The sequence below is a fragment of the Tiliqua scincoides genome, chromosome 2 (genome assembly GCF_035046505.1).
Source record: "Tiliqua scincoides isolate rTilSci1 chromosome 2, rTilSci1.hap2, whole genome shotgun sequence".
Classification (NCBI taxonomy): Eukaryota; Metazoa; Chordata; class Lepidosauria; order Squamata; family Scincidae; genus Tiliqua; species Tiliqua scincoides.
The window spans coordinates 14485733-14774090 of NC_089822.1; the positions used below are offsets into that span (position 1 = coordinate 14485733).

Here is a 288358-nt window from a genome sequence, read left to right on the forward strand (position 1 = left end):
GGCACTCAGGGAGGCCTCCTCAAAGTAAGGGAATGTTTGTTCCCTTACCTCAGAGCTGCATTGCCCTTATGTCAGTGCTGACATAAGGGGTTAGGATTGCGCTCTATGAGGCACTTTTTCAAGTGGGTGCTCCACTTTTGTTTAGCAGGAGGAGAATAACTGGCCCGCCTCACCCCAGCAGTGTCTTTTCTAGTGGCTGCCTGCTGGTGTTCTTTTGCATCTTTTTAGATTGTGAGCCCTATTGGGACAGGGAGTCATCAGTTATATGATTTTTCTCTGAAACTGCTTTGTGAACTTTTTGTGGAAAAGCGGTATATAAATATTGTTAATATATGCATCAGTTTATTTATACCAATGTTTCTCAACGTTTGTCCTCCATCATACCGCTTCACATGGTCCACCTATTGGAAGTATCATCGGAAGTAATTGGTGATGACATCATCACCAGTTACTTCTTGGTTGGGAGGCAAGATGTGACAAGACAAGCACCAGTAAGAGGTTCAAGGTGGATGGGAGGGCTTTTTAGAGGATGAAAAACATGCTTTGGAGCTCTGCCCACCAAGCTCCCACCACTGTTTCTGGTGTCACATTCCTGGTCTCTCTGCTAGGTGGCAGGGGTCCCACAAGTACCACCAGATACTACCTCACATACCACTGGTGGTACCCATACCACTGGTTGAGAAACACTGGTATATACAGTAGATGATTTAATAAGGAAGAGCACGGGTAAAGACGTTTGATGTGAACAAACAAACAATGTGATAACTGCTGCCTCACAACCAACCCATGGTGAGAAGGTGGGAAGTGCAGGGGAGCAGCTCCTGCCATAGCACTTTTCACACCACTGTGTTTGCCCACAGCAATGAGCCCATATAGGCTATTATGCTAAAGGGACATGGGTGGGGAGACAAGTGAGGCAGAGCCTCCCCACCGGAGTCCTTCAAAAAGTGCCACCCCATGTGAGACGTGCAACCACTCAACCCATGTGCAGAACAGGGACCGCAGAAGAGCAGTCAGGGGCAGAGCATGTGGGTTGTGGGTGCTTGGGTGCCTCACATGGCGGTGGCGCTCTTTTCGAAGGACACTGCATGTCCATATTGTGCTCCCCAGGTGACAGGCTTGTCCTTAGTGAAAAGAATGTGTGTTGTTTCCCACACACACACAGGCATCAGGTGGTGTGTGTGTGTGTGTGTGTGTGTGTGTGTGTGAGAGAGAGAGAGAGAGAGAGAGAGAGAGAGAGAGAGTGTGCGCGTATTGGATAGTGTGTATGCAGGGGTGTGTGAATGTGTGTGTGTGTGTTGGATGGTGTGTGGGGGGGAGTGTGTGTGAGTGTTGGATGGTTTGTGGGGGGAGTGTGAGTGTGTTGCATAGTGGGTGGGTGGGTGGGGGATAGAGTCATTCAAGAACCCCTCCTGGTGGTCCCTGCCACCCAGCCCCGTGGGCTGAGAGCTTTCAGGGCAGAGGAAATGCCTGTTTGAAGCGGAGGTTGCCAACTGACCAGGAAAAAAGTTCTCCTGCCCTGGTCTTCCACCTTGAAGCCCGGCGTGAGGGGCAACAGGCCCTGGCTGAAGCGCTCCAGGGCACGAGGGGAGCAACGGCCACTCGCTACCTGCTGCTGGCAAGGGCAGAGGAGCACTGGCCGGTGGCAGCGTTGGCAACCCTACTACGTCCGGGGTAGAGAGGCGGGAGGCGGGGCGAAGGAGCGGCCTCAGTGGCCCCGCCCGGTGACGTCACAGCCCCGGGGAAGCTCCTTCCCCAGACCACGTGTCCGCCCCTTGCATCAGCCGCGGTCCCCGGAAGAGAAGAGGAAGCAGCAGTAGCAGCAGCGCCCGGTCTGCTCGGGAGGGAAAGGCATGGCGGCGCAGCAGCAGCAGGTGAGGCCCTCGGGCCGGCGGCTCCCTCGTGTTCCTGGCTGGGCTGGCGGGAGGGGGCCTCGCCTGGCCCCGGGAGGCCCTCACACGCCCCTGTCAGGAGTGCTGGAGCCTGGCAGTGCCTCCCTCTGGGGCATGCGGGGCTCCAGTGGCTCCCCCGCCCCCCCGCTGGAGGTGAGGCTGTCATCCTGGGAGTCAGCCCTATTGAGCCAGTGGGGCTTACTTCTGAGCAGACCCACTTAGGATTGGGCTGTGGGTTGCCTCAGGAACCAGTTTGCTCTCCCCTTCCCTCCTGCCCCCTTCTCATGGAGGCATCATGGGGGTGCCCTGCCAAGCAGGGGCATGTGGTGGGTGGGGAGGCAGGTGAGGCAGGGCCTCCAGTGCGTGGGTTGAGAGTGCTTGGGTGTCTCACATGAGGGCGGCACTGCTTTTCAAAGGACTATGGTAGGGTGGCCCTGCCTCCCCACCCACCTCACGTCCCTGCTGCCAGGGATGCCCAACAGCTGGCGGTGCTTCCCATCTATCCCCTTCAGATGTGTCAGTGGTATCTGTGGAACCCCCTTGCTGGCCAGGCAAGCCTTTCTCTGGGCTCTAGGCCAGTGTTTCTCAACCAGCGGTATAGGCACTCCCAGTGGTACTTGAGGCGGTGGCTACTGGCACTCGCAGGACCCCAGGACTCTGGCCACCTAGCAGCAAGACCAGGAACATGACAGAACAAACAGTGGTAGGAGGCTGTAAAGCAGGCTTTTCTGTTCTCAAAAGAGTCCTTCATCCACCCTGAGCCTCTTGCTGGTGCTTGTTGTGTCATATCTGGCCTTGCAACAAACAGCGGTAGGGGGCTTGGCTATGTGAGCAGATTGAAAAAGGCCTCCCGTCTACCCTGAGATTCTTACTGGTGTTTGTCGCATTGCATCTGGCCTCCCAATCCAGAAGTAACTGGCAACAATGTCATTGCCAGTCACTTCCAGTGGTACTTCAGATAGGTGGACCCTGTGAAGTGGTACAACAAAGAACAAACTTTGAGAAACATGGAGGTAAAGTGCTGTTTCTCAATGAATCATACGGGTACCACCAGTGGTGCTTGAGGTGGTGACTAGTGGTACTCGTGGGACCTTTGGACACTTGCCTGCCAGCAGCGAAATCGGGAACGCAACGCAACAACAATGGTAGGATGCTCCAAAGCATGCTTTTCCACTCTCAAAAAAGCCCTTCATCTACCCTAAGCCTCTTACTGGTGTTTGTCGCGTCCCAACCCAGAAGTTACTGTGATGTTGTCATCACCAGCAACTCCTGGTGGTACTTTGAATAGGTGGACCGTGTGAAGTGGTACAGTGGGGGACAGATGTTGAGAAACACTGCTCTGGGTGGCAAATTGGAGCCTTTTGTTATTCCAGAGAGGTTTTAATCCAGTTGGGTTTTAAGGTGGGAAATTGTGTGTGCCTCTGAAATCCCTGCCACTGTTACTTACTGTTGTGTTAGATCAGGGGTGCTCACACTTTTTTGGCTCGAGAGCTACTTTGAAACCCAGCAAGGCCCGGAGATCTACCAGAGTTTTTTTTACAATGTTCGCGCAATCATAACATATAACATTTATGTGTACAATGTATGTTGGTGTACCTTGAGCCCCACTGAGTATAACAGGACTTACTCCTGAGTAGACATGCCTAGGATTAGGCTGTGAGGCTGCAATCCTAGCCACACTTACCTGGGAGTAAGCCCCATTGAGTACAATGGGCCTTATACCTGGCGTTTCCTCCCAGAGGCACCTAAAGGGGGGGGTCGGCACTCCGCGATCTACTCATTTTGCCTCGCGATCTACCGGTAGATCGCGATCCACCTATTGAGCACCCCTGTGTTAGATGTTTAATTTGTCTTATGATTAGTATTGGAAAGTACTTTTGACAGTTCTGATGCAAAGTAGTCTACAACAGTGTTTCTTAACCAGTGGTACAGGTACCTCCAGCAGTATTTGAAGTGGTGTCTGATGGTATTTCTGAGACAAGGAACATGATGCAACATACAGCAATAGAAGGCACAGCTCGGCAGGCAGAGCTCCACAGCATGCTTTTCTGTGCATGCTTTTCACAGCATGCTTCAAAAATCCCTCCTGTCTGCCCTAAGCCTCTCAACTGGTGTTTGTCATGTTGCATCTATCCTCCTAATGCAGAAATAACTGGTGGTGATGTCATCACCAGTTGCTTCCAGGTGGACCATATTGAGGTGATACAGTGGAGGACAAACATTGGTCTAGAAAAAGAATGTTTGTAAAATAAGCCATGACACGCGCTTTGCTGTATCCTCTTGTTGAAAAGCAACCAATCTTCCCAATCACCAGCTGCTAAGGTCACGGGGTGGGTGTCACCCTTCCTAGGGTCAGACTGTAAATCTGACCAGCAAGGGATATCTTCTTTTATCCCCAGAACACTTCTGTGATTTTTAGATTAGACTGGGAGTTGATGACTTGCCCAAAATTGCCCATTGACCAATATGATATGTTAAAAATTTGTATTTGGGTATCTGCTGATTGCATTTTCCAGCACTCTGTTTTGTGCTTTTGGTTTCACTTGCAACTCTCTGAGGTTCTCTTAAAATCATGGTTATTCCAGACCGTAATTTAACTCTTCACCCCAGCGTAATTTCACTGAAGTCTAGGATGATAAAATAGAAGTTGGTGACACTTTTACATCCCCTATGATAGAGACAACTGAGATGAGGGGAGGGGAATATGGAGCTAGCAGGTGGTAAGTATTCCAGGTTAACTAATTCAGAGTACAAGATTTGATGGGTACCCCCATTGCAATACTGTGTGCATATAAAAGGTTGATTAAGATGGATTGAATAGCAACTAATCTGTTTTGCCATTTCTGAGTATAAGGCTTGGAGAATGGCTATCTACTTTATTGGGTGACAAAAGAGAGATCACAATCCATGTTTAAACCAGCAAGCAACTTCAATACCTTATAGACCTTGTTTGTGATCTCTCCTTTACTACACAGATTTGAATTGGTGGCAGTACCCCCTAGTGGCAGTGTGAAATACAGCAGAGGAGGAGCTGCTGTATTTCAAAAGGAGCCTTGCAGACGGGCAACCCAATCCTGAGCTGCCCGGGGCGCCCAGGCTCGGTAGCACAGAGGAGGGCTACCGCTGAATCCAGCGCCTCCCGCGTTACTGCGGGAGGCGCCTCGGGAGAAGGGGACATTTGTCCCCTTCCCCCGAGTAAAGTAAGCAGCTCTGCAATTGGGCTATTCACTTTACCGCCTGCCAAAAGGTTGGTGGTAAGGAAAATGTGCTTGTGTAGGGCTTGCAGCCCTGCACGAGTGCCCTGGATCCTGCGGAGTGGAGCTCTGCAGATCCGCCTCCCATCCCTCCCCCAGGCACACCTCCTGCCCGCCCCCTTCTTGCGTCACACTTCCCCGTCACAACTCCTCCCTGCCCTTCTCCACCCCCACTGGCCTCCCCCCTCCCTGGATCGCCTCCTCCCTGCCCCTTTCTCCGCCTACTGTTCCTCACCTCAGCGGTTTGGGAGACTGCTGAGCTGCGGAAGCTGTGTGACCGCCCGGCGCTAGCCCAGCACTAGCTTATGCTGGGCTAGCAGGAGCCCGGTGGTGAGCCCCGCGAACGTGCCTTATGGCACATTTGTGACTGTGGTTGGTGGCACGAAGCCGTGCCACCAACCACAGGATTGGGCTCTAAGAGTCCAATCCAATTTTCCGGTGCCGGTGCTGCTATGCCTATGGGGTATGCACTGCCTCCTGTGTTGGGGTAGCAGTCACAGAGACCTCCTCAAGGTAAGAGCATGTTTGTTACCTTATCTTCGGGCTGTATTGCAGCTGCACTGGTGCTGGAAAGTTGGATAGGATTGGACCCTAAGATGGCTATACAACTGCCAAAGGGGGGTCCCAAAAGAAGCCAGTATTTGACAGCTACTTGGCTAGTCATTTGACAGTTATTCATAGTACCTTGGTTCTTGAAAATGGAGTGTGTGTGTAAGTAAATTGGTCTTATTTTTTTTGTTTAAATGGTTCTTCCTAGATAACAAAAACAGATTAGGAACTGTGATGTAGATCAATGTTTCTCAAGGTCTTTCCTCCACCGTACCACTTCACATGGTCCATCTACTAAAAGAACCACCAGAAGTAATTGGTGATGACATCATTGCCAGTTACTTCTGAGTTGGGAGGCCAAATGTGATGCCGTAAACATCAGTAAGAGGCTCAGAGTGGATGGGAGGGCTTTTTCAAGTGCCGAAAAGCAAACTTTGGAGCCTCCTACTGCTTTTTGTTGTGTTGTGTTCCTGGTCTCACTGAAGGGCAGCAGGTGTCCCAAAGTTCCACGAGTTCCACCAGATGCCACCTCAAATACCACTGATGGCATGGGTACCACTGGTTGAGAAATACTGATGTAGATAATGTTTAAATACTCAGAAGTGTATTTAGACTAAAGTTACAGTTTTTTAGCAAGTGACAGTCCTGTTTTTAAGAATATTGATTTACCTATTGATATGATTGAATCGGGTAGGTTATTGACAATCTCTTATTCTTTTAGATTGTTGCTGGGGAAGAGAAAAAAGAAGCAGGAAAGAAGAAAATCAAAGAAGGAACTGGTGATGGTGGTCGCACTGAGGTAAATTTCTATCAGAATAACACAAATAGTACATATTGGACTTGATTTACACCCTTGATTTACACTGCTTTGGTCAGGTTTGGAGGGCTTGGGGCCCCCAAAATTCATGGATTTCGGTCTCTGCAGGGGTTCTGTTCCCAAAACCCCCATGGATAATGAGGACTACCCTATATTTAGTGTACTGCCCCAGAAAGTGCCTGTAATGAAGTGGTTCAACTTCTGTAAACCTGTCTACATACTTATCCAATTATGCATCTAAATGTCTGATTGTGAAATGGAAACATTGTAGAGCCTAGCTGAGATGTTCCTGGGATTGCAGAGAAGCATACAGGAATGTCTTCTCTGTTTTTTAGGACAGTGGAAGTGCAGCTGTAGCCTGTGGAACCCTTCTTTGTGACTATTGTTGAGTCAGCTGCTAAAACAAATTGAAAGGTTCACTTAGTCGAGAACTGTTTCCAGATGCCTCTGGAAAGCATATAACCAGGGCATGAAGGCACAAGTTTCTGTTGTTGCTTCTTCTTTATGGCTGGTGTTTAATGGTATATTACCCAAAACTTAGAAATTATATCCGTTCTACCAATGGTGGGTAAATAGGAAATTAATTAATGGTAGGGCTACTGGAGAGAACAGTGGATGACCTGAAGTGACAGTAACCCTCTCACACAACTGCTCTGGGGGACTTTGTGGATTCACAGTACAAGTAGGCTAACAAGCATTCATGCCCACACTCTGGCCTTTGTTTATGGCATGATTCATTTTGAACCTTTGAAGCAACACTGTATGAAGCATCTTTGGTGTAATATTGTGATCATGTTTAACATAACTCTGTAGTTATGGTTTTTATAAAACATCTTTTTCCGATATTATCCCTGTGTTCATACAGCTGAGTCCGTGGCCTGAATACATTAATCAGCGGCTAGAAATGTACCATAAACTCAAAGCCGAACATGATGCGCTTCTTGCCGAACGAAGTGCTAAAGAAAGCCAGTCTATTAAAGTTACCCTACCTGATGGCAAGGAAGTTGCTGCTGAGTCCTGGAAGACCACACCATACCAGATTGCGTGTGGAATAAGGTAGGCTTACCTGTGTCCTGCAAATCACAAGTGTGCACATAACTGATACAAAGTGGGGGTGAGTGGGGATTGTTAACACACAGCTAAGGATTACTGCATGAATCATTCCTGCCCATTCTGGTCCTTTATTGCTCTGAAATTAATCAGTAGGCAGTTCTGGTATGTTATTGAAAGCTAACTTGCTGTAACAGTGGTTCTCAAACTTTGAGGGAGATGACTTTCTGTCGCATCCAGGAAGTCTTCTGCGGCTCTTCAGCTGTAAGCTCAACATCTGCGAATGCCGAGCCTGTGGATAAGGAGGACCGATCGTATTCCTGTATCTACCTTTAAAAAAAATAATTTTAATACAGATTTTATCTAGGTAACAATGGTTGGGGAAGAATTTTGAAATCAGGTAATATAAAATTCCGTACCATACATAGGTGCTTTTCAAAAACCGAGAGCTTGATCCGCAAACCACTTGACTTCATGGTTGCTGATAGTGATATGTGGTCCAAGTTAATAAACCCTGGCTTGTGGGATGCAGATAGCATCTCTGCAGGGAACAGACCATAGTAATGGCTAACTTTTTAACTGAAAGTAACCTGTGTCATGAAATCAAAGAGATAATGTTACCAAATACTGTTGCGTGGTAGGTCATGGTTGAGTGGCAGCATTACATCTTTAGGCTTTACAGCTGTTGCTGTAAAAATTTATTGCCATTCTTATAGCCCCGTCTTTTTCTTGACCGTTATATAGTTAGAGCTCCTGTTCTAATTATGCTTTAGGAAATGCTGTGATTTAAGGACGCTTCAGTTCAGCTTCAGTTTAAGAGGTTTATTTTAACCAAAGTAAATTGTAACATGCGAAATATCCATGTTTTATGTTGGGGGTTTATGAAAGTCTCACAATCTTGCTCTCCTATAGATTAGGACATTGTTCGTGCTCTTAACCCCTCCCATTCTGTTATGATGTTCTCCACAGCAGTACTGGGTGATTTTTCACAGCCTCCTTCCAGTCATCTTCCATCCTCAGTTATTTTGGTTCAGGCAGCTTCAGTTAATTTTAAAGAATATGCAAGTGGGCCCTCTCTAACTGCAGGTTTGGAACCTGCTGAATTGATTTAGCTTGGGTTCTGAACCCACACTGTAGGGCCTCACTTGACCTCCCAGACACAGCCAGAAGTGGCTTCCAGTCACATCCAGGAGGCTTTCTGTGGCCTGGGAAGGCCTCACATTGCCTCCCTGGTCCTCAGAAGGCCTTCCAGATGCCTTAGAAAGGCTCTTCCAGTTGTCACTAAACCAGAAGTGCCCTCGGAAGACTCCAGCAGGCCTTCTGAGTCACAGGGAAGTTGCGTGCAACCTTCGCGCAATTCAGACCTGCCCTCTGACAGCCTTCTGACAGGCACTTCTGGTTTTTGCTAAACCAGAAGAGCCTGTCAGAAGGTCCAACCGTGTATTTCAGTATCTGTGGCCGTTCTGAGAACGGAACCCCTGTAGATACAGAGAATAAAACTGCTGTGGACCTACTGTAGTAATGGTTCAGCACGAACAAAAAAGAGGAGTTTATCACAAGAACTATTTTGATTGCAAATAAGATGTGAAAAATTATCTGTTTTGTAGAAAGCAACTATGTGATCCTCGCTTCAGCTTCCTAACATCCAGGTGTTGAATCTCAAAAATAAATCAAGGGATTGATACATATATCAATCACTTTCATAGGATTGGAAAGTTGGTTTATTGCTTCAAGTGCATTAGGGCAAATACCCAGTAGCTATTAATATATGGCATACAAAGTACATTCATTGCTTCTCATTGTGTACCTACAGCTTATGTGCCTATTTATGTTCCATTTAGTCAAGGTTTGGCTGATAACACCATTATTTCTCGAGTGAACAAAGTAGTTTGGGATCTAGATCGTCCTTTGGAGGAGGATTGTACCTTGGAGCTACTGAAATTTGATGATGAAGATGCACAAGCGGTAATTATTATTAGAATTGTATTTAAAACAAAGTGGTTTAGATAGAAGCAAAGTATTTTAAAATTGCTTACGTTGAACCTACCTTCTAATTAGGGACATCTCTTGAAATTGGAAATGCATAGCGCTGTGTGTACATAGTGCCACAGAATGTACTTAGCCCTGTGTCTGTGTTGCAGTATGTCTGTAGCAAGTATTGACAACTATTTGAATGGGTGAGACAATCCAGTTTTTGGTTGTATTTAGCTAAGTTTATGGAAACGGTTGAGATGATCATTAATCCTTGTAGTACATATTGATTGCAGGAATGATTTCTTCATTTTGATCAGTTAAACACCTTTTCTGTGTTGTGTGGGCAGAAAGAGATTTACATTGCTATCCTCAAAGTGCTCTTGTGTGATCGGTCCCACTGCAGTTGTGGCTGATGTGAAACTGGTGTAGCATTGTGGTTAAGAGACAGAGCTGTGAATCAGGACTTGCCAGTTCAGCTCTAGCCTCTGCCATGAATTTGGGGGCTTGAACAAGAAGCTCTTTCTGAGTCTCAACTTCCCAGCTGCAATATAGGGATAGTACTTGCTCATTGTACATAATGTTGGCAACCTTCAGTCTCAAAAGACTATGGTATCGCGCTCTGAAAGGTGGTTCTAGAACAGCGATTAGTGTGGCTGAAAAGGCCAATTCAGGAGTGACAATCCCTTCCACACTGGGAGCAAGTGCAGTCTGTCCCTGGTCTGTCCCCCTGGCTATGGGCCTTCCTTCTTTGTCTCTTTGCCTCAGACTGTTGGCCAAGTGTCTCTTCAAAGTGGGAAAGGCCATGCTGCACAGCCTGCCTCCAAGCGGGCCGCTCAGAAGCCAGGGTTTCCCACTTGTTGAGGTCCACTCCTAAGGCCTTCAGATCCCTCTTGCAGATGTCCTTGTATCGCAGCTGTGGTCTACCTGTTGGCAGGCCTTGCTAAAACGATCCATGAGCTGCTGGAGATCTTTGGCAGAGTTATTGTAAGGCCACCATTGAGATAATACATATGAATACTCCTAAAGTGTTATATATATATATATATATATATATATATATATATATATATATATATATATATATAAAACCATTGTTAAAAATTCTACATTGAGATAATTATGCAATTATGAAATTGGTGTGTTCTGTTAGCAAGAAAAATACTTGTACAAGGTTATATTTAGACAAGTTTTTTTAATTCTTATTTTTTCTATGCTATCCAACATCAACCAAAGCTAGGTTTAAGAGTTTTGGAATAGTTGGTAGGGGATTACAAATGAGGTATCAATTTAATCTCTTTTTCTTATTGTCAGGTGTACTGGCACTCAAGTGCTCACATAATGGGTGAAGCCATGGAGAGAGTGTATGGAGGCTGTCTATGTTATGGCCCACCAATAGAGAATGGATTTTATTATGATATGTTCCTTGAAGATGGGTATGTTCTTTTCCTTCTCCTCCTTTACTTTAAGATAGATTGAAAATGGCAAGCCAAATATTCTAAAGAGAATTCCTTTGGAACTTGGCATGGCTGAGACTATGATTTTGAACTGAACTGAATGACATCTGTAACTTTGGTGCAGATTTTCAAAGGCTCTCAAGCTGGTAACCAGTGTCTGTTTTCTGATTGTAACCCTTTTGCTAGAGCAGGTCACTCTTTTGCAAGTAACATACGGGAATGAAAAGAGCAAACGCCTACAAAGCCTTTGTCAGTAATTTCCTTTTGTCTGTTCTAGGGGTGTCTCTAGCAATGACTTCCCAGCTTTGGAAACATTATGCAAGAAAATCATGAAGGAGAAACAACTCTTTGAGCGCCTGGAAGTTAAGAAGGACACTTTACTTGAAATGTTTAAGGTAGACTCTAAAAGATTTGGTTTTCATGTCAACTGTAGTTACTGTAGTAGCACTGTCTGCAGGTAGTTCTTGCAGTACATTCTGCTGATTATGAGAATCCTGATAATTGCTCTGTCAAGTCTGGTTTTGTCAGCCTTGTTATTAGTGTCGGTTCAGTCCTCTGAGAGCTCTTTGTTTGTCCTGCCACTTCACAGCCCTTAATTAGAGAGTGTTACAGATTGAATGTGGCATCTCAGGTGCCTGGGGACCCAGTGGAAAGAGATGCATCTCCTTGACCTGGGGATGGAGTGGAGCACAAGTGCAATAGAGTGCGCATGCACTATGCAGCAAAATAACATGTTGATTTGGATGCACTTGGGGGGTGGGCTGGGCCTGTATAATTCATATGTTATCTGAACTTGGCAGCTATGACATACAGACTAGCATATGAAATTGAGATAGCTCTTGGTTTCTCAACCACAGCTCCTGGGTGATTTAGCAAAGCGGGATGCCTTTGTACATGAGGTGGGGAGGAAAAGGGATGGGGAGCATGCAGACTTAATGCTCCTTCCTGGTGCATTCACAGTTCAGTAAGCCATAGTTTGTGTGAACTGTGCTGGTTTGTGAGATTGCTATGGGCAACATGCAAGCACACCTTCCACTTTTCGTAAGGTGAAAATTTAAGGTGGAATATTTCAACTAGGGTTGAACATCTAACTATTTCAACTAGGGTTGAACATCTAACTATTACCAGCCTCTCTCCTCCACTGACTTAAGGTGGCTTGCCTTTGTGGAATAGTATTTTTCCTAGATGGAGATGGAATAACATCAATGCTGTAGGCTCTTATGTGCCACGATAACAGATTATAGGCATGGGAGAAAATACATAGAATTGACTCTGGTTTTTTTAAATCTTTCCCAAAGTATAATAAATTCAAGTGTCGGATCTTGAATGAAAAAGTCAACACTCCAACCACAACTGTGTACAGGTAAAAAAAAAAAAAGCCAAACTTAAATCTTGTATAACCTCATGACATGGAGTGTTTGATGAATCTGAGTACCATCTTTGTGTTTTAGGTGTGGCCCTTTGATTGATCTTTGCAGAGGACCGCATGTTAGACATACTGGTAAAATAAAAGCATTAAAAATACATAAGGTAAGAAGTGAAACACTATCTTGCAGTTATAGCAAAATTGTCAGGCCGGATTCTGTGTGGTGCCGTCTTTGAGTTGGACTATATGTGATCATAAGCCCATTTCATTCAGTGAGAGTGATTCTGCTGTAGCTTTGAGCTGATATAGGGACTCTTGTTCGTGTCTCTCCTGTTATATAATTCACTACAACCTGGAGGATAAGAAAAAATATATTCTTGTCCACTTGGAAATGGTTGCAGTTCAGATATGCTAGAGAGAGCATTCACGCCAAAGTAAAACATATGGATTGGGGAAAAAATTGAACTCATCTTTTCAGATATATTGGCTAATCTATATGTATTGCTTTTGTGAAAATACTGTTTGTTCTTGTGTTCTTAAATTGGCTCTTTAATAGGTGTTGCATTTAACTGCAAAATAGAGAAGTGTGCTTAAGACCCATTAATTTCAGTTGGGACAAGAACACCTCCATTTGCATTTGTGCCCATTGCCTAGTGTAATGTATACTCCAATCATAATGAAAGCAGGAGCTGCTTTTCTATATATGTGTGTATTGCCCATTGTAGCAGTTGGAACAATGGTTCTCAAACTCCCTGGGAGTTAGAGAAGTGGGGTAAGTCTCTGCAGGGGTTGGGTGGAAAGCAGCAGAGTGATCCCCAGAATTGAGCTGCTGCAGGCAAAGGGAGGCTGCCTTTTACATTACTAACCACAGATACTTGCCGATAAGTCCAGGGCAGGTTTTGAGCCAACAATCATGGAATTTTCTTTGACCCTCAGGTAAGTCGGGGGTTAAACTTAGGGGGGTGTCTGACTATAGTTTTGTCTGTTTTTACCCAAGGCCAGATCCTGAAAAATAACCTACCACTAATTGTTACCTAAGAACTGTAGTCTCTAATTTATTAAAACATAGTAAAAGATCATAAGGTACATTTTTATTCTCTTTAAAATTCTGGTCTTCACCACCTTTTTGTAAACACTATCAGAGTAAGTGCACTGTAAACAACATACCAGTAAAATAGTGGTTCCCAACCTGGTATTCATGTACTCCCAGGGACACTCAACAGGACCTTTAGGGGTACTTGAAAAAGAATGGAATAATGGCAGAAAAAGGCAGGCCGTACTCCAGAATGCCTTGCAAGGCAGGAAGGGAGGTAGCTAGTTGGCTGTGAAAGCCCCACCAGTAGCTAGTTTTTGGTCATCAATTCATGTATGAACCAGTGATTGAAAACCAGCACAGTAAAAAAGCTGAAACATAATATGGAAAGTGATCAATCACCCAGAATTTCTCAGCACACTTCTTGCGCAAAACAGTACAAAGGCAGAGTCTTCTGTTCCTCAAACAGATAAAAAAGAGAAAACACTGTGATGAATACATGAAGTCTGGGTTTTCATAGAGAGGAGATGAGGGCTTGTATTATTACAAACATTTTGCTAATATGAAGGGTACAATTTATGGAAATGGGCTGCCAAGGGATATGCAAGTGAAAAAGGTTGGAACCACTGCAGGAGATCCATGAATCAAATCCACCTTTAAGGTGGACATGAGGAGAACCATGAATCAAAGACACCTTTAAGGTGTCTGGTGTGTTAAACCAGAAGCCCTACATACAACGTACAACTTATAACACATAACTGAGAGTGGGCAATTCAGTTCACAGCAGAGAGATGAGATATTTGCAACTCTTTTGACTCAGAAGTAGACCCACTGTTTTCTATGGGTGTTATTCTTAAGTAATGGTGCACTGAATTGTAGCCTGGGAAGGAGGGTCCTATCCTGGTGTTTCAAAAAACAGACCTGTTTTGCAAGCATTTGCAAAGCAGAACCAGGCTGGAGCAGAAGGAAGGAGAATAAAAAGGTTAACTTTGGCTGGAATGTCCCAGGAAAGTAACTATAGCAACTAATGAGGTGCCTGCCTCTGCTGAGCTACATTTCAGCTGAGAAATGAAACCTTTCAGAGTTGAAAGGCTCTGTCCTCTGATTGTCCCAGAGATAAGGCGAAGTGATAATTGGCGCTTGATTACTTGGCAAAAATTTCAGTACTATAAGAGTATCTAAGGTAGTTGCTGCCAGGTTTTGGGAGATGTGGGGAACTCCACAGAGTGTGCTGCAGGGCTCCTCATGGATTATAGAATGTAAAAAAAAAAATCACAACTTGCTTCTGGTTTAGCTATCAGGAATGGGAAGTGGGGTGTCATAGTTTTTTGTTTAACACTCTACAAGCTGCAGGGAGCCCCGCAGAGGGCTCCATGGGGCTCCCTGGCAGTAAGTAAATAACTTAAAAAACAGCCCTCCCCCCCTGCAGCTATGCGATCCTGGGGATTGCATTGCTATTTTCCCCTTGCTCCTACCCCTTTAAAGGGAAAAGGGCAGGGGTTCTTAGGCTGGTGGACAGTGTTCCATCAGTTTGAGAACCACTGGTCTGGTTCATGTCACTTTATGGCGCAAAAGAGAGCAACTAAGATGATTACTGGGCTGGGGCACCTTCTTTATGAGGAAAGGCTATGGTGTTTGGGCCTCTTCAGTCTAGAAAGGAGATGCCTGAGGTGGGACATGATTGAGACATACAAAATTGTGCATGGGAAGGATAAAGTGGATAGAGAGATGCTCTTTACACTCTCACATAACACCAGAACCAGGGGACATCCACTAAAATTGAGTGTTGGGAGACAAAAGAAAATATTTCTTTACTCAGCATGTGGTCAGTCTGTGAAACTCCTTGCCGCAGTATGTGGTGACGGCATCTGGCCTGGATGCCTTTAAAAGGGGATTGAACGAGTTTCTGGAGGAAAAATACATTACTGGTTACAAGCCATGATGTGTATGCGCAACCTCCTGACTTTAGAAATGGGCTATGTCAGAATGCCAGATGCAAGGGAGGGCACCAGGATGAGGTCTCTTGTTATCTGGTGTGCTCCCTGGGGCATTGGGTGGGCCGCTGTGAGATACAGGAAGCTGGACTAGATGGGCCTATGGTGTGATCCAGTGGGGCTGTTCTTATGTTCTCCATAATATCACTTGACAGTTGAGTTTTCTGTAGCATAAAACTTTGAATATTGTCTAAATGCTATTGGTTCTTCTAGCAACTGTGAATATTCTTGAATGTTTCTGTTACTCCAGAATTCCTCTACATATTGGGAAGGGAAGTCGGATATGGAGACCCTGCAAAGGATTTATGGAATTTCATTCCCAGATGCAAAAATGTTAAAAGAATGGGAAAAGTTCCAAGAAGAAGCAAAGAACAGAGATCACAGAAAGATTGGACGGGTGAGTCACTCTTTAGTAGTGTGAATTGAATTGAGTACGTGAGCTACTTCTGAGAATATTATTATTTGTAAAAGACAGTTCAGGCTTTATATTACGCGTATATTTTGTAAAAGCACCAAAACAGTTTGTGGTTAAATACAAAGTTTATTATATTAACCCTTAAATGTTATCTGTATTTTTACTCAAGCAAATACTATGCTTGATTGTAAACCAGTTTTTCTTTCTTTGCTATATTGAATTAGAGACATGAAGCAAAATGGGAAAAGCAATTTCACAGTTTTTTAAAGCATATTTTTCTAGTCAAACTAGAAATGTTGGAAAAACATTTTCCACAGCTTCAAAATTTCTGGAAATTTTACATCTTTGCATGGAGTAAGTGAATCACAAATATATGGACATGCACTTTTGTGAATGTACACTAATTTTAACCTTTTGTTACTGTGCTGCTGAGTTGTGCTCAGTGCTGACCTAGGTTCCTGTCCTATCCAATTCTCCAATGCTGGTGCTGCTGTGCCAACAGGGTATGCACTGCATACTGTGTTGGGGAGGGAGTCTCAGAGGTCTCCTCAAGGTATGGGAACATTTGTTCCCTTACCTCCAGGTTGCATTGCGGCTGCATTGGTGCTGGAAAGTTGGACAGGATTGGGCCCTTAGAGGCCTACTTAATTCATACATCTGATATAATCATGAGTGGGATGAAAACTGCTTTCCCAAAGGCAATTGTTACAAAACCTTTTACATGGTTATAAAGTATTGTGATTATTGCACAGAAAGAAATGCAAGTGAATGCATGCTTTTTTGTATGAGATGCACATCATTCATCCTTGACTGCTTTGAATTTTTCTTCTTGTCACATGGGCTAGAACTTTTTCTTATCTCTTTATTCTCTGCCACTTGCCCTGCTGCTCCTGGAGACCGTTTGTGCTTTCTTAGGGAAGCTGTATGAGTTTGAGGAGACTGCATTACAAGTTTTGCACTATGACCTGATAAAACCATTCTTATTCATTTTGTTTCCCAATAACTACATTTGAAGGTACTTACAAAGATAGTAAATAACTTGAAAGCAAATTATGATTCATAAAGATGAAGTTGTTGTTTTCTCTCTCCCCCCCCCCCCCCCAGGATCAAGAACTATTCTTCTTCCATGAACTCAGTCCTGGTAGCTGTTTTTTCTTGCCAAAGGGAGCTTACATCTATAATACACTGATAGAGTTTATCAGGGTAAGTCTAGGCACAGGATTGGTTCATACTTGCTGACATTTGGAGGTATGGACATACTGCTACAATAATGCATTGGCTCCATATTCAGTCGTTACGTGGATTCTGGTTCATGCAATCCGTTTCTTAATGTGAATGCTATTGGTTAGTGGGCATGCACTCACACACTTCTAGAAATAAGTCTTGATGAATTGGGATTGGACAAATTTCTGGAGGAAAAGTTCATTACGGGTTACAAGTCATAGTAGTAATGTGCAAGCTCTTGGTTTTAGAGGCAAGCTGCCTCTCATTGCCAGACATAGGGGAGGGCACCAGGACGCAGGTTGTGTCTGTTGTCTTGTGTGCTCCTGTGGCATTTGGTGGGCTACTGTGAGATACAGGAAGCTGGACTAAATGGACCTTTGGCCTGATCCAGTGGCGCTCTTTTTATGTTCTTATGCCTCCTTTTGCTGCCTTCCCAAGTTTTCAAAAGCTAGGTTTGTTTAGCCCAAGCTGGGCTGATGACTGACATTTGACCAGGTAGGCCAAATGTTGTGTTGATGTATTCTAAGATAAAGCGTAAGCATAAATGGATGGTGAGCAGCCAGCATATCCTCAGCATCCTCTACAGCTAATGGCACATGTGTAGGGTGACTAGATACAATGGAGGACAGAGTGCCTATACCTTTAACCATGGTATAGAACAGAGGTGCTCAAACCCCGGCCCAGGGGCCACTTGTGGCCCTTGGGGAGCCCCCAGACTCCAATGAGCCTCTGACCCTCCGGAGACTTGCTGGAGCCTGTGCTGGCCCGACACAACTGCTTTCAGCATGAGGATGACTGTTCAGCGTCTCACCTGAGCTGTGGGATGAGGGCTCTCTCCATTACTTGCTGTTTCACGTGGCAGCAAAGGAAAGGCTTGCCTTGCTTTGTGCAAGGCCTTTTATAGACCTTGAGCTACTACAAGACCTTCATTAATTCATATAAGTTCCATCTCTAACAAATTCATTTATGTAAATTTATTCAAATTTTAAATGTAAATTAATTTTTTTTTTTCCCCACCGGGCACAGTGTCAGAGAGATGATGTGGCCCTCCTGCCAAAATTTTTGGACGCCCCTGGTATAGAAGATGGAATTTTGGTGGGTGCAGCTCAGCATGGAAAGGGCTAAAAAGTGGCACCTGCCAAAATTCCCTCTTTGACCCAATGGTTAAAGGTATAGTCAATCTGTCTTCCATTTTATCTGGTCACCCTGTGCATGGGCATATGTTGGTATATGTATTGTGTTTGGACCTATTGATTGTGATGTTGAGCTAATGGCTTGCTAGCTCTCTTGCTGTGTCAGTAGAACACCACACTTTCTCTAGCTGCACACTCTTCTCTTACTATCTGTTGCAGCAGAGTCGGTTTACTGTTGAATTAACTTGTTAAATGTGAGGCAGTAGTTATGAGAAGAGTGTTTTGCTCATTCATTTTCTTTGCAGTGCAGGGTGGTTTGAGGCATGACTGAGATTTCCCGATCTCTTTGATATCTGAGATCTTCTTTTTCAGAGTGAATATCGAAAGCGAGGATTTCAGGAAGTTGTGTCTCCAAATATCTACAACAGCAAGCTCTGGATGACCTCTGGGCACTGGCAGCATTACAGTGACAACATGTTTTCCTTTGAGGTTGAGAAAGAGATCTTCGCTCTGAAGCCAATGAATTGTCCTGGACATTGGTGAGGATGTGGTGTTCAACTAGGATCCGCTTCTAGATTAGCTTGGTCTCCCACTCCCTGTTGAATTTTGTGATTGTTAGTGAGAGTTAAAATACTTATGCAGAACTTGTTTAAATGTACTCTATAAGGGAAGAACTGCGAAAGTGTAGTGAATATGAACTTTTTAAATCAACCATCTCAGCTTAACACTGCTGGGTGATCTGAGCTCCAGTATGGATAGGCTGCACTTTCAAAGCCGTCACCTGGCAGGGGACCCAGAAAAATCTGTTACTTTACCACTTCTACAGTTTCAGTTGCTAAAACTTATTTGGCCAGATGTTTGTCTAGGTTTGTTTTGAGTGTTTTTGCACACCCAACTTGTGCTTTTGCCCCATTCCTTAGACTCAGCTTCCTGCTTTCCCCCTTCTTGCCCAGTTACAGTATTTTGAATTTGTACCACCCAAGAGCCACGATAGGTCCATGAACTGCAGTTTGGTCAATCAACTCAGTTGTATGTTTCAGAACAATCAAAAGTGAATTGAATGTAATTGCCATAACACCTTGTAGTAACTGTTTTGTGTCCTAAAATCTGTTAGTGGCAGATTTCTCTTAACTACTCTGGGTTTGAGTAATATGATAAATGGACCTTAATTGACTTCCCCAGCTTGGGCAGGCTTGTACATGGGATAGGTCTCAATTTGCTACTCTGGGACGGCTCTCACAAATACGAAATGGCCAGTCACTCTGATTTGGCTTACTATGCCTTGCAAATTTGTTTATCTGGACAATTTATCATAAGTGCATGCAACTTTTCAAATTTAGAAGCTCTGTTTTGCCACAATCTTGGTGGGTTCCTGGCAGGAAAAAGCACATGATCATGTGTAGCGTATACATCATTCTGTGAAAATACTTTCTTATTGGGACTGATCAGGGATGACAAACAGATAAGGTATATATTTCAGAGTATTTGGGAAGCAACAGAGGATTATGAAAATAATTGCTGTTTCCCTGATACCTGCAGAAATGACCACCATCCTGCCTCTGTCTTAGTGCTAAAGCACAGTCCAGTTACCTGCCCTACCCATGGCATTTCCTTTCTTCTTCCATACTGTACTACATATCATTTATGCAAATTGGCACTGTGATGAATCTGGCAATGGTAAACTGTTCATGTTACAATAGTATAGGTCCATTACAATGTGTCAATATAATGTCAGAGGGGACATTCCAGTCAATAGGTTGAGACACTCCATTGTGAGATAGTTGTTGAGCATCATTTAGAATGGGGTTCAAATTAGTTGGTCCAGCTCTTCTTAAGGTCAAACTGAATGCCGGAATAGGAAATCAATTCTCTTGTTCAGGTATCTTAGAACAGTATAGTGGTTAGAGTATTTAGATGAGGTCCTGGCTTCAAATCCCCACTCGGCCATTAACCCACAGGCATCCAGTGAGCTTCAGGGCAAACTGAGTGGGGGAAACCATGTATGCTGCTCTGAGATCTTTGGTGAAATGACAGGTTATAAATGTTAAAAAATAATATTTTGGAATTCTTTCTATCTCGCATCTGTAGCTGCCGGAATGGTTAACTTCTGCTCAAGACAGTCGTAGCACCTTGAGCGAGATATTCTGTAAATGTAGTCTAGGGAGATCTTAATACATTTGCTTATTTTCTTCAGCCTTATGTTTGATCACCGGCCAAGATCCTGGCGGGAGCTACCGCTACGACTGGCTGACTTTGGAGTTCTCCATCGTAATGAGCTTTCAGGGGCACTGACAGGGCTCACCAGGGTGAGGCGGTTCCAGCAGGATGATGCTCACATATTCTGTACTATGGAGCAGGTACAAGACAATACGTAATTGCTGGGGGAGAGGAGAGAACAGACTCTTAAAAATGCATTTGTTGTGACTATATGTACTTTTATGTTTCATTTGAAGATTGAAGGGGAAATAAAGGGCTGTCTGGAATTCTTGCGTACTGTCTATGATGTGTTTGGCTTCTCCTTCAAACTTAATCTCTCCACTCGTCCTGAAAAGTATCTTGGTGATATTGAAGTGTGGAATCAAGCTGAAAAGGTAACTGGGAGTTTCACTGTCTAGAGCTGTTGTTAAAAAAAAAAAAGAAAGAAAGAAAAAGTAGTAGCATTTGGATTCTACATTAACATGAGCAATTCTATTAAGGGTTTTCTATTGGTTTTGTGGATGAATGCCCAGTGGAAACTATGTCACCATCCTGTTCTTTGTGTTCTGTAGGGGTTGTCTTCTTTGCATAGAGAAAATGAAGCAGCAGCATTTGGATTTTAAAGTTCTTTAAAGTTCATTAGCAATTCTATTAAAGTTTTCTATTGATTTTGTGAATGAGTGCCCAGTAAAAAGTACACCACCCTCCAATAACCACATCCTGTTCTTTGTGTTCCATGGAGATTGTCTTTACATAAAGAAACATGATTGCCCAGCAAAATTGGGACATTTCAACATTCGTGGGACTGTTCGTGAAAGTAGGAAAATGGACTAATTTCAGCTGGGTGTATTGATGACTGCAGGGCAATCTTGTGCACACTTACCTGGGAGTAAGGTCATTTGAACAAAGTTGGATGGACTGTAGTGTGCACAAGATTGGACTTGTTTCTGAGGAAACTTGCATTGGTCTTTACTTTAAGTGGCTTTAGGATGCGTACTTAAGGGCACATTTTCAAGATGTTACATTGATTTGTTGACCTTTGCTATACTTAACCTGATGAACTAAGATAGCATTTGTTTAAAGCAGTAAAAGCTACATTCTTACTTATTCAGTAAAACTTACAGATTGGGTGATGGTTCTTGTTCTCCTTAAGTAACTGCAAAGATAAGATATTCCTGAAAAATGTATTCGGGTAGTAAATGCAATGTCACTATAGCTATTTAATGTCTGGACAATGTTGCAGACAAAATAATAAAACTGATTTAATTTGCCAAGCAAAATGACTACTAACCTCTGTCTTTTTGCACTAGCAACTTGAAAATAGCCTGAATGAATTTGGTGAGAAATGGGAATTGAACCCTGGGGATGGTGCTTTCTACGGTCCAAAGGTTAGTTTGAAAAAGTTTTCTCTCTTCTTCCTAATCCCTGTCTCTGTATGGTAACTTATTATGGAGAAATTATTCATGGGAATCTATTCCTGAGACAGAGCACAGATATTTACTTACTGTTTGAGTGCTGGATCAGGGAGTCTTAGTTGTCTGTTCAAGGTAGTACAGCTGAAGGGTGTGCAGTGTTGTGGTATGTATCAATATAAACAATGTTATGGAGTGATTGTCGTAATGCAGCATAAGGCTTAGACCAGTGTTCCCAGCCTTGGGGTTGTGACCCCCCTTTTGGGCAGGTGTGCATGTTTGCTTTTGGGATGCTTAAGAAGAATCTACCCCCTTAAGAAGCATCCCTCTACAGGCACTGTTAGTACTGTAGGCACTGTTAGTACTGTACTTCCAGGTTTAACCGCCACCACTGAACACTGGTAAGTAAAAATGGGTCAGTGGTGGCAGCAGTGAAACCCAGAAGTGCAATACTAACAGCACCTGCAATACTAATGGCATCCTTAAGGGGGCAGCACCTGATCGAAGGTTGGAAACCACTGACTTAGAGTCTATTGATACCTTTCCTAAGCTGATGATCCACTTTTCATAGTGGGCAGAGGTGACAGGCATCTCTTCTATTCCACACAAATTAGAGTGCTGGTCCCGTAAGTGTATGAATTTAGATTCTTGAATAAGAGGAAAGAGAACCCCAGCTGGATAGCCAGTAAATGCTTTTTTACCTCCCCTTTTGGGAGAAGCCATCCAGCAAAAACTGGAAGTGCCTCTCCAGACAGTTCCAGGAGGCCTTCTGAAGCACAGAGAGGTTACACGCTGCCTCCACATGCCTTAGAAGACCTCCCAGACATGACTTCTCCAGTGCGGGCTTCCAATTCACATTGAATCAAATCCGTAGATCGCAAAACTGTAGAAAAGGTAGACCAACCTTTACCCACCCAGGACCCAGTCTTTCTTGGAGTGATCAGCTGGTAAAATTAGTAAAAATCGTCTTTGTTTTCTGACCCTAAAAAGTCCTTTAATGGTTCTGTTTAACATTTCTGTTTAATGGTTCTGTTTAACATATGGTAAATGTTTAACATTTACCATAGTCTTTCGAGACTGAAGGTTGCCAATATAATATATACTTAACATTTCTACCCCTCCTCTAATTTTTTGCCTACCTCCCTGCCCCTCTAGATTGACATTCAGATCAAAGACGCCATTGGCCGGTACCACCAGTGCGCTACTATTCAGTTAGATTTTCAGCTCCCAATAAGATTTAACCTGACATATGTGAGGTAAGGATGCTGTATGCCTTCTTGTTTTGGAGTGCCTCTTATTCCTTGCTTTGAGAATGTTTTTAAACAAAAAATGTTATCTTCTAGTCATGACGGCAATGACAAGAACAGACCAGTGATTGTACACCGTGCTATCTTGGGTTCTGTGGAGAGGATGATCGCTATCCTGACGGAAAACTATGCAGGCAAATGGTATTCCATAAGTTTTTTTGCCTAATTTTCCAGCAAGTCGTTATGGCTTTTGACTTCAGCAAGGAATAGCTAGAGATCCTACATGTTGCAGGTGCATTCTGTCTGCTTGTTGTGTGTTTAGGAAAAAAATGGCATTGAGTGGAGTATACACTCTGAAATCTTTGTCCTTAGCTATATGCTGCTGATTGTACGGTGACTCTACCTGTTGCTCACTTCTGGTCACATGATGAGCAGCCCCACCCAGCCCTCCAGTTACTGAGACAGTGAGAGTGACCTAGATAGAATCGGGAGGAGGGACACCTTGGGTGGGATAGCGTCTTGGGATGGGAACTTTTGTTTGAGAGGTGACTTTTCTGTATCTTAGTTTTGACTAAGTTGATGTGCATTGAATTATTTTATTCTTGTGTATTTGGCATATTTTTAGCATCTCCAGGGTGGTGTTGCTTATTGATTAGTACAGTCTGAACCCCAGTAGGTGAAAAGGAGATTGTGAAGGAGGTTTTTCTTAATTCGCTATAAACAATATCCTACATGGATTTGGATTCCAAACAGCACAATAATGGCTTCTGCTAATACTCCCATTTTTGTCTTTTCCTGCACAAGGCCTCTCTGGCTGTCTCCTCGACAGGTGATGGTGGTACCAGTTGGACCAACATGTGATGAATATGCACAAAAGGTAGAGCTTTTTTTTTGTTAGTCTCAAATATGCAGCCAAATTCTAAAAGCCAAAGCACTAGCGACTAACTGATGCATGGCATTGTTTGATATCGGTCATTCCCACACCCTTGGGCAAGAATGCAGTGATCCACATTGGGCACATGCCCCATAAGAGAGTTCCCCCCCCAACAGCCTGCACTTGCACATAGCATCTCACAGATTATTTTTGCAACTCCCTGTCATGGCATATTGTGAAAGACTGTTGTATCTCAAGGAGTTATTGGTGTCTACATGTTCTTTCCCAGTTTAACCAAGGTTAGTATGATTGTGTGTATATGTAAAACTGCTATGTTCATGCTTATTTAGCATATTGGCAGTAGTTAGCAGTGTCTGCTTATGATGGCTCGCTTGCTATTTATCATATCTTGGAATGCTTTGGGAACCAGTCCAAGGTGAGAACACCTGGGAGTAGAAGGCTGCAATCCTAACTACACTTCCCTGAGAGCGAGCCCCATTGAACAAAATAGGAGTAAACCTGGTTTGGATTGTGCTCGAAAGCACATGGTAGGCACATAGCCTTAATATATTTAAACCCTTCAAGACACTCATCACCTAGGTGCCCTATTAGCTGTGGGAGTGTGTTCATTCCTGGGAAAAAGGAAATCAAGGATAACAGAAGAGGCATAAGCATTCTCATTCTTCTTGCACTCTGTTGATAGTTTGCTTGGAAGCTGTTCTTGTCTTGCTTTAATAAATAGAAATTATTCTTCAATCATGGATGTGTTCACTGCTTTTGTATCCCAAAAGAACCACTGCCCCTTTGACAGACAATACACTCCGCTTTATTTTTAAAGTAGCTTTTCTTGTGACATGAATGTGCTGTTATACAAATAAAAGTACAAAGGTCCCTTCAATGTGTGAAACTATTTTATTACACAGGGGGCCCCTCGTATCTGCGGATCTAGTCCACGGGGCCTCCTGCGCTCACCCAGAGGGTCCTCTGAGCCCTAGAATGAAAAGTCACTTCCAGTTTTTTTTATAAAACCAGAAGTGACTTTTTTTCTCATTCTGGGACTCAGTCTGAGCCCAGCAGAGGCTGTAGACAGACGACCATGGCCTCTGCTGGACTCAGAGAACCCTCTGGAGGCAAGGGGAGTGGAGCTTTCCTCCGGAAGGTAGGGGAGGCATTCACTGTGGTTTCAGTCAACACCGGGGGGGGGGGGTGTCAGGGTTTTGGAATCCCCACACATGCTGGGGCATGCCTATAAAATTTGATCTTAGCCTTAATATTCGATAGGATTGCAACAGACACCTGGTCCCATGTGCCTTTGCTAAGGGCTGTTGTGGGGTATTGATTGTATGTATCATTGCAGCTTTGCACGAGTTTTGGTTAAGCCACTTAACATTTGGCTTGCTTAAACCTTGTTTTAAAGTACTTGCCGAAGGTATTTGGAATTATAAATAGGCTCACTTTTAACTGGCATATAGTTGTCCAACGAGTAGGTGTCTGCTGAAAAGTGTTGTAGAAGCATTGGATGTTGCTGTACTCGGCAGCTGTCAAGGATAAGGTTAACAAATTTAAGTGTAGGCTAAATTGTGACCCATAAGCTACCTGAGTCAGTTAATTTTAATTACTCTGGCTTCTGCTTACTTAATATTTTTTCCCTTCTGTGTGGCTGGCGAGGTTGCCACCTTTTACATCTTACATCTCGTTGGAAGCACTCTGCACTTGTGCCAGTACTTTTAAAAAACACTAACATTTTTAGCAGATTCCTGAAAATGCTTCTATAATCTATACCTTTATCCAACTATACTTTCAAGCCACTTTGAATGCTCATCGTGGAGATAAAGCAGGGTATAAGTAAATACCTGATCCACGAACATTTCTGATTCTGTTTGGATCTGTTTAGGATTTCCATAAAATATGTTACCTAAAATACCTCTCTTCATAGTGCCTAACTTGTGAATGTTGACTTGATTGCACAATATGTGGTTTCTTAAAATTGACCCTTGTAGAACAGTATTCCTCCTCTGGTTTCACTGCAGAATTTGAATATTTCTCGACAGATTTAGCCCAAGCATAGCCTGAATACTGTCACTTTCGATTGTTTCCCCCCCCCCCCAAGGTGAAACAGCAATTCCATGAAGCTGGCTTAATGACAGACGTTGATGTGGACCCTGGTTGCACACTGAACAAGAAAATAAGAAATGCTCAGCTCGCACAGTATAACTTCATTTTGGGTAAAAAAGAAATCATTTGCGGTTCCCTCTCTCCTTTTGGATAATGTACATTTTAAAGGACTTTTCCAAAGGGCCAAATCCAAGGTTTTGACAGCTTTTCGGTCTGCAGTAGCAGCCTACTAGCAGCCTGCATGGGCTGCCTCATTAGTCAATGCCAATGCTGTTGTTGCTCTGCTTTATGGCAGTGCCACCTCTGGAGAAAAATCTTTGGCCTGTTTCCCCATACTTGGTGAAAATTTGCAGTTCCCCTTCCCTTCAGTAAAGAGCCTTGAGCCAGCTCGTTGGGTTACCCTGCACATGCCCAATCTTGTCTGATCTTAGAAGCTAAGCAGGGTCAGGCCTGGTTAGTACTTGGATGGGAGACCGCCTGGGAATACTGGGTGCTGTAGGCTTATACCATAGTCTTTCGAGACTGAAGGTTGCCAACCATTTGGACCATAAAGCCCATTGGAGTCCCAACAGCAGGAAAGTCAAAGGGGCTCAGGTGATTTCCCCCCACTATCCAATCCCACAGGTAATACCAATCAAGATAATACCCAGAGGGTTATACAAAGCAAGAACCACCCCCACCCCCACACCCCTTGTGCATTTGTCCTGATCTCTTACCTGGCATATTGGATGAATCAGTGAGGTTTGCCCAACTCAATTTGGGTTTGCGCACCAGGATTCTAGACTAGAGTGAGTACCCAGCAAGTTGCTTTGGTGCTATGTTTCAACTTGCCTCTTTAACTTCTGTGTTGTCACATTCCACCCACAATTAAGTGACTATGTCAGGGTCTTTTCTACCTACACCTTATGTTTTATCCTTTTATTTCCCCCTCCATTGTTTGTATTCTGAACTCATTTTAATTCCTTTTGGTTTTTCTGTTCACTTGCCACTTTTTCCATCCAGTACTCTTCCCCAGCTGCCTCTTGTGTCTGTTGGGAAAGGAAGAATGAGAGAGATGTACACATGCCACTCCATATTTGACATGTTTGGCAGTATTTTGTGTTCCTCTATTAAAAGCAAATAGTGTGAGAAGAAACATTGAACGCTGAGTCCTAGCAGTGAGTCCCTCCACTAACAAAGCTGCTTTGCAGCCTGTGATTTGGGTATGTTTGTCCCATTGATTTCTTTTTTCCATTGTCACACATCTAGCTGTGTACTAGAATGCAGAGCAACAAGAGCACATAGCCAGTTGGAACACTGGTGACCTAATTCATTATCCTGCAGTATGGTCTATACCTGAAGCATAACCAAGTTGCACGCTTGTTCAGATATTCTTGCAGAAATTGCCCAAGAACTATGATTCCTTGAGCAACATATACAAATGCTGAACTGTTAGTTAATGGGAGTCAAAATAAATCTGTTCTCCTGAAGTCTTTCTGATGTGTATGTATTCTTAAAATTGCAAACAGCACATAGCCTTTGAGTTTTGTTTTTTCAGCATGTGTGTTCCTTCCTTGAATGAACTGCCCTGTTAGATTCTTCATCAACCATGTGCTTCCAAAACCATGTGGTTGTCCAAAACACTACAGAGTACTTTTGATGGTCCAAAGGCCTAACACTGAGTTAGGTATCTGAGTAGTACTGAGTAACACCTGTATCAAAAATTCAAGTACTGGTTTTGAGCAGTAAAGAGTATAACTGGTTGGGTGGTTAATCATTGTTGCAAATCCTGTGTATCTTATTTTCTCTTGCAGTTGTTGGTGAAAAAGAGAAGGCTAGTGGAACAGTGAATATCCGCACCAGAGACAACAAGGTTCATGGTGAATGCACAGTGGCTGAAACAGTGGAGAGGCTACTACAGCTGAAGTACTCACGCTGCAAAAATGCTGAAGAGGAGTTTTAACTAAGCTCTTGTTTCTTCATGTTTAGACTAGTATTAGAGCAGGATTTTTCTTTAGAAGAAGGCTAAGCAGTTTGCTCTGCTGGATGTGGTCCATGCACTATATTTAAAAAGGGATTTTTGTCAAATTGAACTCTGACCCAAACGGTTCTGTATGTTTGGAAATTAAGTTGTCTTGAAAGTTCAGTTTCCATAAGAGCGCAGTTGCCTTGGTTGATATCTCAAGGTCATCTTCGAAGGCTGCATGAATTGGGTTTGAAGAGACTAAATGGACAGTGGAATGATCAACTGTGGATTAAAATAATCACTGTAGCACTTCTACCAATAAATGGTTTCCCCATTTAAGAAAATAAATTTTTAAGGAAATGCCTTCTAATTTTTAACAAGATTATTTGATGGAGTGTTTTTTGAAGGGTTGAAGACCTGTTAAGTATTCTGTGACTACTCAAAAGGTATCCAAGTACCCAAATCTTGAGTCAATTTCAATCCAAGGATTAATTATAAATGCTGCTGTAATTTGAGATTCAGTCTATAGTTTTTTTTACAGTTGGGATACTACCATCTGAGAGCCTCTTTGGCTAGTATATAGTGCTGGTGTGAGATCCTACCGAAATGAAAAGACAGTCTCCAGATTTACAGTTGTGTAAAACACAAGTGGTGGTGAAAAGGAATGGAGAAGGAAAACGTGCTAAATGTCACTCGAGAAAAAAATGGAAGGATCATGAAGGAAGTGCAAAAAATGCCAAAAAGCTCACTGATGCTTAGCTGCTAAAGAAAAGAGAGTTTGGATGCTTTCCTAAAAACACTTTTTGGATCCTTTTGCTAATATAGCACTCCTCACTCCTTGAGTGGTGGTGCTCACTGCTATAAGAAATGCTAATGTCCAATAGTCTGGACAGCTTTGAAAGGAACTGTGTGTATTTATGTTAAAGCATTTCTACTAGAAGCTGCTGAAACACTAAGAGGCAGCGGCAAGATCTCCCTTCCGCCCCTTTCCTTGCGTCCCCCTTCCTTGAACTGCCCACTATTGCTTTGGTGGCAAGATCACTCCTGTGGCCCCTTCATGCTGCTGCCGCTGCTTCGTGTTTCAGCAGCTTGCCAATCTGGTGTGGGATTGTTAACCTCTAGGAGACGAAGTGGTGAGCAGTTTCATGGAAATTCTGGACCTCTTTTTTTCAGGCACTTGGAAAATAAATACCACTTTTAGAAGACCCACTCTGGACTCTTAGGGCCATTCTGCAATGCATGCAATCCTCTGCTTTAAAGGAACCTGGGGGTAAGTCAAGCTAATTTTTGTCTGAGAACTAACCCCAGTTCCCTTTAAAGCAGAAGATCATGATCTTTGTGGAGTAGGTTCTTAGACAAGCTAATGGGCTGGGAGGATGCAGATCTCCCTTACTCCCCCTTCCCCTTTAGCTTGCCTAAGAAAGGATCTTTCCCCGGCGAAAGGATCCATTTAAAGCAGAAGTTCCTCTCTATCTTCTGCATTTAAAAACTTTGTAGAACCTAATGGGCTTGTGGGGGGGGGGGTAGAGGACCCCCACATTCCCTCCCATGAGCCCTTTAGGTCCTCTAAGAACTTACCTCAGGGAAATACTTCTTTGAAGGAAAAGGCTACCTCCTGGCAGCCTAACCCTTTAAGGGAAAAAGCTAGCCAGAGGTTAAGATGGAGCAGTTAAGGTCCACTTCCTGTTAACCTCCGCCTATTTATTTATTTATTGAGAAAAGACCACAGTGCTGGGAGGCAGCCTGAGGGTTGCTGTGAGCTTGTGATGTAGTTTAAGCAAGGAGTTTGCCCCTTCCCCCAGTAAGTTTGAATTGTGTGGAGGGGAGATATGGGGGACAGGTGCCTGCTGTATCTGCGTTTTCAAGTATGGGGGGGTCCAGGTACTGGGGCACACCTGTACTATGTGCCATCTCCTCCCCTCTACCATTTCAGCAAAAACAAAGTGCAGTTGGACAAACTATGCCAACAATGTTCTGCTGGCCACACCTGGGGTTTGGTTGAAATGGAAAGAGGGCAAGTAGGAGGTGAAGTATAATAGGCTAAATAAAAGGGTAGGTATTAGGGAGGGGAGGCAAGAGATGCGGCTTTCAAACAGAGTACTGCAGAGTTCCTGGCCATTTTCAGAATTGCACTGTTATTCCACGATGTATCCAAGGTATCGACATCAGTGCAGGGTCATGTGGTGGTTGGGGAGGCAGGTGAGGCAGAGCCTCCTACTGAAGTCCTTTGAAAAGTGCTGCTTCCCTGTGACATGCCCAAGCACCCACATGCTCTGCATTCCCTCCCTCCTTGCTCTGCGTGTGGGTTGCTTGGGTGCCTCACACAGCAGTGGCTGCATCCATTTTAGCTGTTCTCATTGAATTGGCTGTAATATATGCGGAAAATTCTGCATTTACCTTACAAATGTTTGTGGCTATACTTCAAAATGGGCTCTTTTGTATCTTCAAGGAAGTCACGAAGAGTTGATGTACTTTTGAATACTACTGATAGGGGGCAGCTGGATAAATCAAACCCATGTGGCCTGAACCACATGTGACAATGCTGTGACTTCTGAATGAATCTGCAACTCATTCATTTGCAGATAAACATGCTCCAGCTGATAGGTGGGGAGCAGCAGTTTTTTCTGTTTTGCATTGTGTGCATTAGTTATTGGAACACATTTCATTAGACTGGAAAAAAACAAAACAGATGCATTCAGGGAAGGTTGGCCTTGGATCCCCAAGATAGGGTTTACCTCTCCTGAACAATAGATGGCAGCACAATTCCTGCAATAACACACAAGAGAACTGACTACAAAAACAGCAGGAGAGATGTTGAGTCCCCATGTTACTTGTGTAGTACGATCACTATACCCCATAGCTCCATCCCACACTGCTGCATTAAACAGATAAACCCTGAACTTGTACCAGGAGAGAGGAAACCTGTGGCAACTTATAAAGAGCTGCTTATTGTACCTCCTGCTCCATTGATCTATAAAGCAAAGGAGATGGTGTTGGATGTAAGTATACATGAGCTATTTTGAGTCTCTTCTGGGAGAAATAGCAGGATAGACATTTTTAAAAAGTAACAGTTTAAGAAGTGTAATGCAGGAAAAAAAAACTTCAGTGTTTCTCCTCTTGCAGTAAATATAACTTTACATTTTCCCCCTCTATATTCAGGTATATACACATGCCAACTGATGGTAGTAGTTGATGCGTCTGAAGTGGGCTGTTATCAGGGGGCACAAAGTTTCTTTTAGGCCCCTTCCCTTCACATGTGAATTTGGCTCTTGGGGGGCCCCCTTTTTGACCCTGGACCTGGGTATGATGTACCCCCTGACCCCCTTCTCAGATGGCCCTGGGCTGTAGTTTGTGCATAAAACGTTTTCTTACTGTACAGACTTTCTGTTGTCACAGGTTAGCAATCTAGAATGATTGCTGGCCAGCTCTTTTGCAGCTGCTGTATTAAGGTAAGAATTCAGATCAGTTGATGATTCTGAACTTTCCTTAATGGATGCCTGTCTGACTGTTCATTCAGGAAGCTTCTTGGAATGGGAGGCCTCCATAGGAAAGCTAGTAAAGTCAGGAAGGCATCTGGAAGCGATGCTTTCCCCTCTCCCTGCCCAGTGAAAGAACAAAGGTAGCATGTCTGGCTGTTTCTGGGGCAGTGGGAATTCTGAGTAAGAATGAAGCTCTAATGGAAGTTAAGAGAAGGAGCTGGCAGCCAGCAGGGCACAGCAGCTATAAAAGGTTCCTAGAACACATATAATCTCTTACTTACAGGAGTGCTCTGCTACCTATGTTGTTGGCATCCTTCAGTCTCGGAAGACTATGGTATTGCGCTCTGAATGGTGGAGTGTCCTTTCCAGTGCATAAAGCCTGGGTAAAGTAGGTATGGAGGATAGGCTGTTACCCATGCAGCAAATCCCCCCTCTCCACGTCGCTGAAATGGTCCAGTGGAAAGGCAGAAGCCAATACGGTTGGTTCCAGCGGCGTCGCAGGAGTTGCCAGAATGTGACTGTGTTCAGCCATGAACTTCCTCAGGGACTCCGGCTCCGGATTTTGCCTCAGGGTTGACTCCTGAAGCCTTTTCCATAACTGGATGTAGCCACAAGGCAGTGGAGGTTTGGGATCAGAGTTTTCCTTCTCTCGGATGAGCTGCCTTCCCAGGTTAACGAGTCCCATCTACCTATTTAGGCTGTTTAGTTGCCTCTTAGGACAAGTACAGCCAAAGTGAGGGCCTATTCTTATCTCCCAGCCCCAACACCATCCCAAATTAACTTGTATTTTTGTAAATAGAGCAAATATTTACAAAGACACCATAAGTCTCCTGAAGAGCCCTGTGATGCAGGTAAGTTCAGAGTTCTGGAATAACTTTCCCCTGGTTCAGAAGCAGCTCAAAGGAAAATGGGAGAAATAAGGCAGGTCCTAAGAGAGGAGCTTGAGGCTACAATCCTGTGCATGCTTACCTGTAAGGAAGGCACTGGGAATAAAGCAGAACTTGCTTCAGAGAAACTGCACATAGGCTTCAGCTGGAAGCAAAATTGCTAATAATGACAGAGGCAGAACACTTGCCCTCCCCATTCATCTGCTCTGGCATAGTGGGGAAAGCACTTCCTGGACCAGCTGAAACAATGGGAGTTAAGCACCCTGCCTCTGTTAGACCCCTGCCGCTGTAAGCAAAATTTCAGTTAGTAGAGTGAAGCCACCAAGCCAGCTTTTCTGTGTCCTTGCAAGACCATTACTTCCATGCCCTCTCTTACAGATGGGCTCTTCTCAATGTTAAGAGGCCCAGGAGGCTCTTGTGCTTTCTCTTTTGGGCTACGAATGGTATCATCTTCTCACCCTCTTCCTTACTGCATGGCTGGTGGGTTCTTCGAAGCGCATATCTTCTAAAAGGGACTTAATCCTTTAACAGGTGAGTTGCTATGTGAAGGGCCAGAAGGATATGAGAGTCCAGCTTTTTTCACATATTGAGCCCCTTTGATGAAGCAGCCAGGTAGGTTTGAAATTCATGGGTGTGTGTAGGGTTGTAGCTGGGATGGAGAAGAGCACCAAGTCATCACTTACAGCAAGACCAGTGATGTCATCAGCGGAGCACTCTTATAAAAGCGGAGCTGCTCTTTATCAGCGGAGCTGCTTATAAAAACCTTTTTTGAAGCATTTTAGTCAAGATAACACATCAGGTTCAGAGGAGGCAATGAAAAATTTGCCTAGGGGTCTATGTTCCTGTTTGGGCCATCATGCTTCCAAATGGAAAAACAGTAGCTATGTAATAGTAAGGCTATACTCCTATGCACATTTACCTGGAAGGAAAGCCTACCAACCACAGTGGGACTTATTTCTGACCAATTATCCACAGCCTAGCAATTTAAAATACTTCTTATATTTATTTGGTTTATCCTTATCAGTTTTTAATACATTTATTTTAAAGCAAATGTAACCTACTGTAAGAGTGAAGGATGGAATGAGCTAGATCAATGGTTCCCACACTGTGGGTTGGGACCTGATTTTTGGTGGGTCTCCAAAGGGCGATTGAAAGATCAGATACCTAATTGCCTTAAGCCTTGAGGCTGTTCAGAAATCAGATACTGTAGCTGCTAATTACCCTGCAAAGAGCTCAGCTCCTGCAGTTTGCAAGTATGTGTAAATATAGGGAGATAAATGTTTGAGGGTCTTTTTTTCTGGTTATTACATATAAATAAATAAAATATTTCTAGATCTCCTTTTTTTAAAAGTCTGGTAAACCTAGGTGGGTCCTAACAGAGCGTCATTTTAAAAAGTGGGTCCTAGTGCTAAAAAGTTTGGGAATCACAGAGCTAGATCTTTAAATGCAGTAATATACATTTTAAATAGAAATATGGTTGAATAATGAGGCAATTTTAATTTGTAACGAATGTCATTACTTCGTTACATTGTAATGTAATTAAGTAATTTAAAATTGATTTTTTTTTGTTTGTGGTTGTGATGGAGTGTGGCTAGGAGGGCATGGCTAGAGTGTGATATAAACTTCTGCATGTTAAAAATTACCACTGCTACTTGGTGTGTGGCTTGATTTTAGTGCACAGTAAAATAGCGGAAGCTCTGAATGCACTCCATGGTGACCTCATCCAGTACATCTAGCAACAGCATCTGTCAAGAAGATAGGCATCATTGGCTGTTTCTCTCACCCCAAACCATCACTCTCCAGGAAGGGCCTTCATGTTGTTCCATCTCAAACTAGCTATTCATCTTGACTGCAGTTCACAAGCCATCCATTCTGAAGCATCTAATCAAGTTAATTTGTATTCTTGTGGCAGAGCTTTATGGATTGCAAGCTCCCTTGAAATGGCTTAACTTTTTTTTCCTTCAAATTGAAAACACAGGGTGATGGCAGAGTCTAATCTAAACATGTTCAGTCATTAAGTTGTGTCTGACCCTTCCTGACCCCATGGACCACAGCACGGCAGGCCCCCCTGTCTGCCACTAACTTCCAGAGTTTGTCCAAATTCACGTTCAAATCTAAACATACCTTGTGTGAACAGTCAAGGTGTATTCAATTCCTGTTGCTTCAATCTGTTAGAGGTCGATGCTATGCAGTTATGGTTAGCAGCTTAAAAATTTTTTTTTTACTATTGTGCAAATAATATACAGAAATTAAACATGCTTATTCATAGTAAAGCTTCCACCAATCATTAATTGCAAATGAATGTTAATATACCATTTTTTTAAAAGTCTCCACCCTTTATACTCCACAAATGCACATACTCTGTGAGTTTTCCTATCATTAATAAAGTCCTATTCCATGCATTGGCTCGGTCATGTTGTGAGAATGGATGATGGCCGGATCCCAAAGGATCTCCTCTATGCAACTCATGCAAGGAAAGCGCCCTACAGGTAGACCACAGCTGCGATACAAGGACATCTGCAAGAGGGATCTGAAGGCCTTAGGAGTGAACCTCAACAGGTGGGAAACCCTGGCCTCTGAGCGGCCCGCTTGGAGGCAGGCTGTGCAGCATGGCCTTTCCCACTTTGAAGAGACACTTGGCCAACAGTCTGAGGCAAAGAGGCAAAGAAGGAAGGCCCATAGCCAGGGAGACAGACCAGGGACAGACTGCACTTGCTCCCGGTGTGGAAGGGATTGTCACTCCTGAATTGGCCTTTTCAGCCACACTAGACGCTGTTCCAGAACCACCATTCAGAGCACGATACCATAGTCTTTCGAGACTGAAGGTTGCCAACAGAAATGCCATGTTCTCACTGTGGTTATTTTTGAATTTTCCAGTACCTTCCTATTAAAATGTTAGCAGCAGTCAGTGCCATAACATTTCACAAGGCTTTGATAATACTGTCTCTTCCAAATATCCTACTATATCCTAATATATGCAGCAAATATCAAGGCAAATCATATTCCATCAGCTCTGAGGTTTTATGGATTTATATTGTAATTTTAACTGATCGTGCCTTTTATCCTGTTTTCTTTTCTGTGAACAGATGCCACGTCTATGCATCCAAGAGGGGAGCATTATATGCTAATTTCCCCTTAATCCATTTCTGCCCAGCCCACAGATGTACACATTTGATCCCTGTTGCGCGTATGTAATGTTAGTCAGAAATTGCTTAATTCTGTAGTCTCTGTGTCCAATGCAGTTGTTGTCTGGGAGGGGTGGACTCCCCAATCTGCCAGAACAGATTGTTTACAGCAGCGGTTTTCAAACTTTTTCATCTTATCAAACTGTGTCAAGGTACTGAAATTGTCAAAGCACACCATTAGTGTTTTGACCATCGACAAGGCATAGCGCACTGCTGGCCAGGGCCTCACATCCCCAATAGGCCTAATAATAAACAGCCTTTCCCCAATCTCCTGCAGCACACCTGTGGACCATTCACGGCACCCCAATGTACCATGGCACAGTGGTTGAAAATCATTGGCTTACAGGTACAGAGGGCTCCTTAGCTAAAAGGATAGTGGGGAGTTCCATCAGTGAGTTTCCTTCTGCCCTAAGGCTACAAGCATTTATTTACTAGGGTGCAGTGCAATCCTAACTTGCGCCGGAAACAGGCAGGCCAGAAAGCCTTCACTGTATCTAGCACAAGATTGGGGCCAGAAGCGACTCAGCCAGAGGCAAGGGGAAACTCTTCCCCTACACCTGGGTTAGCAACCACAGCCCCAATAGGTCTCCTCACACCTGTACCACCTCAGGAAGTGGCGCAAGTCTGAGGATAATGGAGCAGCTTGGAGCCACTCTGTGCTGCTCAGGGAGTAGGGTCCTGCCTACCCGCCCAGCCTCTCCCTACCCTGAAACACCTCCTCCCGGCCCTCCCCAGACCCCATGTGCCAGCCAAACTTGGCTGGCACAAACTCACCATCCCTGGGGCCCATGACTGTGTCCAGCATGGTGTGAAAGTGCTTTACGGCACTTTTGTGACACCCCTAGGCTGGCGCAAGGGACTCCTAGTTAGGATTGTGCCCTTAGTTGAGCACATTATAGAACTTTGTGGATAAGGAAAAAAAAAAAATCTGCATACATCAGACTTTAGAAATGTATATGTCAACAGTATCTAGCTGCTTTTTGAAGGAACTGGGTATTCCCTTGACAAAGATTAAAATTGAAATTCACTGGGAACACTCATCCCAGTTTTGAGTTACAGCCGCCCTTGATCATCATCTTCATTGGACAGACTGAACTGCAGGCAGCCAATCAGGAACTGAGCATGGGGCTTGTTTGTGCTCCATGAAGTAGAACTGCAAGAGACCGCCCTGTTGTTGCTTGTTCATGCAAACAAAAACTTTCATAGAGAAATCCAATTATGACTTTTCCCAACATAAAAGCAGTAGATATACTTTTTTATTCCCACAAGGAGTTATAAAACATTCCACATTGTACAAATTAAGGCCGTTTTGGAAAAGCACATCCCGTAACACTTGAGAAGCAATTCGTCGGGCATTGCACAGCAACACCCTGCTTAGGTATAGTTTCAGCATGGATGCAGACCTGAAATACACCGACACACTGTACAGTATGTTTACACACCATGCGACTTTCAGCACCGTGGTATAAGAGCACCATATTTTAAAAATAAAAACTGCTGCATTAACTTAGAGGTATGTGCATTGATTAATTTGCTCTACATGAGGCAAGATTTGCAACTCTCCACAGACAGAATTTCCAGTGGCCTCTGGCGGAGGTAGAAATCCTGGAGGCTTTATTTTTCAAATTCTGCTCTGAGGTTTATCAAGCCTTGTAGGAGCTCCAGGATTAACAGAAATAGAATTTGTAGGCCACAACCTGGATCAGAGATGTGCTGTGAACAAGCTTATTGTTTCAGGGCCAAACTAAGTAAGTTTATGGAGATTAAATCTCCATCTCTTTAAGAAGCAGCTGTGAGGGTGGGTGGGATTGTGTGTTTAAAATGGACATTGTGGTGCCTTGGAAGCAGGGGTGACCCAAGGATGCAATGGCTGTTGTAGTTGGCGTTGAGCAGCAAGACTCAGGGTGCTGCCCCTTCCCTGAAGCCTGCCATAGAAGGAGCTGCTCCAGTCCACTTCCTAGTCATTAAAAGTGTTTGTAGCATCTTCTGCACTACCTGTTTTGTTTAAAGCACCAGTTCCCAACCTGTGGACCACAGGTGGTTTGTGAGACTGTGAGAAGTGGTCTGCAAGGTCTCTGAAAAAAAAATAAATCACTTCCATCATCTCGCTGAGCGAGTGCTCCTTGATGGACTACCAGAGAGGGCAGAAAAGGACCACCTGCAGCCCCAAATGGCAACAAAAGCAGCAATCCACAAATCTTATCTATAAATAATAAATCTCTAATAATTCTTCTCTAATTATTACAAATTTAATTTTGTGTGTGCAGGGAGGTGGGGGGGCTGCATGTGGTCCACAATTATCCCCTCAGTGGTCCTTGGGCTTCTAAAGGTTGACAGCCACAGGTTTCAAGAGACACCTCAAACAAGGAGCAAGGCAAGACAGTAGGAAGCAGGCACATTGCCTTCCATGGAGTGGGGTGGGGTGCGTGGTGTTGGCAGCAGATCACCTTTGCTGCCCCTGCTTGGAACTTAACTGTTTCCAAATTGCAACCCTAATTTGAATGGGTGCCGAAAGGTGGTGAACTGGCTGCACAGCTTCACCAATCAGCTGTGTGAGGGAGTGATGGCCAGTGGCAGCACCTGGCTGAGAAGGGCTAGGGCTGGTTCCAGTCCTTTAAAAGCTCTCTGCGGTGGGAACTGAGGCAGAAGCATTGAAAGAGACAGAAAGAGGTGGAAAGCTTGAGAGGATCTGAAAGGAGGAAAGACAAGGAAAGAAAAAAGACAAAGAATCCTGAGCATGGAAGAAGAGCAGGGGAAGCTAAGTGGGGGTGAGGAGGACTTAACCCAGCAGGGAAGGGACTGAAAAGAAGCCTGGGAAGGGAAGCCTGCTGCAAGTTCCAGACAGGGAGCCAGAACTGCAGAGGAGGCAGCCAGCCCTGGCCCACATCTACTTGGGCATAGGGAGAGGCAGCACCCTTAGAGACCCAGAGTCCATCCCAGCCAGGGAGCTTGGGACCATGGTGGGCAAACAAGTGGAATGGAGCCTTGGGTATTGTGGAAGACCCTATCTGGATCTTCATTTCCAGCAGAGAGCTTCCACATAAACCTCTCTATAGGATGCCCCAGCAAAGAAGCAGGGAAGAAGGATGAAATTAACTTGGAGGGGCAACTGCTATTCTATTTCTTTTAGCCCCTGGTGGACCAATAAAAAGATGAAAAAAGCACTCAGGTGCCCAGAGTCCATGTCTTTCAAGAACCCCTTTGAGAGGAGGAGGTAGAGATGAAACCATCAAAAGATACACCCAACTAGTCCAGTAGAGCCTGGATGGGCACTAATGCATCTGTATCCATTGCGCAGATGGATGTGGCTCTCCTTTGCTGAATTAGAATAATGGGCTTCAACTGATGCTTTCTCTAGCGCAAGCTATACAATCACAACCTGCCACAAGGTGGGTCAGAAAAGTAGTATAAAACTAACTTTTGAAGAGAGAGAGGAGACAGAAGAAGGATGGACACATAGTGAGAAGACAGGTAGATGGATGTCATAAAGGTTAAAACATATTATGGAAGACACAACATTAGGAATGAGCCCCATGTTGCAAATTTGAAGGAAAGATGGGGGTGTCCTGGATTGGAAAGGCTGAAGCCCACAGCATTATAGTCCCATAAATTTTGGAAGAAAAAGTACTAGACTTCAATAGTAATCTTGAGTTGTGAGTTAGCAGTTCTAGTTCTCATTCACGTTATGGTTTCAGGCTTGAGTGATGCAGAAGTCCTTTGTTAAAACTCCGCTCGGGGTCCCTTGCATGTGAAGCAGCATTGATTCTTCACAGATGGCAGAGAACATTTGCCAACAGCCCTCACTTTCGCGCAAAAAACTGCTGACAGCCTGTCCTTGTTGCAAGGCAAACCTGTAATGAATAGATATGCATAAACATGATAAAAGATAGTCGCACTTGGTGTCTACAGTATATGATAGGAGATTGTCAGAGACTGAAGAAAAGTAATTAAGTAATCCATCGATCACCCGGCTTTAGGCATTGACCGGAGACAGGACTGGTTTTTACTCCATATCTTTATACATTTGAAGAAATAATATGATATTGGACATTAGGAGAAATGTGTCATATCTCTTTTTAAGGAATGAATAGATTTTTCTTATTCTATCCTTTGTTCTTTTCTCTGGTTCGCTCTCCTCTGTGTCCCATTCTTCCTGAATTATAGTTTAAAAAAATGTACATACATAGCCCAATAATGTATTTCATGTGACTAGTTGCACCAGAATGTGGATGGAAGGTGCACATTCATAGATGCATCCCACTGAAAGCAAAGTTGGTGAGATAAACATCTGCACACAGATGCTTATTCCAACATACATTTGTACATTGTACATTTGATTGTCTTTCCTAATGCAGAAGGACATACACGTCCAAGGGTAATGTTTGCTAGTCTAATCATGTTTCTGTGGTTCTAGACTCAGGCCCAATACTATCCAACTTTCCAGTGCTGTTCAAGCCACGTGCTGCATTCTGTGGTGGAAGGGCAGTCACAGAGGCCTCCTTCAAGGTAAGGGAACATTTGTTTCCTTATTTCGGGGCTGCATCATCACTGGAAAGTTGGATTGGATTGGGCCTCTTTTCACTAGATTCCATAGCTTCAGTGTATAGTGAATGTAATATTTTCTGTTTTTGCAATTGTCAATAAAAACACAACATTTCTAGAGCTAGTAACTATTCCTTGTGCTATAGACCTTAGGACTTGTGTCAGTGCCATTCTAGGTGTCTGGGAGCAACAATGCTGCCCCCGTCCTTGAGGCCACCAAGCTCTCTGGGAGAATCCACCACTGTACAGCCCCTGAACCCTGTGCAGGGACACCTAGACAACTGAGTAGCACACTGCTATCAATCAGGCACTAACCCCAAAGTGAACACTGCAGCCAGTAGGTGGGCCACAGGAGGGCCTGTGACTACCCAAGACAGGCTTTCTGGTTGCTGGGGTAACAGGGACGCTAGAGAGGTGGGTTCTGGGCTGGAAAGGCATAAGGCAGGCCTCAGTATAAGGGGTAAGAGCCGATGATGATGCAGTAACAGCAGGATGCAAGGCTGAAGGCTCTGTCTCCACAGCCATTGAAGTAGACAATAACCCGAGGAGGCTGGCCTGTGGAGAGGAGGAGGGAGTGGGTGCTGCATAAACCCCTTCCTTCTTGAAGCCAATCTGAGACATCAGGGGCAGGCTCTCCAGCCGGGCAGCAGGATCCTTCCTAGGTGGATGGGATGGTCCAGAGGTCCATCAACTGGGCATCACGAGTACAACAAGGGAGGATTCTCCCATTCAATCTGGGTGCTGAGGAGCCCCACACTAGAGTGATTTCAGGCATTTAAAGTTTGCATCCATTTCATGATGGAGACAAGAAGAGAAGGCTTCTGCCAGTGCAATCCTATGCATATTGACTCAGAAGCACAAGTTCTGCTTCGTTATCCACTAGGGGTTCTGTTCCAGTCTCAGTCTTTTCTGGAGGTCATAGGGGTTCAGCTGACTTAAAACCCACCTGTGTTTTCCAGGCACTCTTGCAGGTTGCATTTCTGAGAGTCTGGAGGCTTGGCTGGAAGCTCACACATGCTCTCGTTCTTGGTTGCATTGTTTTCCATGCTGATGCACCACACTGCTCTTTGCTGAATGCCTCCACCACACAAAACAGAGCACTGAAAAAGAGAAAATTCGCTGATCTAAAAACATTATGAATGACCAGTGCTATCTCTTCTTGGCATCCTTCACTCTCGGAAGGCTATGGTGTCACGCTCTGAATGGTGGTTCTGGAACAGAGTGTCCTCTCCAGTGCGCAAAGCCTGGGTAAAGTAGGTATGGAGGATAGGCTGTTACCCATGCAGCAAATCCCCCCTCTCCACGTCGCTGAAATGGTCCAATGGAAAGGCAGAGGCCAATACGGTTGGTTCCAGTGGTGTCGCAGGAGTTGCCAGAACGTGACTGTGTTCAGCCATGAACTACCTCAGGGACTCCGGCTCCAGATTTTGCCTCGAGGTTGACTCCTGAAGCCTTTTCCATAACTGGATGTAGCCACAAGGCAGTGGAGGTTTGGGATCAGAGTTTTCCTTCTCTCAGATGAGCTGCCTTCCCAGGCTGACAAGTCCCTTCTACCCGGTGGCTGTTTAGTCGCCTCTTATGACAAGTACAGCCAAACTGAGGGCCTATTCTTATCCCCAGCCCCCCATGACCAGTGCATGCAGAATTTAAAGAGGACATCACTGCCATGCATGGGCCATCTAGCCCAGCTTCATGGTCTAGCAGCAGCAACCAGACAGGTGACTCTGAGAGGCCTGCAAGCAGGACATAATTGTTATATTCCTGCAAATCCTCAGTTTCTTGTGCTGACCATCTCCTGCACTGCCTTACTCCTCTCTCCTGAGTATGGTTGGGGCTGAGCAGCACTTTTGTCTTCTGTACAACCTCCAACATGGCACAGAGGGAAAGGGCTGCTCTCTTCCTTGTTGGCCTAGTAATGTCTGCCCCTGACTCCTTCTGGCTGTTTTAACCTATGTGGTGTCTTGCCTGCAGGCTCTATCTACTACTGCTTATACTAGCGGCCAGACAGAGGGAGAAGAAATTGTTTCAATTCAGTTCAAACTCAAAGAGACACAATGCAGTTAATGATTGTATGTGCTGTGTTCAAAGTGCTTGACGTGCAGCAGCATGGACCGGGATGCTAGACCCATTTTTGCAGCTTAACTTGCCCCCCCTTTCTCTTCTCGGACTTATGCTGGCAAAATAGTGCTAGAATAAAATAGGTTTTAATTTGCTGCAGACATGAAAATGTTTATTTACAGTCAGCACTTTCCTTCAAATAGCAACAAGGATCCAGTAATGGGGGTGGTAGGGGACAGGCAGAGATACACCTCCCCTTCTGGCATAGCCTGCATTTATATGTCCGTCTTGCTCCTTGTGTTTAAGACCCAGGCTGTCCAAATGCACAGATCTGTGCAACCTTGAAAGAGAGAATTTAGGTGGTGCCACTCAATGGACAGAGCTGAAAAGCTGCACTTCCTACTTCTTATATCTTCACAGCTATTAGCAGTAAAAGAGCACTGTTCTCTCTCTGTTTTCTTCTCCTTTCTATCCTGGCTCTTTTTCTTACCAAGCTTTTTTAAAGAAATGGTAATAGTCCCACTAGTCTAATCCAATTTTGGGCAGGATTGATGATCAATTGATCAATTGATGGCCAATGGACTAGATTAGATAATTCAGTCTTGAGTGTGGAAGGACAGTGATTGACCATCAAAAGTACCCTGGTATCACAAAGAGAAAATGCAGAGCCCGAATCAGATCACATACACATAATTTTGTGGGTCATATCATAGTTGGGCCGGTAGTGGACAGTTAATTGCTCAGTCTCATAGCTTGCTTTAGAGATGATATACCTCATTCCAGGGTTCTGCACGCCACTCCAAGCAAGGTCTTGCATTACAGCTAACGTTCAGTTGTGGCTTGCGTCCCGTTAACTGGCAATGAAAAGGTCTCAGGAATCTCTTGTCACGAACATCTCTGCAATGCACGTCACGGATTTTGAAACCACCTCCGCAGTTGGAGGAACACTGTGAAGGAAAGGATGGCAAGACAATGGCCTCTGTAGCTTCACGGAGTTCTGGGAGGATTCTGTGGTCAATATCCAGAACCGAATATCCACAGTTATGGACCTCCATTCCAGGGATTTACAAACTATCCCTTCCCTTATAGCTTTTAGGCAAGCTTTATAACTTATAATTCCCTTATGACTTTAGGCAAGTTAAAGATACTTTTATTTTTCCAAGTGAACACCTGCGCTTGTAAGAACAGCGAGCAATCAAAATCAACAGCTGTTTGGGGGCTTTGACAGGGTTTGTTCTTTTGACAGGTTTTGACAGTGTTTGTAGAAAAACGCTGGCATTAAAATTATCTCCACAATTGCCTCTGTAATCCCCGATAACTTCCCCTTCCACTTCCTTACTTATATAAGCATCAGTCTTCTTGGTTCTGAAATGGTGACATTTGTTTGGAGATAAAGTAAATTAGGCTACAATTAGGGCTGAAAATTAGGGTTTTCAGTAAAGTACTCCTCAATGTAAAAAACTAAATAACCACTTTTAAGTGGTTTTTCGTCATATTTGTAAAAAAATGTTCACATGCAGCTTTCTGGATCAGGGTCAGCTGACTTGAAAGCCCCTTGACCCCAAAAGGCAGAGTAGAACTGTAATAAATAAAATACCAGGCATCAAAAAGAATATTGAGGGGGCACTACCTTGCTCCAGCCTCCGACTTTCCATTGGGCACATGGGCGGAAGTAGCACCTTCTTGCTGGATCAGGTTTTCTAATGTGATCACAGTCAGCGTCATTCTTAGTGCTGCATTCCACAGATCTCCAGAAAGCCCCCACACCACACGTGGTGGAACACTGCAAAACAGTGCAGAAAAGAGTCTAAAACTGCTTAATTGCATTGTGAGATTGCCTTTTGAGATGCAAATTTGGCATCTCATTTGCAGCTCATGACAGCAGAAAATAAACAGAATCTAAAGCTAATCTATTCTACTGATGGCCTGAAATTCATATTTCATTCAGGCAGAAATTAACAAAAATATGACAACAGATTTGCTCAGGCAGAGACTGAAATATCTGTAGCTCTGCAAACATACAGCCATCAGACTTTGTGAACGATTCAGGATCTCTGTGAAGGTCACTTTTTCTTAATTTTTTTTTTCAAAATTCTGCCAGCTCAGAAGGATGAGGTGAAACACACGTCCTAATCCGCAACCAGTACTGTTAAATTTGCTTTAAAATCTAGTTGGTGACATCTGTTATATACATTTCTAGTTCAGTTCCTATTTAGTCTTAGGATCTCTTGAAAGGTGGACAAACAGGCATGAAAATGAGATCTTCTTGATTACTGGGCTGGGGCACCTTCCTTTTGAGGAAAGGCTATAGTTTTTGGGCCTCTTCAGCCTAGAAAAGAGGTGCCTGAGGGGGGACATGATTGAGACATACAAAATTATGCTCAGGAAAGCTAGATAGAGAGATGCTCTTTTTCCTCTCACACAACACCAAAACCAGGGGACATCCACTAAAATTGAGTGTTAGGAGAGTTAGACAAAAGAAAATATTTCTTTACTCAGTGTGTAATTGGTCTGGGGAACTCTTTGCCACAGGGTGTGGTGATGGCATCAGGCCTAGATGCCTTTAAAAGGGGATTGGACAAATTTCTGGAGGAAAAATCCATCACGGGTTACAAGCCATGATGGGTATGTGCAACCTCCTGATTTCAGAAATGACCTATGTATCAGAATGCCAGATGCAAGGGAGGGCACCAGGATGCAGGTCTCTTGTAATCTGGTGTGCTCCCTGGGGCATTTGGTGGGCCGCTGTGAGATATATGAAGCTGGACTAGATGGACCTATGGCCTGATCCAGTGGGCCTGTTCTTATGTTCTTATGTTCTCTCTCATTATACTAGAATTCAGGGTTACTCAACTTAGGGCACAATTCTAACCAACTTTCCAGCACTGACCTAAGGGCAATGTAGGTCCGAGGTAAGGGAATACATATTCTCTTGCCTTGAGGAGGCATCTATGACTGCCTCCCAATCGCAGGATGCAGCACAAACTTCATTAGAAGAGCTATGTTAGAGCTAGAAAATTGGTTAGGATTTGAGACAAAATTGACTGGGAATAGTTTCTGGATAAATGAGTGTATCTGATCTGATAAAGAAATCCATTATGGGGTACAAGCCATGATGTGTACGTGCAACCTCCTGATTTTAGAAATGGGTTATGTCAGAATGCCAGATGCAAGGGAGGGCACTAGGATGCAGGTCTCTTGCTGTCTTGTGTGCTCCCTGGGGCATTTGGTGGGCCACTGTGAGATACAGGAAGCTGGACTAGATGGGCCTATGGCTGTCCTTATGTTCTTGCTAGAGGTGTTGCTGGGTTGCTTCAAATGGAAATAATCCCAGAACATGGATAACACCTATGTAGGAAGTTCCTATGTTGGAACTCTGAGCATCACAAGATGTGTACACGCAGTGAAATAAATATATAACAAGAAGCCTGCACAACCTTGTAGCTGACCAGCACACTGTCCCGGGGCATGCCAGTTGACCTGCCACCCCCTCCAACCCGGAAGTAATTGTGGTAATGTGATGATGTCATCGCAATCACTATTGGAGTTCTCTGAGCACAGCTAGCCAAAGAAAGGGCCAGTTTTGCTCCAACTGACTGTGCTGAGAATAACTGTGGGGGTGGGCCAGAGATCTTGCCCACCTTTGCAGCCTTTCTTAGCATGGTCGCATACCACTTGGAGCAAGGCCGACCATGGATTGCCGTGGCGGAGTGCCAACCAGGGACACAGCATCCCTGTGATCCACCCTCTTCAGCTATGGAACTGAGCCTGCAGCCAAAGAACTGGCTGGCTAGTTCAAATCAGTATGTGAAACTCAGTCCCCCGCATCAGATCTGTACATTCTGCTGCTGAAAACTTATTCCTAAGCACCTGAAATGTGAGTGGAATCACAACAACTCAGCCAATGTGTTGACTTCCAAACATACAGTACCATACAGCTATCTGTTAAGTGCGCAATATGTTTCGCATGGGTCCTCTCAGTAATCCTTACAACTGGCATTCAAAGAATGTCTATATTGTTAGCCTACAACTACCATGACTGGGAGAGAGAATGTGGTTTGGCTAAGGCCATTCAACAAGTTCATGGCTGAACCAAGGTTTCGGGACATCCTTAAACACTATACTACACTAAACACATGTTAATAACACATGTGATGATGGACATGCAGTTTGCCTACCATTCCCTAAGTGGAACTGCCATCTCTCTAAGAAATCCATCATCATTTCTGAATCATTATCATCAGGCCAACAGGAGGCTGGCTTGGAAAATGTTCATTACTATTTCAAAGAACGCAATCTAACTGGCAGGCATGTCACCAAAAGCACTCAAATAGGGGCGATTAGTACAAATGAAGATTAACAAGCTATTTCTTGAACTAATGGCAGATGCTTTATGTTATCCACTCTAGTCTGAAATGTTCATCTAGATTCATGCAAAATTAAAATGTTCGGGTCATGGTAAGGAGAGTGTGTCCCCACCCCCTGAAAAATGTCATCAGACCTATCATAACATATCTAAACTCCTGAGATGTTTTGCATGGTTAGGAACCCTGACTTTCATTTTAGCTAGTCCCACCAATAATAATAATAATAATAATAATAATAATAATAATAATAATAATAATAATAATAATAATAATAATAATAATAATAATTTTATATTTTATATAAATATAATTTTATAAAATTATAAAATAATTTTATATTTATTAATAACAATAACAATAACAACAGTATTTATATACCGCTTTTCAACGGAAAGTTCACAAAGCGGTTTACAAAGAAAATAAAACAAACAACTAATGACAAATATACGGATTGTCTGACCAGTTTGGCTCTACCATGCCCTATAGCACTGCATCAACAGGAAAAATCCCCAAACAACTGCTGGCAGTGCTATCATGGCCCTGAAGGAAAGAGAAAGCATTGCTCCTTACCTCTTCCTGCCCCCTCAGGTGTAGCCGATGGATAGAGAGTGGGAAGGAGGAGACAACGGCAGCACCCACCGCACTGTGGGTACGGCACCCTCCAACACTTTGGAGGGACGGCATGGCACCCTCCAGCACTGTGGAGGAAGAAGGGGGCTACCATTTTCCCCCAATTCTTTTCTTGCTCACTCTTAGCAGGCAGGAAGAGAATTGAAGCTCTGACCTGAGGGGCTCTGTCAGAAGTGGGTTTGAAGAAGGAGGCTCTCATCAGTTCACTCCCCTCCAAGACTCCACTCCACACAATACATTCAGGTCATGTAATCAGTGGGTCGGCCAAAGCTCACCGATGTAGCAACTGGTGATGTAGCCACAAGGCAGTGGAGGTTTGGGACCAGAGTTTTCCTTCTCTCAGATGAGCTGCCTTCCCAGGCTCCCATCTACCTGGTGGCTGTTTAGTCACCTCTTATGACAAGTACAGCCAAACTGAGGGCCTATTCATATCCCCAGCCCCCAGGGGATACACATTATGCTTTAATCACTCAAAGACAAGAAAAAAAGTAGCCTTTCTGTTTCTCCGTCAGGTAACGCTTTTCCACCTTGCTACTAATGCATAGCTCTCTCACGCGCTCTCTCTCTCTCTCTCTCATGATGCTGACCTGTCTTTTAAAGAATATCTGTCAGCTTCCAAAATGACATCAACCCGGATCATTTTCAATGTTCTAATTTCAGTTCCATTTATACGATTACAGCCCACATTTCTGCTTGTCAGGTATTCTTTATGCTCTGAGGTTTAATTGTGCGCAGAGAACTACGGGCCACTCATGCACTGGTGCCACTACTCCATTTTGAAAGGAGGATGAAATGGCTCTGGAGATGCCCAGAGGAGGTTATTAAGAATGATTAGCAATACAAAGAGGTTGGTGTATGGGCAGATCATACTTTTTATTAGGAATGTAGCTAAAGGTTCTTCATTTTCAGGGATGTGCAGTGGTTGGGGAGGCAGATGAAGCCTGATGAAGCAGATGAAGATGAAGCAGATGTGCCTCCCCACAGGAGTCCTTCGGAAAGCACCACCACGGTGGAAGGTGCTCAAGCGCTCACAACCCAAAAGTGCATGGCTTGTGAGTGCTTAAGTACCTCCCACTGCAGCAGCCCTTTTCCAAGGACTCCAGTGGGGAGGCACTGCCTCACCTGCCTCCCCGCCCACTGCACTTCCCTGTTCATTTTACAAAGGCAATCAATGACTTAGAGCCCATTCCTATGCCTGTGTACTCAGAAGTAAATCCCATGATAGTCAGTGGAGCTTGTGGAAAGTGTGGATAGGATTGCAACCAAAGTGAGTGGTAATATAAAAGGCATTTATTACTATAAAGAAAACAGCCCCCTCTACTTACCTTACTCCAATTCCCCAGCACCCAGTACACCTCAGAATGGGAACTCCCAAGCTCTTCTGAAGATTCCAGTTTGGAGGAATTGGCCAGAATTGTTTGGGATTCTTCTGGCATGTTGGTGTTCCACAAAAATGGATTTTCTGAGGGCTGAGTAGATGTTCTACTGATAGGGAAGTTCAGTTTTGTTCTATTTACAGACTGGTCTCTTGATATATCATCTAACAGTGGTGGTTGTGCAGTAACAGGATCTGCTAGTGCAGGTGTATTGATTTGTACACTATGGCCTTTGAGGCCTGCGGTTGTCAAAGAAACGGCTTGTCCTGCTACTGCACTAACAGAAACCTGGGTAAATGTGTCACGATGATGAATGGTTGGTGCGGTTTTTGAGGTCCTGTGGGTGACGGAAGGTCTTGTTAGCCATTCAGTTTTGGGTTTGTCTGTTGTTCCTCCACTAGTACTGGTAGACATGATAGCAGATACTTCAGTTGAATCAGAATACCTTGGGGTTACAGTCCCAGGAATAGAGTTAATGGTTAAGGATTCTCCACTTGTAAAGCCAGCTTTTGAAGAAATTGGATCTAGTTCTATGTTGGATACATTCCTCACATTTGTACAATTTGCAACATTTGAGCCATTTGTGATGGTTACAGAAGTGCTATTTTGCTGCAGACTGATGCCCTTGAATACACAGGAAACATTAGTGGGAATGCCTGGGCCACTGGAATTGTGCTGTAGTATATTTGCTTCCAAATCTTCTTGGGAAGAGTTCATAGAGCCAAAATATGTAAGTATCCTAGTAACATTTTTGGATTCAGGAATTTCTGTTGTTGTCTGGATTCCTTGGCTTGGTTTTGGGGTAGGCAATTTGCCTGCAGGGCCTCTTCTGGGATTTGTTCCCATCCTTCTGATTATCTTTCCATTAGGCAGACTGAAATGGGGTATTAGGAACCTTCTGGAAGACGGACACTGCTGGAGACCACACAGAGCTCTAGAATGAGGTCGCTTTGAAATATCACATGGTTCCCCACTGTTTTTGGTACAAGTGATGTTACGAGTCCGCACTCCTCCACCACAAGTAACTGTACACTGCAAAATAAATAATCTTCAGATATTTATTTATTTTTAGATTTATATCCCATCTTTCTTTCGCAAAGTGAATACACAAGGTGGCTATGAGGAAAAACAATCTAAAATACATCTAAAATCAAAATAATAAAACAATCAAAGCAATCATAGCAAAGAACATAGCAGTAACAATAGAAAATATTGCAATAAGAAATATTCATCCATTAAAACCAGCAGCATTAAGAGAGAACTCTTAAAAACAATACACAGTATAAACAGTAGAAATAAAAGCACACATTAAAACTGTGCAACAACTGAGGATAGGAACTATAAAAGCAGAAGCAAAACACACACCGTCACTAAACACAAAACATCAAACAAAACAAAAGCATTTTTAGTCCTGCACATCACATCATGATGTGATGCTCTCACATCAAGAGAGGGGGCAACTCTCAAATCTTCAAGGAGGGAGTTCCAAAGCTTTGGGACCACCAAGAGAATGCCTTTTTTTCTAGCCACTGCGCTCCCCCAAACCTCTGACAAAAAAGGGCTGTGCTGCCTGGGTCTGGATCAGTGGCATCACCAGGGGGGGGGCAGGCCACACTGGGTAACGTGCATGGTGTGTGTGTGTGTGACACCACTATTCTCCCAAATTTTTAAAATCTTGGTATTTTTTAATAATACCAGCATGTTATACATCAATCGATGCGTAATTACATGCAGAATGCAGTGAAACAAACCGCGTTGAAATATCTCTATTCTATCAAAAGTTATATTAAAAAAACTACATCCACTGTCTGGTGCATTGTCTTGTCCACTGCACGGAAGGAGGTCCTTCATAGGGGTGATGTGCTGGCCTCCCGCATTGGCTGATGCAAATTGTAGTGACGCCACTGGCCTGGATTACCTTGGATGAGAGAGAGCACTGGAGACTTCTGACTTTTTTTTTGTAATAAATGCTTTACAACCAGATCACTTCTACAAAGCAGAAAATCTGCTGTCCCACATCAGATCATTAGAGAGAGACCCTGCACTCCCAACACACTTCCAACTTCCAGCTAAGGTCAAGCTCTCTCACTCTGCCTCTGCCTCAGGAGAACATCCCCTAACAATTAGTCATCATGAAGAGTCATTAATCAATCATCTGGGCTATCAGCCTAACAAAAGAATAGACAAGATAAGTTGGAACAGTATCTTGCATAGGCTCAGAGAAGATCCTGAAGGTGCATGATACTGCTGTAGCTAACTAGCCTGTGTAAGCAGAGCTCTTTAGAAGAACTGGGCTAAGTGCAATGTACAAAATAGGTTGTGAGCCTACCTCAGTCCAGTTGCTGACTGTCCAGTCAGATGGACACAGGATATCTCTGTTGCATGAAAGGTGGGTTTTTGGTTTCAGCAGATGCTGGCATTTCTCAGAGGGCAAAGCCTGCTCATCAAACCCCACTGCCTGGATGCAAAGGACTGTTCGTTTCTTCTCCCCAGTTGGGCCACAGGTGGTGGAACACTTTTGCCATTCTCCTGCCCACCATCTGTACAGCAAGCCAAAGGACAAGCACATTAAATCACAGGGTGAACACTAGCAATATGCAAGGAAATTTCAGGAGGGGCCTGGAAAATACTGCTGAAATATCCCTGATACTTCCTTCATACTAAATACTGGTCTCAGCTTTTCTTGTTCCCATCAGACTGGACTGTGAGTAAAAGAATTAAGGTAAGCGCATGTAAGATCAGCAGGATATTTTCTTATTGCCTGACATTCATACAGACCATTTTTGTATGCAAAGTTCATCACATCCACTCTTGCAACAAACCATGGAGGTGAGTCATTATGAGACCTGTTTTACAAATGAAGAACTAATGATGAAAGCCAAATTCTAACTATTCCTGCCCCCACTGGTGCAGCTATACCAAAAAAGCATGCATGGGGGGGGGGGCAATCAGGAGGCTTCAGAAGAGAAAGAGGATTTAAATCTCCATAAGCCTCCTGCTCCACAGTGGGTTTCCTTGGACCTGTGTCTTTCACTGGTGCAAGTCCAAGGAGACAAAGGGGGCTGGGAAGGTGTGAAAAAGGAAGAGAGGATCTGGCACACACCATCACCACCCCCTCTTGCAGCCTCTTTACCCCCATTCCTGCCCCTCCCCCTCCCCAATCTGGCCTTCTCCACTGTCTTATGTGTTCCAGTGGGTAGCTGGCAATCCCTGAACATATGTCAGAAGGCTCTGGTCTTTCCGCCAGCACTCAGGCAGTGTGCTCTTTTGTGCACTGCCAGAAGAGCTTTTATGACAGCAGTAAAGCTGGTAGCTCTGGTGGAACGCTTGTTCTGCCAACACTACAAGTCCATAGGATTAGGTTGCTAGATTATCAATACTTCTCACCCAATAATTCCAATTTAGTTTGTATGAAAGAACAATAAAATGGAACAGCTATAAAATATGGAACAGCTGTCTTAAAATAAGTGGACTCTGTGACACAGTACCATATTCTCATGCACACATTCAACTCCAACCGAAAGTTGTCTGCTCTGAGGTGTTCTCCTACAATCGTTTTACTGAGAATCAACAATTGACCCTGGGACCTTCTTTCTCTAGTATGTGCTCTACTAAGAGTTCTAGCCACTTTCCAGAAAATGGGATTTGAACCTTCACCCTCGGTGGCCCTCTCTGGGCCAAAGCACCAGAACAAAGGGAGCTATGCTTTTCTGGTCAAAATATAGGTATAGCCATATGCCTCAAGAAACAGCCCCAACATAAAAGATTGGTCTACTTTGTGGCAGGCAGAGATGGCTCTTTGGTTCCAACAGCTTCCTTAATAGGCCACTTTCCTCCTCTCTGTTTTATTGTGATATTAAGGCACACAACTTCCTTACTTATTTGTTGTTTACATATTAAAGAAATAAATCCCCTAAGCCAAACAAACTGCAAATCAACCTTTAAAAACTTGTGTATTAAAGCTGGCCATCTCACTGGGGCAAAGGATTCATTCTGAATGACAGTTTGCAGTGCAAACTAAACGTGGTCCTTTAATTACTTGTTTAATTACTGTTGTCTACACCTTTGACATTTTCTGTGAAATCTGTATAATCCTACTCCATATGAACTGGTAAGCCCCTTAATCCACCACTGGTTGAAAGTCAGCCTTGCCAATTACCTTCCATGGGAATATTAGCTCCACTGCTGGATAACAAAGACCTCACATTTTAGCATTTTGTCCATTTGTCCAATAGTAAAAAGATCCAATCATGGGAAATGACATAACATATTGATCTCCACAGACCAAAGCAAACACTAAATACTGAAGCACAGCAATAGGGAAGAAGCTGTTTATTAATGATTGATTAACAAGGATGATGTCATCATGCATCATATTTTTCTCCAAGCAGATCTCTCACAGTTCAAATCTAACTCTTCTCCCAACTGGTGCAGCCATGCCAAAAATGGGGGTGCTACATCCAGAGGGGTGAGGGGGGAAATCAGGAGGCTTCAGTAGGGAAAGGAAATTTAAATCCCCTTACCCCCCTTAACCCTGTGTAAACCTCTTGCTCTGCAATGGGTCTCCTGTGTTAGCTAGTTCGCTTGCACAAGTCTGAGAAGAGAAAAGGGATGGGGAGGCTGCAGGAAAGGGGGAAAGGATCCAGCACATTAGATCCACCCCTCCCACAGCCTCTGTGCTCCCATTCTGCCCTTCCTGCCCAGTTGCACCCTCCCCCGGCCCCCTCCCTTCTTCCCTGCCCTCTTCCCTGCCTCAGCAGGCCTCTACAGGTCTGGTGATGCACACGCTGCCATAAGGGGCTTTATGGCTATTCTGCTTTACATGCATTCCACTAGCACACACAGCCTGGAGAATTGGGCTATCAGTTTTTTTGTTTTTTCTCATTGTTCTGTTGCACGTGCAGCCTAATTACGGGTTGATGTTTCCCAGCATACAGTGTCTTGCCCACACTGCATTTGAACCTCAAAACAATCTTACGAGGTTAAGGCTGCAATCCTAACCACACTTTCCTGAGAGTAAGCCCCATTAAACAAAATAGGAATTACTTCTGAGTAGACCTGGTTAGGATTGTGCCTGAAGTTGAGGCAGACTGACCAGCACATGGCCACTTCAGTGGGTTTGATAGCAGAGTTGGATTTGAGCCTGTATCTCCCAAGTTGTAGTCCAGCACTCTAACCCAGTGGAGTGACCTGCCTTCATCTCAGTGGGTTGCATTAATGAAATCAGGTATGTGAATTAGTCATGACCCCATGGCGGAATCTGGCAATCCAGCATGTGGATAACAGTCAACCAGATGACTTGTGGGCCACCCATAGAACCCTGATTCATCCCATGCTGCTTGTGGGCTGTAGACTGCTCATCAAAGCTTGTCGTTCTGTGCTGGTATGCAGATGAGCAAGTCCAGACCACATGGTCTGGACATGTGCAGAGCAAATATAAAGTTACAATATTTATTTATTTAAAGAATTTATACCCCACCTTTCCAGTTAAAAACTGAGTAATACAGATGTGGTGGATTTCAAATTCTGCAGCTGTGCCATTACATAATCCTTTACTAAACTCCTCTTCTGGTCTTAACTGCAGTTTTGGGAGTGTGACTTTTAATTAGGCTCACCATACCATATAGGGTTAAATATCCTTTTCAATGCCCTGTAGTTTCACTCCTGTTCTCCCAGTTATTTGGCTTTAGTTTGGCCCTAAGCCTCAAATCCTACCCATACTTATTTGGAAGCAAATCCACTGAATTTAGTGAGATTTACTTCTCAAGTATACATACAATTACACCTTTCCCTGGTGACTCCACAAATCAATTCTCACTTCTCTTAATTTAAACACAGAACATTTCTGAGCCTTTAGCTTAGTCTCAGATATTACAAATATTATCTATAAAATCAAATTATGCTGCCAGCCGCTTCCTGGTAAGTCAGTTATTTATTGAGGAAACTTCTATCCTGCTCTCCCACCTCCACAGGGACCACCAGGGCTGTTCACAACAACATATCACAATCCATCCCATGGGCTCGGTGCCGCTCACAGTATTTTCCTACATGTTAGAAAAATCTTTCCTTCCTTCCTTTCTTCATCCTCACGGCACAGTTTGTGGTTCTGTGGCTGCTGTGAGGGTGGAGAGCTCAGTCCAAACCTGTCCAATTAGCACTAAATAATGATCACAGGATGTTGCTCATGTACTTGAAGAGGTCGTTCACATGGGCTGTAGTGGCGTTTCAAAGATATCCCACCCACTGGGGTATTATTATACCGAGCTGTAAAAGCAGCCAAAAAAAGCAATAAAAGGGCAAATTCCTTTAGCAGATGTTCAGCATTCAGTCTGTAACAGCAGCAGGATCCATCATAACATCTATATTTTATGATGCTCACAAATGCCCCTGCTAATTCCTGCTAACTGGACAAAGAGGCTCCTCTAAAGTTGTGGTTTCTTATATTCAGCAGGGGGAAAAACACTGGTTCCAATTCCCAGTTCCAATGGTTTCATCCCAGTAGCTGTTTGCTGGCCTCTATTAAAAAATAAAATAAAATTGGAATCCCTTTGGGACAGGAAATCATCTTCCTACTGAGAGAACCATCTTCCTATTCCTCTTTACTTGCTGGATATATATTAAGGGCCTGTTTTTGGAAGAAAGGCATATAAACATTGTCACATAAACAAAGTAATTACTAGTGAGATCCAATTTTGATGTGCCTGTTTGAAATCTGCAGCATGGCTTGGTATGACAGTTAGACCTTGGAGTTTTTAAACATACAAAGAGGGACTAGGACAGGGGAGAGGATTGGTCTAACGCAGGGGTGTCCAGACATTTTGACAGGAGGGCCACATCATCTCTCTGACACTGTGCCAGGGGCCAGGGAAAAAAAAGAATTAATTTACATATAAAATTTGAATAAATTTAAATAAATGAATTTATTAGAGATTTAACTTATATGAATGAATGAAGGTCTTGCAGAAGCTCAAGGCCTATAAAAAGCCTTGCACAAAGCAAGTCCGACTTTTCCTTCACTGCTGCAGCTGCATCACAGATATGAAACAGCAAGCAGTGGAGGGAGCCGTCATCCCACTGCTCATGCAAGCGGTCGAACAGTTGACCTCACGCTGAGAGCAGCTGAGTCGGGCCAGCATGGGCTCCAGCAAGTCTCCGGAGGGCCAGAGACTCATTGGAAACTGGGAGCTCCCCACGGGCCGAACTGGGAGGCCCCGAAGGCCACAAGTGGCCCCAGGGCCAGGGTTTGGGCACCCCTGGTCTAGCGGATGATAATGTCACAACTGTCCTTTGCTATGCATAGAGAGAACCTTTTCCATTACTGCTGTTCCTAGGGAGAAAGGACTTAGACCCTAATCTTAACCAACTTTCCAGCACTGGCATAGCTGTGCCAATGGGATGTGTGTGGCATCCTGCAGTAGGATGGCACTTACGGAGGCCTCCTCAAAGTAAGGGAATGTTTGTTCCCTTACCTTGGAGCTGCATTGCCCTATGTCAGTGCTGGAAAGTGGGTTACAACTGCACCCTCAATGTTGCAGGTGCCTTGAACACTATCTACTGCCTTGCTCTGCTCCTTAGCCTTCTGACAATTCCATTCTTGCCTAGAGTATTGCTGAAGCTGTCTAGATTTGAGTTCAGAAACAAATATTTGGGGTGCAAAATCTCCCCCCCCCATGGGGGAATCAACTTCCAGAACACAGCTTCTGAGCCAGAGCTCAAAGAATCTTGGTTCCACATCACCAGTTCACCATGTCACCACTGGTCTTCCATCCTCTCAAACATATCCTTCACTTACCCCAGCAGCAGTTGGGGGAGGGACCACCCCCATTTGGATTGGATGAAAATGGCATGAATAAAGCACACAGCACATTATTTATTTTTTCCTCCTTTCCAAAGAGAAAGAAGAAATAGTGAAGGAACTGGTGGGAATTGTAGCATTTTCAAGGAATACTTCCATTGCAACTTAGTTGTAAGACTACAACTCCCATCAGTTCCATCGTCTTGTCATGGTGATAAATGGTTGGTGAGATTTTTGAGGTCCTGTGGGTGAGGGAAGGTCTTGTTGAGAGAGAAGAAAAAAAAAATCTCCACTCTTATTATGCCATGCAAAGTGCAGACCCCAATGGAGGAAGGAAGGATGTTGCTGGGGTATGTACATGGAAGGCTGGTGGGGAGGGTGCTTGATGAACAGGAATGCTGGCAAAAGCATCTACTGAGCTTCCAAGTGGCTTGATAAATAATATGGTGGGCAAGGGCAAGACTAGTCACTAGACCATTTTTGAATCATTCAGAGGTGAATCTGAAGCACTGAACCCATTTCTACTTCTGACTATGTTAGTGAAGCGGTTCAGATATATGTGGTCAGATGTTCATGACATCTAAGGCATTTTTGTAAAAGATTAACAATACAAGCATCTGTCCAGCACTTCTGCCGAGAGTTCAGAGGACTCCATGCACTAGCTCAGTACTTACACAATCCTTGGCCATAATGCAGATGTGGAAATGAGGTGGAGAGATGGTGGTTTTACTTACTGTGGTTTGCATTTCACTGTGAAATCTGAACAGGGTGTCAGATCCCGGCCTGCTAGCTGTGAGCACCCTAGCTGGCAGGGTATTCAAACACCTGTAGAGCTTGGTGGGTTCAGGGTGGGGTTGCCTTTGTGGTTCTCCTCCTGGGGCTGGTCCAGCGGAGTAGGGCCTCAGATTGCCACTGGGGGAGGGGGTTCACATCACCCTGTTCCTCCTCCTCAGTGTTGGAGTAGAGTTTCCAGCTCTCAGGCGGTGTCTCCCTTCTGCCAGCACACCTCTCCCCTTTGAGGAAGCCTGGTTGCCCCACCCTGCTCCATCCCTTCCTCCCTGGTAGGCTCAAGAGGGGACAGGGCCTTCAGCCCATCCTCCCTTTCTTTTGTAACTCTAGCAGCCCTGTGCCTGCAGCCAGTCTCTCCCTGGGGCCCCAGCCCTGTCTGGGAGCTTGCCAAGTCACCCCCTGGGTTAACCTGCTGTCCCCCCTCCCCCCTTGGGCCCATCTGGAGTGGCAAGTCGGGGGTTGGGGGCAGGTGGCTGGGCCCAACCCCAAGACAGGGATTCCAGGTTGACAGCTCATCCTGTGCTACTGTTATTTCCATATGATAATTGACCTCTTGTGTCATTTATCTGTTCTGTTCCAATTTGCATAGTTTAGTTTGTTTGCAATTTTTTATAGCTTGCGGCAAAATACATTTATTCTGACAGATTGATATTCCTTGCCGTGATTATGCAAGAGTATCTTCCCTTAAGATCTATATTTAATACCTTGGGAGACAGTCCTTTTCAATGCATTTCTTTTGCTTTCCATTTGGTTGTGTTTCTAGATCGCAAAAGAAGTTTTTCACCACACCTCTCCCCTTTTTCACACAGTGGGCAGTCTGTCTTTGGATACCTGCAAGAAAGGAACAATATGCTGCACTCAGACTGAGGCAATGCATGGCTTCACATTTTGTCCAGGTGAAAACTTGCATATGTAAAAGTGCGTGCAGTATAATAGCCGCAGGTCAAAGTTTGTCTTAGAGTTTCTGGGTTGGATCAAAGATGCCCAAGTGAGAGTCTGCTTGGGCAATGCAGATTTCCAGCCCCATCCCTACCTGCTTACTGCAACCCCTAATGGTCTCTATAAGGTGCTCCTGCTCCTAGGTGCAGGGCCTAGGAGAGGAGGGTAAAGGGGGTAATTTGTACCCAGGGCCCAGGGTCAGAAAAGGGGCCCAGGAGCCAAAGGAGGGGGTCCAGAAATTTCCTGGGATCTTCCATTTTCCAATCTCACCCAGACTCACTGTCCACATGGGATGGTGGAGGCATTACCATGGACACATGGTGGTGACTACTGCTACAAGGCAAACACACCAGGCCCAGAAATGCATACATTCCTTTATAGTGTCACATCTGGGAGGAAACTGACCTGCCAGTAGCTGACAGTAGCTCTTTGACTTGTGGATCTGCTTACCATGATGGAGTACAGAGGAGCTCAGGGACACAGCTGTGGGACTATAGCTGCTGCAGAAGTTCATTTTGGTGCACACAAGACACTTAGTGTGAACCGAAATACAATGATGCTAATTTTCTGCAATGGATTTTCTATATTTCAAAGATCTTAGAAAGACTTGGGAGTGTGCTTGGTTTTCCTTAATACTTTATTTAAATGCCAGTGCTACATGGTCAAGTAGACCCGGGCTCCACAAGAAGAAGCCTGGTACACCGGGACTCCAAAGATTATTCTGGCTGTCAGCACCCTCCCCCTGCCTTATTTTGGCCCCTGTTCTATCTGCCCCCATTGCTCCCCTCCCCCTTGAGGAAGGGGCCCAAAAGAAACTTTGTACCCCCTGATAAAATTCCTCTCAGAGCCTCTGGTTGGGGGACCCTCCAGACTATGGGGGACTGCAGTTGGGGGAGAAATTGAGAGCTCTGCTTTGCATGAGCAAGAGTTCTGTCTACTTACACACAAGTAGGTTTAGATCTAAGCCTCTTTGTATTTTGACCATTAGGAATAGTTCTCCAAAGATATTCAAGGAGAAAGGGATGAAGACTTTCGAAGGACAGAAGAGAAGAGCAAGGGCTACAGAAAAGATGAAACATTAGTAAAAATAATGTATCAGTTCCTGCCTGGAGTGGCAACTTTACCTGATCCTATTATCCCCTAACCAATCTGATTATCCTCATCAAAAAAAGTCATTTAGGAGTAAACACAACTCCTCCTATGCAACACCTTGACCTGTGGCATTCCATGAGCATAATAAACTGGGTGTTCTACACGAGTGCAATACTATTATGACAATCGCCACCTAACTACGCTAACTGGGCTGGGAGGGTATGTGAGTAAACATGCAAAAGACTGGAATGCACATAAAGTCTTAAAATCACAAATTCTGATACTACACATAGTCAGGACAGCTATGTGGAACCTCCACGTTCAGTGGCTTTATGCCAACGGATACCAGTTGGCAGGGAACAGCAGCAGCAGCTGTCTTCACGTCCTGTTTGTGCACTACCTGGAGACATCTGGTTGGGCAGTGTGGGAACAAAATGCTAGACTAAATGGACGTTTGATCTGATCTAGCAGGGGGGTCTTCTAATCTAATGGAACGAGTTTGGGGGCAGACCCCTCGGGGTCAGTGGTTATAGCTAAGAGCAAATTCAATTAACCAGAGGATAGAGTCCAGCAGCCTATATGCAAAGTATATGTTCAGGGGTACAGCATTAAAAGAAGCTGGGAAAGGGGGAAACATTGCTTCCTTGCTTCTCTGGCAACCACTCAGAACCATAAACCTGGCCAAGCTTGTTTTTTCTGGTCAGTTGGCAGCTGCATGACCATGAGGAAAACGGAGCAAGCCCTCAATTTTTCAGTACATTTATGAGTGAAGTAATGAGCCAATTGTTTATTCATTAATTTAACTGAGAGCAGAAAACCAGGATTCATATTAATCAGCTGTCCAACCTAACATGTCAACAAGCAATTTCCTTTAGGAAAATCAAATAATTATCCATATAAAATGACCAAGAAGCAGGACTGAAGCATGAAGCCACGATCAAAGCAAGATAGAACCGTGGCCACAGCCAGGGGAGTTTAATATTCTGCTTCAAGAAAGTTTTAGTTAGTGTTTCTCAACCTGTGGGTTGCTAAAAGTTTTAGCTTTACTCAAACTATGAGTTGTGACCCACATGTGGGTTGTGACCCTATTTCTGGTGGGTTGCAGAACACTGCTGGAACGACCAACACTTCTGGGTTGCCAAATTTTTACTTTTTTTTTAATGCAAAAAGCCCGACTCTAGAGTGTGTTTTTGCTGATGAGCATGTTTTTGTCAGTGAGAACACAATGCGATCTGGCCTGGAGTAAGTTGAGCAGAGCACTTGTTGGTGAAGACACATTCTAGAGGTGGGCTTTTCACATTAAAAAAAATGCAAAAGATCAGCAAAAGATCAGTATTGACAGTTCCAAAGAAGAAGGGTTATGGGGCAGGAAAGTTTGAGAAACACTGAATTAGGGAGACTAGAGAAACCTCAATGGAACAGAACTCTACATTTGCTGCAGCAGCTCATGCAAGATGACAGGTAGGAATACCATCTTTTGTTTTCACAGAGACCTGCTCCTTAAATTTTCCCTGGCCTTGCAATGACCACTGACAAGTTCTGTTCAATTAGGAAATAACCCTAACCTTATCCTAATTATCAGCTGAAAGTCTAGTTAGTCCAATCCTCAAAAAATGGGGGGGGGGGGGGCTTGGAATAAGATAGAAACACAACACAAGACCATAATAAGTCTGGAGAGGACAAAAAGACTTCACAGTTTAGTGTCTGAGAAAATGCCCTATAAATGACCTGGCCAGAGTCACAGTTTAGAATTCCAGCTCTGCATCTTCAGTTGGAATACCCTGTCATGCTACATTATAGCACCCCACACCCTCAGGCAAAAGTCAGCACTCCCAGTGAGCAAGAGCAGGAGTGTCCAGTGTTTTTGGCAGGAGGGCCACATCATCTCTCTGACACTGTGTTGGGGGCCGGGGGGGGGGAAAGAATTAATTTACATTTAAAATTTGAATAAATTTACATAAGTTTACGTAAATGAATATATTAAAGATGAACTTATAGGAATGAATGAAGGTCTTGCAATAGCTCAAGGCCTATAAAAGGCCTTGCACAAAGCAAGGCTGGCCTTTCCTTTGCTGCCGCTACTGCATCACAGACATGAAAGAGCAAGCAGTGGAGGGCTTGTCTCACAGCTCACGTGAGAGGTCAAACAGTCGCCCTCACGCTGAGAGCAGTTGCGTTGGGACAGTGCGGGCTCCAGTAAGTCTCCAGAGGGCCAGAGGCTCATTGGAGATAGGGGGCTCCCTGAGGGTCGCATTGGGAGTCCTCGAGGGCCGCAAGTGGCCCCAGGGCTGGGGTCTTCACTCTGCCCTGCCTCCTGATCTCTTCTCCCTTGTTGTTGTTGTTCTTGTTCTTGTTCTTGTTGTTGTTGTTCTTCTTCTTCTTGTTGTTCTTCTTCTTCTCCTCTCTCTCTCTCTCAAAGTGCTAAGCATAGGTGCCTGGTTATAGAACTACCTGCCACCCTCAGCCCTTTTCCTTGCCTCAAAGCACCAATTCTGGAACCACCTGCAACCCTTCTCCCCCATTCTGCTCTTCTTCCGCTGTAACCGGACTGATCTGCTCATGAAGCACCATGCTGTCCCTTTATCACAGTAACACTAACATGAAGTTGAGGTACAGTCAAGATCCCCATGAAGCTACTTTACCATCCACCATTGGCTTTATAGATCCTAACAGCCCAATCCCTAAACAGCCCCTACTGATGCAGCCGCACCATTGTAGAGTGCGCTGTATCCTGCATGGGGCAGTCCAGAGGCATCCTTGAGGTAAGAGAACTTTTGTTCCCATGCCCCGAAGTAAACTTCTGCTGCCTCAGTAGGTCTCCTTGAATTAGAAGCAGCTGTCCGTGGAAAATAAAGGAGAGGGAACAGGGTTAGGATCCAGTACATACCAGGGCTGCTGGGATTCACTCTCATTCTGCCTTCTGTTTGCTGCCTCCCTGCCCTGAAACTCCTCCATTCCTCTCCCTCCCATCCACCCCCTGCCCCTGCCGCCTGCTTTGTGATGGAGGTAACGAGCAGTGAGCCTCTGGCACCATCACCATTTGTAGCACTGCCCCCCAATTCGTTACTGGCAGTATGCACAGTATACCATCATGTGTGGCCATTTATGATAGCGGAACTGGGTTCTGCTGTCATAAAGGGAAGGGCAGCCCCAGTTAGTTAGGACTGGGCTGTAAAAGTGCTACATAAATGCTCAGTACTAACAGGCACGTTTTCCAAGAAGATTTGTTTTGCACACCAGCTGTTTGTCTTTTAAAAAGCGTGGGAAAATGTTGTTGATGATTGCAGCAAAACATGACTAAGTTCGCTTAATTAAATCAACAGGAGAAAAAAGCTCTCCACATTGTAGTCTGTAGGGGACAAAACCCAAGCTAAAAATGGTTTCACTTCAGGATCAACTAATGAATGATTAGCAGCCTCACAAGGCAGCTCTCAACAGGCTGGTGTTGTTGTTTTTAATATGGCTGATCCAAGAGCCTGTGGTTCCAGCTAGACAACTGCCATTGGCCCACTCCTGAGCAATCTATTTGTTCTCTAATTTTCATGCTGTTTGAATAATGAATGGCAAGACCAAATCTGCAGGAAGAGGGAGGGAGGGAGACAGCAGCACTTGTGTGTCTTACCCTTCCCACAAGTCACACTGCAACTTGTCCAGCTTCCATATTGCCAAACATACTCTGGCTCTTCTACTTCATTCTCAAAGCTCCAGTCTTTACGGACGGTATATTCATATTTTATTCCAGGGTTATTTTCCTGAAAAAGGAGCTGAAAAACAAGGAATAGGATTTGTATCATCAGTTTTTAAATACCAAACATGCATATAAACAATGTGGCTGGAACGATTATATATATAGTTGTAGCTTGGATCCTAAAAACCATAATCACTCTTTTGTTTATGAAATAGCACTTTCCCATCTCCAGCCAGCTGCTGCCCAAAAAGCCATTCCTTGACTTTGGAGGATTCTCCAGAACAGCCTGTGAGATGCAGGAAGATGGGTCTACAGCCTGATCCAGAGGGGTTCTTCTTATGTTCATGTGACATGACATGGAGGGCTGGGGTGGGGATGAGGAACTGGCAGAAATCTGAGAGATCGGGCTTTATTATTATTATTATTATTAACAGTATTTATATACTGCTTTTCAACTAAAAGTTCACAAGTGAAACTTGTCTTTGCCCAGTGAAAGTGACCTCAACTAAGTAAATGCTCCACTCAATTAAATAGTTTGTATGTTTAAGAGAATACTGGCAAAGCGCACTTCCTAGTGAGAAAACTAGCAATATATACCCAGTTCAGTAGGAATTCTCCTGACATTGACTATGATCCCTACACCTGATCTGTAGCCACCTGAATGGTGGACCTAATTCTTACTGAAGTGGTAAACTTGTGCCTGTTGTGAACTAGTTTAAGTAGGGAACTTGCATTACATGTCATGCTTCGTTATGCACTGATTTGGTATCCACTGATTTGACCACTAATGCTAAGACCCACATTTCAATGCCTTATAACAAGGGGAAAAAGCATCAAAATTCAATTTCCTATCTTCGTGCTGTTATAATTTCATTCTACTACATCCCTTTATTCACCCCATCTAGTGACTGAACGGTATAGTGTCTATACCAATGCATTCTGGGGCAACAATGGAGAAGCAAGAAACCTTTAAAGTGGGCCTTTAAAGCTATTTTTGAAGTGAAGGCCTTTAAAGCTATTTTTGAAGTGGGCCTTTAAAGCTATTTTTCCACTGATTTGGTATCCACTGATTGTTTTTTATCCACTGAGGGTTCCAGAACAAAACCCTAGTGGATAAGGAGGCACGATCTTTATTTTCAGAGAAAAATTCTGCCTTTTGGAAAAATCAGATTATCAGGAAGAGAAGTTCAAGTCTCATCTTCTCTTTGACAAGCTATTGATTTTTGTTTGTTTTTGTAGAAGCATTCAATCTCCTGAGCCTCTGCTTGGTGTCCAAAGTGCTGCAGCCCAGACACAGGCTCACCACCTCCATGAGAACTCAGTCTAGGTTCCCTGCAGTTGCACTTAATAGCTTTCACCAGCAAGAGTGACAGCTTCCACCTGCAAGGTCTTCTATAAGGTGACCTGATGCAGAAGAGGGAGGTTTGCCACAGCTTAAATATTTATATCAAAGAGAGAATTTTGGCAGGTGTAGAGGAATTTCCAGCTTCTAAACCAATCCTTGCAGCTGTGCGTTTCACATTCTGCTCAATATGCAGGTAATTAGCAAGTGAAGCTTCTCGAAAGCATGGATATTGGTGCTGCCAACCAAGCCATTGTAGTTAAAGCCATAACTACAGAAGCCAGTTCAAAGTTGACAACTGTATTTGTGAAATTGGTCATACAGGGGTGAGCAGTGGCGTAGCTGATGGGGGAGCGGAGCACTCAGCCTGGCAGGGAGGTGGGCGAGTGGCCCCTCCCTTCAGAGCTGTACAGCTCCTTTTTGCCCCCCTGCTGGGAATGGCTCTGAAGGGAGGGGCCACTTGCCCACCTCCCTGCCAGGCTGAGTGCTCTGCTCCCCTCTAGCTATGCCACCAGGGGTGAGAAAAGCTGTATCCCCTAAAATTCCCTCCTCCATGCCAAGAGTAAAACAGCAACATATCCCAAACTCCTTACCCAAATTTCTCATATGGGACTTTGTCTTACCTGCAGCCATAATGATTCATTTGTAGGTCCTGGAGCAGTGAGATTTTCCAGGTCTCCTTCCCTTTCATACTGAAATACTGTTCCTGCCACTTTATAATCTCCGTTCCACTGGATAATAAACCCTCCATTTAGGTAATACTTTGCTGGGTCCTTGCTCCTCAATGCAAGGAAATTTCCTGCTTCTGCCACCTCTACCACCTTGATGTTCCTTGCGCCTTTCGGAATCAGGCCAATATCGACATAGCCTATGGAGAAAGAAAGACAGGCATCAACTTTAACAGGAAAATGTTAATGTACTTTAGCTGATTCTAAAAGTTATAAATCTTAGCCCTGTTTTGAGAGCATATGCAGATAAGAATGTTTTAATAATAGGGCTGAGCCAAAATACTCCCCCAGCCCACAACTTCACCACCTTCTTTGCATGCTGTATAGATGTGGGGGGGGGGGCACCTGCAACTGCAGTCTTACCACCAGCGGCAGTAAAAGCTCTCAACAATTCCAGGAACCAATGGACCCTATTCTGTTACTGCTGATGATGTGTACGATTGACTGCAGTGGGACTCCAGAAGCTTACTGGGATTCAGATATCATTTGCCTTGCTTTGGTTCCTGCTGTGTTTTTAGTTAATTAGAATTGTATCCTGCGGTGTTATTTGTTTCCAAGTTGTTTGACTGTTTTTATTGCATAAGCCATCTTGATAATCCCTTTAAAATGGTGCAGAAAAGCAGCAATTATTTGAAATAAATACATAAATATAAAACAAACCCAGAATGCAAAACAGTGCTCAATGACTAGTCTTTGAATGCACATCAGTGAACAGCAACCAGCTTTTTTTAAAAAAAGGTTTTTAATCAGCATTTTAAAGGCAGCCAATCAGCACACAGCAAAGAGACAACAAAAAAAGAGTTCAGACATTAGCAGCAGCAGGTTAGAAATAATGGCTGAAAACAAGTATTGGGGGGGAAAAAAATTAGGAAACAGTAGAAGACAGACTTGTTCAAAATCTTCAGAAAGAAGTTTGTGCATTAAAAATTGACACCACAAAAAACTGGTACAATGTAAGTCAAAAACCAATGTAGATAAAGGGTCTTCCTGACTCTAGGATGTGCAGGGAGACTGGGGGTTTGGATCACCTCGTTTGGGGAAAAATAATCACCTCGTTTATATTTTCTCCAGATATTCAGTTCAGAACATGGATTCCTTTTTCGTAAGGGGGTTCTAATGACTTGCACCTTCAGGAATGTTGCTAGGAGTGCTGGCAAAATGAAACTAGGGATGTCATATTTTCAACTAGCTGTGCCATTAACAGCAGTTTCCAGACAGCAGTGATAAAAGTTCATCTCCGTGCTGTGAAAAGCTTCACCAGGCTTACTTCCACACAGCAAGCTTCTTCTAAAAGCGCAAAAATAGGCCTGGCTGGGTTCCTTTCTTGCCACGTTACTTGGCTTGTCAATCCTAACAACAACAGAAACCCTACCTTGGAAGAAGGCATCTGAATTCTTCATAACAAATCAATAACTTCATGTATGTACTTCGTGTAAAAAAAGTCTATACAGTATAAGATGGTACAAAATAAAATACATAAACTGTAATGCATCTGTAGAAAATGTGAACATAAAATACACAATCCTTTCATTCCATTTTAGGATTATTTCTACTGAGGATTGCCATTTTTTTTTTCTTATCCTGTTCCTGTGCATTTAACAGACACCTGACACAAGGAAAACGAACAGATTTGGCTTTCAACATCACTTATTTCCATGCCAGGAAGAGCTTCCACTGCTACATTTCTACCGAACAGGCTTCTGTTAAAAGCACAATACAGGATAAATTTAAAGAGACAGCAACTCTGCTTTAAAAAAAATATTTCCTTGCTTAACAAATATATTGGTAATCACAGAGTGCAGCCCTTGGACAATCATCATTTCTGTGTTAGGGTCAGCCAAACCACCAGATGACCTGATACAGTTTGCACCAGGGCGGGTGAAGGGAAGAATGGTGAATTTGGGGTGCCCTTCATCCTGAGTCAGCTGCCATCACCCTCCACCTTGCTGCAGACACCGAAAAGCAAGAAATACTCACTAAAAGCATTTCTGCTCACTAAAAGCAAGCAAGAAATGGATCATTGGCTTCGCTATCTCCCCCCCTCCCACCCTTATTCTTTCCTTGTATGGTTGGACTGCACAAGGAAGGAGCAAGGGGAGTGAGTCAGCCTACCACTGTCCATACCAAAAGGACTGTATGGGAAGCAAGAAGCTGCTTTGCTACCCCTCCCTTCCTTGCACAGTCCAGTGAAACATAAAAGAACCACGAAAGGAAGAAATGATGGGTTGTAGCTACTATTTTGGTTTTCCTTCCTTGGCATCCTTTTAAAACAGAAAGTGCAGTACATGCTGGGACTTCTCAGCATGACCTGCACTTCCTGTTTGTCTCGTCTCTAGAGCAGCTAGTTTCAACCACTGTGCCGCAGCACATTGGTAAGCTGTGAATGGTCTGCAGGTAAGCTGCATGGACTCAGGGGGGTGGGTCATTTATTAGTAGGACTGTTGAGGGATGTGAATTCCACACTAACAGTATGGTGTGCTTTGTCAATTGTCAAAAAACTGATGGTGTGCCTTCACAATTTTAGCACCTTGTCAGTGTGCTGTGAGATTAAAAAAAGGTTGAAAATTACTGCTCTAGAACAGTGTTTCTCAACGTTTGTACTCTGCTCTACCACTTTACATGGTCCACCTACTGGAAGTACCACTGGAAGTAATGAGCTATGGCATCTTTGCCAATTACCTCTGGGTTGGGAAGCCAGATGCAACATGACAACATCAGTAAGAGGCTCAGGGTGGACAGTAGGGCTTTTTCTAGTGTGGAAAGGCATGTTTTGGAGCCTCTTACTGCTGTTTGTTGTGTTGCGTTCCTGGTCTCACTGTCAGGTGGCAGGTGTTCATGGGTGTTCCACAAGTACCACCAGACACCACTTCAAGTACCACTGGTGGTACCCATTCCACTGGTTGAGAACCACTGCTCTAGAGGATCACCTAGGAAGGGGCTGAGGTGAGTAGCTGCTTTTTATCTTCCTTGGCCGGAGTGCGACATCAGACAGTGGCCTTGGTTTGACTCTGAATGTTCTCTGACAGATTGGTCATACCATAGCTGACAGAGGAAATATTGATTGAAGATACCAGACCCTCACACCAGAAAACACCGGACTGCATTTGGTTTTAACTTGGGTTTAACTTAATTAAACAGTAGTGACCAATTTTTAACTCATGAAACCTACTGAACACACCTTCCCTCCCTTGCCAGTCTGGGGTAGGCATAATAATAATAATAATAATAATAATAATAATAATAATAATAATAATAATAATAAAACCACCATCCAGGGTCAATTTGGATGACAGAAAAAAATTCCTATCCAGTCCTCGTGATGAGCGACCAGCTAGTCTCAGACTGTACATACCCATCATGGCTTATAACTGTGATGGAGTTTTCCTCTGGAAATCTGTCCAATCCCCTCTTAAAGGCATCTAGGCCAGAAGCCATCACCACACCCTGTGGCAAGGAGTTCCACAGACTAATTACATGCTTGATAAAGAAATATTTTCTTTTGTCTCCTCTGACTCTCCCAACACTCTGTGTTAGTGGATGTACCCTGGTTCTGGTTTTTTGTGAGAGGGGAAAAAAGCATCCCTCTATCCACTCCATCCATCCCCTGCATAATTTTGTATGTCTCAATCATGTCTCCCCCTCAGGAGCCTCTTTTCTAGACTGAAGAGCCTCAAATGCTGTAACCTTTCCTCGTAAGGGAGGTGCCAGTAATCATTTTGGTCACTCTTTTCTGCACCTCTCCTAGTTCCACTATGTTCTTTTTGACATATGCTGGCCAAAACTGAACTGAACTCCAGGTGTGGCTATACAATCAATTTGTACAATAGCATAATAATATTAGCTGTTTTATTCTCAATCTCCCTTTTAATGATCCCTAGCACAGAATTTGAGTTTTTCACTGCCACCACACATTGGGTCTACATTTTCATCGAGCTGTTCACCAGCACCCCAAGATCTCTCTCCTGAGTTGTCGAAGGAGAGACAGGAGAGATGTCCATCTCCTTTTGTTCCCTTTACTCCCCAAAGCATCTCTCCTCCTGTCTCACTTTCATTAGATTATGAGCCGAACATCAGTAGCAACCTAATAATTTTCTTTCTATAAAGAATCTGGTATATTTGAGATGCTCTTATAAAGAATAAACGATGATGACATTTGCATTTGAATAAACCATCCCACTGATTTGCATATGAATGGAAAGCCTGTTTGCATTATAGCAGTGCACTGCTCATAGGGTAGCACTTAGGTTATTGAGAATAGCTAAGTGAATGGAACAGCTCTTGGCAGCTCCCTGTTTTACAGCCCAATTCAAAATGCTGGTTTTAACCTTTAAAGCCCTAAATGGCTCAGGACCTGGATAAGGACCTGGGCAGGAGGTCTGGCTCAGTTGGTAGAGCTGCCGCCTTGTATGCCTGAAGATCTGAGGCTGCCAGTTCGAAACAACCGGAAGTACCGGAGAACTGACGACATGCTGATATACTGATGAGCTGACCCTTGGTGGCAGAGAGGAGTTGCCCTCAAGTGGAGCCTGGGAGACGAAGGGCCAGAGAGAGGCCAGACTGGGAAGGAATCCAGCTGGAACGAGGAGTTCTATGAAAGACTAGAACTATTCAATTGTAAAAATCCCTATGGGGGTTTAGAACAGCCTGCCTATGTAAACCGCCTTGGATTAAAGTCTGAGAAGGAATCTGACGACCAAAGAAAGGCGGTATATAAATACCTGTATAAATAAATAACCTAGGACTACAGTCTCCCACATAAGATTCTCTGTGTATTAAGATTATCCCTAGGGCTTTTATGGCCAGACGGTGCAGTGAGACAACCAGCTCAGGTGGTGACCTGCACCCACTTCTAGAGCATCCTCACCATTCCAGTGGCCACTAAGCCTCCCCTTATCTGGCAGCTCTCCCACTCCTCCTCCCTTTGCTTCTCTTACTCTGCTAGAATCTGGGAAAGAAGTTGGTGAATGGAGTAGTGATGGGCTACAGCAGACACACTGTAACCCATCGCCACTTGATTCCTCCAGATTTTTTTCTTCTTCATTCTGCTCTTTGAAAAGGCAAAAGTGAGGCACACAGAAAAAGTAGTGATGGTCGTGGTACCAACACTGGATTGGGGAGGGGGGGAGAGAAATGGGGACCACTGCAGAAAGCAGAGAAAACAAAGGGAGTATTTCATGGGAAGGGAAGAAAGAAGGTCACGGGAGGGGGAACAGAAAGAAGACATTCATAGGAAATGGGAGGAAAGGGAGATTGCAAAGAGACAGCAGGACAGTTTTAGGAGGGGGAAATTATCACATGGGGCACTGTGTGCTCTTGTGGGGAATTGGGCATAAGATCTGTGGGGGCAGGGGCAGTATCTTGCTTGGCTGGCTTCAGGGTCTAGGGCGATGTGGGCAAACCTGCCTTAGGACCCAAGCCTAACCAACTTTCCAGTGCCAGTGCAGTTGAAATGCAGACCTGAGGAAAGGGAACAAACATTCTTCTACCTGGAGGAGGCCTCTGTGGCTGTCCCCCTACCACAGCATGCAGAGCATGCACCTTGGCTGCACTGGCACTGGAAAGTTGGATAAGATTTGGCCCTTGGAGGCTTCTCTGTGGGTTCCCTGGTGACAGGAGTGAATGAATGGAAAATAGGCCATCTGTAGCTATTAGTCATGATGGTGACGTTGGAGCTTTCAGTTTGAGAGATTGGATGCTCCTCAGTATCAGTTGTGGAAGAAGGCTATTTCCTCTGGGTCTTTTGGAGGCATCTGGCTGGCTACTGTGGGAAGCAGGATACTGGGCTAGACAAGTTTTGGTCTCATCCAGCAGGACTCTGCATGTGTTCATCTTGATCAGGCTGCAGTTAAAAGCATAGTAGGACCAGAATAAAGCTGAAAACCCTGTATCCAAGTGCCTGTTCTCCTTTTGAGTGACTTAAACATAAGCAGGCTTTCAATGATTTTTCAAAATATTTTCATACAATCGCTCAGCTTTTCCTAACTTGGGCAGCATTATTCTAAGCTTGTTTGCATGGAAAACAAGTCCAATTGTGTTCAGCCTGGATTATTGGCAGGTAAATGTGAAAGGATTGCCGTTTGAGGGCCCAATCCTATCCTTTCTAGCTCTGGTGCAGCCGCAATCTCTGAGGTAAGGGAACAAATGTTCCGATACCTTGAGGAGGCATAAGTGACTGTCCCCCCACTGCAGGATGCCGCGCATACCCCAATGGTATTGCTGCACTGGCCCTGGAAAATTGGATAGGATTAGGCTCTAAGACTTTTTTTGTTATTCCATTTCTCATCGAAATAGTTCTAGTCCTAATATGATACCACAGTACTGATGAAAGCAAATAGGGAACTGCAAAATATTTTATAATTACAATACAACAGCAGACCATATGCATCCCATTAGAATGCAAAATGTATTTTATTCAACAGCAAAATATTTATTTCGGCATAAATCATTCATAGCCAAAAAACTTTTTTTTAAATGCACCTTGACAGCTTATAATTGGCTTTTTCTTTCTGCTCTTAAGAGACCCCATTCATCTTGGTCAGCTGAAAGAGATTTTAATTGAAGGAAGACATAGTACTGGTTTCCAAAAATGATGTGGCTTTTGAATTTTTTTTTTTTAAACTCCAAAGCTAATGTAGCTGTCTGGAGTTCACATCTTCGTTTTGTTTAAATACCTTCGGGTATTAAAGCGTCTAATGTGGCCCTCCAGATTATGCTGCAAATGTTGCATTCCAACAATTCATCTGTCACCTTAAAGCGTCAACATTGACAGACTTACAAACAGGTGTGAATGCAGAGGCCACGGAAGCAATTAACCTCTGTTTTCAATGTTTTCTCCCTAAAATTATCCAATGTCTTTAAGCAGTGACAAAAATCAACCCACACTTTGATCCTTCCTGTACTCTGAGTCCTTGATAAAATCCTTATGGAATATAGCCTCAATTTTTTTCCTCAAGTAGTATAACTCAACCAGGATAAAGCTGACAGTACATAATGAGAAGAGAACTGGGAACAAGGGCATCTACAGCCTCTGTCAAATAGGAAATCTCTGACAGTTTGCCCCAGTGATTGGGGCATTCAGCCTTAACTAAGTTCACAAAGCCTATGCACCTAACAGCGCAATCCTATCTTGCGCTGGAACAGGCAGGCCAGACCCACTGTATCCAGTGCAAGGTATGGGCCCAAAGTGGCTCAGCCGGAGGCAAGAGGAAACTCTTCCCCTTACCCCCAGGTAAGCCACCACAGCCCCAGTGGGTCTCCTCAGACTTGTGCCACCTTAGGAGGTGGCATAAGTCCAAGGAGAGCGAAGCGGCTTGCAGCCACTCTGTGCTGCTCAGGGAATGGGGTTGGGATCCAGCAAACAGCTGGGTCCCAGACCTGCCACCTGCCCGCCCCCAGCACCGCCCTCTGCCTGCCCTGCCCCCTACCCAGAACGTGGCCCAGCCCCCCAACCCACCCACCCCCAACCTCAGCCAACGCAACCCTTCCCATCAGAATCAGCGTGGAGGTTGGATTCAACCTCTGCAGGCCAGTGCGTGTCCCTGCACCAGCTCAGCTGACACTAGAGAAGGTGCAAATGTGCTTTACACACATTTGTGACCCTCCTGGGCCAGTGCAAAAGTCTTGCGCAGGCCCAAAGCACACTCTGAATTGCGCCCTAAGAGCAATTTTCCCCAGCTCTTGGGAAGGACTGAGGCATGATGGCAGAGCACAGACTTTGCATGTAGAAGGGCTCATTCTCCAGACAGGGCTGGGAAAGAGGAGAGCTACTACCAGACTATACAAGCAGTACTGATGAACCAATGATCTGACTCTGACCCTGACTAGGCACCTTCATATGCTCAAAACATTCTTCAAATTTGACGTGATTTCCCAGCATCTGTAGGAAGTAACTGTTCCTTTAAGGAAACAGGGACATCTTCAGGATTCAATAGGTGTGCATCTGCTTGGCAAATACAGGAAATCCTGCTTCTCCAACCACACTTTTTAAAATGAAAGAATTATCAGAGAGGACCAGATGAACTGAACTTTTGTAGGAAGCTTTAGATCTATGATTTATTTTCCCTGTTATCATACTCCATCAGAAACAGAGTCGCCTCTTCAGGCTGACATTTGCAACGGATCGCTGCATGCATGTGGGGCTGGATCAGGGTGTTTTGATAAGTAAGCTGAAGGCTTTTAAAGTCGACATACAGTCTCTGACTGTTATCACAAAGTGACTTTATACAGCCACATTTAATTCACTGAACTTAGGGTCAAGCAATACATGCATGTAGTGCTTTCTGAAGCATGTAATTACCCTAAGACACATGCTGCTTCAGTCAGATTTGCCACTACTGCTGTGTTTACTGCCGGATAGCCAAACACAGTTCTTGGGAGAATGACTGAATGTACTCAGATGACGTCTCAAACTTCTGTCAATGCTTTTTGTAAAACACCATAATTGTTTTGGACAACATCACTTGCCCCTCCTCTGATCTAATTTAAAATCCTTCAACTTGGGAAACCTGTGCCCACCAGTAATACTGTGACTTGCTTTTACTGTACATGGACCAGCCGTGGCCATGTCTCAAGTCGAAGATCTGCCAAATGGTCATCTGGCCAGTTGCACTCTATGGAGCTGAATGCTGGCCTGTGACAAGGGAAGTCGAACATCGCCTTGGTGTCATGGAGACAAAGATACTGCGTTGGATCAGTGGTATAACTCATTCTGACCACATCCACAATGACGACATACAGCAGCAGTATGGCAACGCTCCAATCACCGACAAGTTGAGAGAAATGCGGCTTCAATGGTACCGCCATGTTCTGCACGCCAACAGCGATACGCTGGAGCAGAAGGGCCCTCAGTAGCAGGTTAACGGCAAACTACTGAAGGGCCGGCCACACTGCATGGCGACATGAAAATCACCCGCCTACACCGAGACCAAGCCTGCAATCGAGAGAAATGGCGACTCCGATCCAAAATAGCGGACTCCGCCACCACACGGGAGAAATGCTAAAGAAGAAGAAGACAAAGACGAAGAGACCAGCCATGGCCATGCTTCATCTATTGCCTCCTGAACCAGCCGGAGGAGCAAAAAGCTCATCTTTACATTTTTAGATCCAGTTGTCTTACTGGTGGTGGTGGTTTTTTTTTTTTTTCAGCAGTTAGTGCCAGCTAGCAAACGCCACACTTTTTCTGGAATCTCCCTTCAGAAGGGAACTGTCTCTATGCAGCATCGTTCTATAGGGGCTTATGGGGAAAATATGGTAGTACTGAAACCTTCTTTTAAACCCCCCCCCCACTGAAATGATTAGTTTATGGCTTGAGGGGGGGAGGGGTTGGATTTGTCAAATCCAGATTTCTGTAATTTGTTAGGATAGAAACCTTTTTCCTTAGATGTAAATAGAAAAAAAAGAGAGGAGTTTGAATCAGGATGGTGGCAAGGAGTAAGGATTAAAAATACCCCTCGGCATCACAGTGGTCCTGATTTGTGAGTAAACTGATTCAGCTGCTGTTTAAGCTTTTTTAAAAAGTACGTAAATAAAGTACAGCACAGGTGGAATCTTGGTATCCACTGATTTGACTCACCACTGATACCAAAATCCACCTTGTAACAAGGAAAAAAGCATCAAAATTCAATTTCCCACCTTTGTGCTGTTAAATAATTACAATTTCATCCCACTAGAGCAGTGGTACTCAAACTTTTCTGGCCAGTGGCTCCCTTGACCCCCATGGCTGTTGGCCTTGACTCCCCATCATGTTCCTGACAGCTGGAAGTGACATCATTAAACAGGAAGTGGCCAGAAATATTAACTATATTAATATTAATTATATTAATCATATCATTAATTAAATGCAGATCTTAAAAATATATTATTAATACACAGCAATATACATGCTTTATAAATGATCAGCTACTGATGGAGTAAGTAGATTTTATCTGGTCCAGGAAGACTCATTTTTTTTAACTTTGTAAGCATACCAATAGAATTGTTTTATCAAATGAACTTTGTGAACAACCAGTCTGACCAACATTTTACACACACACACACACACACACACACACACACCCCTGTGGACCCCAATCCAACTAGTCATTTTTCCCATTCTCCTTGGATAGGATTGAACCCTTTATTAATTAAATTAAATTAAACTTTTCTAGCAGCTGGTAGGGAAAACAAAAATAGACCATGAAAATATATCAGAACTGATAAGGGTTTGGTTAGGAAGCTGATTTGTCTCCTATACTAGGAGATGTACAGCTCAAGCCTATGCATGTATACTCAGAAGTAAATCCCATTAGAGTCAATGGGGCTTACTCCCAGGAAAGTGTGGATAGGATTGGGCTGGCAATCACTTCATCAATGGCTGATAAGTATTCCCTTCAAATAGCAAGATTCATTACTTTAAAAATACAACCTCTCCTCTTCAGTCAAACAACAAGATTAATAAATCACTTTAAAAACAGTACCCTTTTTCTGCTTCTGGCCAAGTAAAGTGTGTGCTTGTCTCTCCCCTTCCCCCTTTGCCAACTGCATGGAAACAACTTTAAGACCCCTGGGAAGTATTTTATTTGGGGAGGGGGAGGAAAGCAGGAAGGTTTGGAGATTGAAAGGGGGAAGTGGAAGAGGGAGGGGGTTGAAAAGAGAGATTTCACTTTGATGAGAATCGATCCCAGGCTGGGAACTAGGAACCAACCAGACAAGGATCAAGGAGGGTTTCTTTCTGAAGGTCAGCAAGGACAAGGACTGCAAAATGAGCATGCTCAGTACTTTCCAGATGGGGGTTGGAGTCAAAGAGCTTTGGAAACAACATGCATGGAACACAGAAGGCAGCAGCCTCGAGAGGAGGGAGAAGAGGGCGGGGCGGCAGCAGCCACTCTCAGAGGGAGCAGCTGAGCAACTCCTGTTTCTTAAGAACATAAGAACAGCTCCACTGGATCAGGCCATAGGCCCATCTAGTCCGGTTTCTTGTGTCTCACAGCGGCCCACCAAATGTCCCAGGGAGCACACCAGATAGCAAGAGACCTGCATCCTGGTGCCCTCCCTTGCATCTGGCATTCTGACATAACCCATTTCTAAAATCAGGAGGTTGCGCATACACATCATGGCTTGCAACCCGTAATGGATTTTTCCTCCAGAAACTTGTCCAATCCCCTTTTAACGGTGTCCAGGCCAGACGCCATCACCACATCCTGTGGCAAGGAGTTCCACAGACCAACCACACGCTGAGTAAAGAAATATTTTCTCTTGTCTGTTCTAACTCTCCCAACACTCAATTTTAGTGGATGTCCCCTGGTTCTGGTGTTATGTGAGAGTGTAAAGAGCATTTCTCTATCCACTCTGTCCATCCCCTTCATAATTTTGTGTGTCTCAATCATGTGCCCCCTCAGGTGCCTCTTTTCTAGGCTAAAGAGGCCCAAACGCCATAGCCTTTCCTCATAAGGAAGGTGCCCCGGCCCAGTAATCATCTTAGTTGCTCTAAAGCACAGAAGACGGGCAGAAGACAACTCGTATTCTGCCCAGGGGTGAGACTGTATCGCTGCAAGAGGACGTCCCGCACCTCCCCTTTGAGTTCCTGGCGCCTCCCTAAAGAGCCATGCCTCACAGTTTGAATAACACTGCACTAGAGGCTATTATTCACCACATCTAGTGGCTGAATGTGGTACAGCATTGATTCCAATGCATTCTGAGGCAGCAATGGAGGCGCAAGAAACCTGGAAGTGGGTCTTTAAATTTATTTTTCCACTGATTTGGTATTCACAGATTTTTTTTTAATCCACTGGGGGTTCCAGAACGGAATCCCCGTGGATAACAAGGCATGACCTGTAATGTCTTTAACAGCCTTTATGGTGCTAATACGTATTTCCCCAGAAGCCCCCTTGGAACAATGTTCCATGATGACAGTGTCTCTCGGGGTGGGGGTGGGTATTCTGGGGAGAAAATGGTGATTGCCTTCTGATGTTGGCTGCTGGGAAGAACACTATCATCACCAAAAATTTAGCTTACTCTCTTTCCTCTGTCATTTTCTTCAAAGCACCAGTGCTTGAGATATAAGGAAAATTGCTAAAACAATTCCCTGCTTTAAAAAAAGCAATAAAATACAGCTTTTAAAAAGCAATTTTAAGAATTGTTTTAATCCACATTTTGAAGAAAGGTTTCTTTCGATTCCCTCTTCCCTTGCCCACTCACTCTACTTACAATTTTTAGTACATTTTGTTCTGCCTTGGATCAATTAGCTTATTGGGGAGTGGGGGTTCAGAGACAGGGGCGGGAAATCTTACACCATTGAAATGAAGCATTTAGGAGCCTCCTGCTTGAAGGAAACATGTGAATCGGAGTAACAGTGATGTTTTTAAAAAATAAGTTGCATTGAAAGTTAGTAAAAAAAAATTGGCTAAAAATTTTGGCAGTGAAGAGGAATGAGGCATTGCTCCTCTAGTGGCTGTTGGCAGATACTAATTTTTTTAACCCAGAAGTCCCCTCACTATGATCCTTTCAGATGATGTGAGAAGACTGATGGTTAAGAAATGGTAGCCATTTTTAAGAACATAAGAACAGCCCTGCTGGATCAGGCCATAGGCCCATCTAGTCCAGCTTCCTTCTCACAGCGGCCCCACCAGGTGCCTCAGGTAGCATACAAGACAACAAGGCACCTGCATCCTGGTGCCGTTCCTTGCATCTGGCATTCTGATATAGCCCATTTCTGAAATCAGGAGGTTGCACGTACACATCATGACTTGTAACCCGTGATAGATTTTTCCTCCAGAAATTTGTCCAATCCCCTTTTAAAGGCATCTAGGCCAGATGCCATCACCACATCCTGTAGCAAGGAGTGCCACAGATTAACTACATGCTGAGAGAAGAAATATTTTCTTTTGTCTGTCCTAACTCCCAGCACTATCTACCTGGAAATGCTGTTAGGAAAAATGCTGTTAGGAAAAATGGCAACAATGAAATAAAATGAGTCAGGAGCCTGTTTGTTTCCATGACACCAAGGTGATGTTCAACTTCCTTTGTCGCTGGCCAGTATTCAGCTCCATAGAATGCGACTCTCCCAGACCCTCCCCCCATCAAATCTGAGAAAAATGTTCAAACCATGGACAACTTTTGGGTTGATTCTTGAGGTCTGGAAAATCTTCCTTTTTTGACTTCTCATTCATATCCCTTTTCGTTAGGCAGGGGCAATTTCTTGGTTTACTAAAATGGCCTCAGCAAAGTGACGTGGAAGAAAGCATTTCTTACCTAATCCTTCACTTTGATTGAATGTTATCTTCACAGTCTGGCAAGAAGAACCGTCTCCCAGGCAAACTCCACACTGATCTTCAGTTGCATTGGAATTTATCTCATAATCACAGCCAACAGTCTGAAAAAAAGATTTTTTTTTTCCTTTTCAGAATAAATGCTGCAAATATAATATACTGGGATCAGAATGGACCAATTTTTCTCAACTACTTGCTATAATCAGCTATTTCAGAAGGGAGAAATGACAACAATGACAAAGATCATGCCTCGTTTCCACACAGAGGTATTTAAAATTGGGGACAGTTTCACATGAGATCTCTAAGCAGACTGTGTGTGTTTTATCAATTCTTAGCGACTTTATAAACAAGAGATCTCTAGCTCTAAGCAGACTAGAAAGAGACTATCAAAGGGCTGTTGCAGAGATGCTGTTGCAGAGACTCCATCAGTGGAAGCATTAATGTATAGCAGATTGGGCATTATAATGAACTACCTTAGATCTCTGCCACATCATTGGTCCATCTATCTATTAAATCGTCTGGGGCGAGGTACAGAGGCTAGGATCACAATGGCTCAACAATTGTGCAAGATCTGCAGTCACATTTGCATAATTTATTCTACTTTTCCTAGCACTGGGGAAGATCAATGAATGAAGTGCCAGAGCCTCAGTCACTGACTTCTGTATGTCTTGCTCAACAAATTTGCCCACTTCTTTCAGGCTTATCTTTGCAGCCACAAGGATGAGAAAATGTGTTGCAATTCCCCCCCCCCCCAAAAAAGCTGGGGTTTTTAGGTACTGTATGGAAGACAAATCAGGTCTACTGAGCAGTAGCTATTATTTAACAATAACCAGTTTTTGTCTGTTCTGATCTGAAATTGGATCAGCAAATCCTCTCCTGTACAAAGAAAGTTACAAACAAGACTTCCAAAATGTATTCCTCAATCCCTCCCTCAAGAGTGGGTGTGCTGGCTTGATTTTGGTGAATGAGAGTCAGAGCCCTGCCAGAGCCCCCTGGCTGGAGTCTGTTGGAGACTAGGGCTCGGTAGTGTATGTGCCTGAGAGAGAGAGATTGCAAAATGAGATGTGAAGGTCCAGTTATGCACAAGATAGTGACTGCATGTTTAGGAGACTTCATGCAGGTGTGCATGAACACGTGTGTTGTTGGGTGTTGCCCTCCATGCAGGGTTGGCCCAGGACCTGACAGCTGAGGCAGCATGCTAAATGCTGTCCCACCCCCTTCCCAGAGATGGGCCTATCTCTGTTCCTTCTACTGTTCCCTGGACTGGAAGCAGATAAGTGTGCCCATCCCCCTCCTCGCCTCTTCTCCTCTTCCCCTTCTAATACCACCCCTTTTCTTTTCCAATCTAAGAAGAGGAGAAGCAGTGGAGGCAAATTGGTGGATGGAAGTGGGCCACCTGCAAATTTGCTGGCCTCATAAATGCACTGTTCCTGTCACTGTGGCTGCTACTTGAAGTGGGTCACACCTAAAGAGCTTGTGCCTTTGAGGTTGGGGCTGGTCATGCACTTTTCTCTCTCTAACCCCCATGGTTAGAGGGTGGGCATCATTATAAATTCTTTTGTGACACTGATTACTGGATGAATTGTATTTGATAAATCTGTTGTATTGTTGCCAGTTACTGCTTAGGTATGATTGCACTGAATTATGGTTTATAGTGAGGTTGCCTGGTTAGTGATGGGGGGATCATTTTACTTGTGATCTGCTTAAACAGGTTTAATGTTTGTGGAAAGGTGGCACACAAACTAAGTGGTTCTGGCTATAATATTACAAAATGAGGCCAGAAAGTCCAGTCATTCATAGTACTGTAATTGCATGTCCACAGAACTCAAATCAGTAACAGGCTCAGAAACAGGCATATTTCAGCAAAAAATGTTTCCAAGGGAGATTGCAGTGTGACACTACTGAGTTGAAATTCACATGCAGATTTGACTATATGACTTGAGCTGAACAAAAAAAGATGACCAAATGACACATTGCATTAAATATTGGAAGTGGAAAAGGTTGTACCAACACTGCACAAAAATCCTACACTTAAAGGGGGCAATATAGCTAGTGAGCTGGCCAGATGGGATGTGACAATTCCCCCTCTTATTTTTCCAGTAAAACAGTTAGGAGGAACATTATGTGGGTTGTGCCACAGGGGAGATAGAGTGGGAGTGATTGAGTAGAATCTGTAGCACCTCCACATTTTGGAAGCACTATTCACCCCTAGGCATAACATCAAACATCTGGTTTAAAACTCAGTGCTCATTTAATTTTACTTCCCAATTCCTTCCTGCTCACTGGGGAAACAGTTGGTAGTTCTAGAAAGATGTTTCACAGTGAACCATCTTCTGTGTCAAGTCAAATCAATCTTTATGCTTTCCTCTCCTGCGCAGCTGATGATAATGTCTTTTCCGATGGCTGCATTCTGATCTGTGGTAAGGGACTCACCTATGAATGGAGGCTGCCTAGGTGTCCAGCCACTAATAAGCCTTCCACTCTAATTGAACTTGACTGGTAACAAGCAATGATATGCTCCCTATTTAACCACATTAAGCAAATAATGGCAGAAAAGCCCTGATGAATGTTTCATTTCATACCTGAAAAGAATGTAGTTCTTCATTTAAAACACAATGTGAAAGCTCTTCCATTTCTGGATGTTGCAATGTATTTAAATGAAATCTATCCAGATAGCTGAAAACATGGGCTATTCCGTTTCAGGAGAATTTCTGAGAGGTTTAAGTGCAGCCTAACAGAAAGCTACAGGCTGCAATCCTATGCACATTTTCCTGGGAATAAGACCTATTGATCATTGTGTCCCAATGATCAATAGGATGATGCCCACAGTTCCTTTTCCAGGTGCAAAACTAACAGCACAAACACACATGGATCTTGTTTGTTTGTTTTGCATTCCACATGGAATTTTAATAATCTATATAAAATTTCATATGAGTGCCTTTAACAAAAATGTAACCTGCAGAAATTTAGCATATTAAACTTTTACACAGTTGATGTGAATACCAACACATGCTATGCTATGCTTTTAGTCAAACAAAAGATGAGAAGCAATCAAAGGAGGTAAGGAAGACCAATTAATGTTCACAAGATACTCTAACAAAACTAAAAGTGTATTAGTACCTGAATTTGCAAATACTGTATGTGTCCAGAAAATCAAAGCTGAAAGGAGTGATGGGCAAGCTAACTCTGGCCCAAATCAGACTGCTTTCATTTAAACCAGTGTTTCTCAAGGTTTGCCCTCTGCCATATCACTTCACATGATTCACTTATTCAAAGTGGCTGGTTGGCAACCTTCAGTCTCGAAAGACTGTGGTATATAAGCCTATAGCACCCGGTACTCCCAAGCGGTCTCCCATCCGAGTACTAACCAGGCCTGATCCTGTTTAGCTTTCGAGATCAGGCATGTGCAGGGTAACAGTTGCTGCTGTACTACCAGAAGAAACCAGTGATGACATCATCATCAGTTACTTCTGGGTTGGGAGGCCAGATCTGATCTAACAAACACCAGTAAGAGGCTCAGGGTGGTTGGGAGGGCGTTTTCAAGAACAGAAAAGTATGCTTTGGAGCTTTGCCAACCAAGCTGAGCCTCCTACCACTGTCTGTTGTGCTGTGTTCCTGGTCTCACTGCTGGGTAGCAAGTGTCCAGGGGTCCTGCAAGTACCACAAGTACCTTAAGTACCACTGATGGTGCCCATAGCTCTGGTTGAGAAACACTGATTTAAATCAATATATCTCCCCCAAATAGCTTCAGAGCCAGTCTGAATCAATGTGTACCCAGTGAGCACCCCTGCCTCCCCACAGTGGATCTGGTCCTACCCCTGCTCCTAAACCCCTTTTCACCAACCTCCAAACCAGGAATAGGCTGGGAACAGTCATAGACTGCAAACATCTGCACACTTACATGAAAATAAACATCCCACCGAACAAAGTAGGTCCTCTTTCCAAGTAAACATGCATAGAATTGCAGCTGAAACTAGCGAGAAGCAGTCTGCATGAAGGAACAGCATGCAAACATGTAATGGTACAACCCTGCTGGCCTCCTTGAGGATCAAGCCCTGTAACTCAGTTGCCCCATGAAGTGTTCAGAGAAGGAAACATACCCAATACCTTACACATGCCATTAATACAGACGTCTCTGCTGTTGTTTCCTTCAAAGCAAGGTGTACCATCAATAACGGCATCTAACATTTTCTCGGAGAAGTGGTAGTTGGAAGGACGGCAATATAGTTCACAAGGATTCGCTGCAGGGAAACTCAAAAGTATGATCAATGAGGCCGTTTGTAAAATGTCCAGCTGGAAGGCTGAAAGTGTGGCACTTACAATATATGAGAGGTTTGCTTGTGGCAAATGAGCAGTGGGTGGGGAAAATTTACTGATGGAGAGCAAATGAGCATTAATTAATTCTTTCCCCTTCTTTGAAGATGCCATTACTTATGAAGAGAGGCTGTAAACTGGTTTTGCTTTGTGTCATTTGACAGGAGCATGGCTGGAAAGATTAAGGCAGTGGTTTCCAAACTTACTTGGGTCACAATGCCCACCTCAGCCTCTTCTTCCCGGCTCAAATGGGTGCTGCCATCTTGGATTTCACAAAATCTCATGAGATCCAAGATGGTTGCGCCTGTGGGAAAAGGTAGGAAGGGCCATTGGGGATATCCCGCAGTGCCTCTGTGAGTGTGCTGCAATGCCCTAAGGCAGGGGTGTCAAACATGGCCCAGGGGCCAGATGTGGCCCGTGGACGTTCTTTATTTGACCATGGGCTCTCTCAGCACCATCATCAGCTGCTCTCAGCTGCTGAGCTGAGCTCAGTTGCCGCTACTGACAGAGTGGCCTACATAATAATTGGGGTCTCCCATATCCTGAAAATATGGTCAAGATTTGCATATTTTCTCTTTTGTCATTTGCAGTTGATGAGTTCCTAAGTGAAAAAAAAAAGTTTATTTCTGGTCATGACTTGCTTAATGATGTCACTTCCTGCTTATGGACATCACTTCTGGCCTTCAACAGGTAACAAGAAAGCTATTTCAGCCCACTGTATGAAATGAGTTTGACACCCCTGCCCTAAGGTGTCATGTTGCACACTCTGGGAATCCCTGGATTAAGGGTTAAAGCCTCCCTATCCTTCTGCCATGGTCTTGGTCAGGATCAGTCCATCATTCCCATTTGCTATTTACAAGGAAAACAGCAAGTATACCTGGACTTACATGATTGAACTAGCATCTAGACTGGCCCATTGGTCAGATCTCCCAGACCTCATGATTGACTACTGTGAGCAGGAAACACGGCTTAGAATGAGTCAAGCATTCTTTAGATAGTTCACGCATTGCAGGAGAAGATGGAAAGCGGTGAGCAATCTATCTTTCAGGAATGTTTTTCTCTGCCATTATTCATCTCATTGACAACTTTCTGATAAGTTGGTATGTTGAAAACCACTGAATTGAATGTTTTGTTCCCATGGAGACCGCAGTGCGGTTAATGTGAAGGCAACTCATATGACAACTATACAATGGCTTTCTTTTTGTTAAGCAGTAATCTGAGTACCCTGATGCCAATGGTCAGTCTTCCTTAGCTGTGCAGATCAGAACCAATTAAAGAACAATACTGAAAGGGGCTTTCAATACTGAAAGGCTCACAGACATATACCTATCATACAGTTACATGCTATAGAAGAAACATATAAGATTATTATTATTGTTATTAACAGTATTTATATACTGCTTTTCAATGGAAAGTTCACAAAGCGGTTTCCAGAGAAAAACAAACAAACAACTAATTGTTCCCTGTCCCAAAAGGGCTCACAATCTAAAAGGATAAAACCACCACCAGTAGACAGCCACTAGAAAAGACAGTGCTGGGGTGAGGAGGGCCAGTTACTCCCCCCCCCCGCTAAATAAAAGAAGAGCACCCACTTAAAAGGTGCCTCCAGTTAGCAGGGGTTTTGCCCAGATAAACAAGAGAAACAGATAAGTGCAGTCAGCGTAAAGAACTCTCTTATTCTTCAAAGCAGCAGTTTGGAATTAACAACGCATGAATTATACTTTCTCTCACATACAGTATCTCACACATGTAAATCAACCACTCAAGTACTGGTTGAATTGGTGGCAGTATCTATCCAGCCAAAGAACTATTCCCCAATTCATATATGGAACTTTGCAAACTTTCTGAATGTTAAGGGCAAACATTTAAAAATCAGCATCTATATATCAAAATACCACCAGACTATATTTAATTTTATTTTCACTTCTAGTAACAGGTGAATTTTCCTACCTGTGTTATAAATTGGAATCCACTGGTAGAATTCATTTTTATAGGCAACTGTGTCAAACTCACTGCACTGCATCTGACGAAAGTTCGGCCTGACCCTCACGCACAGCTTAACATTACACATGCGATAACGTTTTCTCTCTCCTGTGCAATACTTTCCTCCAAACTGTGGCCTAAAAATGAAATAAGCATAAAATTAATAACATAAGCATATAACAACATAAGCCTTACAGAATCAGGCACAATCCACCTAGTTTCCAAAGGCAGCCAACTAGTTGTCTCTGCCTGTCTCTGGGCAGTCACAAGAGAGGCAAAAAGCTGATTGCCCTGTTGGTCTTCAGCATCTCGTATTAAGAGGGTCACCACCTTGGTATATGGATGTTCCATTTCGCCACTGGCAACAATTACAAAGAGCAACAATCATCAACAACATTAATGGCCATGCAGGGTTGACAAATTGCTGTTGACTCTGCTCTGGAGTCTTTAACTTATTTCTGCATGAGGAAAAACTTCAGCTACAGCACTCTTGCATATTGCTGTGAAAAGGGTAGGTGCAGGTGTAGGGCCAAAATAAAAAGCTGACAGTCTTACAGCCTTGTAGATTATTTTTAAAAACAGATAATAAATACATAAATAAAGTCAGTTAGAAGGAAGGCCTCTCAAGATAGGGGGCGTTCAAAAGGTTAACCAAACAGCAAGACACAAGACTTACTCTGGGTTACTGCATTGTCTTTCCGCAGTCTGAACGCCAGCCCCACATGTCCGTGTACAATGTGACCATGATGACCACGATCCCCATCCACCATTAACTGCTTCGGGGCTCTTGCCCACTGTTATGCATTCACCTGAGAAGCACCACTGGACAATAAAGCAGTAAAAGTAAGGGGTCAGGGGAGAAAAAAAAAAACACTACCCCAAGACTTTAGCAATCCCTCCATATTAGCTTTTGCAAATCAGACCACTCACCTTCCCTGTTTTACATGTCCCTGTTTGGATAGTATGAAAATTTTTGAGTTATACAGGTATAACTTAATTGTTCACAGATTTTTCACCTGTGGTTTTATCTCAACACGATGAGAAGGGCCCTTTAAAGTAAAGGAAAAATGTCTTTTTACTCAGCTTCGCTTACCATTGTAATGCAGGAGTGTGGCAGCAGACAGGCAATCAATCAAACTCTCTCCAGTGGCTTAGAGCAGCTTAGTTTCAGTTCACTCCTAGGCAAGGAACCCCTCCCTTCCTCCTGGAGCACATGAAAGAATGCAAAGAGGAAGTGATTATTCTGCTTTGCATTTTTTGCTGTGCTCTGGGGAAAGGGAGGAGTCGCTTGCCTTGGAGTAAATGGAAACAAAGGTGTTGATTGATTGATTGATTGATTGATTGATTGATTGATTGATTGATTGATTGCCTGCCTGCCTGCCTGCTGCAGCTCTCCCACATTACAATGGTAAGCAAGGGTATTTTTAAACCGCTGAGTAAAGGGAGGTTGTTTGTTTAAATTGATTTCGTTGAACATGATTTTTGGCATCTGCAGGGGTTCTGGGAACGGAACCCCCACGGATGCTGAGACAAAACCTGTATGTCTGAAAACCACGTTGCAAACCTTTTCTGCAGAAAAGTGGTACACAAATATTCTTTGTAATATTCTTAATAATAAAGACCATCAGGCAGAATAAAGCTAAGACATTTTACACAACCAGAAAGTTCACATAGTTGTAAGCTTCAGTTCAAGGTAGATACGGCACAAATACAGAATCTTCCCTAGTTTGCATGTAGGGAAATTCACATTTACATTCCCATTCAGAGAGAAACTGGATGTGGCACTGAAGATCTGCATGAATAGAAACTCTGGCATTTTTTAATATCAACTGCAGAGTATGGAAATGCCATTCAGATTGGAAACACTGCACTAGAATTGTCTTTTAACCCTCCTCAATGGCATTTTCCAGGTAACCCCTGGAAAACCCCACCTATTATTTATATCATGTGAGAAAAAAATCACAGGTATCATACAAGTATCCTATGGCCTGAAAAGCAAATAGCACCTACTGGAGTACGATTACAATTGAGAAGATGGCATGAAGCAATGAGTTAAACCTAGGGGTGAGCCAAAAGTTATCCAAAGAGAACTTATGGCTGAATTGGGACAAAGGATAGGGATGGGGATCAGCCAACCTTTTTCTCTTTGCCAACTCTTTGCCACTACCTGTCTTACTAAGGGCAGAGGGGGTACAATTGTTCCCTTAATGCTTTTTGGAACAATGCCGTGTGATAACAGTCAGTTCTTGTTATCTGCTAGGGATAGGTTCCTAGAAAATCTAATGGATGCCAAATTAGCGGATACCGAATCATTGAGCCTATGGAGAAAATCGGGTCAGGTTCCAGGTCACCATACACTCTATGAACCTGTATGGACCTGAACCTTACTATGAAGTCTGTGGGACTGGATGACAGTGAGGGCTCCTCTGATGTTTGTTGAAGGTTGCTGGCCCAACAACAAGGTCCTGGAGTTGAGCAGTGGAGAGGGGGTTGCTTCAGCCTTCCTCCTCCTCCACTGTCTCCTGGCTCCTTTCCTGGGCTTACCCCAGCCACAGAATTCACATATAATGAGAGGTAGGTGGCAATTCTGCCCCTTGCGGATAACGAAGTTGCGTATAAAGAAAACTGACTGTACATAGCAACATTTGGGAGGGGGGCATTTGGAGAAAAATATCATACCTACCAGCCCATAGCCTCACATCTTGCACTAAGTTAATTTCAAAAACCCTGAACGACCTGATCTGAGGAAGCCCTTTGCATTCAGCCGTCAGTGCCATGGAGAAACACTGAGATTGTATATCTGCTCTGTAGGAGCGAGGAGACATAAGATAACTGAATGAAAGAGAGTCAGATGTAATGATCCAGTGTTCAGATTAATTTCACAGTGAACATACTGTCAGAACTGCAACTGAATGTGAAGTTCAGCCACAGATGTCCCACAGGGCACTCCTCTGTTTTGATGTGAGCTCTCAGAGCACTGATAAAACAGGGCAGGTAGCAAGTCATCTTTTCCACATTTGACTTTTCCTGTGACAGAATAACGTAATCACCTTATTCTCACCGCATCTAGTTCCATCTGCCGCTGCATCCAGTTTTGAACGACAGGAGCCTTTCACAGAGCACCACAGTGTCTGACAAACATTCTGCAATAACAAAAGTCATATGCATTGTGAAGGAGAAACAATCAAGTTTTTTTTAGCAAATTGAGTTACTTTTTAGAGGGTGATATCTTGAGATGTCTTCAGGAAGCTCAGAATAATTTTGCGCTGAGATTTTTCTAACACACAAATTCATGAATTAAATACGCCAGAACACAACTAAATTATAGTTTCATTAGTACCGAAGCTCTCAGACCTTGTTGTCCAGCATGTTCATTCAAGCAGGAAAAACTCATTTAAGCTTCTAACAGCACTACCTCCAGTAGACAATATGCTACCACTTGTTCTAGTCACAGAGAACAGGAAATAGAGAAGCCTTTCTTCCTGTCCAGCTCCTCTGGGACACTGAGGAACAGAATACTTTCCAGGGCTGAACACTGACACCCAGGGGTTCCAATTTCAAATCAAAGCCAAAATAGCTCCCATGAGAAATCAGGTGACCCGTATAGTCATTTACATCCTTTTCACCGAGGAGAAGAAAATAAACACTTCTCACCCAATCAAGAGACACTCAAAATTGGAAAGGGTGAAGGTGAAGAGGAGCTCTGACATTAGAGTCTTGCCATAGGACTTGGAAGAAACAGAGAAAAAAAACAAATCTTAACTTTTCTTAAAAGTTTCCAAAGAATACAAACTTTTCGGTTCTTGTTATTTGCCTTGGTTTCAGAGCTGTGAGCTGAAACAGTTCCCAGTCCCGCGATGCATGATGAAAAGCGCTATCCAGAAGGCTTTTGTTTGTGAAGAATTAGATGCAATAGCAGAGAGATGCTCCCATGGCTACCTGGCTTCCATTCAGGTATTTTTCTCAAAGGTGTATTGTCAAGGGGTTAAATGGTCAACAGTTTTGTTTTTCACAGCGCATGCGATTCTTTTAAAAACATTGCTTATGGTGTGCACGTTCTTCTTCATTCCCTTCCAACCGATCCACTGCTTTTCAAGTAAATTGTAAGTAAAGCACTGCTGTAAGGCATTGATGTTCACATTTTCTGCCTTCATGGAATACTTTCCACAGCACAGTGACTCATCTGCTGAGGAACTCTAGCATCTGCCACAGTGCAGAGGATTCTGGGATTCTTGAGCTTTGTGAACAAATGCATTAAATATGACTGTGACTGGGTGTGTTAAATATATATGGTTCCCTAATCAGATTGCTTCCAGGAGTCCTCTGGAGCTCAGTTTGCTCCTGATGCATGTTGTCAGGGAAGATAGCCGAAGAAGACGGACTGACCAAGTGCAGCATTGCCTAGTGGCTAGTGGTTGCACACCACATCTTGCTTTCTGCTTTCCCTTTTTACTGGGTCCCATGTTCTATCCCATGTTCTGGGTCCCATGTCATCATCCCAAGCTAAAGAGCTTAGACAGTGGAGGGCTGTCTGGGAAAAACTACCCCTCCCAGGAGAGTACAGAACCTGGGGGTTCCTATTTCAAATTACTCCCAGGAAAGCTTACTCCCAGGAAAGGGTGTACAGGTGGGGCCTCATTATCTGAAGGGAATCCAGTCTTGGACCCCTTGTGGAAAACAGCAGATAATGAAATCCACAGTTATCACCTCTTTAAGCCCTCCAGAGGCGATCAGAGCTGTGCTCTGGTCCCCTCCAGAGGGCTTTCTGAAGCCCACAGATGCCAGGCATGTCTACCTGCGACCTCTGCAAGCTTCAGAATGGCCTTTTCAGCTGAAGAAATGCTACTTCTGGTTTCCCAAGGGAAACCATAAGTTATGTTTTTATGCCATAAAAGGCATTCTCTTGGAGGGCTTCCCCTGGAGGGTTTCCCTGAGTCTGCTCTGGAGGGCTCAGGTAGGGCCAAGTATGACTCAATGCAAGTTCAGGGGACCTGTGTTGAGCCATATCAGTGGATACACAATCTGCTTAACTAGGTCCCACCTGTACAGGATAGCAGTCTCACAGTACAATCCTAGGCATGTCTACTCAGATGTAAGATCCATGTAGTTTGATGGGTCTTACTCCCAGGTAAGTGTGGTATGATTGTAGCCTCTTTTATGCAAGGTACTGCCCTCCATACCAGCATAATCTTTCTTTTTTTGCCCCTGGTGAGCTAATTGTCCCCCAGTTGGAACTTAGTCAAGTTCTGTCAGTCCTGTCAAGCCCTGTTATGGCGCAGATGCTTAGTTTCACCATCAAGAAATAAATGATGGTCTAGGAAGAGACTTACATCAACTTGATCGCAGAAAGTTGCATTAGGCCCATATTGCAGCTGACACTGGTGGTGCACATCGTAAATCACTCCAGGTGCAATGAAAGGTGGTTTCAAATCTTTCTTCTTTGGAACATCATCCAGGCAAAAGCCCCATCCTCGGCTAAGAGTGATAAATGGGGTTAATTACTAACAGTTTGGACTTTGTTTAAAAAAAAAATTACCATAATTTGCTGATTCACAGAATAATCCAAACTTAAAAAATATATACAAATGTAAAGTATAAAAGCACTCTCAATTCACAAAGCATTTCTAAAACAATATAAACAGAAAAGCTTAAGAACATAAGAACATAAGAACAGCCCCACTGGATTAGGCCATAGGCCCATCTAGTCCAGCTTCCTGTATCTCACAGCGACCCACCAAATGCCCCAGGGAGCACACCTGATAACAAGAGACCTGCAAGGCTTCCTGGGAATTGTAGTTAAGAACATAAGAACAGCCCCACTGGATCAGGCCATAGGCCCATCTAGTCCAGCTTCCTGTATCTCACAGCGACCCACCAAATGCCCCAGGGAGCACACCTGATAACAAGAGACCTGCAAGGCTTCCTGGGAATTGTAGTTAAGAACATAAGAACAGCCCCACTGGATCAGGCCATAGGCCCATCTAGTCCAGCTTCCTGTATCTCACAGCGACCCACCAAATGCCCCAGGGAGCACACCTGATAACAAGAGACCTCATCCTGGTGCCCTCCCTTGCATCTGGCAACCCTTGGGTTGCTGTAGAATCAAGAGCCTCCAAGTCGGGCGGCAGACCTGACAGGGAGGCTCAGGATCCAGTGGAGTGGAGTTCCACTGGTCCTGCCTCCCTCCTGCCCCGCTGCCTCCCCAGGCACTCCCTGCCCTCTTCCCTCCCTCCCTCTGCCTCCCCCCATCCCAGAACACCTCCTTCCTGCTTCCCAACATGCCTCCACTGACCTCTCCACTGCCCGGCAGTCTGCACAACTGTTGAGCCACTAGTGCTGGTGATCCACCGGCACTAGCCTAGTGCTGGCCAGCACTGAGTTAGCTTCAGAGCTGAACTGGTGCTGAAGGCCGTGAAGTGCTTTATGGCACGTTTGCGACACTCACAGCTGGCAGAGCGCTGGCAGTGTGAACTCAGGACTGGGCTCTAACTTTGTTCAGTCAGAATAACGCATGCATTTGACTTCACTTGTGAACAGTCACTTATGGCATTTCTCACATTCCTGGGCCATTCGGTCCCTTTGAGGCTCTAACAGGTAACCATTCTTCCTGCATCCACGTTTTAATGAATTCAGCACAGTGAGGCATACTGCTCATCTACTCTACTGTTGCTATGAATTATCATTCCACTTTACATAATAATGGTCACTGATAGCATCACGGGGTAGGTCCCCAGAAGACTAAACATCAGGATTGTGGTACTCAGCTGGAACCATGGTGATCCATGGCCTGTCACATGAGGTCAAAGTGTCACATGGGGATGAAAAAGATGCTATCGCCCCACTCCACGCCTCTGCAGCAAGGCTGAGTTGCTGGTGGATAATCAGCAGTTTCAATTGGAGCTGGTATTAGTAGATAAAAGAGGAGGCGAGGCAAAGAGTCAGACAGGAGAGGCAGGAGGGAGGGAGAGAAAGGAGGATTCTGGAGAGGCAAGGATGGAGCATGGAAAAGCAGGGCGAGACAGCAGGAATGACAGCAGGAATGGAGAGATATAAAGGAAGCAGGTCCCTCTGCAGGAGGAGGAGATAGAAAGGGTTAATGAAGATACACAAGAGAGACAAGGGAAGGGCTGGCTGGGTAGACATGGCAGAAATAGGAGGACTAGATAGAGCAACGAGAAGTGAAGCAGGGAGAAGCTGATCAGGAAGGCAGAAAGTGGCCTTCCCCAGGCAAGCCCTTGATAGGGCTGGCTGGGAGAAAAGAACTCCCCCTTTGAGGGGACCCCAGGGGAAAGGAGCAGGAAAGGGTGTCCTTCTGTGAGGGAAGTGTACCAACAGCTGCCCTCAAAAGAGGCACCCACCCACTCTTCATCTTTTAGCAATTGTTGTGGAAGAGCCTGTTACTCTCCATAAGGAAGGTCAGCAACACCAACCTCTATGCTAATAGTGGGAAGAGCAGGGAAAACGACTGGTTGTTGGTGCTGGTTACAGTGGGTTGTTTTCAGAGAAGAACTAAATGCAGCATGTAGGAGGTGAAACACTGTTCTCTTCCACGTTGCTCAGGCACCAGCTTAATCACAGTATCCTGTTTTGAGCCATGAATTTTCAGAAAGATTATCAGCTAAGAGGATGATTCAGAAAATGATGACCGTTAATGGTGTTGACAGACAAGGGAAAGTGGAAGAAACTTAGCTCAGAGAGAAAACAATTAGCAATTTTCAGATGACTAGGGAAGAACTAGCTCAGCACCAAGCTGCCTATCTAAGGGGGCAGAATATAATTTTTAAAATAAAATAATAAACTAAATTTATACACACACGCACACTATACACACATTTCTCTGGCATGTTTTGTAATGCTTCTTCAATGGTTCTCACTCCTTTAGCACCGGGACCCACTTTTAAGAATGAGAATCTCTCAGGACCCACCAGAAGTGACGTCATGACCGGAAGTGACATCATCAAGCAGGAAAATTTTTAACAACCCTAGACTGCAATCCTACCCACTTTTACCCAGGAGTAAGTCCCATTAACTATCATTAAAAGCATCTTCATAGCAGCCTGTTAAACATACAAATCTGTGACATTTCCCCAAATGCAGTCACTTACCAGGGTAGCATCAAGTCTAATATATTAAAAATAAAATATTGAAATGAATGGGGATCCACCTGAAATTGGTTCACAACTCACCTAGTAGGTCCTGACCCACAGTTTGAGAAACACTGCTCTATATTTCTATATAGAAAGAGCGCATTACAAAAAATGTGTGAGAGACTGCTTTTTGTTATCAGGTACGCTCCATTGTCCCTGTCACAAACCTGCCATTTTCACTCACTCAAGGAAACGTGTGATGTATTCCTTGCTGCACTGTGACCACGTGAGTGGTGTGGGGTCATACTGGAGCTGCCGGGACATAATGTACGGGCGCCTTCCCTCTGGCTCACAGTCATTCTCCTTTCCATCGTGTTGGATTCCAAAACTAGGAGATAAACAAACAGGCACAAGAAATAGTCATGAAAGCTTACAAAACATCTTATACAGAACATCTTATCTCCCAGCAGCCCAGAGCATTACAAAAAATGTGTGAGAGACTGCTTGTTGTTACCAGGTAATGTAAAGTTTGACTGGCCCTGGTGAAAGGCACAGCAGTGAGCCTGAGATGATGAAGAGAGTTATGAAAAAGTCAGGATTTCACAGCTGCAGTTCTGAGACCAGCTGCATGCTGAAAATCCCGTCTCACTTAAGGCTCAATCCTAGTGTGATTTCCATAATATCTGAAGCCTGGAGGGGGAGACAATGGAGCCCAAGCTACATCCTGCCAGCGTGGCAAGAAAGAACCCTGGCATCCCCAGCAACAACGATGCCACTGACTGTGGGGTTGGTGCCGCAAAATTCTGGCAACTGAGCAATGCTCCACAAACCCTAGACTCACCTATCAGACCTCAAACTGCCTGCCAAGCTCATATCCAGGCACCAGTGCCATCCCTATGAAAGCAAGTGTACAGGCACAGCCTGGCAAAGTCAGCCAAGCATCATTATCTCAAGGAGGCTGCATGGGACACAATCCAAGACATGCCTGCACAGGAGCAAGTCCCCTGGGATACAATCCAGCCTACTCCAGGGAAGACTCTCAGGGTACCAAGCTGACCCCAGAAGACATGGGAAGATGTGTTGCTGTCATGCCCAGAGGCAGGAAGTCAGAGCAGTCAGACCTGTGCGTGCCACTGGCCACTAGACACTGCTGCACTCACAAAGTCATACCCACAAGTCATCTTGTACATCAGCCGTGCAATGCAGGTCAGCACACCAAAGACTCCAGGGAAGCCATACTCAGCATCACTACCCAGGCACATGCCATGCCTGGGCATGTATCAGGACACTGACAAGCCAGTGGCAGCAGGAACTGTCACCCCTGTACCACAGTGAGACTGCACATGGGATTCATGGCAGGGAAGTGGTGGATAGAGGTGATGGGAAGGGGAAATGGGAGAGAGGTAAAGAAAGATACCCTACTGACTGACCCAAGGCTGGCTTCCTGCCCCATATCCTAAGCCAGTGTAAGTGGCCACACAGAATCCTGTGCCTTTCCACCCTCTGGCTCCCTGTACTGACACCTTTGGGGAAGGGTTTCAGTTTGGTGGTTTTGAGTCCCGGTCCTTATGCCAGAGTTGGAATTTGGGAACTTCACCATGCAAAGCACCGTCTCTACAACTGAACTAGGTTTTAATTTAAACACACCTATGTCCAAGTTCATGTGCAATTGTGAACGCCAAAGGCAGGCCAGAGTCTTCATTGATATTACAGCTCCGATGAGGTTGACACATTCCAGAGAGATGCGACAAACCTAAAGTTTCACATGGATGATTCATGCCAGCACAAATGTCTTTTCTGTGAACACAGTAAAATCCTTGAGGTTAAAACTGCTTTAAACTGACACTCATGCTGTGGGGCAATCCTTTTGTGTGGTAGAGGTGTGGGGACATCTTAAAAAGCATGCGAAATAGCCAGAGGTCAAACTCCCAATATGCACCTCCCCTCCCCTGAGGCGCCGGGGAGGATAGTATTGGGCTGTAAATGTATTACATATAGACATATATACCAAACTATGTCGTTCTCTGCTAGCAGGACACAAAGGCGCTTTTTAAACAGGTGTCCTCTTACATTTAGCAGGGGGAGAGCAACTGTCCCCCTTAATCACAGCATAGTGCCTTTTCCACTGGGTGAAGCTGGGGCTCTTTCCAATCTTTTTTCAAACTGTGAGCCCTTAGGGGACAGGGAACCATTTATTTATTTATTTATTTATTTATTTATTTATTTATTTATTTATGTTGCTAGGTAGAATCATTTTTGTGAACTACTTTTTGTTGGAAAGCAGTACACAAATATTCTTAATAATTCACAACGGTAGAATTGTGACATTGATGTGTTGATGATATGAGTCTTTTTAGTCATTTCAAAAGCCAACGTATGAGGAGGGAGTGGGATCGTGTCCACTAGCCGTGTTCCTTGGTAAGCCATGTCCCATGGGTGTCTACTATCGTGCCTACTAGCCATATCCCATGGGTGTATTAGCCATGCCAAAACACCCACTGGCCAGCCCCACCCCTGACAACTGCACATTTGGCATTTGTCGGCAAAAGAGGCAGACCTGAATGTGAGGAAGGTTTCTGGAACTGTGCATCGCTCCTCCATATGATACACTCAACACTCTCAAAAAAGAGCTATGAATGTTCCTGCATGTTCAATATTCACTGTGACTTCAAATGAACTTCCTTTTCCTTCTCCATCTGTTCCAGATCCTTTTGTTCCAGCTCCTAACATAGTATGTGGGCTAGATACGGTTTCTTTTTCATCCTATCCCCTGCTTCTTGCCATAAATTGTGTTGAGATGCTGAATCATTATCCCCTAAATTAGAAATAAGTTGGTAGCACATGCATCATTGAAAAAAGAACAACCAACGAACTGTTCATTATGGCTCTATTCAAAACCCTGCAATTATTGTGACGAGCGCTGTTGTGAGAAAAGTCAGAGGCAATAAAGCCCTGTGATTTCAGAACAAGCAAGTTGAAGCAATAAGGACCAAAAATATTTGGTTTTGCATTTGTTATGTTTGGGAATGAATTGGAAGGACCCCCCCCCCCCCAAAAAAAATTCTTTCAAAGTACGAGACGTACTTCATTTTGTTTCGCTTCATAGAAAAGCCCTTGATTCATGACCTGCATCTGAATATGATGCTGTGAATATATTTATGAGTGAGGTGTTAAGGGGTGTCAAACATAAGGTCTTTGGGCCAGATATGGTCCGTGGAAGCTCTTTATATGGCCCATGTGATAACTGGGCTCTCCAAGCGCCGCCCCTGCTGAGGTGCTGGGAAGGAGAGAAAGAAAGAAGCCTCAGAAGGCAAGAAACACTGGAGGGGGGGGTATGCACAGTCCAAGAGGAGTGAGGGCCCCAACCTATTCAATTTTCCAGTGCTGGTGCAGTTGTGCCGGTGGGGTGTGCGCTGCATCCTGTGGTGGAGGGGCAGTCACTGGGGCCTTCTCAAGGTATGGGAATGTGTTCTCTTACCAAGGGGCTGCATTGTGGCTACACTGGAGCTGGAAAGTTGGATAGGATTGGGCCCTCAGACGCTGCCAAGATGCTGGGAGAGCCTAGTTATCATGCGGACTGCCCTTTTAGCAGCATTGCTTCTGTCGAGGCCTTACTTTGCAGAGCACCTCTCAGCTGCTGAGCTGTAAAGTGATGCCTTAGCTGGTGGCTTTCCCCAAGGCAAGGGGACAAATATCCCCTTACCTCAAGGAAACATACAAACTGCAAAATTCCTCTGCGGGATACAGGCCATGCTGGCCTCACTGCATTGGCATGGGGGAATTTCAATAGGATTGCACTCTTATGATCCAGTCCTATGGCGCCTTTATGACAAAGGATTTTTGTCGTATTTCACTTTCATAATGGCCTGTCGCTGCCGTGTGTCTTAGAGTCACTGGCACAAATGTCCAGCAGCTCCATACTCCTGTCACCAACAGACCTAGCCTGCACAACAGCAGGTAAGGTGGTGGCATGGTGGGTCATGGGAGGTTTAGGACAGGAAACTTCTTGATCATTCTCTTAGCTAACTACACTACCCTACAGGACAATGGGTCTCAGTTTCTCAGACGTACATAATTCAAAAAAGTTGTCAGATATTGTACTGATTTATCTTTTTCTCTGGATAAGAGGTGGAAACATCTAAACCAGGGGCAGCACCACATTTGGAACCTGGCCCACTCTACTGCAAAGATCCATATGAGAACAATTTACTTTTGCAGAACTGCTGTGCAAGTCACAACAACAACCTAGATGTCTTGTAAAAATATAGAGAGTTTCATGGTGACTCTGTACTTCTCTAGCTCTATAACTAACCTGGGGAAAGTAACAGAACTGAGCGGTACACACTCACACAGGCCCAAAATGTTCCATGTCCCAGGGCCTGGTGCAATCTGGCACTAGTCTGATTAAGCTTTCCACTACAAGAACCAACATGCCCTGGGACAGAGCTGTTAGTTGAGGCATTAACATTTCCACACAGCAATTTTTTTTTCTTTTCAGTATCAAAATGCCCTGAATAGCAGGGAGGCACTCGGATAAACAGCAGTGGCTTAGGATGCTGAGAACTTTCCTTAAACCTTTACTGAATAATTGTTTCCAGGGTCATGTGACTTAAGGCCACACTATAAGCAAAACTGGTTTATGTTTGGAGTGCAGGCATGCCTGCATCAGTCAGACCATGATCACACCATGAAATGGGGCCGGTTTAAACAGAGAATCAACTGCCTTTTCACCTTACTGAAATCTGAAATGTATCTATACCTGGTAAGAAGAACTGCCACGTCATGGTGTAGTGGGTTGGCATCAGTTTTGGGGTTGATACTCTTCTGCCATTTGCAAAAGCTGGCTAGTGTCTTATCTGCATGATGAACTATTTTGAGCCCTTGCTAAAAACAGGAAAAGAAATGATCATGATAAATATTGCGTCATATTGTCAGAACACTAACAGCATCGGTATTAATGATTGAATTGCTTAAATCATACAGTTGTAATAAAGGATGATTTTCCTTGAAACAAAAGGCATCCTTAAAATAGCTGCTTACTGAGTGCTTTAAATGGGCCGCCCATGATTGGGCCATATGACAGAAGGCCTCTTGAAGGTGCCAGAGGGCAGATGACCAGACAAATTTAAACCAATGTATAAAGATTCGTCTCTCTCTCTCTCTCTCTCTCTCTCTCTCTCTGTGACTGTGTCTGTGTGTGTCTGTGTCTGTGTGTCTGTGTGTTTCATTCTGATCAAAGCCAGTACTTGTAGCAACATAACAGCAAAAAAACTGAATCCTCATTCTGAATCACTAAGGAAAAGAAATTAAAAATTCTCTTCCAGCTCAGGTCCAACCCAGGTACTTACACAACAGCTTCGTTTGAGGCTGCATTCCGAAGATAGCTCCTTTTCAATTCAATCATCAATATTTTGTCCCAGTTCTCTTACCCTTCACCTTCTCCTACCTGCTGCATACCTTCTAGGATCTTGTTTATTACAGATCTTGTTTATTAAGGGAAGGATGATAGAATTGGGAGGAGGGAACTTATGCCCTCTCTCCCAATTTTAAAGGTACCTTTAAAAACTTTAAAGTTACAAGGACAATTCCTGGGTTATAGTCAGACAACTTTAGTTCATGTTCTGGTTCAGGGAGAAATAATGAACATTCAGTTATGTTTTAGGTTTTGGTTCAAATTGGCTTCCTACTGGTACACTACCTATACAGGTGAGAGAATTCAGAGACTGAAGTAGAAAGGTCTGCCTGAAAGCTAAAGACCACAATCACCTTGGGTGCAGAGTTAATGATGAAACCAACAGCAAAATTCTAATTGTGCAGCCAAAGACAGCTCCAGTATTTGAATCTAGGCAGGAAAGCATGGCCTTTAAGAATCAGTTCCAGATATTGGAACATATAACCAAAAAAACCACTGGGTAGATGGGACTCGTCAGCCTGGGAAGGTAGCTCATCTGAGAGAAGGAAAACTCTGATCCCAAACCTCCACTGCCTTGTGGCTACATCCAGTTATGGGAAAGGCTTCAGGAGTCAACCTTGAGGCAAAATCCAGAGCCGGAGTCCCTGAGGCAGTTCATGGCTGAACACAGTCATGTTCTGGCAACTCCTGCGACGCCACTGGAACCAACCGTATTGGCTTCTGCCTTTCCATTGGACCATTTCAGCAATGTGGAAAGGGGGGATTTGCTGCATGGGAAACAGTCTATCCTCCATATCTACTTTACCCAGGCTTCGCGCACTGGAAAGGACACTCTGTTCCAGAACCACCAATCAGAGCGCGATACCATAGTCTTCCGAGACTGAAGGATGCCAACCATAAAACCAAGGGCCAAGCTACACGTGACATAGGAGGCCTCTGACTGGAATTTCTATTGCCTTTTCCTTTTCAATATGCAGTCGTGGGTGGGATTTGGATGAGGGCCATCACAAATGATACCCACAGGTTTTCCCCTCTATGGCTAACAGCAGATGGGGGGGGGCTGTTATCCCCTTGCCCTATCCCAAGGGCAATCCAAACTGTCCCAGTCCAAACTGTCCTCTCCCACGCCTGCTTCTTGAGAAAGAAAAAAGAGTTGCGGTCACAGAACTGTAATTTCTGCACACAGCCAGCCCATCTAGGAAGCTAACAAAGGGGGCGGGAGACATCCACTTCTCCAGCCACTCACCTTTGCTGTTGCTCTTCCTCCCACTCCCCAGAGTGAAAAAGGAAGAGGGGAACAGAGCGGAAGAGGAAGTGTGGAAGAGAGAAGACTCCACACTTCCTCTTTTGCTCCATTCCACTCTTTCTTTTCTAATTCAGGGAGTGGGAGGAGCAGATGCTGGAACAGCACCAGGCCAGAGGTGCAGCATTTGGTACACCACTTCAGGTGACCCTGTTCCCACATGACATCTAGGGCACCTCTTGATTTCATTATTAGGGGAATTTTAAAAACACCAGCTTTTAAACCAAATAGTTATACATTCACACAGATGCATGGATTAGATACTCTCTGATTCTTCTTCATCATCCTTCTCTAAAATCTGCCCCCCCACCTGCCTTCATTAAATGATGCAATCAAATAATTTTGGAAAAGCAAGGCTGGAATCTTACCTCCTCTTCCTCAAGGAGAATGAGACGAATCAGCACAATATGGATTGCATTGCCAATGCTCGGGTCGTAGAATAGACCTGCCACCTGGGCCAGAGCCAGAGCAGATGAAGTAAATGGATCCATCTGAGCAATATTTTTCAAACAATGATGACGCTTTATTTCTTTAGCGCCATCATAACATCTGGCACTCTACAGACTGATGTAAACAAAAGACAGCCCTTGCCCTGAGAAGCCGACAATATATGTTTAGACAAGGGAAGGCAGGCAACAGTTAGGGAAAGAAGGGGGCAGGCGAGTGTAATGCCAGGCTATGGTGAGCAAATGTAGAGCACAGGCCTATGCGTGTCTACTCAGAAGTAAATCTCACTGTGTTCAATGTAGCTTTCTCCCAGAAAAATGCGTATAGATTTTCAGCCTTAGAATTCATTTTGGTTGCTTTAGGTGAGGACAAACAGCCCAATCCTGAGCTGCCAAAAATGGCTGCAGCGGTATCCTGCGCAACCAGGCAGCTGCCAGCAGCTCCTCAGGAGAGGAAGACTTTTGTCCCCTTCCCCCAAATAAGGGAAGTAGCCTCACAATGGGGACTACTTGATTCTGGAGCTGGTGCAAAATCTAGAAGCCTCGTGTCTGGTCATGCTCGGCGCATGTTCATGCTGGGTTAGCTCCAGTACCACAGCTCCAGTGTTGGGTCTGTGGTACAGCTCACAAACATGCCTTACAGCACATTTGCGACATTGCATTCTGGCAGTAAGCTGGCGTGCTAAGCACTGGATCAGGCCCCGAAGCTAGGGCTGCAATCCTGTACGCCTCTGGTGATTGGTGGCCTCTAGTGAATGAATCTGGGAGTTGGAAATCTATTTTAGATTCAGTTGGATGCAAAACAGCCAACAGCCTGATGGATCTAGGGACAGCTGCTTTGCCTCAAAGCAGAATTTCTCATAATATGGAATATTTCAAGTGCATAACTCCTCTTGGGCAATTTCTGACAGCCTGCAGTTTGTTCAGGGTTTCCAGTGTGTTCTGAGCTGTGACGGATGCTGCAGAGGGCACCACAGCCACATAAATAAATATTCTACCATTATTGTTCAGTGGCAGCACTCAAGTATGATACTGAGAGTGAACCACTCCACTAATTGTTTAATATACTAGATTGATGTCCGGAAACGACCTAGTACTGGTCGTGACACCCAATATATCATTCATTTCAGTGCAAGAAACACTTCGGAAGTGCTAAGCTTCCATTTTGACATTTTGCTAGGATTGAGACATTATCCCAACAAGAGATTAATTACTATATGCTACCTTCCTGTTGCTGGTAGGTCAACCAATCCTCTACAGAAAATTCTAGAGAGGGATAAAGGATAGTCCACCACCCTTTCCTTAGACAGAGGAGACATTTCTTCCAGGCACTGGAGCCGAAGGGAAGCATCAGTGAAAAGACAGCGTTGCTCGGCCTTCTCAGGTTCAGAATCTGAGGCTCAGGGGGTGGTGCCAAAGGAAAGAACTTCAAAAATCAGTGGGTGAAGCCTGGTATGGGCATTGGATGGTCATGGGGGAGAGCTGGTGGCATCTGATGGTGTCTGAGGAGTGGAGCATGCTGGATACAGGCAGTGAACAAATAGAAAAGTGTTCTGGCAAAGGGCAAAAAGTCTGTTCCATTGATTGTGGCCTCCCACTCTGAAATGCTACTCCTTCCTTGGAACATTAGCTGAAGTGTTGCTCCAGCAAGCCACTGGAGGCTTTATAAGTCTAGTCTGGCTCTCAGGCAATCATCTTTCTCAGCTCCTTTATCTGAGACACCATGGATTGAATTGGGGACCTTCTGCTTTGAGCGCATATACCATCACTGACCTACAGTTCCTCCCTGGACCCACCAGCTTACAGATTTTAAACCCGCAGGGAAACGAAATGAACCACACACCATATTTATGATAGTGAGGATATAGGCTTCCACATTCTCGCTTCCGTGGTATTCAACCATTTTGCTATCGGCGACAACCAGAGTCTCCACCCATCGTTCTTTACTGATGGAGCGTCGGGAGGTTGCTTTGGCCGTCATGTGGCTCCTTTCCCACTTCTCCCTTTGAAGCTCTTGCTGTTTGAAAAAGTTCAAAGTTTCTGAAACAGGAGGCAGAAGACAGGGACTTAATTTCCTGGGAAAGGATTGTGCTATTCTGCTACGTCAAGTGAAGAGATAGCCCCCCTCTTTCTTAATTCCTTAATGGTCAGAAAAGGTCCATGACACTTATCTAGAAGCCCATTATGGAAGGTGAGTGAAGCTATGCATAATTGTAGGTTGAAGGCTGAAGGCAACAGTTCACACAGTTAACATTCAGGCAGGATAAATGAAAAGGTTTTTCATTTTAATGGGCTGCAAGGGTCGTACTATTGCTTAGGAAGGACTAACGGTGTCTCAGGAATAGCCTCACCTGCCTAGGAGCCTTTTTGCTTCCCACTTGCTCTAGCTGAACATTAGTAGATAAACACATATTACATACACCACAGGTCTCCAGTACACTCTTCTCATTGGGATGCTGAATGACCCCTCTGCAGGTCTCCCTGAAGCTTGTTATGGCTCCAGTTTGCAGGTTGAAGTGCACTTTGCTTTGGGATAACAAGCTTTATTCAGACAGAGTGATAACAAGTTTTGGGGATAACAAGCTTCAGGGAGACCTGAAGAGGGGGTTGCGGGCCTTCTGGACCCACTCTGAGGTCTGCAGACTCCCCCCCCTTAGGTAGGGACACAAGCCCCTGGATTCCCGCAATACTGTGATTGCTACAGAGCTGTTGGAACAAATTCCCCCTCCCAGTCCTTGCACCCGCCAAAACTTACTCCCAGAGAATTTGAGAACAGCTGCACTAGTGAATGCTAGCGCATATGCCTGCACAATGATGGCTGTGACAGTGTAGAAGTCCTTCCACTGGTGGATTGTGGATGCACGATGGACACCAGCACAACATTGGAAAAATACTGCACCAGTTAGCTCAGATATCACTCATGGTGAGCAGTATACTGACAGCCAAGCCAGCAGGAACCAGCAATGCAGCAAAGGGCATGAGGTGTGGCTAGCTGGGCAGGCCACTGCAAGAGCACCCCGTGTCACATGCCAACCCAAAAACTGACCCTTGCAGTGTTCTTTCTGATAGGTCCATGATATAGCTTCTCAGTCAAATGTGCTGGTTTGCGGTGATGCAAGGTGTTATATGCCAAATAAGCACTCTGTCTCCTGCCTTTCTCCTGCCATACCTGGGGTGGTGAGCAAGCAGCTTTATGCAATGGCTGATATGGGTTCTATACTCCCCTGATACACAGATGTCATGGTGAAGATGCGCTGCCATTGGGGTGGTGCTCCATGGATAACAGGCTGTGTTGGTGTTTCCAAGGATTGGGGAGGGGGTGTTTCTGGGAAGGGTTGCATTGCCAGGATGGACTTGGCATTTGGTCCTTGTATTGCTATCAGTGCAATGTCCATGTGGTGCTGCTGGATGGGCTTAAGTGACAGATATCACTCTGCCATCAGTGCAATGTCAGCTTGACATCTGAATAGGATAGGACTGATAGGAACAGCATTAGAAACTAATTTATTAGAGCACATATAAAGTCCTCCAGTAATATTGAACGTTCTTCTCAATTACATTTTATTAATAAACTGTAGGACAAAAGAGGCCATAAGCTCAGCCACAGAAAGATTTCCATTAACAACTGGCTATAATTAAACATATTAACCATTTCTCACCTCAATTATGCAAGATCAAATATTTCATATTACAGTATATCTACTTTCTCATCAGGTTTCATAAGCTTTGCATTTGTTAAAAGCCTTATTAGTACAGCTTGAGTAGAATTTACTGAGTGAGAACATTTTTAAATAAACCTGCTTCCCACCAGAACAAAAGCCATCCTGTAAATTGTCATAGACATCCAAGAGCCATTTTTTAAAGGCACAGATTGGTTCTGTTCATAAGAGAAAAGTACTTCTGCTCAAGAAGCTTTTGCTCTCTAGTATCCCTAGTTCCCTTGGGGTGAGGAAAACAGAAGGTGCCATGCACATGCTCAGAGGCAGTTCCAGTGTGATGGAATTTCTGAAAACAAAAGTTGGCAACTCTAATTGTCCTGAAGGAAAGGCAGAAGAAGAGGTTTCCAGACTAGGGAAGTTCTGATCATCAGCTCTTTAAGGGACCTAAAACTAGCCTTGTATAACTTGCAAGCTTTTTACTATAGCATTTTAAAACTGTAAACCTCCATGGATGCCAAGGCAAAAAGTATATAAGCCAGATAGGTAGGTAGGTATATAGGTATAGATAGGACTATATTACCTTCCAATCTCTAAATAAACTCAATGTATACATCTGCACCAACAGAGCTTATTTCCTAGTTCCTGGTGATCTTGGTCGATTGATCTCATTCACTGCTCACAATCCGTTGAGTGGGCACTGGTACTCTGCAATCTAACTTTCCCGGGGCAAAAGACTAATGGCAGCTATTACCCAGCATGTCTTCTTTTCTGACTCACTTCTTGATGACAGAATCATCAACAATTCCATCAGTATAGGTCATGCTGCTATAGTTACCCATAAATACAAGCTTAATTATGAGCATCATTAAATGACATATGCAGGAGGTACATAAACAGGCTTGTATAATATACTGTTGTTTTGAAAAGGGAATATGTCATAGTATTTAATTTATTTGGGGAGGGGGCCATAACTTGGTGGTAGAGTACATATAGAACAGAAATCTAGTTCAATCCCTAGTATTTCCAGGTAGAGTAGAAAAAAACCACTGTCTGAAATTCTAGAAAACTGCTGCCAACCAGTGTACAGCTTTCTGTATACTCCCAGTAAAAGTCCTTCAGGAAGACCACATTTTTTGCCACATTTTTCAACACATTCCTATGGATGTATGGCAAGTGGAAACATCACAGCAGTCTAGTCAAGAGCAGCAGAGAAGCTTCGATGTGATGTGACATCAGAGGAGCTCAGCCGATCACTTCCAGAGGCATCACAAAAACCACTAGCTTTTAAAAAAGATATTACTATGTCTTTATGTGTTTATGTTTACTGATAAAGCTCCTACAAGCATAGGTCATACTAGTGGATGTGAAAGTGACACAATTTGAATTAACAGAGGATCTGTGCCATTAACAGCGGCACGAAGGGTTGGCCCAAGACCTCCTGACACTTGAGGCAATGCACCAAGTCCTGCCCCCTTTCCCCTCCCCTCTAGATTTCTTCTTCCTCTCTGTCCCCCTCTTCCTTTGCCAATCTAGGGAGCAATGGAGGCAAGCAGGTGGGCAGAGGTGGGCAGAGGTGGGTGCCCCCTATCAGTCTGTTAAATGAAGCTACCGCTTCAGGTAGTCTCATGGTTGGGCTGACACTGGCTGTATGACCTGTAGAAATTCAACAGCAGCTTTTCATGGAATGAAGACATAAGAAATGGAACAATATAAGAAATTTAATGATAAGAAAAGTTACAAATGTTCTATTTGTCCAGAAGAAAGAAGCAGGAAAAATGATGGTAATCCTCTCATTCATCCACATTTTGCTCTTATAAATGATTCAAGGTATAGGCACTTTGTCCTCCACTTTGTATCTGGTCAGCCTGTTTTTAGTTCAAACAGCAATGTGAGGCAATGAAGAGGCAATGAATTACTCCAGCGATTTGTAGCAATTCCCCTCTTGTGTCCTGTTGATTTATTGGGAAAAAATAGCCAGAGCATCTGTTGCAATCCCTCCCCTTTCTGTAATCTCCCACCTGTGAAACTGGCCTCGAACACTAGCTCAGAGTTTTGGCCCGTTTTCTTTCACAATAAAACAGATCACATACGTATTGACTGAAAAACACTGATGACTTCTTTCTATTCAGCAACTGCTTATTTGGCTGTCTTTTTTCATTCTTTTGGGTGTATAGCTATGGAAATTTATGTTCCCTGTGGACACCTCTTCTTTCACAAGCAACCCTTTTATTTTAAAAATAGCAGTGAAATAAATATTTTGTTATTTATTCCAGTGCATGAGAGACTCTGGGTTGTTCTCTTCTTTCTGTAGGAAGCCTTCTTCCTACAGATTTTCCCCCTGCTTCTCAGCCTCTGAAGAGAGCCCCCCCCGGCAGATCGCATTAATTAAAGTCTAGAAATACAATAATAAAAACCTATAACTGTAACACTTTTCTCTCTTTTTCTCCTCCTCACAGGGCAGTTGGTTTTAATGCTACATTTGGGCAAGCTGATAACATTGCGGATTGGATCTCAAGGGCAGCCTGGGCTCAAATCCCAGTTTAATCATGGCTGAGGGCAAGCTGTTCCAATACTGCAGCACCCAAACGGGAAAAATAGCCACCACCCTGCAGGGTTGAGGCAAAAGTAAAACAGTAAAGAGTAGCATATTAAATGCCCTGGACAGCTACCACTAATTGCTAAGCTCGGGAGCAAAAATAAGAAATTCTGTCTCCAATTAGCAAGCCATTTGCCATGGAGCAATTAGAAATCCATTGAAAACCCATGGAAGTTTTTTTTTTTCTTCCTTTCTAAAACAGTACATGGGGAAGACTACCACAAGCTAAGCCTTGGGAAGGGGCAAAGTTTTTAAACCTCTTCACCCTCCATGGTTCTGCTCTGTTTCACAACCCTCCCCCCTTGCTATTTAGAAAAGTAAAAAAACAACAGAATGCAGTTATCTCAATTAAACTTGTGACATTATTCTGGAAAGGAGCTGAGAAAAAGAAAAACATTGGGTAGAAATGTCCATATCTCGATGACAAACAACACAGCAGCAGAGGACCAGAAAGCATATGGAAAGAAGCTGAATCACTGGCCTGGGGGGAGGGGAATAACAGATGGAGGAGACTGGTCACCAGCTCATTTTTCCCCCTTTGGAACCAGATTCTGGCATGACTGGCTCTTTAGCTTCCACAGAAAAGAATTCCTTGCTGCAGCACTCTCAAAAGTCATCCCTGCAGCTCGACAACTGGCTTCATTAACCTTCCCCTTCCTCTATGTTTTCAGGAATCTACAGCCACCTAAGCTCATTTAATTTTGGGGAAACGCTGCTGGTGGCTAGCATCCTTCTGTCCTGAAAAATGTCCTGAAGGGTGAAAAAAATTAAGTAACACTCTATTGCAGGAGTTGCTATTCAAACTAATTGCTGTTTGTAACTCTTTATGCCAGACTTGTACAAAAAGGCACTTTTGGCACCTTAAGGACTAGCAGATTTATTGTGGCATAGCCTTCCAAGGACTGTAGTCCATCTGCTTCTGATGAAGTGGTCTCTAGTCCATGCAAGCTTATGCCACAACAAAGCTTGAAGGTGCCTTTATTTCTTTGTTGGTTGGTTTTGTTTTATTATCTATTTTATTTTAAAACGTTTCTACCTGGACTTTCCTCCCATAACCCAGCTGACAAAGGCACCCACAAAAATTACATTAGGGGCCCGATCCTAACAACTGCAGTCGTGCAAGTGCCTTAAGGCATGACACAGCGGCAGTAAATTTGCAGAGCCAGTGCAGAGGCCAGCACTATTTGGTGCTGGGCCTCAGCGCCAGGAAGACGCGCTGCAGGAGTTCCAGCCTGTAGTGTTCCCATCATCCTGCACCGAGGCTTTTCAGGGCAGGGGGAGGGCAGAACTGGATGGAAGGAGGGCAGACTGAGGGGAGGAATGGGTCCAAGAGGGGGCGAGGGTGCTGCTGAATCCTATGCCCCCTCCTAAGCCTGAAAGCCAGTATGGGCTTCCTCAGTTCTGTGGAGTGGGCATAGCTCCGAAATGACCCATTTCCAACTGTGGAGCTCAATATAGGGTAAGGGACAGTGGTTCCCTTACCCCAAGGAGACTCCAGCGGCTGCCCAGGCCACACAGGATACAGCAGCAGCCGTTTCGGCATCACTGTATCACTGGGTGGGGCTGGGGCATAGCATTGGGCCGTAAAACACAGTTAATATGCTGAGAATATAATACAATAAAAAAATAAAAAAGCAAGCTTTCATCGCTTCTGGAAGCTTCTGTGGAGGTTCATTTTGGGGAGTAGCATTTCTATAGGCCACAAGCCAGAGCATTTAATCCTTAATGTTTGTGGTATATTCTTTCATATACATCAGATCAGTTGGAGATTTATTTAACAGACTTGTTTCACAGCCCAATCTTTTGCAGAGCTGGATGACCATACGTTGATCTTTTCACCACAGGCTTCTCCCATTAGACAGGCCCAACAGCCCAATCCTACCTAAACGTCCCTGGCACATGCCACACTGCATCTTGCAGGGAATTTAGCAGGTGAAAAGGCACCTTAGGGTAAGCCTCAGCCTGCGCAATGGGTCAACTTGGACCTGTATCAGCTATATAGCTGGCACTAATCTGTGTTGCTCCATGTCAGTGGATCAGATCAGGGAAAGGGGATAGGATACAATGTGTGCCAGCACCTCTGATCCTGTCTCCCACCTGGGCCTGATCCATCCACCCCCTGCCCCTGTCACCGCTAACCTCTGCACTGTCTTTAACCATTCTTCTGTTCTCAACAGATGGAGGGGGAGTTGGATTGCACCTACCTAAACTGTTTTCCAAGAGGGTGACCTTTTGTTACAGCAGGCTATAGTCTGGTGTGGGTTTGTGCATATCTAGATTGTGTGTGTGTGTGTGTGTGTGTGTGTGTGTGTGTGTGTGTGTGTGTGTGTTTCAAACTCAATCACTAGTGCTGAAATAATGAGCCTATAACACAGGGCAACACACACTTTGCTATCTCATAAGTCAGACCTATTCCTGGATATATTTGGGATGCTGTTTCCAAAAATGGCATTGGTTTGGCCCTATCACACCTACCGCAGACTCCCGCCTATAAGTCGACCCCACAGATAAGTTGAGGGCAGGTTTTGAGCCAAAAATCATGGAATTATCTATGACCGTCGGATAAATTGGGGGTTAAACTTAGGGGGATGTCTGACTATAGTTTTGTCTGATTTTACCCAAGGCCAGATCCTGAAAAATAGCCTACCACTAATTGTTACCTAAGAACTGTAGTCTCTAATTTATTAAAAACATAGTAAAAGATCATAAGATAACATAAGAACATAAGAACATAAGAACAGCCCCACTGGATCAGGCCATAGGCCCATCTAGTCCAGCTTCATATATCTCACAGCGGCCCACCAAATGCCCCAGGGAGCACACCAGATAACAAGAGACCTCATCCTGGTGCCCTCCCTTGCATCTGGCATTCTGACATAACCCATTTCTAAAATCAGGAGGTTGCGCATACACATCATGGCTTGTACCCCATAATGGATTTTTCCTCCAGAAACCTGTCCAATCCCCTTTTAAAGGCGTCTAGGCTAGACGCTATCACCACATCCTGTGGCAAGGAGTTCCACAGACCGACCACATGCTGAGTAAAGAAATATTTTCTTTTGTCTGTCCTAACCCGCCCAACACTCAATTTTAGTGGATGTCCCCTGGTTCTGGTATTATGTGAGAGTGTAAAGAGCATCTCCCTATCCACTCTGTCCATCCCCTGCATAATTTTGTATGTCTCAATCATGTCCCCCCTCAGGCGTCTCTTTTCTAGGCTGAAGAGGCCAAAATGCCGTAGCCTTTCCTCATAAGGAAGGTGCCCCAGCCCCGTAATCATCTTAGTCGCTCTCTTTTGCACCTTTTCCATTTCCACTATGTCTTTTTTGAGATGCGGCGACCAGAACTGGACACAATACTCCAGGTGTGGCCTTACCATAGATTTGTACAACGACATTATAATACTAGCCGTTTTGTTCTCAATACCCTTCCTAATGATCCCAAGCATAGAATTGGCCTTCTTCACTGCCGCCGCACATTGGGTCGATACTTTCATCGACCTGTCCACCACCACCCCAAGATCTCTCTCCTGATCTGTCACAGACAGCTCAGAACCCATCAGCCTATATCTAAAGTTTTGATTTTTTGCCCCAATGTGCATGACTTTACACTTACTGACATTGAAGCGCATCTGCCATTTTGCTGCCCATTCTGCCAGTCTGGAGAGATCCTTCTGGAGCTCCTCACAATCACTTCTGGTCTTCACCACTCGGAAAAGTTTGGTGTCATCTGCAAACTTAGCCACTTCACTGCTCAACCCTGTCTCCAGGTCATTTATGAAGAGGTTGAAAAGCACCGGTCCCAGGACAGATCCTTGGGGCACACCGCTTTTCACCTCTCTCCATTGTGAAAATTGCCCATTGACACCCACTCTCTGCTTCCTGGCCTCCAACCAGTTCTCAATCCACGAGAGGACCTGTCCTCTAATTCCCTGACTGTGGAGTTTTTTCAGTAGTCTTTGGTGAGGGACCGTGTCAAACGCCTTCTGAAAGTCCAGATATATAATGTCCACGGGTTCTCCCGCATCCACATGCCTGTTGACCTTTTCAAAGAATTCTATAAGATTCGTGAGGCAAGACTTACCCTTACAGAAGCCATGCTGACTCTCCCTCAGCAAGGCCTGTTCATCTATGTGTTTTGAGATCCTATCTTTGATGAGGCTGATTGATCCCATCTTACCCGGTATGGATGTTAGGCTGACCGGCCTATAGTTTCCCGGGTCCCTCCTCTTTCCCTTTTTAAAAATAGGCGTGACATTTGCTATCCTCCAATCTTCTGGCACCATGGCCGTTTTGAGGGACAAGTTGCATACCTTAGTCAAGAGGTCTGCAACTTCATTCTTCAATTCCTTAATAACCCTTGGGTGGATGCCATCAGGGCCCAGTGACTTATTGATCTTTAATTTATCAATGACGTCTGAAACATCTTTTCTTTTAACCTCTATCTGACTTAACTCCTCGGTCAGGAGGGGCCGTTCGGGCAGTGGTATCTGCCCGAGGTCTTCTGCCGTGAAGACAGATGCAAAGAACTCATTTAATTTCTCTGCCATCTCTAAGTCTCCTTTTATCTCCCCTTTCCCTCCCTCACCATCCAGAGGGCCAACCGCTTCTCTGGCAGGTTTCCTGCTTCTAGCATATTTGAAGAAGCTTTTATTATTCCCTTTAATGTTGCTGGCCATGCGTTCCTCATAGTCTCGCTTGGCCTCCAGTATCACCTTCTTACATTTCTTTTGCCACACTTTATGTTCCTTTTTATTCTCCTCATTAGGGCAAGACTTCCATTTACGGAAGGAAGCTTCCTTGCCCTTCACAGCCTCTCTAACTTGGCTGGTTAGCCATGCGGGCACCCTCCTGGATTTAGTGGAACCCTTCTTTCTTTGCGGTATACACCTCTGCTGGGCCTCTATTACTGTTGTTTTAAGCAGCCTCCATGCACTCTGGACTCTTTTTACCCTCCCTTTCAACCTCCTTCTAACCAGCCTCCTCATTTGAGGGAAGTCCGCCCGTCGGAAGTCAAGGGTTTTTGTTAGAGATTTGCCTGGTATTCTTCCCCCAACATGCACGTCAAAACGGATCGCAGCATGATCACTGTTCCCCAATGGCTCAGTAACGTTTACATCTCTAACCAGGTCCTGCGTACCACACAATATTAAATCCAGAGTCACCTGTCCTCTGGTGACAGATACATTTTTATTCTTTTTTAAATTCTGGTCTTCACCACCTTTTTGTAAACACTATTGGAGCAAGTGCACTGTAAACAACATACAAATAGAACAGTGGTTCCCAGCCTGGTAGTCATGTACTCCAGGGACACTCAACAGGACCTTTAGGGATACTTGAAAAAGAATGGAATAATGGCAGAAAAAGGCAGGTCGTTCTCCAGAAAGCCTTGCAAAGCAGGAAGGGAGGTAGCTAGTTGGCTGTGAAAGCCCCACCAATAGCTAGTTTTTGGTCATCAATTCATGTATGAGCCAGTGATTGAAAACCAGCACAGTAAAAAAGCTGAAACATAATATGGAAAGTGATCAATCACCCAGAATTTCTCAGCACACTTCTGGTGCAAAACAGTGCAAAGGCAGAGTCTTCTGTTCTTCAAACAGATAAAAAGAGAAAACACTGTGAAATACATGAAGTCTGGGCTTTCATAGAGAGGAGATGAGGGCTTGTATTATTACAAACATTTTGCTAATATGAAGAATACAATTTATGGAAATGGGCTGCCAAGGGATATGCAAGTGAAAAAGGTTGGGAACCACTGCAGGAGATCCCTGAATCAAATTCACCTTTAAGATGTCAGGTGTGTTAAGCCAGAAGCTCTACATATAACATACAACCCATAACACATAACTGAGAGTGTGCAGTTCAATTCACAGCAGAGAGATGCAGCTGCATATATTTGCACAACCTTTTTACTCAGAAGTAGACCCTCTGCTTTCCATGGATGTTATTCTTAAGTAAGGGTGCATTGAATTGTAGCCTGAATTGAATTGTAGCCTGAGTTGAATTTCTGATGGAAAGGAGGATCCATCCTGGTGTTGAACAAAAGGGAATGGAGGAGAATAAAAGGTTAACCTTGGCTGGAATTTCCCAGGAAAGTTACTATAGAACAGCCATTTTCAATCTTCTTCAACTCACAGCACACTGTCAAGGCACTAAAACACTCCCAGTTTTTTAAAATTACATTTAATTACTATATTACAAATAATTTTTAATTAATATAACTAATACAATTAAATCATTACATGACAAAGGGCACAATCCTAACCAGGTCTACTCAGAAGTAAGTCCTATTTTGTTCAATGGGGCTTACTCTCAGGAAAGTATGGTTAGGATTGCAGCCAAAGACTAGGGGGATGTGCCTGTGGGACTTACTTCTGAGTAGACATGCCTAGGATTGGGCTTTTGGTTGCACTCTCTTTTTTCTGAAATACAGGAGCAGGCAATTGGCACTTCTCTCCTCCTCTCCCCCACCCCACCCCACCCCCTCCCTCAGACACATCCCCCCCATCTCATAATTGCATAATGGCACCTTTCCTTCTGTCCCTCCTCTCACTGATCCACACCTTCCAAAGGTTCAGAATCATTTGCCTCACATTCTCCCCCCCCATTGCCTGTTCCTGTATTTCAGAAAAAAGCCCAATCCTAGGCATGTCTACTCAGAAGTAAGTCCCATTATAGTCAATGGGGCTTACTCCCAGGAAAGTGGGGCTAGGAAGGGAACTTGAGAGTCCAGCCCAGCCCGGCATGTCTACTCAGAAGTAAGTCCCATTATAGTCAATGGGGGTTACTCCCAGGAAAGTGTTGATAGGATTGTGGCCCAACGCCCCTCCTCTGAAAGGCAAAGGAGAGGCAGGCAGGGAGGGAGGGTCGATTTGGGGAGCTGCAGGCAACTGTGGCAAGGAAAAGGGACTTCAGCCAGCCCATTCTTAGGCTGGCAGCCTCAGCAGACTGGATGGCTTCCTACCTGCTTGCCTGCCCCTGGATCTCTCCGCCCAGATCTCCTCCAGGCTTTTCTGGTTGCCCAGTCAGCAGGCGTGAGGCAGACGGGATGCAGGGGGAGGGGCACGAGAGGGGTTTCCATCTAAGAGAAGGAAAACTCTGATCCCAAACCTCCACTGCCTTGTGGCTACATCCAGTTATGGGAAAGGCTTCAGGAGTCAACCTCGAGGCAAAATCAGGAGCCGGAGTCCCTGAGGCAGTTCATGGCTGAACACAGTCACGTTCTGGCAACTCCTGCGATGCCGCTGGAACCAACCGTATTGGTTTCTGCCTTTCCATTGGATCATTCCAGCGACGTGGAGAGGGGGGATTTGCTGCATGGGTAACAGCCTATCCTCCATACCTTCTTTACCCAGGCTTCGCGCACTGGAGAGGACACTCCAACTTCGCCATACGGCGTCGGCACAACACGGGAAGCAGCAGTTACCGGTTATAAGTCTTTGCTCGATTGGCGTGGGGCATGACACCAGGGGCTGCTTCCGACGGTGGGAGAGATCATTGCATCTCATTGGGCAGCTACCGCCCGCCTTAAGCTGGGCAGTCCCCAGCCAGTAAGGTGTTGCCTCGCCACGGTCCGTTAACCTCACGGGGTGCGTGGGGTTTAGGGTGAAAACCGACAAGCGGATCGACAACTCTGCACCATGCAATAGAAAACAGAAAACTCCTGCCCTAAAGCTGGGCACCTGGAACGTAAGGACAATGACACCTGGCTTCTCTGATGACCTGCAAGAAATAGACGACGCACGCAAAACAGCTGTCATCGACATGGAGCTGAGCAGACTGCAGATGGACATTGTCGCCCTTCAAGAGACAAGGCTGCCAGATTCCGGATCTGTCAAGGAGCGAAATTTCTCATTCTTCTGGCAGGGAAAACCACCAAACGAAACCAGGGAACATGGTGTTGGCTTTGCGGTCAGAAATACCCTGCTGAAATCCATCATCCCACCTACTGTGGGAAGTGAAAGAATTCTGTCCCTGCAGCTCCAGTCATCAGCAGGACCTGTCACTCTCATCAGTGCTTATGCACCGACTCTGTCGTCTCCAGCAGAAGCCAAAGACAAATTTTATGATGACCTGGCCACCACTATCAAGAAGATCCCCGTAAAAGAGCCATTGTTCATCCTCGGCGATTTCAACGCTAGAGTTGGTGCTGATAACAGTTCGTGGCCCACTTGCTTAGGTCAGTTCTGCACTGGGAAGATGAACGAAAATGGCCAACGCCTGCTAGAGTTTTGCTGTCATCACGGTCTCTGTGTCAGCAACACGTTCTTCAACACGAAGCCCCAACGTAGAGTCTCTTGGAGACACCCAAGATCAAAGCACTGGCACCAGCTCGACCTGATTCTCACCAGACGCTCCAGCCTTCCCAGCATCAAGATCACACGCAGCTATCAGGGTGCTGCCTGTGACACCGACCACTCGCTGGTGTGCAGCAGAGTGAAACTGCAAACAAAGCGACTGTATCACACGAAAAAGGAAGGAAGACCTCGCATTGATACCAGCAAGACCCGGGATCAGAGAAAAGTTCAGGAATTTGCACGAGCGCTTGAGGAATCTCTTCCAGGCCCGGTCGATGCAAACGCATCCAACAGATGGGAACATTTCAAGAATGCCGTTTACAACACCGCCTTGTCCATATTTGGCAAGAAGACCAACAAGACAGCAGACTGGTTTGAAGCCCACTCTGAGGAGTTGACACCAGTCATTGAGGAAAAGAGGAGAGCTCAAGCAGCATACAAGGCCTCTCCCAGTGAGTGCAACCTGCAGGTCCTCCGAGGTGCTCGCAGCAAAGTCCAGCAGACTGCCAGGAGATGTGCTAACGACTACTGGCTCCAGCTCTGTTCCGAGATACAGATAGCAGCTGACACGGGCAACATCAAGGGGATGTATGATGGTATCAAGCAGGCCCTAGGTCCAACACAGAAGAAAATTGCCCCTCTGAAGTCTGCAACAGGCGAGGTCATCCAGGATCGGGCGCAGCAGATGGAACGCTGGGTGCAGCACTACTCTGAGCTATATTCCAGAGAAAATGTAGTCACTGAAGAAGCGCTGAACAACATTGAGTGCCTGCCTGTGCTGGAGGAGCTTGACAGTGAACCAACCCTAGAAGAACTTCACGTGGCCCTGGACTCCCTTGCCTTTGGCAAGGCACCTGGAAAAGACAGCATCCCTGCTGAAGTCCTAAAGTGCTGCAAAGAGATCATCATCACTGAGCTGCATGAAATCCTTTGTCTCTGCTGGAGAGAAGGTGGAGTACCTCAAGACATGAGGGATGCAAACATCATCACACTGTACAAGAACAAAGGCGACAGGGGTGACTGCAACAACTACCGTGGCATCTCTCTCCTTAGCGTTGTAGGAAAGTTGTTTGCCCGAGTTGCACTAAAGAGGCTCCAGGTACTTGCAGAGAGCGTTTATCCAGAATCACAGTGTGGATTCCGAGCCAACAGGTCCACCACTGATATGGTACTCTCCCTTAGACAACTGCAGGAGAAATGCAGGGAACAACGACAGCCACTCTTTATAGCCTTCATAGATCTCACGAAGGCTTTCGACCTGGTCAGCAGGGATGGCCTCTTCAAGATTCTCCCCAAGATTGGATGTCCACCCAGGCTCCTCAGCATCATCAGATCCTTCCACAAGGACATGAAGGGCACTGTTGTCTTTGATGGCTCCACATCAGACCCCTTTGACATCCGAAGCGGTGTGAAGCAGGGCTGTGTTCTTGCACCAACCTTGTTTGGGATCTTCTTCGCTGTCCTGCTGAAGCAGGCCTTTGGAACTGCAACAGAAGGCATCTATCTCCGGACCAGATCAGACGGAAAGCTCTTCAACCTCTCCAGACTGAGAGCAAAGTCCAAAGTCCAGCTGAAATGTCTGCGTGACTTCCTCTTTGCCGACGATGCAGCTATCACTACCCACTCTGCCAAAGATCTCCAGCAGCTCATGGATCGTTTTAGCAAGGTCTGCCAAGATTTTGGACTGACAATCAGCCTGAAGAAAACACAGGTCATGGTTCAGGATGTGGACTTACCTCCTTGCATTACAATCTCTGCGCGTGAACTGGAGGTTGTCCATGACTTTGTGTACCTTGGCTCAACGATCTCTGACACTCTTTCTCTCGATACCGAGCTAAACAAACGCATCGGTAAAGCAGCTACCACGTTTTCCAGACTCACAAAGAGAGTCTGGTCCAACAAGAAGCTGACGGAACATACCAAGATCCAGGTCTACAGAGCTTGCGTCCTGAGTACACTTCTGTACTGCAGCGAGTCATGGACTCTTCACTCACAACAGGAGAGGAAACTGAATGCTTTCCACATGCGCTGCCTCCGATGTATTCTCGGCATCACCTGGCAGGACAAAATTTCAAACAACACAGTCCTGGAACGAGCTGGAATCCCTAGCATGTATGCACTACTGAAACAGAGACGCCTGCGTTGGCTCGGTCATGTCGTGAGAATGGATGATGGCCGGATCCCAAAGGATCTCCTCTATGGAGAACTCGTGCAAGGAAAGCGCCCTACAGGTAGACCACAGCTGCGATACAAGGACATCTGCAAGAGGGATCTGAAGGCCTTAGGGATGGACCTCAACAAGTGGGAAACCCTGGCCTCTGAGCGGCCCGCTTGGAGGCAGGCTGTGCAGCATGGCCTTTCCCAGTTTGAAGAGACACTTGGCCAACAGTCTGAGGCTAAGAGGCTAAGAAGGAAGGCCCATAGCCAGGGAGACAGACCAGGGACAGACTGCACTTGCCCCCGGTGTGGAAGGGATTGTCACTCCCGAATCGGCCTTTTCAGCCACACTAGACGCTGTTCCAGAACCACCTTTCAGAGCGCGATACCATAGTCTTTCGAGACTGAAGGTTGCCAACTAACTATTCAGCAGGCAGGGCAGACAAGGGACTTGATGCCCAATCCTAGGCGTGTCTACTCAGAAGTAAGCCCCATAATAGTCAACAGGGCTTACTCCCAGATAAATGAGGATCGGGTTGCAGCCTTCCTCTTGCTCACAGCAGGAGAAGGACCTGCTCCTTCCCCCCCCCATGCCTCCTGACAGTCAAAGCATCAGATTCTCCCGAAGGGCTGCTGCCTGCCTCCTCTGGCCCCAAGCACAGCAGGTGAAAACTGCTGCAGTGCTGCTATAGAAGCAAATGAGCCTGCTTTAGCAAGAACCAAAACTGTTCAGAGTTGAAAGGCTCTGCCCTCTGGTTGACCCGGAAATAAGGCGAAGTGAGAACTGGAGCTTGATTACTTGGCAAAAATTTCGTGAGTATCTGAGTACCTGACTTGTGAATTGTTCAAGCAGCTTCCTTGGGAGGAAGCCTACTCCATGTCTTCCTCAAAAGGAAGCTCCTTGAACAATTCACTAACATGGCTATGCTGTATCCCCGAAATTAGACATGATACTGCAAAACTGACACCATTTTTGGAATCAGCACCCCAAATTCATATAAACCCACTATAAATTTTGAAGCTCAATTTTGCAGGCCTGCAAGGTTGAGGTTGCAATCCTATCCACACTTACCTGAGAGTTAGCCCCACTGACAATAATGGGACTTACTTCTGATAGGCATGTGTAGGATTGGGTTCTGAATCTCTGATCTGTTTGCACGGCAAGTGACCTGGGCCCAATCCTATCCAAGTTTCCCGCATTGATGCAGCTGTGCTAATGGGTATGCAGTGCATGTTGCACTGGAAGAGCAGTCACAGGGGCCTACTCAAGGCAAAGGAACATTTGTTCTGTTACCTGGGGGCTGCATTGCAGCTGCATTAGCACTAGAAAGTTGAATAGGATTGGGGCCTGAATTGGAAATTCTGGATTCACCAGGTGGCAGCTCCTATAACTATATAGTTATAACTGTGCCCCACTACATGAAGTGATCCCAGCAGAACTCCAGCACAGTGACCACTATACAAGTCAAAAAGAGATTCAAGGAGAAACCTTGGGAGATAGTTACTTTTAATCAATGCAGAAATAGACAACATTGCTGTCATTTATGAATTCATTAGCACATGTAGGCTCATCAATTTTTAATCTCCAGCCAGAAGGTCAAACATCGCATTGCCCTATCTGTGCCACTCACTGCAGGTTGTATTAGTTTATTACAGTACAATATAAGTATGTGACAAAATACTTTTAAAATTTTTTTAAAGGGCTCTGCATCAATGTTTCGAATGCCACCTCCACCCCATTGGGGAAATACTGCAGTAGTGTGACTTGGGTAGAGTGATAGGGTCATCCTGAGCAGGGATCCTACATTATGTAATATAGTGATAGTTATAAAAATAATAATAATAATAACATTCAGTTATGTCTAATGCATCCCCTGGGGGCTGGATAAGAATAGGCCCTCAGTTTGGCTGTACTTGTCGTAAGAGGCGACTAAACAGCCACCGGGTAGATGGGAGTCGTCAGCCTGGGAAGGCAGCTCATCTGAGAGAAAGAAAACTCTGATCCCAAACCAAAGTGGGATCCCACTGCCTTGTGGCTACATCCAGTTATGGGAAAGGCTTCAGGAGTCAACCTCGAGGCAAAATCTGGAGCCGGAGTCCCTGAGGCAGTTCATGGCTGAACACAGTCACGTTCTGGCAACTCCTGCAACGCCACTGGAACAAACCGTATTGGCTTCTGCCTTTCCATTGGACCATTTCAGCGACGTGGAGAGGGGGGATTTGCTGCATGGGTAGCAGCCTATCCTCCATACCTGCTTTACCCAGGCTTCGCGCACTGGAGAGGACACTCTGTTCCAGAACCACCAATCAGAGTGTGACACCATAGTCTTCCGAGACTGAAGGATGCCAACATGTCTAATGCTGAGGTGAAAATTTCTAGCTGCCTCAAAAGTTGAGTAGGAGTCAAGGGTAAAAAGGGGGTCTGAATCCACTTTGGGGAGGGGGGAGAAGTTCAGCAACTGGGCATGAAACGTACATGGTGACCACAGGTTGATGGCCACCATATTTTTTTAAACCACAAGCCCTCTCTAGAATGATACTATGTGATAAGTTAGTGGTGGTGGGGGGGGGGGTCTGAATAAAAATGTGGATTCCCTCGTGACTGGCGCCCTTTTTGCCTTTAAGCCATTTCTGCCTAATGTTGCATATATGCAACAGGGACCCAAAGTGTACACCTGTGGGTCAGGCAAAAATGGGTTAAAAGACGGTAAAATTTTTTATTTAGGTGAGCTTTCAAGTGTCAAGAATAAGTTAGTTTAATTAAAAGCTGTTTGACTTCAGCAAAGATTTTTAGCGATATTGATGTTTTAATGGTAGATGATTTTTATACAAATTCTTCTGGTATTCTATTGTATCTTGCAAGACTCTGCAGGAAATGCTTGAATTAATTGATGTGAGTATGAAATATACAGGTATAAATATCTTTCAGTATAACTTTTATTTTGCCTCCTGCGGTGTTCAATTCTGCTATAAAACATCTGATAAGAAAGTCAAAGCCAATATATCAAAGCCAAGGGAATGAGTTAAGTTGAAGGATAGGAAATCTAACAACTTGGAGGCCCTGGAGGGAGAAAAAGAAAAAAGCTTTCTGACTTAGCTGACAGTAGAAATGTCAGCTGTGATATTTTACTTGCTGGAAATCAAAGCAGTGATCAAGTGGCAGCTAATAGCTACAAAGCTGGACAATGAATCTATAACAACACAGCGTGAGTCTCTCTATCATCCTGCTGCTTAACTATCTCCTTGGAAATTCGTCCAATGGTAGAACCTAGGTATGCGCAACATTTTCTACTGAGACATGGTGGTGACCACCAATTCAAAATCAGTGGAGGGTGGCTGCATGCATTCCTCTTCCATGTGAACACTTCCATAGCTTTGATAAGTGCTCATGTCAGAGAGGAATGGGTGCACCTGCCCCTCCACCACACAGATAATACTGGCACATGGCACACTGCCAAAGTGCTAAAGTTTTCAGGGCACACCTGCGGACCATTCGCAGCACATTAGTTGAAAATTGCTGGGTTAGGTTACTGGACTTTGGCCAAGGTGAGCATTCAAATTCTTACTGGATGACTTTGGGCCCATTGTCATCTCTCAACCTCACAAGGTTGTTGAGGATTACAGGGGCTCATGCATTTTGTCCTGAATGTTATATAAAAATATCATTAATAAAAAATGGGGGGGGGGGGGGGAGGACCAGAGGTGATTACATAGCCGAAGTGAGAGTAGTATTCATGGCCCTCTATCAGAGTGCAAGTTGACAACAGCACTAATGGAGCAAGTGAGCCGGGGGGGCAGGGGGATGGAGATTGACAGTATCTGTGCAAGCACACCAAAGCATCAAGAGGCATCAGGCAAGAGGCCCCAGACCTGGCACCAGCACTGAGAAGAGCACTGGATCAGTCCCAGCATCTGTAATACCTAGGAAGCAATGTTCAGCTCTGCACTACTATAGATAAGAGTTTGACAGTCTTTCATTTACTGCAACAGGAATAATGAGCAGTGTCTTGATCTCATCTGGCCATCTCAAGCATATGAACTTTGCAAAAAAAAAAAAAAAAAAAGCCATCATAAACAAAACTGTTCCTCTTGCTATTTTTCTGCTTTTCACACATCCAGACAGAAGTTATCAGAAAAGAAAATATTGATAAGGAAGAATAATTGAGGTTATTGCATTTTCATTTTTTTGCTCATTTCTACAACAAAACCTGAAATTGTATAGCAAGCTGCCAACTCATGATATGTGCGGTTGGCCGGTTGCAATGCGCTCAATGTAACATATTCTGAGAAGATGACAAGGCTTTTCATGCAGCTAATTAAATTGGGCCATCTTGTTGAAAAAACAGCACTGATGAAAATGTATTCCAAACACTGAAGCTTCTAATTTTCTATCATGCAACCACCTTCCTAATCTCAAGAAATACAATGCCTTTTCCCTCACAACAATATGAAGATGATGAAAAGGGTGGGAAATTTCTCAGAGTGCTAGAATCAGGTCTCTTTTTCCTTGTGTCAATACCACATTTTCATACTGCCTAGAGTTGAAAAGAAGGGCAATATAAACCTTTCAGACTTTAGCAGCTTTATGGATTTTCATTCAGTTTGAATGAACATAAGGAGGACACAAGATGAGTCTTGCTGAAACAGACCAGTCACCCAGTAAAGCATTCTGTTTTCCACAGTGACCCACAAGGGAACAGTTATTGGACAGTAAGACACATTAATTAAATAACCTGAGGTTCCTGTAAGCCTTAAGTACCCATCCAAAGAGGAAGCTGCCTTGCTGGGTTCCTGCATGAATGCCCGTTCAGCTGGTGGTATCAGAGGGTGCTAATCCACCAGAACATTGCTTCACCTCCCTATAATTACACAGGCCAACACACATTTTGCTTCCTTAAACATTACACCAATTCCTGGGTATATTTGGGCTGCTGATTCCAAAAGTGGCATCACGTCTAGTTTTGGAGATATAGTATAGCCTCATTTGTGAATGGTTCAAGCAGCTTCCTCATGAGGAAGCTGCTTGAAACATTCACTAAAGAGGCTATACTATATCTATAAAACTAGACGTGATAGGGCAAAACGGATGCCATTTTTGGAATCGGCACCCCAAATTCATATCAAACCACCATAAAGTTTGGGAAAAACTTTTCTGACCCTCAATTTTGTAGGCCGGTGTTATTTTTTTGGGGGGGGGGGGGATTGGCTTTCATTTAATTGGCAGGCACTGGAAACTACAGGTCCTACACAGCATGGCAGGAAATGATAGAAGCATCCAGGCTAGTCCACAGCCCTCCAAGAAAAAAAAAACTCACAAAGACCCAAGTGCTTCCTAAGCTTCTTAAAAAGCCCACAAAAGTTGAATACATTTCAAGGTGAGCCAAAGGAACTGAGTCTATCACTTCTTCCAGTGCAGAAGCCCAACAGAATTACACACGTGCAAAAGAAGTAGTCCACCACGGTATCTCTTTATTGAGTCATTGCTCTGGGTGCAGTAACTCACATAGAAGCACAAAGAGAAATCTTGACCAAGGGTATGTAAGTTCAATGCCCTCTAAATGCATAGTTGTGCAAGGCTCCAATTTTAATTCAGGGAAAAAAATGTGCTTCAGCTTTCAAAAGCCTAGAAAACATGGATGTAGATATCACTGGGGCGTGACCTCACTCCTGTTGATTGGAAGGGTTTACTTATACAAATCGACATGGGTCCTGGTTTGGGGACAGAGATATAGACATATTGACAACTCATCTTCTTTCCTCCTACAGATGATTACAACTGCATTTCTGTCCCAAGTGAGACACTGCAGAACAGAGTTCATAGCCTTAAACGTTTATTTTGGCAACAGAACTTAAAAAACAAGAGCAAAGAAGGCCAGCACAACTGCCACAGTGGGGGAAGCACATCAATTTCCACAGACCATTAGAAAGAAACAGCTGGGGCCAGTAAATCCTATCTATGACTACATTCAGAAGGAATCTGTCACAAAAGGATCTGGAGAAGCTTAATGGGGGAAATTAAGACTTTCTGTCCTAAATGCAGCAGGGCTGGTCTAATGCCAACCTCAGGCCAACCGGTTTGAAGAGACTTAGGGTCCAATCCTATCCAATTTTCCAGTGCTGGCGCAGCAGTACCGATGGGACGTGCACTGAATCCTGTGGTGGGGAGGCACTCACAGAGGCCTCCTCAAGATAAGGGAATGTCTGATCCCTTAACCCAGGGATGCATTGCAGCTGTACCGGTGCTGGAAGTTAGATAGAATTGAACCCTTAGAACTCTGCCACTGATGCAGCCACACAAAAAACGAATGAAAACTGGAAGTTTCTCAAAATCGTGCTCTACAGCCATTTCAGAGGTGCAGGGAGGCCTACAGAGGGGGCTGCGGTCTCCCTGCACTCTCCAGGGAGGCAGAGAGACTCCTGGTAAATCACAGAAAAGACCTTTGCTGCCTGGCAGCAGTGCAATCGTGCAGGTCCCGTCACCGCCGTCGCCCCGTCCCCACAAGGAATTATGAGGTTTCGAACTCTCTCCTTGGGAACCTCTGGCCTTCGCCATGATGACAATGGCAGCAAAAAAGTCTTATTGCGCAACCACTTTGTCCACAGAGAGCCATTCATCAGAGCTATTCTGGGTAGTGTGTGGCCTGCAAACTGGACATCTTGACAGCTTGTTGTGAGTACACAAAGCACGTTGTGGGTAAAATTGCTTGCATGTGCTATGCCTTACAATACACAACAGTAGTTCCAGTTGTGATTCCTTTGACGTCTGTGTGTCCTGTGGTTACGGATTATTTCCAGGCTGTTCCGCCTGAAAGTGAAGCATGAGGCTACCCATGTGTACTCTCGAGCCCTGTCCAGTCTGACTTATAAAAGTTGCCAGACGTGGACTGGCCAAGTGGGTAGTAAGGTTAATCAATGCTTTGGTGGCATAGTAAAAATGGCAGTGACATATCCTCTGTTGAATAAGCCCTCCCGTAATCCAACCACATTGGATAATTACCCGTGGTTCTTTATTCTTAGGCACAGTGTTTCAGAGTGGTATGGCAACTTAGCTCCAGGATTTCCTGAAGGAAACTGATTATTTTTACCGTCTTCTGCCCGGCTTCCAGTCTGGATTTGGGAGAGAAACAGCCTTGATTGCCTTAGGCCCAAATCCTAACCAACTTTCTCACACTGATAAAGCTGTGCCAATAGGGCATGTGCTGCATCCTGCAGTCGGGTGGCAGACATAGAGTCCTCCTCAAGGTAAGGGATTGTTTGTTCCCTTACATTGGAACTGCATTGCCCTTACCTCAATGCTGGAAAATTGGTTTCTCCTTCTGCCCTATCTCAGCCAAAGAAAATATCAGAACACCCATCCTTTGTCCAGTGATCATTGGTTCTTTCAGAGATGGGCAAAACCACTCCCATTTTCCTCACCCTCTCTGGGTTTCTGTAGCCAGTTGTAAGGCAAGAACGCCCTTGGCTCCTCCTTCTGCCATACCTCAGTCAAAGAAACTATCAGAGTTCCCATCCTTTGTCCAATGATCATCCGTTCCTTCCTTCCTATCAGAGACAGGCAAAAGAGCTCACTCCTGCCTCCCCCTTTTGCTTGGATGCATCAACCCTTCCCTGTCTCCTGGCTGGAACTTCCCTGCTGCTTACTCAGTCTGAATGATGGCCCCACCAGGCCTGTCACGCTGCAAAAAAGTAAGTAAGCACACCCAGACACAGACAGTCTGCATGTGTGGGGATGAGTGCTGAGTCAGGGGATTCCTGACTCGAGTGTTTTTCAGTCTTTCAGGCGCGTGACTCACAAGTGAATGAGTCAGTAAAAAATGCGTATTTTCACAACAGTCCAAGCCACCTGACTCGAGTTCCCATCTGTGGAAGTTCTTAGAAAGTGGTGACTCCAGTGCAATGCCATGGATATTGCTTTACAGCATGCCACAGTTGCCCAAGCTATTTGCCCAAGCTATTTAAGAAAAACATGAAAGTACTGGAGAGGTCATCCTGCAGTATGGTGCTAGGTCTCTTCAATTTGCTTATGCCACAAAGATATGCATATATCTTCCCCTGTTGAAGTGGATATCCTGAACTGATGCCTGAAGTCCTGGACTGAAGTGTGAAGTCTGTTTTAGGCTGAATATGGGCAAATAAACTGAAAGTAAACCTGGACAAGACAGAGGTTCTCCAGTCAGGAGAGGCACTGATTCAGTGACAGTGTTCCAGCCTGTTCTGGATAGGGTTACAGTTGTCTTGAAGGTGCATGTTCACAGTTTGGGAGCACAGTGCGCCCTCCTTATCTGTGAGCTTGGCATCCACAAATTTGAATATCCATAGATGCAGAGGTTCTGGCTGGAGGGCCTCACAGGACCTCCTGGACCCAACCGGAAACCACTTAAAGTTTGTGTTGGCAACTTCCAATGGCATCTGGAGGTGTTCTGAGACATGGGGAGGCTTTATGAAAAGCTTTTATTTAAAAAAATGCTAGTGTGTGGACAGATTGCTGTACAACTAACCTGAGTCTTCTTCCTATACTCTCTGAAGTATGGGCATGTGTAAGCAGATCAGTGGGCCATTAATGGTTTTAGGAGGCATCTCCCAGAGAGCCCAATCCTAACCAGTGCTGGTGCAGTGGGGCCACATGGTGCTCATTAGGAGCAAGCTAGAGGTCTACTTGGGTAAGGGGGAAAATGTCCCCTTACCCCTTGTAAAGCCCCAGCCTGTGCAATGGGGCTACTTGGATCTGTGCTGGCTAAGTCAGTACAAGTCCAAGAATCCCGTATTGAGGGAAGGGGCATAGGTTATGGCATAAGCCAGCTTCACCAGTCCTGCCCTTCTCAGGCCTGATCCAGCCCCATTCCTCCAGCCCCCCATCTCTGCACTGCACAGAGCAGCTCTTACCTGCTCTAGCAGCCACAGCTTCAGATTCAGCGCCAATGGGATGACCCGAGTTTTCCTGCCAGTTCAGTTTGTTCACAAGTCATCGCAAACATGTTTTATTGCATGTTTGCTTCACTCTAGCCCGGCACGGCGGCCAATACATCGGCATAAGGAAAGATTGAACTGTTTGTCTCACTGAGTCCTCCTTCTTATTTGGGTACTGAATTTCCTGACTTAAGGCTGAGTAATTAACACTGAACAGTGAGGAAAGAATGGTGGGGATGAGGAAGATAGTTAAAAACCTGTAATGGTGGAGAGAGGTTAATTCTCTGTCTTTTGAATTCACTTACATTGCAGACTTGCCGGACAGATTATTCACGACATTTAATAGAGCTGAGAGTAACAAATGTCACTTTTTAGCTCTGCACCACATTTAACAAAAACACCCACAAATTTTTTTTATCATGAATAATTTGACCTTTACTGCCTTTTGAACTCTTTATTCCTTAACCTCCTAACCAGAGAAAATAGATTAGGTTACAAAGCGCCATACTGAGTGAATCACAAAACCAGACTGACACCTTTTCACTTCTTAATAATTGCAAAAGGATGTTTTTGTGGGTGTACTTGTAATTTTGAGTGGACAATAATTATGTTTGTGAATAAGAATTTTTTTTTTTTCCCTAGGGCTGTTGGAAGGCAGGTTTGGACCGTACAAATATGAATCAGCCCGCATAATCCAAGAGAATACTTCTCATGGGTGATTACTACTTCTTTTATAAGAGTATCTGCAAAGTACTCATTTTCACATACTGAGGTGACAGGAGCTACATGATTGCTCAATAATAGAGTTGTACAGTTGAATAAATTATATCAATAGGAAAATGGTGGGGAAAACAGCCAGTGTATTGGATTGTGCAAGTCAGTGGTTCTCAAACTTTTTAGAGGACCTAGAGCAGGGGTGCTCAATAGGTGGATCGCGATCTACCGGTAGATCGCGAGGCAAAATGAGTAGATCGCGGAGTGCCGACCCCCCCTTCAGGTGCCTCTGGGAAGAAACGCCGGGAGTAAGGCCCATTGTACTCAATGGGGCTTACTCCCAGGTAAGTGTGGCTAGGATTGCAGCCTCACAGCCTAATCCTAGGCATGTCTACTCAGGAGTAAGTCCTGTTATACTCAGTGGGGCTCAAGGTACACCAACATACATTGTACACATAAATGTTATATGTTATGATGGCGCGAACATTGTAAAAAAAAAACTCTGGTAGATCTCCGGGCCTTGCTGGGTTTCAAAGTAGCTCTCGAGCCAAAAAAGTGTGAGCACCCCTGAAGAGCAAGGTGGTCCAACAGAGTGGGCCTTTTCGACACCCCCAAAAGCTCAGCCACAGCCCCCCACCTCTTCCCACTTCAAAGCCTTTTCAGTCTCCCTGCCGTGCTGTTCCAGCTTCTTCTTTGGAGAAGAAGTCGGAATGATGCAGCAGCAGATCAAAAAGCCCTGCTATACCAACCTCCACCCCTTGCGTTCCGAGCCTGGCAAATGGCTTTGGCAGGCTCAGAACATGGAAATCATTGGCAATGACGTCCTCACGTCACTGCAAATTGCTTCTGGGTCAGCACAGCTGGGGTCACGCAAGAGTCATGCTCCCCCCATCTGTCAAAAGTTGCACTGCCCCGCTCCAGAAGCTGTTGCCTGATTTATAAATGCCAAAGAGTGTGGCTATAATGGTGACTGGGTAGCAGTAGCAGCTTGTTTAACCCCTGATGCACATAGTCTAATCTGCCCTGTCAGTTTCACGAACCACCAAACTTTGAGTCCCAGACCCACAGTTTGAGAACCACTGGAGTAAGTCGTCCAAGACTGAGGCATGCAGGTACTAGGTGAGGAAGCAAAATCAACCACTTTGCTGTTTTCCCCCCTCAAAACTCAGCGAATACGTCTCTATTCTACCACATTTTTCCAGTCAGTTAAGGTTTATGGGTTGCTGTTGACATTTGTGCTGTATCAAATTCACAGGTGAGGGATCATCCAAAAGCTGATGATTCCCTGATTTGAATCCTTTCCCCCCAGCTGCAATTAGCAGTGACAGGGAAAACTTAACGGGTGCAACTTGGAGAAGGTGTTGTCAGGGACACTTATTCAGCATAGTTGGGACCTTTGGGGCACTTCCAGATGAAGTGTCTGGTCTGGAACTGTCACATTTTGTTCACTCTTTACAAGAGGTGCAGTGACATGGTTGGCCATCCCTTGACCACCTGAATTCTCCCCATGTTGGAGTCAACATATTTATTAATGCACAAAATGACAGCAATTAATGACAGTCTACTGTTGTTAACACGACTGTTCCATCTTCTCTGAGAGACGCATGCCCAGATGCAGCACACCACCAAAAAAGGGGAGGAATGGGAGGAGGGTCTTCAAAACACAATATAGCCTTAGCTCTGTGGAAAGAACATTGCAATTTTGCATACGACTGCAAGTGAAAAACCAACATTTGGCTAGTACTCTAAAAGGAACATGCCTGGAAGTGCCAAAAGAATAAGCTGGGCTGATTGCTTTGCTACATAGCCAAACCTATGAGTAGGATCAAGAGATGGCAGTCAAAGTGTGTGACAGAAAAACCAGTTCTTTTTCAGGCACTTCAACCCCCATTTCTGATACATATCTATTATCTACCTTACAAATGTAAATCAGGCTGCAATCTTAACCAACTTTCTAGCACTGATATAAGGGCAGTGCACCTCCGAAGTAAGGGAACAAACATTGCCTTACCATGACTGCACACTGACTGCAAGATGCAGCACATGCCCCATTGGCATTGCTATGCCAGTGCTGGAAAGTTGGTTAGGATTGTGCCCACAATCTCTAACTGCTGTGACAACATAATAGAGAGCCCTGAAAATTGGGGCTGGGAACCTTAAAGGAAAGAAACCTGAGGGTTCTCATCAAACTACAGTTCCTAGGTTTCTTTGAGAGAAATCTGACAGCTCAAACAGATTCAATTTATTGTGCTGTATTTGTACTGTAGATGGGCCCAATGCATTGTGAAACAGCCATGGGGTGAAAAGTTTATCTTTGGATAAGCACTTTTGGACTCTACTGGTATGCAGAAGAGTATTTAAAAGCAGTTCAGCAAGTACCATTAACTCCACAAGTCTGTTCCTTTGCCAGCAAGGTGTCCCGCCGTTTTCGCACAGCCTTCTCAAAGATGTTTGTCCTGTAGACTACATGTGGGTGATAAGCCCCTTCTTCCAGCTGGTATTTGTTCACTGGTTCAATGAAGTAGTCTCCATCAGGCAAATGGAAGTATCCAGTCTGAGAAGAACAAGAGAATGTTACAACATACATGAAAACAGTTGGAAATATATCCGAAGTGCACTGTCCTTTGAAGACCCAGAAACCTTTGCAGTTACCTTTAGTGCCAAGCTGAAAACCCCTCAACTTTGTTCTGTTCAAAGCATGCATTTTGGCAATTGGAGCAGAGGTTCAAAAACAGCCAAACTGTGAGGTGAACTTAGCAGTGGCAGTGGTAACACCCATGGTTGATGATTGATGGCTTTTTTTTTAACCCACACTGTTTGAGTAAGGGCAAGAAGCATTTCTCTAACTCTGATTGGTTTTGGATGATGCCACGTGATGATCCCCAAGAGTGAACTACCTTCTGGCCCAATAAGACAGCAATGAACAAAAGTCAGTGGACGTTATTTTTAGCCACTGCCTCAAGTCCCCATTTTTGAGCAAAATGTTTTGTGAAAAACTTTAGGTTATAGTTTGTATTATCTCCTAGGACTTTTGGAGTTCTTTCACCTGAATTCTCACATTATGATTGAATGTTATGACAAAAAATTGTTTTTTGAACACCAGAGTGATATTGCTATTATTTTGCAAAGAGGATTCTTTACATTATTATTATTTTTATTTATTATTATTATACTCTTATATTAATATTATTATTTATTATTATTAATATTATTTTTCATTCCATGGTGTATTGCTTTTGGATACCAATATCAGATATCCTCCTGAAGCATTGTGACAAGACCATTGTGTCCTAGAGAACTATGTCCTGGTCAAATGCATCCTGGTATTGGACATTTGTGTCTGTTCTTTTTGCGCCCCAGAGATTTGTGCCCCAATATGGTATATCGTGTGTATGTATGGTACTGGTAAAGGAGGCTGGTAAAGGAGGCTGAGGATATATAACATGGGGTTTGTTGCCCAATTATAATGCGATGCAAATGTCTGGGATGCAAAAAACCATTTGTCCCAATCAAGTTAGTCCAAGCCACTCCACACACATGGTGGCATAGCAAGATGCTCACTGACTCCACTCCAAAGTGTGCCATGTGCCACTGTTCCTCAAGCCCTCTTCATGGAAGACTGAGCACGCCATTTGCTGCCCTGCTCTCCCCACCCGCAGCAGAACCTGCGGAGTTCACTTTCCCTCTTTATCTTACCAAACAGTGTGGGAGGTTCACTGCTCCTCTTTTTCCTCCACTATGTGGCTTTTCAAAAAAGCAGAAGAACAGGAATGGAACAGACAGAAAGGTAAAGGAGTGGTGAGCTGGAGCAGAGACACCACCAGGCAAAAAAGTTGGAATGAACTGGTGACTATGATTTCATTTATATCATACCTTTCTTCACTCTGCAGCTCAAGGGATACATGGGGGTTTCAGGCAGCCTGAAATTTTATAGTACAGTGTCAGCCCAGCTGGACAGACTCAAGGCTCTGGGGTGGGTGGGGTGGAGGTGTTTTGGGGCGGGCAGTGGGCAGCCCCGGGGGTGGGCACTTGGGGAGCAAGAGGAGACCCGGCAGTTAAGGGACCTGCTTCAAGCCGCTCCACTCTCCTTGGACTTGTGCCACCTCAGGAGGTGGTGCAGGTCTGAGGAGACCCATAGGGGCCAGGATACCTTAGCCGGAGGTAAGGGGAAAAGTTTCCCCTTACCTCTGGCTGAGCTGCTTTGGGCCCCTATCCCACGCTGGATGCAGGGTAGGATTGTGCCCTTAGTTTTGTAGTATCTTTGTACATTTTGGAGACAGAGCTGGTCCATCCATGAGTCCAAAAGAGACAGTTGCCTTGGGCGCCAGAATGAAAAGAAGTGTGTCAGGCTTATATTGGACAGTTTTCTATATAAGCTTCAGGGAAATTACTATTCCACTGGGCAGTTCACATGTTGGATTGACCTTTTTCCCGCCGCCTACAAAGATATTAATACACTAAAGGGCAATTAAATTCTGGCTAAAAAAACCCCAACACTTTAAAACAATAAAAATGCATGACTCAGTTCTGAAAATGCCTGTCGGTACAGTTAACCCAGTTATCTGGCATACAGCTGAAGTCCCTCCCAGAGAGAAGAACATTTTAGGTAAATGAGTTCCATTTTCACAGCATGGACTTATTGTCGACATGGAAAAAACAGCTGGACATAGAGTGGCATTATGTTCCATAAAACCATGTGAAAATCATGTTGCTTACCACTGAAAGAAGCTGTGCACAGAAGCTACTGTTCTGAAATGAAGGCCTTTCTGCTCTCCCTTTACTCCTTGCCACTGCACCAACTGAGCTTGTAATCTCCTCGAGGCAAAGACTTCTAGCTTTTGCTTACGTTACTTTGTGCAGCAGCAGGTACAGTGTGGGAATACTACCACTACCACTACTACTACTACTACTACATCATGAGGGGCCTGGAACATATTGCATTTTCCCCACCCTAAATTTGGCCCAAGCAAACCAATGATGTCTCTCTCCCATGTTCTGCTGTTTTTTTCCTAACAAGACACTTGAACTTCCCAGATCTAATGAAGTGGTTGCTAATTAAAAGCTGTCACCAATCAGCTTTTAATCAAAACAATCGCTTTTTGTTTCATTAGAAAGAATTTAGACAGATTAACACCCAACCACCTTGCACAAAGTGCAAACCAGATTTGATATTTATAGCACCTATGCACGTTTAATCTGAAATTATGGTTAAACTAGACATGATAAGAAGCTACTTGCTGCCCTGGAAGGAAAATACACAAGCACTTATAGCAATTTTCCGCAGGCACGCAGCAGTTTCAGGGAGCAATTTTGTTGGGTACACAGCAAAGGAAAGGTTAACACACTCCTCTTGACATTGGCACCACAATCTTTACTGCTGTTTTTGAAACAGCTGCAAAAGAAAGAAAAGTGATGACACATTTCTCATGGTGTCTTGTTTGACCCTAATTCCCCACTGAGTTGAGGGTTTATTAGCAGGTAAGTCTGCAGAGCACTGAGGCCTTGGAGTTTCAAAATGAGCATGGGACACAAGCACTCTGCTGCAGACTCACAAGTAGGTTGTGTGCCTAACTAGGCTAACAACAGTATGCTCCCCCTCGTTTAGTGGGTATATTGTGATCTCTAGGTTAGTGCTAGGAAGACACCAGGTCCTCCTTCATGATGCTGACTTCCTCCCCACGCATAGGTCACATCTAAGCACATCAACACGCGTAGACAGACATGACATTGTATTCTTTTTGCTGCCATGAGAAAATATATATAGGCCACACTCCAAACCTCTTACCCAGCCTAGAGTCTTTCAGGTCACTGACTGCTAGCTGAGTTACCCAGGCAAGTCATAGAGGAGGTGGGAAAACTGTCTGAGAGCAACAGCTCTTTTTCATCTCTCGGATTTGAAAGAGAAGTGGAGGTAAATTGTTCTTTAGGGCAGGCACTAGCACTCTGTTGGACTGGGACCAATGACCAGGTGTGAGCTAGATTCAGCAGGAATCCAGAAGGTTGTCAAAGCTGTCATCTTCTTTGGTGCACCATCAGGTGCATTCATTACACATCTTGGTGGAAGTCCACCTGTCAGAAGTGATACAGAGCTCTTAACAGAGTGGAGAAGGTGAGGCGCTGGCCCCAAGTCAACAACAATATGGAAGATCAAACTGAAATGTCACCTTAGACAAAGATGCCTGCCCATTACAAGGTACTTTGAGCACAATGCTCAGACTTTATAATGGTAAAATATTGAGAAACCCACTCATCAGTCACTCACCTGCTTGTACAGTTGCAATAAAACTGTGTTATGAAACATTTTGTACATTTATATGTACAAATACATACACTTATATGTACAATATTTTGTGCATATATAAATGTACAAAATTTTAATATAAGTGTTCAATATGTTGGGGAAGGGCCATGGCACAGTGACAGAGCACCTGCTATGCATACAGGAGGTTCTCGTTTTAAACCCCAGCATCTCCAAGTAGGACAGGGGAAAAATTTCTGCTCAAAAACCTGGAGAGCTTCTTGACAGACTGTGCTGACAATACTGACCTAGATGGACCAATGGTCTGACACAGTATTAAGCAGCTTCATATGCTCCAAACTTTAAAAGGAAGCTGGCAGCCCAATCCTAGGATTGTCCACTCAGAAATAAGTTCAATGGAATTGATTTGGAGGAAAGAGTGTGCAGGATTGAAGCCCTAGTCTGTAAGTAACTGAAAAGAACAAATATATCTAAGGACACTCTCACTTATGTGTAGTGGCCAGTGTGGAATGATGATGTTTTGAACTTAATAATACTGATTTTTCATATTGATTGGACCAAAACCAATACATGACACAATGTTGTATTTTGTAGCACCAGAACCGTTCATGTGATACTCCACAATTTACATTTGATGTGGCTTTAATTAAATCAAACGTTTCATTTGCTTAATTATTGGACACTGCTGTTTTTTTTAATTAACTCATGCTACCAGGGAAGTGAGTTGTCCACCATTCAAATGAGTAATCTAATGAACAAATTGATCTAATGAACAAATTGATTCCACTCCCTTGTTAGTGTCCTAACAATCCCCACTCCACAAACCTACACTTGCTGACAGACTGTTTGATAACCTCTACGCATGGGCAGAGGGGATGTATTAGAGGAGATCTTCAGATCAGACACACTACCATTTCACAGATGCAAACAGACAACTTCTAATGCTTCATTTCCTCATGACAAAGAAAACGGCCTAAGAATGCAACCAAGCACCGTGACATACTATACTTGGTCTGCTGTATGACACATACATTGACTCTGCCATAACCTGTTCTCAGTTGATTTAAAGGCTGAAGTGCTTTTTCCTGTTCCATGAAGTTCAACTAGAAAATATGTGTCTTTCAATATATCATCAATGGTTCAAAAAATACCTCCACTGCTTTGGTGTGTGAAATACAGTAGGAGTGTGCACACTACATGGTGCCTTGTTTTTCACATAAATGAATTTAGATGTATATGGTAATTTGGTAATGGTAGTACCCAATGCACCATTAATGGTCAGCATGCAACACCAATAGAGGGTCCAGGCCATAGCTTTGCCCCAGTCCCCCAGCAACCTGGTGCTGACACTAAAAAGAGATGCACCTAATAGAAATCTCATGTGTTACGTGAGAATCAGCACATGCAGAAAGGGTTAAGCAGCTTGCAGATCCTCCCTTACATGTAGTGCACCCCCACATTCACATCATCTGGGCATGCATGAGTTTGGGAACATGTACTTGCTGAAACATGTAGTCCTGCCCTGAGATAAGCAGAAACAAAAATTTACAAGACTAGAAGTCCCAGCTTAATTTCCATTTTAAGCATGATTTTTTTTCCTTTCTCCCCTGGGTTCATCAGCATTGATTGTACAATTTGTGCAGACACGTCCCCGCTTCACAGAGGTGTTTGCTGATTCTGTGTACAATTCTCATAATGTATTCATTAGCTACTGTACTGTCCCCGGGGATCTCTATAGCCGGAAATGTGATCGTTGGCACTGAACAGATGAGGATTTTAATTCTGCCTACTAAAACATTACCGTGCTACTTCCAGGCAGATGGTATTGCAAATATTTTTTTTACTATGCAATAACCTTCACACTATATTTTTCTAGGCAATTATTATTTTATACGCTTTGTTCTCTTGTTCAAAATCAGGAAGTTGAGAACATAATGAGCAAAACAAGACAACACAAAAGACTTTGCATATTTTATTAATATGACAAGCTTGAAAGAATCCAAACTAGCAAAGAAAAAGACAAAAAAAAAACTAGTCTTTCATTTTTAAAGACAGGTGCCTAAAATTTTTAACACTCAACATGAAAACTGACGCTTTTGTTTTTAGTTAAATAAGAGGCAGGGACTATATATTGGGAGGGAAATATCCTGAACCTGTTCTTTGGCAGCTGTACTTCTAGATCAGGGGTGCCCAAACCCCGGCCCGGGGGTCATTTCCGGCCCTCGGGGGCCCACAATCTGACCTGCAGGGAGCCCCCAGTCTCCATTGAGCCTTTCGTCCTCCGGAGACTTGCTGGAACCCATGCTGGCCCAATGCGACTACTCTAGCATGAGGGCCAACTGTTTGACCTCTTGCGCAAGCCATGCCGAGGGCTCCCTCCGCAGCTTGCTGTTTCATATTTGTGAAGTAGCAGCGGCAGCAAAGGAAAGGTCGGCCTTACCTTGCACAAGGTCTTTTATAAGCCTTGAGCTATTGTGAGACCTTCATTCATTCATATAAGATCCATCTCTAATATATTCATTTATGTAAATTTCTGAAAATTTATTCAATTATTTTTAAATAATAATAAATAATAACAGTATTTATATGCCGCTTTCCAACAAAAAGTTCACAAAGCGGTTTACAGAAAAAAATCAAATAACTAATGGCTCCCTGTCCCAAAAGGGCTCACAATCTAAAAAGATGCAACATCAGCAGACAGCCACTAGAAAAGACACTGCTGGGGTGAGGTGGGCCAGTTTAATGTAAATTAATTCTTTTTTTCCAGGCCCCCAACGCAGTGTCAGAGAGATGATGTGGTCCTCCTGCCAGTTTGGACACCCCTGTTCTAGACTGAAAATACCTTTTTACTTAATTTACTGCCGCCTGTCTTCTACCATGAGCTCAAGGCAGCCTATGTTCAGGCACTGACCAGGCCTCAACATGCTCAGCTTCAGCAAGGAATTGCCCTTCAACTCCCATGCCCTGTGCCCCAATGTTAGACAAATGAAGTGTAATATAATAAAGATTTTTAAAAGTGCATGTGATTTGGAATGATTTTCTTCCTCTCCAGAAGAATCTCTCCAAACTGGCAGAATGGGCAGCAAAATGGCAGATGCGTTTCAATGTAAGTAAGTGTAAAGTCATGCACATTGGGGCAAAAAATCAAAACTTTAGATATAGGCTGATGGGTTCTGAGCTGTCTGTGACAGATCTTGGGTGGTGGTGGACAGCTCGATGAAAGTGTCGACTCAATGTTCAGCAGCAGTGAAGAAGGCCAATTCTATGCTTGGGATCATTAGAAAAGGTATTGAGAATAAAATGGCTAATATTATAATGCCGTTGTACAAATCTATGGTAAGGCTACACCTGGAGTATTGTGTCCAGTTCTGGTTGCCGCATCTCGAAAGGATATAGTGGAAATGGAAAAGGTGCAAAAGAGAGTGACTAAGATGATTACTGGGCTGGGGCACCTTCCTTATGAGGAAGGGCTACGGCGTTTGGGCCTCTTCAGCCTAGAAAAGAGGTGCCTGAGGGGGGACATGATTGAGACATACAAAATTAAGCACGGGAAGGATAAACCGGATAGAAATATGCTCTTTACACTCTCACATAACACCAGAACCAGGGGACATCCACTAAAATTGAGTGTTGGGAGAGTTAGGACAGACAAAAGAAAATATTTCTTAACTCAGCGCGTGGTTGGTCTGTGGAACTCCTTGCCACAGGTTTTGGTGATGGCATCTGGCCTGGATGCCTTTAAAAGGGGATTGGACAAGTTTCTGGAGGAAAAATCCATTACGGGTTACAAGCCATGATGGGTATGCGCAACCTCTGATTTTAGAAATGGGCTATGTCAGAATGCCAGACGCAAGGGAGGGCACCAGGATGCAGGTCTCTTGTTATCTGGTGTGCTCCCTGGGGCATTTGGTGGGCCACTGTGAGATATATGAAGCTGGACTAGATGGGCCTAAGGCCTGATCCAATGGGGCTGTTCTTATGTTCTCTCTCATAATACTAGAATTCAGGGTTACTCAACTTAGGGCACAATTCTAACCAACTTTCCAGCACTGACCTAAGGGCAATGTAGGTCCGAGGTAAGGGAATACATATTCTCTTGCCTTGAGGAGGCATCTATGACTGCCCCCCAATCGCAGGATGCAGTACAAACTTCATTAGAAGAGCTATGTTAGAGCTAGAAAATTGGTTAGGATTTGAGACAAAATTGACTGGGAGTAGTTTCTGGATAAATGAGTGTCTCTGATCTGATAATTAATGTGTGGAATTTACTGCCACAAATTGTGGTATGTGAGTTTTGGGGGCCCTTTTATCATTGGACACATTGCACATACCTTTGGACTGTCCCCTGAAGCCTCACCTTCTTTCAGTGCAAAAAAGAACAAAGGAGCAGAGCATTACTTTGGGCTGTGTCCTTTCAGGGCTTTCAGCTTAAATTATTTCAATGGTGTAGCAGGGCCTGTGCCTTCTCAGACAAGATTTCATCTCAAAGAAAGAGGGAATAGATTGGTGCCAGAGGGTAAGTGATCCAATTTAATGGAGGCTGGGGGGGGGGGTGTCTGTTTTTTTTAAAAGAGGGTTCTCATCTACCTGAAACTCCTTGTGCTGGGAGCTCTGGCTAGACTCTTCCTGCTTTCAGACAGTCAACTAAAAACAATAGTATTTCAATGAACAGGTGAATTCATGAAATTTAGCCCAACTGCAATGTTTTATTATGAATATGGAATTTTGCTTCTGCTGTACCACTGTTTTCTCCAGTTAGGGCTTGAGACTGTTTTGGTAAACTGTTTAATTGGTTATCAGCTGCCCTAGAGATCCCATTGAGGGGACTGAAAGGTTAAAATAAGATGCCATATGCAGTTTGAAAGAGGAAAAACACATAGTGGATAGTGAAGAGGTATGGGCTAGAGTTTTACCTGGAAGCAAAAGTAAAGTACTTGTATTGTATGATAGATGAAATAATATCTCTGTCAGTCCAATCCTATCCTGGGCCAGCCCAGAGTGTTCAGCAGTGACAGCACAGCCTCCACTGCATGCTGTGGGCCAACAGGGGAACAGGCAAGAATGGAAAGGGAAGTAAAAAACTTGTTTTGCTTACCTACTCCACTATGCCATGGTCCTCAATGGCCCTACTTGGATCTGTGCTAGCTCTCTGGCTGGTATAAATCTGAGCAGGTTCAGGGGCTTGGCCATATTGAGGCCAGGTCAGGAGCATGGGATATTAGCAGGGCTGCCGCTGTTAATATCCACCCCAGCCTGTCCTCAACCAACCCCCGGCCAGCCCCAATCCTCACCCAGATACTCCCTAGGACACTCCCCTGCTGACCTACCTGCTTCAGGGGGGCTAGGCACTCTGTTGGCGTGCACCTGGGGCTGCACTGACACCCAGGCCTGTGCGCTATTGCTGCTGCTGCCACACCAGCAGCCCAGTTCTTGTGCTGGTGGAATGTAAATTCTGTCAGTGCAAGGCCCAGATAGAAATGGACTGTAAGTCATATCCTTCACTTGTTCATTGGTCTTCCTGTTAATATTCTCTTCTACTGGCACTATTTCATAAACAAGAGTGAAGAGGAAGCTGTCAGGATGGCCAAAAGGTGACTTCCATTCTTTTCTACACTAACTCTGTCATGAGGAGGAGTGGAGCCACTACCTCTGGTGTTAGATCTGAAATGTTCCTAAGAGCTGCAAATAGCCAGCCATTTAATTACATATCTGCTGGGAAGCAGAACTTGTATGAATTCCTGTTTCTGTTGCCAAAATTGTTGTTGGCCAGCTAGTAAGGAGAGAGAGAGAGAGAGAGAGAGAGATATTTCTCTGTCTCCATGTAGTATCATTTCAGCCACAGTTTAATCTCATTACCTATGAGAAAAGTGATTATTTCTCCATTCATAAATGTATCTTGCTTGATTTCCCAAGGTGCTGTAAAAAAAACAACAAAAAAACAGCTGCACAATCTCCTCTCCATAACATTATGGGTGCATGGACAACACTACATGGCTGGAACTGTAGCTGCACCCTGATGATAACTGCGGAGGAATGTCAGTGATAAAATAAAACCAATAGCTTCAAACTGAGGAGTTTGTTCTTGCCAGAAGAGACCAGCTGCAGTATATTAGATTACCCTCTGTTAACAACAAAAACAAGGCACATTATACTGCAAACAGGATGGACTCTAATACAATACTCCATATGACTGTTTATAATGGGTGTAAAGCCATAACAAGAGGCATCCACTCTCCATTGAGATGTGGCTGCTAGAGACACTGAAGAGGAAACAGAATATGAAAACAAAAACTCAAGTGACTCACAGGAGCAAAAGTTACTCTTCAATATGTTCCATCCTGTCTAGCAAAACCATTAAGTTCTTAAACATTGTGGGAAAGGTATTGAGGGCATGAGATGATCCTCTCTAGAACACTCTCCTCCTTTAGAAAGATATATTGACAGAACAAAATTCCAGCCAGCCCACCAGCCATGCTGTGGAAGGTCTTTGTGAATGCTGCAAGGTGAGATCAGCTATAGTCATAGCTAGGAGCTGGCTTTGTTATTTTCTGACCATGGGGCATTCTTTCCAAATCGCATTCTGTTTTGCTGCTATTGCTTTCCCCTTTTTTCCCTTGAATAAATTATAAATTCTGTCTCATTGAAGTGTGCTTATTGAACATAGGATATTGGTTTAGCTAGATCTAGTCTTAATCATAACATAATCATGCATTTCTTATCCCCAGCCCCCAGGGGAAAAACAGGGGACAAGTACAGCCTCAGTTTGGCTGTACTTGTCGTAAGAGGCAACTGAACAGCCAGCGGGTAGATGGGACTCGTCAGCCTGGGAAGGCAGCTCATCTGAGAGAAGGAAAACTCTGATCCCAAACCTCCACTGCCTTGTGGCTACATCCAGTTATGGAAAAGGCTTCAGGAGTCAACCTCGAGGCAAAATCCGGAGCCGGAGTCCCTGAGGCAGTTCATGGCAACTCCTGCGACGCCGCTGGAACCAACCATATTGGCCTCTGCCTTTCCATTGGACCATTTCAGCAACGTGGAGAGGGGGGATTTGCTGCATGGGTAACAGCCTATCCTCCATACCTACTTTACCCAGGCTTCACGCACTGGACAGGACACTCTGTTCCAGAGCCACCATTCAGAGCGTGACACCATGGTCTTCCGAGACTGAAGGATGCCAATCATGCATTTTCACAGTCCTAAGGGAAGAGAGAAGCACTGTGGCTTGGCAATCCCTGCTTGCTCTTTAGTGAATGATGTGCCCAGGGGTCTTCCAACTGCCCCTGGTTGGAAGGGGTGGTGGTAGTCTACCTTAGAGGATTGGTTTTGCCCAGCTCTGCGGTCCTTTTTCATACCTACCTAAGGGAATAGTATGCTGCAGAACTCTAGTCAGAAGGATAAGCACCTTGCAGAATCCCTTCCCAATTCCAATGCTCTTCTCTCAGTGCTGCCATATTGCTGAGACAGGAGCAGCCTCAGAAAGGTGCACCCAAATCACTCATGGGGTGGGACGGTGGGAAGACTGGGAAGATGAGGGCTGTCTGTACATTCCTGTCTCAGATCTCAGAAGCACTGAGAATAGAGTAGGCAGCTGAAGAACTGACAACCGAAAGAGTTGCTGTTGTCATCTCACCTCCCCTACACTTTGTTAATGTAGTTCCTCAGAGAAAGTACAGACGAGGAAGGGGAAGGGAAGGGAGAAAGCAGAGATGATATGGGTTGCTTGATTAAGTAACTTACACCACCGGCTACCAGCTGACAGGGCTTTCAGGTCAGCTGGGAAGACCCACAGGGTCTTATGAGCCTTCGGTCAGTTGCCCAACCTGGTCAACTCATGATGCAAATCCTGGAACAGATCCACAATATTCTCACTGCTCAAACTGCATAGGTCAGTATGTGGCCCAAGAGACTTGCATGTGAATTGACCTAAAGGATATAAGATATGAAGTTCATCATGTTATATAATTAGAACATCAAGTACATATGCAGCCACCACCCTGTTCCCTTGTACACTGGGGAAGGCATTACTTTGCACAGACAGAGGGCAAACAGTGACACAGGATTAATAATAGACTTATCTGATTGATGGCCCACTCCTATCCTGGGCCAGCACACCTGATGCAGGGCTACCAGTGCATCCTGCACGCCCATCAGGGACATGGCCAGTCAGGAGAGGTAAGAAATTACATTACAGTAACTATCTTCCCAGTCGCCACATAGTCAGGACTCCCCAGAGCTACACAAGCTCAGTAACTGGCATAGTTCTATACAGCAACTGTTACCCTGCACATGCCCGATCCAGTCTGATCTTGGAAGCTAAGCAGGGTCAGACCTGGTTAGTACTTGGATTGGAGACCGCATGGGAATACCGGGTGCTGTAGGCTTATACCATAGTCTTTCGAGACTGAAGGTTGCCAACCATCTGAGGAGCCCGCTGGGGGTGTGTCTGGGCCAGGATGGTGATCTGCCCCCTCCAATCTTTGGCCCTCTGCTGGCAGAAACCCACTGGCAGCTGCAGCTGATCTGTACTGCACTGCTGGTGATGCCCAACTTTCCAGCCCTTGCACCAGCAGCAGCGTGCGCAGACCAGCAGAGGGCCTGCCGCATGCCTGCAGCATCCTGCAGGAATAGGATTCAGCTGTCAGTGATATTATGCATGCTATTATGTTCTTTTTTTGTGATTGCGTTGGTTGTTTGTATTATTATTTTAATCAAAAAAAACCAAACAAATAATAGATTGCCTTCTTGGCGGCTGGAAGCGAGCCTTGTGATGTACTCCACAACAAGACCACTGATTGGCATCCTATTAATATTGGCAGCATAAGACATAGGCACATCTAAGAAAGAAAATGATTTTGCATAGCCACTGCAGAAATAATTACATTTTAGAATGAATGTTGACAAATCACGTCTCGCTATTTATACTTGAGAAGAATAGAGTGGCTGACAAGTCCAATAAAACTGTCTGAGACCAGGTGAAATATCATTGTAGACAAGCCACAGAGTCATGAAATGAAGGTCTGACAAGTCAAACAGATTGTTCAAAATGTCTGTGTACAATAACCAAAAAGTTTTTTAAATCCATTGCAAACCTTTCCTGTGGTTGCTGATAAAGTCCATGCTATTCAGCCAAGTAAAGTTGTTTTTGAAGGAGATATAGCTCTGTGTGGAGAACCTTCAAATGGCCTTCAAACATTACAAAAAGCAATTTTCTGCTTTGCATTACCTCGTGCTTGCTGTTCATTCAGATTTGATTCAAATGTAAAGTTTCTACTCCGTCAGCAAGAAATTTGGCAAAATGTCAGCCACAGCATGGGTTGTGGAAAATATATTTGCTGTTTGAACACAGCTCAAGGGCTTTTTCGGTCACCCTAGACAAGTGATTCTCAAACGTTTGGTCTCCAGAGACTTTACACTCCTAGCAGGGATGTCCAGGCTCCAAGGAGCATGCATTGAGAAACACTGCCCTAGACATATCAGGTGATCTTGATAACACATGTTTTAAACTTTTGCAGAAAGTCAGCCATGCCAGAAGTAGCACAAGAACCAAGAAGTGACTTCTATGCTTCTTTGACTTGCATTGTCCTGGACATCTGCCCATTCTGCCTCTGTACTAGAGCTGCATTTGAAGCTTAGTTCATACTTAGTTTGTGATGCGACTGCTGTTATAATTTCCCTGTGATTGGTTTCCACGGTGCACCAGTAAATTATGGAAGTCTGATTTACATGGGGAGACTGAAACTTGTGGAGACTTCCTGAAGAGCAGTCTGTCTTCACATTAGAGGTTGGTCCAACCAGATTGTGTCACACAGGTTCAAATGGTAGCCAAAGAGAGTCAAACTACAATGTGTGTTAGAAAGAATAAGATTTATTGATATGCAGGCAGCTCTCAGTTTATGTAGGGTTATGCTCCTGGAAAATAACACGTATATCAAAAACACTCTTTTCCCTGTAGGAAATAATGGGATCGGCATGAGTTAGGGGGAAAGTCATTTAACACTCATACTGATGACTGGTTTCTTCTGCTTGCCCAAGATGATGTAAGGGAGAAGGTTGAGAGGGAGGCAACTGGGAGTAAGAGTGGCTATGGATGTTGACAGCTGAGAAAGCAATGAGGGAACACAAAGATGCAGGCATGGAAACTGAGAGATCGCTAAGCGGCAGAGCTTAGCCCTAGGACCTCTTGTCAATTATCTCGAGGAAAAAGAATCACTAGCGGATTCTGTGTCATACCTTTAATGTTGCAAAAGGTAACCACAGGGGATTGCTCCCTCTCTTAGAGGGAGTGCTAGAAGTGCCTCTCTCTCCACTAAGAAGAGTCTCAGAAGTCTCCCTTTGCTGCCTTCCCCGGCACTTATCTCCATGCTCTGGCACACACTCTAGACCGTCACCAAGCAGAAGAAATTTTACAAGACATGCAGTCACAGCCACCTCAAAATTTCTGTGAATGCATTTTCTTGGTCTCTGTTTTTGTCTTCTGTCTTTAGAGGAGACTCCTCCCAGCGTCTAACGAGGAGGGTGCTTGTTAACAACCAATTAGCAGCTAATGAACTGCGTTAAAAAGGAACCTGCGGAAATCACACTTCCGGTATTAATTTGTAAATCATGTTATTTCAAAAAATGTGCTAATTTAGACTGTGTTAATTGAGAGCTGCCAGTACAGAAGATGTAAGTAAAAACTAAAATAAATGTAAGTGCACTAGATAAAAGAATACAGGTGATGCATTAGCAAAACAAATGACATATACAGGTGATGCACTGGCACATGAAAGGTTACAAACAACATCCCTTCAGTGTGCTGGAGATTCTGGACAGCAGTGTACAGACTTCAGTGGGGCAGGCTCCAGGGAACACTTGATTAGTTCCCTGCCCACCACTGAAATCAAAAGAGCACTAGCCTGCTTTTGGAGGTTATATTGTAAAAGGTCAAAGGCTCTAAAGTCAGTAGACCAGTGGTTCTCATACATTTCACACCGGTACCCACTTTTTAGAATGAGAATCTGTCAAGATCCACTGGAAGTGATGTCATGACTGGAAGTGACATCATCAAGCAAGAAAATTTTTAACAATCCTAGGCTTGGTCATAAACCAATTGTACTTAGGTTTCTAAAGAGCTATCTAATTTGATTGGCAACAGATCTCTAAGAATTTAGACAGAGATCTTTCCCAATTTTGCTACCTCAAGAATGCCAGAGACACAAACTGAGACTTTCTATATGTGAGTTCAAACTGATATGTTAGTTTTCTATGTGCAGGGATTCCTTTGATATGGAAGAGTATTCAGTCATATCAATCCTTGCCTCCATTGGAAAGTTTCTGTGCAACCCTGAAAGATGTTTACCACTTCATTTGATATTTGTGAGAGGCAGGCAAAAGAATGAACACACAGCCAAGGAACAACAAAGTTGGACCTGATCAGGAAGCTTTCGTCCCTCACAGAGTTACTAATACTCTTTGGCAGGAGCTAGGTAGGACCAGCCATGTAAGGCTTCTGGAGGTGAACAGAGCCCTCTGCTGGTGCTGACCTGAGGCACACAGGACAAGTGACTACAGAGACCAAGTCTGATGGTTCAAGATCTCTTGGGTGGCTAAAGCACGGAACTTCTCCAGTCCATCCAAGTTCCATTCAGTGGATCTTCCTTTCTTATGTCTTCTGCAATGTACATGCATGTGGTAACAGTAAAAGACAAGACAAGACAATGGTAGGCAGGAACACTATTTGCAAGTAAATGTTCTTACAAGTAGCCACAGGGTGTTTCAAAAGAAAGTCTGAAGAGGACAAAGGACACAATACCTGAGTCCTGTTTCCACTGGAAAGATAAGCTTAAATCTTTTATTGAAACCAACAGGACTCAAAACTTATTAACTTTAGCAGAATAGGGGTAAGAGCTCCTTGAAGGCCGTCTTGGGACATTTAAACCCTTTAAGCAGGGCTCTAGTCACAGCCCCAAGAATGATTTGCAGACTGCACCAGATGTTCCTGACATAGTTGGAGACATAATCTAGGAAAAACAGCCAACTATAGACAAATCACATAATATTGTGGTTTATCTTCCTTGTGGCTTGAGCTACACAGCAAATCTAATTACACTGAGCACATACTTTTAGGCTTCTCATGAGAGCTTGAATTGAAGCATGGAACATTTTATCATTTGCACAACAAAGCTCACGTATGAGTTTGTACATGTTTATTCTTCAAGGTGGCATGGGCATCTCATAAAAAAAAGATTTTGGTCGTTTGCAAATGGCAAGATTTATATTTTTATATTTATAAAGACTCATGGTCAGGAATCTGATTCCTTCTGTTATTCTGAACATATTCTAAATGTGGATGGGAAACAAACTCGCTATAATCTGAAATGATGCATATCTGGGCAGAAAGAAGAAACAAATAGAACGCACATATTCCTCAGAAATTGCTCTTTGCAAGCAAATTAACAACAGTTTCCTTTTAAGAAAAGTCAGATTTATTTGAGCATCCACGATGACAAAATTAATCCAGCTAATATAAAATCACATGAGGATTCATTCTGGGGTAGAGGTCCGTTTCAGGAATAAGCATTATTTGGACATTTGGTGTGGGTGTGTCTCATAAGTGGTATTTTTTGAAAATATAGTGTAAAGTCAACCATGTGCTCTATTGGGAAATGATATGCCAAATATTATAAAATGGAATAGGAAAACAGACAGAGGCATCATTAGTCTTTGCTATGGTTGCTAGACTACCATTTCATCATCTGTACCATTTCATGGCTCTGTCCTTAATAAGCAGGAAATGATTATTAATTGAATTTATTTACGTTTGAGTTCTTTCTCCTGCAATGCAATGAAATCCCAAAGTTAAAAAGTACATTCACATCAATGATGAATCACAGATCATGTCTATGATGTATCAGCTTGACTTGATTGAATCAATATGTTCTCTGTTGCTAATAGTGTCAGTGTTACTTTTTTCTTGTGCTGCAGAGCAAGAAAAGTAAAGTGGCAAGATAGAATTAAAGTATATGACTAGATACCCACAAGTATCACAATATGTTCCCTGAAGTGCTAAATTTGGTCTGCCCCCATTGATGCAATGTCTGGTTGGACTGTCCAAAACATATTGGATGACAAACTCTGTGAGCATGAGTTCATGGTAGGCATGCTCTCTCTATCTATTGTGAGCCCCTGTCAATTTGTACTGAAAACAGAACCACCACTCGCAGTCAGGGTGGTAGTTTCCTCACACTCGAGAGACTCCCAAAGTATGTAGAAGTAGATACATTTGAGAATTACAAGGGGGGAAAAAGCCACAACCCCGAACTACCTGATGTGGACTGGGCATGTTTAATGGCTCCCAGGGAAGACGGAATGTTGAAGGTGTCAGTTAAGAAGAGAGCAGAGCCCCAGCGTGTAGATGGAGACCAAAAATTAGTCTGTCTGCACTGTGCGGCTGATACGTACCATTATTAATAGGGATAGTGTCATTAAAGTATGCCATCTAGCTGTCCTTGACAAGGCAATTCCTGTGAGGAAATCTGACAAGGAAATTGACAGTGATCCTTTGCTCCTGCAAAGAAACATTTCATCTAGAATGCAAAATGATTGTTACTGCTCACTCACCTTCTAACAGATTGCCAGAACAGAACCCTAGGGAACATGTCAGTAGGCCAGCTGATGTTTGATGGTGGCAGCGGCTCAGAACTCTAAATTAATCCCTTTATTTTCCCTCTTCACGGCCGGCCGTACCTTCCTAAACTGAAACAGTGGTATATAGGGACCAATTTCCCCATGAAAGCCTGACAATTTAATAACAGGATTACTAACGAGGCCATTTGCCCAGAGCATACCAAGGGGCTCGTGTGTGGCTCTGCATATCATTTCTCTGTCCTGGTAAATAAACCCTTGTTTAATTTATGCGGAAACAGTATTTTAAACTGACTAAACAAGATGGTGTTCACTATATAAAGAATATAGACATGAGCCAATATGACCCTGTGGTTGTTTGTTTACTCCTTTTGAACAGGGCTGCCATATTCCAGTTCACCTAATGCAGACAGGACAATTTGCATATCATGCAAATCATTTGCAAATACAAATGAATAGCAGGCTGGGGGAGATCAGCATGACCCTGTGGATTTCCATTCCCAATAGTCCCATACCGATTCAGCTTTGCAGCAAGGAAACAGTCCATTATGCTTTGCTTGCCCACAGCTGCATGTAACATGTATAATTTAATTCTTTTAACATTTCTTTCCTGCCTTTTGCTGTAAAATGGTCTCGGGGCAGCTTACAACAATCATGTGCAGTTGAATCTTCAAAGCCTAAATAAAAACTTGAAAGCTGTCCAACTGGTTGGTCCTGATAGATTCTTATTCTAAAAAGTGGGTCCCGGTGCTAAATGTGTGAAAACCACTGAGCTAAGGTCTTTCAGGACAGCCGAAGCAGAGCTCTGGTGGCTAGGATGGTGGGTTCTTATTGGACAGACCACAGATTTGTAATAACTAGACTTTCAGACACTTCCCCGATGTTTTGGAAATCTCCCCACTCCACGAACGCAGAAGCAAAAATGAAAATTCCTAATTCCTGCTCTCGAAGCTATTTGTTGTTCTCCCTTAGGACAGAAGTGAGCTGTCTGTGGAATATAATTAAGAAATCCAGGATTTTAGCAGAGCTGTGATTGGGTAGTAGTATCCTATCCCCCCCCCCCCCAGTCAAGGTATCAGTAAAGATAGGAGATAACGCTCTTTCCAATTCAGGTTTTATTTCACATTAAATAAAATTATTTTGAATCCTTTTTAAGCTGCCATTGCAGTGCCAGTACATTTCCAACATACTACAGGCTAAGAAGTCTGTAATTCAGAGAGAGTGTCTTATGACAGAGAGAGTGTCCTACAACATGCTAAAATCCTGGATGTCAAACAACACAGTCCTGGAACGAGCTGGAATCCCTAGCATGTATGCACTGCTGAAACAGAGACGCCTGCGTTGGCTCGGTCATGTTGTGAGAATGGATGATGGCTGGATCCCAAAGGATCTCCTCTATGGAGAACTCGTGCAAGGAAAGCGCCCTACAGGTAGACCACAGCTGCGATACAAGGACATCTGCAAGAGGGATCTGAAGGCCTTAGGAGTTGACCTCAACAGGTGGGAAACCCTGGCCTCTGAGCGGCCCGCTTGGAGGCAGGGTATACAGCATGGCCTTTCCCAGTTTGAAGAGACACTTGGCCAACAGTCTGAGGCTAAGAGGCAAAGAAGGAAGGCCCACAGCCAGGGAGACAGACCAGGGACAGACTGCACTTGCTCCCAGTGTGGAAGGGATTGTCACTCCCGAATCGGCCTTTTCAGCCACACTAGACACTGTTCCAGAACCACCATTCAGAGTGCGATACCATAGTCTTTCGAGACTGAAGGTTGCCAACACCACCTTATTCTATGGGCAACTTTCACCCATATGCTTTCTCCCTAGGGGGGAAAAACACTCATGCACACTATAGCTTCATAAGTGAACCAGGAAGTTCCTAGAAGGGTATTCAGTCTTGGCTTCAAAAGCCCCATCTGAAGCAAGCCAGAAGGGCCAGGAAAGCCATGGGGTCATGCTGATCTGAACAGTCCCAACAACTCTGCAGTGGCCAGAGCAAGAGAGCATAGCATGACTCCACTGCATCAACTGGGAAGTGGAGTCCACAAATATTACCAAGTTGGAAGTGACATCTCTTCACTGCTGGAGGAACACTGCTGGAGGAACAGGTGTAGTGTAGCCCACTAAGTTCCTCTCTTCCATTTTGTTCCATTCTTCCTTTTCCAGATTACAGGGTAGAAGGAGCAGAAGCAGCCCCATCAATAGATGGGGGGGGGGTGATAGAATTTGGCATGCTGCCTCCTGCACCAGGAGGTCTTGGGTCAGCCCTGCCCTGCACTGCACTCAAACAAAGCCACACGTGGTTATGTGAATTAAAGCCCAATCCTACTGAGCCACTGCACCACTGGAAAGTGCAGTCACAAAAATGTGACCTGTTTTACAGAGGTGACAAACGTGGCTTGGCATTCTGCGCAGCTGGGCAAACAGTGACTGCCAATAGCCAGGTGAGAGCAGCCTCCCCAGAGTCCCCAGCGCCAGTAAGGCAGAGGTGGTGGCAGACCATGGAGGGGGGAGGAGGAGGAACCTGGGGCAGGGAGGAGGTTGATTTAGCAGCAATGGTTCATGCTGGATCTTATCCCCTTCTTTTCAAACCTCCCCACCCCTTTTCTCTCCTCGGACATATTTAATTTATTTATTTATTCGATTTATATTCCGCTTTTCTCCCCGAAGGGCACCCAAGGCGGCTAACAATCAGGTTAAAAATACAAAACAGCAGATAAAGATTAAAAATACAAAACAGTTAAAACAATTAAAACAAGATAAAATACATGGATAAAATACATAGCACGCAGTAAAAGACAAATTTATAGCAACAGCCTTTATTATTATTAACAGTATTTATATACCGCTTTTCAACTAAAAGTTCACAAAGCGGTTTACAGAGAAAAATCAAATAACATATGGTGACTCGAAGGCTTTCCTGAATAAAAAAGTCTTCAGGCCCCGCCGGAATGCTAATAATGAGGAAGCAGCTCTCAATTCAAAGGGGAGGGAATTCCATAGTGTAGGTACCACCACCGAAAAGGCCCTGTTTCTGGCCGCCATTCCCTTCACCACTCTCAATGATGGCACAACCAACAGAGCCCCTTCTGATGACCTTAGAGAACGGACCGGATTATACGGAAGAAGGCGGTCTCTCAAATACATATGCCATTAAAATAGGTGGCATGTGTACAAGGTGACCCATTGGCAATCAGGCAGTCTACCAGGAGGTAAGTGCAAAATGTTTTCACTTACCTCCTGCAGGCTGTCGCATCACGCCCCCCCCCATAAGATGCATTGCACTGTATTGGTGCTGGTGGGGGAGGGATAGGATTGGGTTGTTTGAAAGATGAACTTAGACACAATATTTTAGGTACTTCAAAGTTATCCTGTTATCCCGTAGTTATATTCCGTAGTCCAAATTCAAAGCAAACCATTACTATAAATTAGTAATTTCAAAAGTGCTTTGTCTGCATATGTTTCTCAACAAAACTTCAAATAAATCCACTCATTCTAAACATCATTTAGAATTTCCATTAACTTTGCATTAACCATTAACTTTCCATTACCTTCTTCAAATAGATTCGCACTCATGTCCACAGAGAGATAAATACAAACCCCTCTTCACAGGAGACACAAGCAAACCAGCAAAAAGGAAACTGAGCTTTACACAGAAAAATAATTGGAAACCATTAGCCTTATAAGAACAAAAGAGGAAACTGAAGATAATGGCCCAGGCAAGCCAAGAAATGTAATGATGCCAGCCAGAAATCCCACTGCTCTAAGGATTTCCTTGGTGCCCTGAATAAGCCATTACCCCTTGACCTCACTGCTGCATCTGCAAACAGAGGGGGAAATGGTCTGCATTGCATACTGTTTCCACAGAGGAGTCAGTGCATCTCTTGGAGCTTTAGCTCTCACAGAGGGTTGCCACCTTTAAAACCTGGCCACTTGGAGATAAAACAGGCCAGCAGTCAGTAGAATAGAAATGAATAGAAAATCAAGGGGCTTATTGTGATCACAGGAGATCCAGGGGCACTTGGTAAGTCTGGAAATAAAAATATTTCTTCAGAACTGAGGGCCGAATCCTAAGCAACTTTCCAGCGCTGACACAGCTATTCCAACGGGTGACAGTCACAGAGGCCTCCTCCAGGTAAGGGAATGTTTGCTGAACTGCCCTTACCTTGGTGCTGATAAGTTGGTTAGGATTGCACCCTGAGAGTTATTACCTTGCTTGGCCACTAATTCTTAATAAATACCATATTTTGAACAGAGAAAGAACCGAGGCACCAGAAATACTGGAGTTGTATGGGAGGAACCATGCACAGGGAATTTGTGAGTGTGACATTAGCTTATATGGGATGGATGCATTATGGAGTTGGATGGCCTTTGTTTCACAGGCTAAGCAGAGGACATGAGCGTATGAAGGTTACTTTTACCTAGTCAAAATTTTGGTCCGTCTAGCCCAGCATCAACTACTCTGATTGGCAGTAGATTCTCAAGAGGTCTTTCGTTCAAACTATTTGACATCCTCTAAGTGGAGATGAGCAGAACAGCTGTTTGCCAGCCACGATCTGACTCCGTGTGGACAGCGTCTCTAAAACAAAGACAATGGCTTATTCATGTGATCGCAGTAGTACTCCTGCTGTTTCACCATCTGCTTTAGCTTGGTGCATGGATACTTGTACTTTGAGAAGCAGTAGGCTGCAGGGTGCTACATGATGTTGGAAAAACTACTGTCTGCCTTTTATTGGCCTCATTCCAATTTTGGTCCATTCCACAGTGTAGTGGGCTTGCCTGCTTTATCAAAACTTGATCCCTTGCTGATCTGGTAATGTTAAGGTGAATGAATCATGTAAAGTTGAAAGGATCGCTCCATACAAGAGTTCCGCCTCATTCTTTAATATGGGCTGTTGCTACTAATGTGGGTAATACTTATGTTATCCATGACTTCGTCCATTACGAGAGAGGAATTAGGCATTATATGTGGTTTGCAGACAAGAGAAAAGAGGGAATTAACTGTAAGGGCCTGATGCAGAAATAATGCAATGCAGAAGCTTTCAAACTACCTGTGGTTAGATAATATTTTTAAGCCATTTCTGCCCAATGGTGCATATGCTCAACAGGGATCAAATGTGTACACCTGTGGGCTGGGCAAAAATGGTTAACCAGAGGGAAGAGGGGTGGGGAGGCTGCAAAAAGGGGGGAGAGGATCCAGCACACACCATTGCCACCAGATCCACCCCCCCCCCGCAGCTTCCCCGTCCCCATTCCTTCCCCCTCCCTTCTTTGTTTTACGCCCCCTCCAACTCTGCCGCTGCCTTACCTGCTCTGGTGGATGTAGACAGCTCCAGCAACGGATCAAGAGCACTGACACATCATGCAGCAACACTACCAAAACGGCCACTGATGGAGCATGGAGTGCTCTGCCAACAGCCATTTTGCACAGCAGAAGTATCGTCTGCTATCGCAAAGCAGAACTGTGTAGAACAGTCAAATTCTGCATAGGATTGGGCTGAGTTGATTCATGTAACTAATGCTACAGCCTAATTATTTTTAGGGGTTGGCTGGCTTCAGCAACTCCTGTACCAATTCTTCCTGCAGCTCATTTTGTAATTGAAGGCACAGGCCAACACCACTGCATTTCATTTCAGCATGATTATTTTAGACTAGAAGTTTTATTTTTTCACAGATGTACAGATGCACCAGGAGATTCCATCAGTTCTGAGAGCTGCTCCCATAAGTAAATATTTAACATTGCATCAACAACAAGAATATTGGATGAACTTTTGTTAATTCCCTAATGAAGAAAATACACATTTAGCTGCTTAAACTGTTTTGCTCAGATGAGATATACAATGTTCTAAAACCAGAAAATGATGAAATGACTTGAACTGTCAAATGTGCTGTGAAAAGCCAGTGATTAAAAAGTAGAAAACCAATTTTTTTACAAAACCAATTTTTTTCTACACAACACAATAAAGAAAAACAAAATGTATCCGTCTTTCTCACATTGTTGCAAGATGCACAATTTTCAATTTGGGGCAAGCAACCAAAATTGATTGCAAATAACAACTCATTTAAAATTTATTTATAATTTATATCTTTTATCCTTACAGTCTGCAAATCTTCACACCCCAAGAGCTGCAGCATTCCAAAACCCAAAACTTATAAGGTCTTGTAATGACACAGGGTTGCCAATTCATGAATTGGGCCTGGTTCAGTGGTAAAAGGGTGGAACTAAAGATTCAAAGGCCCAGAAAAATGAGAAAAATAGTCAAATAATTTTTTAAAAATTCATATGTTTTCCTGTGTGGTGAATTTTTTGAAAAACTGAAAATATCTTGTGCAATGTTTTCTCTTTCAGAATGAGTTAAATATTTTAGAGTCCAATCCTATGCCTGTCTACTCAGAAGTAAGTCCCATTAGAGTCAATGGAGCTTACTCCTAGGAAAGTGTGAATAGGATTGCAGCCCCAGAACTGTGTTTTAAAATGATACTATATAGCCAGCAACTACTACCATTCCTAGATGCAAAATTCAGCGATAGTAATCTAAGGGCCCAGTCCTATTCAACTCTGCACCACTGATGCGGCTGTGCTAACAGGATGTGTGCTGCACCCTGCTTTGGGGAGGGGTCAGTCATGGAGGCCTCCACAAGGTAAGGCAACGTTTGTTCCCTTACCTGAGGGCTTCATTGTGGCTGCATCTGGAAATTTGGATAGGAAATTGCATTTGGAAATTTGGATAGGAAATTGCATTTGGAAATTTGGATAGGATTGGGCCCTTAGTGATTATAGCAGTTTTCCAGCAATTGTGTAGAGCAGTGATTCTCAAACTGTGGGTCTCTGGCCCACCAGTGGATCACAACCCAATTTTTGGTAATTCATGAAACTGACAGGGTAGATTAGGCTATGAGTATCAAGGGTTAAACAACCTGCTACTTGGGGGGAGCGCTGATGACCCATCCCCATTATAGCCACAGAGGCTTGAGTGGCTGGTAAAGTGAAACCTTTTTTTTTTTGGTGGGTCCCGATGTTAAAATGTTTGAGAATCACTGGTCTAGAGTACTAAGTAAGCAACATTGTTAAGTATTCAAGACTGAACATAAGAACATAAGAACATAAGAACAGCCCCACTGGATCAGGCCATAGGCCCATCTAGTCCAGCTTCCTGTATCTCACAGCGGCCCACCAAATGCCCCAGGGAGCACACCAGATAACAAGAGACCTCATCCTGGTGCCCTCCCTTGCATCTGGCATTCTGGCATAACCCATTTCTAAAATCAGGAGGTTGTGCATACACATCATGGCTTGTACCCCATAATGGATTTTTCCTCCAGAAACTTGTCCAATCCCCTTTTAAAGGCATCTAGGCTAGACGCCAGCACCACATCCTGTGGCAAGGAGTTCCACAGACTGACCACACACTGAGTAAAGAAATATTTTCTTTTGTCTGTCCTAACCCGCCCAACACTCAATTTTAGTGGATGTCCCCTGGTTCTGGTATTATGTGAGAGTGTAAAGAGCATCTCCCTATCCACTCTGTCCATCCCCTGCATAATTTTGTATGTCTCAATCATGTCCCCCCTCAGGCGTCTCTTTTCTAGGCTGAAGAGGCCCAAACGCCGTAGCCTTTCCTCATAAGGAAGGTGCCCCAGCCCCGTAATCATCTTAGTCGCTCTCTTTTGCACCTTTTCCATTTCCACTATGTCGTTTTTGAGATGCGGCGACCAGAACTGGACACAATACTCCAGGTGTGGCCTTACCATAGATTTGTACAATGGCATTATAATACTAGCCGTTTTGTTCTCAATACCCTTCCTAATGATCCCAAGCATAGAATTGGCCTTCTTCACTGCTGCCGCACATTGGGTCGATACTTTCATCGACCTGTCCACCACCACCCCAAGATCTCTCTCCTGATCTGTCACAGACAGCTCAGAACCCATCAGCCTATATCTAAAGTTTTGATTTTTTGCCCCAATGTGCATGACTTTACACTTACTGACATTGAAGCGCATCTGCCATTTTGCTGCCCATTCTGCCAGTCTGGAGAGATCCTTCTGGAGCTCCTCACAATCACTTCTGGTCTTCACCACTCGGAAAAGTTTGGTGTTGTCTGCAAACTTAGCCACTTCACTGCTCAACCCTGTCTCCAGGTCATTTATGAAGAGGTTGAAAAGCACCGGTCCCAGGACAGATCCTTGGGGCACACCGCTTTTCACCTCTCTCCATTGTGAAAATTGCCCATTGACACCCACTCTCTGGTCTCCAACCAGTTCTCAATCCATGAGAGGACCTGTCCTCTAATTCCCTGACTGTGTAGTTTTTTCAGTAGCCTTTGGTGAGGGACCGTGTCAAACGCCTTCTGAAAGTCCAGATATATAATGTCCACGGGTTCTCCCACATCCACATGCCTGTTGACCTTTTCAAAGAATTCTATAAGGTTTGTGAGGCAAGACTTACCCTTACAGAAGCCATGCTGACTCTCCCTCAGCAAGGCCTGTTTGTCTATGTGTTTTGAGATCCTATCTTTGATGAGGCATTCCACCATCTTACCCGGTATGGATGTTAGGCTGACTGGCCTATAGTTTCCCGGGTCCCCCCTCTTTCCCTTTTTAAAAATAGGCGTGACATTTGCTATCCTCCAATCTTCTGGCACCGTGGCCATTTTGAGGGACAAGTTGCATACCTTAGTCAAGAGATCTGCAACTTCATTTTTCAATTCCTTAATAACTCTTGGGTGGATGCCATCAGGGCCCGGTGACTTATTGATCTTTAATTTATCAATGAGGTCTGAAACATCTTCTCTTTTAACCTCTATCTGACTTAACTCCTCGGTCAGGATGGGCCGTTCGGGCAGCGGTATTTGCCCGAGGTCTTCTGCCGTGAAGACAGATGCAAAGAACTCATTTAATTTCTCTGCCATCTCTAAGTCTCCTTTTATCTCCCCTTTCCCTCCCTCACCATCCAGAGGGCCAACCGCTTCTCTGGCGGGTTTCCTGCTTCTAACATATTTGAAGAAGCTTTTATTATTCCCCTTAATGTTGCTGGCCATACGTTCCTCATAGTCTCACTTGGCCTCCCGTATCACCTTCTTACATTTCTTTTGCCACAGTTTATGTTCCTTTTTATTCTCCTCATTAGGGCAAGACTTCCATTTACGGAAGGAAGCTTCCTTGCCCTTCACAGTCTCTCTAACCTGGCTTGTTAGCCATGCGGGCACCCTCCTGGATTTAGTGGAACCCTTCTTTCTTTGTGGTATACACCTCTGCTGGGCCTCTATTACTGTTGTTTTAAGCAGCCTCCATGCACTCTGCAGAGATTGGACTCTTTTTACCCTCCCTTTCAACCTCCTGAAAGGGAGTATTTTCCAACACTGAAAAGTATTTTCCAACACTGCAGAATATGGAATGTCTTCAGATATGTGGTCCAAACTAGGAATCTGCCAAATATCTTACTCCTGCAAGATGGCGACAATGCCTTTATATAACACAGCCTCCGGTTCCAATTTCCTCATACTTGTCTACAATTTCTCCATCTTCTGCATTAAGTGAAATACACTTGTGAATAGAGAAAATTCCAAACTTCAGCCACAGAGAAAGACTCTGGCTGCCAGACAGACTAGAGGCTATCTAACATAGCCAAAAACTTCCTAGGGTACTGGGCTGACAAGATTCACCACTGTGTTTCTGACCCTTAAATATTAACATCTTTGCATTCACAAAATATCTTCTTCCTAGGAAAAAACAATTGCAAGGCATAGATTTTCAGTTTCCCTATGATACCGACAAAGAAGCCATTTACATCATGCCAAAAGGTTAAGTGCCTTCTCATATAACTCACAAAACATGCTGCAAATGCTGCTGCTACTTCTGCCTACTTCTCTTCCGCTGATTTCCTTCTGCCTTTAAATGGTACAGATGATCTTATTTTTAATATCTCTGAACTTTGTTCAGATCAGAAAAAGTAGGTGCCTGTGCCACTGGCGTACCTGGGAAGACCGGAGGGGACAAATGACCTGGGCAGCACCTCACAGGGTGCGACACTTCCCCCACTGCCATTTTTTGTCTATTTTTTGGTTCTGTTTTCAGGGCCTTAAAAGGCCTTTTAAGAGCTAGGAAGGCTGTCCACAGAGGGCTTCTGAGGCCTTCAAAATGCTGAAAAATTTTGATTTTCCACAAAATCCGGAAGTGCCATTTTTCTGCATTTCTGGGGGCCAGGGAGGCTGTGGACAGCCTTCCAGCCCTTAAGAGGCCTTCTGAGGTCTCACAGCTGCTCATGAAAAGGCCCACCTGGCTCACAGTATCAGTAGCAGAACTCAGTGTGCAGTCAGCGGGCAGGCAGGGATGCCATGGGAGATTCAAGCTCTCAGTGAAAATCCCTAATTTTTCCCATGGCTTCTTTTAAGTGCATCTGAGTAAACTGAAAGACACTAGAGTTATGATTAAGTTATGATTAAGTTACACATTATGATTAAGAAGCCCTACCCAGAAGCTTCCTCCCAGAAAAGCGTGCAGCTAAAGTATGACCAAGTAATGCAGGCAGCTGGATTCCCCACCCCTTAATCTTAATTCTATCGTAAAAGAAATTTTCTACATTGTCTTGGCTGCTGTATATTAAGCATTGCATGGGTGCCTTTGGGTACTTCTCTGGCTTTAAGCTGATACTGGTTTTGATTTTACTGCTTTTGTTTGTAAGCTGCTTTGAGGACCTAGTAATGTTGGGTGCCCATCTTATAAATAAATTGAATGACTATGCTGCTCTGCTCATATGCAATGTCCCTGTTTGGGTGAGGAGGGAACTACAAATCTGCAGATCTGTTTCCTATCCCTTGATAGGAAATGAACAGGAGTGATTCTGCTCACTCAGGTTCCTTCGAAGGCTGGGAGCGTGCCCAGAGTGCTCTGGTTTCCCAGCTCTTGGCTCCCACTCAATGGCTGGCTGAGGCTCAACTCAGACAGTTTCTTGAGCAACACAGAAACACAGGAAACCGCCCATTGGACGATCTAGCTTAGTCACTGACTGGAAAAGGTTTTCCAGGGTATCAGATGGAGCTGTCTCTCAGCCCTACCTGGAAATGCCAAGGATTGAAACTGGGACCTTCTGCATGCAAAGTATACACTCTATTGCTGCTCCCTTAAGAGTGTCCCTTAACCTAGAAGAGGTCAGGCGTCCAAATGAAGAGTTCGTTCACACTGCCTAACCTTCTTTTGTACTCCATGCAATGGGAGAATAATGGCACAGCTGGGGAACAATGCCCTTTGCCAAGTTCAAGACCCCAACAAATGTTTGACTTCACCATCCTCTGGAGTTGTCCCTCCTGCGGTGCATCCAATTAGTGCCGAGGCATTAAATACAAGTACAGGAAGTTTCCCTACAGACACATTCATGGAAAAACAGCCATCATCGCATCAAACAATGCCAGATGAAAGACCCGCAAAAGACACTCCATGACAGCTGTTAGTAGAAACCTGCCATTAGAAAATGAAGAGAGGGCCATGGTCTGTTTCATGCAGGCCACAGAACTAGTCATGTGTTAGGATTTCATTATTTTTAAAAAGAAAAAAGCGAGGCATTTTAAGGCAACATTTAAAGATAGTTTTTCGCATTGCCATTTATCATCTCCTCAAGTTCCCAGAAGCATGCATTAAATAAGCACCTGTCCGAAAATATTGACTGCCTTGGCTCCATTCTCTCGCTTCATTATTGTCAGACTTCTTGATAAAAAGAACATGAGAAAGCTGCAGACAGACTCTGCAGCTACATGTGCAGAGTCCCATCTGCAGAGACACATCTACATGTGTCTCATCCTGAATGTCATCTTCATTGTAAGACACTAACAATCCAATCCACCACAACTCCCTGCATGGTGATGTAGCAGTACCAATGCGATGTCTGCTGAATCCCATGGGATAGTTTATTCATGTTGAAGCTCCTCGGGGTAAGGGAACATTTATTCCCTTGCCCTAGGGAAAGCTCCTGCGGGCTCAGTGGATCAGGTTGGATCTGCACCAGTGATATCACTGGTGCAAGTCCGTGTTCACCCATTCAGGCGGATCAAGCCTGGGAAGAGAGGTCAGGATTTGGCAGGCGCCACAACTGCTTAACCTGCCCCCTTCCTGGCTCCAATCTGCCCCTTTCACCACATCCTTTCCTCCTACCCACCTCCCTTCCCATCCCTGCATAGCCTAACCTGAGCTGGTGGGTGTCCAGTGTCTGTCACCGCACAGACCTGGACACTCACTACTTATGGTGGAGGCCAGGTCTCACTCTTCCATCATATTGGGCACTGGTGCCAGTGTGACAGCACAGGGGTATATGTCACGAGTGGAAAGGGCTGGAGGGGGTGGATCTCAGTGGCAAAAGCACAGAGAATCCAATCCTTCTCCGCTCGGGCCATGCTTCCTGCTTACCCTTCTCAGACTTATGCCAGCCAATGAGCCAGTATATGTCCAAGAAAACCCATTAAGCAGTAGAGGGCTTACTCTGAGCCCTCTGGTTACCTTGAGAAACCTCCTGATTGCTCCTGGCCATAGGTTGCAGCACACATCTCCATGATGTGGCTGCTTTGGTGCAAGGGGAGGGAGATAAGGTTGCATGCAGACGCATCCATGGACAAAGATTTCTTCAGTTGAGTGACAGACCAAGCAAAAAGTGATGAAGCCTCAGCCAATTGGTTGTACTGCCCGAATGCCACAGAAATGCCACTGGTTAAGCTTTATCAATCCTGAGGGCCTCTGGCTGCTGTCTGCTGAACTGTTCAGAATATATAGAGATGCCCAAGAAGCAGAGACTCAGGAAAAAAGGGTGGGAGGAGGGAGTGGTCCAGATGAATGAGGGGAAGATTATCTGAGAGGAGGAATGGGAAAGAACTGCTCATGGCTAAATGCTGTAGAGGTGAGAAGGGCAGGAGATCACATTCAGGAGATGAGTTCCAGCTGAACAGCAGTGCTAGTCCACTGCATGTATTAATTATACTATACCTTAAAAGCCTAACTGAGTTATTCTGATGTGCCTGCCATAATAATATGCTAGTCTTTGTGGTGTCACACAATTCTATAGTGGTCTAAAATAACTAGGGCAAAACCTTTGGCTGCAGGCCTGTAATTAAATACCTCAGTTTTTTTTGGCTTGACAAACTTTACTGATTGTAGAACGGGCTGGGCCTCTTAATATTTATCAGTGATCCCATTTTAAAATAGTTAGACAAAACAGACCACCACATCTGAAGCAGTGTAATCATTTCTTCTACTATACAGTAATGGAATAAATTCCAGTTGCATGCATAATTGAGGACCGGTAGAGAGCTCAGTGGAACCATTTCATCAGTCTTCCAGCAGCAGCGCTGGCTCCCACTGTCTGGGTTATGCTGATGGTTTCCTTCCCCTTCCCCCGCATGTTAATGCCTGCTGGGATTTATCTCCTATACTAACAGTGAACTCAGATGGTTGAGTGCCTATCAATTTGTATGAGAAATGGGGCTACCCACAGAGAAGGCTGTAATTTCTACATATTAGAGGAAAGGGCAGGCTTCCTAGATATGCAGAAGTTTTTAAGTTAAAAAAACAACAAAAAACTAAAGGCAAGCACCCCCCCCCCAAAAAAAAACCCCATGATGCATATTGTGCATGCTCACCGATTCCTAGAAACCATTGAATGTGTTACGTGAAAATCCCCTTTTCCCTTCCAAGTTGTGATTTTTATATCTGGTTATGTTATTTTGGATCATACAGACCAAGCAAGCAGGCCACTCCTCCCCCAGCACATGTTTCCAAAGGCCCTGGTCAAGCTACAAGCACATGAATTACACAACCCCCACTTCCTTGCAGGTCAATGTATAACCTAATCACTGTGTCTCCTGATTATGCAAAACAAGCATGCACCTCGGGAGGAAAAGGTCTATTGTTCTTTTGTTGTAGCTTTAACACGCTTAAGCACCTTATGCAAATTGCCTCCCTCCCCCAGAAGGTCAGCCTGGCTGGTAAGCTGACTTCCTTCCGGTTCATCACATACTCCACATGTACCATTGTGTGTACATAAGAACATAAGAACAGCCCCACTGGATCAGGCCATAGGCCCATCTAGTCCAGCTTCCTGTATCTCACAGCAGCCCACCAAATGCCCCAGGGAGCACACCAGATAACAAGAGACCTCATCCTGGTGCCCTCCCTTGCATCTGGCATTCTGACTTAACCCATTTCCAAAATCAGGAGGTTGCGCATACACATCATGGCTTGTAACCCATAATGGATTTTTCCTCCAGAAACTTGTCCATTCCCCTTTTAAAGGCGTCTAGGCTAGACGCCAGCACCACATCCTGTGGCAAGGAGTTCCACAGACCGACCACACGCTGAGTAAAGAAATATTTTCTTTTGTCTGTCCTAACCCGCCCAACACTCAATTTTAGTGGATGTCCCCTGGTTCTGGTATTATGTGAGAGTGTAAAGAGCATCTCCCTATCCACTCTGTCCATTCCCTGCATAATTTTGTATGTCTCAATCATGTCCCCCCTCAAGCATCTCTTTTCTAGGCTGAAGAGGCCCAAACGCCGTAGCCTTTCCTCATAAGGAAGGTGCCCCAGCCCCGTAATCATCTTAGTCGCTCTCTTTTGCACCTTTTCCATTTCCACTATGTCTTTTTTGAGATGCGGCGACCAGAACTGGACACAATACTCCAGGTGTGGCCTTACCATAGATTTGTACAACGGCATTATAATACTAGCCGTTTTGTTCTCAATACCCTCAATGTACTGAGCATGCGCACAGCTCTGGGATCCGGTCATTCTAGATCAGCTTCCAGGTCAAACACAACCTTTTTTAAGAGAGAACTCAAAACACATGTCTCTCTCTGGCTGCCCTCCCACGGGAGTGGTCCTTCCTAGGACTCCTTCCCATCCAACTGCTCCCCGGACAGGTAAATATATCTTGCGTCTAAAACTCTTTCCCTTCTTCCCTATCTATTCCTCCCTTCTTCTCCATCTTTAGTTAGCAAACTGGGTTTAGCAGATTAAGGAACCCCTAAAATACTTCCCTACACCCTATCCATGTCTGATTCCTTTTCGGATGCACCCAAATACATAGCACATGCAGCCACCACAAGCTAGGTACACTAGACACAAGTACTAGAAATCTATACTTATCAATTCTCCATGTGTATTATGTTTACCTTTGTGTGTTTTTGCAATAAAAATATAATCCTTTGATTGAAAGTTACCTTTCTCCCAGTCTCCTCTTTAAGCTAAACAAGGGAGTTCTTTGCTTTACGCTGTCTTGCTATCCAGCCTGCGATCCTAAAAGTTTCCAAAAGGCTAATATACTAATTCCCCTAAACAAAGCAGCCTTTTTGGTAACAAATGTTGGGGGGCCAGTTAGGAAATAGTTAACAGCAGAGCACCAATTGACATGTTCGAGCCGTTAACAGCAGGAGGTGGGCAATTTAGGGCTATAATTTTGCAGTTCTTGAGTCAATATATCACATAGGGTGGCACACATCTCTCCATCTCTCACACTATAAAACCTAGACTTCCCTGTACAATCTCCTTCTCCCTCACCGCACCCATTCAAGAGGAGTCTCATTGATCAGTTTTAAGTTCAGGAAATCCACTTTTTGTTACATAAGGCAGCTATTACTTCCTTTTCGGCGTTGGCTCGGTCATGTTGTGAGAATGGATGATGGCCGGATCCCAAAGGATCTCCTCTATGGAGAACTCGTGCAAGGAAAGCGCCCTATAGGTAGACCACAGCTGCGATACAAGGACATCTGCAAGAGGGATCTGAAGGCCTTAGGAGTGGACCTCAACAAGTGGGAAACCCTGGTCTCTGAGCGGCCTGCTTGGAGGCAGGCTGTGCAGCATGGCCTTTCCCAGTTTGAAGAGACAACAGACTGGCCAAAAGTCTAAGGCTAAGAGGCAAAGAAGGAAGGCCCATAGCCAGGGAGACAGACCAGGGACAGACTGCACTTGCTCCCAGTGTGGAAGGGTTTGTCACTCCCGAATTGGCCTTTTCAGCCACACTAGACGCTGTTCCAGAACCACCTTTCAGAGCGCAATACCATAGTCTTTTGAGACTGAAGGTTGCCAACATGACAACATGACTTCCTTTTCTGGTTTTTCATATCTACATTTGATAGCACACAGATATTTCAGCAAGGTTTACTTCATTGCATTCTACATGAAATTCTGCATCTAACGATATATAACATGATGGTATTATTCAAAAATACAAAGATTTTACTATTTTTGCCAGTGGTGGTGTAACACACACCCCATGTTTGTCACCCAGAGCAATCCACACCGCTGCACCTCCCTTGTGATACCACTGTACATATTGGTTAGGACCTTGGAATGGATGGTTTAAGTCTACTCAAATCTGACAAAGCTCTTAACTGCTATAACAGTTACTGGTCAGTGGTCTGTACACTACCCCACCTCCAGCAAAAAGACAAGAAATCAATAAGATATTTCAGCAGTTTTACCCATGCTATGTGTAACTGCAAAGTGTGCAACTGAGACACAGAAATTGATTTTCCTATACCAAGTATCCACTAGCCTACACCTGGACCAAGTTTACTGCATGGTAATTATCTTGTTTATGCACTGATACCACATCCTGTGTAACCTTTTCTTCATCAAATGCTCTCTGTGAAGCACAATACACTTCCAGGTTAGTGAGGGTAGAGAAGCCATTGATGGAATGTCACTGTGAATTAAACTACGATTGATGGGCCGATGACAGAACTAGTCCTTAGAAGATCAGAGTGACCTTAAATCAGGAAATGTATTGTGAACAATTCCATGATTGTCAGCCGCAAAAACAAAAATGATAGAAAACCCACTTTTTGTTACATAAGGAGGATGTCATTAGATTAGAGTGCCAAGAAACAAAAGGCGTACAATCCCCCAAATAAGCATCAGTCGTTCTAAACTAGTGATGGAGAAAGGAAGAATAAGAGTGTCCCACTTTCTCTTGAAACATTTACAGCTGATGCATCTGTATCTGCAAGGGATCAGTTCCTGGACCTCCCACAGATACCAAAAACTGCAGATAAGAAAATCCACGGTTTTCTGAGCCCACCTGTAGTCTGAACGTGACTGGAGCCTTGCTTCACTCACATCCGTAGCTGTTCTGAAGCCCACAGAAGCATGTCAGCCTGTGGCCTCTGCAGGCTTCAGAATGCCTCCTAGAGGCAGGAGAGTCAGTTCCAGCTTCTTCGTCAAAACCAGAATGGACTTTTTTTGTCTCTAGGAGGCATTCTGAAGCCCTCAAAGGCTGTGGGCAGATGTACATGGTCTCTACAGACTCTCCAGTCACCTTCAGAGGGCTCAGGTTGGGCCAAGTCTGGGTCAACACAGGTCCAGGGGATTTCATTTCCAGGGCTAGACTGCCCATGAGGCACAATAAAGCAATCACGTTGGGCAGTGGACGAGGGAATGACTGCAGCCCAGGGTTGGGCCATCTTGTCCCAGAGGCAGACTAAACCTCAGTGGATTGGGTGGGGCGGTGACTGTGGGCATGTGGGTGTCCATTGGTTGCTCCTGTTGCCACAGAGCATCTTCCCCAGCCACTCATTCCACTACTGCTGCTATGGTGCAGATCAGGTGCCTGTTAATTGCTGTCTCCATGGTGTGGGGCAACAGACCACCTTCACAAGAGCACTCCCCACCAATGTGCCAGGAGACAAGTTATTCTTCCTCCTCCCCTTTCACACTGGATTTGAAAAGCAAAAAGGAGAGGGAATGAAAGAGGAGGTGGAGGAAGACAGTAGGGTGTCTCTAGAGTGCCTCCGCACTGTGCTTCTGGGAGAGAACCAGCTGCCATAGTTTTTTTTATAGTTACTAATGTTCCAAAAAGAATGAAAGTTCTCTCTCTTTTTTAAATGGAGGCTGTCATGTCATAAATTAAAAAGCCTAAAAAATTTAAGGGTGATGCAATATATCTCAGTGATCCCACCCTAGTTACAGCCCAGGCTTAGTTCAGTGCTGTTTTCTGTCATCAACTTGCCTCAACTTCACCTTGATTCCTTGTCGGTTAGTCCTACCTTGTCTTGCTGACTTCACTCCTGCATATAAGGAAAGAGTCAAATTTGGCCTGATGATTGCAGGAGCAATAAGTCACACATTATAGCTCTCCAGACAGGAAAGTGAAGTTAAAAGTTACCAGGGAAGGCAGCAGCTACTTTACATTCTGAAACTCTTCTGGGATTTCAAGGCAATGCAATTACAGTTTATATAACTGGCAATCCAGCCTGCAGAGAGGACACACTCAAAGACAGAGCTGTGACAGGTTATTAGGATAGTCATGACATTCTGAAAGGAGGTCCCAGAAGATCTCAGCTTGACAGTCCATCCTGTCTGTGCAAAGTTAGTACAACCATACGTCCACAGAAAAAACCCCACAAACAAACAAAATAAAATCTTCTAGAACAAATCGCTTGATAACTTAATGACTAGTCTCAGGGTCTAACCTGACATTTAGAGAGACACAGTACATAGTACAAAACAAAACAAATACAGCAGACCTGATAAGTTGATGTCATGCGATAATTAGTGTCAGAGAGAGAGAAGGTAATTCACCTGACCACACAGTACTTGCCAAAAAAAACACAACGGTATTATTCACCTCCAATGAGAAAAGGAACAGAATTTTACATATATTGCCAAGCACTGAGCCATACCATGAATCAGACTTCCACATTACTGTGGTGTCAGAGGAAGCTTTATTACAATTTGCCTACAGGGAGCCAGATCCTACGACAATTTTCAACAGACATCGTTTTGGGAATGGTGCCTCTTGCCTCCGGCTGACTTTATTCCACCTTCCAATAAGATTGGGCAGTAGGTTTTCTGGTAGTCACTAGCAGCCGGGGGGGGGGGGAGAATCTTCATCAGGTCCATGCCACAGGGATCTTAAGCCCTTTGTCCCTGACAGTGGTCCTGATCTGGATCACAGTCTGTGGTCACTCTTTGTCCCAGAAAGAAATCCCCATTTGCGCTATTGCTATTCAGAAAAAAAAAAACTAAGCCCATCAGGATTAATGGTGCATCATGTACAGTTGGGGGTTGCAGTTTCACTTGCCCATCTATGCATCTCCTACTGTGAAGGCTCTGATATGATATTTCAATCCCCATTCCCAATTGCAGCTACCAGTAAATACTTGTTATTGAAACAATCGCATGCCTGTTCATTCCTGCCTACGTTCCCCTTCCCTCTCTCTGTTGTCTCCCTTGCATCAGTTTCTAGGGCTGCAAGCCCTCTGGGGCAGAGGACACAAGACCTGCTGGATCAGGCCAAAGGCCCATCTAGTCCAGCTTCCTGCATCTCACAGTGGCCCACTGAAACTGTCTTTCCGTTCTAGATAAAGTGACTTGTACCCAACGGCTTGACAAATTCTCAGCACTAGGTTGTCCTGGCAACTCAAAATTTCTTTGTGGTTCCCCAGGGAACTGCTACAAGTCTGCAGCTAAGGGGCAGCCATTGCTGTAAAGCACAGTGGCCATTGCCTCAAATACTGGAGTTACTGGGCCTCAGCAGTAACAGAGTCAAGTCAACCTTGGAAAGGAAGCCTCATTAGCCCCATTAGCAGTGAGAAAGAAGCTTTAGCAGTGCAACCCACTGAGCCAGGGGAGGCGCAGGAGAAGTCAATGCCAGGAGGAAGCGGAGAAGAGAGAGGGAACTTGTTTATGGAGGGAGCCTCTCTCTTTCACTTACTCACACACTCCTAGATGGGGTGTCACATGGAGTACATGCCATCTAGGCACACATGCACACGTATCTCTCTCTCTCTCTCTCTCTCTCTCTCTCTCTCTGCATCTTTGCTCCAGCAGCCTACCACACCAATCAAGAAAGGAAGTGGGGGGGGAGAGCTTGTTCTACAGCATATTTACTCAAAAGTAAGCTCAATTGATTCAATGGGACCTTCTTCCAGATAAGTGCACACAGGATTGCAGTTTTAGTGCCAATAACTTTAAAAACATGTTTCTTGATATAACTTCCTTTTTTTTGGATCAAAGCCCTTAGACCTTTTAGCTGTCATATTGACATCTACCAAGTTTCCCTGCCGTCAACAGTGGCTGGAAATGCGTTTACAAGGCATGTTTACATGTAAAACCTAATTTATACCATTCACTGGTAATATGTCAGATTTTTGGAGGCCAGTGTTAAATAAAACCCTGAAAGCTGAAAAACTTATCCTACATTTTTAGGGTGGCTTCTGGACCCAAAGCAAATTTGTGGAGCCCAGATGTACACTGATGATGCTATATAAACAATAATAACAATAACAACAACAACAACAACAACAACAACAACAACAGGTATTTATATACCGACTTTCTTGGTCTTTATTCAAGACTTTATTCAAGGCGGTTTACATAGGCAGGCTTTTATTTAAATCCCTTATTAAATAGGGATTTTTACAATTGAAAGAAGGTTCTTTCTTTCAAGAACCACTACATTCAAGGTATTTCATTCCGATCTGGCTTCACATTCTGGCCTCCATCCTCCCACGCTCAGAGCAGATGGAAATAGCTGGGATTCAGCTTGTCAGCTGCTTCAAGGTCGCACGGTGCCGGTGGCCTCGAACTGGCGACCTTGTGGATGTTATCTTCAGGTAGACGGAGGCTCTACCCTCTAGACCAGACCTCCTGCCCAAGCAAACCTAAACAAGCAAACATCCCCATGAGTTCTGGCCTAGCAAACTTCCTGACATGCTAGCTTTTGAATGTACAGAAATTAGGGATCTCTCTCTCTCTCTCTCTCTCTCTCTCACACACACACACACACACACACACACCCCATTTACAAAATAGAATAGCCTGGAACAGATACCTTCCACAAGGATAACTATGTATTTTGTCCCTGATTGGCATTTATGTAGTAGCTTCCTCTGGTTCCATTAACACACAACAAATATATTATTTTTGCTCTTATCCTTTTGAGGACAGCTTGTGAACCATGACTAATGCTGCCACTCCGTGCGTTGGCTCCCCCGTCTGCATAAACGGCTGTGAAAGCCTAGAAGGACGCTTGTAAACAAATTCTTCTCCTGACACTGGCATGGTTTTGGACATCACTTTCCCACGGGCTTGTGTTCTATCTGCTTCAATTGCTAAAAAAAATTATGGCCCCCTGCTGCTTAGCCTTTGTGCCGCCAATAATGACATATACTGGAGGTTCTTTTTTCTTTATGATGCAACACCCCCCCTTTCCTTTGACACTCAGCTTCTTGTTGTCTTGACATACAGAGCAAGTTGCCAGTGGATACTGGATTGAACCTGACTCAGGATAAGGCAGTTTCATACATTCAACCCCCACTAACTATTCATGGGTGGGTGGGGGATCTAAGTGCTTGACACTGCTAAACCTATTCTCTGTAAAATTCTTTATTTTTCCCTCCAAGCTTTCTTTGCTTATGGCCATTCCAACCTTCTGAATTCCATACATTCATTACATAAACAAGCATGGATCAAATTTAATGGATGTCTCTCCCCAAATATTTTTAACTGTGCTTGGGAAGACACATGGCAGGGAGGAAGAATATATTAGCCCTATTTACTCTTTCCACACCATTATAACCTCTGTTTTGTATCTGGGGAGGGCAACAGGTGAGGAGAGTGATTGGAAGTATGTGACGAGACTAATAATTGGTTTTCATAGAATACTGACATCCACCCAGTTTTGTTTCTGTCTCAGCTGGCCCAGAAGGACCCTGGATTGTTACGAGGAACTCCTGCTGGTCAGCAGCAAGCAAATTCCTTGGCAATAACTTACAACTAGCAAGTACTGCCTTGTAAGTTCCTAAAATGTGTTTACGTTTCATCTCCCTAAGAACACGGCACTTGGTGTCCTTCACTCCTCTAAACACCCAAGATAGTTCAGTATTTATATGTTAAGGGTTCCAGACAGCTGAGCTATGCAGCTGCCAAAAACACCAATGGAATGGAACAACAAGAGCATGCAATTATGTGTCTTTTGGATTTGAGCTTTCCTTATAACGTTCTTTCTTCTCATTCTCTGGCTTTGGATTCTTGCCAAAGGTTCATTTATAGCATCCTTTACATGATTTTAAAACAAAGAGAATGGAATTCCTTAGAATGGCATAAATTCTTGATCTGCTTGCATAATAAGGTACTGTAGTTACTTGAAAGCAGATGTGAGAAGTAACTTGGAGGCAGAAATAACTTCTAGTAAGAAGTAAGGGGAAAAATATTTTTTATTATTAATTCTCCCTACCTTATCTCAGCAGAACTATGGTCACTTTCCTGGGTATGTAGAACAGTGCGCAGCAATCTGAATATAACCTTCTTTGCTTCCAACCTGTGTTTCATTTATTTCTTTTGGAAAAAGGCTGAACATTGGCTATCTAGCACAGCCTCCTCCCTGCTTCTACTCTCCAGAAATCATCTCTGGAGAATACAGTCATCTTGGCCATTGGCCCCACTCTCTGTTTTCCTTTTCCCAGTTTCTATCCTAAGCCTATCTCCTTAAATCTAGGTTCCAAGTTCCCTCTCCCAGAATCTGTATTCTGCTCGTCTGAACAAACTCAAGTGATCAGCTCTGTACTCTCTCAGTATAGTTCCTCTTAACCAATCTATCAACTGAAGCTGCTGGATGAACTGAGAAAATATCCATTCAGGGCAACTGATATATTGGTTAATAGTACTGTATGGTAGGGAGCAGACTCTCCCACTGTGAACTGATTTTTGGCACATTAGATGAGCATAGGTCATTCTTTTCGACCCACCTCTAAATCACAGCTAGTCAAGCTGCTACTGCACCTTGATTGCAGCTCCTGTTTTCTCCAAGCTTTGATCCCTGCTTCTCCTGCCTCCCTCTACCGTGACAACCCCTATCCTTCTGCCTGCTGGACTACTTTGTACATCTCACTTTTCTTCTTCCACCCCCCTTTCAGGAAGTCAGGCTTTCTCCTTGCTCTCTCTCTCTCTCTCTCTCTGAGAATTGATACCTACATGACTTAGCTATGTGCATGTGTTACATATAAACCTTTAACCTACTACTCATTTTATATGATTTTGCTCTTGTTTAATTTCCCTTTCTTTATTATAAGGTGTACACACATACGTGTGTGTGTGCGTGTGTCTGTGTGTGTGGGGGGGAATGGGGGCAGGACTGTATTTGCATCTACATCCAACTCACCTGTCTTTTGAAAATGCTAATTTCCATTGTTTTGTTTTTTTTAATTTTTCCATTGTTTAATTTAATTGTATCAGTGGGAGAAATAGAAATGTGAGAATCCCCATATATTTTTTGTTTCATGCTCAGCATCTGCCAAGATACATGGACTTCCAGATCTGGTGACGTCCAGATCTGATTATTCACCAGTTAAACCATAGGAGAGGAATTTCTAGAGCTGGGGGAGGAACTTTAATATATACGGTAAGCCTTTGGGGCTTTCAAATGTTGGCAGGTACACATTTGGCTGCAGAGCTGTGAGAAAGGGAACAGCTGGCAGGAATTCTGCATTGCTGCAGCATGAGGTGCAAAGAACTTCTGGATCAAGAACAGGTTATAATGACAAACAGACCCAGGTTTGGGGTCACACATTAAAACAAAGTGTGTGCACTTAATTGTGCTTGCACTGACAATGGCTGACGCTTTCTCTCCTTCTGCTCTCTGGTCAGCAACAGAACAGCTTGTCATGCCAAGCACTTCCTTATGGAATTTGTAAGTTGAGCCCCAGTGTTAATGTTTCCACTACACAGTTAAGGAAGAGAGAACAGCAGCATCAAAGGAGAGCCTTTCTACATAGGCTGCAAAAGAGGCAACCCACAAGTCAGTTGTTCATGGTTATCATTTGGATTAGGTTACTTTTGCATTATGTTCATTGATCCTGCAGCTTCAGCTTGCAAGTTTGCTATGACTTTGCTGTTTTTTCCACTCAGTAGTGAAGCTTTTCTGTTACTGCATTCAAAATATACAAAACGGAGAATCCCATAAAACAATGCAGAGGCACGGCACAGATCATTAATAAAATTATACGTGTTGCAATCCCCATAAAGAGTTCCAAAGCTACAGTGGTAAAGCAAAGAGCCAGCATGAGGTAGCAGATGAAGTGGGGAAACCCGGGCACAAATTCCGGCCTAACCATGAAGTCCACTGGGTGGTCCCGCTATTTCCTCTCAGCCTATTCTATTTCATAGAGGTCTTATGAAGAATAAATGGGGGTGGACCATGCTCACCACTTTGAGCTCCTTGAGGAAAGGGGAGGATAAAAATTTAAAGAGTAATAAATACATTTGGGATAACTAGCAATTTCTACTCTCAGGACAGATTCCCTGTTTCCCGAGGGTCTGGTCAAAAGATTTAATGAAGTATAAAACTGAAGTTACCTGTTGATGGACCACTTTAGCTGACTGTGTAATTTGAAAATAAAATGCCATACTGGCACCAGTAAACAGCAGCTGGTCAGAGCCACATACCTCCATCAGGGTAAAGCAGAGGGGCTACAAAAATGGAAGGAAGAAGGGAAGCTGATGTGGGATTTGGGGAGAAAAGGGTCCAGAAAGCATTCAGGCACCCCATGTAGGGATTTTTTCTGGCTGAGGGGACTAGGAGTTCAAGACAGCCAAGCCCCTGGCCTTGTGAGAAGGACAAGGGACAAGCGCCTGTCTTACACATTTTAGTGGACATTCCCTAACCTTTCCTGCCTGGCACCCCTGCCAGTCTAACAAGGAGGAGCTCACTATGAAGAGAAGAGTGGAGCCTCCTTCATGAAGGCAACAAGGGAAGGAGTAGACCTGTGACCAGTGGCGTAGCTAATGATTGTGTCGCCCGATGTGGAGCTCAAAATGCCCCAGAAGTGATGTCACAACCAGACGTGACATCATGCCCAGCTTTTTAAAAAGTGAAAATTGGGGGAAAACCTGCCCCCTTCCCCCAGCAGCTCATCATCCACTTGCTCTGCCACTTCCCCCCAGCCAGTTGCATAGCTAAGGCATTTATCTGCTACCTGGGATCAAAGATTTTGTAGTTCCCCCTCCACGACAAAATCAAATTTCATTAAGTAAATAAAAAAAAATGTGCCCCTTATTGATTAGAAAAACTGTGTTGGGATGAAGCGGGATGGTTATTCTCTCCCTGCTAAATGTAAGAGGAGCACCACTTGAAAAAGTGTCTCTTTATGCAATTAGCAGGAATAACTGTATTATAATACATGGAAATGAGAGCTGACATATTATTGGTTCATAACAACATCTCATTGGCTCTCAGAACAATCAGTCTCATAGGTGAGTTTTGAGTTTAAAGAAATCCACTTTTTGTTCCTTAAGGCAGTTGTGTTTTTTCTGGTTAATTGGTCATAACTTTTGATAGAATACAGATAGTCTATCAGATCTGTAGTCTAATTTGGTTAGTCTAATGCAGTTTATTTCATTGCATTCTGCATTAAATTACCTTTCCAATGATATATTATATGATGGTATTATTAGTACATACCAAGATTTTCACAATTTTGGCCTCTAATACCAAGCTCAACTTGTTGCCCCCCTAAAGCTTGTTGCCCGGTGCAACTGCTACCCCCTGAACCCTATTAGCTAAGCCACTGTCTGTGACTGTCGGACCAATTAGCCTTATGCAAGAGTCTGTTTGCATTATTACTAAAACAAACCCCCTAAGCAACCATATCAACGCCCCCTGTCAACACTCTGGACTCTTCCACCAACCAGATCCATCACAATGTCCTATCCCATCCCTTTTCACATGGGCCTCTCCCCTTGGAAAGAGATGGAGGAGGTAGAGACCAACACAACCCATTACAAGGTTATATTCAGGGTAAGTGCTCTAATCATTTCAATTACTACTGAACAGAGTGGGAATGGTAGTTTTGCTGGTGCATTCCACAAGTACTCAATTATTTTGACGCAACAATTAGATGACCAATTGTAAGAATTTTCGGGGCTTCTATAGATGATATTACTGCCCCCTCCCACAGCATGCAATGTGCTTACATAAAAGGGCCTGTTATTTGAACACTTTTCTGTTCTATTTTATATCAACCAGCTTAGTTGACAAAAAGGTTTTTGCATTACAAACGAAGCAGTCCCAACACTGCAAGATTTTTAATCACCGAGGCTTAAGTTTCCAAAGGAGACACGAGGCTTCAGGCTAACACAGAATCTTACTATGAATTATACTTTGAAGATAAATCTTCAGGTTGATGATCACAGAAGCTCAGGCCGACATTTCTGAATATTGTTCTGCATACAAGTACAGCATTTTAAGCAAAATAAGAGAAATGCTGCAAAGGACGTCCAGTGTAGATTTATTGCCTCAGGGTAGAAGAGCGTTAGACTACTGATATTCATTGAGGTTGGCGGTTCTGAATCTCAATGAACAGCTGCTGCAATGCACCAGAATTCTGAAAATGTGGGATTCCACTAAAACCTTGAGGACTGGAATCCAGTCTGGATTGGAATTCAATCCTTCCATAAATGGAAGTCTTGCCCTAATGAGGAGAATAAAAAGGAACATAAACTGTGGCAAAAGAAATGTAAGAAGGAGGCCAAGAGAAACTATGACGAACGCATGGCCAGCAACATTAAGGGGAATAATAAAAGCTTCTTCAAATATGTTAGAAGCAGGAAACCCGCCAGAGAAGCGGTTGGCCCTCTGGATGGTGAGGGAGGGAAAGGGGAGATAAAAGGAGACTTAGAGATGGCAGAGAAATTAAATGAGTTCTTTGCATCTGTCTTCACAACAGAAGACCTCGGGCAGATACCACTGCCCAAATGGCCCCTCCTGACCAAGGAATTAAGTCATATAGAGGTTAAAAGAGAATATATTTCAGACCTCATTGACAAATTAAAGATCAATAAGTCACCAGGCCCTGATGACATCCACCCAAGAGTTATTAAGGAACTGAAGAATGAAGTTGCTGATCTCTTGACTAAAATATGCAACTTGTCCCTTAAAATGGCCACGATGCCAGAGGATTGGAGGACAGCAAATGTCACAGCAATCTTTAAAAAGGGGAGGGGACCCAGGAAACTATAAGCCAGTCAGCCTAACATCTATTCCAGGTAAGATGATGGAATGCTTCATCGAAGATAGAATCTCCACACACATAGATGAACAAACCTTGCTGAGGGAGAATCAGCATGGCTTCTGTAAGGGTAAGTCTTGCCTCACGAACCTTTTAGAATTATTTGAAAAGGTCAACAGGCATGTGCATGTGGGAGAACCCATGGACATTATATATCTGGATTTTCAGAAGACATTTGACACGGTCCCTCACCAAAGGCTGCTGAGGAAACTCCACAGTCAGGGAATTAGACGGCAGGTCCTCTCCAGGATTGGAAACTGGTTGAAGACCAGGAAGCAGAGAGTGGGTGTCAATGGGCAATTTTCACAATGGAGAGAGGTGAAAAGCGTGTGCCCCAAGGATCTGTCCTGGGACCGGTGCTTTTCAACCTGTTCATAAATGACCTGGAGACAGCTTGGAGCAGCGAAGTGGTTAAGTTTGCAGACGACACCAAGCTTTTGCGAGTGGTGAAGACCCGAAGTGATTGTGAGGCGCTCCAGAAGGATCTCTCCAAACTGGCAGAATGGGCAGCAAAAGAGCAGGTACGTTTCAATGTAAGTAAGTGTAAAGTCATGCACACTGAGGCAAAAAATCAAAATCAAAACTTCACATATAGTCTAATGGGTTCTGAGCTGTCTGTGATAGATCAGGAGAGGGATCTCGGGGTGGTGGTGGACAGCTTGATGAAGTGTCGACCTAATGTGCAGCGGTAGTGAAGGAGGCCAATTCTATGCTTGGGATCATTAGGAAGGGTATTGAGAACAAAACGGCTAATATTATAATGTTGTTGTACAAACTGATGGTAAGGCCACACCTGGAGTATTGTGTCCAGTATTGGACACCACATCTCAAAAAGGACATAGTGGAAATGGAAAAGGTGCAAAAGAGAACCACTAAGGGCACAATCCTAACCCCTTACGTCAGTGCTTTCCAGCACTGGCATAGCGGTGCCAATGGGACATGTGCTGCTTCCTGCAGTTGGGTGTCACTCACAAAGTCCTCCTCAAAGTAAGGAAATGTTTGTTCCCTTACCTCAGAGCTGCATTGCCCTTATGTCAGTGCTGGAAAGTACTGGCATAAGGGGTTAGGATTGTGCCCTAAGATGATTTCTGGGCTGGGGCCCCGTCCTTACAAGGAAAGGCTACAGTGTTTGGGCCTTTTCAGCCTAGAAAAGAGGCGCCTGAGGGGGGACATGATTGAGACATACAAAATTATGCAAGGGAACGATAGAGTGGATAGAGAGATGCTCTTTACCCTCTCACACAATACCAGAACCAGGGGACATTCACTAAAGTTGAATGTTGGGAGTGTTAGTACAGACAGAAGAAAATATTTCTTTATTCAGCGTGTGGTTGGTCTGTGGAACTCCTTGCCACAGCATGTGGTGATGGCAACTGGCCTAGATGCTTATAAAAGCGAATTGGACAAATTTCTGGAGGAAAAATCCCTTACGGGTTACAAGCCATGATGGGTATGTGCATCCTCCTGATTTTAGAAATGGGCTATGTCAGATGCAAGGGAGGGCACCAGGATGCAGGTCTCTTGTTGTCTTGTGTGCTCCCTGGGGCATTTGGTGGGCTGCTGTGAGATATAGGAAGCTGGACTAGATGGGCCTATGGCCTGATCCAGCGGGGCTGTTCTTATGTTCTTATCCAGTAGCTTCTAAAGTGGCCTCTAGGCCTCGTCTCACATGAATGAGATCCCTAATGCATTGCACATAATATGCTGGAACCCACTGTACGTATGTGGAAAAGTCCCGCTTGTCGACATTCTGAAACTCACAAGAACCACCACACTAACACACTGTAGTTATACGTGAGATTTTTTTAAAATACTAATCAGAAACCTTGGCAGTGGCAACTTGAAATCAACCATTATGTTTCTCTCTCAAGTGGTGTGTTGAACGTAGACTCTTTTTCATGGAGAGATAAAACTTGAGATTCCAACCCCTGCACTTGATGCGAATATTGCTTGGGTACTGGTACTACTTGTGTGCATCATGCAGCATCGTTTTTTGAAAACCTGCTCAACTCGTACATTCTATATCAGAAAATTGGCATAAGGATTCCATGCACCATATTTTCATTGCTCTCTGTTCCAAATGAAACTGATTTTGCAAAGTCTACCATAAACGCCCCACCTGTTTGGAAAATGGAATGAAACAATATCCCTTCTGTATTGTCTGCTTTGTTTTCCTCTTCATACTTTGCTTTGCTATTCTATGAGATTTTTAAAATCAGCGAGAGCAAGGGTCAACATTCTGCAAGGCTGAGAATGTGACCTTTGCCACAGATGATGAATAACTTTCCAGTGTTTCCCTATCTGAGAAAGTAGGAAATGTTTACCATAGCTTTAAAAAGGAAACATTTTCATGCAGCTCATTCCTATGAACGAGGACACAGGAATAAGTCTCAATCTGATCAATGATGCTTCATGCAGTCTTAACAGCATAACATGTTACTTTAACCCCCAATAAGTAACACTTTTTCCATGGCAACGCATTTTTTTAGCCACATTGGCCAAAGATGTTGCTGCATACCAGGGCAGTCATGTATATTCAAAATGGAAAACTGTTAGCCTACTGATGTTTATTTATTTACACTCCAATGCAGAGATCTGCATGCACTCAGAGAAGGGTCTCTTGCATGCACAAGATGTCATCTGAACACAGTGGATCCATGTACAAGAAATTGTGCATGCAAATCTGCTTCTTACATTAAAATGAATGGTGATGCTCCATACTGAGAGCCAAATAAACACACAAACAAATCGCCACACTGGATTTGGGCAAAAATGGAAAACCCCAGAGCCCAGTCCTATCTAAGTTTCCAGCCCGGATGTAGCCATGCCAACAGGGCATGCGCTGGATCCCTCAATCACAGAGGCAGTCACAGGGCAATCACAGGGGCCTCCTCAAGGTAAGGGGATCTCAGATTGCATTGCAGCTGTACCTGTGCTGGAAAGTTAGTTTCACTTGAAACTGCTTTAAAACACTATCCCATGGTTCCAATAGAGTTCTGTACCACATGCCTCTCTGATCTGCCACTTGATCTGGCACTGATCTCAAAATGCTGCTTCTTTCCAATGCTTACATCTTCAGTTTGCTGTGTTCTCCCATTTAATTTATTTTATGTAATGTTTTCAAGAAGCCTATGGCAGCAACTTTTTATTTAAGAAATAATGTTGGGTTTTTTTCCAGTTATACAGAAAGTTGATTATTTGAGACTGTGCTTCAATCCTCTTCATCGCAATCAACAGACCAATTTTATATTCTTGTCTAAAGCCTCCTTGAGTGAAGATTCCAGGTGTTTCAGCCTACTGAATTCATATACAGAAACAAAGAAATCCAGGTCACAGTCCAAATCAAAAAGAGGTGCACTTAAGCCCACTGAAATAATGTGAGAATTAGCCATGAGCAAAAGTCAGTAAGGTAATTAATTCTCATAGTTCAGGAACACAAAGCTGCACTAAGGAGCACATCAAAAGAACAGCAACAGAAAAGCTGATTTAGTGTATAGTTTAAAGCTCTGATCTATAACACGAAATCACATATGAAAGCTGCATTATTATTTCAACCAGATGGGTACTGGCCTGTTACTCATCAAAACACTCCAAGTTTTTTATAAATATCCTTCCATCACAAGTTCAAGTCCTGGCACAAGCTGCTCAGTTAGCAAAGCAGAACCAGAAGGACTGAAAGAATCAAATGTTCATTCAGACCAACCATTTGTCCCAAGCCAGGGTCTTCTACACACAATGTATGTCAAAAGGTTAGGGTCCTTTAACCTAGAGAAAAAGAGAAGCCAGTCTCACTCTGTTCGGTGGGCCTGGCTCCACCATAAGTGTGTTGAAATCTGCAGCTTTACAGGGAAGAGAAGGAATTCACTAAAACCTTGTTGTTTGTTTAGGCAGTAATCACTACAGTTTAGAAGCCTCCAAAGGCAAAGAGGATTTTGTGTTCATAAGATCATGTAATCAGCACAGAACAACATCAATTTGCTCTCGTTCAAAAAAAAAAAAGTCAGCATAAACAAGTTTCTGATAAGCAACACTAACAGGGAAAAATCATCTTTCAGTACAAGCATCACATCATTTATACATAAACTGAAAAACAAGGGGGCAAGAATACACCTCTGTTTAACAGCCCAGTCCTAAGCTTCCCTAGCGTCCAGGGCTACAGTGGAGCCAAAATGGTGACCACTGTATCTAATGGGGCAGGGAAGCAATGCCAGGCCTCCTCAGGGTAAGGGAACAAATGTAGCACCCAGGCAGCCCCAATGGGTCTCCTCAGATCTGCGCTCATTATTGAACAGGTGCAGAATTTAGGAAACTCATGTTGGGTTCCCACCCTGGGAGGTGGAGGTCAGATTACAGCAGCAGAACCTGCCACGGTATCCACGCCCCTCCTGAGCCTGCTCCTCCCCTTCCCCACCCTCCCCCTGCCCAGTTCTGCCCCCTTCCTGCTCTCCTCCACCCCAAACAGCACTGCCGCAGGCTGGCAGCAATACTTACCACCTTGAGCTCTTGGTGGCCATCCTCCAGCACTGCGACCCTGTGTTGACCGACACTGGGCTCAGCACCAGTGGTGTGCCCATACCACTGCTGCAAAAGTGTCTTATGGCACTTTTTGCAACAGCCAGACCAGTGGTACTGGCAGAGAGCCAGTACCATGGCCCATAGAATTGGGCCCTAAGTCCTCTGGTAGTGACCTGGTTTCAAGTTAGCTATTAGAATTCACATGCATTTGGACACCTGTAATTTCATGTAAAAACCTCATACAGTAGAAGACACTTATCAATATTAGCTTTGCCAACCTTTTGTCACATTCAGTGTAATAAGTTTGTTTAGTGTTACATCAATATATGAACACAACACTAACAGGGTAGCAAAGTGGGAAGAAGAGGCATGCCCACCAGCACAAGCTGTTCACATAATATTCTGCAAAAGGCAGAGTACAGCATGTAGTGGACCCAGCGCCAGAGCTAGCCCAGCGGAGCCCATGCTGGGCCAGATCAGGAGCTGGGCCCGCTGTCTGCCACCTGGCGCTCTTTGTGAAACGCTAGGTGGTGGAGAGGTAAAATGGGGCAGGGGGGAGACGGGAAGGAGGTATTCCAGGCTGGGCTGAGGGCAGGGGTACGGTGTGGCGGAGGGAAAGAGCAGGGCTGGAGGGGACAGGCCCGGCTCCGCCAGATCCAGAGCCCCGTGTTGGGCTGCAGGGCCCAACCCGGCTTCATTCGGTGCCAGCTTAAGAGCCTTCGCAGAATTGAGTAGCCCTGTTGCGGGGCTACTTCCCTTACTCTGGGGAAGGGGATGAATATCCCCTTCTCCCGAGGAGATGGCAGCAGCCATTTTGAATGTAGCCATTTTGGCATTGCTGCAGCCCTGCGCACTGGGCAGCTCAGGATTAGGCTGTCCGGCTGCAATCCTATGCAGCCTTACCTGGGAGTAAGTTCCATTCAACTCATTGGGGTTATTTCTGAGGAGACATGCATAGGATTGCAGTGTTTAATTTCTGCCCACTGACCATCTAATTATCTTTACTGCAACTGGATATCACATTTAGGGAAACATTTTTAAACTGTCCTGACAGTTCAGCATTTGAAAGAATAATGAAAACTAAAAGAACAAAATTTCTTTCTATACCAGGCCTGCTGTCATGCTTGTTTTTAAACAGTTCCAGAACCAGCTTTGCAAATATTTGCAAAGCAAAGTACTTTCATTCCCTACTGATAAAGTGGGAGCAGGGATGGAATTTTTGTATGTTTACATTGCAAAACATAGTATGACAGACATTAAAAAAAAACCCCTAAGCATTGAGAAGACAGTCCATGCTCAGCTCACTCCCTTTATGCTTAGGCATCTATGATTCTTTTCTCAGATAGTTCTCTTTTTACTTATCTGATTGTATTTTCAATGTTTCTACAGGGAAAAGCTGCTCTTCAGCTTTCTCCTCTCTCTGCTGATCTGTTCCTGGCCCTCTCTTCATACATAATAATCTTATCGAATCCTATGGCTTTCAGGACTGTCTTTACACTGATGACACACAGTTCTACCTCTCTGCTCCAAAAGTTTCTCTTTGCATCCAGTACCACATCTCTAAAGGACCAATCCTATGTCTGAAACTAGCATTCCAGCAGGGCAAGATCCTTTAAGGTTGTCACAAAATGTGAACACACCACTTTGTGCAGCTGGCAGCAAGTGACCGCTGCCCCATGCCAACAACCTCGCAATGACCCCTGGCACCAGTAAGTCAGCACGGGGGAGGGGGAGAGAGGTGGGGAGTTGATCGAACAGGACAGGGGAGGAATGGGACAAACGGCAGACCGAGGATGAGAAGGGGACTTCTGGTCTTCCCCTTCAAAGTCGATTTACATGTTCAAAGTGGCATGATGAGAATGTGGCATAAAGTAACAACCCAAGCTCAGTGACACACTTGCCAACTGGTTGTTTCACCAAGTGTACAAACGCACTTGCTATGCAATCTCGTCACAGGTAATACAGTAAGTCGCTCAACCCTTGTACAGTTTTTTCAGAGGCGGGGAGAGGTAACGTACCAGATGATTTGTGAACTACCTTCAGTGTCAAGCAGCAGAAGTACAGCCCAGGCCAGGCCCCAGATGCACTTTACTCACAACCTCACCTTGCTAGCCAATTGTGAATTAAAATAATCCACCAACAGAACCAATTTTGAATGCCATTTTTTAAACCCCTGACTTTGGGGTGACTTTTTTGATCAGAATATCTATAATTACCAACAGTAAGAAAGACAAAATCAGAGTTCTTTTTTCACTTACTAGTCCACTGCAAGTGCTGATTGCTGCTCTCCCACTCTTGGAATCCGGCTGCAAGACTGACCCAATGAGGTGACATGAAGCTCGCAGGTGAGGTACGATCTTTGCTCCAGTGTAGTTGCCATGTCGCCTTTCCAGAATATAATTATTGGATACTAATCCTTGATTGACGGTCAAGTTAAAGAAGAGCTCCTTCTCCTTGTGCTTTATTTTATAATACACTTTACTGTCTTTTCTCCTGAAGTCTCTTTTCCTTCTGACATTCGAGGCCTGGTGATGTAAACTGTAGGAGAGGAAGCTCCCATCTGCATCGACTTTTGCTGGGCTGACCACTTGATATTCTTGTAATGTTTTAAAAAAATTGTCTAGGGAAGAAAACAAGCCAATAAAAATAGCTTCTTACATTAGATTAGATCACTGTTTACTTTGATGTACAATGAGCTCAAGGTTGTGCACATGGGGTTATTCTAGTATACCCTTACCACAACCCTATGAGGTAGATTAGGCTAAAAGAGAGTGAACTAACTGCTCCAAGGTCCTCTGATGGGCTTGTTAGTCAAGCAGGTATTTGAACAAATATCTTCTATGATCCAGTCTCTATCGACACAGGCTCTGTGTCGATAAAAACTCATGATACTGAGATCTCAGAGATTCTGTAAGTTGCTAAGAATTGCTTTGCAGGATCAGGGCAAGGCCCACCTAGCTCAGATAAGGAATTTGTTCTCACTAGTTAGAAGCTGATGATCATGACATGAAGACAATGACCACTGCCTGCTCCCAGCCTCTATTTTGTACATCCTAGACAACTTCCCTCCACAGATTTGTCTAATTCTTCACAAAAGCTACATAAGCTAATGACCATCACCACCATCTTCTGGGAGTGTCTCCCAGATGTAATTACACTCTGTGTAAATGAAGTTTTGCAATATACTCCTCCTCCCCCACCACTGGTGTTACAGTGTTTAAAATGACAGCAATTTCTAGGAACAGTGTTTACCTCTCCCACAATTCCTCTAGCAATTCTTAAGGCACCCTTTTTCAAAGCCCCCTCTGCCTCCCTTGAAGAAACAAAGACAGCCAGTCTCATCTCTTTTTCTGATTTACGACCTGACTTGCAAACACAAAATTTAACCAGTTACATGGGATGCATGTGCCAAGTCCTCAGCTGGTGATTACAGTTCCTTTGAAGCAAGCCTGGAAGCCACAATAATTAACAACAGCTGAAAATCTACCCCACTCTACATATGCAACAGAGACCCCACATCCTGTTCACCAGATTTCTGGCTTTCTACTCCCTCACCCATTTTTAGAAGTCTGTTCTCTTTCTTCCAGCCAAACAAGGACCCCAACCCGCTTGTAGAGATCCCTCTCCTCTTGATTTTAAAATAACTCCAGTTAAAGAAAATTGATTGAATTTGCATTTATTTGCTTGTGGGCAAGATATACTAGTTCTGAAGCAAGAAGCATACTCTCTTCTGTGTCTAGGTGATGCACACATGTTGTAGCAGGTATCATCTTTGAAGAAGCATTGCTTCTTATGCAAGAGAAAGGGGGAATGCTTCTAAAGATGGCAATTGCCAACTGCAATTTGTTTGTGTACTGTACTTGTATTAAAAATATTTTTTTAAAAATATGTTGCCTGATTAAACAAATATGCCTTTTTTGCAGTATGATCCTATGCATGTCTATTCAGAAGTAAGTTCATTGAGCATAATGGGACTTAGGGCCCAATCCTATCGTCACTTAGTGCTGGCACTAGGTGCTTTAAATATGCTCCTATTGATCCAGTTGTTTTGGATTCTTTTATGCTTGAACAACCTGAGGATGTGGACAGAATCCTTTGGAGTGGAAGGCCACCTGCCTACCCACTTGACCTTTGACCAGCTTGACTCATTAGATTTGTGGAGGTGGGGAAGAGGCAGTGGAAAGGGAAAGTTGTTAATTAATCTCTGATGAAGGGAGTGTTACCAGTAGCATTAAAGAAAGATGTGATTTACCCTCTCCTGAAGAAAGAGTTTGAAGTTGGGTATCATAAATATGTAATTACTCCAAGCTCTATACATTTACCATCTAATGCTGAGGAAGGTACTGAAATCTGGAGAAAGTTAAGGACTGAATGAGGGTTAACAAGTTGAAATTAAATCTAGAACCAAGGGTCCTCTTCACTCAAAAATCCATGACTCAGGTGCTGTATCATCAGCCAGTTCTGAATAAGAGTGCACTCCTGCAAGAATAGATTCATAGCTTAGGAGTCCTTCTAGGTGCCCTAATTGCCAGGTGGTAGTGGTTGCCAGAGAGGCCTTTGCTCAGCTTAGGGTGGTGCACCAGCTGTGGTTATATTTGAGCTGATTGGACCTAACCACTGTGGTCCATGTCTTGGTGTCTTCAGGCCTTGACAACTCTGATGGGCTGTATGTGGGACTGTCCTTGAAGACCATCTGGAAATGTGTAGAACATGGTAACCTGTGTGGTTTCAAGGGCCTGGCAGCTTGACTTGGTCAGACTGCTGCTCTTGAGGCTTCACAGCTTACCAGTTCATTTTCAGGCACAATTCCAAATGCTGTTTTTGACCTTTAAAGCCCTATATAGCTTGGGACCAGGGTTTTCAAAGAATTAGCTTCTCCCATATGAACCAGTTTGTCTCCTGAGATCAACAGAAGAGGCCCTGCTATACACGCCTCCTCTGACAGACAGACTGGCAGCACCAAGGGATAGAGCCTTCTCTGTGATGGCACCATTACTGCAGAATTCTCTCCTGGTTGAGTTAAGAACTAGGGGGCCCTTCCTGCTAGGCTTCCGGCTAAGAACCTTTCTTTTTTGCCTACCTTTTCCTTCTTAGTTTTATTTTATTTTATGTATTTGTATCCCAACTTTCTCCCAAACCAAAGGGAACTCAAGGCAGCTAACAATATAACATAAAATCAATACAATTAAAATACAGTTCTATTTTGCTTCCAGGATTTTTTGCTTCCACTGTCTGTGTTTTCCACTCTCACATAACACCAGAACCAGGGGACATCCACTAAAATTGAGTGTTGGGAGAGTTAGAACAGACAAGAGAAAATATTTCTTTACTCAGCGTGTGGTTGGTCTGTGGAACTCCTTGCCACAGGATGTGGTGACGGCATCTGGCCTGGACACCTTTAAAAGGGGATTAGACAAGTTTCTGGAGGAAAAATCCATTACAATCCATTACAATCCATGGGTACAAGCCATGATGTGTATGTGCAACCTCCTGATTTTAGAAATGGGCTATGTCAGAATGCCAGATGCAAGGGAGGGCACCAGGATGAGGTCTTTTGTTATCTGGTGTGCTCCCTGGGGCATTTGGTGGGCCACTGTGAGATACAGGAAGCTGGACTAGATGGGCCTATGGCCTGATCCAGTGGGGCTGTTCTTATGTTCTTAAGAGGGAGTTGATAATACCTTTGCAGCTACTTCTGTTGTATTGTTTTATGGCACTGGTTTTAGTATGGCATTTTATTGCTCTTATAGATTTATATACTTTTGGCAGCAGCCTTGAGTGCTCCAAATATTGGGGGAAAGACATGATATACATTTTTGTAAATAATTCCAATACTACTTGAAAGCCATCTGGGTTCTCTCTAGGTCCAGATTTCAAGATCATTTGCTGATGGCTGGCAGTATTAACTGAGCAAAATGATAAACATTATGAACCATTATCCAAATGATGTTAAACCTTAGATTAGAATGCTTAATATTTGACATTGATTGAACTTTTTAAAAATCCAAATAAGAAAGCCCATCACTCCCAAACTTTCACTTTCCCCCATCCCACCTCTCTACTCCAATTCCTCCCAGAAGAGAGAAAAGAGAAAGGAAACAAAATTAAACTCTTGGCCTCTGAGCTAAACCTTTCTAAAGAGGAGGTTGCTGCTTCCCCTCTAGCAGGTCAATTGCATACTGTGACCCAGATAGGCAGGTGAATGCCAGATCCCAGCACAAACACAAAAAGAGTTGCTTTTTGTCTATGATTAATAGCAGTGGAAGTCTACTGAACACTGACTTGCTACAGAGCAAATACCACTAATGAAATGGTGGTGAAAATATGCAAATATATGAGTAGAGGTATATGGCAATTTTGTCAAATGTAATAACATGGGGACAGGTACCATGGGTAAGCCATTTGATGTAAGGCAAGTCTGGCAATTTCCACCACATAATTGCAAACTGTGATAAATTTGTGGAGAAACTACTGGACCCATATAGCCTTTTCATGAAATCACAGCACCTGGAGTAGCCTCTGCATGCTAATGTTTCATCTGTTAGACAGACACATGCTTTGTGAATCAGTCTGCGTCTATCCTCATTTACATGGGAGTAAGTCCATTGACTATTACAGGGCTTACTTCTGAGTAGACATGCATAGATTAGGGCTCTCAGTTGCCTGCACTACACTACCTGAGCAATAATCATTAAGACTTAAATAGTCATTTTCCTTTGCTCTGGAGCTAGCACATCATGTGCCAACCTCTCCTTCACTCAGAATTACTAGGGAGACTGAAGTTCACTGTATGGTCGCTTCACTTGGCATGCATTGGGTTAAGAACATAAGAACAGCCCCACCGGATCAGGCCATAGGCCCATCTAGTCCAGCTTCCTGTATCTCACAGCTGCCCACCAAATGCCCCAGGGAGCACACCAGATAACAAGAGACCTGCATCTTGTTCGTCCCTTGCATCTGGCATTCTGACATAGCCCATTTCTAAAATCAGGAGGTTGCACATGCACATCATGGCTTGTAACCCGTAATGGATTTTTCCTCCAGAAACTTGTCCAATCCGCTTTTATAAGCATCTAGGCCAGATGCCGTCACCACATCCTGTGGCAAGGAGTTCCACAGACTAACCAGACCAACCACACGCTGCATGCCACTTCATGCCACTGCAACTGATGGCTCAGGTGGGATGCCTCAATTGGCAAGGAAATTATGGGAGAAACAGACAGGTTCCCTGGATTCCAACCCAGGGGAAAATCATTTTTCATACACATAAACTCATAGAGTTGCGTTCTCCTGTATCCAATAAAATGGAATGGGTAGTTCATGAGCAACACACACAAATTTCCTTGATTTTTATAATTCATGCAGGTCACAAGTTTATCCTGGAGATGAATTTGGGTTACAGAATCCTTTCCTCCATTAGTTCCCCCCCCCCTCTTTTTTCTATACAGCAACAAAATAGCACATTCTTTTGCAGTTGCCATATGAAACTATTAAAAAGTCATACAGTTAAAACTTAAAAGAAGTTTTATTCAGGGAGTTGTGGCCTGTTGTTCTATGATCAATATGAGCATGTCCTCTTTAGTGGCATCATTTTGGAAATGGGTTGAATGTTACAGGCTGGCCAGTGGCAAGGATGTTGTAACCACAACCCAGACAAGCCTTGTCTTTTGTGGGACATTAAACAGCCATCAAGAAGGCTGTAGCTACCTCACCATTTTAAGAGTTCAGAATATCAGTGGCTGTACTTGGGAAGCTAGCAGGCTGGAAAGTAAATGGTTTACAAAGCTACATAGAAGTTAAATATTGTAAGCAATGAAACAGTTCAAATATGGAAGTAGAGACTAGATGTACCGTACAAACAATGCAACTTTATAGGCTTCCTTACAAATGTGCCCTTTTAATGTATAAGATCAGGAGAGGGAATGTGCAGGAAAGATGCCATGTTTTCATATGTTAAATGCAGCTGTTTAATGGAAAAAGAACAAGAGAAAAGAACTGACCTTGCCTCTTGTCTGGAAAGAAAAATCTGCCCGGTGAAGGATTTCTACCACAGCAGAACGCCTGGACATTAAGGAAGTGGACCCAAAAGGAGAAATTTGCAATCCAGTTTCTCTGGATATATGACATGTTTTAGTTGCAGAAAACTGAACTTCTGTGGCTTAAAGGCACCTGGCTGAAAGAAATCTGTAAAATTGCATGGCCCAGGACTAGCGAAGAGAAGGAGAGGAGAATGCTCTCAAAGAGGAAAGGCAGACAGGCTTTTTTTCCCTGGAAAGGGGAGTGATTAGAAGTCTTGGTGTCCAATTTCTGGAAGGGGAGGAAGTCTGTTTCAAGGAGGTTGTTTCTTGGGAGTCCTTTTGCATGCAGGGATGAGAGAATCCAGTTGTCAAAGCACAAAGAAAATCCTCCCTTTTCCCTGGTAAGCGATTCTGTGACTACCCATAGCAATCTGGTATCTTATTCAGAAAATCAATACATAAACCGTGATTAAATCAGCACTTCTCAAACTTCTGATAGCTGGCACACCTAAAATTTGACCACATTGAAACAGTTAACTTCTGAACACAGAAGACTATTTGCCTTCAGAGGACTTCCCACCCCCCATTTTTGAATGAGTCTGTCACATACAAAGACATGAAGCTGCCTTACGCCAAACCAGACAACTGGTTCAGCTAGCTTCTAGCGTACGGACTTGCGATGGAGGTCTCACTCAGAAGTCTTTCCCAGTTTCCCCTAGTAAATAAAATATGAGGGATTGAGCCTGAGACCTTCTGCATGCAAGGCACATACTCTATCATTGAACTATGACTCCTTCACAGGGGCTGAATGACCTGGAACACCACCTGTTGCTGTCTCAGATTCACCAACCCTGAACTTAAAAAAAAAAGCCAACTCAAAACCCTTCCTGTGCTCCTAGCATGCTGTCTTGAAAACCAGAAGTGCAGGATTTCCAGTTTAATAAAATTAGAAGTTCTGCACTTCCAGGTTTCACAGCAGCATGGAGGAGCAGGTAAGGTAGAGAATAATCTGCTTGACACTCACCTGAGCATGGAGCAGATCATTCTTGATTGATTGGGAGGTTGGAGAGAGGCTGGTGGGTGGACAGACTCAGGGTTAAAGGGCCTTGAACTCACCACCCTCTTAGACCCCTTGCATCTTGCTCCTGAGAAGAATTGCTGCATGGAGAAGTCTGGCCCTGCCCCTCCTAATTTTCTGAGCATGCTTCTGAGGGCAGGTAATTCTTGCATGCAATGAGAATGATTAGGATCTAGTCACATCAGAGGAAAACATTCAGCAGAATTACCCACCTACAGAGAAAACTGGGGGGAGCAAGGTGAGAAGAGTAGCCTCTGCTTTGGATGGAACTGCAGTTAGATTGAAAATGGTAAATTATCTATTGTAACGCACTAGCAGGCCTCTTGCACACAAGTCTGTCCTGGCACATACCTTAGTAAATGCCTGCATCAGATGCATATTTATGTCAAAACTAGGAATTCCAGAGCATAAACATGTTGTGGGATGCTCTTTTTGGTTTCCAAAGTAGTGCCTGTTTTCTGTGTTGCAAAAAGAAGAAAATGAGCATCAAAGTCCTCTCATAAAGAAGCTCCCATGATTAGGTTTTTAGAAAGAAATGCTCAAGTCTAGGAGCTGATCCATAACACTTTAATCAATATAGTGTAATGCAAAGATTTAGGATTGGTGAATGAACCACATACATTGGTGAGTGTGGTCCAACTGCTAACAAACTGAGGGCCCAATCCTATCCAACTTTCCAGCACCGGTGCAGCCACAATGCAGCCCTGATGTAAGGGAACAAATGTTCCCATACATTGAGGAGGCCTCTGTGAGTGCCTCCCCACCACAGGATGCAGTGCGCATCCCACTGGCACAGCTGAAGTAGCACCAGAAATTTGGATGGGATTAGGCCCTGAGTTGGTCCAGGTGCAACGCCAAACCATGGTTTAGCACTACATAAACAAGCCCTGTGCATTGGGTGCTTCCTACAGTTTCTCCAATGTGCTCAGATTCAATCCAAATTGAACAGATTCTGGGTCAAATCCTATCCAACTTTCCAGCACTGATGCAGCTATGCCAATGCGGTGTGTACTCCATCCTGTAGTGGAAGAGCAGTCACAGAGACCTCCTCAAAGGAATCTTTGTTACTTTACCTTAGGGTTGCATTGCGGCTGCATCAGTGTTGGAAAGTTTGTTAAAAGTTGGACCCTTAGGAGTATGGACATCCAGCTGCAGCGTTCATTCTCATAATACTACCACGGTTTTGAACTGCCCTATGCCTATGCCAAGTATCTCAGTTATTTGAGAAACTGGAGGTAGCTTGAACATGACCGAACAAAGAGAAAACACACAGTCCAGATTCAGAAGTAGTGATAAAAGTCAAATATCATTTGTAAGGTTCTTGGCATGCTAGACTGTTGTTGCTAGGGGACTAGTACTGCCTGCCTGTATATTTCCTTCCTATATGCTCCTATATGCCTGAACATTTATTTACACAGTAAATTTTACAGAAACCCCCTCAGAGTTCTGACACTCTGCCTGGAATGTCTCACTATTCATGAGCCATTCACAGTATGGACCAGGCCTCTTATCTCTTTAAGGGCCAGAGCTAAACATTTAGGGAAATAGTATTACAACAATGTGATATCTCCAAGGACAGAAATTCCCCAGGCTAAGACAAGCACTTATCCCACCCAGTGTTATTGATCTTTCGTTAGGCTCATTAACAAGCAGCGGGAGACTATTTTAAGATGGTTAAACACCAGGGTGGCTGGTTTGATACATGTTCCCACCCAAGCTGAAGTCATGCTTTCCTTGCTTCCGGTTGACTATTTTTCTGTCAGGCCTGGCCTCTGGATGCAACATAAATGAGAGGGAGGTCGCTGGAATGGGCACAATGGATTGTACCACTTCACACTGGAAGTGAGACTGCCGTTTTTTAGCACTTCCCCATGTAGAAGAGTCCCTGCAAATAACATATAAACAACAAATAAATAAATATCAAATAAATACAATGTAGGTGGTACCTTGGTATCCTTGGGGGATCTGTTCTCAGACCCCCTGGAGATGCCAAGAAAGCCACAGATAAAAAATCCACCGTTAGGCACCCCTGAAAGCCTCCAGAGCAGCCATTTTCAACCACTGTGCCATGGCACATTGGTGTGCCACGAGTGGTCCACAGGTGTGCCACAGGAATTGGGGGAAGGTCATTTATTAGTAGGGCCGATGGGATTGTATACCCCCACTGGCAGCATGGTGTGCCTTGTCAATTGTCAGAAACCTGATGATTTGCCTTGACATTTTAGTGCCTTGTCAGTGTGCCCTGAGATGAAAAAGGTTGAAAATCACTGCTCCAGAGGTAACTGGAGCTGTGCTCTGGTTGCCTCCAGAGGCTCTTCTGAGACCCATGGAAGCCTCCACAGGCCTCAGAAAGCCTTCTAAGGCCTCTGGGAAGGTCACTTCTGGTTTTGCATCAAAACCAGAAGTGACTTTAAAAGACCTCATAAGGCCTTTAGAGGGATGGGGAAGCCTCCCAGGCCCTCGAAAGGCTTTATAAGGCCTTAAAATATCACTTCTGGTTTTGATGCAAAACCAGAAGTGACCTTCCCAGAGGCCTTAGAAGGCTTTTTGAGTGCCATTCTGACTGCCCTCCCATTCTGACTGCCCTCTGGAGCTGCCTCTTCCAGGTGGGTAAACCTGGGCTTTGGGTTGAACTTTGGCCTCCATGGCCAAGGTTTGCTGGGCAGGTAAACTTGGGCTCCCACCTGGACTTGAAGCCCAGATTAATTTTGTCATATGGGGGAATGTCAAAAATTTGTGGGTCCCAGGTGCCAAATGACCTTCGTTCACCACTGCTCACCACCGCTTGAAAAGCCTTCTGAGGCTTCTTGCACGGTTTTCAACAATACTTCTGGTTTTCTGATGAAACCAAAAGTAGTGCTTAAGATCCTGTGAGAAGCCTCAGAAGGTATGTTGCACACTGCCAAGCACAAAGGGCTTCAGCTGCCCATGAAGCGGCTCCAATGGGCAGGTAAGGCAACACTGCAGGGGGAGACAGCAGCAGCGGGGGCACGGTGAACTCAGCGCTTGGGACTTTTGGCTTCCTGCCCCAGGTCCGCCACTGTTGAAGCCATCTTGGCTGCATTCTATTTTTACCTTCTAGCGCTAGAGAGTTTTTTTTTTAAGCTTCCAGCACTCTAGGGGTGCATTCAATTTAGATTCTAGTGTGCTAGCCATGCTAGAATTTTGAAATACGAGCTTGGCGCTAGAAACCATGGCCGCCTCCATTTAGCAATGTTGTCCTATGGCTCTGCTCTGAGGGAACAGCTGGTCACAGCCCTTTTGTATGGCAAGTATATGCACAAGTGAATCAAGTGTGACTTGTTTCATTGCCGTGATTTCACATTCCTGCAGAATTGCCTCTTTTCTGGAATATTCTCCATTTCACACTTCGGATCCCAGCAAGGTGCATAAATGTAGAGCCAGGTGTTTCCTGAACCCACTTGCAGAAGTCCATCTGTTTCAGAAAAATCTGTTTCCCATATGATCATACATACAGTCTGCCGCCTTGGTGATCTGGCAGGAAGAAGAAATCTGAGATGTGTTTCCTTTAGCATCTTACAATCTTTTGAGGTACAAGAGGCCCCCACAGTGCAGGTGTCATGACCTCAAATATTATAAGCTGAAGTTGTGCTTAAACAATTGGTATTTTTTTGTATGGAAAAAAAATAGCTCAGCAGCAATGACCCTTTTTTAAAAAAAAAAAAAAAAAACCACAGCTTTTCAGTCTAGTTTTCTTAGTGAATGAAAGCTTTGTGTAGTAAATCTTTGGCCTGTAATGGGGGGAGGGCTGCCTTTCCATGCACGCTTGGGTTCTTCAAAGGGAAGACCAAGGCACACTGCAGCAACTGGTTCCGATTCATGTTGTTATATCCCAAACTGACCTCAGGTGGGTAGATCTGTTGCTATCATAGAAGTTTCTAGGCCCCCTCTCAAGGTTTTTATCCAGCCCTGTGGATCAGTGGATGTCCCAGTGATCAAGGCATTCCTCAGCACTGTAACCTATTGCTAGAGGAGGAGAAAAGGGTGCCAACTGATCCAGCAGCAACTTGCTCCTCTGTTCATACATTCTCCAAGTCCTTGTAGCATTTAGCCCCTGGAGTCTATCAGAGAGTGAAGAGGTAACTAGTTCTTGTTTTTGACCACACCAGCAGAATGTTTTTAAAACAGAGAAAGCTTTCATTGAAGAAAAAAAGGACAAAATAGGACAAATACAGTTGTGGTCAGAGGCAGTACAAAGAAACAAAACAAAACAGGTCCTAACTACACATTCCCTTTTCTAAACATGCCATTAGCAGTCTCTTTTCATCAATTTCCAGAGAGCCAGTTCAGTTTAACCAGTTGACCCTGCTCTTTCTAAGGCGGGCATAGAAACGTCATCTTTCCTTTTTTAAGTGGTATGGAAGATTGCGTTTCAGCTTTTCTCACTTGCTAGTGCAAAAGCAGGAAAACTTCACTCATCCCCCTGAACCTTCCCCTAGCCCTGGTCAGATGATGGAATGCAACCAATGGGCAGGTGTAACCAGAACCCAGTTCGGTCCCACTCTTTGTTTGGAAGGGTACAAGTGCCAGACAGCTATGTTGTTTTGTCTGCCCCTTCTCTTGTTGGGCAATCTAAAAGTTTCTTTGGAGTCTCCTAGTTTAAGAGGATGTGAGGGGCAGTGCCATAAGAGAAATTAGTGCCCAAGGCAAGCAAAACAAGAGCACCCCCACTCTCATAACTGTTAGATGTGACGCCAACTCTCCTTTTCATTTAAAATTGCACACATTTTGTAATTTAGTCATTGAATGATGTGCAGTATTTAGAATACATTTGGCATTCCACTTTTATAGCAAGAGCTGTTTGCTTTTTTCATTGGGGAAATAATTTTTTTAAGATTATTTCATTTATTGCAGAGATATCTAATGTGTGTACAGACCATTCAGTGCCTACCAATGACTCGCAATGCAATGAAAGCAGAAACCCATCACTTTCTCCCAGATTTAAGAGGTGGGTCTTAACAAATCTTGGATCAAACAGAGGTGGGGCTTAACACAGCAGGTCCTGAACTGTCTTGTTTAGATACAAATTCAGGCACCTCGGCACAACTCAGAGTTTAAAAAAAAAATTGAGGTGATTCTAAAAAGAGCAGGAATTATCTCTCTGGGACTCAACCAGCCCACCCTTTAACATTTTTTGTACACCTATTAATTTTGCTCCTAGGGCACTTGCCCCACTCACCCCACCCTAGTTATGAGTCTGGTGAGGAGTAAAAAGGTCATAATGGAATCTGAAACCGGAGCAGGCCCATTCTGGAGACAAATGCCCATCCATCAGTGGAGGTGATGCAGACTGCATCAGTGGCAGATGGTGGAGGGTGAGAGGGCAGTGGATTCAGTGTGCCCTTCACCCCAAGTCTACCCACCACCACTCCCTTCAGCCTGATGCAATGAGAACCCTCACCAATCCCCTTTCTGCCCACTAAAAGTGAGTAGAAAGTGGAACATCCACTTCCCTACCTTGCTCCAGAAGCACTTTGTCTGAACATAGACATGCAGGAAGGAACTCCTTCATCTGCACAGTCCTTTTAAATCAAACCAGAAGTTCTGCACTTCTGAAGCTGAAGTTTCTGAAGAAACCATGCAAGGAATGCAAAAAGTGACTGCTCTTTTTAAAAAACTGTGTAGAGGTGGCAGAACCGTGGCAATATTGGGTGGTGTTCTGGATCATGCCATCCTGTTCACATAGAAGCCCATAAGCTATCAAGGCAAGAGCTCTCTCCTACTGTTGCTTCCCAAAAATCAGAATTCAGAGGCATACTTCAAGGTTTCACAGAGGCTTCATGACTAATAGCCATTGTTAGGCTTAGCCTCCATGACATTGTTTAATTCTCTTCACCTGCCATCAAAGCTTGTGGCCACATCTTATGGCAGAAAATTCCATAAGCCAATTACATGTTGGACCCAGCATTCAGTATGTGCCCCAGAATGAGTTGCAGTGGGTTCAGAATTGCTCTAAATTTTTAGCAAAGTATAAGTGCAGGGAAGCTCTTGGTCACAGTTCATTGCTGATGCAGGACCACAGCTGAGGCAAGCAAAATGCTTAGGTCAGGGATGCTCTGATGCAGTGGCATCAGTGGGGGGTCCAGGCCACACCTGGTGACACACATGGGGAGGGTGACACCAGTACTGGCCAAAAAATTTTAAATCTTGGCATTTTCAAATAATACCATCATGTTACATATCAACTGGTGTATAATTTCATGCAGAATACAATGAAACAAACCGTTTTGAAATATCTCTATTCTATCAAAAGTTATAGCAAAAAACTAGCAGGGCAGGCAATTGTGCATCATTGCACCCACTGCATGGGAGGAGGTCCATTATGGGGGAGATGCTCTGGCTGCCTGCACTGGGAAATGCAAACACTAGTGATGTCACTGCTCTGATGGTTACTAGCATTGTACTGACTTTGGTTAGCATTGGTTACTAGCCTGCATAACTTGATGGAATCTAAGGATGAAATCTAGATGAGTTCTAAAATTTAGTCTTAGGCTGCAATATTACGCACACTTAACTGGGAGCATGCCCCACTGAACATAGTGAGATTTATTTCTGAATTAACAGAAGACGCACTGTTAGAAATTCACCCAGTTCACACTCTGAGTGTTATGGTCTGATAATCTGAATACGAGAACACTGAGGATCAAACTCAATTTTTTCTCCCCTGCCACACAAACATCCATTCCCCCCCCCAATGTTTCTGATAAATGTGTATTGCAAATGATGGCTTCCGCACTGTCCATCCTGAAGGAGTCCTGCTGTTTCTCATTTCCTTTCCAGGCCCCCTTAAATTCAGAAAACTGTTTATTATGATTACAATGATGGCTGGAACAGCTGTTTTCTACTTGAAATCATGTGGGGAGGAAGATTTCTGCATAACTGTGTTTTTGTGATAACTGGTTTTCTGGATGATATAACAGATTCCTTAAGAGGAGATCTATTTAACATGCAATCCTGTTTAATAAGAAACTAGAAAGATGCATATCCTGAAGCTGCTGTTTCTGACATGTATAATTTGAACTGAAGGATTCCTTAAGGATTTTGGCACACATTTTGGTACACCCATCTGGCACTCCCATTTTACTCTTTCCTGTTCCTGAATGGCAAAAGCAATAAAATTAGAGGCCTAAAATGTGCTTCATTTACTCCAATATTTTGCTTTGCATTGCTTTAAACATCTGCACATTTGATAAAAGTGTTAAATTTTCTCAGTGTAATCAGTGGCATAGCTAGAGGGGGTCAAAGCACCAAGTTTTGCAGCAAAGCTCACCGCAATGTGCAAGCAGCCCCTCTCCCTCCCCTTCTAAGCCATTCCACATATGCCTCCATTTTGCACCCATCACCCGGAATGGCTCCAAGGGGGAGGGGCCACCTACATGCTCCAGAACATCAAGAATGCGCAGGAAATGAGAGGGAAAGCACAGCTGGAGGAAAATACTGTTTAGGAGACGCAGCGCATCCGCAGTGAAGGCCAAGCCTCCTGTACAAACTGGGAAATAAATGAGGAGAACATCCTCATTTGACGCTTTTCAGGGGTGAGGCTCCCTGAAAAATTTGGGGCTTTGTACCCCCTCTAGCTATGCCACTGGGTGTGATATTGAGTGGATGTCCTCAATTCAGATCAGCCATGAAGTCACTTGATGGTTTTAAGCTAGCATCCATGCTCTTGGTTCCCAATCTGCAGTAAGGGGATAACAGTACAATACTGACTCACCTTAAAGTACTTGCTGTAAAAATGACCAAGGTAATATATTGTGAAGGATTTTGAAGAATCTTTATTTAATAAAAGATGGGATTATTAATCAAGAGATGAGATAGATTCTCTATAAGGAAAAATTGATGAGTCTTACTTAAGAGACTCATCAAAAACTAAAAGGCGCTGGAGGTGATAAGAAAATGAGGAAGCAAAAGGAACAGCAAAATACTGTATCCTCCGATGCCCACATATTCTACTCACTATAGATCACAAGTCTTGAGTACTTTCTTGCTAACACCAGCAAATATGGAAAGAATAGCAAAGGTATCCTGCCATCAGGAGTTTACAAGAGCAGATTGGGTTCCTCTGGTTAAGATTTATTTTTAACATTGTTGCACCACTCTTCTTTCCGAGGAGTGCAGGGTGGTGTACATGGTTCCATCCCTCCTTTTGTCCTCACAGGTCACAACAACCTGTGAGCTAGGTTAGACTGAGAGATGATGACTGGCCAAGGTCACACAGGAACCTCATGGCTGAGTGGCGATTTGAACCGGATCTTCCAAGTCAACCACTACCTGGGTCACTGTTTATATATGATACCTGCGCTATTGTTTTGCTTTGTGTTATCAAAACCACAGTGAATAGATAGATGCCCGAAGAAGAGACTTTGTATCAAAACAGGAAGATTACCCACTGTCCTTCTTTTGGCAATTGTTAACACACAGCCAACTTTATTTGTAATTCTGTCCTTGTAAACCAGTGTTAGCGATTATGATGAATAAAGTACTCTAGATTTTTGTCCTGACTTAACTAGTATAGGATTTTACTTGAAAAATTACATACAAAAAGATGGTTATATATACAATTCATTATTTACAGTTGCATATGCTATACATTTATGGTTTCTTAGCTTTTTTTTTTTTTTACCAGAAATTCAGCCTGTGTGGTCTAACTTTTTGGGAAGAACTAATGGGATGTTTGGAGGGTACAGCCATGTTGGAGCCTGGAGGGACAGAACAGCTCTTTTCCTCCTGTTTTAAAACCCTCTGACTCAATACAAGGAGTAATCGTGTTTTGATTGAAAGGCACATACCTTATTCATATTCTGGGATACTCTCACTCTTTCTTTGTGGTATAGGGGGATAAATTGTAAAACAGACTTCATAAGAACAGCCCCACTGGATCAGGCCATAGGCCCATCTAGTCCAGCTTCCTGTATCTCACAGTGGCCCACCAAATGCCCCAGGGAGCACACCAGATAACAAGAGACCTCATTCTGGTGCCCTCCCTTGCATCTGGCATAGCCCATTTCTAAAATAAGGAGGTTGTACATGCACATCATGGCTTGTACCCCGTAATGGATTTTTCCTCCAGAAACTTGTCCAATCCCCTTTTAAAAGCATCCAGGCCAGATGCCATCACCAAATCCTGCGGCAAGGAGTTCCACAGACCAACCACACGCTGAGTAAAGAAATATTTTCTTTTGTCTGTTCTAACTCTCCCAACACTCAATTTTAGCGGATGTCCCCTGGTTCTGGTGTTATGTGAGAGTGTAAAGAACATCTCTCTATCCGCTCTGTCCATCCCCTGCATAATTTTGTATGTCTCAATCATGTCCCCCCTCAGGCGTCTCTTTTCTAGGCTGAAGAGGCCCAAACGCCGTAGCCTTTCCTCATAAGGAAGGTGCCCCAGCCCAGTAATTATCTTAGTCGCTCTCTTTTGCACCTTTTCCATTTCCACTATGTCTTTGAGATGTGGCGACCAGAACTGGACACAATACTCCAGGTGTGGCCTTACCATCGTTTTGTACAACAGCATTATAATATTAGCCATTTTGTTCTCAATACCTTATCTAATGATCCCAAGCATGGAATTGGCCTTCTTTACTGCCGCTGCACATTGAGTCGACACTTTCATCGACCTGTCCACCACCACCCCAAGATCTCTCTCCTGATCTGTCACAGACAGCTCAGAACCCATCAGCCTATATCTAAAGTTTTGATTTTTTGCCCCAATGTGCATGACTTTACACTTACTGACATTGAAGCACATCTGCCATTTTGCTGCCCATTCTGCCAGTCTAGAGAGATCCTTCTGGAGCTCCTCACAATCAAAAGGAGAGAAGCATTTTCTAGACTGGGCTAACCTATGTTTAGCTCATGGATTAATAGATTCATTTCTCACTATTCTCAAGGTGCTTTTGACTTTTTAAAAAAAGTTTGGCTACTGCAAAGAGCCAAAGGTTATAGGTTCAAAGAGCCAAAGAGCTCTTTGAGCAAAGAGCCAAAGAGCTCTTTGAACCTATAGTTCCTATAACCTATAACCTTTGAATCTATAGCTATTTGAACCTATAGTTCCTATAACCTATAACCTATAACCTTTGGTTATAGCCAAAGAGCCAAAGGTTCACATGGGGAATGCTCAAAAATCAGTTGCAAACTCATTTGTCTGCTACCAGTCATGAGAATTTTCAAACACATTATTCACTTGTGTAATCAAGTAACACAACTACAAGTGCTTTGGGACTCTCCTAATTCAATGTACCCAAAATAGCCTCTTCGTAATTAATGAAATTTCAGGGATGTGAATCAGTTCATTTAGCACACTTGATTCTGAGAGATGGAGAACAGCCGTAACTATCTTAAAAACAAGGGTGCTTTCCTGATTGCCAGATTGACTGTGGAACCTTACAATTTGGAATTGCAATTCTGATGCTTCTAAAATACGGTTGGTCTAGTGGCATCAGCTGCTGTTTGGGAATCAATCAGCAATACTGCTCTTCTAGAACAGGAAACAAGTTCCATCGCCTCCAGCTAGACCTGTCCTCCTTGAATTTGTCTTTTTAAAGATATCACTACATTTTCTGATAACACAACGAGATGCCAATAGAATGGGTCACTGACCCGGTGAAACGCAGGAGAAGGGCTCCCAAGAAGGCCTTGCTTGCAGCACCTCATGACCCACTAGGAAGGTCGAGGTGGATCGTGGTGCTGGAAAGTTTGGTAGCCACTGACTTATAGACATTAAAGCAGTGGTGTAGCTAGGGGGTGCAGGGGGTAGCAGTTGCACTGGGCATCAAGTTTTAGGGGAGCAACAAGTTGAGCTTGGCACTACTAACCAAAATTGTGAAAATCTTGGTATGTACAAATAATACCATCTTGTTATATATATCATTGGAAAGGTAGTTTAATGGAGAATGAAATGAAATAAACAGCATTGTAATACTTATATTCTATCAAAAGTTATGGCCAATGAACCGGAAAATGAACACAACTGCATTATGGAACAAAAAGTGGATTTTCTTAACTCAAAACTGGCCTATGAGACTGATTATTTTGAGAGCCAATGACATGTTATGTTATTGATATGTTATTATGATACAGCATGAAACCAATAAGGTGTTAATATGAGCCAGCTCTCATTTCCCTATATCATAATACAGTTACCCCCTACTAACTGGGTGAAAAGGCACTTTTTCAAGTGGTACACCTCTTATATTTTGCAAGGGGAGAATAACCATCCCTCTTCACACCCGCACAGTGTCTCGAACCAATCAGGGGCACACTTTTTATTTATTTACTTCCCATAGATACTCACATATAGTACTGAAATTTTTGTCAAGTAATCAATCTCCAGTTCTCACTTTGCCTTATCTCCCGGTCAACCAGAGGGCAGAGCCTTTCAACTCTGAACAGTTTTGGTTCTTGCTAAAGCAAGCTCATTCTTTTCTATAGCAGCAGTTTTCACCCACTGTGCCTTTGGGGCCAGAGAAGGCAGGCAGCAGCCCCTCATGGGAGAAGCTGCTGCTTTGAATCTCACAAGGCATCTGGGGAAAAGGGAGCAGTCGCTTTGCATCTCCTTCTGTGAGCAAGAGGAAGGCTGCAACCTGATCCTCCTTTACCTGGGAGTAAGCCCTGTTGACTATTATGGGGCTTACTTCTGAGTAGACACGCCTAGGATTGGGCATCAAGTCCCTTGTCTGCCCTGCCTGCTGACTGGGCAACCAGAAAAGCCTGGAGGAGATCTGGGCGGAGAGATCCAGGGGCAGGCAAGCAGGTAGGAAGCCATCCAGTCTGCTGAAGCTGCCAGCCTAAGAATGGGCTGACTGAAGTCCCTTTTCCTTGCCACAGTTGCCTGCAGCTCCCCAAATCGACTTTCCCTCCCTGCCTGCCTCGCCTTTGCCTTTCAGAGGAGGGGCGTTGGGCCACAATCCTATCAACACTTTCCTGGGAGTAACCCCCATTGACTATAATGGGACTTACTTCTGAGTAGACATGCCTAGGATTGGGCTTTTTTCTGAAATACAGGAGCAGGCAATGGGGGGAGAATGTGAGGCAAATGATTCTGGACCTTTGGAAGGTGTGGATCAATGAGGGGAGGGACAGTAGGAAAGGTGCCAACTGCAATTATGAGATGGGGGGATGTGTCTGAGGGAGGGGGTGGGGTGGGGTGGGGGAGAGGAGGAGAGAAGTGCCAATTGCCTGCTCCTGTATTTCAGAAAAAAGAGAGTGCAACCAAAAGCCCAATCCTAGGCATGTCTACTCAGAAGTAAGTCCCACAGGCACATCCCCCTAGTCTTTGGCTGCAATCCTAACCATACTTTCCTGAGAGTAAGCCCCATTGAACAAAATAGGACTTACTCCTGAGTAGACCTGGTTAGGATTGTGCCCTTTGTCATGTAATGATTTAATTGTATTAATTATATTAATTAAAAATTAATTGTAATATAGTAATTTTTAAATGCAAGTAAAAAACTGGGAGTGTGCCTTGACAATTTTAGTGCCTTGACAGTGTGTTGTGAGCTGAAAAGGGTTGAAAATGGCTGTTGTATAGTAACTTTCCTGGGAAATTCCAGCCAAGGTTAACCTTTTATTCTCCTCTGTTCCCTTTCCATGCTGCAGCCTGGTTCCTTTTTGCAAATGCATTTGGCAGAAGTCTTTTTTTTCTTCTCAACACCAGGATGGGATCCTCCTTTCCATCAGAAATTCAATTCAGGCTACAATTCAATGCACCCTTACTTAAGAATAACACCCATGGAAAGCAGAGGGTCTACTTCTGAGTAAAAAGGGTTGCAAATATATGCAGCTGCATCTCTCTGCTGTGAATTGAATTGCACACTCTCAGTTATGTGTTATGGGTTGTATGTTATATGTAGAGCTTCCGGCTTAACACACCTGACATCTTAAAGGTGGATTTGATTCATGGATCTCCTGCAGTGGTCTCCAACCTTTTTCACTTGCATATCCCTTGGCAGCCCATTTCCATAAGTTGTACCCTTCATATTAGCAAAATGTTTGTAATACAAACCCTCATCTCCTCTCTATGAAAGCCCAGACTTCATGTATTTCACAGTGTTTTCTCTTTTTATCTGTTTGAAGAACAGAAGACTCTGCCTTTGCACTGTTTTGCACCAGAAGTGTGCTGAGAAATTCTGGGTGATTGATCACTTTCCATATTATGTTTCAGCTTTTTTACTGTGCTGGTTTTCAATCACTGCTTCATACATGAATTGATGACCAAATACTAGCTATTGGTTTTGGAGCTTTCACAGCCAACTAGCTACCTCCCTTCCTGCCTTGCAAGGCATTCTGGAGCACGACCTGCCTTTTTCTGCCATTATTCCATTCTTTTTCAAGTATCCCTATTGAGTAGCTCTGGAGTACATGACTACCAGATTGGGAACCACTGTTCTACTGGTATGTTGTTTACAGTGCACTTACTCCGACAGTGTTTACAAAAAGGTGGTGAGGACCAGAATTTTAAAAGAATAAAAGTGTATCTTATGATCTTTTACTGTGTTTTTAATAAATTAGAGACTACAGTTCTTAGGTAACAATTAGTGGTAGGCTATTTTTCAGGATCTGGCCTCGAATAAAATCAGACAAAACTATAGTCAGACATCCCTTTAAGTTTAACCCCCCAACTTATCTGATAGAAAATTCCATGATTTTTGGCTCAGAACCTGCCCTCGACTTATCTGTGGGGTCGACTTGTGGGTGAGTGTCTGCGGTAAATAAATTTGGTTTTGTCTGGGAGGGGGCAAGCTGCTGGGGGAAGGAGGTGGGTTCCTCCCAATTTTCACTTTTTAAAAAACTTGGGTGTGACATCACTTCCGGTTGTGACATTGCTTCTGGGGCAACATTGGGGCAACATTCTGGGAACAACAACAACCTGGGGCAACGGTGATCTTGGCACCGGTCTACATTATTATTAGCTACACCACTGCATTAAAGTATGCCCATAGGTAAATTCTTCAGTTTGCCTCCTACAGAGCCAATACTTCTGAGCTCAGGTCCTTTTAAAAAGGTTTCAAAGGCAGCACCTGAGTTCTCCTGCTGACAACACTGATGCTTCTGCTGTAGGGGAAGTCCTGGAGCTCTGCATATCCCTCCCATCAGTCCTTCCTCAACTACACCCCTGCTTAAGTCCATCTAACTTAGTAATGTCTATACTGCCTGGCAGCAGCTCTGCAAGGATCTTAAACATTCTTAAGAATGACAATCTTTCCCAATCCTCCTTGAAGATGCAGGGACTGAATCTGTGGCCTTCTGAATACAAAGCATGTGCTTTATCATTGAGCTACTGCCACTTCTCAACAAAGAGTGTTTGAATTGTAAGTATCTGAAGGGTGTTGAGAAGATTATTGTAAGCTGTAATAAATGATGATGCTTGCGCTCTTGCTCTGGAAAATCACTGTAATTATTACTAATGAATCACTGATGGTGTCGCCACCACTCTAGTTCATACTTATTAGCTCTGCACACAAATGACACTTCTCCCCCCTAGAAAGGTCATTACATTTCCCTCTAGCTCATGCAGGAGAGGATACTCCCCTTTCATTTAGCCGGGAAAGTACAAACCAACTGATTCCAGTTATATACACACATTGCTATGATGCCTGGGCATTTGCAAGAAAAACGCCAGCTGCACATCTTGTTTCCCTTTCATACATACTCACGTAAAGATACACAATGTCGTGTGCCTCCCTGCCATCATTCTATATCAGGGGTGCCCAAACCCCGGCCCTGGGGCCACTTGCGGCCCTTGAGGACTCCTAATCTGGCCCTCAGACTGCCCCCAGACTCCAATGAGCCTCTGGAGACTTGCTGGAGACTGTGCTGGCCTGATACAACTGCTCTCAGCTTGACAGCCAACTGCTCAACCTCTCGCATGAGCTGTTTGACAAGGGCTCTCTCCACTGCTTGCTGTTTCACGTAAGTGATGCTGCAGCAGCAGCAAAGTAAGGCTGGCCATGGTTTGTGCAAGGCCTTATATAGGCCTTGAGCTATTGCAAGACCTTCATTCATTCATATAAGTTCCATCTAATAAATTCGTTTATGTAAATTTATTCAAATTTTAAATGTAAATTAATTTTTTTCCCCCAGCCCCTGACACAGTGTCAGAGAGATGATGTGGCCCTCCTTCCAAAAAGTTTGGACACCCCTGTTCTATATCATTGACTGCCCATGGTGGATTAAAAATGAACAATGTTGGAACATTCAGGCATGAGTAAGGTATATAAGATGTGGGGGGAAGGGGAGCAACTATATATGCAGCTACTGTTTTGGGGTCCAAGACATGTATATATGGTATGTAATGGTTCATAAATAGCGTAAGAATGGAACAAACATGCTTTTAGGTTGGAGACAGATGGTAGGTCTTTTTAGATGATTTGAAAGAGGGATAGGTTAAGGCTGGTTCTGAGTGACAAGGAATTTTGTAACTGAACTCTTATCTCTCTGGTCTAAGCATGTCTCTTCAATCTTAGTCAAGCACTTATCTCTCTGGCAGTCTGTACACTACCAAAGTGGCTGTTCACAACAGAACAAAAGGTCACATTTAGAGGGCTGCATGATCAGTCCTATGCTTGAATAAAGAACACACACAATTAACATACATTATTAAATGGTGCAGGCACAGATTGGAAAAATTGTGTCATTCATGACAGGTGATGTCAGAGCAATTGGCAATATGATACATATGCAACCACATTCCCCTTGAACACACATGCAGTAGGCTTGCTATTTATGAAGTGGATAAAAGAGGAGTCATTTTCTCAGTGACAAAATATTGTAGTTTGGGGGCTAATGTACTTTAGCCAACCAATGTTTTACTTTGATGTAAGCCATCTAGATTGCTTGCCAACAAATGAACAACAACTGTCCTGCTTATTGTGCAAAGAAGTCAATGGCCATCTGGACAGGCTTTAACCCATTTCTGCCCAGCCCACAGGTGTGGACATTTGGTCCCTGTTGCGTATATGCAACGTTGGGCAGAAATGGCACAATAAGAGTTGGGGAAAGGTTGATCAAGAATGATGCTTAACATAGCCTATTCTCAGCCTTCCTTGTGGTTTCACATCTAGAACAATGAAGTATGTATACTACCTTCAAGAACTGCAGTCAAATGTAATCTTATCAGCTCCTGTTGCTACAACAAGGAAGAGCTGTTTAAGTCTTATCAAGTGACATTTTCCTCTGTAACGCCTGTGACCTCTAGTGGCCAGTGTTGGAACAGCTGTCTAGATTTCTTGGTTCCTAAAGGAAACCAGTTGTGACAGTTCTATTAGCCTGGAATAGATAAGGATAACAAGGACTCCCTTACCAGTCTTTAAGCTGCTTGATTAAGCGGTATGCTGCTCTCAGAGATGAAAGTTTTTAGAATACATATATCATCACTATATTCTACCTATTATAATTAACATATTTCCTCAATCAGAATTTTGTACAGCACCTTAGAAGCAGTAGGTCTATTCTAAGTGAAAGTAGTTGCTGTCAGGGACTGAACCTGTGACCCTCTGCTCGCAAAACATATGCTCTAACACTGAGCTATAGCCCCTCCCTATAACTTGTTAACTCTCAAGTTCAGCCAACTTAGCAAAATAAAGATGCTGTATCCCTCAGCAGGTAGTACAAAATATGAATTCTCACCCAAGAGGCATGATCATAGCCTACCTCTGTTACATCATCTGTACTGACTGTTATCGTACTTCTGGACTAAATTCCAGCTACCAGCTTTTTTTTTATTTGACTTAAAGCAATTCTCTCCTGCCTTTCTACTGTTAATACTGTATTCGAGGTGACTTGCAATACTGAAAAACCAGTTAAAATAAAATCAATACACATACCAATGAACAACAAATATTAAAGCTAAACCAGCAATAGCAAGAAAAAGTATCAAATTCACAGCTGAGAAGTGTAATCAGGAGCACCTTAAGTGGCTCCCTTAAGTGGCACCTTAAGTGGATCCCTGGGGGAAAGCCGACAGGAGCCGAGGGGCATCCGGTTTGGGACTTCTCATCCCTATGGAATGAGGATGGGGAGGTCAGAGAACAACAAGGCAGGGACAGAGTAGGAGTAGGAATTGGGAGCGGAAACACGATGGGATGTGATCCAGAAAATCCAGAAAAATGAGACACTGCAAGGATAAAAGAGAGAATAAGCAACCCATCTTAAGGGACTTCGTATACAAGTGCTTTTATGCAAATGCCCGAAGTCTCTGAGCAAAGATGGGAGAACTGGAATGTCTGGTGACAAGGGAAAACATTGACAAAGTGGGCATAATGGAAACCTGGTGGAATGTGGAGAACCAGTGGGATACCGCCATCCCGGGCTATAAACTCTATAGGAGGGACAGAGAGGGATGTGTTGGTGGTGGGGTAGCCATTTATGTTAAAGAAGGGGTGGAATCCAGCAAAGTAGAATGAAGGCAGGTCTTACTCCACCATAGAATTGTTGTGGGTTAAATTACCAGGTTTGAGGAGCGATGTAATACTGGGGGCATGCTATCGTCCTCCAGACCAGAAACCAGAAGAGGACCTTGAAATGAGGAAACAGATCAGGGGTGTTGAGGAGGGACAGGGTTGTAATCATGGGGGACTATAATTATCTTCACATTGTTTGGGTCAATTCATGCTCTAGTCAGGAAAGAGAAACTGGTTTTCTTGACATGCTAAATGACTGTGCTTTAGAGCAACTAGTCTTAGAGCCCACCAGAGGACAGGTGACCCTGGATTTAGTATTGCGTGCCACTCGGGACCTGGTTAGATAGGTAAATGTTACTGAGCCATTGGGAAACAGTGACCATGTTACAATTAGTTTCACCATGCATGTCGGGGGAAGAGTGCCAAACAAATCTAACTCAAAAACCCTTGACTTCCGAAGCGCAGACTTCCCTCAAATGAGGAGACTAGTTAGGAAGATGTTGAAAGGGACGGTAGAGGGTCCAATCTCTCCAGAGTGCGTGGAAACTGTTTAAAACAACAGCAATAGAAGTCCAGGAGAGGTCTATACCGCAGAAGGGTCCAACTAAGTCCAGGAGGGTGCCAGCATGGCTAATGAGCAAAGTTAGAAAGGCTGTAAAGGGCAAGGAAGCTTCCTTCCGTAAATGGAAGTCTTGCTCTAATGAGGAACAGGCATGTGGATGAGGGAGAACCTGTGGACATTATATATCTAGACTTTCAGAAGGCATTTGACATGGTCCCTCACCAAAGGCTGCTGAGAAAACTCCACTGTCAGGGAATTAGAGGGCAGGTCCTCTCCTGAATTAGGAACTGATTGAGGTCCAGGAAACAGAGAGTGGGTGTCAGTAGGCAATTTTCACAATGGAGAGTGGAAAGTGGAGTGCCCCAGGGATCTGTCCTGAGACCAGTGCTTTTCAACCTGTTCATAAATGACCTGGAGACAGGGTTGAGCAGCGAGGTGGCCAAGTTTGCAAAGTTTACACCAAACTTTCCCGAGTGGTGAAGACCAGAAGAGTTTGTGAAGAGCTCCAGAAGGATCTCTCCAAACTGGGAGACTGGGCAGCAAAATGGCACATGCATTTCAATGTAAGTAAGTGTAAAGTCATGCACATTGGGGCAAAGAATCAAAACTTTACTTATAGGCTAATGGGTTCTGAGCTGTCTGTGACAGATCAGGAGAGAGATCTTGGGGTGGTGGTGGACAGCTTGATGAAAGTGTTGACCCAAAGTGCGGCAGCAGTGAAGAGGGCTAATTCCATGCTTGGGATCATTAGGAAAGTCATTGAGAACAAGACAGCTAATATTATAATGCCATTGTACAAATCAATGCTAAGGCCACACTTGTACTATTGTGTCCAGTTCTGGTCGCCAGATCTCAAAAAGGATATAGTGGAGATGGAAAAGGTGCAAAAGAGAGCAACCAAAATTATTACTGGGCTGGGGCACCTTCCCTATGAGGAAAGGCTACAGTGTTTGGGCCTCTTCAGTCTAGAAAAGAGGTGCCTGAGGGGGGACATGATTGAAACATACAAAATTATGCAGGGGGTGGACAGAGAGACGCTCTTTTCCCTCTCACATAACACCAGAACCAGGGGACATCCATGAAGGTTGAGTGTTGGGAGAGTTAGGACAGGCAGAAGAAAATATTTGTTTACCCAGCGTGTAATTAGTTTGTGGAACTCCTCGCCACAGGATGTAGTGATGGCATCTTGCCTGGATACCTTTAAGAGGGAATTGGAAAAATTTCTGGAGGAAAAGTTCAATATGGGTTACAAATTATAGTAGGTATGTGTAAGCTCTTGGTTTTAGAGGCAAGCTACCTCTGATTGCCAGATGCAGGGGAGGGCACCAGGATGCAGATGGTGTCTGTTGTCTTGTGTGCTCCCTGAAGCATTTGGTGGGTCACTGTGAGATACAGGAAGCTGGACTAGATGGGCCCTCAGCCTGATCCAGCAGGGCTCTTCTTATGTTCTTATGGGTCTGCTGCCTGAATTGGGATAGATCCTTCCCACCTGCTAGTGTGACCCACCCCATTCAATGAGAACAAAAACTTGCAGATGCCCTGCTGTTGCCATCAACCTTGCTACTTCTGCTGCTGCCGCAGCCACCTCCTCCTCCACCTGGCTGCCTAGGAGAGGAGAAGCACAGCACAGTGCCCTTCCTTAACTTCAGCTCTGGAGCTGCCTCCTTCCTCTTGTTCTGCACAGTTCAGTTGGAAATTGATAGGATGAGCAGAGCATGCTGGCTCTCAGTATGCTCCATTTCTGCTGTGTATTTCAAACAGGATTGTGCAAAGCAACTGGGAAGAGCTGAAGATAAGGGGGTGGGGTAGGCTCTGAATCACCACCCCTCCTTGCTCATCCAGCTACTTTCCTAAGTTGGAATAGGAAGAGGGGATTGAAGCAGCTTGGTGAGCAGAATACAAGTTAATGGGCAGAGATGGGGTGCCTCAACAGTTTGCCATTTCCACCAACTAGATGTTCAAAGTGAGTAGTTTAGTTAGCCTCATGGCTACACTGAAGCCAAGAATAATCACTGTCAGGAGCTCTAGAAGAGGGGCTCCTGCCTGTCACCAGGATCCCCACCTATATAGGGGATCTCTATGGCCACACTTATCTTGCTTATCTCCCATGGGCCTCAGAGCAGAGGGAGGGCATTTACAGTACTCCATAGCTGAATCTGGAGCCTCCCTTCCAGTTCTCAGTCAGACCTTTCTCATCCCTGGCCTTCTTATATTCCCTTTGCTGGTCCTGCCTGCCCCCAACTTGTTTCACCACCCACGCTTCTAGGAGGAGCAGAGGCTCCTGAAACCACTTGCCACACTTTGCTGGTTCTTGTCTGCTCCAGCAAGCGCAAGTATGCTCCACTTATGGTCCATGCGCTGCCCCACTGAGACCCTTCCAGCTTCTCCTGGTTTGTAGCTGGTTCAGTGTCCATCAGGTGGGCTGCTTCCTGGGTTGGGGAAGCCTGGCTCTGGACTATTATAAATTTACATGCTCCAAGTGGAGCTCTTTCATCAGATATAGAAGTGGTGACAACTTTAGTGCTAGGCAAACTGCACTTGGGAAGTATCCCAGAGATGCAGTGAAAAGACAGAGAAAATACTCTCTGCTATTGCCATCTGCCCTACTTTTGAAGGTGGGGATTCCTGGAGTAGGGCCTTTGAGAAAGACCCAAGGGAATGGACAGGAATGAATAACAGATTGCGTTTTTATACCATGTTTTATTGTGTTTTTATAGAGTTTAAATTTTATTTTATTTACTTATAAACTACTCTGGGCTTATGGAAAAGCAGCCTACAATGAAAAAGGAGAAATCTGGCACTGGAGAGAAGCAAAGTTTATTTTTAAAGTAATACACAAAAAGATTTGATAACTCATTTTGATTAAGGTGGAGTGTTTGGAAATGTTTAAGAGAACCCACAAGGGACTTAAAGGTTCTGATCAATTTCTAAACCTCTTTTTAAAAACACTGAACAGAAGTAAAATCCACTGTGTCTTTCACTTGTACAGTGTTTAATTGGTAAGAGAAGTGCCAAAGTTCAAACTGTACCAGACATGGACTGCCTCATCAAACAGGTGTGAAGTCTAACAGTGTTTGTTTTTACTTCCCATGCTGTAGAGCAGTGTTTCTCAAACTGTGGGTCAGGACCCACTAGGTGGGTCGTGAGCCAATTTCAGGTGGGCATCCACCCATTTCAATGTGTATTTTATGTTTAATATATTAGACAATGCTACAATGGTATGGGACTGCATTTGAGGAAATGTGACAGATCTGTACTTTAAACAGGTTACTGTGTATATGCTTATAACAATAATAGCCAATGGGGCTTGCTCCTGGGTAAGTGTGGATAGGATGGCCTTTGGAATGTTTGGGAAATTGTTTTTTTTTAAACTAATCAGCAACTACTTGGAAGGCGTGTTCTTTATTTTAAATAATTTTTTTAAACTTATCTTTATTGTAAACTCTTAATTTACTTACTTGATTTGATGTTGTATGGGGGTGTTTAAAATTTTCCTGCTTGATGATGTCACTTTCAGCCATGATATCACTTCCAGGTTAATGACATCATTTCTGGTGTGTCCAGACAGATTTTCATTCTAAAAAGTAGGTCTCAGGGCTAAGATGTTTGAGAACCGCTGCTGCAAAGAATTCTGGTTTACTTTAAATGTTGATTATGTAGGATCATAAACCCAGGAGGGTAGGAGGACAGCATGAGGACACCATGAGACATAGAGAAAGCAATAAGGCAAGACAGACTGCAACAAACAAATGAGTGATGGGTTGTATACTTCTCCATATGAACGATTTCATCACATTTGCTTCATGGGTGCAATACCCTTTTTATGTTTTTGGAAATTTTCATCAGTAAAATACACTCTGCATAAAAACATCCTTTAGAGTTGTTTCCTATGTTCTGCTCTTAAGAGATCAATTCACTTGGATAATCCATGCATTCAGTGGTGTAGCTAGGGAGGGTGCAAAGCACTAAGTTTTGCAGGTGCCTGAACATGTGGTGCGAGGGGCCCCTCCACCTCCCTTTCGGAGCCATTCTAAAGGGGGGGAGCAAAATGGAGACAAAACTTAGTGCTTTGCACCCCCTCTAGCTATGCCACTGCGTGCATTTTCAGTTATGGGATGTGTACTACTGATGTGGACTGGACTTGGGTTTGCATTCGCACAGGAAGTGGAGTCAGGCATTTGGTGATCAGGAAGAATCCTTAACTGATGGAGTAGAACTGGCACCACGGAGTGCCTCGACCTTTAACCATTCTATAGAAGAAGGAATTGGGGCAGGTGCAGCTTTTTCAACCCTTCGGTGTTGAGCTGCAGCTGCCCAAATTCCCTCTTATAGAATGGCTCAAGGTCTAGGCACTGTGTCCTCCACGGCATCTGGTCACCCTGACTGGCAGGGACTCTGTTCCCGGGTCTCTGCGCGCAGAGAAGTCCGGGTGCCACCTGTCACCGTCGCAGGAGGGGCGTGGGAGAGAGGCGGGCGCAGGAGGCGCAGCCAGGCTGCTCGGCTTCAGCACCTCGGAGAGCTCCACGGGCGCGTCGCTGCTCGCGTCTGTTGCCCTCCCCGGAGCGGGCGGCGGGGGCAGGAAGGCTGCATCACAGCGCCGCGGAGGGAGGAGGACTCGGGAGGGACTCCGCTTGGAAAGACGACCGCGGAGCGCTTCGTCCCCAGGCACGGAGAGGCAACCCTGGCTGGCGGGCGCGCCTGGACCACTTTCGCTGGGATCGGGACCTCTCCTCTCGCAACCTGTGTGTGTGTGCGCACAACACCCCCCCCCCCACGTGTCCTGGGCATGAGCTCCAGAAGGAAGACCCTCTGCTTGTGAGCATCTCCCTTGCCAAGGACTTCTCCTCGGCTGCTTTCCCCGGTCTTCAGCCCCCAACTCCTTGCTTGCCTGGGGACTGTTGGTGGGCGCCCCTTGGAGGAGACCGACCTCTGTTGCCTGCTCCGAGGTGGTCGGACGGAGAGAGGAGCGAGAGCCCCTCCCGATCATGGGATGGATGCCCTCTGCGAACACAGCTCCTGCTCGCCCGCAACCAGCATGAGAGAGGCGGTGGCAGAGTCCTGGGATTCGGTCCCCAACCTCCTGGAGGACAGGCTTTTGAGCAACCGAACCAACGAGTCCCTGCAGGAGCTCCTGAGGAGCATCATCAGCTTGGAGAGAGCGGATGGGCTCCAGGGGGGCAGCAGCTCCGTCCTCCTGCGGATCCTCATCTCCACCATCTACTCGGTGGTGTGCGCCCTGGGACTGGTGGGCAATGTGCTGGTGCTCTACTTGATGAAGAGCAAACAGGGCTGGAAAAAGTCCTCCATCAACCTCTTTGTGACCTGCTTGGCGGTGACGGATTTCCAGTTTGTGCTGACTTTGCCTTTCTGGGCAGTGGAGAATGCCCTGGACTTCACCTGGCTCTTTGGCAAGGCCATGTGCAAGATCCTCTCCTACGTGACGGCCATGAACATGTACGCCAGTGTCTTCTTCCTCACCGCCATGAGTGTCGCCCGATACCATTCGGTGGCCTCTGCCTTGAAGAGCAAAAGGCAGGGAGGGGTTTGGGGAGGCTGCTGTTCAGCCAAGTGGTTGTGTGTCCTCATCTGGATCTTGGCCATCCTAGCTTCTCTGCCCAATGCCATCTTCTCCACCACCTCCACTATCTTAAGTGAGGAACTCTGCCTGGTCAAGATCCCTGACAGCCAAGGCAACAATACCCAGTTCTGGCTGGGGCTGCACCAAGCCCAGAAGGTGCTGCTTGGTTTCGTGTTGCCATTGGCCATCATCACCCTTTACTACCTTCTGCTGGTGCGCTTCATCAGTGACAGGCACATGGGTGTCAGCTCCGGTGGTCCCGGCACAAAGCGTCGGTCTAAGGTGACCAAATCAGTGACCATTGTGGTGTTGTCATTCTTCCTCTGCTGGTTGCCCAACCAGGCACTCACCACCTGGGGCATTCTTATCAAGCTCAACGTGGTCCACTTCAGCCATGCGTACTTCCTCTCTCAAGCATATTTCTTCCCCATCAGTGTGTGCCTGGCACACTCCAACAGCTGCCTCAACCCCATCTTCTACTGCCTCATGCGCAGGGAGTTCCGCAAGGCCCTCAAGAAATTGCTGTGGAGGATCACGTCGCCCTCACTGACCACTATGCGCCCTTTCACTGCCACGACCAAGCCTGAGCAAGAGGAGCAAGCATTGCACACCATGATGCCCATTAACCTGGTGGGCAATTCGGCTGCTCCAGTTGCTGCTGTTGCAACCACCCTGCCAGACATCATTTCATATCCCCCTGGAGTGGTGGTGTATAGTGGCCATTCTGACATCTTGCCCACCAGCAGCTCTCTAGAGCTGCACTGTCAAGCCTAAGTGGGTTTGTGGCCTGGACTGACTATTCCTATCCCCAGAATCAGGAGCTGGGGTACCTGTGTATGAGTGTCCCCTAAACTGCTCCATCCCCTGGGGAGAAGGATGATCTGTGGGGCTGGGTTCCTTGCACTGCTCCATTCCAGAGAAGAGAGGAAGGGGGAAGGTATGTAGGACTATTCCATGATATAGAGAAGGAAGAGAGTGTCTAGGGAACCTGGGAGAGACTTCCCAGTCTCAGTAACGTGGAGAGGACTTCCTACAGAGGCGACTTTCTAGAGAAGTCCAGAGGAAACCAAATCTGTGCCTCTATTACTGGGATGCTCTCAATTCATGGGAACTGGAAGATCTGTGCATGTTTCTGTCCCTGGTATTGTTCCACTTTATGGCATGCAAAGGGATGGGCTTGGGTGGACTGTTCTGGAAATACCTTAATGCAGGAGTTCCCAAACTGTGGATTATGACCCAATTTTTGGTGGTTCGTGCAACTGATAGGGCAGATTAGACTATGTGCATCAAGGGTTAAACAAGCTGCTACTTGTGGTAGGAGGACTGCTGCCCAATCACCATTCTAGCCACACTTCTGGGCATTTATAAATCAGGCAGCAGAAGTGCCCCAGAAGTGTTGCAGTTCCAGAAGGAGAGAAAAACCTGTTTCGAGGAGGCTGCTTCTGGAATAGTCTCATCCACAGGGGAGTGGAACTGAGGTTTGAACATAAATTTGTGCCCATCCTACAGGGAGAGGGAGATGGTGCCAAGGGCAAGCAGGTCTGTGGAGTGGCTGTACCCTTGTGGCAAACCAAAGAAGAAGGAACTGGGGTTGCAGTTTCAGGGCTCTGTGGCTCAGGATTCTAGTGTGTGGCTATCACAATGAGCAAAGCCGTGGAGGACATTTGGAACTTCGAAAGGTACTTAAAAAGCAGTACTGTGGAGGTGGGCGATTGGGCTAGATGAGAGACCGGGTGGTGGTGACTGTACGGAATCTGGGAACTGCAGTGCCAAGCCTGGATTTCGGGACATAAGAATAGCCCTGCTGGATGAAAGCAAAGGTTAATCTAGTCCAACATCCAGTTTCCAATAGTGGCCAGCAGATGTCTCTGGCATCTTATGAGTAGAGCATGAAGGCAATAATGTCTCCTGTTTGTCCCTGACATTTACAGAGCCTCTGAACATGACTCTTTTCGGCTATCATGGCAAGTAGCTGCTGATAGCTATCCTCAAAGGCTTAAATTTGTATGCCTTGTGTGGGGATAATATCTATACATTCAAAAATAAGTACAGGAAATAATCCTTTAATGGAACAGCTTCTAAAAAGGTCCTTTCCCAGTACACTTGAAAATGGATTTTCCATCCATCCCTTACTCATTATCAAAGTACCCCTTTGTTCTGATGGTTGTTCTGATAACCTGATGGTTATCAGGACTAACTGGGCTTTGGACTTCAGCAATAGGATGTTATCTAATGATCAGATTTTTTTCTACCTTCTTCAGATTCTCCATTTAGAAAATCCTTGCTTATATTCCTTTTCATCATTTACATCCCACAGAGGGATGATGATGATGATGATGATGATGATGTCAGTATATCAACAGAGAGAGGGAAAGAGGATAGAGGCAATAGTAAACATGGGCAGCATACGTGATTGTTGAAATCAGTTACTGTACTTAGTAGGGAATGATGACAAAGCCTTTGTCGAAAAAGTGGTCTTTAAGAAGGAATTTGAAGGATGAGTGACGAAGCATCCTACAGGTACTCAGGCAGTAGTTCCAAGCACAGTAGATTACCCTACAGGTAATGCTCCATTATCTATGGTTACTACTGCACTGATCCACAGTGTTCACAAATGGGCTGGGGTTGCACCAGCACCTTATTGTAAACATATCCTGCTATACTGAGCATGCTATTCCTCCAAATTAATATAAATTAAGTTGCACAGCTCATACTTCAGGATTGGATGATGTGTAAATGGTCCTTCAGTAATGTTGGTTTTGTGGAAGGTATTCTGCAAGCACTTTGTTATCTGTGGACTATTAAATCAGTATACTCATTCTATAATAGAGCATTGTATTATTTCATGGACGACTGTATCAGCAAACAGACATTGCTTGGCAAGATTTGATGTCTCAGCAGGCAGTTTTAAAGGTGTCACTTTGTGGGCATGGGTATCTGTACCTGCGTGTGTACAATGGGCTGTTTCCACGATCCCCGCTACTCTGTGCTACACCTTCCTAGTGTCGTTTATATGAATTTTGAAACAAAACACAGAAGGCTGGCAAATGCCAACAAAGATGTCCCGCTTCCTGCAAATTTCTAACAAATTTTTTCATTATGTTTATTAATGAGCTATGTGCTCGCCGACATCTACTCTGCTAATAAATAAGAAAAAGAAGAGAGAATAAAGGAATTGTTGATTTTCCAGCCCATGCCACATGGATATCCTTCCCTTATTCCCAAACAAGGCACAGTTGATGCTAATTTTAATGCTAAGAAACCACCTAGGTCTTTTGGAATCATAATCACTTTTGTAAAGACCCTCAGTTACAAGTCCAAAGAATGTTTCTACTTCCTTGGAAGACATTGCTGCTACTTTTGGATAGGAAACAAAGCAAATCTCTTCGTAGGGCCCTAAGAAAGTCCTACCCAACTTTCCAGGACTGATACAGCTGTGCCAACAGGCTATGCATCCTGTGGTGGACGGGGCTATCACAGAGACCTCCTCAAAGGAAAGGAACATTTGTTCCTTTATCTCAGGGCTACATTGGCAGTGGAAAATTGGATAGGATTGGGTCCAGTGTCTCATACCCTGTGTCCAACTGGACTTCAAATAAATTTGATCCCACTTTGCCTGTGACAGCAAATGGGTCAGGATCAGTTTGTGAGGAAATGTGGTATGAGCCCCAGTCTAAAGAGTTTTAATGCCCCCTCCTTTCTCACAACTCACCAAAATGACTTCTCCAGCCTCTGCATGTCCGTTGAAAGTTTCTTCTTGGGTTCCATAAGTGTATTTCCCAAGGAAAGAGCTAATTTGCAAAACCATATGAGCATAACCTTAGAGCAGGGTTACAGAGCCTTCCCCTGTGCTCTTTCGAAAACCTTGCCCATTCTTCATACCCTGAAAGATCTGAGAAAACTGTTGATGGGCTATTCAGCAACTCGGAGCCAAATCCTGTCCAACTTTCCAGTCCTGGTGTAGCCATGCCAATGGGATGTGCACTGCACCCTGTGGTGGGAAAGTAGGTACAGAGGCCTCCATAAGGTAAGGGAATGTTTGTCCCCTTGCCTTGGTGTTGTATTGCAGCTGCACCGGTGTTGGAAAGTTGGATAGGTTTGGGCCCTCAGGCATCTCTTCTGAGGGTTCACCATGATTCAATAATAAGCTTTCTTTTTTCTTACAGAAATCTGACTCTTAAATATTAAACAGGTTATTCCAAGTTCCCATAAAGCACCTTGGATGAGTCCCCACAAATGTACCAACTGATGAATGGCTTGTGCCTTGCAAAGGCACCATGGTGGGAAAGGGGACTTCGGGGGAGCCACTCTGTAGCAGCTTTGACCTCTCTGACCCCGAACTTACAAATGCCTTCTGCTCAATCAGACCTTGGTCCACCTCCCTCAGTAATGGCTCTCCTGACTGGGCACAGCTCTCCAGGGTTTCAGGCTGGGGCTTTTCTGAGATGCCAGGGGTTGAACCCTGGACAGGTCTGCTCCACCACTGAGCTATAGCATCAGGCAAACTCACATGTAGCAAACCCATATGGTATTGGCAACCTTCAGTCTCGAAAGACTATGGTATCGCGCTCTGAAAGGTGGTTCTGGCACAGCGTCTAGTGTGGCTGAAAAGGCCAATCCGGGAGTGACAATCCCTTCCACACCGGGAGCAAGTGCAGTCTGTCCCTGGTCTGTCTCCCTGGCTATGGGCCTTCCTTCTTTGCCTCTTAGCCTCAGACTGTTGGCAAAGTGACTCTTCAAACTGGGAAAGGCCATGCTGCACAGCCTGCCTCCAAGCGGGCCGCTCAGAGGCCAGGGTTTCCCACTTGTTGAGGTCCATCCCTAAGGCCTTCAGATCCCTCTTGCAGATGTCCTTGTATCGCAGCTGTGGTCTACCTGTAGGGCGCTTTCCTTGCACGAGTTCTCCATAGAGGAGATCCTTTGGGATCCGGCCATCATCCATTCTCACGACATGACCAAGCCAACGCAGGCGTCTCTGTTTCAGCAGTGAATACATGCTAGGGATTCCAGCACGTTCCAGGACTGTGTTGTTAGGAACTTTGTCCTGCCAGGTGATGCCGAGGATGCGTCGGAGGCAGCGCATGTGGAAAGCGCTCAGTTTCCTCTCCTGTTGTGGGCGAAGAGTCCATGACTCGCTGCAGTACAGAAGTGTACTCAGGACGCAAGCTCTGTAGACCTGGATCTTGGTATGTTCCGTCAGCTTCTTGTTGGACCAGACTCTCTTTGTGAGCAAACCCATATACCAAACCCACATGTAGTCATTTGGCAGTGGGTCAAACTGGAATTGCAGGACTTCAGACAACTCCCAGCTGGCAATGTACTCCAGTGATTGTGACTTCACAGGGGCTGCCCCACTGGAGATCTCAGTTCAAGGGATGCTCGACTGGCAGGAGTCAGGGGGCAACATCTCTGTGATGGGCACTACAGGTCCAGCTGGTTCCCCCCCCCCCAACATGGCAGGGAGGAGGCGTTCCAGGGGAGAGGCATGCCAGGGAGAAGGAGTGGGGAGGTGGGAAGCGGGGAGGGGGTGGGGGGAGGCTTGCTGGGGGAGGAAGCGGGGAGGCAGGGAGGTGGGACCGGGGGAGCGTTGCTGCTCTGGATCCAAGGCCTCCATGTTGGGCTCACCGCCCAACACAAAGGCACTTGATTCACCGCCGACCTTTTGGTTGGCAGTGAATTGAGTAGTCCTGTTACAGGGCGACTTCCCTTACCTGGGGGAAAGGGACAAAAGTCCCCTTCTCCCAAGGTGTCGCCTCCGCCTGCCCAAAGAGCGCAGGATGCGGTGGCAGCCATTTTCAGTGCCGCTGCAGCTCCGCGCACTGGGCAGCTTAGAATTAGGCTGTAAATGCTAGGTGCTTGGAGTACTGCTTTCATATGTACAAGTATCCTTGAAGTCAGAATGGGGATAAGAACATAAGAAGAGCCCCACTGGATCAGGCCAAGGGCCCATCTAGTCCAGCTTCCTGTTTCTCACAGTGGCCAACCAAATGCCCCAGGGAGCACACAAGACAACAGACACAACCTGCGTCCTGGTGCCCTCCCTTGCATCTGGCAATCAGAGGCAGCTTGCCTCTAAAACCAGGAGCTCGCACATACCTACTATGACTTGAAACCCATAATGAACTTTTCCTCCAGTAATTTTTCCAATCCCCTCTTAAAGGCATCCAGGCAAGATGCCATCATTACATCCTGTGGTGAGGAGTTCCACAAACTAATTACACACTGGGTAAAGAAATATTTTCTTCTGTCTGTCCTAACTCTCCCAACACTCATCTTTCGTGGATGTCCCCTGGTTCTGGTGTTATGTGCAGTGGCGTTGCTAGGAGGGTGCAGTGGGTGTGGGCTGCACTGGATGATGCGCAAGGGGGGTGGTGCGCACTGGTGGATGACGCTCCAAAATCACGGTTTAAGGAGCAACCCTGTCATACCATATACCGTTGAATGCGGAATCTCCAGCAGAATGCAGTGCAAAAGCCAGAGTGAAATAGCTCATTTCCTTCAAAAGTTATGGCTGAAAAACCGGAAAGAAAAAATGCATGGAGTCCTATGGAAAGTGAAACCGAGCCATATCGCACGTTTACTCGCGAGTAAGCATACTTGCCTTAGTGCATCGGAAAGGGCAGGCAGAGAGGAATCCAACGACACCAGAATGGTCCTGATCCAATGAATGCAGCCCCCAAAAAACACCCGAGAAGGAGGTCCTTCCCTCCCAGCTGGCAAGCATATTGAGCCCTATGGAAAGCAAACTCAGCCACAGTGTCGCGTTTACTCACGAGTAGGCAGACACGCCTTGGCTTGTGATCAGGCCAGGCAAAGGGGAATGCGAGGACACCAGAATGGTTCCAATGCCATGGAACTGGAGCGCAACAGATGCTCCAGAAGGCAGCCTCCCCCCCCCCCACTAAAAAGGACAAAAAAAGAGGCTTGAACTGATAAGGGGAATGTTTTCTATTCTGCACTTGTAAAGCCAGGTGGGTCTTTATCTTGATGTGCTTGAAATAGAAGAACTTTAAACTGGGCACTGGGGAGGGCTGGAAATCTCACTGATTCTTGGGGGGGGGGCTGTCCTTGCAGGCAGACTACAAGGAAAATTCACTTGGAGGAACAGGGGTGGCTCCCCCTCATTTAATGCTTTTATTTTAATTAAATTACTTATTTTAATTTGCTTGATGATGTAACCTGGCCATGACATCACTTCCAATAGGACCTGGACAGTTTGTCATTCTAAAAAGTGGGTCCCAGTGCTAAAAGTTTGAGAACTGCTTCAATAAGGTGTTAGCAAGTTGACATGGGGTGTGTGTGTGTGTGAGATTCTACAAGGTTTCAAAATCACTAAGATCAGAGTTTGGAGAAATAATACCATCATGTTATATATCGATCAATGCGTAATTTCATGCAGAATGCAATGAATCAAACCACAATCAAATATCTGTGTTCTATCAAAAGGTATAGCCAAAAAACCAGTGAGGGTGGGGTGATGGTACATCACCACGCTCACCTACTGGGATGTTGCCCCTCCAACTGCATGATGTGCCACGCAGGCCTCCCGCACCAGATGTCGCAAATCCTAGTGACACCAATGGTTATGTGAGAGGGAAAAGAGCATCTTTCTATCCATCCCCTGCATGATTTTGTATGTCTCAATCATGTCCCCCCTCAAGCACCTCTTATTTACTGAAGAGGCCCAAACGTTGTAAGGCCCAAACCTTTCCTCATAAGGAACATGCCCCAGCCCAGTAATCATTTTAGAGCCCAATCCTTTGGTTTGCGCCGCAACTCAGCGGCGCAGACCATAGTTGCAAACGTGCCGTAAGGCATGTTTGCGGGGCTTACCACCAGGCTCCTGCTGGAGCTGGCTCATCTCCGGCCGGCGCTGAGCCAGCACGCGGCAGGTGCCTGCGTTCCACAGCTCGGCGGTCTCTGTCACCGCCAGGCTACGGAACGGGAAATGGGGGCGTGGTCGGGGCGTGGGGGAGGCGTTCCGGGGAGGGGGAAGGTGTGTTCGAGGGCATGGGGGTGTTCCCGGAGGTGGGGGAGAGGCAGGTCCGCGGAGCTGCTCACCCTACACGAGCGCCTTCACTTTAGCGGTGACCAAACAGTCACCACTAAAGTGAGTAGTCCCATTGCAGGACGGCTTCCCTTTCTTGGGGGAAGCAGACGAACGTCCCCTTCTCCCAAGGAGATGGGGTAAGATGGATCCAGCGGGAGCCCTTTCCCGCAGCTCCGGGCAGCTCAGGATTGGGCTGCCCGTTGCTGTCTTTTGCATCTTTTCCACTATATCCTTTTTGAGATGCAGCGACCAGAACTGGACACAATACTCCAGGTATGGCCTTACCATTGATTTGTACAACGGCATTACAATATTAGCTGTCTTATTCTCAATGCCTTTCCTAATTATCCCAAGCATGCAATTAGCCCTCTTCACTGCCTCTGCACATTGGGTCAACACTTTCATTGAGCTGTCAATCAGCACCCCAAGATCTCTCTCTCGATCTGTCACAGACAGCTCAGAACCCATTAGCCTATATGTAAAGTTTTGATTGTTTGCCCCAATGTGCATGACTTTACACTTATTTACATTGAAACGTACTTGCCATTTTGCTGCCTAGTCTCCCACTTTGGAGAGGTTTGGAACAAAACAGCTAATATTATACTGCCGTTTGTACAAATCGATGGTAAGGCCACACCTGAAGTATTGTGTCCAGTTCTGGTCATAGTGAAAAGCATCTCAAAAAAGACATAGTGGAAATGGAAAAGGTGCAAAAGAGAGCGACTAAGATGATTACTGGGCTGGGGCACCTTCCTTATGAGGAAATGCTACGGCTGGAAACAGACTGTGTAAGACAATATAGAAAAACTGTTGGCAATGGTACAGCAACTAACAAACCAATCTGTACAAACTCAAGCTAGTGTGGATGCTTTAACTAAACAATTAGATGATCTTACTGGACAACTGATGGAGGTGAAAATTACATCAGAAGAAAATAAAAGTTTGAGAGATTGGGACAAAAGATAAGCAAAGATCAAGCTAAAATATTGGAGATAGAAGAAAATCAGCATGATGCAGAGACAAATGGTTGGCAACCTTCAGTCTCGAAAGACTATGGTATAAGCCTACTACAGCACGTTAATGGAAATTCAGATGGATAGTGCAGCTCGAGTGGTGAGGATACAAAATATACCAGAGGGGAAAGGAGAAGATACATCACGACGGATTGTCAGATTAATATCAGAATGGATTGATACACCGATGAAGGAGATATCTAAAAAATTGGACTCAGTGAGAAGAGTGAATACTTCTTATCTGAGAGAACACGAATTACCAAGAGAAATTCATGTGAAATTCATCAGAAACTTTTACAGAGATAAATTGTTGAAGGCCTCACAGGAAAAGGAATGGACAGTGGATGATAATAAAGTCAACATTTTGAGACATGTTCCATGGAGTGTGAGGAAGAAGAGAAAAGAATATGAAAACCTGACAAAATTTTTAAGAGAAAAGCAAATACCATACAGATGGCTTTCTCCACACATAGTTGCAACCTGATCTACTCAGAAGTAGACCCATTGCTTTCCATGGGTGTTACTCTTACGTGTCCTGAATTGCAGCCTTGGGCATTGCTTTAGATGGAAATGATTACATCCTGGTATTTTAAAAGCCAGACCTCTGCCAAACATTTGCAAAAGGGTACAGAAGACTCGGGTGTGATCCTGGGCCCTTCTTTTCTGGTCATCCCCAGTGCAGCTTGTGCAACCAAGAGCCTCATCTCTCTTCCTTCCTCTCTCTCCCCCCAGTCAAGAACCTGCCACTTCCAGGAGATACTGTTTGGTTCGATGAGCACCCATGCTTCGCTGTCACTGCCCAGAATGGCTCTGACATTGAGTTGGAGGAGCCACTTACACAACACATTGTGGCGCCTGCAGTACATACCACAGGTGGTGTAGCTAGAAGGGGTGCAAGTTTTGCAGGTGTTTGATTGCGCCATGCCAGCAGCACCTTCCCCTTTGGAGCCATTCTGGGCAGTGGGTGCAAAACGGAAGTTCTGAAGGGGAGAGGAAGGGGCTGCTGGAATGGCGGTTCAGGCGGCTGTAAAACTTAATGCTTTGCAGCCCCTCTAGCAACACCACTGCTTATCACCCCACCCTCCTAACTACACCACTGAATCTACACAATGCACATCTCTGATTCATGTCCAGTATCTGCCACATATGTGGTCAAGTGTGGATGGAGGGGAAGGGGAGCTCCAGGACTTCTCCTGCAACAGGAGTGGTGAAGGAGAGATCAGCTGCTGTCCTTGAACTTTTTTAAACACCCTTCACCAGGGGGGCGGAGTTAACTCTCAGCAAAGTAGCAGTGAACTTTGGGGGCTCCCAAAGAGACTGCCAAATAGATGTGTTTTCATGTGCATCTAACAACTAAGGCACGCTTCGGTGCCAGGAAGACAGTACGAAGAGCTGAGAGCTTGACCGGGGGTGGGGGGTCCTTAGAAACAGGCAATTTCAAGGATTTCTCTCTGTTTTGCTCTGAATGCTGAATCACATCTATCCTGGGCGCCATCTTGGAGAAGCTCGGAAAGCTGAGAATTTGCCCTCCCTCGGCCTAGATACAACAACGCAGCGAAAAAAGCTATTAAGAGTGAGTAAACCTGGCTCATTAAAAAGTTTTACCAAGAACTGTAAGTAAGAAGTCTGGAGGAGAAGATAATTTCAAGATTATTCACACTGGCTGGTAGCCACCCGGGGGGAAAGAGATGAATTGGTATTTCCCCTGCTGGAGTAAGTACAAGATTATTCTTTTTTTAATGGTATGTACGGAAGAGAAATAAATAAGTAATCTTCAACGAAGGAAATAAAGTCTACTTTCATTTTCCCAGCAAAAAGCCTTGATTTAAGCTTGGTTACTGTTACTTTCGGTTTCTCAGCAAGAGGCTTGAATTTTTTTGTTGTTGTTATTTAAAGGAATACTAACCTAAATTGAGTGTGTTGATTTGACTGAATTGTCGTTGATTTGACATTGATATTGACTGGACATGGAATATTGACTTATATATTTTTTTTGGATATAAAAATTGGAAAGTAGCCCTGGATACAAAATTGCAAAGTAGCCCTGCAGGAAGTGGTTCGAGTTGGTGTTGATAAAAATGGCTTTTGAAAAAAATAAACACCCTTCACCAAAAAGACAACATATACTCAGCAGAAGGCAAACTGAGCCTGTCATAGGTCATGACAAAATGCTGCCATTTCTCATGTCATAGCTTGTCCAAACGCATATCTTTGTGCTATCTAATTGGGCCACTTCTTCCCCACAATGCCCTGACCTTTGTGTTTCTCTTCTCTTATTTGATGTCTCTGCAATTTCTCTCTAGCCATCCAGTAGCACTTCCTTCAGCTCCTGGCCTCCTTCACTACTTCATTTCTTGACCCAGCAGACTTCTACAAAATTAGAACAGTTCACCCAGCTCAGTGGTTGTCAAGAAAGGATGCTTCACAACAGGAAAAAATGCACTATAGATGTAGATGTGAATGTTTCTAAGAAAAGCATCTCAAGTATGAGCAGCCAAAATGTTGACCATGCTGATCACAGTTTGCTATTAAATGTCACCATCACTTTTCAGATAGCTTTTTCAGGAGCTGAAATAGGACCTGAAGCGCACAATTCCTGGAAGACTTGAAATAATTAGCCCTTGAGTGCAGTTGCTTAATGCCTAACATTTTTCAAAGACTGAAGAAAAAAAAGAACTTTGTATATACAGAAAAAGAAACCCAAGATCTATCTTTACAAGATTTCTTTTTGAGACATTTCATTATATAGCAGCTCTTTTTACATCAGTTAATTTTCATAAGTGAAGTCAATGTGTTTCAGGATAGACTCTTTGTCAAAGGCATTTCTAAAGAGAACATTTGCTCAAAGCTGTTGAAACAAGTGTGAGATTTTTAACTTGAACTGGCAGTTCTTAAGCTGCTTCTTCTGGAGTAAAATCACTGAATTCAGCAGGACTTCTTTGGAGGAAACCATTTGAAAACACCGAGTTCGATATATCCCAGCACATCATGCTTATGATGAAACTGCTACTGACCCGGAAGCCCTGCCTTCTCATCTCAAGGGTGCACAGAAAGGGAAGGTGGAGAAGGAAACATCTGGAAGATGCTCAGATGTACACATATTACTTCTCATGCGCCCACGGCTGAGGCCTAACATTCAAAACAGTTTTCAGGTCACAGTCCTGGTAAGTCATAGTGACATAAGCCCTGTCACACTCACTCTGGGGACTGATTCAGACATCACACAAATCATGAACACAAGGCAGCACAAACCTCAGGACCAGGAGCTTCCCTCTTCACATGAGTTTAGGAAGCTGGAGCCTGCCATTTGCAGATTATTACTGTCGTACCCCTGCCCGGAAGGGCAGAGCCAGTTGGTCTGACAGGGGTGGATTCTGTCCAGTGCCGCTGAGAACGAATAAGCAAGACACTAGAAGGTGGAAGGCTAGGAAGGTGTTTCTTGGTTCAGCAAGGCATGCCTGGGACCCCTGAGAGCTGCCCGCTCAAATTCAGGAAGGCCTTCTTCGGTTGGGTGGGATAGTTTTTATACATTTCAATTGTCATTCAAACAAAGCATCCTAAAAAGGGGAGTTCCCTTTGTAACTTTCCCAAATGTCTTTCTTATGCTCCCGCCCTCTTCACTCTTTCTTTTGCACTTGCTCTTACCCCCCACCTTTCTCAAAGGGAAGTCTTGTTTCTGACCGTTTCGCGATGCTTGCTGTTCTATTTCTATCCTGACTGGCTTGCGGTTAGGTTAGTAAGGCACTTTATTAGCCTGTCAGCAAAAAGGTTCTGTTAGTGATAAGCTTTGGCCAGCAGTAAGTCTTAACTTCCTCTAAATCATACCTTTTCCTGTCTCTGTTAGCTGCTCCCCCTCCCTCTTTGTGTTGCTCTGTATTGATGGCTGTCACAAGTTTTGCCTTGGAAAGGGGGGGGGGGTTTGAGACTGATTTGCAGGTGACATTACAATATTAACCCTGTTTGTTGCAACTTGGAAAACTGGGTTTTTTGTTGTTGTTTTGGTACAAAAAGTTACCTGTAGTTAACAAATCAGAATCTGATCCTCATTTGACAACCTGTCAGTGGTTCCCAAACTATGAGGCCCGGCTCCAAAGAAAGCCACAGGGCACTCACAGGAGCATCATGGGTTGTCCCCAGTGTCCTTTTCCTGGGCACTGCCTTCTTGGATCACATGAGAATAGCACAAGATCTCACGCGATCCAAGATGGCAACACCTGGGAAAAGGACACCATGGAAGAAAGGAGCCATGATACCAATATGTTTGAGAACTGCTGGCCTAGATTGTTAACTAACAATGACTTCAAGTAAGCAAATAAGTAGACCATAGAAGACTGAAGTTAGCCAGACTCTGTGTTAGAGCTTTCTTGAGCCTCACAAAATTACAATACCTATCATTAAGTGAGAGGGAATGACTTTTAAATCAGTTTAAGTCTGGATGCCCAATCGTGTAGGCCAGGGGTGCCCAAACCCCGGCCCTGGGGCCACTTGCGGCCCTCCAGAACTCCTAATGCAGCCCTCAGGGAGCTCCCAGTCTCCAATGAGCCCCTGGCCCTCAGGAGACTTGCTGGAGCCCGCACTGGCCTGACACAACTACTCTCAGCGTGAGGGCAACTGTTTGACCTCTAGCGTGAGCTGTGGAATGAGGGCTCCCTCCATTGCTTGCTGTTTCACGTCTGTGATATAGCAGTGGCAGCAAAGGAAAGGCCAGCCTTGCTTTGTGCAAGGCCTTTTATAGGCCTTGAGCTATTGCAAGACCTTCATTCATTCATATAAGTTCATCTTTAATATATTCATTTATGTAAACTTATGTAAATTTATTCAAATTTTAAATGTAAATTAATTATTTTCTTCCCCAGCCCTCGACACAGTATCAGAGAGATGATGTGGCCCTCTTGCCAAAAACTTTGGACACCCCTGTTGTAGGCCAATGAATATCTTGAAGTTGTTCCACCACAGACTAATGAAGGAAAAGAGTTGCTGCACAGAGAAGAAAATCAGCGTGGCTAGAGCACCACACCTAGATCAACTGGAGAATAAAAGTGTTTTCCCTTTGGCAAAAGCAGCGGCTTCTTCCAAGCATTCAGTATTTATTGTTCTCCTTCCACAAAGCGAACAAAGAAAGCTAGAAAGCAACAACCCAATAGAGCTACTGCAGAGGCGAAGATCACAACGACCACCACACTGCCTGCGGCACTGACCAGAAAGCCCAGGCCCACCCCAACAATAATCTGGGCCAGCTGAACCATGCAAGTGAGAGCTGCACAGTCTATTCCCTTTCCTCGGTTATGGTCTTCAGCTGCTCCTCTCTTCTGATTCTGAAAGCAAACAGTAAAAGAAAATGGAACACCATCAAGTGAGGCACAATTCAAGGCATTTTGCACTAGGCTGACCATCGCCCATTCCTTCCTTATATAATTCTCAGAAATTTTTAGTGTAAAAGTCTAGCCTTTATACTTGTAGCACAGCACTGCTCTACACCAGGTGTCAGCAACCTACAGCCCATGGGCTGGAGATGACCTGCCACTCAAAGTCATCCAGCCTGCACGGAGCTCGGCAGACAAGGCCTCCCTACCGATAGTTTGTATCTGCCGCCACCATCCCTGGCTACAGAGATCATGCAGGGCCATCTGAGAAAAAACCCCTGCCAGGAGAGTGCTTATTAGGGGTTCTTATTAAAAATCAAATCCACAGTAGTGTCTGCAGGACAAAGAGACATGTCAGTCCACTGAGTTATCTCTGAACATGGTCTAGGCAGGAAAAGGGTCAAAATGTAACCAGTTACTAAAAGTCTAAACAAAAAGGGAATCAAATAATATGGGGAAAGAAAGGAAAGAGGCAGTGGTGGCAACTTGGAGTGAAAGGCACCCCAAATCTGCTGCCCCCCTGTGACACCTTGCAATCTAATGCTAATAAACCCCTGTCAGGTAGATGGGCTGGCAATGACCTCTTGGGTAGTGCTACCTCACCTGGCACAGCAATGGGACATGTGGTGAATTATCAGAGCAAAGCTTCAGCAAACAATCTGACAATGTTATTAAAAAGAGACCGCAACAATTCATTTAAACTTACCTCTTCCTCTCTGTGATATTCAGCAATGAGATTGAATGGTATAGTGTATAATGTGCTGGACATTACGCCAAACAAGGAGCAAAGAGCCAGAGTAGAATACACCCTGGGAAAGAGTCCAATAAACCCAGTGCCTAGTCCAAAAAGCAGGTAGCCAATGAAATAAAGTCCCTTTAATCCAACGTAGGGTAGAAGGGCTTTCTGCAAATCTGTCAAAAGAAAAAGGTGGAACGTTATTTTTAAAGTCCGTCACTGCAATTACAATTGAACATTACAATGTGGAACGCTTCTGTGATTGACAATCTTTTTTGACAACAAATTTTCCTCTTCCTTAACAAAGAAAACTGCACAAACCTTTGCACCAATCAAGCAAATGACTGATTGATTATTTTACTGTTCTTCCCAGGAGCTCAGAGTGGTCCATCTTGGCTGTGAGCAGGAAGCCCATGGAGTACAAGGTGGTGACTGAGAGTGGCAGATCCAGTCCCAGCCAGTCAGGTAGGTAGCAGGCAAGGCTATCATAGCAGAACTTCAGTCAACTCTAAACCAGTAACTTGATCTGATGAGGTTTAGAGCTCAACCAAGACTTTTTATCCCTCTTGGGCCAAGTATTGTCCTCAGGCTCCTCGTCCTTGAAAAGTAGTGAACCTTGAAGGAGTAGCCTTCAAGTTTCTGCCTGGTGGAATGTGGGAAAACATCTAGTTCAAGGGGTCCTGTCTCTAGGTGTCCCAGTTTAGGGGCAGTCAGTTGACAGGCTAAAGCTCAGTATTGGGGACTGGGTCTGCACCTCTGTACTGCTGATGCTTCTGATTTGCCTGGGTTCTCTTCCTCTAGATTATATTTCTGGTTTCTATGCAAGGTTGGATTCATTACACCAAGTGAGTTACATACAGTTGCCAGAAGGTCTCCCAGGAACAACTGATGGATTGACTCCCTTAGTTTCAGTAATTTAACTATGTTTAGTCCATTTCTGGGTCTTACTATTCTCAGGATTAAACTTTGACAAAGACTGGACAAAATTTGCTGTATTGGCTAGATCTGGCCTGTGGTTCCAGCGAATCTCTCCTGTTCTAGTGGAAAATAGTAAGAAAGAGAAAGCAAAACTGTGCATGAGGAGTGGTGGAAATGTGATTCAAGGTTAGGTCCTCTGAAAAGAGAGGGGTCGATGACAAACTTGCTGCCAGGAGCATGTGTGGCACTTGGTTCCACATCCAGAGTCCAGTGTTCCTTCTACTCCACTCCTGCAAGAACCTTTGGGATGAGAACAACCACTTCTGCCATCTTCCCCCTCCTGCTGTTACAAAAAACTCCTGTTTTAAATACCATGCGTACACAATATACTGTACTTAAACACACCTCCAATGCACAAAAAGATACAAGCAAGAATCGGTGGTACTCACAGGAATAGAGTGAGGAAGAAATTGCATTGATGCACATGCCCCAGCATCCAATCTCTACTCCCCTTTCATAGGTCATATAAGCTGTAGAGTTATGAGGTGCATAAGGATCACCGTTGAACACTATCTGCAGTGCACCACAGGAGAGAGGAAAAGGAACATGAGATCTCCAGACATCTCATTTCCCAAAAACCTAGGATCCAAAAGACTAGGAAAAGACTCATGGCGCTGAAATGGAAAGAGAACTAGAAAGAAGGTACTTTGAATGTTATGCAAATAGAAGCAGTGGCATAGCTAGAAGGGGTGAAAGCATTATGTTTTGCAAGGAGCCTCACCATGGCATGCAAACAGCCCCTCCCCCTTGGAGTCACTTCAGATGGGGGAGCAAAAGGGAGGTGAACCCACCTGCATTGTGCTCCCCCGCCCAAAATGGCTCTGATGAGGAGGGGCTGCTTGCATGCCACAGTGAGGCTCCCTGCAAAACTTAGTGCTTTGTACCCCCTCTAGCTACACCACTGAATAGCAGTACCATAACGAACAATCACACTGATTGATTGTTGGCATTGTGCAGCTCATTTATACTTTGACATGTACCCAGTGCATAAGTGATTTACAGTGCATATCACATCAGGGACATGCAGTGTGGGGGTGGCAGGTGAGGCAGAACTGCCCCATTGTAGTCCATGGAAAAGTACTGCAGCTGCCCCACCTGCTTGCACCTGATAAGGCTCTCCTTACACCCTAGAAAGCAGGTTAAGGAGAGCAACCTTGGATGTAAGCAGGTGGGCAGCTGCAGTGCTTTTCCACGGACAACCTCACCTTGCGCCCCCATACCACACGTCCCTGGATCACTAGTTGCGCAGGAACTGGGTCCTGTGTGAATTGCTTTACTGATTCAATGTCTATTCTGCTCTTTGTCTAAAGCTTGTTACAGCTTACAAACACCCTTAGAAATATTTGCCCCCATGTACAGTATATATTTCTGCCTCTGCATACTTGGCTGGGCAAGTTCTGCTCTTAATCAAGACAGCTGTCCCCTACTGAGTTCACAGGAAGGCGTTTCCTGCTATCACTTTGACCCTTTGTCACTCCCTTCTCAGTGAGGTTCACCACTGCACAAGCTTGTTAACTCTCTGGAAACTTGCAAAGGGAAAAAAGTTTATTTCATTTTAGAATGTTTTGATTATACACACTTCTTAAGTTACTTTTAAGTTGTAATGTGATTAACTAATTCAATACAGCTATATTTGATGTTGGTGGGTTAATGACTTTTATTGAAAGAGATTTTCTACCAGCAATGAGGAGCTTACAATGGAAGATATTGTGATTTGGCTTGTGTTTCAGATGGGCATTGTTCCAGTGTTAGGAAGGCTACTGTGTGTGTCTGTGTCCTAGGAATGCCCTCTGCAGCAGTCTGACGCCCCTTCTTTGTTCTCATTTTTAAAATGTATGGCACGATTGTCCATTCTATTGACTCCAAGATGAGACTGAAAGGACACAAACATTTGCAAGGCATCTCTCTACTTTATTCTGAACAGTTAAAAGGAGCAACTGTTGCAGCAAGTTCTAGAAATCGTGTTTAATCCTGGCATTTCATCTTTTCAAGGAAAAGGTAGTCAACAATAAAAACTTAGAAAATAAAAATAAAATCCCATGTTACCCAAGAGGCCCCAAGGACATCCATTTTGACTCTCTTCCTTTGCTAATGTAGGTGTCAGCAGTTCTGAATCTGCTATTGGGCTGGCAAAAGCAAGTGGGTGACATCATCCATATCAAAAAGGGCTAGTTTTGCATTTGGGAAAATGGCTTTTCTTTTACCTGTCCCATAAAATCAGTGAAGAAGAGCATATTGGAAAGGAAAGCTGTCCAGCCCATCAAATGGCTCACACACAAACAGCGATAGTGGGAAGGCATGCTTAGGAGTGCTTTCAGGAGGGACTTCAGGGTCATCTGCCTCTGAACCTGAAAGGAAGAATTTCTCAGTGTTTAGTTTAAAACCTGCCCAAATGTTTAACAGACAATAGCCAGGAAGCCAGTGGTTTCTGCTTTTGTATCACACTGAATGATTGTGCTCACATTTCAATCACAGGACCTAGAGTACTAGAAAGTTTCACATCAGAAATGTCAGCACTGGGACACAGCAAATTCTCTGCACCATTCTGGATTGCTAGGGAGAACTGTCAGTCGAATAGCCCAGGGGTGCCCAAACCCCGGCCCTGGGGCCACTTGCGGCCCACGAGGCCTCTCAACGTGGCCCTCAGGGAGCCCCCAGTCACCAGTGAGCCTCTGGCCCTCTGGAGATTTGTTGGAGCCCACACTGGCCCGATGCAACTGCTCTCAGCATGAGGGCGACTGTTTGACCTCTCGTGTGAGCTGTGGGATGAGGGCTCCCTCCACTGCTTGTTGTTTCACGTCTTTGATGCAGCAATGGCAGTAAAGGAAAGGCTGGCCTTGCTTTGTGGAAGGCCTTTTATTGCAAGACCTTCATTCATTCATATAAGTTCATCTTTAATATATTCATTTATGTAAACCTATGTAAATTTATTCAAATTTTTTTCCCCTGGCCCCCGACACACTGGCAGAGAGATGATGTGGCCCTCCTGCCAAAAACTTTAGACACCCCTGGAATAGCCCAATCCTATTTGCTGGACACAATAGCAGATCTCGTTATTGGCCATCATATCCTACAGGCCACTGGTGCAGCAGGCACTCCACAGAGTAGCCTACAGAATGTCCACCATCAGTTGTTGGTGTGGACTGATTGGGGTAGATCAGTGGAGAACAGGCTGGGGATTGTGTGTGCATGTGCATGGAAACATGTACTTTATTTCAAACAGATTTTGTGCCACTTTTAGTTCACACTGATTGCTTCCAAAACAGTTGCTCCTTCCCGGTGGTGTAATTAGAGGGGGTGCAAAGCACTAGATTTTCCAGAGAGCCTCACTGCAGCATGCAAGTGGCCTCTCCCCTTCTGAGCTATTCTGAGTAGCGAACCCTCCATTTTGCTCCCATTGCCCAGAATGGCTCTGAAGGGGAGAGGCTGCTTGTACACTGCAGTGAGGCTCCCTGAAAAACTTAGTGCTTTGCACCCCCTCTAGCTGTGCCACTGCTCCTGTGCTCTTAACTACGTCAATCCAGAAAGAAAGGAGCCTTCTGAGAACATTGACAATGTAGATGAGCAACTGGGATTCAGCTGGGATCTCCATTTGCACTGTGATGCTCAAATGGGCCCCAGTGAAGCGGCTGAATGTGTGTTTTGATATGCATGGTGAAGGCACTCCCATCCAGAGCCAAAGGTTTGTGTGGACAAAGTTACCTGCAACCAGAGGTAGATAAAAACTTAGGTGCACATCTTTCTCCTTTCTCTGTGCCCATTGCCTTTGATAATAACCAGATCATTAGTCAAGCTACTCAACAGGGTTTCTTTGACTCTCTCCCTCCTATATTGACCTCTGTCATTTTTATCAGAACATTAGAAAATAAATCCCACATACTGCTTATTGGAAAGCTCAAGAGCAGGGACCTTGCTCAAGACCTTGCTCAAGAGCAGGGATCACAGGCAACACTCACAACATCAGTGTCACAAAAGTTCTGTTTTTGTTCTCTCATTGAGAGATAATGATTTGCTTCAGGTTCCTTTCTGTTTAAGTTGCCTGGGAGGCAGATGGACAAGGCCTTTTCCATGATGGCACCAAACTCTGGCATTCTCTTCCAGGGGAAATGTGTCCATTAATTTGCTCCTGACTTCCTGGCAGCATGCAAAGACTGTCTTATATCAGAAGGCTTTTGGGTCTCTCTAAGATGTTGTATTGGGGTTTATTGTTCTTTGCTGCTCCCTGTTATACTTTTACTGCTGCTTTTTATTTATTCCATTTTATTTGAAAGATTTATATACCACTGGTGCAGACCCAAGTAGCCCCATTGTGCAGGCTGGAGTGTTACTAGGAAACGTTACCCTGGAGGGAAAATATTCAAATAAGGGGCAGGAGGTTGAACTGAGTAGTAGAGCTGCTGCCTATGAAACCCAAAGAACAGCTGGGAATGCAGTTTGAAACAGCTGGAAGAATCCGAGAGCTGCAGAAAGTGCTGACCAGATGAGTCATCCTGGCTGGTGAGAGAAGTGGAAGATGACCCTGGCCTTCAGTGAGAGTGGAGTGCCATCAGCTATGTGGGGGAGGTGGATGCAGCCAGAAAGAGCTCAGACTGTGAAGGACTCCACCTGGAATGAAGGTGTTCTTGGAATATAGAACTTGTAATTGTAAAAATCCCTATAGGGATTTAGTAAAGCATGCCTATGTAAACCTCTTTGAATAAAGTTGCAGTCCATTGACAAGAAAGGCAGTATATAAATACTGGTATTATTATTATTACCACCCCAAGGAGACTTCCAGCCTGGTCCTAAGCTGCACTGGACATAGCGGAAGCCATGAAGCCCTGCTGCACCAGTGCAGTTTATGATTGGGGTGTCATTAAGGTACTGATGTACAACACTTCTGTAGATAACATGACTTTATCAGCACTATCCTTCACTTGGCAGTACAGTTCTGATCAAAGGTCCCTCTGACTTCAGAGTACATATGCTGCAAATCCAGCATTTCTGCAGAAGGTTTCACCAGCTTTCCTGACCAAGGTTTAACCAGTTTTCAAATATTTGACAGAGAAATATTTGGCTGTCAGTAAACAAATCAGGATTCAAAATGAGACCTTGACTGTGATCACATGTGCACTTACCAGGCCATAAGCCTCACTAAAGACAGTGCGACTTACTTTGGAGTAAATATACATAGTGCAGGTCTATTTCACTTTCAAGAGTTGCTCCTTGAAATATATTTTCTTTATTTACTGCATTTATATCCTGCCTTCCTCCCCAAAGGGACCCAAGGCAGAAATATAGTATCCAGGTGCTTTTTGAAACTATCATAAGCAAGGTTGCTACTGAAGGGAACACACCAGGTGCATAATCCAAAATTCTTTACTACTAGCCCAGGAACAATGCAAAAGATGTAGCATCAGTAATGAATATGTACTCTCTGACTCCTTGTCACTAAGTTCTGGGGCATTTGGTCCTGGGGCATTTGGAGAGCCACTATGAGATACAGGAAGCTGGACTAGATGGGCCTATGGCCTAAACCAGCGGGGCTGTTCTTATGTTCTTAAATGCATTAAATTGAGGACCTGGTTGAGGAAATTAAACATTACAATGCTTTGCCAAGACTGTTTAGGGCGAAATGCAAAAAAGAAATCAGAACAAAATTAATCAAGATCCATGAATTCAGATAGGTAGGACCAATGCCAATGAATGAATAAATATCTCATTTATACAGAAGGAGACTGGTCTCCATTTTCAGATTGCAAGTTACACACATGTGAGATTACAGCATGTGGAAACTTCAGCTGGTACAGAACCCTGCTGCACAGGTTCTCTTTGGGGCCCAGATATGGGAGTATGTAACTCCCAATGTAACCACCTTCATTGGTTATTGTTGTATGTCTGGGCTCAGTTCAAGGTACTGTTTACAACCTTTAAAGATTACCCTCCATGACAATATTACAGTGCAGGCTGAAGGCTTTTCTGTTTCAGCAGATCTTCTCTTTGATTCTTTTTATTGTTCTCTTTGCCAATTGTTTTTCAGTCTTCCTCATTTTTCTCTTTGATTGAATTGGGAAATTTTGCTGCTGTTTGAATTTTTATATAACTAAGGGTGCAATCCAGCTCCAGGATGGGCATGTGCAAGTCCCTTGCACTGGCCCAGAGGTGTCACGAAAGTGCCGTAAAGCACTTTCGCACCACCGTTCAAGGAGGGAGGCCAGAGGCTGACGCAGGCCCTGTTCAGCTGGCAGAAAGGTAAGGCTGCGCTGCGCAAGGCAGGCCAGCACGGGGGCTTGGGGAGAGTGTGGGGAGGGTGGTAAGGAGGTGTTCTGGGCAGGTGGTGGGCAGGCCCATGGACAGGCTGCGGCCGTGTGGGGGGTGGGGCCAGAATCCAGCACTTGTACCACCTCAGGAGGTGGCACAGATCTGAGTAGTCCCATTGGGGGTGCTGCAGTGTTACCTAGGGTAAGGGCAATGAATTTCCCTTGCCCCAGGCCGAGCCGTAGGCAGCCCCAACCCCATGTTAGGTATGGGGAAGGCCAGCTGGCCTCCCCATTCCAGCGCGGGTTAGGATTGGGCTGTAATAATTTTAATATGTTTTTAATATTTTGATTGTAAGCCACCTAGAATCCGTTGGAGAAAGGTAAGGTAGAAATAATTTAAATAAGTGCATAAATACATTACCTGAATGTCTTGTTTTTCAGTTGATTTCCTCCGCTGAGATAACAACTGTATTTCATTATATCCACTTTTAAAATAACCATTCTTGACTTTTTCTGTGGATCCATATTGATAGGGCTTAGCTACCGTCAGCAGGACTTTGGATTCCGCCTTGATGTTGGGGAGAGATGTTTCAGGGATACTGCACAAATGTACGGTGAGACAGATCAGGAACACTAGAGCCGCATAAAAATACATCACTTGGAATTCTGATCGTAAATATTTTCCTAAGACAGTATGCCCCCAATCAATGGCACCCGTAAGGTAGCCAAGGGCCCCTCCTAGACCTAGAGAAAAAGAAAAATGAATTAATTAATATTAAAAAGACAACAGCAACTTATATAGTACAGAGATGCCAAGATCAGTGGCATACCTAGGGCATTTGATACCTGGGGCAGGCAACTCAAGATCCCTAGTAGAGGCAAGGGCTACCGGCCATTTAGAGTGAAGGGTAAACCTGGCCTCTGCCTTAAGATCCCCTGTAGGAAGCAAGATCTACTGACCCAGCCGGATTTGACCGGGTGGACTGCCTTTCCACCCCACCCTTGGTATGCTACTGGCCAAGATGCCACGCTCCATCTGCAAATTATTACCATAGCCACAGTCTTTGAACATAAGAACATATCCTATATCGGCATCCATCAGCGGAACAGGCGCACACACTGTCACAAAGGCACCATAAGGCACATTGTAGCAGTGCAGAAGAGCCCTTGAGCGGTGGAAAGGCCTGCTGGCACCAGTCAGAGGCCAGTACCTGCCAGAGTAGGTAGGTGCTCCACTGGCCAGCAGGAGGGGCAGGGGAGGGTGGAATGGGGAGAGGCATTACTGGGCAGGGGAGGCCAAATTGGGGTTGGATTAGGCGTAGGAGGGTGTGGGAATGGCAGAGAAGGCCCCCACCATTACCTATTCCCCCCAAAAAAACCTTTTCCCCAACACGGAGTGGCTCAGATTTGCACCAGCGATATAGTTGTCACGGATCTGAGTAGCGCCATTGAGACTGCTGGGGCTTTACCTGGGGTAAGGGGATGAATCTCCCCTTGTCCCAAGTTGACCTCCAGGAGCCTCTACCCTGTGCTGGATGCACCAGAGGCTCCACTGGATCTCAGGGACTTTCATTAGGATTGGGCTGTGAGACAACTAGGCAGATAAACTAGACTTTCTGATGAACCCGCATTTAAGTCCAGCTATTGCTGTCAATGGGGTTTGCAACCAGAGGTGCCTGGAGAGCAAGGGGCTAGACTCAAAATTGGGTGTTGGTATGGCCCAAAAGATATTTCAGCAGCCTTATACATGACACAACTTGCTTTTAAATTATAGTGTACACCTGCTTTTGAATGTGAATTCTTATGTCCATGTATGCTGGAAACTTTGTCAAAGAAGAGACGCCAGAGTTTGATGCTTACCAAGGTGAAGCCAGGCTGAAACTTACAATATGCATCCATCATTACATACAGACAAATCATTACATGAGCATCCGTTTTGTCAAAATGTGTAACATATGGATTGAACTTACCTGAAATTACTTGGGGTCAAGCTATGCATGACATTAATAAAATCATTGCAAGTACACCACGGTATTCCTTGGGGGAGACAGGACTGTACACTCAGGGGTGGGAGGGAGGTTGATCCAGATCAAGAACCTGGTAGGGGTTAGGGAGATTTTAACCTTATCCTTGCCACATTCCTGATCAGGATTCCTCCTCCCATAGGTGCTACTTGACAAATATCAACAGTTGCTGCTAATGGAATTTTTTTTCCTTGTTAAATAGCACCCTTATGTGCTGATCCAAATCAAGACCATGACAGGGGGTAAAGTTAAGAACTGGGCCCCTGTATGTTTCCATTTGTTACAGTAGGTCCTTAACTTATATAAAGGTTCCATTCTGGACAATTTTAGGTAAGCTGATTATTATGCAAGTTGGAACAGTCCACCTTACCTGCCCTTTCCTCTGCATCTGCTGTTTAAACAAGGTAGGAAATGCTGTTGTTTTGTTTTCTCCATATGTCCACCAGAGGGTGTTCTCATGGAGTCCATGGTATGATTTGTGGAGGAGGTAGGCAAAAAAGGAGAGCAAGAAGAACCCTTTTGGATGAGCTCCCTTGTTAGGAAGCCTCAGAGTTTAGCGACAAGAGGAGAGGGTTTAATTCAACCAAGACCTCCAGCTTCCACATGGGCTGCTTCCCTGGGCTCACCAGCTTCCTTTGTCTTCAGGGAGGACTGGATAGAGCCTGACACCTGCCTGCATCTTTGTCTTTGGCAGCAACTGGGGCTTTAAACCACAGCTGCAACTTGAGGAGGCTCTGGGAACCAGTTACCTCCTTCCAGAGTCTGAATTAAGCATCTGTGTTGCCTGGACAGTGGTTGTCTCCAAGCAGCTTCCATTGCTATTAGTTGTCTCAATTGAGGTATTGGAGGCAGGCCTCACTGGATGATCTTGGCTGGGGTGAGAGCAATGCACAAGAGCAGCTCCTATGCAAAGCTTATGTAAAGTTGAATTTACATAAGTCAAGGTTTCCATAAGTTGGGGGCCTGCTGCAGCCCTGGTGTGCTTGTAATAGTGCCATTAATGTCATGAGTAGTTTGGTTTTTGAAATACTAATGGCTAAGATCAGGGAATGGATCAGATGTTAACACTATGATTCTGGCAAGACTTTGCCTGCAGGAAGCAAAAATGTATGCTAAATGTGCATTTGTTAGAGCTGCCAAAACACACAGTCTGTGCTTGGCTGGATGTGTGACACCCTACAAGAAAAACCTACATTCACCCATATTTGAAATAATTCTTGGTGTGCTGACGTCACAACCACTGGGATTCTAATTCTGCATAAACTCCTCTTTGTTTTGTGGTAGTGAAACCAGCAGACATTCAGATCACATGAAGTTTCCTTCCAGTTTCACCACCTCAACATTCAAGGGCTGGTCTGCAAAAGGTCATGGGAAGTAACATCCTTGGACCATAAAAGCTACTGCTAGATTTGGGGAAGAAAAGGGCTTTTATTTATGGTGGAGGGGACAGAGTGTTGCCAGAGAACTACTTCAAGCAGGGAAGGATAATGCTTTTTTCATAGCAAAAGAAAAGTAGTGTTTTCTGCATACGGGAGACTCTGCAAGTATACAGAAATATGAATTGTAAACTAAAATTTTTTTAAAACTCAAAATGGCCCAGTGAGAACCTGGGTAGTCAAGACATGGCATATTGAGTATGACTGATCCTTTTTACACATAACCAGCATGAATGGGTTACATTCACCCGGGAGCAGCACACTGGTAAGCCACATCCCCCACACAGTAGCACAGTGGTGTGGTAATTAAGCTTGCGCTATAACTCCCTGTGTAAGCAGCTCCTCCGAGTCGCCATTGGACTCATTGGGGCAGTGGCAGTAACACCCAGGAGCTAGCCAGAGGAGGGAACCGGGTTGCTTGAGTCCCAGACAATTTGTTGTGACTTGAAGAGGTTATTAGGGGTGATTTGTTCTGCAATGAATGAAAACCTGGACCAAAAGAGGCACCTGCATTCCTTGTGAGAACGGCACTGTGAAAGCACATCATAAGCAAACGTACTTCCTACCTGGTACTTTGGGGGCTGGGGATGATGGAAAAGGAGTGCTGTGTTGTAGCATTGCACACTTCTCAGTGACATTTAAATATGCAGCACAATCCTCATCTTATTTACTCAGAAGTAAGTCTTACTGAGTTCAATGGGTTTACTTGCTAGGTAACTTGCCTAGAACTACACCCTTAGTTTTTTGTGTTTTTTTAAACACCTTTGCTGCTGAATCTTCTCTGGCCCTCGGCTAGATTTCTGTTCTTGTAGCAAAAATACCAATCTGCAAAAAAATACAAGACAATAGAAAGAAAAAATAATAACTAGAGGTGGGTTTTCGGTGATAACAAAATTAAAAGACATAGCATGGTTTTTAGCACTTTTGCATTAAAAAAAAACCCCCAAATCTGCAAAAAATAGAACATAAGAACAGCCCCACTGGATCTGTGGGGATCCATTCTCTACATATTCTCTACCTGTATGTGGCTGCATCTGATGGCACTATACCACCTATATCACCTACCTAGCACACTTTTAAAGTGTTTATAATGTATAATTATAATTAATAAAAATGCACCCTTGGAATAAAAACACATAGCACAGCTTTATTCACTTTTAACTTTGGAAAACACCCAAATCTGCAAAAAAATTAAAACCATTTACAACCACCTCTAATAATAACAAAAAATCAGTATGTGACCCAAACAGGGGAGCAGATTTGTTAGACTGACTTTAATGTTCAATTCTAGATGATTGCTTCTTTAAATGAAGCTGCTCATTTGGAACCTCTCTGTAGCTGCTGCAGTCACAAGATTGCCAACACTTCTTGTGACTAAAGTATTAGATCAGATGATCAATTCATTCAAGCCTCGGATTCAGAGCAGCAGCCAACTCCCTCCCTCTCTGCTGCTTTCAAGACCACAAAAAATGCAAGAAGGCTGCCTGTTACCTGTCAGGAGGGCATGATAATGGAGCCCCTTTTCCTTATCCTCGTGAGAGCAGACATCAAACAAATATGCCTTGATGGGGCCATCTATAAAATCAGCAGCAAAATCAAAGAGCACCACTCCCAGCATGGTAATAACAATAGCCCAAGTCTTCCTAGTGCCTCTGTCAGCAACCAAAGCTGCAAAAGAAGACATCAAGTCACAGTCAGCCCATTCCAGCTCTGTCTGTGGACAATCTGAGACCAATTCAATTGTGACTTCAGCTGATTTTGTCACTCACCCAAGCACATTTCTGGGAAATGTGTGCCAACTGGGAACTTCTAGATATCTGGAATGACAACCTTCATGGTTGTAGCAATTGATACCAGGATATTGTAGTGGAGTTGGCATCCAGTCAGGAGTTGGACTTAGACCTGGAAGATCCAGGTTCAAATCCCTGCTCAATCATGAAGTTTCCTAGGTGACCATGGGCCAGTCACTATCTTCCAGCCTCACCTACCTCACAGGGTTGTTATGAGGTCAAAAGAAGGGGAGGAACCATGTACACCATTGGAGGAAAAATGGTATAAAAATGTGAAAAATGAATAAATTGCTGTTCCTTTTCTAGTGTTAAGCTAGCTGTGATGTCAGCACATCCTTGTGTTTAAATATGGACCTACACAAGAGAGGGTACTGGATGCTGGACTCTTCCTCCACAATCCTCTCCGAGAACCTTTCTCCTTTCTGACATCAGTTTTGGCGGAAAGTGGAAAAAAGTGCCTGAAGCCTACATTAATCTGTAGGCTTAATGCCCAGAAAAGGGCATTAATCTGCAGGCACGGTGAGGGCTCTCAGAGAATCACAAAATACTAGAGTTGGAAGGGACCTTAAAGGTCATCTCATCCAACCCCCTGCTTAGTGCAGGTGACTACAGCCTTCTCGCTGATAAATATCTGCATAGAGGGGTAAGCACAAAGGACCCTAAGTGAGCACAGCATGTGATGGGAAGGGATGTAGGCATGTAGAAGGGATGAGCTTCCTGGAATGGAAACATTATAGTGAGCCCAAGGAGCAAGCAAGCACTGCTAGAGTGAGGACTAACTGGAGACATAGAACCCGTAGTACACAGTTATAGTAATTCCCCAACATTTGAACAAATTAGAAAGCCTCTTAGGAAGCTTACCTTGGAACCAATCTCCTTTTCTAACTTTCCCTCCACTGAAACTTAAATGTTGGTTGTGGCGGTAATGCTCCTCAAACTATCTGAATATATGCTTCTGCCATTGGACCTGGGCAAGAGGGGGGTATGAGGAGGAATATGCTAATTCATTTTTATAGCTTGTAAGCATTAATCAGGTTCACTTGTGGGATTGGGTCTGGGGTGGTCACTTAAGTCCCTGAAATTCCTGCTCCTGGAAACCAAATGGACGTCATGGTCCAATTAACTAGCTCCAACCTGTGTCATTTGTTTACTGGTCAGTTGAGGAAGAAAAAGATGCTCAAATCGAAAAAGATAATGGCTACTGCATCTGGATGATTCAGCAGCTTCTTCAATATGCTGAGATGTCACAGAAGCCCTTCAGGGGAGAGTCTGGTCCCAAACAGATGACCTGAGCACTTTGGGAATTGTTTACTCTTAACAGTTCATTACAACAACAAGAATTCACCTTGATTGCAAAACTTCAGTAAATTGAATTTATTGCAGGAGAGCCTTCTGTTTGAAAATCTGGAAATATAGTATGAATTGGTCCTTGATCTTGGCAGTATAAAGGACTCTGCCTGCTCATTTTATAAGCAGCTGTCTGTTATAAGTGCCCCTGGTGTGAGAGATGACCCATCTTACAAGGATGTTATAGAGATACCTCAATTATTGTATGCAAAGCACATTGAACACTCAAAAAGTGATATATAAGTGCTACCACTTTATTAATCATCATCATCAGTATCTGTATCAGGGACATGGGATCACTGTATCATCCAACCCATTTAGACAGGTAGGCCTGAACTAAACAATGCAAATCTGATTAAACAATTCAAATCATAACCAAATGAGTTTGTCCTTTGCTCATTTTTTTTTCTCTTTGGAGCAGGGCGGACAGATCTCATAACTGCTAAAGAGGACAAGGCATCCCAAAATGTAGGGCATCCAAGAAAAATGTAGGATGTGACAAAATAAAAGCTAAAAACAACTCATAAATTGATTTCATGTGGTTAAACACTATATTATTTATTATTTAATTTAAAACTATATTACATATAGTTTATTATAGATAACATTAATTACAAGAAGCTATGAGCCGCCTGCAGGGGCCTGCTCAGAGGAGAAAGGAGAATATTTAAGTTCTTTTCCAGGACACGAGGCTAAAAAAGAGGACATGTCCTGGAAAAAGTGGACATCTGGTTACCCTGCCAATAAAAGGCAGCCAGTAAAAACACATACAGTAGATAGGATTTGTGTCAAACTTGCTTCAAACACATGCTCTGCTCTTTTTTATTTAAAAGGTTTTACATGGTGGCTCTTTTTACCTTGTATTCATTTTACAATATCTGCTAGACCACAGCCAGCACACAATGTCCAAACGACAACCAATTAAGAACACTCACATTCCCTCACCTTTAGACAAGCTTTCCCCCCTCCTCACACCTTTTCTGGTTCACAAAGCGGAGTTGCTCACTCACCTGAGACCACAGTGTCTCCATTGAGGTACAAAGTCATCCCCACCAGTATCAGAACACCAAGGCCCAGAATATATGGTCTGCGCTTGCCCCAGCCCGAAGTGCAGTGATCACTGGCCGAACCTATCACAGGCTGTAGCACAAAACCAAGGATGGGACTAATGAGCCATACGAGGCTGTAAAGGTTTTTGGGGAGCCCGATGCTGAGCAACACAGGCGTGACGAAGGCAGCCTCCACCGCGTAGCAGAACTCTCGACCAAACATGGCCATGCTGTGCATTATCAACCTCCCGGTTGGCTTCTTAAGGGACTCCACAGGCCCAAAACTCTCTCCTCCTGCCAAGGACTGTAACATAGTCTCTTCCTTCTCATTGCTGTGTTCCATGCTAGCAATGTCCAACTCGCAGGGCCGTAGAAGTGGTCCATCCAAATCCTGTTTGGTTAGAGTCATTGGACTGCTTGCTTAGCATACGCTCTGTCAGGCATGAGTCTTAGGTTGGAGTATAGAAAAGAAAAGGAGTTGGAGGAGGAGTGTGCATACTTTTCATGGCTCTCAAATCACAAGTTACATGAGGGGGGAGTGATGGGGGAGAATATGTCTGCAGTGAAAGATTAGTGTAATTAGGGCTCTTGGCTAACTGAAAAGTTCCCAGCTCTCTATGACTGGAGGATTATCACCAAGAAAAAAAAAATGTGTATCATGTGTGGATACAACTCTGACATACTGAGACCAAAAGTTAGCTGGAAGGCCTAGCTGTTAAACAACAGGTTCTTACAGAAACAAATGATAGCCCTGCTCTTATAGAATACCTTCAGGGGTGCCTTTTTCCTGTTCAGCAAGCAGACAGAACATTGGTGCGTCTGCCACTGCTCTGGGGTTTTTGAGAAAGAATACACTCCTCTGTTTCACGCAGTGAAGGTTTCGCAGCAAAACCACCCACTTAAAGAATCTTTGGAGCCTCTGGAAGAAAAGCAGCAGCAAAGGATCCAAAAGCCCTCCTGTGGCATATTTAATACCATATTCTTAGATGTTTGGTTTTCCTGCTTCCTGGGGCCTCTGCCCCAACAATGAAATTACCAGGCACCTTCTCTGAATCTTTAGGTTTCTTTTAAAGGGAAAAAAAAACTCTTGAACCCCTTTGCTCAAGAAACTTTAAGGAAAAAGGGCAGGCACTATTCTTATCCAATCACTTAATAAAAAGGAACCAACATAGCCCCTAGGTTACAATGTATGTCAGAAGCTCAGCTAAAATATACTATACAATTGAACTTTTATTGACTGTGTGCATATCAACATGGTTTAGTGCTTGGAGTGTTACCTAGAACTGGGGAGACCTAGGCTAAAATCTCCATGTAACCATGATCACTAGCAGGCCAATCCTATTCAGACATTGCACCAATGCCAGCAAAATGCTATATCCTGAGCCCATCCAGGTAACACTGTACTGGCACAGCCCTTCTCAGTTATGCTGACAGCTTCCATGGAAACCCCAACATACAGTAGCCTGTCATCCACGGACCAGTGTCCTGACATTGGTGCATTATCAGGGTGACATCCAAGGAGTCAGTCACCACATCCACTTAATGGCAGCAGCCCAAGAGACACCGCTAAGGTGAACCAAGTAGAAGTGGGTGCAGGGCCAATGAGCAACCACCACTGGGATGAGCCCGCCCCCCTCCCCCACCGGTGATGAGTAATACAGCAACCACTGCCAACCATAGGAAAATGGCTCAAGGGCACTGTACACTCATCATACAGTCACATGATGTAATGCATGGATGCCACAGCACTCCAACCCCACAAGGATAATACTGTACCTCTACCAAACACCTATTGTGGGCTAGGCCAACTCACCAACTCTCGGCCACTATTCCTAAGCTGTAAAATGGGGCATCAACCTACCTCATAGAATTGCTGTGAGAATCAACACAACAAACACAGCAGATTGAGGATGCAAGCTTATGCACATTTACCTGGGAGTAATTATTGGACTTCTGAGTAAACATTCATAAGATTGCACTATAAAACTCCAATTCTTCTATGTACAATTCCTTGGAAGCATACCCACTGAAATTAGAGTGATTCCCAAGTAAGTGCATATAGAAGAACTATATAACCAGAAAACAGTTGGGAACTGGAGAGGGTATGAGTCTGGCCCTTACCAAGTGGGAAAGCAGCACGAGAAACAGAGATGTGGGTATTCAGATCTGGAGTTCTTCGACTCCTGTTGCTTAGCAATGAAGCATTGCCAGCAAGCCACATTGTAAGCCCTCAAATTTATATACAAACAATTCTATAACAGTATCATTGTCACTCCCGAATCGGCCTTTTCAGCCACACTAGATGCTGTGCCAGAACCACCTTTCAGAGCGCGATACCATAGTCTTTCGAGACTGAAGGTTGCCAATACTAAATCATTGTCACTAAGGGGAGAAACAGCAAAATTGCATTGTGCATTTTTAAGGTTACTAATTTCTCATTCTCCGTGGAATTTAATTTTTCTGAAATAGAGTAAAGTTTTAAAGAGGTGCTCATTTTACTGAAACTAATAATACAATTCAATTTTCAATACGTACCACAGGTTAATATTATGCTTTTATTGGTACATTTTAAACATTTATACATTTTAGGAAAACCATTTGTCTTTAGGCAATTACAAACTCAAGGATTATAACATCCCAATAGTTAATTTGTAGAATATTCAGTGCAAAAGCTCAATTGTTTTGGCTATAAGCCACAAAAAAATTACTCACACACAGTTTGTGTGTTGTGAACACAAAAACAAAGGGAAAGACTGTGTTAGACACAAAACATTCAAAGGAATCATGAATTAAAACAATACATAATAAAATCATTTATCAAAATGTACTATTCACCATGTGAACTTCAATACAATTCTGATAAAGTTGAGCCAATGCTAATATTTGTAGGATGATATTGTTTGGGTTGCAGTTTTTCTTATTTAAAGACAAAAGACCTTTTGGAACTGGTGCCTAGATAATTTCAGGATCTCAGGTTTGGTACTTGCATCATACAGTCTGTTGTAGGATAATAAAAAGTAATGTTGAATACCTTTTGTTACTTCTGCTCCACAGGCGCAATGCCTCAAATGACAGGGGACATACCTTTCCTCAAGAACAAATTTATTGAAGAAAGCAATGAAGAGTTATAATTTTTTGTATTATAAGCAAAAATTAAGGCTTTTTTGAAACTACTTTTCAAAGTAAACTCTTATGATACCCACCTGAAGAAAGAACTGTTAAGAAATACATACATTTATTTTTGATACTATGTATTTGTATTGCAGGAAAATATAAATTTTTGATTCGTTGCCTCACAGTGTATTTTTGACTACACTGCCTTACATCCGCACAACAAAGAATGCCTCAGTTTGGCATTAATCATTTCCTATTGTGATAATACCCAAATCAACCAATTCACAATACTGGGAATTGTATAATTGTTGGCTACAGAAGTATCCTCTCTACTTGCAATAGGGTAGTTCTAGTGCCATCATAGGATAATGAGCCATACATCAGTGTGGACCTTGGCTCTCGAAGGGCACAGGAAGAGAAGGGAAAGGCCAGCAACAGAGCCTTTACACAAATTATGTAATGTGGAAATCTACAACTCCAGCTGGTGGTAATAACCTCTGAAAAACACTATGTCAAATGCAGAGGATTTTGTCCAAGCCTTTCACCTGCTAACAATACAGCCCCACTGATGTAAAATAAAACAAACTACCATTTACCAGCATGAGACTCTTGATTTGTAGCTTTATATTATAAGTTAGCTTTTGGCTTATCACAATGGATTACTTTAAGAGAACGAAGCTTTGCTATATCTTCATTGGACAGACCATACTCTAAGAGAATCTCTTCAGTGTGTTCTCCTACAAATGGATCCCTTTTGGAAGAAGGGGTAGCTGGGGTCCTCGAAAGAAGCGGGGAAGGCCGGGGACTTATCTCTCCCTGATCGTTTTGAAGAAAAGAACCACGTTCTTTGTTGTGTGGATTGGAGGCAACTTCACTGAAAGGCAAAACTGGTGTCACACAAGCATCTGTGCTCTCAAAGATTGCACACCACTCTGCTTGTGTTTTTCTTGAGAATATATCTGCAAACATCTTCTTCATGTCAGGCCAGTCAGAGTAACTCATCTGACTGGGAAGCTTCTGCAAATCTAACCCCAGACCTGGGGAAAAAAAAAAAAAACTGTGCTGTAAATTGAACTGTTTAATTCTCCAAGCTTTTGTAGAAAGCTTTATTTGTTACTAGCAACCAGAAATGGTATACAGACCAAAGATTTAAAGGGGTTGACAAACAAACTATCCTCATATACTGGAATTTGTCTAATCAAACATGGAACTCCAAGTTGTTTCAGCCACACATCTTTACGGCTCATTCATAAATCACTGTGCTATTCTGGGAAGCTGGAGACTGCACCCACCAGAAGGTCCAACCCTGCTGTTCCAGAAAATTATTGTGACATGAGCTTCTGTACACAAAAGACTACTTTGTCACATGCAACTGACAGCAGACTTTAACTGGAATATGCATTTAACTGGAATATGCAGTGGAATATGCATTTTGCAGACACACGTCAGGAGGATAAACGTCTCCTTACCTTGAGGAGAAAATACTCAAGGAGTGGCTGAAAATCTCCAGCAGGATATGGCAGTAGCTGTGGTGGCACTGCTCACTGCCATGCTGGGATTTGGATAGGAACTGGCTGCCCAAGTGCAACCCTACAACATTGGTTCCTAAACTGTGCCCTGTGGTGCCTTCAGGCACTGCAGTGAACTCACAGAGGTATTAGGAGATGACCCCAGCAGCCTCTTCTTCTCAACTCTCCTGAGCACTGCTATCTTGGATCGCAGAACATCTCGCGAGAATTGCTTGAACTCGCACAATCCAAGATGGTGGCATCCGGGAGAGCCAGGAAGAAGAGGCCACTGTGAAAGAAGGACTTCATAACCAAGTTAAGTTTGGAAACCACTGCTATATGGGTTTACTCAGAAATAAGTTTCACTGCGTTCAATAGGATTTAATCTCAGGAAAGTGTGTAGAGAATTACTGTCTAAGTCATAAGAACATAAGAACAGCCCCACTGGATCAGACTATAAGCCCATCTAGTCCAGTTTCCTGTATCTCACAGCAGCCCACCAAATGCCCCAGGGAGCACACAAGGTAACAAGAGACCTCATCTTGGTGCCCTCCCTTGCATCTGGCATTCTGACATAACCCATTTCTAAAATCAGGAGGTTGTGCAGACACATCATGGCTTGTACCCCATAATGGATTTTTCCTCCAGAAACTTGTCCAATCCCCTTTTAAAGGCGTCCAGGCTAGACGCTATCACCACATCCTGTGGCAAGGAGTTCCACAGACCAACCACACACTGAGTAAAGAAATATTTTCTTTTGTCTGTTCTAACTCTCCCAACACTCAATTTTAGTGGATGTCCCCTGGTTCTGGTGTTATGTGAGAGTGTAAAGAGCATCTCCCTATCCACTCTGTCAGGGGTGTCAAACTCATTTCATACAGAGGGCCGAATAGCATTCATGATGCCTGCTGAGGGCTGGAGGCGATGTCATTACACAGGAAGTGATGTCATTAAACAGGTCAAAAACAGAAATAAACACTCTGTTCTTGTGTAGGAACTCATTGGCAACTAATGACAGGAGAGAAAATACAGAACTCTTGATCATATTTCAAGATATGGGAGAGCCCAATTATCATGCCGGCCACCCTTTCAGCAGTGTCACCTCAGCACTGCTCAGGAGCTGAAAGTCCAAGGGCCAGATAAAAACTTCTGGGGGCCGCTTCTGGCCCTGGGCCTTATGTTTGACATCCCTGGTCTAAGTGGTCTTGGGAAAATTCCCATCTCTCATCTCAGTTCCATTGTCTGTATTATAGGAGTAATATTTGTATGAACGATACACACACACACACACAGAATTAATCAGCAGATTCAATGCTACAAAAATTATTTCCAGTAATCTTGCCATATCTATTTAAAAATGAGGATACCCAAAGATTTTTCTTTAAAGTGCTGCTAGCATGGACAACTTACCACTGATAAACTGGACATAGAACTGTGGTTCAATAGCACCGACGGCCATGAATTTCCCATCTGCAGTCTTGTATGTTTCATAAAAAGGGGCACCACTGTCCAGTAGATTCTCTCCACGAGGTCTGTTCCAAAGGCCTAGGTTTTGTGACTTCCACAGAAAAGAACTTAGGTATGCTGCACCTTCTACCTTAAAGAAACAATATACAAGCATGTTAGCCTGTTATATGCACAATGTCCACAGTGGTTAGGAAGGGAACAATCAGAGGGAACCTGTCAAACCTTCCCTCAAATGTGGAGCCAGCCCTGTGCAAATGAGGTTAAGGGAAAAATCCTGAGTTATGACAAGTAGGAAAATCGAACTACATCGAATAGGTAACTGAAATTATCATGTAGAAAAAATAATACCCTGCATAGCAAAAGACAGCCATCTGATGAAATTGATGTTCAATGTAGCAGAATGTTATACAGCAATCTGGGCCATGGCCAAGGCTAGACCAGCTACAGACATTTGAATGTTCTGCCCCTTGACAATGGCAACACCTGTCTAGCTTAAATCCACTTCCTTCTAGTTTTAACCTATTGGTCCTGCCCTCAGGAATCACAAAGTCCTCTCTTTCTTCCGCATGACAGCCCCAGGCACTTGATAACAGCTATCATGCTACGTAAAAATCCCCTTTTTCCTTAGTTGTGATTTTATATCTGGTTATGTTACTAAAACATCATGAAGGCCAAACTTCTCACACAGGCCAAACTTCCAAAACTCTGGTCAAGCCACATGCTCATGGATTACACAACCTCCACTTCCCTGTGGTCACTGTATTCGTTGTATTATTTTAAGAACTGTATGCAAAAGTGTCTCCTAAACCAATCACTGTTTATGCAAACACATTATAGGAAAAAGTCTGGCATAGTAAATCATTGTTTAAGTGTCTCCTATTCATTGTATTGTTTTAACTCAATCACTGTTTAAGTACTCTATTTGAACTGCCTTCCTGGGTTACTGTATTTACTGTATTGTGTAAGTTCCCCCAGCTAGAAAGACAGTCATTTGACCCTACTGAATTTTGCTGATAATCCTTTCAATGTTTTACATATTCCAAGTACCCCACTGTGTGGTAGTAAGCAAGCACATCCAGGTCAGCTCTATCGAAAAAAACCCCTTTTTTAAGAGAGGACTGCCCCACATGCTCTCTCTCTCTGCTCCCCCTTCATGGACCAACACACTGTGTTGTGTCAGAGGGTCCTCCACATAGGACTCTCCCCTCCCATCCAACTGCTCTACAAGACAGGTAATTATCTCGCATCTGGAACTCTTTCCCTTCTTTCAACTCCCCTTTTTTTCTCCTCTTCTCTCCCCATCTTTAGTCAGCAACTGGGTTTGGCAGACCAGGGACCCCTAAAATCCTTCCCTACAACCTTCCCTTTTTCTAATTTCCTCGGATGCACCAAATACTCTCCACATGCAACCACCATGAAAGCTAGGTACACTGGATTCAAGTACTAGAACTAAGACACATTTACTTACCATTTTTCCATGTGCATTATGTTTACCTTTGTGCTTTTGTAATAAAACTATAATCTTTTATTAAAAGTTAACTTTCTCCCAGTCTCCTCTTTAAGCTAAAGGGAATTTCTCTGCATTTCTTGTTATCCAGCCTGCGATCCTGAGGTTCCAAAAAGGGTAGTGTAATAATTCCCCCTGAACAAAACAGCCCTTTTGGTAACAATCATATCTCCCCTCCAGACTAAACATACCAATCTCTTTTAACCATTTCTCACAGGGCTGGGTTTCCAGATCCGTTGTTGTCTTAGCTGTCTTCCTCTGAACCTGCTCCAGTTAAGAATGTTGTTCTTAAAATGTGGTGCCCAAAACTGGATACAGTATTCCAAGTCAGGTCTGACTGGTGCAGTATAGAGTAGAATTATCACTTCTATGCCTCTATTAAATCAGCCCAGCAATGCATTTGCTTTTTTGGCAGCCACGTCACACTGCTGGCTCATGTTCAATGGGGCCTACTACATTTATGCTATTCTATCAAGTAACATCTCCATTTACACTACTATATAAATAATGAAGACGACACCAAAAAATGTTTAAATGGCAAGTACTTTTTCCCTTGTCCTTTTTGCAAAGTTTTCACTACATGTGTGTAAATTCTGCTTTCTTATCAAACAGGTGAGAGAGATGCAAGTGGGAGAGAGAAAACCTGGTACAAACAACCAAACAAATCATAATTACCACAAACAAACTATGACTTCACGTGACATGCGAGTCCTGCCTATGTATTCTTTATGTATTGTTTATTGAAGCTGCTAGCTAGCCATGCTTCCCTCAGCTATCATGGCTGGGTTCACACAATCCAACCAATTACAGAAAGAGGAATCCCTGCTAGTTAGCCTGCTGACCAACTCTCTGCTAATTGAGCAATGAGATCTTTCAAAAAGATGGTTCTCTTATATGTAATAGGGGAGAGCAACTGTCCCTGTTCACCCCAGCACAATGTCTCTACCAGTGAGTGTTTGCTGGTTTCTCCAGTGTGCCTTTAGGATAGGGAAACACCCTGTCATTCCTTTTTATATGTAAATGATTTGTGAACTTTTCTTTTTGACAAACAGAATATAAATATCCTATAATAATAAACTATGGTTCTTGGTATCATCTCAATTTAGGAGCTCTGTGGCTTTAACTATGGTTTACAAATCGGAATATGAAACTGGGATCCCATGAAGCCCAAACAGTGCTGCAAGCTTCCTGTTTCAGACTGGCTAGAGCACTGAACTAGAGCACTCCTAGTAGGGGTTGGGGATATATCACAACATTTTATTGCAGGCCCCTACCTATATATTTAACAGAAAACATTTGAAGCTAAGGCTCCAATTCTAACCACACTTTCCTGAGAGTAAACCCCCATTGAACAATATAGGACTTATTTCTGGGTAGACCTGGTTAGGATTGTGCCCTAAGTCTTTGAAATTCTGCTGTGGAAAACATTACCATTTTAGCTCATTACTGAGGTTTTACACAGGCCAAACCTGACACTGGTAAAACATGCCTGTCATTATTTCCCTCAAAAGATTGCCATGGTCTCACATTAACTCCACTTCTTATCTGCCACAGCCTTGAAAACCTCTGGATGTCTTATATGGCTCCATCTCATATACAAAACCATACCCAAGGTGGGAGCCCCATGCCCGATCACAAGGCAGTCCTCTCAGAAACAGGCTCTACTACTTGTGCTTGCCCAGGCATGTCCAAGGCGGGACTGCCATCAGCAGTTATGGCATCAGCACCTGGATATGTTCAGTACAACATTGCCACAACATCTGGTATCTTTCATATCCTTTGGCTTGCTGAAGATTAGGCAACAAAGATAAATGTTGGGTGAAGGCAGAAAGGACATTTTGGACAGAACAAAAACTGCAAGTTTCAATCCATGAATAAATAATTACAGGAATGTTATATCTAAAAGAAGCTGTAACTAAAAAAAAAACAAAACCATTAACAAAGCATGACTTTTAATGAGCCTAGCCTTCCAAATAATAATCACAAGTGAAATCCATGCAAATAAAGACGTGCATTGCTTGGCAAACCTGATTTCCAATCTAATTACAACATTTGTAATAGATGCACATCTCCTTCTGGGGCCACAACCCATATACAAAAAGCCACAACTCAAACTAGATTGAGATCTATGTCTTTAAGAGTTTGGTGTTTAAGAGTCATGATAGCAAACAGACACAGCTCCAACTACCCTTTCTTTAACACATTCTGTATGCATATATATTTTTTAACTTACCATACTTGCATCGATGACTTGGCCTTTGCCAGATTTTGTTCTTTCATAGAGTGCCATAATGATACCCATTGCACACATCACACCACCACCAGCAAAATCAGCCAAAAGGTTGACAGGAGCATAAGGATTTTCATCTTTTCTGCCAAGCTTTGACAACACTCCTATGCACAAATAAGTACAGCATACATTTAAAAACAATCCCCCATTCAGTGAAATAATCACTCTAATTTGTCCAGTGCATTTCAAAATTAAATGTAGTATTCAGGAGTACAAAATCTGCACAAATATCTTCTGAACTTGGATATATTCATTGATCCTCTACTAACAGTTCTTTCACGTCATTTTTGGGCTATTCAATCTTCTGTATTGGAGGGGCTTGCGGGGCTTGCAAAGAAATTTGTAGGAGAAACAGATTTCAGATAGTTTTTTGAAGACAACTGTGTTTTACAGAAAACAAGAGGAACTTACTGTGAAGTTCACTGCATTGATAGGTTTTGGTTTTCTAAACTGCCCTGAATTCCTGGAGAAAAGGCAGGTATACCCTTTTAAAATAAAATAAATTTACCAGAGGAACTGATACAGCCCATCTGCTGGTAAACAACTAGGTTGTGTTCTTTTTCTTCAATAACCATGTCCAGCCAAATTTTCTTTTCAGGACAATATTACCACCAATTTTTGATAGCATTTTCCAATAGGTACCTAACATGTTCCTGCTTAAACTACCTCTATGAAGTATAACAAGCATTTCAGTCATTATTGTGGACTTCCAGCATTACAAGAGGAACATTCCAGCATTACTGAACTTTAGAACAAAATCAACAGATCAGCCCTAACCTGCAAAACTAAAGTACGAAGTGCAGTGCAATCCCATACATGTTTACTCAACGGTAATTCTTACTGTAGAGAGAGATATTTGTACAACTTACCTGACACAGCTAAGTAGTTGATATCATGACCTGCCATTTTAGCATATTTTCCGAAATGGCCAAATCCAGTTAATCTAGCATAGATGAGTCTGGGATTATCCTGAAGGAGGGTCTCTGGATCAAGACCAAGCTTTTCCATGACACCTGAATTAAGAGATAGAATAGTCATCCCCATTTAAAAAAATTAAACTACTGTATATCCACAAATGTAAATTTATGAGTAGTGGCCTGGCACACAGATTACATTTAACTGTTCTAGTTTCTGGCATAGACGCCTGTAGAAAAGACAGACTTGACTAAGGGTCCTGTCCTAACCAACTTTCCAATGCTGATGCAGCTGTGCCAATGAGGCATGCACTGCATTCTGAAGTGGGGGGCAGTCATGGAAGCGTCCTCAAGGTAAGGGGACGTTTGTTCTCTTACCTTGGGGCTGCATTGCAGCTACATCAGCACTGGAAAGTGGGATAGGATTGGGCCCTATGATAACCATTGCAACTCAAGAGAACGTACTGCATTTGAAAGAGGGGGGAAAAAGAACAACTAATAGATATAATAGACCAGTGATTTTCAACCTTTTTCATCTCACGGCACACTGACAAGGCGCTAAAATGGTCAAGGCGCACCACCATGTTTTTTGACAATTGACAAGGCACACCATGCTGCCAGTGGGGGGCTCACATCTCCCATTAGCCCTATTAATAAACAACCTTCCCCCAAATTCCTGTAGCACACCTGTGGACCACTTACGGCACTGTGGTTGAAAATGGCTGTAACAGACTGTGGTAGACTTTTTCATTCAGTGCATGGGAGGGCATTATCTTGTTCAAGTATATGAACAATATAATCTTATTCAATTATATGAATATTAGAAATTTCTTGCTTGAGGCAGCATAGATGACAGGATCTTGTGCAAAAACAAAAGTTTGGCCTTGTCACAATGGACATTCTATTGGTGCTGTGTGATCTAGTTTTTTACACCACAGATCAAGAGAAAAATTGGTTCAATCCAAAAGCATGTGAACAATTTCCTTGAGTGACTCAAATTAACAGCACCACCAATATTTGAGGGAAGTCATCACGTCACTGCCATCTATTTCCGGGTACTGCGATTCGCATGTAGCACTATCAGTGCTCAAATGGCAGAGACTGTATGATGGGGACGGGCTGCATGAACGCTCCACATTCTGCCCCACAGAGAGCTGGCCCTGGACAGAGATGGGTGACCCCCACTAATCTGCTGTCTGAGGCAACAGCTTCCCTTGGCCTCATGCGTAGGCCAGCCCTGCTTTCTCTGAATGACTCTTGTTACAATACTGTAACCCCAGTGCCAATGCCAGGCTATTTTGTGCCCTAGGCAACATTAACTACTTGTGTGGGTCCCTCCCCCATTTTTAAAAAATAAGACTTTAAAATTAATTATATTTCATAGCAGTGTTGGGGCAATTATATTAAAATTACACATGAACACACTCACACAAGCAGTGACATTTTTACATGGGTAAAAAAAACTAACCTATATAAAACTGTGCCCTGTAGAGCACTCCTCTGAGGTTTGCCCCCTAAGCAGGTGCCTAGTTGACCTAATGATAGCACTGGCCCTGAATATCTATGTCAATATTGCATCAAATAATTCATTCCCATTTACTGATTCTTAACAGATCCTTCTCTCTTGCACTGTACCAGTACAGTACTGGGGGAGGGGGACAGAGGAAAGAGAACAATTTTTGTAGGAACGAAGGGCATGTGTGAAGGAAATCAAATATAAATATTAAGTTTTTAAAAATGCACCTCCAGAAATGGCTGCAGCATTATCAGTTCTGTCATTTTCAGTGGGTGGAGAGAGATGTCAACCTCTTGGATAGGTGAGCAACTCTGACTGAAATTATTGTATATTCCTGGAGTGCCTCCAATCCCTCCTGAAGTTATGCTGGAAATTCCTGGAGGCGCCACGACAACTTCCAGGATGTCTTTGCTTTCAGGCAGTGGCGTAGCTAGAGGGGGTGCAAAGCACTTGTCTTGCAGGGAGCCTCCCCACGGCCTGCAAAGGGCCCCTTCTCTCTGGAGCCATTCCAGGCAGAGGAAGCAAAATGTCAGGTAGGCAAATGCCTCCATTTTGGTCTCCCCACCTGGAATGGCTCCAAAGGGGAGGGGGAGAGGTGCTTCCATGCCACAGGAAGGTTCCTTGAAAAACTGAGTACTTTGCACCCCCTCTAGCTACGCCACTGCTTTCAAGACAGGAGTCAACAGGAGATGGACGCTGATTCCTCTCTGCTCTTGAGAAGGATTCACAAGTTGGGATGGGGGCAGAACCACAACACAGTAAGGATGCCATCCTAACCACACTTTCCTGGGAGTAAGCTCCACTGACTGCCATAGGACCAGGGCCTCTGAAAGAAATTTAATCAGTTTCTTTTGGGCCCCTTTGCAAAGAGGTGAAACAGAGCTGGGGAGGGTGGTGACGGGCAAGCAGAACAGGGGAGCAGTAGGGTAAAGACAGCTGGAGCCCAGGTCTACCAACCCATGTGGCATCAGTAGCGTCCCCAGCATCCCCTGCAGGCAACAAGTCTGAGCAGATAGGAAAACATAAGATCCCAGGAAACTTCTAGGCCCCCTCCTTTGGCTCCTGGGACCCCCTTTGGACCCTGGGCCTGGGTACAAATTACCCCCTTTACCCCCCTCTCCTAGGCCCTGCATAGGACATACATCTGAGTAGACATGCATTGGCTTGGGCTCCAAGGCCACAATCCTATGCACTCTTTCCTGAGAGTGAGCGCCACTTAAGACCATGGGACTTACTTCCGAGTAGACATTGCAGCCTGGGAGCCCAATCCTATGCACACTTTCCTGAGAGTAAGCCCCACTGACTATCATGGGACCTACTTCTGAATAGACGTGCCTGGGATTGGGCTCCAAGGCTGCCAGCCTAACCACTTACCAGGGAGTAAGCCCCACTGACTATCATGGGACCTACTTCTGAGTAAACATGCCTGGGCTTGTGCCCTCAACAACCCTATTGGCAGGTGCCTCTGCCCCCCCCCCCACGGGCCACGCTCTGCCCGGACACGCGTCCTGCCAGAAGCCATTCCGACGTGCACTGCCGCCCCCGCCCCCGCCCCCGCCCCCCGGGCACCTGGTCGGAAGGGCTCGATGAGGACGTCGGCGCTGCGGCTGAGCCTCCTGAGCGCGGCGGCGCCCTCGGGCCGCTTGAGGTCGAGCGCGAGCGAGCGCTTGCCGCGGCCCTGCACGTCGACGTCTAGCGCGGCGCGGGGGTGCCGGTCCACGCGCACCACCTGCGCCCCGAAGTCGGCCAGCACCAGCCCGCACAGCGGCGCCGGCGCCAGGCCCGCCAGCTCCAGCACACGCACCCCGCGCAGCGCCATGGCGCCCGGGCAGGCAGGCAGGCAGCGAGGCGGCCGGCGCCTCCCACTCCACGGGCCGCCTCCGGGGAGGCCGCTCCAAAGGGCAGCGCGGCCGCCGCCCAGGCAGGTCTCCCCAGAAGTAAGCCGACTGCAGTCAGTGGGGAAAGTGTGGATAATAGTGCAGCCTTGGTTTAGGTGGCATGTCTAATGGAGCTTACTCCCAGGAAAGTGTGGATAGCTTTACAGCCTCAGAGCCCAAGCTAAGCATGTCTACTCAGAAGTAAGTCCCATTATAGTCAGTGGAACTGACTCCCAGGAAACTGTGGATAGCACTGCAGCCTTAGTTTAAATGGTGTGTCTCCTCAGAAGTAAGTCCCATTTTGGTCAATGGGGCTTACTCCCGGGAAAGTGATTAGGATTGCAGCCTAGGAGCCCAATCCTAAGCATGTCTACTCAGAAGTAAGTCACATTATAGTCAGTGGGGCTTACTCGTAGGTAAGTTTGGATAAGATTGCAGCATTAATTCCGGCTGAACATGCCCCTGGGTTGCGTTGTGAGGGCAATTTTTTTCCTCAGAGCTGAGAAAGCTTAGGCTGCAATCCTATCCACACTTTCCTGGGAGTCTTGCTGGCATCCTTCAGTCTTGGAAGACTCTGAGTAGTGGTTCTGGAACAGAGTGTCCTCTCCAGTGCGCAAAGCCTTGGTAAAGTAGATATGGAGGATAGACTGTTTCCCATGCAGCAAAACCCCCCTCTCCATGGTCCAATGGAACGGCAGAAGCCAATATGGTTGGGCATCACAGGAGTTGCCAGAACATGACTGTGTTCAGCCATGAACTGCCTCAGGGACTCCGGCTCTGGATTTTGCCTGGAGGTTGACTCCTGAAGCCTTTTCCATAACTGGATGTAGCCACAAGGCAGTGGAGGTTTGGGATCATAATTTTCCTTCTCTCAGATGAGCTGCCTTCCCAGGCTAACGAGTCCCATCTACCCTTACGACAAGTACAGCCAAACTGAGGGCTTATTCTTATCCCCAGCCCTTATCTTACTTCCTGGGAGTATATCTATTGGCAACCTTCAGTCTCGAAAGACTATGGTATTGCGCTCTGAAAGGTGGTTCTGGCACAGCATCTAGTGTGGCTGAAAAGGCCAATCCGGGAGTGACAATCCCTTCCACACCGGGAGCAAGTGCAGTCTGTCCCTGGTCTGTCTCCCTGGCTATGGGCCTTCCTTCTTTGCCTCTTAGCCTCAGACTGTTGGCAAAGTGTCTCTTCAAACTGGGAAAGGCCATGCTGCACAGCCTGCCTCCAAGCGGGCCGCTCAGAGGCCAGGGTTTCCCACTTGTTGAGGTCCATCCCTAAGGCCTTCAGATCCCTCTTGCAGATGTCCTTGTATCGCAGCTGTGGTCTACCTGTAGGGCGCTTTCCTTGCACGAGTTCTCCATAGAGGAGATCCTTTGGGATCCGGCCATCATCCATTCTCACGACATGACCAAGCCAACGCAGGCGTCTCTGTTTCAGCAGTGAATACATGCTAGGGATTCCAGCACGTTCCAGGACTGTGTTGTTTGGAACTTTGTCCTGCCAGGTGATGCCGAGGATGCGTCGGAGGCAGCGCATGTGGAAAGCGCTCAGTTTCCTCTCCTGTTGTGAGCGAAGAGTCCATGACTCGCTGCAGTACAGAAGTGTACTCAGGACGCAAGCTCTGTAGACCTGGATCTTGGTATGTTCCGTCAGCTTCTTGTTGGACCAGACTCTCTTTGTGAGTCTGGAAAATGTGGTAGCTGCTTTACCGATGCGCTTGTTTAGCTCGGTATCGAGAGAATGAGTGTCGGAGATCGTTGAGCCAAGGTACACAAAGTCATGGACAACCTCCAGTTCATGCTCAGAGATTGTAATGCAGGGAGGTGAGTCCACATCCTGAACCATGACCTGTGTTTTCTTCAGGCTGATTGTCAGTCCAAAATCTTGGCAGGCCTTGCTAAAACGATCCATGAGCTGCTGGAGATCTTTGGCAGAGTGGGTAGTGACAGCTGCATCGTCGGCAAAGAGGAAGTCACGCAGACATTTCAGCTGGACTTTGGATTTTGCTCTCAGTCTGGAGAGGTTGAAGAGCTTTCCGTCTGATCTGGTCCGGAGATAGATGCCTTCTGTTGCAGTTCCAAAGGCCTGCTTCAGCAGGACAGCGAAGAAAATCCCAAACAAGGTTGGTGCAAGAACACAGCCCTGCTTCACTCCGCTTCGGATGTCAAAAGGGTCTGATGTGGAGCCATCGAAGACAACAGTGCCCTTCATGTCCTTGTGGAAAGATCTGATGATGCTGAGGAGCCTGGGTGGACATCCAATCTTGGGGAGAATCTTGAAGAGGCCGTCTCTGCTGACCAGGTCGAAAGCCTTTGTGAGATCTATGAAGGCTATAAAGAGTGGCTGTCGTTGTTCCCTGCATTTCTCCTGCAGTTGTCTAAGGGAGAATACCATATCAGTGGTGGACCTGTTGGCTCGGAATCCACACTGCGATTCTGGATAGACGCTCTCTGCAAGTACCTGGAGCCTCTTTAGTACAACTCGGGCAAACAGCTTTCCTACAACGCTAAGGAGAGAGATGCCGCGGTAGTTGTTGCAGTCACCCCTGTCACCTTTGTTCTTGTACAGCGTGATGATGTTTGCATCCCTCATGTCTTGAGGTACTCCACCTTCTCTCCAGCAGAGACAGAGGATTTCATGCAGCTCAGTGACGATGATCTCTTTGCAGCATTTTAGGACTTCAGCAGGGATGCTGTCTTTTCCAGGTGCCTTGCCAAAGGCAAGGGAGTCCAGGGCCACGTGAAGTTCTTCTAGGGTTGGTTCACTGTCAAGCTCTTCCAGCACAGGCAGGCACTCAATGTTGTTCAGTGCTTCTTCGGTGACTACATTTTCTCTGGAATATAGCTCAGAGTAGTGCTGCACCCAGCGTTCCATCTGCTGCGCCCGATCCTGGATGACCTCGCCTGTGGCAGACTTCAGAGGGGCAATTTTCTTCTGTGTTGGACCTAGGGCCTGCTTGATACCATCATACATCCCCTTGATGTTGCCCGTGTCAGCTGCTATCTGTATCTCGGAACAGAGCTGGAGCCAGTAGTCGTTAGCACATCTGACAGTCTGTTGGACTTTGCTGCGAGCAGTTCGGAGGACCTGCAGGTTGCGCTCACTGGGACAGGCCTTGTATGCTGCTTGAGCTCTCCTCTTTTCCTCAATGACTGGTGTCAACTCCTCAGAGTGGGCTTCAAACCAGTCTGCCGCCTTGTTGGTCTTTTTGCCGAATATGGACAAGGCGGTGTTGTAAACGGTATTCTTGAAATGTTCCCATCTGTTGGATGCGTTTGCGTCGGCTGGGCCTGGAAGAGATTCCTCAAGCGCTTGTGCAAATTCCTCCACTTTTCTCTGATCCCGGGTCTTGCTGGTATCAATGCGAGGGAGTTATCTTACTTCCTGGGAGTAAGCCCCACTGAACACAGTGGGACTGACTTCTGAGTAGATGTGCATAGGATAGTGCTGTTAGAACAGAGTGACCAGATGTCATAATAGCCAGAGAGGACCCACTTTTTAGAATGAGAATCTGTCAGAACCCACCAGAAGTGATGTCATGACTGGAAGTGACATCATCAAGCAGGAAAATGTTAGCAATTCTAGGCAGCAATCCTACCCACACTTACCCAGAAGTAAGTCCCATAGACTATCATTGTTAAAAGAATATATGTAGTATGGTAGCTTGTTAAAAGTACAGGTCTGTAACATTTCCCCAAATGCAGTCACATACCATGGGAGCATCAAGTCTAATATACTAAAAATAAAATATTGAAATAAATGGGGACACACCTGAAATGGGCTTGCGACCCACCTAGTGGGTCCTGACCTATAGTTTGCAGAACATTGCCTTGATGGGTTTAGATAAAAAGAGAGATATAAATGAAAATTGGAGAGAACTTATTTTTGTCTCATACATTTGCATTTTGCACCCACAGGCTAGAATTTTTCCATCTTAGAGTCCTGGGCCTAATCAGTCATATTATGATATTTGAAATACTGTATTGCATTCTGTGTAGATCCAGCTGCCAACAAGTTTGCTGAAGAAAGGTAAGAGCAACAAAGCTCTCTTTAATTAGTTTCAGCCTAAAAGTATAAAGGCAGAGAGATTGGAGTATTTGCATATCTTGTGTTTCATTAGTTTTGGATTATTTTATATACAGACACTCTCCTCCAGATGGCAGATCAATATATGAGTTGAGTTTTTTTTAGCATTCATATCTTTTGTGGTCGTTTTCTTTATACACCTGCTGGTTTAAAGTACAAGGATATTTAGAATGTAGCTAACATGAAAGAGATGTAACAACAGGGAATATGTTCAGTAAGTAACTTAAAGCATATTATGTTCAAACAAATGATATGATGAGCCTTTTGAATTTCTAAATAAATCAGGGCCAAGCTAGATGTAACATTAAACACATAGTGAAACATCTTTTTTTTTTAAGCTCCACATGTGCAGGAACTGTGCAACAAATGCAAGAGGATTAACTTTTCCCCTTGCTGTATTACTAATTAAAGAATCTCCTCACTCAACTTTGCCACCCTGTGGGAAAGTTGCTATTTGCTATAGGAGGAAAGTTATTAGTGCCAATAGCAACTTTCCTCTTTGGGCTTGAAAGGTTGACTTGAAAGGTTGCAGTTTTCTTCAGTATTGAACTGTGAGGGCAAAGGTGTTAATGGGAAAAAAGAGAGGAGGAAAGATTTTGATACACTTAATATTATCTCTGATTTAACCTTTAGTCACCAGCAGAACTGGTCCAACATTAGATAGGATGAGATGGGATTTGAACACATGTGTAGGGGCCTCAGTGCAGTGCAGTGGCATCTTAATAGATTGACATTTAATGAGAGAGAGAAAGATATAGGTGCAACACAATGCAGTTTATTGTATGGATAACAAGAAGGTGCAATAAGAGGGAAAGAGACACCAGAAAAATTCAGTGCTATATACAGACAACACACACACTGCTAAACCCTAAAAGGTATGAGTTGCTAGGCAGTGACACTGGCGATTTCCTATTCATCCTTTCCCAGCTTCAGTCCATCACCCTGGATCCGCTTGGACTTGCTCCAGCAAAGTAACTGTTGCAGGTCTGAGTAGACTCATTCGGGCAGCGCAGGTTTGCCCCAGAGCAAGGGAACAATTTTTTTTCTTATCCTGAGGAGGCCTCCGGGACCCAAAACTCCCCAGAGGGGTGCAGCTGCATTAGCGGGGGGGGGGGGGGAGAGAGACTTAGGTTGAATTGGGCTACCCATTAGAATCAGTTTTTTACTTTATTTTGAACTTGACCTCTTGGTTTCAAGTATAGAATTTGTTTGTGTGTTTTCCTTAGTTCCATTTTAATTCTTTCAATAATCTTTTCCTTTGATTTGATTAAAACAAACTCATTTAGTGCTTTAACTCAAAGAACAATTGGCTTCCAGTCTCTGATGCATTGTGTGTTAGCCAGAGAAGGCTTGAGTATATGTATGGGATGTGTAGGTGAGAGGGAGAGAAACAAAGTAAGAACATTGGTCAAGGCACATAGGTAACCTGGTGTGAGGGCTATCAGCTGACAGGCAGGCTGTCAGCTGGGTGGAAGATTTGCTTCCCCTTCCACCTAGCTGAGGGTCTGTCTGACAACTGACAGCTTCTTAGCTTTCAACGCACAAAGCAGGTGGCAGTGGCAAGTTGGATGTGAGGTTCTTGACATGTTGTCAAGGTGGTGAGAAGCATAGATTTCCAGAGAGGAAAGTGGTCCTTCTTAGCATTGCCTTGGAGATTGTCACACGTGCGCGCACACACACAACACTTGTGCTGAAGAAAGCAAGAAGAGATAGAGATACAAAGAATCCTGTAACCAAGGTTACCTATCTGTTTCTGCTGGAATGGTCTTGTTGAAATTTAGGTTGATGCAGAAGTTGTATGGCTGGTTATCCATGTTGTATGGTTCTCCTGGTTGGAATAATACTTCAAAAGTGCAAAAATGATAGAGGGTTCAGTAATCAAACTTGGCAAGGGCTTGGCAGTAGCCTTAATCAGTTTCAGAGAGAGAAACAGGACGAAACAGCTTGTTTTTCCAGAGGAAGGTTTCTCAAGAGCAGGGCCAGCCGAAGCTTTTGGACTGCTTGAGCCAGCTATCCTTCATGTTGCTGCCCCCCTGCAACCCCGCACTCTTCTTATCTTGCTTCGTCCTCCATGCCGGCTCTTTAAACAAACTGCGATTGCTCCTGGAGTGCTCCTCATTTCTTGCTTCATTTAAAGAGCCCATGCAGAAGGAAGAGTGAAATAAGTGGGCAAGATTACTGCATTCTGATCCTCACAATGCAGTGATCTAGTCTCCTGACTTCTCCCCTTGGTCCTTCTGCCACCAAGCTCAGTAACATGCAGTGTTGTTTGAAGGGGAGAGTGCAAGCTCTGAGCTTCTCCAAACTCCAGTTGAGTAATTTTGAAGTCTCCAGTTGAGTAATTTTGGCACTGCACTGTGCACCCCCCTCTGCTGATTCTAACATCCATGAATTTTGGTACTGGGGATGATTGTTGTGAAATGGATCCCCTGTGGATTCCTTTTAGCTAAGGACTGGCTGTTCAGCAGGAATGGTGGCAGATACTGGAGGGCAGTTTCCCAGAGGACCCATACAGCCACTGGTTAGTGTGGTTGGTCATTAACAAGTGAACTTGCATAAGAATTTGCACTCAGTGTTGGCTTTTTGCCTGGGGAACTGCAGTCTACTCTCTCATGGGTGTTAAGACCTTTGAGAGGGAAGGATATATGAAAATGAAATTGGGAACATGCATTTCTGACTCACTGGGAGTGTTAAGGCAGTGGGCCAGGAGTGTATAAGAACTGTCAGAGAGACCCTGAACTGTGACAAACCGTTTCAAAGCTTTGTTTTGGATACGTTATGCTGCATATGCTTGTAGTGGGAAGCCATAGCCAATGCCAACACCCTGGCATGTGTACCTTTTATGATCCACATTTGCAAATTCCTGTTTGTCAGTCGGAGACATTTCATTTTCATGCACACATGTAAAAACAGTTCTCTTCTCTTGGTGGTTGTTTATCTACCTAGGTCTTTTGCCCTCTTCACACAGACTTTCTTTTTGTGAAACCCTCTGAAACTGGCAAATGTCTTATCCCTCTCCTTATGATGTAGATCTGTCCCCTTGCGATGACCCCATGGGCGGAGGGGCAGCCATAGCATTGAACCATCTTCATTGATTTCTGGTTCATAGATTACTAATATTACTCAGAAGATATTTATTCAAAATGGTCTTTAATTAATAAATGTCCAGTTTAAAAATAAGTAAACCTTACACATGATCATGACAACAAACACAAAATGGTTTCATAATGTTAAAGAGGTCAGAATACTATTCAAAGGAAATAATGACAGATTCATTCTAGGCTTTTTAAATCATTCCAAAATTTTGCTAATGTACTTCAAAGTTTAACTACAGTCTAAGTAAAGCCTCTGTTTTAAAATGATATACATTCCAATCCACAACTCTATTAAGTTGAAGTATTTGCATATAAGTCCATTTAGATAGATATGTTCATTTCAAGAAAATTGTGTCAGTTTAGTCTGTTCAACTTAACCTAGTTGTAGATCAGGGTAACAATCAATTTCACAGTTCAGGAAATTGTCCTGTCTGTTCAGATGTTGTTATTCAGACCCACAAGATAAAAGTATAACTAACATTTAAAAGCATGAGTTTCTAACTTGAACCCCAGTGCTGAATATGTTTTCTCTGGTCCAGTAAGGACTTCTTCTGTGTACAGAAGGAAATTGCATGTGTGAGTTTCCATGCTGAATGCAATACTGTGTGCAGAGTGGATATGAATTCATCTGAATTTTTGAATGATATGGGAGATCCAAACCACACATGAAGCTCCATACACACTGATTTACCCACCCATTTCAAGAACGAAGCAGATCTACATACACAATGCAGTCAATATTTGTGGAAAGCATGTATCAGGTTGTATTTGCATAAGAAATCTCTGAAGTAGGACCAAAGGCTGTAATCATCACAACAAATTACGGTATCTTGTACAGTATTTCAGTAACTACCCAAGGACTAGTATGATATAAGACTATAGCAAGGCAGTGTGATCCCAAATAACACAAAGAGGGTATATCAATTTGTGTCTAACTTCCTTAGCACACTCCATAAATACTCAAGGCCCATGCTGTTCCACAGAACAGAGAAACAAAAAGCAGTATTTGTGTGGAAAATAAACTTTTCAGCTACTTGGTTTCAAATAGGAGAAACCCTGCAAAAGTAGAAAAGCGTTGATGATCTCCATGCAGTGCCCCATTGCCCATTCGCAACCACACTTCATCTCCCTTGGCAAGTTTTAGCACTGCGCTGTTGCTTGATGAGTCTGTTTTCCCTTTGGATTCGTAGCTATAAAAAAATGGTGAATTTACAAAAGATCAAGCAAACACCTTGAACTTTTTGTTCCTAAAATTTGCACATGGTTATTTTGAACAAATGCACCCCTTGAATGGAAATGGGGGTCTGGAACTTCTGTTTGAGGAGTAGAATGTGAAAGGTAGTAGAGAGGGAGCTAAGCATCTTTTTTTCTTCTTCTCCTACCCAGTCCCCCACTCCTTCCTCCTTGTAGATCACCCCCTTCAGGCACTGTTGCTTCAGTTGCAGCACTGTAACTGCAGGATTGTTTAACCCCCTTTTTTGCCCGGCCCATGTGTGTATACTTTTGGTCCCCCCAAAAAGGCGTGGCAATTTACAAAGGCTGCAACAACCAATCAACACACCTGTATAAGCTGAAAACGGTATTGCCATTGTGCATTAAGTAAACATACACTTCCTCTACGTCCTCATGTTTCATCATATTGAAGGTGAAGAAATACACTCCTGAAAAACAACCATTTTATTTGTTAAATTTTGCATACACCCTAGAGGAGCAAAGAGCATTCCTTTGCTGAAGTTGCTGTAAGATCTTCCTTTCTCCTCCTCTTCAATTTACAGTTCAGACCGGGACCCAACTAAAGCAACAGTTTTAAGAAAAAGCATGCAAAGCCTTGTTTGCAGACTATTGAAACTAGTGGCAAAATGTCTGTTTGTTTTAGAGAATTAGAATCACACCAGCAGTACTACTACCTCAGTATCAGTCACTACTACCGAGGGTCACTACTTGCATTCTGTTTTGAAGGGACAGGAGCACTCCCACAAGTCATTGCCCCATCTAAAACTGTAATGTATAGGGTTCAATACATGTCCACTTAAAAGAATACCCAGATATTACTGGTCTTGATTCTCTGCATTATAATTTCTCTTTGTCCTGTGCAACTGTACTCTTTTTCTTAATGGTCTGAATTCCAAGAAGATTAGAATCAATTGAAATGTCAAAATTAAGTGAATGTATGCAAATCTACACAATTTATGAATACAGAATTTCAGTTGCCTCTAAGCTGTTTGTTTTTCAGAGGATACAGTTGGACCTCAGCATCCACAGGGGGGGTCTGTTCCCAGGTCCCCTCCCCAGATACTGAAACTTGCAGATAATGGAATCGGTGGGTGGGATCCATCTGGATGCAACTAGAAGTGCCTTCTAGTCACGTCAGAGGTGTTGTGAGACCTGGAGAAGTTGTGCACTGCCTCGCTAGGCCTCAGAAAGCCCCCCAGAAGGTGTTGGAAAGGCACTTTCAGTTCTCCCAAAAATCAGAAGTGCCTTTCTGACACCTCGGGGCTTTCTGATGTTCAGGAAGCCATATGAGGGCCTCCAGTGTGAGTCTGGCACCAGCACTGAGTCAATCCATAGATGCTGAAGCCATGGATACCTAGGCCCCTTCTGTACATAGCACATACCAAGCCCAATCTAATGCATATTTATTCAGAATAAAGACTCACTGAGTATGCAAGGACCCCTCTCTAACAAAATGTGTATATGATTGCAACTTTAATGAACTCAGTGTTACAAGTATGGCTCACATCTCTATCTATTATTGTTATACTTACCGTTCACAGGGGCACCAAATCGACCAGTCATGACATCAAAAAAATTTCCCACATTGGTTTCAACGCTACTGAAGATTATTCCACTGTTCTGATTACTGAAGTGGGTTGCCATTGAAGCCATGAATGCAACCTATACAAATATAGCTTGTGTTTAAACTGTAGCTACCAAGCAGGAAAAAAAACAGATAGGAAAACATGGTTGGAAGCAGTCCATTGCATACAGGCTTTTTTCCTACTTAGAGTTGGGAATATTTCCTTTAATTACCTAGATGTGCATTTAGGGCCCAGGCCAACTCTCAGCAGACTTCAGTGACAAAAGTCCCATTGATGTAAATAAGAACCATTCCTATGTGGAAAGTTAAGCATGGTAACATATGTCTGAAAAGTAAACAGCTTGGTTTGAAATTTTGCCCTAATACAAGAAACACTGGTGATCTTGTCAGGTCCTGTAAGAAGTTTCAGTATTTAAATAAGAACATAAGATCAGGCCCAGGGCCCATTTAGTCCAGCTTCCTGTATCTCACAGCAGCCCACCAGATGCCTCAGGGAACTCACAAGATAACAAGGTGCTTGCTGCCACTTCCCTGCATCTGCCATTCTATTTATCCTTGCACCTCCCCCTCCCCCAATGAAGACACCAGACTGCACTTGGTTTTAACTTTATTAAACACATGTGACCAATTTTTAATGCATGAAACCTACTGAACACAGCTTCCCTCCCTCACCAGTCTGGGGTAGGTGAAAAACTGCCATTTAGTGCCATCTTGACAACTGAATGTTTCCAATTAAATAACTTTCCCTTAGCTTCAAATACCCAATTGTAAAAATGAGAATTAGGCTGCAATTCTAGTGTTCACTTTCCTGGGAGTAAGCCCCACTGAAGCATTATAGACTTGCTTCTGAGAAGATATGTAAGAGTTGAGAGAATGAAGACCCAATACTATCCTTGAGGTACCAGAGTACCTCCATGTACTCCAGTGCAACAATAATCCCACCAGAGTAGAAGCTCACCTGCTGACACACCTGAAGCATGATTAGAATTTAGTTGCTCTCATTGGGAACCTGATGCAAAATTACTTGTATCAGAACCAGGTTAGGCACCAGCCAAGAGTCTTCAAGGGTCCAACTGGCTGACCTCTGAAACACCCCAGTGGGGGGCTTGCACCATTGCTGCCTTCTTTTACACTGGAAGGTAGCATACCCTGCCTTCTAGGATGAGCACCTTGGCCTGGGGAAAGATCTACCTGGCCCACCACTGGCCAGAGAATGGAGAAGCTGCAGGGAACATGGCTCCCCTTCCCTGCCTGAAAAAGAAATCTGTTCCAACTACCAGTTATTTGGGAATTGGAAAAGCTAGTGGAGACATCAGCCAGAGGACTAAGGTGCTATTGGGTTGATTTTGGATTGTCATTATAAGACCCCTTGCAGATCATTTTGTTCAAATGTGGATTATAAATCTATAAATAAGTAGATAATTATCAAGATGCACATCACACTGCCAACATGTATACTTTGTAACTTGATGTACCTTTAAGGATATGCAATATGTATCCTTTATGGCCCATATTTTGCATCAATTTGCTCACATATAAGTCCCACTGAAATCAATGGGAACTTAACATGTGTATCTCAGATTAAAATTTCAGCCAAAACATCTGAATTCTCTGTAAACCGCTTTGTGAGCTTTCTTTGAAAAGCGGTATAGAAATACTGTTAATAATAATAATAATAATAATAATAATAATAATAATAATAATAAATAAACTGAACAGACTACTAAGTTATGAATAAATTTAAAACAAAAAACTTGTGCTTAGGCTCATCTTGCTTGTTCCCTTTCTGAATAAATTTTCTATGTGCAAATCTGTTTTAGATTTTATTTATATAATTTATACCCCACTAGAACCAATTTCACCTATAGCCCAATCATCTCATGGATTGGGCTGGCGCGCAGAGGGCTTTTTGACAGTTGCCACATCTCAAAAAGGACATAGTGGAAATGGAAAAGGTGCAAAAGATAATTACTGGGCTGGGGCACCTTCCTTATGAGGAAAGGCTTTTGGGCCTCTTCAGTCTAGAAAAGAGGCACCTGATGGGGGACATGATTGAGACACAAAATTATGCAGGGGATGGACAGAGTGGATAGGGAGATGCTCTTTACATTCTCACGTAACGCCAGAACCAGGGGATACCCACTAAAATTGAGTGTTGGGAGGGTTAGGACAGACAAAAGAAAATATTTCTTTACTCAGCATGTGGTCAGTCTATGGAACTCCTTGCCGCAGGATGTGGTGACGGCATCTGGCCTGGATGCCTTTAAAAGAGGATTGGACAAGTTTCTGGAGGAAAAATCCATTACGGGGTACAAGCCATGATGTGTATGCGCAACCTCCTGATTTTAGAAATGGGCTATGTCAGAATGCCAGATGCAAGGGAGGGCACCAGGATGCAGGTCTCTTGTTATCTGGTGTGCTCCCTGGGACATTTGGTGGGCCGCTGTGAGACACAAGAAACTGGACTAGATGGGCCTATGGCCTGATCCAGTGGGGCTGTTCTTATGTTTCTTATGAACATAGTTCTACAAAGTTTGTGCAACAGTGGTGGGAGCAGAACTGGGGTGGGAAAGGCTGGATGGTAAGTGAGCAAATGTTCACTTGTCCCAAGAGATCTTTCCATTTGCACCCCCCCCCATACAGTGTGTGCTTCGTTGGTGCAGCTGCATTGGCCAGGGGGGGGGAGGAGGAAATTTGGGTAAGGTTGGCTGTTAGGGAGTTTGGTGACTGAGCAGCGTTTCGAACCTGGGTCAGACACTATAATGGTGTAACACACTGGTTCTAACAGACAACAGAGATTGGGATTTTCGGCACCTTGTTATGGTACAGTAAATGTTTCACTTGTTTTCAAAATGTATGTGTGAGAGAGATTCTGCACTTCCCCATAATGTTTCTACTGTTTTCGTAGAAGAGATCCATCCATTATAAAAACTGTGATAAAAAGTGCACTCTACGTATTTTTACCTGAAGTTCTGGTGGAATGCCGGGATAACCTTTCTCTCCTTTTGGTCCATGGTGGCCGCGCTCTCCTCTTAGTCCTATGTCCCCCTTGTCTCCTTTATCACCTTTTGATCCTTCAGTACCAGGGGCTCCGTTATTTCCATTGTTTCCATGGTTTCCTTAAAAGGATCAATGAGTTGTTTGCTCAGTTTTAAGACTTATGGTCAAATGACTTGATAGGGTAATAGGCTAGCTTCCCCAACTTCATTTTCTACTCTTGTCTACAAGAAATTATTTGACTATAAATCCTCCTCAGTTTGCAAATCTAGCAGCAATTAATAGCCTGTGGACTTGTACGTGCACAGTAGTTCTGTTTTAACTCTCCAAGAAGAAGTAGGTAGGACACAGAAAAAGAGTCATTATTATTGGAATGGCACATTTTAGGGCCAAGAAAAAAAGAATAGATATCTGTGAACGAAATCAGTATCAGTAGGGTGAATGACTCCCATATAGCCATCTACCAGTGAGAAACAAGAGAAAATACTTTTGTATTACCAATATAATATAATAACAATGATGGTTATCCCTTGTTTGGTAATGGGTGAATTCCCCTTGAGGTTAGTTTGAAAAACATTCTAGAACTGCTGAATTTTGCTTTGATTATGGCTGGAGATTTTGTTTTGGTATTACTGTTTTTATACAAATTGATGAGCTGCCTTGAGCGCCTGGTTGGGAAGAAAGGTGGCATACAAATATTTTAATAAATAATTAAGAGTGCAATCCTAAGCAACTTTCCAGCACTGACATAGCTGTGCCAATGTGGCATGCATTGCATCCTGCAGTTGGAGGCAGTCAAAGGAGGCCTCCTCAAGGTAAGGGCATGTTTGTTACTTTACCTTAGATCTGCATTGGGCTAGGTCAGTGCTGGAATATTGGTTAGGATTGCATGCTAAATCTGTTTCACTATTGCAGTGATGTGAGCTGAAGTCAGTACACTGGTCCTCAGGCTGCTCGGGTTTAGTGTGATGCAGCATTGAGTGGAAGGTCCTGTAGAGCAAGTTGGGTGTTTTCCTGTCTCACAGAAGGCCCCAAAAATGTAATGGGTGGATGAAAAATATGCTGCTGAAATTCAGATGATTCCAGTTTTTAGCAACATCCCTATATGAAACTTTGATCTGGAAATGAGTGGGATACTACAGATGCTGGGATAAAATTATCCACCACTTCTGGACAGTAAAAGATCAATTACAAAGTGGTTAATCTTTTTTATCAGATAACAAGGAGGGAGAACATGTTTGGAGTTGACCCTGGGAACTAGAAGTAGGCTCTCTTCAGATGCCTGTGTTGTTAAGTACATAATTGCCTGAAATAGCTTACAGTTTTCTATGTTGAGATAACAACACAGGCCATTCAGGATTCTTGTTAATTGTTTTTAAATTGAAGCATTCTATAAGCTGAAAAACCATAGTTACTATTGTTAATGTGGGCATTAGTGTTAATAATATTTATATATCGCTTTTCAACACAAAAAGTGTTCTCAAAACAGTTAACATAGGAAAAAGGAATCTCTCACATCTTCAGTCAGATTTTTAAAAAGTGTTCTTGTATCAATGATCTTATTGGGTATTTCTATGCTTATGACTGAAATCATATGCAGAACGTTTCTGGAATGAAAGGTTGATGGTTGATTCCCATAATAACACTATTCATCACTGTGAGCTTATGCCAAAGGAATCATGTAATTTACAAATTTTTGCCATCCAAAACTGCTTATAGAAGCACTTTATGGAGCTGACTATGCCATACTTTTATTACTGGAAATTTTTATTATTGGAATACCATCAAAGAGTTTAAATAAAATCTGCTCTGCTGTAAGAATATAGGAACCACTCTTTCTGGTAACAGCTTGCAGAAGTGAGATGGAATAATTGCCTGATCCAACTAAAGAAACTCGTTGCTATTATTTGTGTATTGTGCAAACACACCCTGTTGCCTAAGAACAGCTCCCAAGCCAGACTAGTATGACTGTTAACATTAGGACACTGCAGTCTGGAGCTCTCTGGCCAATTCTCTCACCCAACATCCACTAAGGGGACTGAAGGGATGAACCCAGTCGATAGGAACAGCTTCCATTGTAGAGAATTATCCAACTGCTTCAAGCAACCCCTCAAGGTGGGCCACAAAAATTAGAAAAATCAATAATAATAAATAACAAAAACACTAATAGTAAAAGCAGAATAGCTGCATAAAAATACAAAGCCAGTAACCACACACTAGAAAATTCCTGGGCAATAAAAAGATCTTAACCTGCTGCTGAGATGAATGCAGACTTGACACCAGACACACCTGTCTAGGAGGACATTCTTCAGACGGAAGATGAGCACAGAAAAGGCCTTCTCACAAGTCCCCTCCTGATGTATTTCAAATGGAGGGGAAATGCAGAGGTGGGCCTCTAAGGTAGATCTCAGGGCCCAGGTAGGTTGACAGAGGCTGGGCAGAAGTTGATAGGGATTTGCTTCAGAGTAAGTCCATATATTTTAAATCAGAATGGCTTCAGGGACCAGCCAGCATTAATAATTATTACATGGGAAATAATTTTTTACCTGGCATTCCAGCAGGCCCCGGGGGCCCTGGTGGGCCTTGATAACCTCGAAATCCAAAATCCCCCCGGCAGCCACATTCTGGTGGGTTTTGAGGTCCACTCTGTGTTGTCTGCAAGCAAACAATTTGAAAAACAAACCAGGCAATAGAATGCATCTCCACTACTACCATACATGCATACATACATGGGATTGGGATGGGGAGCAGGCCGGGGCAGTTTGGGGGTAGATCTTGGTAGCACTAGCTCAAATAAAATCTTGTATGCCCTTCCCAGCCTGGCCTGGCCCCCAGAGTCTTCTTAGACGTATGCCACTAAATGTTGGCATCGGTCTGAGGAGGCCCATTGGAGACCAGGCGGCCTATGGAGAGGTAAGACGTAATGTTTTTTACTTACTTCTGCCAGGCTCTCGATGGCCCATGGCATGCAGTGTGCCCTCTGACATGTGCTGCGTGTTGTGGCCTGGCAGGGGATAGTATTGAGCTCTATTCTTGCTACTTACTGAACAATTTAATTACACAAGGTATGGTGGTGGGTGGTCTGCAGCTGTGCTGGACTCAAAATTGGCTGAAAATGACAAAATCTGGGTGCTACCTCAGTGAAAAAAATATTTACACATATTTAAAAAGGAATAGTAACTGTGCAAAAACAAATTACTCCACAATGCGGACTAGGATGCACTTGCTTGTTTTGTCTGTTCTCCTTGTCTTCCTCCAAGACTAATTCCTTTTCTAGGGTTTAGGCTGTTCCTCTCCATAATTGTTTCCAGGGAGGAAACAGAGCCATGTCTGCTGCAATCCAGCATCTAGAAAACCCTTTCACTATCTATTTTCCCTGGTAACTACTATGACTACCCCGTTATACCATGGAAGGAGCAATCCTAACTTGAACGGGAATAGGCAAGCCTGGAGGCTTGCGCTGTATCCAGCGCAGGATTGTGGCCAGCAGCGGCTTAGCCAGAGGCAAGGGAAAACCTCACTCCTGTGTAAGGGCTGCTGGCCACAATGGGTCTCCTAGGACTTGCGCCACCTCCTAAGGTGGAGCAAGTCCGAGGAGAGTGTAGTGTAGCGGCTTGAAGCTGCTCCATTCTCCCCGGGGACAGGGGTTGGGATCTGGCATAACTGCCAGATCCCAGCCCTGCCTCGGAGGCTTCTGTCAGCTTTTCAGAGTGCCAGCCTGGCTTCCTCCTGGTTGGCAACCTTCAGTCTCAAAAGACTATGGTATAAGCCTACAGCACCCGGTATTCCCAGGCGGTCTCCCATCCAAGTACTAATGAGGCCTGACCCTGCTTAGTTTCCGAGATCAGACGAGATTGGGCATCTGCAGGGTAACAGTTGGCTTCCTCCTGAGGAAGGGCAAACGTGTTTTACGGCATGTTTGCAACCTTCCCAGGCTGGCCCAAGTGACTTGGGCCAGCATAGGGCGCAGTTAGGATTACACCCTAAGAGTCCAATCCTGAGCTTGGTGCTCCAGCATTTTGCCGGAGTGCACTGTTGCAAACGTGCCACAAGGTACGTCTGCAAAGCTTACTGCTGGGCTAGTGCCCGTGCTAGCCCAGTGCTGGCCGGCGCTGGGCTAGCACCGGGTGGGTACCCACCCCCCACTACTCAGAGGTCTCACGGACCGCTGAGCTGCGGCACAGTAAGCAGGGCGGGGAGGGGGGTGGGGAGGAGGCATTCTGGGTAGGAGGCAGGCGGAGGGCAGAGAGAGGGCGGGGGGAGGTGGGAGGTGGAGAAAAGGCGGGTGGGAGGCATGCTGGGGGAGGGAGGGAGGTGGGTCCCATGGAGCTCTGCTCCACTGGATTCAAAGGGTTCGTGTGGGGCTCGGTGCCCTACACAAACGCCTTTACTGCCAACCTTTTGGTTGGCGATAAAGTGAGTAGCCCCATTGCGGGGCTGATTCCCTTACCCCTTACGAAAGTCCCCCTCTCCCGAGACTACACCTGTGGCAGGCTGAGGTTTGCAGGATGTGGCGACAGCCGTCCTCTGCGCTGCTGCAGCCGCGCGCCCTGGGCAGCTCAGGATTGGGCTGTAATTCTGTAGTAGCTCTCTGCTTATTTGTAGCTCCCTGATCACTGAGATTCAGTAACAAAACTGTGTTGCAAGTGTCCTTTCCATCAGAAGCGTTACTGTGTTCAACATTCAGGATAATTTTTTTCATTAATAACTACTCATTGATAGAACTCCCTGGTGTGAGAGAACTACAAAATCCAATAGATTTGTCCATTTCAATGTTTTAAAAAAGCCTGTTAAAACTTACTTTTTTAGTAAGACTTTTAACTTTTACTACTAGGATCACTGTAGTGGTATTCTCTCCTGCCAGATAATAAATGTTTATTATTCTTGTTGTTTTATTGCTTTACATTATATATTTCATTTCTCTCCACTCTGAGAATTATTTAAAATTGGACAGTTGACTACAGCTTTTCTAAATAAGTATTTTCTTAAATTTTCTAAAATCTAGCAATCCCAAATAATATATTTTTATTCTTCCTTTTAAACTGCCTGTCCTACAAATCAATTGAACTGGCTTCTGTAGATTTAAGCCAGTTTCAGCAACTATGAGCATCATAAAATCACTTCAGCTTCATAATAATGTCACCAAAATGCCACAATCTCTAGGTTAACAGAGCTGTGGATGGTGTTGAGCATATTACTTTACACTAATTTCATATAATTTCATGTGTTATTTACTAATTTCACTAATTTCATTTGTTATCATGCTCCTGGGCAATATGGTTTTGTTTAATATTGTTTTTATGTTATATGTTGCATGTTGTATTGAATGTGTGGGTGAGTGTGCAGTGTGGCTGATGTGAGTGATTGTTGTATATAGTTTTTTTATGTCCGTATCTCAATGGTGCATCAAATTTCATTGTGCTTTAAGCACAATGACAATAAAGTAATCTATTCTAATATAATCTATAAAAAATAGACTGCAATCCTATATATGCTTACATGGAATTTAGTGGTACTTATTTCTGAGTAGACATGCAAAAGATTAAATGGTCATGCAGTGCAAAATCCTGAATGTGGGAGATTTTTTTTTAATCTCATAAAATTTTACAGTTTTTCATAAGTGTCTGTTTGATGAAGAGTTCTATGTGACTCACATATTTGCATACTACTTCCTAAAGAGCATTTGATCTAATACAGAATAAACTTGCTCTGCTTTACATTTCTTATAAAACATTATCAGATGATCCAGCAAAATTTAAACCATCTCATGAATTTCAAATGGCTTGAAGAGTGTTTCACTTTGAATGTATTGTAGGCATGCAGTACAATCCTATATATGTTTACTCTGAAATATGTCACTGTGTTCAATAGGTAAACATGCATAAGATTTCAGCATTACATTGCTAGAGATACTTCAATGCAATAAATGAAACGAGATTTAAACGTTTGACAGCATGCAAAAAAGCAAAGTTTAAAGAAAATGAGAGATTGCTATTGCTCTGCTTTCTCTGTTCATCAAAGGGATATTTCTATCACAGAGAAAATCACAAACCCATAAGCATCTTAAATAAACTAATTTTCTTAAAAGTAGTGTTCATCGTCTTATATAGGAAAACATTTCAATAGCTTTGTAAACTTTTTTTAGAAGATTAATTCAGAGTACCTGGACTCTGTTTGAGGTAGTCTGTGCTACATCATCTACCTCTGGTTTCAAGGCATTTTGGTCAGTAGAAGGGCTATTACCATCATTCTCAACCGTCCACTCAACAAGTCGACTCCGCTGTCTCACCAAGTCCCTGCTGCTGGAACCTTTGTGGCCAGTCTGGTGGTGACTTTGCAATACTTTGGCCATTGGATTATTAGATCTTCTGCTCACCTCCATGTATTCATCTTGGCACAGGCAAAAATGAAGAAACAGAAGCAAAGCCAGGAGACTCCAATTGAGGACATTCTTGGGTTCCATATTACTCAGCATAGCAAGTTCTCAGGAGTTCAAGTGTGTTTTACAAGGGAAAGATCTGCTGCCGTGATGTGGTCTCTCCAGACGATTCACCACTATTAAACCTGGCAACCAGACCTGGTTGCCACAGCTTTATACAGTTTATGCAATAAATTATGCTGTGAAAATGTCAGGGTGGCAGAATTCTTCATCCCAAATCAGTCATGCTTTCTTGAACAACCCAGTCATTATTCACCACATCCCCCCACTGCAAGGAAAATTGATTTTTATGCTGGAAGTGACGACCACATTTAATAGGCAGCTGTGGTTCCTATTTGGGAGCATTGACCAAGCGTGTCTCTCTCTCTCTCTCTCTCTTCTGGCATACTTCCATTTTAGTGTGAAGAAATGAAGAACATGTGACTAATGTCTCAGGCTCCTTGATTAGACATGGAAAGGATGGAGATCCATGCTCTTTTTTGACCCAAGCCTCTATTTGTCCGAGCCATACTCACATTCTTGCCACGTATTCTGAAAAATTAATATACTGACAATTGGGGGAGGGGAGCATATTTTGCCCTTGATTTTGACTTGAAGATAGTTACTTACTCTGCTTATTTAAGAAAGGACAACCGCTCTTTTGTGGGCCAACCCCAGAAGGAAACTTGGTAAACAGGCTGAAAACAGTCAGTTGAATTCAGGCTCATACTGAGATCCAGTTTTCAGTGCTAAGCTAGAGCTTCCGAGTCAAACATCTTCTCTCCCCAACCTCCTCCCCACTCCCAGCTTCTAATTTCCAATGTTTTCTCAAAAGCTGTTGCCAAACCAAACGTGGTTTTTTTGCCAAGTAAAGATAAATGACTATGAACTCAGTAAGTGTATTTCAGTCTTATAAATGATCCTGCTCCTATACAATTATTCTGTCATTCTAATAATCCTTCAATTTGAAAAAAAACAAAAAAAAACTGACCACAGGTTAACATCTAGGATGCTAAAAATACAAGAGGCAACCCTTTTTTCCATCTTAAGTCATCTTATTAAATGGAGTAACTTTCATGGAGATATACATACTGGTTTTAGGGATGCCATCTGCTTTGATTTTGGTTGAGCAACCCAGATGAATCTTATCCTGTCACCATATCAGGTGGCCTGATTTAAAACACACACACACTCTCACACAGATGAATTATAAAGATTATTTATTTAATTTACAAATTTATATCCTCTGTCTCGCTAGTGGGCATTCAAAGTGGCTTACAAAACGTCAATAAAAGCATTGTAAAATATAATATAAAAATATAAACATTAACAATACTTAAAAACAGTATACAATCTAAAAAACTCATTAACAGCCAGAAGCAAATAGGGCAAAAAACAAGCAGCAAACTCTAAAAAAAAAAATGTCCATAGAAAAACTAATGCATAAAAACCTTAAATATCTGTATTATAAAACCTGAAACTCAGAAGGCGATAGTAAAAAGAAATGTTTTCAAGCTCTGCCAGAAGCCTCTAAGGCGGGAGCAGGGAGAGCGAGGGAATTCCACAGAGTTGGTGCCACCACAGAGAAGGCCCTACTCCTTGCCGCCACCCCCCATCTCCATATTATTATTATGTAGATTATATATCACATTCCAAGTTATTTGGTGGAATCTGCTACTTTAAGCAAATGAATGCCCAATACAGAGACTTCTGTGTACTCCAGTGAGCAGGTCTTTGTGCCAGGCACTTCTGGTGAGAAATACTGTGGCCATAATCCTGTTAATTTTTAAGGGGAAGAATGGTCTTCGTAAAGTAATTGAAGCTTACATGCAAAAAGTTTTTGATATCCCTGGTTATATACACACAAATGCGTACTTACATCACTTTAATTCCTGTTCTCACATAGCCTCTGCAAAGAAAGATGGATGGAGGGCAAAATGGGTTGGTGACGTCCCTTTCTCCTTTATTCCCCACTCCACTCTCCTTACTAGTTAGGCTGGAATTTCTTGGGATTGGATTGGTAGTCTCTTCACTACTACTGCTCAAGGCCAGGGAAGCCCAGACAGAAAGAGGCTGTCTTGGGAAAGCCTCTCTCCCAGAGTCACAGCCACAAAATCCAAGTGGAGCTTGGTGGGCTGAGGAGCCCTGGCAAACCCACTTCCACCCAAATCAACTTGGATCAGGGTAAAACAGTAAAAATATAAAAAGTTTATTATAAAACTGAAGAAACAGAGCCATCGGGGAATGCAAATGGTCAAAACAAAATGAATCAAAATGCATATAGACTAACAAAGGAAGATTGTTGGCAAAGGTTGATGAGAGGACTAAAATGCAAACAGTAAATACAACAAATTTCCTTATGTGATTAACTGAAGTCTATCCCTACTGTAGTCACGCTAGCTCAGGCTTCTGGTCCCTGCTCTTACAGAGTGAGTGGGAATGTCTTTCACAGAGCAGCAGCTCTTTGTAATGACAGCTCAGGAGCAATATACCCAAGCAACTTAGTGCATGGCCTTAAAAAAATCTACAGTTGATTATATGATGGGTCCATCCAGTTGGATGGCTTACGTTCACTTGGGCTTCTCTACCAGCACATTGACCTGGTTAGGTGGACCTGAATACCCAATCTGGTGATGTATATTAATCCCAGCAGGAGTACTGGCTAGGGTCTGTTGTTCTTTGGAAAACCAGACATAAAGACAGACAACCTGCAAAGTGATCTGTAGGCCTTACCATGTGGTCTTTCTGCAGTGATGCTGAAATTAAAGAGGGAAGCATCCTTGGACAATAGCTCTTGCAGCAGGGTGTCTCATCAGCCTTTTTTAGGATGCCAAGTCATCACAGAAACTCCAGGGTGCTTAGAAGGGTTTCAAAATAGGGAAAAAACTTTCACCACAGTCTCCAAGCACATGTGGAATCCATTTGAAATACTGTACCCAGATGTTCGGCCTGCATCTGTCATGTAATGCATAATGTGGATTAATGTATGACTCATCACTATCATGTGGAAAGTTTCTGTGCGCTGCTTGATACCCATTTGTTGGCATGAAAACTCTTCATGTAGTAATGACAATCCTAATTATTTGCTCTTCCATGTCTTGTAGACCAGTGTTTCTCACACTGTGGGTCTGGACCCACTAGGTGAGTTGCAAGCCAATTTCAGGTGGGTCCCCATTCATTTCAATATTTTATTTTTCATATGCCAAACTTGGTATGTGACTGCATTTGGGGAAATGTGACAGAGCAGTACTTTTAACAAGCTAGTATGTATATTCTTTTAATAATGATAGTAAATGGGACTTACTCCTGGCTAAGACCCCTGCATTGGCTCGGTCATGTCGTGAGAATGGATGATGGCCGGACCCCAAAGGATCTCCTCTATGGAGAACTCGTGCAAGGAAAGCGCCCTACAGGTAGACCACAGCTGCGATACAAGGACATCTGCAAGAGGGATCTGAAGGCCTTAGGAGTGGACCTCAACAAGTGGGAAATCCTGGCCTCTGAGCGGCCCGCGTGGAGGCAGGCTGTGCAGCATGGCCTTTCCCAGTTTGAAGAGACACTTGGCCAACAGTCTGAGGCTAAGAGGCTAAGAAGGAAGGCCCATAGCCAGGGAGACAGACCAGGGACAGACTACACTTGCTCCCAGTGTGGAAGGGATTGTCACTCCCGAATTGGCCTTTTCAGCCACACTAGATGCTGTTCCAGAACTACCTTTCAGAGCGTGATACCATAGTCTTTCGAGACTGAAGGTTGCCAACAACACACCTGGCTAAGTGTGGATGGGATTGCAGCCTAGGATTGTAAAAAATGTTCCTGCTTGTTGATGTCACTTCCGGTCATGACATCATGTCTGGTGGGTCCTGACAGATTCTCATTCTAAAAAGTGGGTCCTGGTGCTAAGTGTGTGAGATCCACTGTTGTAGATGTTCTGCAGAGGTTGTTTCAATTAACTTCTGTATGCCTTTGACAAACTGGAAATAAATCACAATTCTCTTTTATGCTCATATTCTAAGGGTGCACAGAAGATTTACTAGGATAAGAAGAGTGGTGTTTGAGCACCAAATGTAAAAAAAATCATTTGAGGGCCCAATTCTATCCAATTTTCCAGCCCTGGTACAACTACAGTGCAGCCCCATGGTAAGGGAACAAACGTTCCCATACCTTAAGGAGGCCTCTGTGACTGCTGCCCCACTACAAGATGCAGTGCATGCCCCATTAGCACAGTTGCACCAGCACTGGAGAATTGGATAGGATTGGGCCCTAAGACAGTAGCTTCCTAAAGCTGCATTTCTGAGCCACTGTTTAAGCAACGATTCTGAGTTAGGGAGTTATTGTCATTTTATGATCCTGTTTTCTCACTAGCAGCTGAGTTTTCTGAATAGCCAAGAGGATTAAAAACCGGGAACTCTGTAGATCTATGACAAATCAGAGAAAACACAAATCCCTTTAGCACTGAATAATTGGGTTCAGCAAATGCTGGAAATGCAGTGCTGTTTTCAGCTGGTGGTAGAGATTGCAGAGCTTGCCAAGTGGTGTTCTGATGTTTCCTATGACATTAAAGTGCAAAATGTTTCCAGATGACTAATGCCCATTCATAGCACACATATACTGGAAAAGGGAAGAATAAACCAAAGGAGGGATGATTTCACGTTTGTAGCTTGAACAAAAACTGAAATCAGCACAATTTTGTAAGATATTCCATGGAAGCCTTAGGAATAATCCAAAGGACACACACATGTGCAAAGCTGGGTGAATTATCTTGGCCCTCAGTTGAGTACCAAAGACAGTACAGTCACCCCACATTTTACACAAGGGTTACGTTCCAGAGTCAGCTCCTAAAACTAAAATTGTGTAATACTCAAAATTATCTTGAAAATCCATTACCTCTGAAAAATATATACTGTTTCTTTAAAAACGATGAGAGGCATGTGATTTGGTGATGGGGTTGTGGGAGAGAGAGCTGTGAAATGTGAAACCTCCTGATCGGATTGCAGCAGATGCATACAGCAGTCTGAACCCAAGATCTGAGAATTTATTAGTTTCTACCTATTTAGTAGGTCAACAACATCATTTTAGCTTTGGCTTAGTTCTTGTGTGTAAATTCAGTATAATTTGATCAAGCGGGTTCAATTTTTTACAGCTTTATCTCCCATCACCCCAGTCACTAAAGGTCAACTTTACCAGATTCTCAAATGCTGTTACCAGGCTCCTCTGCAATCCCTCTCCAATATCTTTTGTAACCATCTGACTTGCAAGAATTAAGAAAGTAATGTTTTCTTTATTTCCAAGTCCGGGAGAAACTTCATGTACAAAGACGGCAGTCCTATGTGTGTTTAGATCAGGGGGTCTCCAAACTTTTCAGCACAAGGGCCACATCGTATATCTGACACAGTTTTGAGGGCCACAGAATTAATAAATTTAAATAATAAATAAATACATTAGAGACGGAAGACGGGGAGTGGATTTTGAAAAAGGATTGGGAGGAAAAGAAGGCAAAATTGATTTGTACAAGAGGGGATAATAGATTTTGAAAAGGAAAATTAATTTTGGGAGAATTAATGTTTGAAAGGAAGAATATGTAGAGAATCTGTATTCTGGGGGAATTTGACAGGAAAATTATTTGGAGGGATTGGGGAGATAATTAATGTGTCGGAGAGAGAAAGAGTTGGGGAACAGCTGAGTGAAGTTAGGATAAATCTGAGAAATTAATTTGTAAAGAAACTTTTTTCAGTATGTATTGGATAGACGTAACTGATTAGCAGTCTGATCAGGGTACAGAATGTATCGGGAACTCCTCTCAAATTTTCAAAGGGTGTGTTATAATTTTGGGAGCTGAATGGGCCACATCAAATCCTCCTGCGGGCCGGATTTGGCCCCCGAGCCAGGGTTTGGAAACTCATGGTTTAGACAGAAGTCCCACTGTGTTCAGTGATACTTACTCCCAGGTGCATAGGATTGTGACCTAGATACATTATTGATTAAGGCCCAGATCCTAACGTACTTTCCAGTACTGGCATAGCTGTGTCAGTGGGACATGTGCTGCATCCTGCAGTTGACTGGCACTCATGGAGGCCTCCTCAAAGTAAGGGAATGTTTGTTCCCTTACGTCCGAGCTGCATTGCCCTTATGTTGGTGCTGGAAAGTGGGTTAGGATTGCACTCTAACTTACATACATTATTAAGTAAATAAATAGTATACCACCTTTCAAAAAAAATCAGTGCAGTTAATTAAAATAGCTTAAAATATAATAAATAGCACACTAAAAACAAAACTTGTAAAAGCAGTGACAGTAAGAGGCATTCTGGCATCAACATAATGACATGCAGAAGACTTTATTAAATACAAAGGCTTTTAGTTTCTTTTTGAAAATCTTGGGTGAGGAGGCCATTTGGATCTCCTTAGGAAAGGTGTTCTATAGCCCTATGGTGACCAGCAGAAAGACCCAGTCCTTGGTACTTGCTAGATGCGTCTTTGTCAGAGGTGGACCTCAGTAGCAGATCTCAAAGGCTGGGCAGACTGTTATGGGAGTCGGGGTAACATGGGCCAAGATTGTTTAGAGCTTTAAAGTCTGTCCAACATTTTGAATTGAGCCCAGAAACAATTTGGAAACCAATGTCAGTGCAAAAAATGGTGCTACTTGTTCCCACCTGCTTATTCCCACCAATAACCAGGCAATGGCGTTCTGAACTAATTGAAGTTTCCAATTCATTTTCAAAGGTAGCCTCATGTAGAGTGCATTGCAATAGTTTAACCTGGATGTGATCAGTGCATGGATGGCTATGGCTATTCAGGATTAATCTGTGGTGGCCCAGAGTCAAATATACTTTTGAAAAGAGTCACCAATGGGGTGGAAGTTTGGATTGACTATGCAGGTCCTAAATAGCCTTTTGCCTCTCTGTGGTGGACAAGCTATTGTTATAATTGCATTATGTAGCAAAACATTTGCTTCAACCAATCAGATGTGAAAAGACATAGGGTGACAACACAGAAAACATTGGAATGTAAGAATTTGACAAAAATATTGTGTGTAAAGTGGGCAAAGAAAGTATGACAAGTCCAGAGAAAAAGGCCACTGTGGAAGCAACATTTCATTTCCCCAACTTCCAAACCAATTTGCCCAACCTTTCAGATCTGCTACTGAGGTCCACTGACAAAGATGAATCTAGCAAGTACCAAGGACAGGACCTTTTCAATACCATATGGCTACAGGACGCCTTTATACATTTTATACAGGACAGTAGCTTATCGAGTGTGCTAGCTACTTGACCTTGCAAATAAAAGACACCAAATAAATACTGCCTTGTATAAAATAAAATGTGAAATGTTAGCAGCAGTCTAATCTTGTTTGTGTTGAGACTACATTGCTTGACAGTAAACTAGGCATCGCAGGTGGGAATTGCAGTGTTTTGCAGTGGGAATTGTATCCACACATGCACTGTGATTCATTCATGCATGCTACTGGCTACGCATCCTCTTCTGAACTGCTTATGAGGTTCTTAATCCAACAAAGGTGTCCATGCATAGAAGCCTCATTCTGTGCATGTATCTCTCATGCCGCATCAGCAGGAAGGTCTCTACCTCCCACAAGCATGGCACTCAGGTGAATGATTTCTGTCTCATCCATCTCAGCCTCACTTTTTCCAGCCCACCATGCTGGGTTAAAAATGTGCATTGGTCCTGAGCTTAGAACCTTGAAGCTGTTTGGTTAAATGTACATAACATTTGTAGAAATCTGGAGATTTTATCAGAGCACTGGAGCACACAAACACATATCGGCTAACAAAGACATTTTTGAGGATCAGGCTGAAAGTATGTTGAAAAAGGTGAAGGAAAGGAGAAAGGCATCCATGACTATTCAAAGTGCAAAACCACAAATAAATTGAATAAAAGTGTTCAGTCACAAAAAGAGATACTGAAATTGTTCTGAGATTGTTTTGTTGGAAAAGAGTGCAACCTAGGATCAACCTTGATTCTGATGAAACCTAGAATCTCAAGCACACAACAGTAGCTTAGCTATGTTGGACAGACACCTGCCTTTCCAAAAGCAAATTTCCTCGGTTCCTTCCTGAATCTATCCAAACCACAAACTTTGGGATAACGTCCAGTGAGCAACAAAAGAGCTCAGTCTTGAAAAGTAGCTTGAAATCCCCAAAAGAGCCAAAGAAAACAAGACAGTAATGTTGGCAAATTAACCCTTTCTTTTGCAACAGAAATGTTGTCCTGCTGCATGTAGGAAGAGCTGGTTGTTTCGATGCAACGCTGATTGCTTTGTTAAAAGGATGATTAGGTGATAATTCTTCTTTGATTAGGAAACATTTCTTGACTGGACATTCTACCTACAGGGTGGAGACAGAGACCAGTTTGTGCCTGTCAGTGCAACTAAACAGAAAGCAGTTGTCCTTTGCAGAATGTTTGAGATATGGAAGGTTTTTAGCTGGAGTTGGGTAAAACTACAAGCAATACTGGGAACCCCAGGATACTGGATCATACTGGATAGATGGTAGTACAGGTGGTATCACAGGGCAATTGTAAGAAAATCTCTGTTCACCCCGCCCACCCATCACTTGTAATCTGGACCAAAATCATCACTCCATCCTTTACCTTTCTCTTCTCTTTAAGTGCCCTACAGCACAATCCTATGCTAATCTACTCAGAAGAAAGTCTCATTGAATTCAAGGGGACTTACTCCAAGATAAGCATGTATCGATTGCAGCTCTAGTCTATGAACAAAAAGGATTGTTAAAATATGTTAGAATAGGGTTAATTTGAGTTCAGCAATTTTAAGAATGTTTCCATGAACTAAGAGACTATGTATTTTTGCATTGGCTAACATAATCCCATTGATTTTAAAGGAACTTACCTGGGTCAGTCATTTATGTGCAGTGTACTACACACATACAATAGGTGTTATTTCTGGGTAGACATGCATAGGATTGGCTGTTAGCCAGAGATGGGACTTGGGTGACTCAGACTGGAGTTGCAAAAATGCACTTTTTTTGCTGACTTGTGGACTTGCATCCATGCATCAGGGGCCCCCTGACATGTGACTCGTCCCCACGCATGCAGACTCGAGTCTGCCTGTGTCTGAATGTGCTTGCTTGCTGTTTTTGCAGTGTGAAAACCCTTGTGGGGCCATCATTCAAACCAGGTGAGCAGCAGGGAAGTTCCAGCCATGAGACAGGGAAGGGTTAATGCATCCGAGCAGGAGGGGGGAGGCGGGAGAAAGCTCTTTTGCCCTTCTCTGATAGGAAGGAAGGAAACTGATCACTGGACAAAGGATAGGCATTCTGATATTTTCTTTGGCTGAGGTAGACAGAAGGAGGAGCCAAGGGGGGTTCTTGCCTTATGATTGGCTGGAAAAGCCCAAGGAGGGGGAGGAGACAAGGAAGCAGGGGGGCAGTTTGTAGCGATCATGCTTTCCGAACGCATGGCTCCTTTTGGCTCCGTTGTTACTTTGGAGGAGGAAGCCTCATTGATTGACTGGCTGAAGTAGAACTACTTCTGAGCAGAGCTGCCAAGGACTGGGTCATTCTGGTAAGTCTCGCAGCTGCTGCACGTGACCCTTTTCCCTCTTACCACTTCTGTTCCTACTCTCTTGCAGTCTGTCCCATCCCCTCTCACCCTGTTTACAGATGGGCGGGGACATCAGGGGAGTGTTCAAAGAGAACTCTGACACATACACATCCCTTGGCAGCAGTCCCGTTTTTTCCACAGCTGGCTTTTTAAGGGGGGACGGGTGACCCGACTCAAGTCCTTTAGAGTCACGAAAAGGCGATTCGGAAAGTGCCCCCGCTATGACTCGTTTTGAATTGAGTCACAGGGGTTGGTGACACTAGACTCAACTCAAGTCACATTGCACCGGGTTTTCCCCATCCCTGCTGTTAGCCATTTAGTCAGGCTAAATGCAATCAGTACAACACAGAATTGATCTGCACCTATTAATTTAAAAACAGTACATGATCAAGCACTGATTTTATTTAAAGTCTGATAAAGTTTACACTGGCAGTATGCTGTACCTCATTCTCAAAGAGGACTGCATGTACTGGCATCCATAAAGGCTTGTTTTGTTTGTTGTAATTTGTACCACAGCTGCAATATGTACCACATGAAGAGAAGGAAATGCACACAATGTAGAATTTCCTCCGTCTAATGCTCAAAATGCCCTCATAGCCATGGCATTGTAGGAATCTTGCTTTAAACCACTTTTTCCCAGCAAACATTGAAATAGAATTACAGTACTCTGCAAACAGATGGCAGCTCAGAAAGCAGACAGAAGGTGGACATTCCACAGCTGCTGTTTGTTCCAGTTTTTGGGAGGGGAAAAAAAGCCCCATTGCCGGCAAGGGCCTGAAACCCAATTCATTGCTCCTGCTGTTCTGGGGATGGATTTTGAAAGGGCACTTGTGACTTGGCTCCCTAATGTCTCTATAGCTCTTCGCCCTGGCTCCTGTGGGTGGGTGGCTGTCAGTGGGGTATGTGTGCATCACATAGATGGGGCAGGGAGAAGGCTCTGCCTACAGTGTAGTGAACTTGCAGCACAGAATGGCTGATGCAGAATGTAGGGTGAAGCCCCACTGCTGGCAAGTGGCTGAAGGCCCATTCATTCCTCCCGCTGTTTTGGGGATGTATTTTGAAAGGGAAGTTGTGACTTGGTCTCCCTAATGTCAGTGGAAGGTGGAGGAAGGGGCCATGCCAATGATAGCAAGAGCCCCTCACACTTACCTGACTGGAGGGATTTTCCCATGATCTGCAAGGCTGGGCTCCAAGGGCAAGGCTTGCCCACTGCACTATGGGCATCTTGACCCCTGAAGTTTCCCAAATGTGTGATACTTGCCTGCAGTAGTGGGAGAAGCTCATTTGCACTTTCCCTTCCTCATCTCTCTTTAGAAAGACAACAGAAACAGGCAAAGGCTCTGCTTTCTCTGGCCCTTTTCTGCCAGCAAGCCATGCGTGGTTTTGCTATCTACTTATCCTGAGAAGGGGACAGTGCGGCTTTCTGTAAAGGTGACAGTGCATGCTAGCAGAGTGGTTAGATTGATTACCATAGTTAGAAATTTGTCATGTGGCCAAATGGAGGGTAGACACAACGCACAAAGTTTTTTAAATGGGACTAGAAATGAAGAACAGGTTTTTGTGTCCTGAGAAATCAAGCAATGTACACTAGAGGGCAGTCATGTCTTATAATCATAAGCAGTTGAACTGCGTGGGATTTGTTTGTGCTGAGAAGTCAAATCATCAGGAAGAGCTTTTACTAGGTTCTTTCCTAACCAGGTTTCTTGCTGGGACATGTTAATAGTCTCTTGGATTTAATCAGGGATAATTGCTCAGTAAGTGGGTTGTTTAAATTACATCATGGAATAGCAGGAACCACCCTAGAGCTTTCTCTCTGGGCTGCTCCCTTGGCTAAGTTCTAGGGCCCCTCTCCTTGCTGCCACTTCCCTCCAGCTCATCTGCATTGATCTGCTTTTTGCCCACTAAAAGCACTCCGCAAGTGGTTCACTCACCTGCTTATCTTGCTCCTGGCATGGTTTCTTCAAACATGGAAATGCAGGTTTCTGGTTTGATTTTCAGCAGTGTTTCTCATTATTTGTCCTCTGCCATACTACTTCACGTGATCAATCCTATTCAAAGTACCACCGGAAGTAACTGGCAATTACATCATTGCCAGTTACTTCTGGGTTGAGAGGCCAGATGTGACATGACAAAAACCTGTAAGAAGCTCAGGGTGACTGGAAAGACTTTTTTGAGCATGGAAAAGCATGCTTTGGAGATTCCTACTACTGTTTGTTGTGTCCCTGGTCTCCTTGCCAGGTGGAAGTGGTCCAGGGGTCCCACGAGTACCACCAGACACCATTTCAAGTAGCACTGGTGGTACCTCTACCACTGATTAAAAAACACTGATTTACAGACACCTTGTGAACAGAGGAGCTCCTTTGTTCATGTGGTTCCTTTAAATCAAATCAGAAGTCCTGTACTTTTGCAATTGAAGAAAGCGCATGAAGAGAGTGCTAAGGTGTTTCTTTTCATTTTTTGTGCAGAATGAGGTGGCATCAGGCAGCATTCTGGGTCACACTGCAACTGATGCAGTGCATATGTCAATTAATCATGATCATGTGTTCTGCTTGCTCTCCCATAAGTCCTGAAAGCTTCTATGTGGGTACCCTTCTGTTAGAACATTTAACAGCCCAATCCTATGCATGATAATTCTGAAATTCATCCCTCTGTTTTATCACCGTTCAGGTTTACAGTTCTGCAAATCCATCTGCTAGTTTGCAGCATTTTCCCCAGCCATTCTCTCTGGTTTCACTTGAGGCTGACACACCCTTCATGTTGTGCTTCAGATTTGCACATGTTGGAAATTCTGTGTCATGTTGGAACTTAAGAATTTACATAAGAAGACCTCTCCTGGCCAAAGGCCCAATTAGCCCAGCATTCTGTTTTGCACCATGGTCCACCATCCATAAGCAGGAGATGAAGGCTTACTGCTCTCCGATAGCTGCTCCTTTGTAACTAGCTTAAAATAAGTTTGCTCTGAACTTGAACCAAGCACCCTGGAGTACCACTCTCTTTGGTCCTGGAGCTGACCCAGGTCTGCTCCATGCATTTTTTTTTTTGAAGTTTTCTAGCAGCTGGGGGTTTTTTTTAATTAATTTTTTTTAATTTTTCCAAAAACAAAATAACAAACACACGTAACACATAATACAATACATACAAGACATAAACACAATATTAGAGGGTGCAAGATATCATACATCACTATAACTAATATATCATTACATATTTCCTAATCTAGTTCCTCTTCTATGTTAGCCTCTTAATATCATTTATCATTTATCTATCATATCATATATCATATATATAATACATTCATCTGTCCATTTCCACCACATTCATTATTTTCTCTATTAATTCATCTTTCATTGGGATCTTTGTGTCTTTCCAATATCTAGCATATAAAATCCTCACAAAAATTAATATTATAATCCAATATCTAACATACTAAATTCTAACAACTTTTAATATCCTAATAATTACATATATCATTTCTCTATCTATAACATCCAAAATTAATATATCCTCACGACTAAATACATAAACATATACGTAAACATCCAAAACAATCACCTAAAATTAATTCTAATTCATTAAAATTATCCTCTAAAATTCTAACATCTATTAATATCAAACTAACTAAAACTTTTATACATATTACATATCACCTATAAAGCTTATATAAATTCTCATTGACATCTAACTAGCTTTAATTTGTAACATACAAAATTAACACATTGCTGTCTTTCTTTTTATCTATTCCCTTGTCTCCAACCTAAATATCCACAGGTCTTCCAAATCTCTTCTCTTCTCTAGACTTTAACTTTTCATCTTTTTTTTCTAATAAATTTCACATGAGTTCCTCTTAACAGATCACGGTTTAATGTACTCACGCTTCTTGCTAAAGCAACATCTTGATGAGTCATCTCCTTCACTTGATCATTCCAATCTATGTCAGTTAGTTGAAGTATTTCTTCTTCCTTCACTTGATCAATCCAATCTGCATCAATTAGTTGAAGTATTTCTTCTCCTTTCTGGTCTGGTCACTTTTGAGTCTTTATCTTCCAAGCTATCTCCATTAACATTGTTTCTTCCAAATGTTTGTTTTGTCCTATCTCCAGTGTTTTGGATTTATCTGCCATTTCTTTGCTCTTTTGTTGATCCTGTCCTGTTTGTTGCATATTAGACTCATTTGTCTGTTGAATTAAGATTTCCAGGCTAATTTGGATTTGTAAATATCGATTTGCTTGTTGCTTTCCATAATCCTTTGTTTTTTCTCATGTGATTCGGATACAACATCTTTAAGTTGCACAATAAGATCGTTTAGTTGTGTAGTTAATGCATCCAAACTAGCTTGAACCCGCAGATATTGATTTGTTTGTTACTGTCCCATCGCCACTAATTTCTCTATATTGTCTTGTATTATCTTCTTCCATTGTGTTAGTTTTCCCAAGCTGGACTCTGGGGCAGAAGAGCTCCTAACTTTCTCTCCTTTTCCTGTCATCCTTTATCTTCCTTCTTATATCTTCTTTCTTCTTACTTCACTTGTCAAGTCCTGTTCTTGTCCTTGTAGTATCTTTTTTAGTCCACTAGATGTCCCTGATGTTCTTATTTCTGTTGTTTATATCTTATTTCTGTTATTTATATTTGTTTCTATGTCAACCGCATTCTTTTCCAATCGATAATCAAAGGAATGTAAACAACCACTTTTGCAAAACAAAAAAAATGCAGGTTTCTAGTCGCTCTCCACGGGCACTCCACAAGCTCTCCACAGGAAAACGAAACTGAACACTCCACAACAATAATTGTATTCCAAGACAGTTAATTGTAATCCAACAAATTTTAGATTTATAAAGTTAGAGTTAGGCACTCATATTTCCATAACAAGCTCGGCAGATCTCCTCCAAAGCTTCTTCTCACATCAACAAACAAATAAGCAGAGAAAGCCTCCCCCTCCTTCCTCTTCTCCCAGCTTAATCAGGCAGTCAATTAGTCAATTAATGCCAGACACACACAACGGAACAACACTCGCTTCTTTCAACTTCCTTCCCTGCTTGGAGCCTTCGGCTTAATTTCAACATTGAATCCTCACCATCACCGACATCGATGGCTGGGTTCCC

The 288358-nt window shown here is 44.2% G+C and overlaps 6 protein-coding genes across 7 annotated transcripts; 2 read left to right on the top strand and 4 right to left on the bottom strand.

Moving 5' to 3' along the window:
* The first annotated feature begins 1768 nt into the window (after positions 1-1768).
* TARS1 (threonyl-tRNA synthetase 1) lies at positions 1769-28324 on the top strand. Its single transcript, XM_066613463.1, has 19 exons — positions 1769-1874; positions 6417-6494; positions 7378-7568; positions 9404-9527; positions 10848-10969; positions 11268-11385; positions 12289-12353; positions 12442-12520; positions 15634-15780; positions 16903-17001; positions 18528-18694; positions 20350-20512; positions 20609-20746; positions 21662-21739; positions 22919-23019; positions 23107-23211; positions 23815-23887; positions 25995-26109; positions 27793-28324. Exons 1-19 carry the CDS (start codon positions 1854-1856, stop codon positions 27939-27941), a joined length of 2133 nt encoding a protein of 710 aa, XP_066469560.1. The 5' UTR covers positions 1769-1853; the 3' UTR covers positions 27942-28324.
* An 8394-nt stretch (positions 28325-36718) lies between these two features.
* ADAMTS12 (ADAM metallopeptidase with thrombospondin type 1 motif 12) lies at positions 36719-185566 on the bottom strand. Its single transcript, XM_066615124.1, has 23 exons — positions 185396-185566; positions 179654-180015; positions 128340-128514; positions 101475-101671; positions 99554-99637; positions 97229-97353; positions 94117-94266; positions 92714-92857; positions 89713-89857; positions 87433-87525; positions 85059-85204; positions 84350-84519; positions 82193-82326; positions 78069-78189; positions 64737-64981; positions 62706-62847; positions 57757-57883; positions 50798-51008; positions 48418-49500; positions 43726-43878; positions 42869-43042; positions 40984-41137; positions 36719-39346 (listed from the first exon to the last, which is right to left on the bottom strand). The coding sequence occupies exons 1-23, from the start codon at positions 185520-185522 to the stop codon at positions 39216-39218; spliced, it is 4593 nt and encodes a 1530-aa protein (XP_066471221.1). The 5' UTR covers positions 185523-185566; the 3' UTR covers positions 36719-39215.
* Positions 185567-209463: 23897 nt separating this feature from the next.
* On the top strand, positions 209464-210825 carry RXFP3 (relaxin family peptide receptor 3). The gene has a single exon (XM_066618162.1). The coding sequence runs from the start codon at positions 209464-209466 to the stop codon at positions 210823-210825; it is 1362 nt and encodes a 453-aa protein (XP_066474259.1).
* A 13376-nt stretch (positions 210826-224201) lies between these two features.
* Positions 224202-241619, bottom strand: SLC45A2 (solute carrier family 45 member 2). Its single transcript, XM_066618164.1, has 8 exons — positions 240038-241619; positions 237382-237558; positions 236653-236715; positions 232852-233174; positions 228396-228539; positions 226581-226704; positions 225184-225389; positions 224202-224429 (listed from the first exon to the last, which is right to left on the bottom strand). Exons 1-8 carry the CDS (start codon positions 240483-240485, stop codon positions 224202-224204), a joined length of 1713 nt encoding a protein of 570 aa, XP_066474261.1. The 5' UTR covers positions 240486-241619.
* A 992-nt stretch (positions 241620-242611) lies between these two features.
* On the bottom strand, positions 242612-254236 carry AMACR (alpha-methylacyl-CoA racemase). Its single transcript, XM_066615720.1, has 5 exons — positions 253962-254236; positions 250832-250975; positions 249906-250066; positions 246109-246295; positions 242612-244227 (listed from the first exon to the last, which is right to left on the bottom strand). The coding sequence occupies exons 1-5, from the start codon at positions 254209-254211 to the stop codon at positions 243818-243820; spliced, it is 1152 nt and encodes a 383-aa protein (XP_066471817.1). The 5' UTR covers positions 254212-254236; the 3' UTR covers positions 242612-243817.
* Positions 254237-262483: 8247 nt separating this feature from the next.
* Positions 262484-273743, bottom strand: C1QTNF3 (C1q and TNF related 3). 2 transcript variants are annotated; one of them, XM_066617692.1, is made up of 6 exons: positions 273432-273743; positions 269815-269923; positions 267236-267390; positions 264219-264348; positions 263015-263114; positions 262484-262643 (listed from the first exon to the last, which is right to left on the bottom strand). In XM_066617692.1, the coding sequence occupies exons 1-6, from the start codon at positions 273741-273743 to the stop codon at positions 262484-262486; spliced, it is 966 nt and encodes a 321-aa protein (XP_066473789.1). The 2 variants fall into 2 exon arrangements, with proteins under 2 accessions (XP_066473789.1, XP_066473790.1); XM_066617693.1 differs by having other exon boundaries at positions 273645-273731.
* Between the last annotated feature and the right edge of the window lie 14615 nt (positions 273744-288358).

Coding starts and splice junctions, on each gene's coding strand:
- TARS1 (XM_066613463.1), top strand. CDS start 1,854: ATGGCGGCGCAGCAGCAGCAG. Junction 20,513..20,608: donor TATTCTGTACTATGGAGCAG/GTACAAGACAAT, acceptor TTTCATTTGAAG/ATTGAAGGGGAAATAAAGGG. Junction 20,747..21,661: donor TGTGGAATCAAGCTGAAAAG/GTAACTGGGAGT, acceptor TTTTTGCACTAG/CAACTTGAAAATAGCCTGAA.
- ADAMTS12 (XM_066615124.1), bottom strand. CDS start 185,522: ATGTCATATATCCAGAGAAACTGGATTGCAAATTTCTCCTTTTGGGTC. Junction 94,267..97,228: donor GTGGCAGTTCTTCTTACCAG/GTATAGATACAT, acceptor CTGTGTTCACAG/AAAAGACATTTGTGCTGGCA. Junction 87,526..89,712: donor CTTTCTGCGATCAAGTTGAT/GTAAGTCTCTTC, acceptor TTGTTATTGCAG/AATGTTTGTCAGACACTGTG.
- RXFP3 (XM_066618162.1), top strand. CDS start 209,464: ATGGATGCCCTCTGCGAACACAGCTCCTGCTCGCCCGCAACCAGCATG.
- SLC45A2 (XM_066618164.1), bottom strand. CDS start 240,485: ATGACTCTAACCAAACAGGATTTGGATGGACCACTTCTACGGCCCTGC. Junction 237,559..240,037: donor TGGAGACACTGTGGTCTCAG/GTGAGTGAGCAA, acceptor CTTCTTTTGCAG/CTTTGGTTGCTGACAGAGGC. Junction 226,705..228,395: donor TCACTGATTTTATGGGACAG/GTAAAAGAAAAG, acceptor GGTGCACTGCAG/ATAGTGTTCAACGGTGATCC.
- AMACR (XM_066615720.1), bottom strand. CDS start 254,211: ATGGCGCTGCGCGGGGTGCGTGTGCTGGAGCTGGCGGGCCTGGCGCCG. Junction 250,976..253,961: donor CATCGAGCCCTTCCGACCAG/GTGCCCGGGGGG, acceptor CTCTTAATTCAG/GTGTCATGGAAAAGCTTGGT. Junction 244,228..246,108: donor CTATGTCCAGTTTATCAGTG/GTAAGTTGTCCA, acceptor TTTTTTCCCCAG/GTCTGGGGTTAGATTTGCAG.
- C1QTNF3 (XM_066617692.1), bottom strand. CDS start 273,743: ATGCTGAGTAATATGGAACCCAAGAATGTCCTCAATTGGAGTCTCCTG. Junction 269,924..273,431: donor CTACCTCAAACAGAGTCCAG/GTACTCTGAATT, acceptor GTTTGCTTGCAG/ACAACACAGAGTGGACCTCA. Junction 264,349..267,235: donor GCATTCCACCAGAACTTCAG/GTAAAAATACGT, acceptor ATATTTGTATAG/GTTGCATTCATGGCTTCAAT.